The sequence below is a fragment of the Drosophila sechellia genome, chromosome 3L, assembly GCF_004382195.2.
Source record: "Drosophila sechellia strain sech25 chromosome 3L, ASM438219v1, whole genome shotgun sequence".
In the NCBI taxonomy this organism is placed as follows: Eukaryota; Metazoa; Arthropoda; class Insecta; order Diptera; family Drosophilidae; genus Drosophila; species Drosophila sechellia.
In genome coordinates, this window is record NC_045951.1 from 7503585 (window position 1) to 7785635 (window position 282051).

A 282051-nucleotide genomic window follows, 5' to 3' on the forward strand; every position below is an offset into this window, starting at 1 on the left:
AGTAAAGTGGCATTAGACGGTACCTTCGTCCTTCGTCCTTCGCCCCGCTGCGCCTGTCCCCTTCACACACACACCCCATTTGGCTTTGACTTTGGTCGCCGCCTCACTTCGAGCGTTACAAATTCAACTTTAAGCGTTTTGACGCTAAGTAGTTGATGGCAGCACCACTATTACACATGCTAACCCCTTTCGCCCATCGAAAAATGGCAGCAGAGCTCGTCGTCTGCTGATGGCGATGCCAGGGTTGCCAACCACGATTGAGTGCACTCCCACAATATTTCGCCAGCATATATCAAAAGTTATGGTTAAAGAGTTGCCCCCATATCGTATCGTGTGGCTCCCAGCCTCCAGTAGGAGCGCACTTCCTTCCGGCACTTTGATGGGCTGGCTGCCCGGGGGGACTGTTGGATCGACTGCGTCTGAGGATCCCGGCGGCTGGGTGCTGCTGCACACTGGATCCTGGCCAAACACACGCATCCTTGAAGCCAAAAATTGAAGTGTTTGTGCGGAGCACAAGTGCCCAAAATGTGCATGAAAACAGCTTACAGCAGCATGAAAATTTTCTGACAAGATGTCAGCATGGCGAAGGAAGATGGAGTCGGTTCGGTATGGTTTTTGGTCGCCAAAAACTGGCAAGGACCAAAAGGACGATGAGGCTGCAGTTACGCACATCGTTTGGCTTTAATAAAACATCATATTGTTGCGCATAACTTGCCTTGCATATTGCAAATACTGCGGCGAGCAAAAGTGCAACATCGGGAAGAGCAGATGTAACCACTAAAGGCTGCAGCTTATAATAAAATAAATGGGGAAAAGTCAAAAGCGAAACAAACTTTCAAATATCATAGTCCGAACTATTAAAGCCTATTTATGTAGCAATTAAAAACGGCAATCAAGTGGTTCACCACCAAATAGCGATGCATAAATTGCAAATGCATAGTGCAATTTTCCAATCTTAATAAAACCGTAAATTTATAGAATGAGATTAGGACACAATGCGCTTTGGATAACACAAATTAACGCATGTTTTAGTTAAATTTGATATTTAGATGCAATTGAAAAATATGCTCTTAGAATTACTGAGAATTTAACATATTTATAAATAATCACTGATTTGTGTGACTAGATTAGATTGACTTAAAATATTTTGATTATCATTTATTTATGAATTAAAGCATTTGATTTCCTCCACTTAAGTAAATAGAATGAGATAGCTATTAAATTGGGAAATGCAACATGAACTTAAGTGCCCAAAATGATTGTGTTCCACCGACTGTCTCTATTAGTCATATTTAGCTAAGTTTACATGTTTAAATTTCAATCATTGTTTAAGCAAAAGTTCGAAGAAACTTTAAGGTTAAGGTCCTGAATTCAGGATGTGCATATTCATAACCGGGAACTTTATTCATTAGCGAATAAGACGGCAGCGCCTGCGAAAATATCCAGGACACAAGTTGCGCGACTGGTAAACGAAATAAGTTTTCGTTTTCTGCTCGAGTTCTTGTTATGGAATTTAAGCAAGTTGTCATAAAAATGTCGCCTCCTAGTCCCCAAACTGGCACGCCCCCCAATTTCGAAATTCGAAAGGGGGCGGTGTGCGGGGAGCGGGGGGCGGAAGTCAGAAGGAGGTGTCAATCCGCAGTGCAAAGTTACTCGAAATCCAAATCCGCACTGTGGTTGCAGTTGCAGGCAACTTTTGCTCTTTCCTGTTTCGTGGAAAAGCCTTGGGGGTGCGGGCGGTCGATTGGGGGAAATGGGGGGGCGTGGCAGGCAGCAGATGTTGCAGAATTGCGTGCAAATTGTTGCTGTTGTTAGCCACAACTTTCCGGGCTTGCACGATTGACACCTTTTGGGAATTTGCGACAGCTTTAACGGAGCCTGCAGTTTAATTTGTTTGCTGTCCAGAAATGGAAGGCCTACTCTTCATCTTGCAACATCATAATCACCAACACCATCAACAACGTCAACATCATGGGTTCTCCAAGTTTGCCCTGCAATTTAATAGATGGCTTCGTGTGCCAACGGCAGTGGGTAAAATGGAAAATGGAAAAGGAAAATGCAAAAGTCGGGAAAGCGAAGGAAAACTAAACGTGCCCAATGCGCGATTCCAGTGAATTCGCATAAAAACTTTCGCCCTAAACTAGTGCAAGTTCTTTTAATTTTAATTAAACGGATGAGCAGCAATTAGCGAAATAAATCTGACAATTTTGCAAATGAGCCAACTTGGCGCCCCAAAAAATTGCATCCAAATGCGGAAACAGATTAAATTGAGTCTCAATTGGAAGCGGCGAAAAAATATGTTTTTCTCCGCAGGACATTGGAAAACTGCTTCGAAATAAAAAACAATTCGAATAACCAAACAACTCGGATTTTTGGAGGGAGACGATTTTCGAGGGTGTGCTCCCAACACAGAACTCACTTAAATTCTAGTTAACGGCGAGTTTTTCCCGCCACCAGCTGGTTTTTCCAGCCGCGCATAGTTTTGGCTTCGGTTTTCGGTTTTAGCCCGGCTTTTTCGGGTTTTCTGGATGTTGCGGCTTATCTCGACCTCCCCCCTCCCCATCCCCATCAACTGACTACCCTTTTCCATCGCATTTTATATTCATTTTGGCTTTTAATTGAGGGCGCTTACTTGCATTTTCGTTGTCACTTTGCGACTTCACTTCCTCATCACGCCCTTTTTGGGGGCTTAATGGCCTGCACTCCGCTTTGTTTTTTGCAGTTTTTGCATTTAATTGCAAAAGTTTTTTAATTAAATCACTGCCTAGAACATCTGTGTCAAGTTGAGGTTTCTGTGGGCTCGTATTAACTGGCATAAAATAGGGATAAATCGAGCGGCCTCAATACATTTAAGGGAAATATCCGTAGAAAGTACCGTTAGATAGATGTTCAGATTGTAATTGCAATTTAAAATTGTATAATTCAGTATGTACTTCCCAAATTATGCGTACATTTATTTTCAAGCCAATTATTTGTATTAGGTAAAAATTAAGAACTTACTTACCTTACCTTCTGTGTATGTACATATCTACATACATATATAATCATATTTATCTTTCAAGAATACAGGCTTCAAGTAATGCATTTCACTTTTGTATGCACATGTATTTATACATACATACATTTGTATCAAACACACACACAACACATAAAGAAAAAACAAAAAAATAACCGAAACCATAGCTTTGCTTTATTCATTCATTCGCTACTGCGTAGTATTTCACAATTGTTTTAAGCTGACCGAATTATGTATGTAAAGTATCATTCTACTTTGGCGTTGTGTAGAATCTAACAATTAAGATAACTGATTACAGTTAGTTTAATAAGTAAAGGTGGTAATAGTATACAAACAAAACGTACTTCCACGCACGCTAAACAAACAGAACTGGTGCAAAAGAAGAGACCGAAATATATTCGATTAAGAAAATCAATCCGAAAATAACGGCACTTGCGCGAAAGCACGCTCACACAATTCGGCGAGTAATTCGATCGCATCAAACACTTACGTTTGCAAGGCAAGTGATTACAGTTATTTCTTGTTCGAAAGCAGGCTTACAAGCTAGAAATACGGTACTTGCGCGAATTCTTACTCTTTTGGCTTCTTTTCTATTGTCGATATTACACGCAATTCGACGCGTAATTCGATCGCATCAAATTAATTCGGTTATTGAAACGCGTAAAAATAGTGCGGTTAAATTATAGTTTGTGTCAGATTGGGATTGTAACTAATTAAATATGAGTGTTCTGGTAAAATATACAAAGATCATCATCAAAGTAAAATCAACGTGCTGTAAAAATACTCCATCTGCTGATTCGCGAGTGTTAGTGTAAAAAACGTAACAACTATGAAATAAACCAAACCAACGTTTTTATTAATTGATTTACAAAGAACGTGGTAAGTGATTTAAGTTCTATGTACATTTTACACTTTTCATAACAAATAATTCATAAAAATCCCCCTTAATGTGTTGTTATTGGGGGAATTTGCAAATGGGCAATTCTACCCATATAGAAAAATTCTGAAAGAATAATATATTGCTATGTTAGTTGTTCTCATAATGGTTACCCTCTGTCAATTATCTATCACTGGCAACAAAAATCCCCCTCATATATGTAAGCTACATTCATATATGGGGTCGGATGACTATCTCCTTGGGGATAACTCCCGTTATCAGCGGCAATAGATGCCGCAGCCCATAAGATTCCAGCCCAGTCAGTTGACAGACACGCAAGTGGAATGACTTGGATCGGTTTGCTCATCGTTGGCCTCACAGCAATCACTGTCCAGGGGGAAGTACCGATCGTGACGAGGGCCGAGTGGAATGCCAAACCGCCGAACGGAACCATAGACAGCATGGAAACTCCCTTGCCTCGGGCTGTGATCGCCCATACAGCTGGAGTAGCTTGTGCGGATGATGTCACATGCTCCCAGCACATGCGAAATCTGCAGAACTTCCAGATGTCCAAGCAAAAGTTCTCGGACATAGGCTACCACTATCTGATCGGCGGTAATGGCAAGGTATACGAAGGCAGAAGTCCCAGCCAGAGAGGAGCCTTTGCCGGTCCCAATAACGATGGTTCCCTGGGCATCGCGTTTATTGGTAACTTCGAGAGACGGGCGCCCAACAAAGAGGCCTTGGATGCCGCCAAGGAGCTGCTGGAGCAAGCTGTCAAACAGGCTCAGCTGGTGGAGGGCTATAAGCTACTGGGCCATCGCCAAGTCAGTGCTACCATGAGTCCTGGAGAAGCACTCTACGCTCTGATACAGCAGTGGCCCAACTGGTCGGAAGATATGTGAAATATAGAGTGCATTGCATAAGGTTTCGACACGTAAAGACCACTCCTTACACATTTATTTGTAAATATAATTATGTATAATTTGTTTTTTTGCTTAAATACGAATACTAAAATTTTAATTTTGTTGATCTGTTTCCGATGTACTTCTTCGACTTCGCACATTTTTGTCAGCTGCCGCTTTTTTCTTTTTTTTGTTTGTTGCCAGACCCGTTTAATAAGCAGGCCGCTCCCCAGGAGCAGTGCACTGGGCCACAATAGAGATTTGAGACATCACATAGCATCATTCACCGAACCGGAACTTCCGCAAGAAACTAAGCTAACTATACAGAACCCTAGATGAAGCACGGAACGCAGATGGAACGAACGTGAACGTAGTCGTAGTCGTAATGGTATGCAGTAGATAATGCGCCAAACGAGAGAGGTAAACAAAAGTCGGCAACGTGGCAACAGATGATGTTACAGATTACAGTTTTAGAAAATATAAAACAAGGAACTATACAAAATTCGTAAAGTACTTAGGTAAATTGCACTAATATAAACTCCCATTTGAGCTGCCGCTCGCACTGTCTGTACTGCCGCTCATGCCGCCGTTTCCGCTCATACTACCATTGCCAATTCCTATGCCCATACCGCTTCCGTTGCCGCTCTGTTGGCCAAAGTCCAGCTGGAGCAGCCAGTCCCTCTTAGCCAGACCTTCGGGCGTCTCGCCACGCTGCGTACACAGCGGCTGGAAGCAGGTGGTCAGTCCAACGCTGGGCGTGAACTCCGCCCGTTCGCGTAACTCCTCCTCGGTGGCGAGCATGATGCAATCGTCGTCAATTTCGTCGCTGTCGACACTGTAGGCCAGCTGCTGCTGCTCTGCCCTTTGCTGCACGATGCTGTCGCTGGTGCGCCGAAATGAGTCGTCCGTCTTGCGCAGGAAATTGTACAGCGCCACACAGCCGAGCACCACTTCGCGGATGTGCTTGTCACTGATGCGCAGCGGCTGCGCCAGAATGGGGAACATGTTGCACAGTATCCGCATCGTTTGATCCGCATGGGCATTGACCTGCTCCAGGGCCTCGAGTACGGCCCGATCCTTGGGCAGGTTGCGTGTGGTCACCAGATACGAGGTGGCTGGCAGTACCGAATCGCCAGCGAAGTAATAGCCCTGTCGGTCCATCTCCGCCGACTGTTGTTCCTCCAGAGCGTGCATCTTGTGCCTAATCAGCTCGACGGCAGTGGTCTGGTTATAGATGTCATTGGGTCGGCTGCTCGCCGCCCTTTCCACCTTTGCGTACTGGAAATTGTTGTCGGCATCCACGATGCCCGTGAAGATGACGGTCGCGCGCTTGCGATCGTCGCCAACGGCGGATGCGCTGCTCGCCGCCCCGGAACTCGAACCGGTCCCAGAGCCTTGGAGTTGGATGCTGCGCATGAACAGATTGCCCACACAGTGGGGCAGGTTGTGCTTACGCTCCATCTCCTCGGCGGCGCTGCGCCACTGATCGTCAGTCTTTGGTAGTGTCACGTATTGGTCCTTGAGGTGCTCGTAGAAGCCCAGACAGATATTGGCAATCATTTCGTTTATCACAAATTTCGAGGCACGGAAGCAGTAGTTTCGACAAGAATGTACTTCACCTGTGCAGGGGCAGAAATGAATATATTAGTAGCACGTGATGGTACGTCCATATACTTACCCGTTGCCAAATACTTGAGCGTTATGGCCAGTCGCTCCTCGGCGCTGAAGGACTTCTTCTTGCGTTGCGGAGCATACTGGCTAATGATGGGCTCCAGCTTTTGCACTAGATACCGAAACTGGCTCTCTGTTATGGCTAGGAAGTAATTCAAGTGATAGCACTCATCCTTGCGCGACTGCAGTTCACTTAGTAAATTCTCCTTGCTGAGAAACTCGGTCTGGTTCTTGCGCAGCCACTCCTTGGTCCACTCGAGTCTTCTCCGCGTGTTGAGTATGCCGGCCAGGTCTAGAGCGCTAATCTTGGAGGTCTGCGGCCTGGATAGCACCGATGTTCTAGCGGCGCCACCAACTCCACCAGATGGCCCGGCTCCTCCCGTTGCCTGGGGTTCGATTATTGCTCCTCCACCTGCCGGGGCGTTGCCTTCGTTGTTATTATCCTGTGTGACCCCAATCGAGGGCTGCGCCACGCCCGCTCCTCCTGCAGAGGCCAACTGATGACCTGCGGTTGCCGAAGCTCCGCCAGATCCAGCTCCTGCTCCAGCAGTTGCACCCAAACCTCCAGAACCACTACGATTTCCACCATCGCGTTCGCGCAGCACGCCAATAACCTTTAACTTGATTTTGTCCATGGGGCAGCCTGCAAGAAAAAAGATGGCCAGATATTGTACTATAATCCCAGGTCGACCTAGAATCTATAGCTATGCCAGCTATATAGCCGCACCCCACTTTTCGGCCCCGATTTTCGCCCACTCGTCGTGTGTTTTGTGCAACAAATCGATTTTTACTCACCCTCCCAACCTCCCGTGTTCCTTGCGATGTGTGTATAACCAGTTTCGGATCTTCGGGTGAAAATACGTTTTTGCTACGGGCTGCGTTGTATAATTAGAAATATCCGATGGATTGCTGTATCTACTGCGTTTCTTTCATCAGCCTCTCATCAGCAATCGGTTCTGGATTTTCACCCACGGATTATATGTACGTCGAATTGTACCCAAGAAAAATCCGATGCCAATACGAAAATGCAGCCATCAGCAAGCAGTAGCAGCAGCAGCAGCAACAACAACAAAAACAGCCGAACGTCGACAAGTTTTTGGGGCCAGGAATTGCATAGGGCTCAGCCAAGGAGTTTTCCGGCCAGTTGACGATTTTCACGGTTCGGTTATCGGTTTTTCCTCGGCCCAGCTCATCTGCGTTGCGGCTATCACTTGACCGAAAACCACATTTTCCCCAATTCTTTCCTTTTTTCACCGTGATGTTGCCCGATTCAGTGTGACCGCGTCGACGACGATAAAAAATGACATACGAACAGGCCGTTAATTGAATACCGTAATATACCACCAATGTCGTTTCCAAAACATACCACTCTTATACCACTTTCTTACAAAAACAATTTTTTTTAATTATATATTTAAATACTTAAGGCAGAAAGTATTTAAATTTAAAAATTTAACCTCATACCTTTTAAACTAAAGGTGTAATATAACACAGTAACATAATACAGTGGTTAGTTAAAAAGGCAAAATATGGTGTGCCCATATTGAATTCATTTCTATCCATCTATTTTATTTGAAATATTTTTCTGTTAAGTTGTTTAATTTTTCTTTTTTATTTTTTTTAAAACTGGGGTTTTATATCAAATTTTTACCTAAGTAACCCAAAGTAAGCCAAATAGTACCGGAATCGATACTTTTAAAAAGTAAAGATATTGAAATAGATACAAAAAGTATCTTCGAAAAGCTGTATTTCCGGTATACTTACAGTTACACCCTTCAAAATTCTCCCATATCTGTTTTACGGATATAAATTCCCCATACCCATAAATTTGAAATCCAATCAAAAATTGTATTAAGCATTTTATTTGGTTATTCATACGCGTGTGGGTTTACAATACAATAATGTTTTTTTTAATATATCTTGTATGTTTTTAACACAAATATTAGTTTTATTCATATTCCATTACAGTGGTGATGCTAAAATGTTTAAATCCTTTCAATAAGTAGGTTCTTTGACGAATACTCGTACACGCAAGATGTGAATTACGAAAATTAGCGATAAACTTTATGGCTGTTTTTGTTGTATTTCTATGCAAATTAATTTCATATCTTGTCTCTATATGCTTTAAATTTGATCTATGCACTGGTTTTCAGATTGTATATTTATGTATATTTCACTGTTAAAATATGCAAGCGAATAAATTTGCTTGGTTCTTGTAAAAAAATGAGACTTTAAAAGCATTTCACTTGCCACGCTTCAACTATTTCATTGCGTCCCTTTTTTCACATGCGTTTGTATAATTGCTTAAATTAAACTACAATAATAAGCGATTCATTTAATAATAAGTATCCTTCGTACATGTACATATATAATAACTACATCAAATTAAAAGCAAAGGTGTATTCCATTACAACGCCTAGCACAAAGATTTTCTGTTTTTGCCGTAACTTTTATTAATTTTCAAACATTAAAGCCAATAAGAAAATGCGTTGAATGGCTAATGCTTGCCATATATTCATATTCGAATTCATGTTTGCGATTTTATAGTTTTTATAAATATATAAAATATATATATTTGCCTTTAAAAACTCGTGTATGCACTTCAATATCATTAAAAATGTGTGTGTGTGTGTCTGTGTGTAGATGGAAAATGTCAAATTTGCTAATTAATAAATCCCTCTCGCTGTTCGATTTGAAATCGGTGATGTTTTCAGAGCCGGTAAAGATGCGTTCCTCGTCCAGAGATTCCTGCATTTGGTGCTGCGTCTAGAAGAGCGCCTTATCTGCAAAAATACAACGAAAATAAACTATTTAATAACCATTTGATTTAAGTGGAGCGGCGAGTATTACTTTTCTCTGTCAAAGTTGAGCTCTGCTTCTAAATCGAAGACCAAGTAAAGACACAAAACAAAAGTAAAACAAAAGCCGCGCAGCCTTGCCGTGTGATGCTTACCTAGCCAAATATTCTAAGTCACCGTTCAAGCCCCATTTTCATATGGGATTACGTGTGACATCTCTTATATATCTCTTTTCTTCTCCCTCTCGTTTTCTCTTTCTCTCTCTCTCTCCTAATCCCGTCCAGCGTTTAGTGGCCCTGTTGTGGCTTCTGGGCGAGATCGCGTCCTTCGTCCTCGACCACCGTGGATTCATCGTGAGACCAAAAACTGGCTGACATTTGCGACGACGACATGCCACCCACACCAGGGAACGAATCCTCCATGAGAGTGCTGGACGCACAGCTGGTTACGCTCCCGGACATCTGGGAGTTACCAGCGCTGGTTTGGTAGGTGGCCGTTGTGCCAGCCGAACTGGTTGTTTGCTCCACGCACATATTTAGGGAATCCACCGACACGTCCTTTGACATGCCGGATTCATCCATTGGAAGTTCCTGAATGCCACCCACATTTGTTGTTGTGGTTATCACCCTGGTCACCGTGTGTTCGTGTCCATCGGCATCCGTGCTGGTGGTAGTCGTGGTCGTGGTGGTGGTCAGTCCATCACCCAGTGTCACTCCTCCGCCGCTAACGAACTTGGTCATGAGATCCAACTGCTCATCGCCGAAAGATTCTATGCTCTCTTGCCGCGAGTGTCGCTTGTCGATCTCCAGGGAATCAATGTCCGATCTCGTGGTGGCGTCCTTGGAGATGTCGAAGCTTTCGATGCTGCTGGTCATCATGTCATGACTCTTGCTGATCTCCATGCTATCGATGCTATCCTTTTCGGAATCCTGGCTGTCGATCTTTGACTTGGTATCCAACTCAGTGGTGCCCATGTCGGTGACTTTACCTTGAAGAAATCCTTCCTCCCGCTCCAGCTTCTGCTTCAGCAGGGCTTCAATGCTCTCAACTTGACTTGAGGGCACCACTTCGGTGCGGGTTACTGTGCGGGTTACCTTGGTCACCACAACATTACCCGTGGCTCCTTTATCGCTGCCATTGGATTTATTAGACTCATCAGAGCGCGAAAGTAGAGCAGCTTCCTCCCTGGCCTTGATCTCTATCAGGTGGGCTTCGATGCAGGCATTCTCGAGACCTTCAAAGTCCTTGAGACTTGAGACCGATACATCGTCACCGGGTGCAGTTCCACTGCCACTGTGACGAACCACATATCGGCGGGTGAAGCTTCCATTGCTCGAATCAGTGGAACCTTGGTGGGTGCGATTCCGGTTCTCTAGGGAAATGGCTTGCTCCAGAGACTCAAACTCCTGCAGACTACTCATTGAGACATCGTCGTGCTCGCCACGTGAATGATATCGCCGTGCCGCCACATCGTACTCGGGGGTGCTCGAAAAGGAATCCTTGAAGCTGCTGATACGGCTGCTGCCCACCTCGAACTCTCCGTCTTCCTCTTTAATGTCCTCCAACACGGCTCCGGCTAAATCATACGGATATCGCAGCTGGTTGTCGGTCAACTGCATCTCAACCCAGCGCTTGTTGGCAGCTGCTGTTTCACTAGAATCGCTCTCTTCCTGCTGCTCGCTACTACTGCTGGCTCCAGTGGGAGGACTTTCCTCGAACTCAAAGTTCAGGTCATCCTTGTAGAGCTGTGATCCGAGCTTGGGATCCGCAGGCGCTGACTTGATGATGATCTTCTCAACATCCTCGTCGTGCTTTTGCTCGTACTTAATTTGCTTAATCTTAATGCTCTGACCGCCCAGATCTACTTCGTTGGCCTCCTTGGCCACCTCCTCGATAATAACGAATTCATCCGAGATATCGGGTTGTTCGACCATTTCAAAGGAGTCTGGTGAATCAGGAGCCTTGCGATCATCGTATTCGGCTCCAACTTCGGCGCGCTTCAGTTCCTCGAGCTTCTGGCGGTATTGTTCCTGCACTCGTCGCTGAAAGTCCTGCTCCTTCTCCTCGGCCTTTGCCTTCTGATATACTGAGGCGTCGCTTGCCTTGTGCAATTCTTCCTCGGTGCGCACTTTGTAGAGCATCTTTTCTGGAAACTCGTCGGTCTCTTCCTCCAGGATGGGCGATTTGATATCCTCCGTGACCATTATGTCGGGAATGTTTGAATAGTCCTGCATATTTTGGGAAGGGCGGCGCTCCTCGATCATCGCTGCCTCTGCCTCTAACTCCTCTGTGATACTGTCCTCCACGATAACCTCGGCTACCAACTGGGATGGAGTAAATGGACGCTTTTCCAGTTCGCCACTATGATCCATTTCGGCTGCCGCCTGCTTCTTCTTTTTGCTCTTTCGTTCTTTGGGGGAACGGAACTGGCGGGCATATTCCGATTCGTAGGGATCAGTGTCCGATTCGCTTTCCGACTCCTTGCCTTCGCCCAGTAATGCAACTTCCTTGTCCAAGTTCTTTAAGGCATCTCCCGAAATGCTCTCATTTCGCTTGTGACCCCGGCGTTTTGATTCCCCTCCCGGAGGAGTACTGGCATTAGAGTCATGCGGTGAATGTTCCTTGCTCTCCATTTCCAGCATGAATGTGGCATCTTCCGGGTCATGGCCGTACTGGAAACCCTCGATACCGGTCAATGAAGAGGATCCAGCGGATCCAATAATATCATCAAAGTTCTCTACAACAGTATCAATGTTGGATGTGCTTGACATGCTCACGGAAAGAATACTGCCCTCGTCTAGGCTAGAGGCCAACTTGGACTCGTCAATGGACCGACGTGGATCTCCGTGATACAACAGAATGTCCTCGCCTTTTTCACTCTCCCGCGGACTATCCACCTTGCTGTCCTCCAAAGGATAGGCCAGGCCCCATGTGCGCTCTGCCTCCTTTTGCTTGGGATATTCCTCGATTTGCGCAATCTCTACGGGCAAGGGCTCCTCGTCCAGACTTTTTGGCTTGAAAATCATTTCCTGGGACCGCTTCATGAGGCTTTGCTGTTCGCTGGTTGGATAGGCAGTTCCCGGAAGTTCTACACTCTCATCACTGTCCTCGTCATCGGCTCGAAGATCGCGCAGACGCGACATCTCTTCGGCTTCAAAAGCATCGACTTCGGCAGAGGAGGCCACCAACGTCTCCGACAGCTCGGACACATCAATGCTGGCCAAATTGGCCGAAGTCTCCGACTGTGAGTCTAAGCTACTGCTTCCGAGGGTGCTGACTGCACTAATATATTCGGTTCCCTCCGTGCGGCCAGTGGTGGTGAATTCTCTTGCGGTTTGGTAATCACTTGAGGTACCAGTACCTGTGGTGGTCACAAGGTTATCCAAGTCTGAGGACAAGGGTCGACTTTGAGTCTTGTCGAAGCTTCTGTGGAAGCTCTCGCTTGAGCTGGAGGTGTCTACATCGGGAATAGACCAACGGTTAATGGAATCCGGCGATGTCTCGGTTTTAAGTCGATGAACCACAACATCGATTGGTTTCATGGATTGATCAGACGAAAGCTCTTCAAAAGTGCTAGTAGTCAATGATTTTTCGGTTGCAGCCTCATCAGCAACCACACTTGCGACGGCCAATTTCTCGGAATAATAATCTTCCATGGAGCTGAAATCCTCGGCGGTTTCAGTGGAAATGAAGCCCAATGAGGCTTGTTCCTCCTTTGCCACCTGCTCTTCCATGGAACTCAACTCTTCGGCTGTGCCGGTGGAAATGAAACCTAGTGATCCGTGGTCATCGCGTCTTTCCCCTCTGCCAAAGACATCTTGGGCATAATGGGCCATGGCAGCTTGTTTATTGAGGGTCTCCTTGATTGTGGTGTCGAACAGACCCTCTGGAGGCTGTGTACTATCCAAAGTGGAGGTCTGCATGCTTGCTTCTGGTATGCCTATGAATGATGAGATGTCCTCGCTCTCAACAGCAAAAGTGTATTCCTGCGGCACGGTACTCGATCCAAGTTCTGAAGGGATTAAGTCTTTCTCCTCCTTAAACGACTTGTGATCACTACTGGAGTGATCCTCTGATACCTGTTCTTCGGCAAGAATTTCATCTACGTGAAACTTATCGAGAGTACTCTTCATGCTGGCTTCTTGGGGTTGTTGAGGCGAATGAACTACTTTTGGTTTGCCCTCAGTTGGGATTTCTTTTTCTGATGTTTCCCACTCACTTTTTTCTAAGGGCAATTCAAACTTATCAGTGGAGGCTGCCTTCTCTGAGATTGTATTTACAATTTCCGGAATTTCCTTACTGGACTCATCAGGATCTTCGCTGCTCGAAGGAGCTATTTCAATGATGGCTCGACCGCTGGATCCGGTGGATGTGGTCAAGCTCTCCTCGGTCGTTACCTTGGAGAGCTTTTGCTCTGTAGTCTTGTCCTTGTCAGCATTTTCAAATTCAAGTATGTCATTCCGAGTTTCCGAGCCTTGTCTGGTTATCTTGCTGTCCATTGCAGTAGGATCTTCTGGCTTCATCGTGACAAACTCTTTGAAAACATCGTTGGCTTCGTCAGAGTCAACAGATACCTCCTTCATTAGGGAAATATCCTTAGCATCAATTCCAATTTCGCCCTGAGCTTCCTCCTCTTGCGGTGTAACACTTGCAGATCTCGTCGAGGTCTTGATGATAACATTACGACTTGATTCCCCAATATAAAAGCTAGTGGTCTTTTCGGCACCCTCAGACTTTTCAGTGTCGGCATCATCGACAGAAATCTCACTCGTTGGCTCGAAGCTTTCGGTGTGGTCCTCCGAAACAGTGGTGGTGGTGACTATGTCCCGAAGCTGGGATCGAATAGAGAGCTCTGTGGAGGGCTCGTCCGTCTTGGAAATGTCCTCTGTGAGCTCAAAACTCCTCAGACTAATGCTATCGGACTGTTCAGCTAGGGCAGCCAGGTTTTCAAAAGGTTCCGTGTGCTTTATAGGGGCACGCGGCTTTGGAACCGGTGCGGTGGCATCAAAACTAATATCAATCGGTATTTCGGGCTTGGGCACTGGGCCAGGAATGGTAGTGCTATCGGTGCCTTCGGAGACGGGGGAGCTTGCTTTGAGAACTCTTGGTTTTGGTGTGGGTGTATCGTGGCTGGTGGTAGTGAATGCATTGGTTACTACCGTCGGCTCAGTTTCGGTTTTGCTTTCCGATTCTTTCGACGGTGGTACGGGAGTGGTATCGGTTTCACTTGAGTTTGGTAAATCGCCGCCTGTTTCTACAAAACAATAGGTGTGAAAACGAAAGCAATTTTAAAAGTGTTGTGAAAGTCGAGAACAAAAGATGAGGAAGAGTAAATACGATTACGGGATAGAAACAGGAAATAGAGTAGGTGAGTTAAGGGCATATGCATTCAATGGTTAGCATAGGAAACACAAGTTCATAGAGATAGATAGGTAGTATAGGTTAGTATAGGAGAGCATGCACATTTCATATGATATGAGTACAAAATGAATTAAAAAATTTAAATGCAATTAGAGCTCAACTTGAACAATCAAAAAGTAATCATTGGCCGCGATTTTGGATCTGCCATTTCGCTAGGACAACATAAATCAAAAGGAATACAGCACATACATCTAGAGTGAGTCTTTTTGCTCTGTCAACGGCATTAAAATAGGCAAATGAAAAGGAAAATCATAGCTTATTACTAGGCGCTTCGCTTTTGCTTAGGGTACCTGCGATGAGATCTTGTATATCGTTATCGGGAGTTATTTGGTTTTGTGCCATATCGGTGTTGGTCGTGGGCGAAACGCTTTCGTCCCAGCTAAGTTTGGAAAAGTCGCCCTGCAGGGCGCTGATCTCGTCCTCGGGCACCGACATCTCAAACGCCTCATCGAACCTGGCGCTTACATCGTCCATGTCAGTGGATAGTTTCTCGATCTTTCGATCAATGCGCCTGGTTCGCGTTTCATTCTCGTCTTCAGCCTGATTTCGACTACTCGCTACTGGAAATGATACGGATACGGATTCGAGAACTGCAACCGGATCTATATGGTACATGTCACATGGGAGGCGGAATGGGAGCAAAAAGCAAACAATTCAGGAGATCGGTTATAGCCAACGGACTAATCAACACTATGCGTTCTAATTCGCCTCAAGCTACTATCCTAAGTTCTAGGCTAGCGTTGGGACTACCTCATATCTATATGGTATGTTACCTTTTGCCGCCGATGTACTTGGGACAGCAGACTGGGACGGCTGCTGTTGGAACTGAGTGGTAATTGTCGTTGTCATGGTGGTGGTCGTGTTCTGGGCATGCAAGGGTAAATGTATATGCTCGTCGGTGAAGCTCATGTTGTCGTCAAACGACTTGCCCGACATGGACTCAATGGTGGGCGATTTGATAACATCGACGCCGCCGATATCGTCGCATGTGATGGCATAATTCTCACTTTCTGAGTTGTAGTCCAGCTTAGCGATCTCGTGGCCATTGGCCTGATGGCCTTGACTCTCAATAATCTCGACACTTTCTTCAAGTACGCGATCCACCAGAATATTGGCTTCCTCGCGAATGCGTGCCACAAGATCTCCACCATCGCCATCACTATCATCATCACCACCACCAACTTTAACATCACCTGGAAGACAATTGCACAGTTCATTGGTAGGTAGAAATTGGACAGATTGAAATAGAAAGTGAGAGCGCGTTAGAAAGTAAGTTCAAGCTGTTGGAAATCATGTAGAGCATGAGAAGCGAGCAGAATGTGCAGGATTATGTGTGATAGCTGATGGCGGTGAGGTTGATTGGTGATGTGAGCGAGATCTGAGGCACTGAGTCATAAGTTTATATCAAACATAATTCCGTTGTCAATGAGCTTTAATTGCATTTAGGAAACAAATACGAACAACTGATCAATTTGGCATACTAATGAAGCACTATGTATTACAATAATTATGACAAGCAAAAGTTAAGTATCGTGAACTAAAACTTACCAATTTCATGTGAGATCTTTGCGGTATCCAGACTGGTTAGGTCTACTTTTCTTTCCTGAAGGGTTTCTGCAATAAATAAATCCAATGTTAGACGAGCTCCAGTTATGCGAGGAACAAACACAAAAGTGACCTAGAACTACGTTATATTAATCTACAAACGAAATGATAATGAATGATTTACAGACAATCGAAACAAGAACAAACGAAACGAATTTGAAATATCACTTTAGTTAGCATCAAGTACGATTGGGGAATTACAATAGATAGTGAGTGTTAGTACAACGACGCATTGGTGATGCTAAGAAATTTGTTAGTATGGCACGGGTACAGAGGTTAGTCGTATGGGAGCGATGCGAGTAGATTTAAGGCTTTTTGCTGCTTTCATTGTGGTAAGAACGTTAACGAAAATGTTTGGTAATTGTTGACTTTACTTACAAAATGCTTGAGAGTGTGTGTGTTGGGTTTTCGTATCTATGAACACTTATTAACTATTGTTGAGATATATTTTGGCAACAGCTTGGGACTGACTCGAGTCGGATTGGCTGAGGACACGGGACGCACGCTAGTTGCCTCCCCTGGCGGCTGACTCGTCAGACTCAACATACTCAACGTCGGTATGGGCATCTCGGATGACGCCTTTAGCATGTAGCTTCTCGGCCTCGCTGTTGAAACTGCGACCACTCATCTCGTGCACCACCGTATAGCTCTCGTTCAACATATCATTCAGCTCCTTACTGTTGCTGTTGGCCACTGGAACGGCCGGTGGTTCCAGAGCATCCTCCGCATCCGAGGGCAATTGAACGTCCTCAACATCGGTATGTTCCTGATTTATCATATCATTCTTTAGCAGACGGAAGTGATGCGGTTGTGGCTTTGTCTTGCCGCTAGTTCTATCACCTGTCGATAGCGGTGGTACGTCGGAGACATCGGAGATGTCGGAGACATCATCGGTGGATACATCCTCTGATTCTGAGGATTTGTCCGCATTTGATCCCTTTGCCTGTTGTTTCAGCTGCTCCACGCGCTTCACGCCCAAAGGTAAACCGCATTCACTTAGGTCCATGTCCTCGACATCTGTGACTCCATCCTCTTTGCCCTTCACGGCGTCGAGTAGTTTATTCTTGCCCTTGCTTAGAGTCCGGGTCTTCAACTTCTTGCGGCGATTTATTCCGGCCACGAAGATTTCCTCAACATCTGTTACGGACTCGGCATTGGTCTGTACCTCCAGGCGCTTGTTTTGCTGCTGTTTCAATAGTTCATTGGATACAATTACTTCGTTTTCAATTAGGCTCGGTCCTCCCATTGCAGCATCCTCAGCAACTGAATGTTGAAGGCTCCACTCATCGGCACACGAATAGTCCTCGGAATCGGTGTGAATCATATCCTTCAAGTGGTTGTAAATGCCAAACTCGTAGTTCGTGTCCATGGGCATAACATTGGTTATTGTGTCCCCGTACTTGTCCTCCTTCAGTTCTACTACTTCGCGATGGGGCAGTGGTAAGACCTCGTGGCAGATTGAACGAATTTCCGGTTCAGCACTGGTGGATAGCGAACTATCTTCACAGAACATGTCCTCGACATCAGTAAGGCAGGTCCCATCATCGCCAGACGCAAGGATTATGGCACGTGGTATGGGTTCTTCGTCCTCCTCCTCGTTGTCAAAGCTATCTTCGCCGACAGAGTCGTCAATACCCTCAACGTCAGTTAAAACCTCTTCGTTTTTTGAAGCCAGCTGAAGAAAATTTTTCTGTCCAGGCGTGGGTATACTGCACTTCGAATTTCGACGTGGCTGTCCGCTGGCACTAACGAAGGCCACATCAATAGGTGGAAAACTAGTCTCACTAGTCTCACTCTGGCTCAAAGCAGCTGCGCCCTCAGACTCAGACTCGGATTCTGAACAGGCAATGTTGCAAACCTCTTCGTGACCACTATCGGATACCTCCAAAACTTCATCCTCGGACATGCCACGCACTGCAATACCTGTGCAATCGGACATAGCTGAGGCCAAATCGCTTATATCACTAATCACAGAAACATCTTCATATTGATCGGAGTCGTCTTGGTTCTTTTCGCCATCTGCTATGTTTACGCGCCCCTGATCTCCCACAGCATGATCCAGGTCAACGCATACTGATTTCTCACAACCAAATCCAACTTCGGAATCGGTGTCGTAGTCCTCGCAATCAGTCAGATAGTCTGCCAGACCATTCAGGTTTTGTGCTTGCACGAAATCTCCGGCTTTTATTTCACAGCTCTCCTTGGCATCATTATCGACGGCTTCTTGGTTCTGGAGTCCCTGTTGGAGAAACTCCCTTAGCGACAGCTTTAGTTCTGGGTATGCTGTGCTCTTCTCATCATCTTCCGATTCTGTATCGTAGTCCTCCACATCAGTCACATCGTTGTCTCCCGTATTCGCTTTGGGATGAGCTTTGGGCTTCAGAGAGGAGTTACAAGAATTGCGGCGGGAGCTTGGTTTTAGTACCTCCACCTGGCTGTCGAAATCTTCGACATCGGTTACGCCCCCGCCGCCATTGCGCCCATAGTCCATGTCATTGCTATCTGTGTCGTGGGATGACGATGAGGAGGATAAGTCGGAATGGGTGGATCGCTTGTCGGCAGTTACGGATATAGTTGGGAGTTTCTTGGACATTATGTTAGGCTGTAGTTGGTGGGTCTTTGCTATTGTGTATTATGGCTTGAGTTTGACGGCTTTAATTTTTTATGTTTGCTATTTGTGGAGAATAAGTTTAAAATGGGTTAAGTGAAAGCATTTCATACATAGGCATATCAATAAGAAAAGTTGCATTTTGATAACTAAGCCCTAGATATGATGGGTATCGTAGCTAAGCTTATCTTAAGTATCATTGTGATCTCGACCTAACAAGTATCTTGAATATAAGTACCATAGTTACCTTTGGAAATGCTGCCCTTCTCCACCTCTACCTCCGCCTCCAGATGACTCTCTCCAAAAGCCACTGGCATCGACAGAGAAGGATCAAGGGCAGCTGCAATAGCACCGCTACTGTGGTGGTAGTGTTGCTGATGATGGTGATGCTGTTGCTGGCGACGGAGGGTCTCCTCAATAAGGGCCAGGGGACTGCGGGTGGGCTTGGGCGAGCCGGGACTGGCGGCCAGCAGACGATCAGGATCACCGGAGCCTAACATGGGTAAGGCAACGGAGTCCGAGAGACTGGAGTCGGTGGTGTCGATGAAACTGACATCGAACTCGTTAATGCACCTCTGCTGATCGCTGCTTGTCGCGGAGGTTGGACGCACAGACATGATCGTGTGGTGTTCTACATCAAACTCTGGCTGTCGGTAGACCACCTCGAGCGGCTTGTCGGGGCCGAAGGTTTTAGTGAACACCTCGCTGGTTAGCACCTTGCGACTGTTGCTGCCGCTACCGGAGGATGATGAGGTAGAACTTTTTGTACTATCGCTTGATTTAATGGAACGTATGGTTATCACCTCACAGTCGTCATCAACGAGCACGGTGCTAACAGCGCTGGTGGTTGCTGTTGGTTCCCGGTGCACCCGTACGGTCGATGTCGAAACAACCGCTCCACTTGCTCGCCGGATGTTGGTCAAGTCCTTGTCCGTTTTGCGGCTAACCGTGCTAACGGATCGCACACTTCGTCGCGTACTATTTGAAGAACCGCTGGCACTGGTGGTGCCGCTTCCCGAGTTCGAACTCGACTCGTTCATCGTGTCCTTCATCTTCTTTTGCAGCCTTGGCTCCATGGACCTCGCCACGGTCGATGTAGCTGTGGTGGTCATGGTGCCACTGGATTCACTTACTTTGCTTACCGTTCGCTTTACTGGTTTCTTATTATCTACCTGAGGTCTCTTGACGGTGTCATCACTCTTGCTTAGCTTTGCTGCAGTCCTTGCACTGGAAGACACGCTAATCGGAACTTTAGTGCGCTGTATAGTGGCTGTTGTCTTCTTCAGAAGCTTGTTGTCGGTTTCTATGGAAGTTTTGGAGACAAGTTTCTTGGCTGAATTAGCTGATTGTGTCTTCATGCTTTTGGTTTCTTGGCTCTTGGAGCCTATCACGTTTGCTAGCTTATTTTCCTTGGATGTTTGTCGTTTGTATAGGCGATCGTTGCTTTTCATTAGGGATTCCTTGCTATCGCTCTGTGAGCCTCTCTTAATCTGGGAACGGGGCTGTGCTGGTTTCTTTTCAGCAATCGAGTTTTTTTGTTTCGGTATTTGGGTTGTGGACTTTGTCAAGGCACTTGTTACAGTTTGTGTTCTTCGAGTACTTTTAGTTAGGGCCGGAGTAGGCGATTTGGGTGGTGCCGGCGACTTTGGAGATGCCAAGGTGACATTCTGGCCAATGTCGCCATCGCCACTCAAACCGTACCTCATGCTGTGGGCCAGGGTGGGTTGCATGTATCTGTGGGTGGCAGACGGTGTCGGGGTTTTCCGCTTCTCAACGTGCTCTTGGCTGGCAATTCGCTCAGTCTTTTTGAAACTCTTTTCCGTAAGCTCTTTGGTAGAACGAGTGGCAGTTGTTTTACTTTTGTTTACGGTTTTCTTATCTGTCTTTGTGGTCTTTGACTGTGGACTAAACGATCGAGGTGAGGTATTGTAGGGTATTCGTGTCACATCAGTTTTAACCCTGGGTCTTGGGGTGGTAGATCGACTACCTTCACCTTGCGGTTGGCTTTCGTAGAAAATGGAACTCGAAGCAGGACTTGATGATCTCTCGAAGTGTATTTCACTTATCACACGACTAGTAGCGGAAGCTGAACTGGTAGTTGTTGAAGTAGAGCTTGTGACTGAACGTCGTGACTCGGTCTTATTTGATAGTTTTGATTTGTCAGTGGTTATTGTTTTTCTAATTGGAGTTTGTTTGACAGTAGTCGTCTTTGCTGGAGAAACTGGCTTGGGCTTAGGCTTTTCCCTAACCGTGAGTGTTCTTTTGCTATTGGTTGACTTATTCATTGGTTTTGCAGAGGCCTCCTCTAATATTTTTCCCGTGTCTGACTTAATTATTTTTTTCGGTTGTGGTACCTTTTTAACAGCGTCTATTGATTTCTGTTCATCGTCTAAATTTACAAAGTAAGCAACGGGACGAACTTCTTGTGCATCAGTTTCTTTAAGCTGGGTGCCATAGAGTTTATCTTCCATGGAAATATTTGGAATGAACTTTGCATTTTTAAGTGTATCTTCAACTATTTCTTCAACGGAACGACCTTCACCTACAACCTGTTCCCTAATATTTCTAGTTTTCTGAACACTCTTGAGTGTTTCGTCAACAATTTTTTGTACTTCAGCATCACCAGCCCTGATAGTATCCTCCACAATCTGTTGAACAGACCGATTTTCTTCGATATCAGAAACCAAATCAACGTCTAATTGATGATCTAGATAGCTTAGCTGAGTCTCACATTTCAGTGAAATGGGGCTGATTGTTTTTGACTTTTCTCCAGATTGCTGAGAAATACCCTGATCGTCTATAAAAGGAGTTACCAATAAGGTCCTCTGAACTGGATCGGATATTGGATTAGATATCTGTGTATCAAGCGTTGCTCTAATAGAGCTTGCTGATTTAAAGTTGGATTGAGTTGAGGCTGAAATTTCCTCTGTCATAACAGGTGTAATATTCTTGGGACATATGCCAGACAAACCGGTTCCCTTCCGTCCATCGTCCGAATATTCTTTAGAACTGGGCTTATCAGTCTCAATGACTGACTTGGAACTGTCGTCTGGTTTAGCTAGGACCTTTTCGTCTTTCTTTTCAGGCGACTTTGGTTTTTCCTCAGAATGGAGAGGAGTTTTAACCCCACCACCTGTAACACCAGTTACCAAAGAAGTTGGATGGCTAATAGGCTTGTCTTGTGGCTGGGGAATATCTATTTCGTCATCGGTTTCATCGTCAGAATACTCTTTTAACATAGGCTTTACTGACTCTTTTGGTGCCTTGTCTCCTACTGAGGTTGGGATCTTATCCTCTTTCAATTGTGAAAGGGAATCAATCAGTTTAACTATCTTGGTATCCTCTGTTGTTATACTAGTGCTTGCTAACTTAATAGTTGTTTGAACTGTTGTTGATTTTTCTTCTGCCTTAAAGGCAATAACATCTCTGGCCTTTACGTCAGGGATAGTAGTGAAGGGTGTCACTGATGGAGTTGCTTCCCTAAGAGGCTTGTCTTGAGGCTTGGGAAAATCTATTTCGTCATCGGTTTCATCGTCCGAATATTCTTTAGGACTGGGCTTATCAGTCTCAACGACCGACTTGGAACTGTCGTCTGGTTTAGCTAGGACTTTTTCGTCTTTCTTTTCAGGCGACTTTGGTTTTTCCTCAGAATGGAGAGGAGAAATAACCCCGCCACCTGTAACACCAGTTACCAAAGAAGTTGGGTGGCTAATAGGCTTGTCTTGTGGCTTGGGAAAGTCTATTTCGTCATCGGTTTCATCGTCCGAATATTCTTTAGGACTGGGCTTATCAGTCTCAACGACCGACTTGGAACTGTCATCTGGTTTAGCTAGGACCTTTTCGTCTTTCTTTTCAGGCGACTTTGGTTTTTCCTCAGAATGGAGAGGAGTATTAACCCCACCACCTGTAACACCAGTTACCAAAGAAGTTGGGTGGCTAATAGGCTTGTCTTGTGGCTTGGGAATATCTATTTCGTTATCAGTTTCATCGTCCGAATACTCTTTTAACATAGGCTTTACTGACTCTTTTGGTGCCTTGTCTCCTACTGAGGTTGGGATCTTATCCTCTTTCAATTGTGAAAGGGAATCAATCAGTTTAACTATCTTGGTATCCTCTGTTGTTATACTAGTGCTTGCTAACTTAATAGTTGTTTGAACTGTTGTTGATTTTTCTTCTGCCTTAAAGGCAATAACATCTCTGGCCTTTACGTCAGGGATAGTAGTGAAGGGTGTCACTGATGGAGTTGCTTCCGTAAGAGGCTTGTCTTGTGGCTTGGGAATATCTATTTCGTCATCGGTTTCATCGTCCGAATATTCTTTAGGACTGGGCTTATCAGTCTCAACGACCGACTTGGAACTGTCGTCTGGTTTAGCTAGGACCTTTTCGTCTTTCTTTTCAGGCGACTTTGGTTTTTCCTCAGAATGGAGAGGAGAAATAACCCCACCACCTGTAACACCAGTTACCAAAGAAGTTGGGTGGCTAATAGGCTTGTCTTGTGGCTTGGGAATATCTATTTCGTCATCAGTTTCATCGTCCGAATATTCTTTAGGACTGGGCTTATCAGTCTCAACGAACGACTTGGAACTGTCGTCTGGTTTAGCTAGGACCCTTTCGTCTTTCTTCTCAGGCGACTTTGGTTTTTCCTCAGGATGGAGGGGAGATTTAACCCCACCACCTGTAACACCAGTTACCAAAGAAGTTGGATGGCTAATAGGCTTGTCTTGTGGCTTGGGAATATCTATTTCGTCATCGGTTTCATCGTCCGAATATTCTTTGGGACTGGGCTTATCAGTCTCAACGACCGACTTGGAACTGTCGTCTGGTTTAGCTAGGACCTTTTCGTCTTTCTTCTCAGGCGACTTTTGTTTTTCCTCAGTATGGAGAGGAGATTTAACCCCACCACCTGTAACACCAGTTACCAAAGAAGTTGGGTGGCTAATAGGCTTGTCTTGTGGCTTGGGAATATCTATTTCGTCATCAGTTTCATCGTCCGAATATTCTTTAGGACTGGGCTTATCAGTCTCAACGACCGACTTGGAACTGTCGTCTGGTTTAGCTAGGACCTTTTCGTCTTTCTTCTCAGGCGACTTTGGTTTTTCCTCAGAATGGAGAGGAGACATAACCCCACCACCTGTAACACCAGTTACCAAAGAAGTTGGGTGGCTAATAGGCTTGTCTTGTGGCTTGGGAATATCTATTTCGTCATCAGTTTCATCGTCCGAATATTCTTTAGGACTGGGCTTATCAGTCTCAACGACCGACTTGGAACTGTCGTCTGGTTTAGCTAGGACCTTTTCGTCTTTCTTTTCAGGCGACTTTGGTTTTTCCTCAGAATGGAGAGGAGAAATAACCCCACCACCTGTAACACCAGTTACCAAAGAAGTTGGGTGGCTAATAGGCTTGTCTTGTGGCTTGGGAATATCTATTTCGTCATCAGTTTCATCGTCCGAATATTCTTTAGGACTGGGCTTATCAGTCTCAACGAACGACTTGGAACTGTCGTCTGGTTTAGCTAGGACCCTTTCGTCTTTCTTCTCAGGCGACTTTGGTTTTTCCTCAGGATGGAGGGGAGATTTAACCCCACCACCTGTAACACCAGTTACCAAAGAAGTTGGATGGCTAATAGGCTTGTCTTGTGGCTTGGGAATATCTATTTCGTCATCGGTTTCATCGTCCGAATATTCTTTGGGACTGGGCTTATCAGTCTCAAGGACCGACTTGGAACTGTCGTCTGGTTTAGCTAGGACCTTTTCGTCTTTCTTCTCAGGCGACTTTGGTTTTTCCTCAGGATGGAGGGAAGATTTAACCCCACCACCTGTAACACCAGTTACCAAAGAAGTTGGGTGGCTAATAGGCTTGTCTTGTGGCTTGGGAAAGTCTATTTCGTCATCGGTTTCATCGTCCGAATATTCTTTAGGACTGGGCTTATCAGTCTCAACGACCGACGTGGAACTGTCGTCTGGTTTAGCTAGGACCTTTTCGTCTTTCTTCTCAGGCGACTTTGGTTTTTCCTCAGGATGGAGAGGAGATTTAACCCCACCACCTGTAACACCAGTTACCAAAGAAGTTGGGTGGCTAATAGGCTTGTCTTGTGGCTTGGGAAAGTCTATTTCGTCATCGGTTTCATCGTCCGAATATTCTTTAGGACTGGGCTTATCAGTCTCAACGACCGACTTGGAACTGTCATCTGGTTTAGCTAGGACCTTTTCGTCTTTCTTTTCAGGCGACTTTGGTTTTTCCTCAGAATGGAGAGGAGAAATAACCCCACCACCTGTAACACCAGTTACCAAAGAAGTTGGGTGGCTAATAGACTTGTCTTGTGGCTTGGGATTATCTATTTCGTCATCAGTTTCATCGTCCGAATATTCTTTAGGACTGGGCTTGTCAGTCTCAAGGACCGACTTGGAACTGTCGTCTGGTTTAGCTGGGACCTTTTCGTCTTTATTCTCAGGCGACTTTTGTTTTTCCTCAGGATGGAGAGGAGATTTAACCCCACCACCTGTAACACCAGTTACCAAGGAAGTTGGATGGCTAATAGGCTTGTCTTGTGGCTTGGGAATATCTATTTCGTCATCGGTTTCATCGTCCGAATATTCTTTGGGACTGGGCTTATCAGTCTCAACGACCGACTTGGAACTGTCATCTGGTTTAGCTAGGACCTTTTCGTCTTTCTTTTCAGGCGACTTTGGTTTTTCCTCAGAATGGAGAGGAGAAATAACCCCACCACCTGTAACACCAGTTACCAAAGAAGTTGGGTGGCTAATAGGCTTGTCTTGTGGCTTGGGAATATCTATTTCGTTATCAGTTTCATCGTCCGAATACTCTTTTAACATAGGCTTTACTGACTCTTTTGGTGCCTTGTCTCCTACTGAGGTTGGGATCTTATCGTCTTTCAATTGTGAAAGCGAATCAATCGGTTTAACTATCTTGGTATCCTCTGTTGTTATACTAGTGCTTGCTAACTTAATAGTTGTTTGAACTGTTGTTGATTTTTCTTCTGCCTTAAAGGCAATAACATCTCTGGCCTTTACGTCAGGGATAGTAGTGAAGGGTGTCACTGATGGAGTTGCTTCCCTAAGAGGCTTGTCTTGTGGCTTGGGAATATCTATTTCGTCATCGGTTTCATCGTCCGAATATTCTTTAGGACTGGGCTTATCAGTCTCAACGACCGACTTGGAACTGTCGTCTGGTTTAGCTAGGACCTTTTCGTCTTTCTTCTCAGGCGACTTTGGTTTTTCCTCAGGATGGAGGGGAGATTTAACCCCACCACCTGTAACACCAGTTACCAAGGAAGTTGGATGGCTAATAGGCTTGTCTTGTGGCTTGGGAATATCTATTTCGTCATCGGTTTCATCGGCCGAATATTCTTTGGGACTGGGCTTATCAGTCTCAAAGTGCGACTTGGAACTGTCATCTGGTTTAGCTAGGACCTTTTCGTCTTTCTTTTCAGGCGACTTTTGTTTTTCCTCAGAATGGAGAGGAGAAATAACCCCACCACCTGTAACACCAGTTACCAAAGTAGTTGGGTGGCGAATAGACTTGTCTTGTGGCTTGGGAATATCTATTTCGTCATCAATTTCATCGTCCGAATATTCTTTAGGACTGGGCTTATCAGTCTCAAGGACCGACTTGGAACTGTCGTCTGGTTTAGCTAGGACCCTTTCGTCTTTCTTCTCAGGCGACTTTGGTTTTTCCTTAGAATGGAGAGGAGTTTTAACCCCACCACCTGTAACACCAGTTACCAAAGAAGTTGGATGGCTAATAGGCTTGTCTTGTGGCTTGGGAATATCTATTTCGTCATCGGTTTCGTCAGAATACTCTTTAGGACTGGGCTTATCAGTCTCAAGGACCGACTTGGAACTGTCGTCTGGTTTAGCTAGGACCTTTTCGTCTTTTTTCTCAGGCGACTTTGGTTTTTCCTCAGGATGGAGGGGAGATTTAGCCCCACCACCTGTAACACCAGTTGCCAAAGAAATTGGATGGCTAATAGGCTTGTCTTGTGGCTTGGGAATATCTATTTCGTCATCAGTTTCATCGTCCGAATATTCTTTAGGACTGGGCTTATCAGTCTCAAGGACCGACTTGGAACTGTCGTCTGGTTTAGCTAGGACCTTTTCGTCTTTTTTCTCAGGCGACTTTGGTTTTTCCTCAGGATGGAGGGGAGATTTAACCCCACCACCTGTAACACCAGTTACCAAGGAAGTTGGATGGCTAATAGGCTTGTCTTGTGGCTTGGGAATATCTATTTCGTCATCGGTTTCATCGGCCGAATATTCTTTGGGACTGGGCTTATCAGTCTCAAAGTGCGACTTGGAACTGTCATCTGGTTTAGCTAGGACCTTTTCGTCTTTCTTTTCAGGCGACTTTTGTTTTTCCTCAGAATGGAGAGGAGACATAACCCCACCACCTGTAACACCAGTTACCAAAGATGTTGGGTGGCTAATAGGCTTGTCTTGTGGCTTGGGAATATCTATTTCGTCATCAGTTTCATCGTCCGAATACTCTTTTAACATAGGCTTTACTGACTCTTTTGGTGCCTTGTCTCCTACTGAGGTTGGGATCTTATCGTCTTTCAATTGTGAAAGCGAATCAGTCGGTTTAACTATCTTGGTATCCTCTGTTGTTATACTAGTGCTTGCTAACTTAATAGTTGTTTGAACTGTTGTTGATTTTTCTTCTGCCTTAAAGGCAATAACATCTCTGGCCTTTACGTCAGGGATAGTAGTGAAGGGTGTCACTGATGGAGTTGCTTCCCTAAGAGGCTTGTCTTGTGGCTTGGGAATATCTATTTCGTCATCGGTTTCATCGTCCGAATATTCTTTAGGACTGGGCTTATCAGTCTCAACGACCGACTTGGAACTGTCGTCTGGTTTAGCTAGGACCTTTTCGTCTTTCTTCTCAGGCGACTTTGGTTTTTCCTCAGGATGGAGAGGAGATTTAACCCCACCACCTGTAACACCAGTTACCAAAGAAGTTGGGTGGCTAATAGGCTTGTCTTGTGGCTTGGGAAAGTCTATTTCGTCATCGGTTTCATCGTCCGAATATTCTTTAGGACTGGGCTTGTCAGTCTCAACGACCGACTTGGAACTGTCATCTGGTTTAGCTAGGACCTTTTCGTCTTTCTTTTCAGGCGACTTTGGTTTTTCCTCAGAATGGAGAGGAGAAATAACCCCACCACCTGTAACACCAGTTACCAAAGAAGTTGGGTGGCTAATAGACTTGTCTTGTGGCTTGGGAATATCTATTTCGTCATCAGTTTCATCGTCCGAATATTCTTTAGGACTGGGCTTGTCAGTCTCAAGGACCGACTTGGAACTGTCATCTGGTTTAGCTAGGACCTTTTCGTCTTTCTTCTCAGGCGACTTTGGTTTTTCCTCAGGATGGAGAGGAGATTTAACCCCACCACCTGTAACACCAGTTACCAAAGAAGTTGGGTGGCTAATAGGCTTGTCTTGTGGCTTGGGAAAGTCTATTTCGTCATCGGTTTCATCGGCCGAATATTCTTTGGGACTGGGCTTATCAGTCTCAAAGTGCGACTTGGAACTGTCATCTGGTTTAGCTAGGACCTTTTCGTCTTTCTTTTCAGGCGACTTTTGTTTTTCCTCAGAATGGAGAGGAGACATAACCCCACCACCTGTAACACCAGTTACCAAAGATGTTGGGTGGCTAATAGGCTTGTCTTGTGGCTTGGGAATATCTATTTCGTCATCAGTTTCATCGTCCGAATACTCTTTTAACATAGGCTTTACTGACTCTTTTGGTGCCTTGTCTCCTACTGAGGTTGGGATCTTATCGTCTTTCAATTGTGAAAGCGAATCAGTCGGTTTAACTATCTTGGTATCCTCTGTTGTTATACTAGTGCTTGCTAACTTAATAGTTGTTTGAACTGTTGTTGATTTTTCTTCTGCCATAAAGGCAATAACATCTCTGGCCTTTACGTCAGGGATAGTAGTGAAGGGTGTCACTGATGGAGTTGCTTCCCTAAGAGGCTTGTCTTGTGGCTTGGGAATATCTATTTCGTCATCGGTTTCATCGTCCGAATATTCTTTAGGACTGGGCTTATCAGTCTCAACGACCGACTTGGAACTGTCGTCTGGTTTAGCTAGGACCTTTTCGTCTTTCTTCTCAGGCGACTTTGGTTTTTCCTCAGGATGGAGAGGAGATTTAACCCCACCACCTGTAACACCAGTTACCAAAGAAGTTGGGTGGCTAATAGGCTTGTCTTGTGGCTTGGGAAAGTCTATTTCGTCATCGGTTTCATCGTCCGAATATTCTTTAGGACTGGGCTTGTCAGTCTCAACGACCGACTTGGAACTGTCATCTGGTTTAGCTAGGACCTTTTCGTCTTTCTTTTCAGGCGACTTTGGTTTTTCCTCAGAATGGAGAGGAGAAATAACCCCACCACCTGTAACACCAGTTACCAAAGAAGTTGGGTGGCTAATAGACTTGTCTTGTGGCTTGGGAATATCTATTTCGTCATCAGTTTCATCGTCCGAATATTCTTTAGGACTGGGCTTGTCAGTCTCAAGGACCGACTTGGAACTGTCATCTGGTTTAGCTAGGACCTTTTCGTCTTTCTTCTCAGGCGACTTTGGTTTTTCCTCAGGATGGAGAGGAGATTTAACCCCACCACCTGTAACACCAGTTACCAAAGAAGTTGGGTGGCTAATAGGCTTGTCTTGTGGCTTGGGAAAGTCTATTTCGTCATCGGTTTCATCGGCCGAATATTCTTTGGGACTGGGCTTATCAGTCTCAAAGTGCGACTTGGAACTGTCATCTGGTTTAGCTAGGACCTTTTCGTCTTTCTTTTCAGGCGACTTTTGTTTTTCCTCAGAATGGAGAGGAGACATAACCCCACCACCTGTAACACCAGTTACCAAAGATGTTGGGTGGCTAATAGGCTTGTCTTGTGGCTTGGGAATATCTATTTCGTCATCAGTTTCATCGTCCGAATACTCTTTTAACATAGGCTTTACTGACTCTTTTGGTGCCTTGTCTCCTACTGAGGTTGGGATCTTATCGTCTTTCAATTGTGAAAGCGAATCAGTCGGTTTAACTATCTTGGTATCCTCTGTTGTTATACTAGTGCTTGCTAACTTAATAGTTGTTTGAACTGTTGTTGATTTTTCTTCTGCCTTAAAGGCAATAACATCTCTGGCCTTTACGTCAGGGATAGTAGTGAAGGGTGTCACTGATGGAATTGCTTCCCTAAGAGGCTTGTCTTGTGGCTTGGGAATATCTATTTCGTCATCGGTTTCATCGTCCGAATATTCTTTAGGACTGGGCTTATCAGTCTCAACGACCGACTTGGAACTGTCGTCTGGTTTAGCTAGGACCTTTTCGTCTTTCTTCTCAGGCGACTTTGGTTTTTCCTCAGGATGGAGAGGAGATTTAACCCCACCACCTGTAACACCAGTTACCAAAGAAGTTGGGTGGCTAATAGGCTTGTCTTGTGGCTTGGGAAAGTCTATTTCGTCATCGGTTTCATCGTCCGAATATTCTTTAGGACTGGGCTTGTCAGTCTCAACGACCGACTTGGAACTGTCATCTGGTTTAGCTAGGACCTTTTCGTCTTTCTTTTCAGGCGACTTTGGTTTTTCCTCAGAATGGAGAGGAGAAATAACCCCACCACCTGTAACACCAGTTACCAAAGAAGTTGGGTGGCTAATAGACTTGTCTTGTGGCTTGGGAATATCTATTTCGTCATCAGTTTCATCGTCCGAATATTCTTTAGGACTGGGCTTGTCAGTCTCAAGGACCGACTTGGAACTGTCATCTGGTTTAGCTAGGACCTTTTCTTCTTTCTTCTCAGGCGACTTTGGTTTTTCCTCAGAATGGAGAGGAGATTTAACCCCACCACCTGTAACACCAGTTACCAAAGAAGTGTGGTGGCTAATAGGCTTGTCTTGTGGCTTGGGAATATCTATTTCGTCATCAGTTTCATCGTCCGAATATTCTTTAGGACTGGGCTTATCAGTCTCAAGGACCGACTTGGAACTGTCGTCTGGTTTAGCTAGGACCTTTTCGTCTTTTTTCTCAGGCGACTTTGGTTTTTCCTCAGGATGGAGGGGAGATTTAGCCCCACCACCTGTAACACCAGTTACCAAAGAAGTTGGGTGGCTAATAGGCTTGTCTTGTGGCTTGGGAATATCTATTTCGTCATCAGTTTCATCGTCCGAATACTCTTTTAACATAGGCTTTACTGACTCTTTTGGTGCCTTGTCTCCTACTGAGGTTGGGATCTTATCGTCTTTCAATTGTGAAAGCGAATCAATCGGTTTAACTATCTTGGTATCCTCTGTTGTTATACTAGTGCTTGCTAACTTAATAGTTTTTTGAACTGTTGTTGATTTTTCTTCTGCCTTAAAGGCAATAACATCTCTGGCCTTTACGTCAGGGATAGTAGTGAAGGGTGTCACTGATGGAGTTGCTTCCCTAAGAGGCTTGTCTTGTGGCTTGGGAATATCTATTTCGTCATCGGTTTCATCGTCCGAATATTCTTTAGGACTGGGCTTATCAGTCTCAACGACCGACTTGGAACTGTCGTCTGGTTTAGCTAGGACCTTTTCGTCTTTCTTCTCAGGCGACTTTGGTTTTTCCTCAGGATGGAGAGGAGATTTAACCCCACCACCTGTAACACCAGTTACCAAAGAAGTGTGGTGGCTAATAGGCTTGTCTTGTGGCTTGGGAATATCTATTTCGTCATCAGTTTCATCGTCCGAATATTCTTTAGGACTGGGCTTGTCAGTCTCAACGACCGACTTGGAACTGTCATCTGGTTTAGCTAGGACCTTTTCGTCTTTCTTCTCAGGCGACTTTGGTTTTTCCTCAGAATGGAGAGGAGATTTAACCCCACCACCTGTAAGACCAGTTACCAAAGAAGTGTGGTGGCTAATAGGCTTGTCTTGTGGCTTGGGAATATCTATTTCGTCATCAGTTTCATCGTCCGAATATTCTTTAGGACTGGGCTTATCAGTCTCAAGGACCGACTTGGAACTGTCGTCTGGTTTAGCTAGGACCTTTTCGTCTTTCTTCTCAGGCGACTTTGATTTTTCCTCAGGATGGAGGGGAGATTTAACCCCACCACCTGTAACACCAGTTACCAAAGAAATTGGATGGCTAATAGGCTTGTCTTGTGGCTTGGGAATATCTATTTCGTCATCGGTTTCATCGTCCGAACATTCTTTAGGACTGGGCTTATCAGTCTCAAGGACCGACTTGGAACTGTCGTCTGGTTTAGCTAGGACCTTTTCGTCTTTTTTCTCAGGCGACTTTGGTTTTTCCTCAGGATGGAGGGGAGATTTAGCCCCACCACCTGTAACACCAGTTACCAAAGAAGTTGGGTGGCTAATAGGCTTGTCTTGTGGCTTGGGAATATCTATTTCGTCATCAGTTTCATCGTCCGAATACTCTTTTAACATAGGCTTTACTGACTCTTTTGGTGCCTTGTCTCCTACTGAGGTTGGGATCTTATCGTCTTTCAATTGTGAAAGCGAATCAATCGGTTTAACTATCTTGGTATCCTCTGTTGTTATACTAGTGCTTGCTAACTTAATAGTTTTTTGAACTGTTGTTGATTTTTCTTCTGCCTTAAAGGCAATAACATCTCTGGCCTTTACGTCAGGGATAGTAGTGAAGGGTGTCACTGATGGAGTAGCTTCCCTAATAGACTTGTCTTGTGGCTTGGGAAAGTCTATTTCGTCATCGGTTTCATCGGCCGAATATTCTTTGGGACTGGGCTTATCAGTCTCAAAGTGCGACTTGGAACTGTCATCTGGTTTAGCTAGGACCTTTTCGTCTTTCTTTTCAGGCGACTTTTGTTTTTCCTCAGAATGGAGAGGAGACATAACCCCACCACCTGTAACACCAGTTACCAAAGATGTTGGGTGGCTAATAGGCTTGTCTTGTGGCTTGGGAATATCTATTTCGTCATCAGTTTCATCGTCCGAATACTCTTTTAACATAGGCTTTACTGACTCTTTTGGTGCCTTGTCTCCTACTGAGGTTGGGATCTTATCGTCTTTCAATTGTGAAAGCGAATCAGTCGGTTTAACTATCTTGGTATCCTCTGTTGTTATACTAGTGCTTGCTAACTTAATAGTTGTTTGAACTGTTGTTGATTTTTCTTCTGCCTTAAAGGCAATAACATCTCTGGCCTTTACGTCAGGGATAGTAGTGAAGGGTGTCACTGATGGAATTGCTTCCCTAAGAGGCTTGTCTTGTGGCTTGGGAATATCTATTTCGTCATCGGTTTCATCGTCCGAATATTCTTTAGGACTGGGCTTATCAGTCTCAACGACCGACTTGGAACTGTCGTCTGGTTTAGCTAGGACCTTTTCGTCTTTCTTCTCAGGCGACTTTGGTTTTTCCTCAGGATGGAGAGGAGATTTAACCCCACCACCTGTAACACCAGTTACCAAAGAAGTTGGGTGGCTAATAGGCTTGTCTTGTGGCTTGGGAAAGTCTATTTCGTCATCGGTTTCATCGTCCGAATATTCTTTAGGACTGGGCTTGTCAGTCTCAACGACCGACTTGGAACTGTCATCTGGTTTAGCTAGGACCTTTTCGTCTTTCTTTTCAGGCGACTTTGGTTTTTCCTCAGAATGGAGAGGAGAAATAACCCCACCACCTGTAACACCAGTTACCAAAGAAGTTGGGTGGCTAATAGACTTGTCTTGTGGCTTGGGAATATCTATTTCGTCATCAGTTTCATCGTCCGAATATTCTTTAGGACTGGGCTTGTCAGTCTCAAGGACCGACTTGGAACTGTCATCTGGTTTAGCTAGGACCTTTTCTTCTTTCTTCTCAGGCGACTTTGGTTTTTCCTCAGAATGGAGAGGAGATTTAACCCCACCACCTGTAACACCAGTTACCAAAGAAGTGTGGTGGCTAATAGGCTTGTCTTGTGGCTTGGGAATATCTATTTCGTCATCAGTTTCATCGTCCGAATATTCTTTAGGACTGGGCTTATCAGTCTCAAGGACCGACTTGGAACTGTCGTCTGGTTTAGCTAGGACCTTTTCGTCTTTTTTCTCAGGCGACTTTGGTTTTTCCTCAGGATGGAGGGGAGATTTAGCCCCACCACCTGTAACACCAGTTACCAAAGAAGTTGGGTGGCTAATAGGCTTGTCTTGTGGCTTGGGAATATCTATTTCGTCATCAGTTTCATCGTCCGAATACTCTTTTAACATAGGCTTTACTGACTCTTTTGGTGCCTTGTCTCCTACTGAGGTTGGGATCTTATCGTCTTTCAATTGTGAAAGCGAATCAATCGGTTTAACTATCTTGGTATCCTCTGTTGTTATACTAGTGCTTGCTAACTTAATAGTTTTTTGAACTGTTGTTGATTTTTCTTCTGCCTTAAAGGCAATAACATCTCTGGCCTTTACGTCAGGGATAGTAGTGAAGGGTGTCACTGATGGAGTTGCTTCCCTAAGAGGCTTGTCTTGTGGCTTGGGAATATCTATTTCGTCATCGGTTTCATCGTCCGAATATTCTTTAGGACTGGGCTTATCAGTCTCAACGACCGACTTGGAACTGTCGTCTGGTTTAGCTAGGACCTTTTCGTCTTTCTTCTCAGGCGACTTTGGTTTTTCCTCAGGATGGAGAGGAGATTTAACCCCACCACCTGTAACACCAGTTACCAAAGAAGTGTGGTGGCTAATAGGCTTGTCTTGTGGCTTGGGAATATCTATTTCGTCATCAGTTTCATCGTCCGAATATTCTTTAGGACTGGGCTTGTCAGTCTCAACGACCGACTTGGAACTGTCATCTGGTTTAGCTAGGACCTTTTCGTCTTTCTTCTCAGGCGACTTTGGTTTTTCCTCAGAATGGAGAGGAGATTTAACCCCACCACCTGTAAGACCAGTTACCAAAGAAGTGTGGTGGCTAATAGGCTTGTCTTGTGGCTTGGGAATATCTATTTCGTCATCAGTTTCATCGTCCGAATATTCTTTAGGACTGGGCTTATCAGTCTCAAGGACCGACTTGGAACTGTCGTCTGGTTTAGCTAGGACCTTTTCGTCTTTCTTCTCAGGCGACTTTGATTTTTCCTCAGGATGGAGGGGAGATTTAACCCCACCACCTGTAACACCAGTTACCAAAGAAATTGGATGGCTAATAGGCTTGTCTTGTGGCTTGGGAATATCTATTTCGTCATCGGTTTCATCGTCCGAACATTCTTTAGGACTGGGCTTATCAGTCTCAACGACCGACTTGGAACTGTCGTCTGGTTTAGCTAGGACCTTTTCGTCTTTCTTCTCAGGCGACTTTGGTTTTTCCTCAGGATGGAGGGGAGATTTAACCCCACCACCTGTAACACCAGTTACCAAGGAAGTTGGATGGCTAATAGGCTTGTCTTGTGGCTTGGGAATATCTATTTCGTCATCGGTTTCATCGGCCGAATATTCTCTGGGACTTGGCTTATCAGTCTCAAAGTGCGACTTGGAACTGTCATCTGGTTTAGCTAGGACCTTTTCGTCTTTCTTTTCAGGCGACTTTTGTTTTTCCTCAGAATGGAGAGGAGAAATAACCCCACCACCTGTAACACCAGTTACCAAAGTAGTTGGGTGGCTAATAGACTTGTCTTGTGGCTTGGGAATATCTATTTCGTCATCAGTTTCATCGTCCGAATATTCTTTAGGACTGGGCTTATCAGTCTCAAGGACCGACTTGGAACTGTCGTCTGGTTTAGCTGGGACCTTTTCGTCTTTCTTCTCAGGCGACTTTTGTTTTTCCTCAGAATGGAGAGGAGATTTAACCCCACCACCTGTAACACCAGTTACCAAAGAAGTGTGGTGGCTAATAGGCTTGTCTTGTGGCTTGGGAATATCTATTTCGTCATCAGTTTCATCGTCCGAATATTCTTTAGGACTGGGCTTATCAGTCTCAAGGACCGACTTGGAACTGTCGTCTGGTTTAGCTAGGACCCTTTCGTCTTTCTTCTCAGGCGACTTTGGTTTTTCCTTAGAATGGAGAGGAGTTTTAACCCCACCACCTGTAACACCAGTTACCAAAGAAGTTGGATGGCTAATAGGCTTGTCTTGTGGCTTGGGAATATCTATTTCGTCATCGGTTTCGTCAGAATACTCTTTTGGACTGGGCTTATCAGTCTCAAGGACCGACTTGGAACTGTCGTCTGGTTTAGCTAGGACCTTTTCGTCTTTTTTCTCAGGCGACTTTGGTTTTTCCTCAGGATGGAGGGGAGATTTAGCCCCACCACCTGTAACACCAGTTGCCAAAGAAATTGGATGGCTAATAGGCTTGTCTTGTGGCTTGGGAATATCTATTTCGTCATCAGTTTCATCGTCCGAATATTCTTTAGGACTGGGCTTATCAGTCTCAAGGACCGACTTGGAACTGTCGTCTGGTTTAGCTAGGACCTTTTCGTCTTTTTTCTCAGGCGACTTTGGTTTTTCCTCAGGATGGAGGGGAGATTTAGCCCCACCACCTGTAACACCAGTTACCAAGGAAGTTGGATGGCTAATAGGCTTGTCTTGTGGCTTGGGAATATCTATTTCGTCATCGGTTTCATCGTCCGAATATTCTTTAGGACTGGGCTTATCAGTCTCAACGACCGACTTGGAACTGTCGTCTGGTTTAGCTAGGACCTTTTCGTCTTTCTTCTCAGGCGACTTTGGTTTTTCCTCAGGATGGAGGGGAGATTTAACCCCACCACCTGTAACACCAGTTACCAAAGAAGTTGGATGGCTAATAGGCTTGTCTTGTGGCTTGGGAATATCTATTTCGTTATCAGTTTCATCGGCCGAATACTCTTTTAACATAGGCTTTACTGACTCTTTTGGTGCCTTGTCTCCTACTGAGGTTGGGATCTTGTCGTCTTTCAATTGTGAAAGCGAATCAATCGGTTTAACTATCTTGGTATCCTCTGTTGTTATACTAGTGCTTGCTAACTTAATAGTTGTTTGAACTGTTGTTGATTTTTCTTCTGCCTTAAAGGCAATAACATCTCTGGCCTTTACGTCAGGGATAGTAGTGAAGGGTGTCACTGATGGAGTAGCTTCCCTAATAGACTTGTCTTGTGGCTTGGGAAAGTCTATTTCGTCATCGGTTTCATCGTCCGAATATTCTTTAGGACTGGGCTTATCAGTCTCAACGACCGACTGGGAACTGTCGTCTGGTTTAGCTAGGACCTTTTCGTCCTTCTTCTCAGGCGACTTTGGTTTTTCCTCAGAATGGAGAGGAGATTTAACCCCACCACCTGGAACACCAGTTACCAAAGAAGTTGGGTGGCTAATAGGCTTGTCTTGTGGCTTGGGAATATCTATTTCGTCATAGGTTTCATCGTCCGAATATTCTTTAGGACTGGGCTTATCAGTCTCAACGACCGACTGGGAACTGTCGTCTGGTTTAGCTAGGACCTTTTCGTCTTTCTTCTCAGGCGACTTTGGTTTTTCCTCAGAATGGAGAGGAGACATAACCCCACCACCTGTAACACCAGTTACCAAAGATGTTGGGTGGCTAATAGGCTTGTCTTGTGGCTGGGGAATATCTATTTCGTCATCGGTTTCATCGTCCGAATATTCTTTAGGACTGGGCTTATCAGTCTCAAGGACCGACTTGGAACTGTCGTCTGGTTTAGCTAGGACCTTTTCGTCTTTTTTCTCAGGCGACTTTGGTTTTTCCTCAGGATGGAGGGGAGATTTAACCCCACCACCTGTAACACCAGTTACCAAAGATGTTGGGTGGCTAATAGGCTTGTCTTGTGGCTGGGGAATATCTATTTCGTCATCGGTTTCATCGTCCGAATATTCTTTAGGACTGGGCTTATCAGTCTCAAGGACCGACTTGGAACTGTCGTCTGGTTTAGCTAGGACCTTTTCGTCTTTCTTCTCAGGCGACTTTGGTTTTTCCTCAGGATGGAGGGGAGATTTAACCCCACCACCTGTAACACCAGTTACCAAGGAAGTTGGATGGCTAATAGGCTTGTCTTGTGGCTTGGGAATATCTATTTCGTCATCGGTTTCATCGGCCGAATATTCTCTGGGACTGGGCTTATCAGTCTCAAAGTGCGACTTGGAACTGTCATCTGGTTTAGCTAGGACCTTTTCGTCTTTCTTTTCAGGCGACTTTTGTTTTTCCTCAGGATGGAGAGGAGATTTAACCCCACCACCTGTAACACCAGTTACCAAAGAAGTTGGGTGGCTAATAGGCTTGTCTTGTGGCTTGGGAATATCTATTTCGTTATCAGTTTCATCGTCCGAATACTCTTTTAACATAGGCTTTACTGACTCTTTTGGTGCCTTGTCTCCTACTGAGGTTGGGATCTTATCGTCTTTCAATTGTGAAAGCGAATCAGTCGGTTTAACTATCTTGGTATCCTCTGTTGTTATACTAGTGCTTGCTAACTTAATAGTTGTTTGAACTGTTGTTGATTTTTCTTCTGCCTTAAAGGCAATAACATCTCTGGCCTTTACGTCAGGGATAGTAGTGAAGGGTGTCACTGATGGAGTTGCTTCCCTAAGAGGCTTGTCTTGTGGCTTGGGAAAGTCTATTTCGTCATCGGTTTCATCGTCCGAATATTCTTTAGGACTGGGCTTATCAGTCTCAACGACCGACTGGGAACTGTCGTCTGGTTTAGCTAGGACCTTTTCGTCCTTCTTCTCAGGCGACTTTGGTTTTTCCTCAGAATGGAGAGGAGATTTAACCCCACCACCTGGAACACCAGTTACCAAAGAAGTTGGGTGGCTAATAGGCTTGTCTTGTGGCTTGGGAATATCTATTTCGTCATAGGTTTCATCGTCCGAATATTCTTTAGGACTGGGCTTATCAGTCTCAACGACCGACTGGGAACTGTCGTCTGGTTTAGCTAGGACCTTTTCGTCTTTCTTCTCAGGCGACTTTGGTTTTTCCTCAGAATGGAGAGGAGACATAACCCCACCACCTGTAACACCAGTTACCAAAGATGTTGGGTGGCTAATAGGCTTGTCTTGTGGCTGGGGAATATCTATTTCGTCATCGGTTTCATCGTCCGAATATTCTTTAGGACTGGGCTTATCAGTCTCAAGGACCGACTTGGAACTGTCGTCTGGTTTAGCTAGGACCTTTTCGTCTTTTTTCTCAGGCGACTTTGGTTTTTCCTCAGAATGGAGAGGAGACATAACCCCACCACCTGTAACACCAGTTACCAAAGATGTTGGGTGGCTAATAGGCTTGTCTTGTGGCTGGGGAATATCTATTTCGTCATCGGTTTCATCGTCCGAATATTCTTTAGGACTGGGCTTATCAGTCTCAAGGACCGACTTGGAACTGTCGTCTGGTTTAGCTAGGACCTTTTCGTCTTTTTTCTCAGGCGACTTTGGTTTTTCCTCAGGATGGAGGGGAGATTTAACCCCACCACCTGTAACACCAGTTACCAAAGATGTTGGGTGGCTAATAGGCTTGTCTTGTGGCTGGGGAATATCTATTTCGTCATCGGTTTCATCGTCCGAATATTCTTTAGGACTGGGCTTATCAGTCTCAAGGACCGACTTGGAACTGTCGTCTGGTTTAGCTAGGACCTTTTCGTCTTTCTTCTCAGGCGACTTTGGTTTTTCCTCAGGATGGAGGGGAGATTTAACCCCACCACCTGTAACACCAGTTACCAAGGAAGTTGGATGGCTAATAGGCTTGTCTTGTGGCTTGGGAATATCTATTTCGTCATCGGTTTCATCGGCCGAATATTCTCTGGGACTGGGCTTATCAGTCTCAAAGTGCGACTTGGAACTGTCATCTGGTTTAGCTAGGACCTTTTCGTCTTTCTTTTCAGGCGACTTTTGTTTTTCCTCAGGATGGAGAGGAGATTTAACCCCACCACCTGTAACACCAGTTACCAAGGAAGTTGGATGGCTAATAGGCTTGTCTTGTGGCTTGGGAATATCTATTTCGTCATCGGTTTCATCGGCCGAATATTCTCTGGGACTGGGCTTATCAGTCTCAAAGTGCGACTTGGAACTGTCATCTGGTTTAGCTAGGACCTTTTCGTCTTTCTTTTCAGGCGACTTTTGTTTTTCCTCAGGATGGAGAGGAGATTTAACCCCACCACCTGTAACACCAGTTACCAAAGAAGTTGGGTGGCTAATAGGCTTGTCTTGTGGCTTGGGAATATCTATTTCGTTATCAGTTTCATCGTCCGAATACTCTTTTAACATAGGCTTTACTGACTCTTTTGGTGCCTTGTCTCCTACTGAGGTTGGGATCTTATCGTCTTTCAATTGTGAAAGCGAATCAGTCGGTTTAACTATCTTGGTATCCTCTGTTGTTATACTAGTGCTTGCTAACTTAATAGTTGTTTGAACTGTTGTTGATTTTTCTTCTGCCTTAAAGGCAATAACATCTCTGGCCTTTACGTCAGGGATAGTAGTGAAGGGTGTCACTGATGGAGTTGCTTCCCTAAGAGGCTTGTCTTGTGGCTTGGGAATATCTATTTCGTCATCGGTTTCATCGTCCGAATATTCTTTAGGACTGGGCTTATCAGTCTCAACGACCGACTTGGAACTGTCGTCTGGTTTAGCTAGGACCTTTTCGTCTTTTTTCTCAGGCGACTTTGGTTTTTCCTCAGAATGGAGAGGAGATTTAACCCCACCACCTGGAACACCAGTTACCAAAGAAGTTGGGTGGCTAATAGGCTTGTCTTGTGGCTTGGGAATATCTATTTCGTCATAGGTTTCATCGTCCGAATATTCTTTAGGACTGGGCTTATCAGTCTCAACGACCGACTGGGAACTGTCGTCTGGTTTAGCTAGGACCTTTTCGTCTTTCTTCTCAGGCGACTTTGGTTTTTCCTCAGAATGGAGAGGAGACATAACCCCACCACCTGTAACACCAGTTACCAAAGATGTTGGGTGGCTAATAGGCTTGTCTTGTGGCTGGGGAATATCTATTTCGTCATCGGTTTCATCGTCCGAATATTCTTTAGGACTGGGCTTATCAGTCTCAAGGACCGACTTGGAACTGTCGTCTGGTTTAGCTAGGACCTTTTCGTCTTTCTTCTCAGGCGACTTTGGTTTTTCCTCAGGATGGAGGGGAGATTTAAACCCACCACCTGTAACACCAGTTACCAAAGAAGTTGGGTGGCTAATAGGCTTGTCTTGTGGCTGGGGAATATCTATTTCGTCATCGGTTTCATCGTCCGAATATTCTTTAGGACTGGGCTTATCAGTCTCAACGACCGACTTGGAACTGTCGTCTGGTTTAGCTAGGACCTTTTCGTCTTTCTTCTCAGGCGACTTTGGTTTTTCCTCAGGATGGAGGGGAGATTTAAACCCACCACCTGTAACACCAGTTACCAAAGAAGTTGGGTGGCTAATAGGCTTGTCTTGTGGCTGGGGAATATCTATTTCGTCATCGGTTTCATCGTCCGAACATTCTTTAGGACTGGGCTTATCAGTCTCAAGGACCGACTTGGAACTGTCGTCTGGTTTAGCTAGGACCTTTTCGTCTTTTTTCTCAGGCGACTTTGGTTTTTCCTCAGGATGGAGGGGAGATTTAACCCCACCACCTGTAACACCAGTTACCAAAGATGTTGGGTGGCTAAAAGGCTTGTCTTGTGGCTGGGGAATATCTATTTCGTCATCAGGTTCATCGTCCGAATACTCTTTTAACATAGGCTTTACTGACTCCTTTGGTGCCTTGTCTCCTACTGAGGTTGGGATCTTATCGTCTTTCAATTGTGAAAGCGAATCAATTGGTTTAACTATCTTGGTATTCTCTGTTGTTATACTAGTGCTTGCTGGCTTAATAGTTGTTTGAACTGTTGTTGAACTTTCTTCTGCCTTAAAGGCAATAACATCTCTGGCCTTTACGTCAGGGATTGTAGTGAAGGGTGTCACTGATGGAGTTGCTTCCCTAATAGGCTTGTCTTGTGGCTTGGGAAAATCTATTTCGTCATCGGTTTCATCGTCCAAATATTCTTTAGGACTGGGCTTATCAGTCTCAACGACCGACTTGGAACTGTCGTCTGGTTTATCTAGGACCTTTCCGTCTTTCTTCTCAGGCGACTTTGGTTTTTCCTCAGAATAGAGAGGAGATTTAGCTCCACCACCTGTAACACCAGTTACCAAAGAAGTTGGGTGGCTAATAGTCTTTTCTTGTGGCCTGGGAAAGTCTATTTCGTCATCGGTTTCATCGTCCGAATATTCTTTAGGACTGGGCTTATCAGTCTCAACGACCGACTTGGAACTGTCGTCTGGTTTATCTAGGACCTTTCCGTCTTTCTTCTCAGGCGACTTTGGTTTTTCCTCAGAATGGAGAGGAGATTTAGCTCCACCACCTGTAACACCAGTTACCAAAGAAGTTGGGTGGCTAATAGTCTTTTCTTGTGGCCTGGGAAAGTCTATTTCGTCATCGGTTTCATCGTCCGAATATTCTTTAGGACTGGGCTTATCAGTCTCAACGACCGACTGGGAACTGTCGTCTGGTTTAGCTAGGACCTTTTCGTCCTTCTTCTCAGGCGACTTTGGTTTTTCCTCAGAATGGAGAGGAGATTTAACCCCACCACCTGGAACACCAGTTACCAAAGAAGTTGGGTGGCTAATAGGCTTGTCTTGTGGCTTGGGAATATCTATTTCGTCATAGGTTTCATCGTCCGAATATTCTTTAGGACTGGGCTTATCAGTCTCAACGACCGACTGGGAACTGTCGTCTGGTTTAGCTAGGACCTTTTCGTCTTTCTTCTCAGGCGACTTTGGTTTTTCCTCAGAATGGAGAGGAGATTTAACCCCACCACCTGTAACACCAGTTACCAAAGATGTTGGGTGGCTAATAGGCTTGTCTTGTGGCTGGGGAATATCTATTTCGACATCGGTCTCATCGTCCGAATATTCTTTAGGACTGGGCTTATCAGTCTCAAGGACCGACTTGGAACTGTCGTCTGGTTTAGCTAGGACCTTTTCGTCTTTTTTCTCAGGCGACTTTGGTTTTTCCTCAGGATGGAGGGGAGATTTAACCCCACCACCTGTAACACCAGTTACCAAAGATGTTGGGTGGCTAATAGGCTTGTCTTGTGGCTGGGGAATATCTATTTCGTCATCGGTTTCATCGTCCGAATATTCTTTAGGACTGGGCTTATCAGTCTCAACGACCGACTTGGAACTGTCGTCTGGTTTAGCTAGGACCTTTTCGTCTTTCTTCTCAGGCGACTTTGATTTTTCCTCAGGATGGAGGGGAGATTTAACCCCACCACCTGTAACACCAGTTACCAAAGAAATTGGATGGCTAATAGGCTTGTCTTGTGGCTTGGGAATATCTATTTCGTCATCGGTTTCATCGTCCGAACATTCTTTAGGACTGGGCTTATCAGTCTCAAGGACCGACTTGGAACTGTCGTCTGGTTTAGCTAGGACCTTTTCGTCTTTTTTCTCAGGCGACTTTGGTTTTTCCTCAGGATGGAGGGGAGATTTAACCCCACCACCTGTAACACCAGTTACCAAAGATGTTGGGTGGCTAATAGGCTTGTCTTGTGGCTGGGGAATATCTATTTCGTCATCAGGTTCATCGTCCGAATACTCTTTTAACATAGGCTTTACTGACTCCTTTGGTGCCTTGTCTCCTACTGAGGTTGGGATCTTATCGTCTTTCAATTGTGAAAGCGAATCAATTGGTTTAACTATCTTGGTATTCTCTGTTGTTATACTAGTGCTTGCTGGCTTAATAGTTGTTTGAACTGTTGTTGAACTTTCTTCTGCCTTAAAGGCAATAACATCTCTGGCCTTTACGTCAGGGATTGTAGTGAAGGGTGTCACTGATGGAGTTGCTTCCCTAATAGGCTTGTCTTGTGGCTTGGGAAAATCTATTTCGTCATCGGTTTCATCGTCCAAATATTCTTTAGGACTGGGCTTATCAGTCTCAACGACCGACTTGGAACTGTCGTCTGGTTTAGCTAGGACCTTTTCGTCTTTCTTCTCAGGCGACTTTGGTTTTTCCTCAGGATGGAGGGGAGATTTAACCCCACCACCTGTAACACCAGTTACCAAAGAAGTTGGGTGGCTAATAGGCTTGTCTTGTGGCTTGGGAATATCTATTTCGTCATCAGTTTCATCGTCCGAATATTCTTTAGGACTGGGCTTATCAGTCTCAACGACCGACTTGGAACTGTCGTCTGGTTTAGCTAGGACCTTTTCGTCTTTCTTCTCAGGCGACTTTTGTTTTTCCTCAGTATGGAGAGGAGATTTAACCCCACCACCTGTAACACCAGTTACCAAAGAAGTTGGGATGCTAATAGGCTTTTCTTGTGGCTTGGGAAAGTCTATTTCGTCATCGTCCGAATATTCTTTAGGACTGGGCTTATCAGTCTCAACGAACGACTTGGAACTGTCGTCTGGTTTAGCTAGGACCTTTTCGTCTTTCTTCTCAGGCGTCTTTGGTTTTGCCTCAGAATGGAGAGGAGACATAACCCCACCACCTGTAACACCAGTTACCAAAGAAGTTGGGTGGCTAATAGGCTTGTCTTGTGGCTTGGGAATATCTATTTCGTTATCAGTTTCATCGTCCGAATACTCTTTTAACATAGGCTTTACTGACTCCTTTGGTGCCTTGTCTCCTACTGAGGTTGGGATCTTATCGTCTTTCAATTGTGAAAGCGAATCAATTGGTTTAACTATCTTGGTATCCTCTGTTGTTATACTAGTGCTTGCTAACTTAATAGTTGTTTGAACTGTTGTTGAACTTTCTTCTGCCTTGAAGGAAATAACATCTCTGGCCTTTACGTCAGGGATTGTAGTGAAGGGTGTCACTGATGGAGTTGCTTCCCTTAAAGGCTTGTCTTGAGGCTTGGGAAAATCTATTTCGTCATCGGTTTCATCGTCCAAATATTCTTTAGGACTGGGCTTATCAGTCTCAACGACCGACTTGGAACTGTCGTCTGATTTAGATAGGACCTTTTCGTCTTTTTTCTCAGGAGACTTTGGTTTTTCCTCAGGATGGAGGGGAGATTTAACCCCACCACCTGTAACACCAGTTACCGAAGAAATTGGATGGCTAATAGGCTTGTCTTGTGGCTTGGGAATATCTATTTCGTCATCGGTTTCATCGTCCGAACATTCTTTAGGACTGGGCTTATCAGTCTCAAGGACCGACTTGGAACTGTCGTCTGGTTTAGCTAGGACCTTTTCGTCTTTTTTCTCAGGCGACTTTGGTTTTTCCTCAGGATGGAGGGGAGATTTAACCCCACCACCTGTAACACCAGTTACCAAAGAAATTGGATGGCTAATAGGCTTGTCTTGTGGCTTGGGAATATCTATTTCGTCATCGGTTTCATCGTCCGAACATTCTTTAGGACTGGGCTTATCAGTCTCAAGGACCGACTTGGAACTGTCGTCTGGTTTAGCTAGGACCTTTTCGTCTTTCTTCTCAGGCGACTTTGGTTTTTCCTCAGAATGGAGAGGAGATTTGACCCCACCACCTGGAACACCAGTTACCAAAGAAGTTGGGTGTCTAATAGGCTTGTCTTGTGGCTTGGGAATATCTATTTCGTCATCAGTTTCATCGTCCGAATACTCTTTTAACATAGGCTTTACTGACTCTTTTGGTGCCTTGTCTCCTACTGAGGTTGGTATCTTGTCGTCTTTCAATTGTGAAAGCGAATCAATCGGTTTGACTATCTTGGTATCCTCTGTTGTTATACTAGTGCTTGCTAACTTAATAGTTGTTTGAACTGTTGTTGAACTTTCTTCTGCCTTGAAGGAAATAACATCTCTGGCCTTTACGTCAGGGATAGTAGTGAAGGGTGTCACTGATGGAGTTGCTTCCATAAGAGGCTTGTCTTGTGGCTTGGGAATATCTATTTCGTCATCGGTTTCATCGTCCGAATATTCTTTAGGACTGGGCTTATCAGTCTCAACGACCGACTTGGAACTGTCGTCTGGTTTATCTAGGACCTTTCCTTCTTTCTTCTCAGGCGACTTTGGTTTTTCCTCAGAATGGAGAGGAGATTTAGCTCCACCACATGTAACACCAGTTACCAAAGAAGTTGGGTGGCTAATAGGCTTGTCTTGTGGCTTGGGAATATCTATTTCGTTATCAGTTTCATCGTCCGAATACTCTTTTAACATAGGCTTTACTGACTCTTTTGGTGCCTTGTCTCCTACTGAGGTTGGGATCTTATCGTCTTTCAATTGTGAAAGCGAATCAGTCGGTTTAACTATCTTGGTATCCTCTGTTGTTATACTAGTGCTTGCTAACTTAATAGTTGTTTGAACTGTTGTTGAACTTTCTTCTGCCTTGAAGGAAATAACATCTCTGGCCTTTACGTCAGGGATAGTAGTGAAGGGTGTCACTGATGGAGTTGCTTCCCTAAGAGGCTTGTCTTGAGGCTTGGGAAAATCTATTTCGTCATCGGTTTCATCGTCCGAATATTCTTTAGGACTGGGCTTATCAGTCTCAACGACCGACTTGGAACTGTCGTCTGGTTTATCTAGGACATTTCCGTCTTTCTTCTCAGGCGACTTTGGTTTTTCCTCAGAATGGAGAGGAGATTTAACCCCACCACCTGGAACACCAGTTACCAAAGAAGTTGGGTGGCTAATAGGCTTGTCTTGTGGCTTGGGAATATCTATTTCGTCATCGGTTTCATCGTCCGAATATTCTTTAGGACTGGGCTTATCAGTCTCAACGACCGACTTGGAACTGTCGTCTGGTTTAGCTAGGACCTGTTCGTCTTTCTTCTCAGGCGACTTTGGTTTTTCCTCCGGATGGAGGGGAGATTTAACCCCACTAGCTGTTACAGAAGATATTGTTTCAGTTGAGTGAATGCAGTCTGTTTTTCCCCCTGATGGTTTTTTAAGTGTGGCTCCTGATTTGCTAAACATCTCACCTTGACTATCGTTTGCCGTTGGAAATTTGGTTATATCTCTTTTTTCAGTACTCTTGACGATCTCGGTTGTATCAATAAAAGATGACTGTTCAATTTTTGATAAGAGCTGAAGCTTGCATTTTTTGTTTAAATTGTCCAGTTCCTCGTCGCTTTCGCTTTCAATTGGTTCCTTACCTAAATAAGATTTCCCTTCAGGTGGAAATTTATCAGTCATTGTAACAAGTTCAGAGGTCAAGCTCTTTTGTGTTTGAAGTTCATCGAAATTGTCCTGAGAAAGAAACTTAATTTTGTCAGGATTTTGGTTATCTGCTTGCGCTGTCTTGTGCACGAGTTTATCTATTTTTGATTTAAATTCACTAGATTCGTGGACGATTTTCTTTGTATCAGCAATGTCAGTCTTCGAAATGGAATGTAATCGTTCGAGGGTGTGTGAAATTTTTGGAAATTCTACGAATTTTGTTTCCAAATTCGTTTCTATTGGAAATTCGTGTGTATCACAATCTTTTAAAAATCTAATTTGACCTTTTTCAATCGCAGCTACTTCTTCATTTAAACTACCCTTGGTAGTAATATCCTGAATACTTTCTGTAATAGCGAACTTCCCTGACTCGCACTCTAGGAACTTGGTAGTTGTCGACTTCACATTTTTAATAGATGGCATAGTTGTTGGGTCTTCTTGCCTTTCAAAGACCTTTGCCATATCTGAGATTGTGCGCTTTGAGCATTTCTTTTCGCAAATATCTTCTAGATTTTCAATACTACTGCTTGCCTTGTTCGATGCAAAAATGGGCGACTGTACCTTTTGTTCTGGTACACACTTAGAGCCTAAACCATCTAAAATCAGATCGGCGTCGGTTAAAATCTGCTGCTCTAAGGACGAAACATCAACCTTACGGTCTGGGGTTGTGCGCTTGCGTGGACTGAAAGGTTTGGCCTCTAAGCTAGCCGCAGGATATTTACGTTCAATGTCCTGCACAACTTCCTTAACCTTTGGTAACGCCTCAATGACATCCCTATCTTCTAAGTCTAAATGCCTTTCAATAGTCTCAGTAAAAACCCTTTCAGGTACCTGGTCTACTTGCCTATTTAAATCTATTACCTGTTCAGTTAAAGTCTTTTCCGTTTCACATAAGTCTTCAGCTACCACAAAGGACTTGCGCTTCTCACAAACTTTTTCACAAACCTCTTCATCAATCTCTTTAAGGCCAAGAGACATGGCCTCGATGGGTGAAATTTTTACAACCTCAGAGGGTGGTTCACATTTGAATATCTTTTCCAGGGCCAAATGTGCTGGCGTAAGTATTTGCTTTTCTAGTTCTACTACATTGGGTTCCTTGTCATCTTCATGGGGCTTGCGTTTTTGCACGGTAAACGGAATGGCCGACACCACTGTACTGCAGATCTTATCCTCCATACTCTGCACCACCTCTCGCACCACTGGCACATTGTCGCCTATATATTTGGGTGTCACAGTGGATGACTTTCCCACCGACTCCAATGATTCTGTGCTGCAACTGCTCTCCAAACGCATGATCTTGCGTCTGACATCACCACAGCCCATAATTTCTTCTAAATACTCCCTATCACTGGCGGTCTTCTCTGCCTCTGTTTTTGCATCTACAACTACTGCGGACTGCTCCTTCAGATCCTTGTGTTTTTGCTGATCTTGCCCAGGAATAGTCAAATCTACTTTGGTGCGATCTATTTGTGCTGTCATGGTCGTCGTTGTTGTCATCTTCGGTGTTTGACTACTTGTACTCATTTCTGTAAATGAGGTAGTGTCTTGTGAGTACAATTTCTGAATATCGGGGGGAGCTACCACACTATGGAGCAGCTTATCAGGTTCATCTGTTCTTGTAAAGGTTTCGGATTTTACATTATGAACACTGAAGTGCTCTGTTTGAGGCATTCCGGGGATGGCGAATTGGGGTTTGGTTAGGAGAGTAAAGTAGAGTAAAAACAAGCAATATAAACACAATTAACACCAATTTCGATTAAACCATATTTTCATTTTTATGATGGATTAGTCTATATACAGAGTGCAATCAAGTTGCCGACATATATTCACACCTTCATAGAGGCTGGTATATATGGGTAAATTCTTGCTACAAGCTTTACGCCAAAAACCCAGCAGCAGGCACAAACATGCACTTAATGCTTATGCTTTAGTACTTTGTTGAGAAGCGCAATTAAAATTTCTGTTTCGCAATTAACAGATGCCAAATTCCAGATGGAGCTTAGCTGAACCGACCCAACTTGAACTGGGATTGAGATAAGCTTAGCTTCATTCAGGCACATACGTTTAGATGCTGCATATGAGGTCGTGGATTATTGGGTCCATTTCTGCTTGTTTGGATGCTGCACAAGATTCAAGGCTTCGAGTAAAATTCAAGAGCTGATCTTAGCGAATTACGTTTGCATGTTTTTGATTTGCAAATATTTAAGCAATGTTTATGTTGATTATGAAATCAAAAAGCAAAATTATCTAGTATTGCAAGATTTGGATCAAGCCACGACATCATATGTCACATACTCGTATATTTAATGAGCTCTATAAACAATCAAATACATTTAAAAAGCGCGCTGGGTTGGTGGGTCTGGGTGCAAACAAATCAAATGTTGATTATACAGTGAGGCTATTACAATTGTGGCTGTTATAAAATTCGCAAATAATGACAAAAGAGTACGAATACGAGTTGTTTATGCTGCATAGGAGTACTACAGTGAGATCTGGTTATGAATCGACTTAACATTCAGGTAAAGTACACTATTATCGATATATATTTATGGTAAGTATATGCTTTTTCGTTAAGGTTTGATAAAGTTACGAAAAGCAACAGAACACATAATTATTTGCGAAAAACAAATTAAACATAAACATTGCAAACTGAAGGCCATGGTGGTTCACTGGAGTGTTCTTCGATAAATCCTCATATGGAGATCAATAGCCGGGTGGAGGACGTCCAGCTCCTTGCTGATCCCAATATGGGTGAGGTTTCAATTTGGTTTTTTTTTTACAATTTCGGAAATCCAAAAGTATGCCAAAAGTGTTTATCTTAATGAAAAAAATCTTAGTAATTGCTAAACGAATGTTAATATATGTAGTATTGCATATTTGGCTTAGCTATAGATATATTCTATAGGCCGATTGAGTACGAGTATAGTAAACAAGGTTATTACATAGGTTGAACACAAATCGAATTATTTAAACTGTAGCTTGCAGTAGTTCATTGAAAAACATAAACTCAATTGCTTAAATATTTGTAATTGCAAACGTAATTATTATACCATGATAGTTGAGAGGACAACAATGAGACAGACCTATCAGAAACCGATACCCATCATAGATGTATAGACATAGGACCTGAAGCTGTGGCAACTTTTCAAATTGATTGTAATTATACATGAGAACTTACCATTAAAATACAATAGACTTAATGTTACTTTAGAGTATTGTTAAGTTTATGTGAATAGTTTATTCCGTTTCGCATTGAATGAATCACAATCACAAATCAGCACACTATTTTTTTTAAATATTTTTCAAATAACTGCAATCCAATTCAATATGTTATGGGTGTAGTCCTCACTTTTACGTTACTCTGTTTAAATTCTGAATCGCGCGTACTTGGGAAATTCAAATTCGTGACTAAATCTGCCCGAAATGCGCGGCTATCGCTGTACTGGAAGAATGCCAGAGGCAAATTAAATTAAGTATACGCCACCGTGTGGGTTTTGCCAGCTTTTTGCCCCCGCGCCCTATGACATAAGGGCGCTAGTCTCAGTTTTTCACCACCCTGCGGTGGATTGGATAGACTATACTTATATAAGGAACCACACGGAAAATACTATTAACTGTGGATGCCTTTCGAGGGCTAATGGACTAATAGGCTTTCTTCGGTCAACAGGAAAATATCCGCGATTGGAGAGCGTTTGGGGAAAAAGTTAAAGTTGCTAACGAATATCGATCCGTGATTCGATCTATCTATTGAATGCCCCACTGACAATGACACCACCGAATGTTATGCATTCACTGCGCAGAACGGCGCCAGACAAACAATTAGCCATGTTTCTGCGACCTTTCGTCAGTGTTAACGTAATTGGATTATCGGGAAACTTAGCTACATTTGCTTTGGTACAAGTATCTGCGTGATTTCGTGGCCATATTCATTCATTGCGCTTCAGTTTGTTGTTTGTTATCTTAGGATTGGGATATCCCTTTTAATTTTCGATTTATGGCACTCTTACTGCCGCACTTATAGACTTTTTTAATTAAGATACACACAGTAGCAGTTTGCCAGTCGTTTTTTTTTTACAAATACAATTAACTAACTAACGGTTTTTAGATCGCAATCGTTTAATGGTTGAATGGTACTTTGCATACAAAAAGCCTTTTGACTTAAATCAAGATGGAATGTAGAGGAACAGAGAAGAGTAGTACCGAAATGGGATAAAACAGAAAAATATTTCAAGGAACACTACGGAATGTGGCAAAACTGTAAATGAAAAGATTCAAATGAAAAGAAGGGGTGTATAAAAATTATGGTAACAGACTTATATTCTTTTACCGAAAAAGGCAAAAATAAAAAATATATAAAGTAAGTTTACATAACAATTACAAATTGCATAGAAATTGAGCATAGAGGCAGCCACCCATTTCAGGACTTGCACTTACCAATTTTGGTAATGGCAGAAACGCGTTCGAGGGTCGACTCTGTAGTTGTGTGCAGGGTGGTCACAGTGTCGGTCAGGTAATCTATTTTCAAATTTTTGTATATATCGAAGCATTATTGTTACCAACACACCAACTTACCACGTTCCAAGCTGATCAGTTCTGGCTCTTCGTTCTGCTTGTCGGTTTTGTTGTCACTCGGTGTTGGTGGAGGAGTCTGGGAATGTGGGATTTCGCTCTCTGCGTCGAAAAATTAGGTAAGACTAGATAATAACTTAAAGAAAACTCTGGGAAACGTACCAATTTTCTTGAGCTCATCACTTATTTCAATCACTCCCACACTCATCTTCTTGGTGATTGTTTCGCCCACCGATTTGCAGAACTCGGCATCGGTCAGTGACTTTCGTGGCTCCATGGATACTGGTGCAGTGAGTCCCTGGTCCATCTGTGAGTCTCCTAACGGCATGGTGGCCTGTTTGCCGAAAGTGTCACTGTCATATTCGCTCGCCAGTTGCTGTGGCTCCTGTGTCACCACACTGGTGGTCAGCTTGGGCGTGTGGAACGGTGATGCTTCATCTCCAACCGGCGCTGCAGACTCAATACCATCGATCAGCTTATCCGTTGGCTTAACAATGTCTGAAGGCAGTTGTGTCTGCTGTTCCATAAGCAGGAAGTCCTCTGTAAGTTGTCGCTCATTCAGGGGCTTTTTCTGTTTTGGTTGCTCCACCATTTGCTCGGCGGACTTCATCACCTCTTCCACCAACGATTTGGCAGGCTCAGAGACCAGCTGGGTTTGTTGCTCCATGCTTAAGAAATCAGCGGTTTGTTGTCGCTCATTAAGAGGCTTCTTTTCAGTGGTCTTCAATGGCTCAGTCTCGATCAGAGGCTTTGTAGATTCGTCGAAAACGATTTTCCTGGGTTCCACTACAGGTATCTTACTCGCTGGGGGTGATGGCTTCACTGTGACTATTGATTCTGGTTCCGAAGCACTTGTGGATGTCAAACTAGATTCAAGGGGCTTCTCAGCAGCTTGTGGCATGCTCGGCAATTGGTTTTGTTGCTCCATGCTCAGGAAATCACGAGTGAGCTGGCGGGCATCGGCAGTGGTGATCTGCTCCTCGATTTTGTGGAATGTTTCGATAACTTCAGCAACCTTTTCCGCCACCTTGTCCTCCTTGGGTTGAACTTGTGAGAGAGGTTTGTCCTCGATTTTAACTAGTTCCTCCACTTTGCTCGATATTTCCGAGGTCTTTTCAGATTTGGTGACCTTCTCCTCGATCTTGTGGAATGTGTCAAGCAGTTCGGTTACCTTTTCGGCGACTGTTTCGGATTTGGCGATAATTTCAGAGTGATCGACGAGTTGATCTTTGAGCTGCTCACCTCCCAGTCCGGCGGTCATAATGGTGGCCGTAGAGGCCACAACATCATCCAATACTTTTGATTCCCGATCGACCTGCTTATCCACAGATTTCCTCGGCTCCACCTTGGGTATCTTGCTGGCTGCTGGCGATGGCTTGGGTTCGGCCGCCAGTTTCTCACACTGGAGGAAGTCTTGAGTAATCTTACGTGCATCTACTTCGCTAACCTTCTGAGCTTCGGTTGGTATTGTCTTGACTGGTATCTTTGAGATCGGTTTTTCAACCTTAGTCTCAATGACCGATTCAGTTTCGGATTCAACTGTAGCACGTGGAGCTGCGGTAGGCTTCATCGAGTCATCGCTAGGCTTCCGCGTGAACTTTGGGATCTGTGTTTTGGGCTCACCGCCATGGAAGTCATATTTGACCTTCTTGGCTTCAAATTCAGCAATTGTCTCCTCAATACTTGAGCTCTCGATAACCTGGACAGTCTTCACTTGCTCCGCAGGCACGGCCTTTGAATCCTCTAGGTTTTTAATGGTCTCGCTAACCTTCGATGATTCGACAGACGGCTGTGTGGGCAGAACGGGAGTAGCATCCACAGACTTGCTACTCTCAAAGGAGCTAATAATGTTTTCAACCTTCTTGCTGGCTATTTCGGTCACCTCGCTGATGACTTGTTGCACCTCCTTGACTGTTTCTTGCGGCACTGAAGCCAGAGGGCTGGTCTTCTCCTTGATCTCCTCAACGAACTTCTCATGAACTGTTGCGGTTGTGGAAGTTGCCGGGAGCTGGCTGCGCTTCTCAATCTCTAAGAAGTCTTCGGTAATGTCGCGGGCCTCTTGGCGTGTTATTGTCGTCACTCGGCTGAAGGTCACGCCATCCTTCTCCTTCTTTTCGGCAGCACTAATGTCCTGGACAATCTTGTCAGTCTGATCTGGTGACGATGGCTGGTCTTCCTCCTCTGAGCTACGTCCGGATGTCTTGAACTTGTGCGTAAGTTCCTTGTCGAACTCGCTCTTGCTTACCTCGGTTGAGTCCATCTTGCCCATCTTCATCTTAATGACTTGGTCGGGAACAGTTGTTGTCTTGATAATCACGTTATCGGCAGGCAGTTGCATCAGAATTTCGGACTCATGATGAGCCTTCTTGTCCTCGATTAGACTCTTACGCTTGATTTCGGTTATTTCGCGGGTGATCTCTTTTTTCTGAGTGGAGGCAGGAATTGATCGTTCGATGGACAGACGCTTAACAATCTTTTCCCGCCGTTCGGCTACTGTTCGCTTGGCAGCTTCTTCATCAGACTCCGATTCCTCGACTTCCTTCTCCTCGGCAGAGTATTTGACTTCTTCGCGTTCGTTAATTTGCTGGATTCGCTTGCCTGAGGGGAGAACTTAAAGGGTTATTCCAAACACGTTTGACACTATGGGTTAAAAGCATGCGAAGCAACCGATCATCATGCACATTTTTAACACATTTCAATTCATACTTACTTTCCCTGCGAACCAGTTCCTCCACGGACTCCGAGTTTTTCATAAGGTCCGCCTCGTCGAATTCACGCGAATGCGATAGTCGTCCACTCTTGCACTTTTTCATGATGTCGTCTCGTCCAATGTTTTTGAGTGCCGTTTCCAGCGAAAGAATATCGTAGTTAGGTTTGTCCTTATACAGGCGAATCATGCTCTGCGCCTGCCTGGCAATGCTATCTGTGTTTTGGTTGATGATCTCATCGATCTCCTCCCCATTGATGCCAATCTCCGGGGCCAGCTGAATCCAATCCTTACCCAACAGGTTGGATAGATCGACGATGCGGATGTCGCCAATGTAATGGTCATTTTGATGCTTGCTCAAGCTAAACATTGAGGTCCTGTAGGCGGAGGTGACGCGGTCCGAAAAGGCGGTCGTGGAATCCGGAATTACAGCCTCCGGAAGAACGATGTTCAGGATACAGATGGGCTGTTGCGGTGGCTCGCCCTTGGCCACCTTCGGTTCCTTCATGAACAAAGTGCGTCCAACAATGTCGGCATGTTGATCCTTGACTCGTACTGTGAACGGTAGGCGGTTCTCTCGGAAGGCCTTGAATTGCACCTGGAGCTGGTCGCCAGATTTGGTCACTGGAACCAGATTGCCAGCCATCTCGATGTACTGCGGCTTGCCCTCGAGGACCTCGACATCACGGCTCTTGGCCACTTCCGTGTAGAGCTCATGCTTTTCCAGAGTTTTGTCCTCACGATCGTCGGTCATGCAAAAGACCCGGAGTCTAGCTTCGAATGGTTCCACCTTCTTGGCGAATACCACAAACTTGGCAATAAACGGCACATGGATGACTTCCCTGTGTTTGAAGATTCAGAAATTTAGCAAGGAACTACTTAAGGTCCAGAGCAGCAAACACTAACTTGTACAGTTCAGTGGCCATTTTGGTGGCATCCGAAATGTTGCGGCAATCCATCAGCCAGAAACGAGCTGATACTGTGGTCGTAAAGGAGACGCAGTCATTGACAAATGTCAAGGGCGTGGAACCGGTGACATCTTCCCATTGAGCACGAGATGGTCCGCCTGGCGATGGATTAGTTAGATGGAGTACGGAAACGTTCAATTGCAGGTCTCACGCCTTGGAAAATGGTGTTTACGCATAGACTACATATATGTATGTAAAAACTCTTGAAAATCTCTACTGTTGTCTCATTAGCAGATAAATATTGAATTAATTCCAAAATAGTTGAACTAATTTCTCAAACGAAACCATAAACTCAACCCAAAAACGTTTTCAGAGAGAATTACGATTGTGTGTTAATTACAAAGCAATTAGATGGAATAGGAGTAGTATTGAAAAGTTTTATTGTATATAGTTTATGGTATAGTATTAAAATCGTATTTAGCGATAAGTATTAGATATAGTATTTAGTATTTAGTGGTTATCTATGGCATGGCATGAGTGTAATGATATAGGTGGAGTCTGTTGAATGTCAAAAAAGAGTGTAGTGTGTGTGGGGTGTGTGAGCTTATGAGGCACTTTGATTTCAAGCATATATTTGGTTAATTTGTAAGGGCTGTAGCATTTACAGAGGTACGAGTACTAGGGTACTTGTTGCGCTTACGTTGAAGCCGTTTCGAAACAACATGCTTAATACTTTGGAAAAAACTAATTTTTGGCTTCTTTTGAATGGAAAATAAGTGAGCGTGTCACGTGTTACTTGTTGTAAATGTGTTCAAATCAACAAAAGATCCAACGAAATGGAATCAAATCATTATACAAATTATAGTAACCGAAACGTAATTGAATAGGAATGTATAAAAGAATCGTCAACTTATTGATATTTATTTTATATGTTTATATTTTATATATTAACAAAACACCGTTTGTTGTATGATATTATTGAACTTGCCACAGCGATCGCTTGACTTTAGTTTCTTTCTCAATAGTTGACACTTATTCGGTTTCAGAAAAGTTCTCTTTGGTGCCACAAACAGTAGAAATTCGAAATTGATCATTCTTAATTATTTGATTTTTCATCTTAAAACAAGAAACAATGTACATAATAGTTCTGCTTTCTTTGAAACGAAATAATATCAACCAACACAAACTGTTAACGTTCAATAAACAACGGATAAACAATCTACAATCAGGTGCACGGCATTCCAACCGAAAAAATTAACCAAAATTGAAACGTAAAGCTTGAGAACCTTAACAAGTATGATATGTTAGAATGGAATAAGGATAAGATTCGAATCGGTAACTGAATAACTGAATAAATCAAATTAATCTGGCACGATCTGGTGGCCTTGCTTTAAGTACGGTTTCAATGGCCCAAAGAGCAACTTTAGTTGGCGTTTAGTTTAGCTTACAAAACCTACAAACTCTTTAATGAAATTGTGCAGTTTAGTTATATATTTGGCAACAAACCGCGTGCAGTCAGAAAATCGCTTGGGTAATTCATATTATTGTATGTTAGAGGGAGAGAGGTTAGACAGAGAGAAAGAGAAGGCGGCAAAGACGTTTGCATGACAAGCTTAAGGTTCGAAAAAGTAAATTGGAAAGTTTGCTTACTTCAAAAACTAAGCCGCTTTGAGCTGAAAGCGTTTTCTTGGCTGAGAGAACATTGCCGATCGAGTGGGGCCTTGAAAAGACCCCACCAAACAGAAAGTTAACCCTGAGCATCTGGTATAGTAAACCCAAAGACGCAGCGCAACCCGAATTTAAGCGAAAAACTCAAGGAAACTGAAGGAAATCAATGGGGGCAACTTAAAGCAAAGAACTCAAGGGAACGGAGTAAGAACTTAAGGACTTAAGGCATAGAAGTTGAAAAATAAATTGTTTGAAATATTTGCAATAGTTTCTTAACAAGAGAATTTATCATAAATAAAATATGCAGAATTTTCAAATTTTCTTTTGTCAAATTTGCTTCTTGGATTTGGTTGTATGCCTTATTTTGCAACACAATAATATTGCTATTCTTAAAATTTTATTTGGTTTTGTTTGGCATAGAACGAAACAACTAAATATGAACAAATAACAATTTTATTTTGTAAACTGTTTCAATTTGAAACTTCATACATGTTTGTGAATTTCTGAATTTTTGTATTATTTATTTTAGTATTTATGACGTTTGAGTCAGTTTTAGTTACCTTTTAGAGACCTTTTCCGAAACACACCTTCAATGGATTGAGAAAACAGAACGGAATGCGTGCACACGTATGCAATGACGCATTAGTACGAAATTATAGAACAATTAAATAGGTTTTCAATCAAGAATTGAATCGAAGTTTGTTTTGTTTGGGTTTGTTTTTGCTCAACACGAAATCGAAATTGAAATACGAATCGAAATCATCGAAAATCATCAGAACGAACTAAAGCGATAAAAAAAACGCAAATCGAACAAAGGGTAACGGAACGAACACCGTTTGGCACAATGAGAAGACACACTGAACATGACACTGATCTGGGTTGGGATCGAGCTGAAGTACGAGATATATGTTGTTGGTGTGGAGTATCTGTATCTGTTTCTGTAGCTGTATCTTTTTCTGTTTCTGTATGCATCTGTGTGGGTGTCGTTGATGTATGAGCGTATCAGAGGTGGCGAATGGTGGCGAATGCTCTACAACTGACTAGGTTTCAAAGGAGATACGATTACGATACGATACGATACGATGCGGGCTACTGCCGGAACAACCCGTTCGAACAACTTATGTTTACGCATCTACAACACAGACACAAGCACAATGTTTGAGTTTGAATCGGATGGGACCTACGAACGAATGTTTCTCAATTCAATGTTTCAATTCAATCTCATTCTCATAATGGTTACCATAATAAATTTAATTCGGGAGAGTTCCCAGAGTCGTTTTTCTTTGGATTTAGATGGCAATTTCCACTGTACAGGTTTTGGATATAGTATATATGGCATGTATGGTATATATAAAGTACTACGGCTTAGCACATGAGATACTTGTATTCTAAATGTTATAGACAACCAAAACGAATAACGGAAGCACGTACTAAACTCAACGAAAGCATAAGATATAGTTACACTCAAGAAATCATAAATAGGAATGAAGTAAATGAAGGCCTGAGACAGAGTTATATATAGAGATAGATAGAGAGAGAGAGAGATAGGATGTGGAAGATATCGGGGGCTTCAAGGAGGATCATTAATACTCAAAAAACATCAACTAACGTAATGGAAATGTAAGTGGATATACTTCGTAATAGTCGTAATGGTAATTGGTAATTGGTAATCGGTAATGGGTAATAATAACTGCTTGGATCACATCGTACAAACAACACAAAAGACCGGCACATAGCTGGCGGATCGGTAATGGATCGGCTTCAACTTACCTGTGATGGAGCATAGCAGACGCAGGGTGGGCGTATTGCCCGAATACTGGTTGATCATACCCTGGCTGTGAGCCTTGGGTGCGGGCATGCTGAGGGTGATGGCCTTGTGGAATTTACGGCGACGCGGCTCGACCGTAACAATTGGGGATACGGCCACGCCGCGACCCAAAAGCTTCGCCGTGAGATCGGGATCGACCGGTTGGGCCTAGAACGAGTGTAACGGATTCGATTGGCACTATAGACAAAAATCGATTTCGATCGGCCACGCTTATACACACAATACTCACTGGCATGAGATGAACGGAAAAGTAGTAAACTTAACGAAAATTGACAAAAGAAAATATTGTATACGAAATATGCGCTTCTTGTTTGTCGTAAGGCAACGAATAAACAAAATAATATGAAATGAGTCTTTTGGGCTAAATGGTGAACATTATCAATTCGATTCGACACATTGGGTTTTATGTTTTTTGGTTTTTGTACAATGCGTTTAAGATGTTTATGCATATTGTTTTCATGGTTGTTGTTGTATTGAGCAATTGCATGTTTTAGTTAAATTACAGCATAAGTTAACTACAAACGATAACAATGTTCGAGCCCATTTATGTCCCAATAAATTTAGTTACCAAAAAAACTCTGTCTACAACTCAAGGGGCTAGAAAGTAAACTAAGAACTTTATACAATGTACAGAACGAAAAGAAATAATACTATTGAAAATGTTGAGATTTACAGATATCAGTTAAATGCAAATAAAACGTGCGAAAATTTAAACTCATGAGTGGGGCCATTATAAAATCGTTTTTTGCTTACGGCATGGCTAAAATGTTACAACTTCGTTAGGCACTTCAAACCGGACCCAATTGTAACTCTCTAAGTATTTTCACCTCTTATCTTTTCTTTTTTTGAAAAAGCAATTGAATGAAAAAGTAATCAAATGAAACGTAATTAAAACATTTTCATTGGCATAAAGTTTTTGTCGAACTAAATTTATTGGGTAGTACTGCATTTCAGAGAACTTGTAAGTATAATCTTATGCATAAGTAGATAATAATCATAAATAATGTATGAGTAGCTAAGAGTAGTTAGCATATAAGTAAGTGTATCATAATATTCGATATATGTTTTTCATATGTCTTATCAAGTTGGACAATTTTTTGTTGCTCTTGCTGTTAATAAGCTAGCCGAAAATCTGCGATTTGACAGACTTGGCTTGATCCATGATCAAATTCAATCGCTTCATTTATAATTGTATTATTGTATGTCACTGTTTTGCAAAGCATTCGTGATTAGGATAGCATGAGGATACCGATTCCACAATGGCTCCATTAGCTTAGTGCCGTTAAGCTATTAAAGTGTGTCTCAATAGAATCAAACAAAGTGCACATATTTCATACGAGTAATAACATTTGGAAACGTTACCTCCAAAGATCGGTTACAGTGGTTTTAGTTTGGGAAATTGCTACCAATACTACCACTATAATCGAACTTTGGTCAGTTAGATCTACCATAATTCACTACACAGGATTTCGGGCGGGTTAACATAGATGGTTACAGTAACTGGATATAGGAGTACTGGTTATAAATGCTCATTTTCATTTTGGAAAACCTTCTTTGCATTATGTTTTGATATTCGTTCTTTTTGGGAAGTTGAAGATTAAATGCTCGAGTATATATGCTGACCGATAACGTAATTGGTTTGGACTTTTACTATTTTTCCGTTTAAGCGTAGAATATGATTGCCCTGGCTGATTTACCAGATGAGCGAGAAGCGCTTCTTCTTGGGCACATGATTGACGCTTATTTTACGCAATTTCTCAGGCGCGACGCCCTTGCGCGGTTTAAAGAGGTTTACCTGTAAGCCAACTTTGATCTTCTTGGTGAGGGCTCCCTGTGGGAAGACGGCCTGCACCTGTGGCACCACGGTGCTGGACACCATGCCGCCCTCCGGTCCAATGGCATGGACCTCCTGGCGTATGCGCGATACGACAGCGAAGTACTGGGGGAAGTCGTAGGTGACAAAGCGGCAGACATGGTTGCCAGCCTGCTCCTCCAGTTGGGCAATCTCTGTGGCGAACAGTTCGGGTTATACACCAGGTGGGACTCCAACAAACCCCATTATCACTCACCCTCTGGTTCAAAGCACTGCTGCAGGACATCGTGGATGATCTCCTCGGAGTTATCGATGGTGTGCTCCCGCCATGTTTCTCCATTGTCCGATCGCAGTATGATGATCTCGCGCTCCTTGCCACGCAGCGATGCAAAGTGTGGCACCTCCATGACCACAGGCCCAATAAACTTGGTGGAGCAAGGACCTAGTTCCAGGACACGACTGGCCAAAGCCTCGCCCTCCATCAACTGGGGCGGATGCATGGTGCGCTGCGGCTTCACATAACGACAGGTTACCCTGGTTGGCTGACAAGTGGACCTAGAGGGAATGATCATTCGGACGCCACTGTGCCGACAGCCACGCATTGCTCCTCCGCGGGCATCCACCAGGAAGGACACCAAGAAGCTTTTCCAGCTTAACTTGCGACTGCAAAGTAATCCGAAATTAGTAAGAGCATAAAGATTGATCATATCTTTAAAATGAAGAAGAACTTTAAAACTTACCCCACATGCGGCGGCTCATCGTGACCATTGGCAATGTAAACTCCATCAACGGTGGCCTTGGGTGAACTGCCATAGACCTGGGTCTTGTGGGGACTGATAACCTCCTCTCCAATGGTGGGCGGAACTCCAGAGGCATACTCGGCGCTCTGGGTCATCCGGTTGGAGTCCATGCGCTCATCACGGGTCACATCGATGGGCAGCGAGTCGTCGCCTAGGGATTTCATTTCATCAACGGTCAAATAGCGGTATGGTTGATCTGATAGCATATTGTCTTCGCCTAGAGTTTTGATTCGATTTCGATGCGTTTCGAGGGCATTCCGCAGCATTTGCATTTTGTTTAAGCACAAGACAGTCCAATTGGCCATATAGCGTTGTAGTTGTTGTTGATATTATTATTTGTTGTTTAAGTGTTGCAATTGTTGGTTATTGGTTGGTATTTGTTGAATTGCAGATGAGAGCGCAGTGCATTGAAAATAGAAGAATGCAAATGAGTTTGATTTTAGTCACAAAATTTCGTTAGTTTTACATGCTTTACTTGGTAATCGGTAGAATAAATATAATATAATATAAGGGTGATATAAAGCTAGCATGACCATTATATAGGAGCATTATACATGGATACGATAATAGTGATGGTATAGATACGACACAGTGGAATACATTTCTCATGCCGCGATTAAAAGCAAATTATATTTTTGTTTGTCTTTTTTACCCCAAAGTCTGACATCCAACCGAAAAGTTACTGGGATTCACGGAAGGTATATATGTTTTCAGAAAATTTTACTTTTGAAAAGTTATATGCTTTATACTATGATCTTTTTAAATATGTAGATTATAGAACAGTCGACAAAATATAAATCTATTGCCAATCAAAAAAAGGGACATTATAAGGGGTCTGTACTCCTTTTGCGCAATTACAACGTCAAGAAATAGTGTACATTTATACATTTCAGCTCCATATAAAGTGCCATGGGTATGCCAAAGTTTTATAGACAATTTATCAAGCCAATCACGATCCATCCAATTGCAGCCAATTAGTGCACTTGATAACGGCCAGCACTTAAGATATGAATACGAATACGAGTATACAAGTATACGGATACTGATACGGGATTTCCAAGTGGCCCTGGGCACTTACTGGAGACATAGTGCTTGTCGCCCTGGTAGTACGGCAGATAGATTGGCCCGAAGCCGTACTCGTAGCCAGCGTCCAGTTGCCAGTTAGTGTCACCTGACACACACACATGAAAGAGCGGGGATTCACTTAGGACTATCGTAAACTATGTAACTAATGGGTAGTGCTCAGTGTCTGGTGTGCTGGCTGACTAGCTGGGCAGTGATCTTGTGACCTTGTGGCTTATGGTTTACGGGTTAAGTGGATGCTAATGAGTATACGTACCGCCCTCTTCCTCGGAGTCGGACATGAAGGACTCGTGCATGGCCTCGGGAGCCACCACGCGATACTTCTCCTCGGCTTGGGCCGGAGCAGCAGCTGCTTCGTCCTCCTTGGTGATGGTTTTCAACGAGTCCAGGACACTTATGTAGCCCAGTTTGCGAGCAATGTGCAAAGGCGTCTGTCCATTGACCGTCTGGGCATTGGCATTGGCCTTGTGCTCCAGCAGGAGATTCACAATATGACAATGACCCTGCTGGGCGGTCTGATGGAGCGGAGTATAGCCAATCGAGGTGGCCGCATCCACATTGGCTCCATTCTGAAGCAAGAAACGTACCATGTTGGCCTGGCCAAAATGAGAGGCCACATGCAAAGGAGTGTAGCCTGCCTTGGTGGCCATGTCGATATTGGCGCCGTTCTTCTCCAGAATCTCGGCCACATTCACATTATCCTCCTGGGCACACAGATGCATGGGAGTTAGACCATTCTTGGCCGGATGATTGACGGCGGCCTTGTGCTCGATCAGCAGATTGGAGATCTCGGCATGACCCTCCTGGCTGCTCAAATGGAGTGGAGTAAATCCGGCCTTGCTCTCGGCATTGGCCAAAGCGCCATATTCCAATAGAGTAGTAGCTATGTCCATCTGGTTCTTCCTTGCGGCAATATGGAGCGGGGTATGTCCATTCTTGGCCGTGGCATGTGGACTTGCTCCCTTCTCCAGAAGCAACAAGGCAACCTGCTGGTTATTGTAGTGGCAAGCCACATGCAATGGGGTGACACCGTTCTTGCCCTGCGCATCCACATCCGCCTCCTTTTGGAGCAGCAACTGGGCGACCTTAATGTGTCCATATTTGGCCGTCAAGTGAAGTGGAGTGAATCCCTTCTTGGTGGCGGCATCCAAGGCGGCGCCGTTATCAATTAGTACAGCGGCCACCTAATAGAAAGTTACAAAAATTCACATAAATATTTCTCCCTCAGGACTACATGTTAAAAATCAGATTTCCAAAATTTTTCTCAAAAAATCATAATACCAAAATACATAAAAAAAGAGTTGCAACATTTATTCGAAAACAAAACGGCAAAAAGAAACAACAACACAAGAGTTATAAAACAACTCATAATACCGATTCAAGTACAAAACTCAAAAAGCCATGAGGAAAACTTAAAATCAAATGAAAAACTCCTGATGGCGTATCCAAAACAGTTGCATCAGATAAACGGTGTCGATGTGGTCGGTGATCTTTTTCGCAATCAGATCTTTTACCTCATCCTGGCCCTCCTTGGCTGCGATGTGAAGTGCCGTGTACATGTCCTTGGTGGTTGCGTCCACTTGGGCGCCATGTTGCAGCAGGAGCATCACGATGTCCACATTACCCAGTCGCGAAGCGATGTGCAGCGGTGTCTGTTGCTCTCGGGCACGTGCGTCCACCTGGGCGCCATTGCGCAGCAGGATGCGAATGATGTCGGTCTGGAATTGAATAGGTTGAACCACAAGGAAAGTTATATAACTACATATAGGTAGTATATTTTAGACCTTTAGCCGGCGTGAACTCCTCGTCGGTTCTGTTCTTGGTGAATCGGATTCTCCCCCATTATATACTCATGACTCACCTGGTTGGCTCTGGCGGCCAGATGGAGTGGCGTTTCTCCGCGCACAGTGGGCACATCGGGACTGGCATCGTGCTGCAGCAGATAGATGACAATGTTCATGCAGCCCATGAAGGCGGCCACATGGAGCGGAGTAAGTCCACTCTCTGTGGTGGCACTAATGCTGGCACCATGTCGCAAGAGCAACTCCACCACCTTCAAGCGGTTCTTCTTGCAAGCAATGTGCAGTGGAGTGAATCCATTCAAAGCCCTTGCATTGGCATCAGCATTTCGATCCAGTAGAAGCTTAGCCACCCTAACATGACCACAGTGAGCAGCCACATGAAGGGCAGTGAGATAGTCCACTGTCACCTCGTCGACGGGAGCACGATGGTACAAGAGGATGCGGGCGGCATCCACGTGCTCACCCTGGGCGGCCATATGGAGGGGTGCCAAGCCATTTTTGGTCTTGGCAGAGATGGGAGCTCCTCGTTCGAGTAGCATGTCCACTACTTGCTCATGACCCGAGCGAGCGGCGCAATGGAGCGGGGTAAGTCCGTCCCGGGTCTTTGCCTCGATGTTACCACCTTTCTCCAGGAGCAGGGAAACCATGTTGGTCTTGCCCCACTTTGCAGCCACATGCAGCGGACTGATGTTGTGCTTGGCCGAGTAGTTGACATCGGCGCCCTTCTGGATGAGTAGGTTGGCGATGTTTTGGTTACCATAATGGGAAGCAATGTGCAGCGGGGTGAAGCCCGACTTGGAAGTCACGTCCGGATTATGGTCATTCTGAAAAGCAGGAAGAGAATAAAAGTTATATAAAGTTTGTTGAAATTGAAATACTCAATTATTACATCGAGAAGCAGAGTCGCTGCCTTGACGTCGTCCTTTTTGGCGGCAATGTGCAGCGCAGGAAGCCTGACCTTTCCACGAGTATCACTCTCGAGGAGGACAGCAACGACTTTGTCATGACCCTGCTGCATGGCCACCGCCAGTGGGGTGAAACCATCCTCGGTGGCCAGACTCTGGTTGGCTCCGTTGGACAAAAGGAGACGCACCACCGCATCGTGGTTCTCCTGGGCGGCCATGTAGAGTGGAGTGAATCCATTCTGGGATTGCACATTCACGGAGGCATTGTGCTCCAGCAGTAGCTTCACCACCTCCTCCTGTCCAGCCAATGAGGCGATGTGGAGGGCGGTGTTTCCCTTTTTGGTGGCACTATCCACAATCGCGCCCCTACGAAGGAGTTCCGAGACGACGAGGATGTGGCCATCCTTGGAGGCCAGGTGCAGGGCATTCAAGCCATTCTAAAAAAGAAATCATGGAACCAGTAAGAAATAAGTTCTTAAATAATATTTCTTTACTGCTTACCGCATTGCTGGTGTTAATGTCAATGTTGTTCTTCAAATGCTCGAGCACACGCTCCAGATTTCCGGCGCGAGCGGCACGCAGGAAGGAAGTGTTTCCATCGCCCTAGAAAATAAAGGTTCATAAGTTCAAATACCTTTTTTCATATTCATAGCTTGTTGCATAGGTTTCTCAGTTGTCTCAAGTAATAATATAATAATATCACTATAATGCAAAAGGCCAAATTCACGGCAGTAAAATTTTCCGCTTATTTCGCACTGTTTTCAAATGAGACAAAGGTCAACCAGAAGTAATGGCCTGACAGCTTATCAACCGCAATGCAATATATCTTCGCCAAGTTCCCATTGCTCCGGAAAACTTAACATGTACTTTTCGGTTAGTTGCGTGCTATTTGCGTATTCATCACCTGCTGTGTGGGTGGTTACCAAGAAAAATGGGGGGTTGGAGTTTTTTTCGAACGTTGCTAGGTTGCGCAACTCCAAGTTTGGTGTCCGTTTAGGAGTAGAATAGTTACAAATTGCTATTATAATGCACCTGCTCGCTGCAAGTTCAATTTACAGGGGTCAAGGCGAGGGGTCACCATTTCCAGCTTTTCCGGCTTTTGGTGCAGGTGTTCGTGTAATTCGCTCTAATGGCCAACGCCCACCAACTGAAATGAGAAAACCACCCACCCACTCGCCGGAGCTCAGCTGTCGATGGTGGTTTTTGTTTATGTTTTTCTCTGCCCATTCCCTTCACGATTTTCGATATCGAAAATGACGTCATGTCGCGTTTTCAAACTGCAACTGGAAGTCGGCAAATCGCACGAATTTTCGCACTGGAAGTGAGCGAAAAATCGCTGGAGAGTGACCGCAGCTCAGACACCCGGTAGACCCGCTTCCTGAGCATTAACTCCCCTCCACATTCACCCAGCCCAATGCACCACCCACCCGCAAAATACCATTCAGCCATCCACCCAACGCCTCATGGCAAACAAGGAAGTGTGTGAAGGATATACACAAGCGGCCGAAAAAGGAAAACTCATTTCACATGCCCTGGGCATACATACGAATTCAAAAGGAACTTGTTTGCCCCGTCTACTTCCTGAAGTCTGTTTGCTCGGCTGCACAGGCAAATATTATCATAAAAATGGTTAATATTTTGCATTTTTTGGTCATTAAAAGCTATAGTTATTACAGGACATTTATGTGATATACCAATTCTATCATTAGAGAATTACTGGGATTTTGTATTAACAATAGTTTACAACGAAGTACATGATGTTTTGAAATATAAAAATAGGTACTATTTATAATATTTTTGAGATTATTTTAAGTTTAATAATAGTAAACAAAGAAACATTTATAATATTTTTTCTAAATAGTTTTATTCACGTTTTTTGGTTTCCTCTATGAAATGAGGTCATATTGATAAGCAAGTGGGACTTTTTTCTGCCTGTAGGGCGAGGTGATTCCCAGACATATTCCGAAAGTTCAAAGGTTCTTGGGCTCGGCCTCGCTCCTCCCCGCTTCCGTCATTGTATAACGAGGGGCAAATTGAGTGCTCGACCAAAGGAGTTTCGCCTTGAAGTGGGTTTGCTTTGAACTTGTGTGGCCAAGTTGGTACTTGGCAACAAGCTTCAGGCCTAATCGAAGACCAAGTGCCTGTGCTTAGCTGGAGCAACAAACAATCTCTTAATGCAGCCAGATGAAAAAGTGAGTCATGTATTATGGATTTTTCCCCCATCTTGGCCCGAGTGTCGTATGTCATCATTAGGTTTAACCTAAATCTCGATTACCTTACTCTGTTGCCAGCAATACACGCACGCACCACACCCAGTTCCGACTAAAAAAGGACAGTGGTGGTGCCACTCACTGAGAGCAGAACCATCTGGCTCAAATTGCGATTGGTTAGTACAGTAGTTATTTATTGATCATTAAGGCTAAAATCAGAATTGCCTGCAACGCCCTTTAATTAAATGGGCTATTTTGATGCAGTGAAAAATCAATAAACTTGATTGCCAGCTACGAAAAAGGGTTACTACCCTTAAGTTTGGCATAAAAAGCGGAGTTTTCCCTTGCAACTCCGATAAATAGTGCTTTTCAAGGACTTTTCCCCAAATCACTGCACTTTTTCAGCCAGACAACGAAAAATCGATAATCCGCAAAATGGACGCCAACATGGCTGCTCCCCAGAATCTCCACAGTGTCCCCGAAAAGTACACCACACGATGTGAAAAACCATGATGAAAATTTCATTTTACCTGTGCTCCTCCATTTTCGGTGACCATTTTTTCACAATAGCCAATGGGAAAATGCCCGTCTTGAATGGATTTCAGCGATTAATTGGTGTAGAGAAATTGTGTAAGGGGCGCGTATGTCGTCACTGCAGATTAGTCATATTTTTTTTCACGAGGCCTGGAACTTTTCTTCACCGTTAGCAGAGGCGGAAAACTCGCACTACTTGAAGATATTTGCTCGAGACCTTTTCCTCTTCGTTTTCGCTGAATTATTAATGCACTCCTATCGATTTTTCCTTAGACTTTATGTAAGCAATATGTACACGAGTGCATGAGTGTGCGAGAGGGTGTGTTCGTACAGGCGACCGATTCGGTTGTGTGCGTGTCAGTGTCAGTGTATGGGTGTAAATGTCTTTGTGTGTGTATTTGTGTCTGATTGGACTCCTGGCTGCTCTCACACAGTCCCTTCTAGAGTTCACGGTTCTCGAGGAGCAGTTTTCGATTTTGCTGCCGTTTTCTTCGATGTTCAACTCCAGACTGGATGCGACAAGTCCTGCCCGAGTGGTTGAAACTTCAACTGGCAGGACTTCGAAGGACCTGCGCACTCGGCCGTTCCAATTGGAAGGTTCACTCTTCGAATTCCAAGGGTAGTTTGCCCTCTGGAACCGGGACTTCGAATGGAACTCTCACCGGAAGCAACAAAAAGGGGCAGGACCCACAACCAAACGGTCTTCCCTCCGTGCGACACGTGCCCTTTGTTATTGTTGACGTTTTCATAGACGCTAGCACGTGTTTTAAAGGAAATCGAGACCTTTAGGGGTTCATTGTCGAGAAAAATTAATGGTTTTAAAATAATTCATAAACTAAATCTCCTTATATTTGGGTTCATTTTTTGCTTATCCATGTATTTAGATCTAAGTGCAATGTTTTCAGGAAATTTAAAGAAGAATTACAAAGACTTCACCATCCCCATTACATTTAAATGTACTCGAGTTTCTTGTAAGAAAACTCTCACATTTCACAACTTCCTTCTTCATACACCCTTACCCCATACTCGCGTCCACTCCAATAAGAATCCTACCCAGCACATACCCACTAGCATTACAAATATTTACGAACATCCTACGCAGGGTGTAACTATAACTATCCTAACAAAGCACACATTAATCTCCCCGTCATTGCGCAATAAAATCCGAGGCATTTAATTTCACCGACTGTTTCAGTTAGCACATTAGACTAATTACCTAAGTACACAAAAAAATTGGACATAGAACAAGTTGGTCCTACCCCTAGATTATCATCTTCCGACCCGGAACTCTGTTGACCGAGAGCAAAGAAAGGCTCGGCCGAGTGCACACAATCCACAGTTGGTTGACGGCTGATGGATGATGACTGGATGTTCGGAATGGATGGGTGGGTTTACTTCCAGCTGGGGATTAACTTTTGCGCAGACGCACCTCGCGACTGGATGTTGTTTACTTCCCGTTTCGAAATTCTTCTAATTCGAAAATCACACCCCAAAACCCACCCTCTTTTGTCACCACATTCAAAGGTCGAAAATGCCGATCGAAATGGGTATGCATTCCCGGTCACGTTGTGCTAAGTAAGGCAATGGCAGCAGTGTCATTAATTCGGGTTTTTAGATGGGAAACCCACCCCTTCCGAGGAGCAAGAAACTCCTGCTGCCATACAAATCCACCCCTACGAGCGGTTGCATAAAATTGCATTTCAAATTGCATCGTGACCGGGACAAATTGTGCAGTAAATAATGGAATGAGTGTGCGTGAATCACGTTGCAGGTAATTAAATGGGCTAAAATGGTGGCTAACCATCGGCAAGGTGCCAGTCACATTTTGAATTTAATTAAAGAGCTTCCCTCCATCGCTTGGATAAACAATGGCCTCTGTTTGTTTTGCTTTTGACCAGCCGAAGGGGCTTTTCCGTTCGCACTTTAAAAGCCCAAAATCCCTTCGAGTTGGTCAGAGTTGGCTCAAAGCAAATGGCCTTTTCGCATGCTCAATGCCCCTTTGGAAATGTTTATACTCTTGCTAAGTCTGCGCCCATTGTCATTTGTGTATGACTTAATTATTAATTCAAAGGGGTCTTCTGCTAGCATGCAATTGATAGGTTTTTAATTACATTTTCTTTTCTGAGTCTATTTTCGATTGCAATAAGCCCAAAAGAACAAGTTTCTTGTTCAGATTCAATTTATTGTTAATTTCAATGAAATTGGGATGTCTTTCAATTGAAATAGGCTTCTAACAAATTTTTATATTTTGGCCAAAAAGTCGTATTGTAAACACGACTATTTATAAACATCCGAGATAAATATGATTTTCACCTTCCAGCCAAAGACTTTAATAATGGTCATTCATCAAATGTTTATGGTATAATTTTAGTAAACACTCTGTACTCTGTAAACATGCAAATTTTAAACAGAACACGGTTTCTAACTTGAAATATACATCATCAAATTTGATCTACAGAGTATCCATCAGTCGAATCTGTTGCAAAGTTTCTTAAACCTCCCTGTATTTAAGTTAATATATGTGTTAGCATTGATGTCGCCAGAAATATGATATTTTACTGACCCTCCCCCCGAAGCACCTTAAAAATAAAAAAGGAGCAGGAATGTTTTGGGGCAATGCCTTAAGTAAATTACCACCTAGATGAGCTGATTGCCCATAATTCTGACGACCCAAAAAAACGCAACGCAAATTGAGCACTCCAAAGTCGTCAACATATCGCGGGAAATATTTTGGGGGAATGGGAGCAGAAAATGGAAACATTTCCACCGTGTTCGGTTCACTGCACCCGAGGGACGAAATACGGCGAAAATATTTAAACGGCACACGCACAGAATTATAAAAAAAAAGATATTTCCCGCACGATTCGCTGGCCAATTTAGCTGTATTTATAGGGCAACCCAAACACAGATGCTTTGTGGGCTTTGTTTTTCTCTCCGTTTTTTTTTCCCTATTTTTTTGGGGGAGCTTGTCCCCCTGCATTACATAAATTTAAATTAAAGGTTCCGCCGAAACTTACGCCCAAACTCTGCAGCGATGGGAAGCGTTTCTTCAGCGTCTCCATTTGCCCAGATTACCCCCAGGTATTCAACCTTGTCGGTGGCCAATAGATTGAAATATATACGCGTATATATCTAAATATTGTCTAGAGGGCCTCACGCGGCAGCCGCACCGAGCGATTTGAGTCGTTTTCTGAATTATTTTCGAATGCGCCTCGTCGAACCAGTAGAGAACCAGAGACCCCAGTACAGATAGGAATATAATAGAACCACGAGAACAGAGACCACACTCTGTGCCAAAGTAAAGAGTGCCGTAAAGAGAACGTTTAGCTAAAACATTTCGGCCAGTTTGGCTATTTATAAAGGCCAAAGATTTGATGGCCCGGAGACGCGCCAGGAGTTGTTAATGCCCCCGCAAGGACAACGGAAGCGCACTGCCGATGACTCACTTGGCATTGGACACAGTCGGTCCAAGGATTACTATTGCGTCACTGCTGGGATGGCATGGGATGTGTTACACTTTTGCTCCAAGATTATGGTCGCGATTATGGTCCGAAAAGTTGTGATTCATTGTCACTTGCAAGGATGATTCATATGGGTAAAGCTTAAAGATCATGTCATGGCCAAATTGACCGAGAGTTGACAAGAGGGTTATCGTGATTATACGTTATTGTATTCGGTAGTTAAGTAACTGGAGAAAGGATGATACATCCCATTGAAAAACTAGAAGTCCTTTGATATCAAATTGAATTGGAAACTTTAGTTACTTTAACCAGTTGATACGTGACCTTAAAATGTACTTCAGCATGTACTTCCTAGAAGATGAAAAAAGGATATGCCAGGCCTAATTATAACCTAATGGATACATACCCAACATTGGCTGACTTACAGCTTTAAACCTTAAAGTGGATAAACATGGATATCGTAGGAATGTGAAAACTTATTAAAGTCATTTAAACTTTATGGATTGCAACCCACTGCTTAGGCAATTGGGTGTGACCTCTAACTTTGTCCCCTGGAGTTCTGATCACGTGACCATCTATATTAAAAGGGGACCAACCCATTCCCCAGATCCCAATCCAATGATGTAACCCTGGGCAGGACAACTCACCGCACTCTGGTGTCCTGTGGGGCAGTGCTCGTGCTTGTTGGGATGATGGTGGGTCTGTTGCTTGTGGCTGGCGCCACCGTTTGCTCCTTCATGGTGAAAGATCAGCTCGTGCTGATGCTGGAAGTACTCGTAGTGACCGATATGATCCGGATGGTGTTCCGTCGGCGGTGAATGGATCCTCGACGGCGGGCTGTGGTGCTGTCCCTTGGAGGCGTGGCCGGAGGTGGTGCTATGATGTGCTGACTGCTTGTGCGAATGGCCACCTGCTCCTCCATGATGACCACCGCTGCTGGTATGATGAACATGTCCGTGGGCATGATGGTGATTGTGGGTGGGCGGCGAGGGCATGTTATGGCCGCTGTGGGGCAGATGCGACGAGTGCTGCACACCCACCTGATGTCCGTGGTGGTGGGGCACATGACCTTGGGACGCCTCCATCAGCGTGGGCTGGATGTGGGTCACAAACTGGGCCATTTTGCCGCAACCTTCAACTACTGCTCCCTTTTTGTTGTGGTTTCTTTGCGGTTTGGGCTTAGGTAACACTTGTTTAAAATTTCACTCCTCTATGAGGCGTTTTTTTTTTTTGGGGATGGCGGGGTGGCACTTTTATATGTATCCCAAAAGTGGGAGTGGGTAGCACAAGAAAAACACACACTACGGCTGGCTTGCGGACGAGTTGTGGGCGACGGAGGATTTGGGCTCGGACCGTGGACAACCTTCTCGCAGGAGCAATGTCAAATGACTGACTAGGAGCAGCTATCCCAGTTGGGCCTTAGACGCCACAGGACTCGCCACCCGCCATCGCACCACCCGAACCACTTCGGCTCCAGCTCGGCTGTGCGTTCGTCCTCGTCCTGGCGGAAGAGCTTTAACCGGACCCAGTTTTATGCGCCTGGCCTGGCTGATAAGAGATACCACTCGCTCCAACGGCTGATTACGACTTTGGATGGCTGCGGATGCTGATTTAATGATGTCTTCGTGCCGCGCCACGTAGTGCTCTGTTTTTTATATCTGCCTGTCAACTGTGTCACGGACTTCCAATTCGTTGCGCTGGAGATTTTTGGTCGCTGGGAGGCGAGGCTGCAATCTGTTATTTTTAAAGCAGCCAGAGGAACATGTTCCGTCTATTTGTGTCAAGCGGGAAAGTATGCTCCGATTTTTAAGCACCTAACAGGTGAATTTCATATTAAAATTTTTTTATGATTTTAAGAAATGTCTACAAGCATTGAACAGGGAAAAACGGAACTAAATCTTGAAGTGAATGAATTCTGTAATTGTCTACTATAACAAATATTTTTTTGGAATACGAAGAATTTGAACATATTACTAAGAATATTATATATAGTATAGTATATTACTATTTTAAATCAATTACATCTGAACGACTTGCAAGAACAAGCCTAATATACCCGATTGTGTTATTTTATACCTATTGCCCAGAAGCAATGCGTTACGTTGTGAACTGAAAGCTTTTACCTTACGTAGTTTGCTGAGCACTACGTTGAAGCTATGTTTTATTAAGCTTATTTCGTAGGGTATTTCGTGTGGTACATTGATTTCATAAAAAAGGTGGTGTGTCTCTTCATACACATATGCCTATGTACTTGGGAAAACCTCGATGAAATAGCCAGTTGGTATTTTAAAAATATTTTACAATACAATTTATTTAAGTTTTATACCTCTATATTGAAATAGCCATTTTAATTTATTTTAAATATATTAACAACTCAATAGAAGAAAAGTGTTTACCCAACATTGTGTCGTGTTAAAATATATCAATAAATAATCTATTTAAGTACGTACACACATTACTTTAATATTAAACCGAGGTAAAAACAAATTTGTGAACTCTACCAGAAGCTCTGTAAAAGTTCCATCAACAGCGCATACAAATGTCTGCGAAATCTTCCCTTATCTCAACCTCCTGCACATAGGTACATATGCTTGCAGTTCGTTCGTCACCACGATTCTGTAGCTTTTGCGACTGCCAGCGCGACAAAGTCCAATGTCCAAGCGTCGCTGCTATATCGCGATGAACAAATGTACATATGTATGTACACATATAACATCGCTATACCGGCGCATCGGCAACTCGTTTGGATCATTTCGCTGGCAGCCACCGACGAGTTAGCAAGGCGACCTAGTTAAAACTCTGGAAAATACGAAAATAGACCCACATTCATCAAATGGCGTTCCTCAACAAGGTGAGCATATCAGTTAGTTTACAATGCAGAGAAATTGAAAAACACATAGCTGGCAGATATCATACCCAAAGATCCAAAGTTCTATCTAGTGACGACAGCAACTGTTGATCGTCCGCGATTTGGGATCGTACATATACCTACAAACATATATTCAAGTGGGTTCCGTTACGAAAACAATTTCTTGCTGCGTATCTGTTAGCAATCATCTGTACTTTGCCCCCCTGTGAAAGTATTATTAGCGGCGTCTAATGGCGGCTTATTGTGCACTCTATTTAAATCGGAATGCGAACTTTATTGGCAGGCATATTCGTTATCTGTTTTATGAAAAAATAGAATGTGATGGTGGGTTATGAACCGCAAACATCCAAAGTCCCTTATAAATATAAAAAAAAATGTCTATGATCATGTTATTGTTGTATTAATGAAATACATACGTAGTTGACCCATTTTATTTGTTGCTTGGCGTTGAGATTACTTCACGGTCAACTTTGTTGTTGATCTGACTATTTCTACATGTTCATTATGTATTCCGATAAACACTTGTTTACCAGTTGATTTTAAATATAACCAGCAAATCTGTAGGCAACTGTTTGTATGAAAATATTGCTAAATATTAATCCAATATCCGAAAATCCAGCTTGCTGCGCCAGCCCTGCGCCAGTTGGTGTCCCAAAGTCGCGCCTACGCCGCCGTGTCACACGTCTCGCCCAATGGCACCTCCTTCGCACTCACAGAGGATCAGCTGCAGCTGCAGGAACTGGCCCGTAAGTTCACCCGCGAGGAGATCATCCCGGTGGCCGCCCAGTACGACAAGAGCGGCGAGTACCCGTGGCCCATCATCAAGAAGGCCTGGGAACTGGGCCTGATGAACAACCACATTCCCGCTGACATTGGTGGCCTGGATCTCGATGTGTTCACCACCTGCTTGTCGGCCGAGGAGCTGGCCTATGGCTGCACCGGCATCATGACCGCCTTGGAGGCTAGTGGTCTGGGCGTAAGTTAAAAGTCATGTCCATTCACGGCAAGATGATCCAAGCAACACGTTCTTTCATAGCAAACTCCTGTGATCCTGTCCGGTAACAAGGAACAGAAGAAAAAGTACCTAGGCCGTCTGCTGGAGGAGCCACTGGTCGCCGCCTATTGTGTTACGGAGCCCGGAGCAGGATCCGATGTGTCCGGCATCAAGACACGCGCCGAGAAGAAGGGCGATGAGTACGTAATCAACGGCCAGAAGATGTGGATCACCAACGGTGGTGTGGCCAACTGGTACTTTGTGCTGGCCCGCACCAATCCGGATCCCAAGTGCCCGCCCAGCAAGGCCTTCACCGGGTTCATTGTGGAACGCGACAGTCCCGGACTTACGCCCGGCCGCAAGGAGTTGAACATGGGACAGCGCGCCTCCGACACGCGTGGCATCACCTTCGAGGATGTGCGCGTGCCCAAGGAAAATGTGCTGATTGGCGAGGGAGCCGGTTTCAAAATTGCCATGGGCACCTTTGATAAGACGCGTCCTCCAGTGGCCGCCGGAGCTGTGGGCTTGGCCCAGCGTTGCTTGGATGAGGCTCTTAAATACGCGCTGGAACGCAAGACCTTTGGCGTGCCCATCGCCTACCACCAGGCTGTGCAGTTCATGCTGGCTGATATGGCCATCGGTGTGGAGACATCCCGTCTGGCGTGGCGTCTCTCCGCCTGGGAAATCGACCAGGGACGTCGCAACAGCTACTATGCCTCCATTGCCAAGTGCCATGCCGCCGATATGGCCAACAAGATTGCCTCCGATGCCGTCCAGATCTTTGGAGGCAATGGCTTCAATAGCGAGTATCCCGTGGAGAAGCTGATGCGTGATGCCAAGATCTACCAGATCTACGAAGGTACTTCTCAGATCCAGCGCCTCATCATTTCCCGAAACATGTACGAGGCTGCTAAGGGTCAAGCCTAAGTCAGTTTTAACTAGGATTCCTCATCTCCATTCACCTCATCAGTTGTCATGTTCATTGTAGACACATTCACAAATCCGATTAATAAAGTACAATAAGTAAATAATTACAAGAAAATATAGATCATTGAGTGCCATTTATCTGTTGAGGGAAATGTTGTATTGATGGCACTTGGTAATTTCTGAGGAATTACTTATTTCTCAAGTTTATAAAAGGAATGAAGAAATAAGCAAACAGTCAGTAATTCTTAATTCTTAATATTTAAAGTTTCTCTAATCTTCCCCTCACTTACCCCCAAAAGTTAAGAGTCTAGACCATCGCAAATTATTTCGCCAGCTATCATCCCTTGATAAGATAACATAAGACTTAGGTTCAACGAATCGCTGTTCTGCTATCAACTGAACGATAAGACTTACTGTACTTAGATTTGCTATATAATTGTCAAACAATAAAAAATGCTCTGGGACATACAACACAATGAAATGGTTTACAAATGATGAGACTACACTATTCCGCATCGCTTCCATCAGCGAGTAGCTTAAGTTGACCTTTGTACCGCCCTCCAATTTTCCGACTATTCGATGTGTTCAGCATTTTGGCCTTGTCTCCAAACTGCAGGTGCCAAATGGACTGAAGTGTTTCCAAGGCTCCTGGCATGGAGAACACCTGCTCATCAACTGTTAACTCTAAGCGCATGGGCAGCTGCTTTAGTTGTTCGAGTTTTTGCAGACGAATGTCATCCAGAAGATTTGTACAATTAACGGCCAAAAGGCCGCGTAGTTGAGGTAGTTCATCTAATATGTATCCAAGAGAAGTTCCACTTAAATTGCTATTATCACTGATATCCAACCACTGTAGTTGCTTGGCTTTGGCCAAGTGCTGGCTGATATTGTACATATGCGCATCGCTTAGGCCGCAGCCAGCGAGCTCCACTCGGACAAATCGTTCGCAGGTACCACCTTCGAAAAGCGTAACCAGGCGCTCACTCAAAGCAAATCCACTGGCATCGTCGAGGGGCCAGCGCATATAACTGAGATTCAATTGCTCCAGCCGGCAACTATTGAGCTGATCCGTTAGCCGACGCACACTCTGCTGGCTAAGTTGATTAAAGCTGATATCAAATCGCGTCAACTTATTGAATCCCAGGTCAAAATCCTGCAGTTCCGTCAGTTCACATTGAGCAATTCGAAGGCATGTCAGAGCTTGACCAGCGAGACTGGCACAATATTTGCTAAGAATCCTTACGCTCGCATTTCCCAATGGATTCTGATTTAAATTTAGCTCCTCCAAGAGCTCAAGTTTGTCCATGCCTTGACCGCATAGCAAAGCCTCCAATCCATGGGATCCAATCGCATTGCATTGCAATCGCAGTGCCTTGAGTTGAAGCAGTGTGGGCAGTGACTTTGCTAGCTGCTGACATCCCTCGTTGCCAATAAAGTTGCATGATAGATCCAAAATGGTGAGACGAGCTTGATGGAGAAGTGCCTTAAATATGGGTTCGGTTTTTTCAGCGCGCATCCACAAGCCTGAGAGCTCCAGCATATTATTGCTTTGCGAACGCTCCAATAGAAGCTTTACCTTGTTATCCACGGCTAAAATGAAATATCCATTAGTACTCGAGAATCAAAGGAAATAACTCTTAAATAATGTATTCTTACTCTTCTGCATTTGCAGGCACATCTCTTCATATCGCTGTGAAAGCGGTGATATTTTCCAATCCAGAATAGTTGCCATTAGCATGTTTTGCTCAAGGGCTACACTAACCGGGTCGGTTTCCTCATAGGCAAAGCCATCGGCTGTCTTGAGTCGCAGTAGAGGTGTTAAACCAGTCAGCCTATAAATTGTTATTGAAATCAACTGGGATAAATCTAACTAACTAACTAACTACTTACTTGTTATAACGCCTTCCGGCTTCCTCAGCAAGCCAACGAATGTTAATATCTTGCAGTTTCTTCCGTTCGATAGGTACCAGTAACAGCTCGTCCTGGATTTTCACTTTAAATGACACAGTTGTGGCTAGAACAGGAGTAGTTTGCACCTTAATTGGTGATGATTTTGCCGGAGAGATGAGCACTTGAATGGTGCTCGTAGTGGAATCAGGTTCAATGGTGCGCACGCTAAACAACGAAGTGGTGCCATCCTGCGAGGATTCACTGCCCAAAGGACTTTCGCTCCGGAACCGACTGAACCCGCTGTCCAATAGAGTGGCTTGATGTTTTTTTCTACTAAAATTTGCAGAACTGCTATGGTTGCTACTAATGCTGGAGGAGCGAGAGAGTGTTAGTTTACGCATTTGTTTCTGACGCTGCGAGTATTCGTTTTCCGGAGTGGCCTGCAGAAGATCATCTTCCCAGTTTGTCGGCAACGATAAGGCGGAGTCTTGAAAATTCTCTTTAGAGGTTTGCCTACTTAAATCTCCAGAGTTAATGCGCTTGCGTTTCCGCTCCGGTCCAACATCATCAATTAGCCAGTTATCCGCATCCACCTCATCTTCGCTTAGAAAAGCATTCCGTTTATTCTTGTTCAAAGTGCTGGTGCTGGGAGGATCATCGTTAAGACGGTTGGGTCTTTTTAGCTGCGCCATAACACTTCGGTATTCCTTGCTGGCACTTGGTTGGGTTGAGCTTTTGGGGTTCTTAGCTCCATATTCACTTCCTGAACGGTTGTGACTTAAAGACCTTCGATTGCTCTCGTGAAGAGCCTCTTCTTCGTCCTCTTCCTCTGACAGGCTGCCACGCTCTTCCCTGCTTATTCTTTTTGCATTGGCGTTTGTTAAAGGACGGGCATTCTTATCACTGCAGATGCCAACCTTGGAAAGCGTTCGTAGTAATCGCTCTCTTAGTTGGGCATATTGCGCTTGTTCGCCATCCACCAGCTGCGCTCCCTGGCGCCACTTGTCCAGTCCAGCAATGCAGGTCTCATTGTAGTCTGTTCGTACAGTGGCATCTGCTCCACGGTCCAGCAGGAGTTCAGCCACATCCAAAAACCCATTGGAGCAGGCGTCGAAAAGTGGAGTAATACCGTCGCAACTGGTTCCGCCCTTGTCGTTAATGGCAGACGCGGCTCCCTTGTCCAATAGCAACTCCACAATCTCTCGGTAACCATGGTTACATGCCTCGTGCAATGGAAGCCATCCAGCGTGATCTCGCACATTGACCGTGTGTCCTTGTTCGATTAGACGCCTCACCAGTTCCAGATTACCCGATATACACGCCTGATGCAGCTGTGTCTCGCCCTTGTTGTTCTTCTTAATGACAAGGGTTCTGTTACCGCGTGTGGTTCTCTGTGGGCGTGGTTTCTCTGTTTCATCCAGATCACTGGCATCCGAGTCCGTCAGGGTGGTCAGATCGAAATCGTCGTCCCAGTCGGGAGTATTTTGCTGCACGGCAGTCCCTCCGCCGTACGTATCTTCTTCATCGTCGCCCACGCTGTCTTCCTGATCCAAATCAATGCCCTTGGCTGTTGCATCCGCCTCCAGATTTTCAACAAGAACTTGCATGTTATGCTTCAGCATTAGCCGCCTCAGTCTGACCATAGCAATCTTTACCAGCTTGTCAGAGGAGCTCCCAGCCTTATCGGCGTGCCGCAGAGCCTTCTGGTAAACATCGTGAACAGTCCAAAAAGGATGTGACTGCTGCTCGCATATCTCAGCAATTGTGCAGAGTGTGGTGAACGCCTCTGAAGGAGAATCTTGGTTTAGCTCAAACTCTTTCCACAGGTACTCCAAGGCCTTGTCAAACTGTCCATTGTCTCGGTATGTCTGATAGAGACTCACATAGATGGGTACCAGGCTTTTGCCTTTGTCCTGATTGAGCTCAGCGTTTTCCAACATTTTTTGGTAATAAGTCAGAGCTTTCTCATAGTTCATCAGATGACAGCAACCGTCGCCCAGTTTCTCGTACAGGCTCTTCAATTTGGCATAGTCTAGAGAACTGGTAAGTACCAATTCATCTAGCGTCTGGCAGACTTTGACTACGATTCTTAGCTGTTTCTCAATATTCACACGATCATTCTCATCCGGCGTGTTTTTCTTGTAAGCCTTGGTGAGTATTTGCTTGGCGCTGGCAAAGTCTCCCGCCTTGACAAGAATCTCTGCCTTGGTGATGAGCGTCTCGCAGATCTTCTTAACCTTGTTTGGCAACCGCTTTGCCACCTCCAAAGCCATATTGCAAAATCGAAGCGCCGCCGTTGCATCGTTCTTTTTGCAAGTGTAGAGCAAGCTCATCGAAATATAGCACAAATGGGTCAGGTCCCACAACTCATGCGTTTTGCTGATCTTAATGGCTTTGTCAATGTACTCAATGGACTCTTGGAAAGCTTCCATGTGCTCCTTCACCACGCCGATGTTCAGGTAGCAGCGAGCCTGCATATCCAACTGCTCCAGCTTCGAAATCTGACCTGAAAGTCTGTCAAATTGTGTTATGCAAGCCTATATCTTCGTCATAATGATGACAACCTACTCTTTGATCAGCAGCAGGCTGCGAAGGAAGTTCTTCTCGGCCAGCTTCAGTTGCTCCATTGATCCGGAAGCGGAACTGTCCGCCAGGCTCTGGCCATGCAGAAGATGTACACGTCCCAAAGTGGCATAGGCTCGCTGCTCCTCCACCTGGTTCTTCAATCGTTTGGCAATCTCTGAAAATGCAGATTTGGCGGATTTACAAGGGGATCCTTTCTTTCAGATACCAACAACTCACTCAGATAATCGTTGATATGATCCTTTGCTGCATCGTAGTCGCACAGCAGCGTGTACATCTCGCCCACCATCCTCTTGGCTTTGGCCGTCTCCAGTTCCTTGCCCATGGAGGCGTATATCTGGGCCTCCTGGACATATTCCCTAACCGCATCGGTGTACTTGCCATGCTGGTTGTAGAAGTCGCCCAGCTGGTTGCAGCTGACTGCCACCTGATCTCGATTGCCATCGCTGCGCGCCTTTTCCTTGCGCTTAAGGTAGCGCTTCTCTTCCATTAAATAGCACAAACAAAAAGGGACAAGGAGAAGAATAAACAATACAATAAATTTTACATTCCAAACATTTTATTTTGCGATCGGCGGGAACTAGCGATGAGCAATCACAATTCGATACTACCGATGCTTGTAGAGATCGATACAGCCATCGATTATTTCACTGATTCGATGACCTGAAAACAGAATATGGTCACATTGTCGTTTTTGATCAATTTTAATAAATTTAAATGTTTAACCGTTATATGAAGTGCAAATGAATTACATGCTTAATAATTAATAATTTTAAATATAATACTTTTTTTCAAAAATTATATATTATCCATTTACTACCCAACATTAATTAAAAAAACCAAATTGTAAGTAAAAGTTGAATTTACGAAAGCTTTCTACTGCAAATAGGGATATGTACGTATCTTGGAAATCTTGACGCGAAAGCTTTTTAAGCGCGTAGTTGAGGGGGCAATTAAAAAACCTATATACACAGAAACGCTGGGACAAACACGAAATGTGCTTATGGTGCTATTATTGTTACCGCAACTGTACATATATACACAGATGATCGACTTCGGTATACATAGGCCGGTCGTTTGTTTTGTCTTCAGCTCAGTTTTTTGGGACAGAACTTAAGAACCAGAAAACTCGATCGCAAATTGGGGCATTCTATGTATATACACTTATGTGTGTGCCGATCCCTGCTTTTAGTTTATGTTGGACAATAAACACATTTGCGAGCAGTATTCATCGAGCTTTTTGTTTGTGAAGTCCACATTGAGTACGGTCAACTTTTCTTGAAATATAAGTGAAAAAATAAGAGAAACCCTTTTACAGCTAAATTTAAAAAAAAAATTGATATGCTAAATAATTGCTTCGCGCCAAAATAGTCGCTTCAAAAATAAGTATCCCAGCAACAAAAAAGGTAGAACAAAATTCAACATCTGAATATTTAAAGCTCCGGAGTAAAACTTTTCCTGATATTTTTAAAGATCTTGTATATACGGAATTGTTGATCCTTTAACAATTTCGGATAAGGAAACATTTTTTTTGCGTACACTCGAGCTATAATTTCTCTATCGAAAGTCAAGTTCATTGAGAAAAAAAATGTTTTATGAAATTACGCACAGAATAGAATATTCATAGCTAAACCTTCATCATTACTCCGATTAAGATTTGTATATAATGTTAAATAGCGAAAAAACCCTGATAAGCAAAAAACCACTCGTAAAGTTTGGTGATTGGCAAAAAAAAATTTTTTAGTTTTACAGCCATTTAGTTTTCGTTAAATTGACAATTTCATATTAATACAACATATTTCCGTGCAAAAATATTTCTTATTTTCAACTCGTGAGTAAAAATGTTAGGGTTCACCACGGTTATCCAACTTTACCAGCGAAATTTATAATTAATGCAAACAATTTATTACTTCCATTTACTCATAGATGCAATTGATATTAATTTGAAACCATATAAATATAATTGAATGATTCACCGAGTTGGGATTTGATTGGTAGATAAGAAAATTTAAAGGTTTCTGCGCTTGTAATTAACACTGTGAATGCTTAAGAATACAAAATGCGAATACTTTTAGGCGTTTTCAAAAAGACTCCTTAAAAAAACGCGACTAATTTAAAATATATATAACCAGACTTTTATGATTAAAAGGTAATATGCAAGTTGCTGAAGTGAAGGAACATTTTTGGGGAAAATTCAAAACACGTATTCTTTGGCTTTGTTGATGTGCTAACTCGGTTTTTGTGCTAACAAGATTCTGCCAAAACCGGGTTGTCGAAAATTAATCAAAGCTGTTTAATACCACGATTCAATCGCACTTGGCGACATTCGGCACGTTGTCAGCTTTGCCCGCCAACCAGTCTCTGAAATTGAATTAATTTTCGTAAATTTCGCATTCGCATGGTTTTTATTTTTATTTTTTTTATCTAAATCCTATTTATAAGGCTTATGGATTAATTATGCATGAGTATTCTGCCATTAAGTTTAGCATATTTGTGTTTACATTGATCAATAACGTATATTTACAAGTCTCGAAAGTGTCACACTAATGGAAATCCCATTAGTTCTTGTTCCAATTCAGGTATACATCAAAGGCACTTTTTGGCCTACTTGTAGTGTTTCTATTTTGACCAAAGTCGTAAGAAAGTACGGTTTTTGCTCCCGTTTTTACCTTGTTTTCCTGATATTTTGCATAATATGGACTAATGGTAGTTTGATTTTGATTTACAACTAATGTGGAAGGTTTTTGATTTTGTGTTGTTGTGGTTTTTTCGAACTTAGCCTTGAATTTCTGGAAAAACGGATGATCGAAGGGATCCTTAGTGGTGACACTCTTCTTCGTCGTTGAGGTAAATAAGTATGGCCTTGGTGTGGTGATTGTTTGACGAGTGGAAAATGCCGTTATCGGTGAATAACGAGTGATGGATCTTGTCGTGGGCGGTTGCCGACGAGTGCTTGTAGTTGAGCGTGTGGTGGGCTTATTTATAGATACATAATGATATGGAGACTTAGTTGTTGAGCGAGTTGTCGAAATTGTATGATTTCTTGGTAAATATATTGCCGAGTTTCGATTTGTAGTCTGTGTTATTACAGATTGGTGGGTTGTTGGAATATATCGAGTGGTTGTAAGTGGTCGAGTTGTTGTGAAAGGCCGAGTTGTGGATTTGCTTACTGTCGAATAAGGTGTTGTGGGTCTTCTTGTAGTTGTATTTTGTTTTTGAGTTGAAGAAATTGGACGTCTGGTGGTTGGAGATGGTTTTCGAGTGCTTAAGCGTGTAGGTTTGTACGTAGTCAAACCTACTGTTGGACGAGTAGTTGGGGGAGCAGTTGCACCAGTAGTTGTACGAGTAGTTAAACGAGTAGTTGGATGGGTAGTTGGCCGAGTGGTTGTACGAGTAGTTGGATGGGTAGTTGGACGAGTGGTTGGACGAGCGGTTGGGCGAGTAGTTGGATAAGTAGTGGGGCGAGTCGTATATATTGGGCGAGTTGTTGAACGAGTCGTAAATACAGGGAAAGTACTGGAACGGATTGTAGATGATCGAATGGGCGAACGAGTTGTCGGTGGAGTGTTAAGGTAGGTCCCTGGTTGAGATGTTGTACGAATCGGCCCATTAGTTGACCGGGTAGTTGCGCGAGTAGTTGGACGTGAAGCTGCCGCAATAGTTGGACGAGTACTAGGTTTATTGGTTATCACCGATCGAGTGGTTGAGGTTGTATAGCGATTACCACTTTCTGATATTGTGGGCTTAGCGGTCGTGGAAGTTTGCCATGACCATAACGGCAAGCTAGTTGTTTTGGCCGTAGTTGAGACAGGTTTTGTTGTGGACGCTGTCTGAGGTTTCCGTGTGGTTGTTGTTACAGATTGCTTTGTAAAGCTTGATGTTGTTGCTACTGCTGCAGAGGTGGCCGTAAATTTAATCAACTCATTGCGGAAGCTGTCGCTGCTGACATAGGGTCTGCTGACCAGCTGAGTGGACTTAGATGGGCTCGAGGGCTTGGGCTGGGGCTTGATGGGTGCTTGAGCAGGTACAATTGGTTTGCCAAGTAAACTGAGGAATGGATTTTGGGCATAAGATGTATTGTCATGGGGCTTGATTTCTTGTGAAGCATGTGAAGGTTTAACAGATGGCGTTACTGAACCAGGGGCTTTCAGGAAGGGATTGTGATCATAGTTGGGTTTTTGGGTAGAATATCCAGGTGCTCCTTGTGTGGAAGAGGGTTTGCTCTGAACTTGACCATTGAAAAATGGATTGGTGGCATATAGTTTATTTGTTTTTTGCTCCTTGGGAGCTGATACATAATTCGTAAGTTTATTGGTATTTAAGGTGGGCTGAGGTGTCTTGGCTGCTTGTAGGTTATGCAAAAAGGGATTACCAGCATATTCCTGACTAGTTGCTGTCTTGTGTTGTGGTTTCTGTGGCACTGACTGATGAGGCTTAACCTGGGGCCTCTCACCATAATGACTGGTCTTATCCGCCTCTGAAACCTCATTTCCATCAAAGCAGTCACTTAGTTGGGCCAAGTTTTGATTCCTGCAATGTCCATTGTAGACAGTCCAGGCATTGAATCCATCTCCCGAGAGTCGTGTGTGTTCTTCGTGGATAGTGCGTATGCACTGTACATCATCGGATATATCCGAGTCCAGCAAACGATCGCATTCAATGTGGCAGGCCTTACCACTTGTCTGGTCATGGGTACACCAGTAAATATCGCTGATTTGAAACAGGCCGTGATCCTCGCTGCCATCTGTATTCAGTTTGCCCACAGCTGCTGTATTAAAAGAGGATTCATGTTCGGCTATGCACACCCATGTGGGAATCTCCCTCATGGGAAACTTGTGTCTATGGTAGAGTTCCTTGGCTAGCTCACAGCGATTATAGATTTTTGCCTTCGGAGTTGGAGATGTCTTCTTAACCAGCTCGTTACCTTTCGATGGTTTCGCGACTTCTGCAGGCAGATCTTTACCATCAAAACAGCTAGCAATATCGGCTCTAGTTTTCTGCCTGCAGTGCCCATTGTAGACAGTCCAGGCGGTGAATCCATCTCCTGAGATTCTGGTGTGCTCCTCGTGAATGGTCCTCACGCACTTGACATCATCCGAGATGTCCGAGTCCAGCAGGCGGTTGCAGTCGATGTGACATCCCTTGCCGCCACCATCATTGTGTGCGCACCAATAGAGATCGCTGATCTGGAAGAGCCCGTGATCCGCACTGCCGTCCGCATTCAGACGACCCACAGCAGCCGTATTGAATGAGGATTCATGCTCGGCGATGCACACCCAGGTGGCCAAATCCTGCATGGGAAACTTGTGTGAGAAATACAACTCTTGGGCTAACTCGCAGCGATTGTAAACTTTACCCGTGCGTTGATAGTGTGTTTGAAAGTGTGTCTGATATTGTGGTTGATACTGTGTTTGCTGTTTGTGAATATAGAATGGGTTGGCAGGGGTTTGGTTTTTAAGGGGTACTCCAATGGCATTGGGATGTTGTCTGGGAGGATTAACTGGGCGTGGTCGCAGGAAGGGATTGCCCGAATAGGCAGCACCATTGGTTTGGTAACTCAAAACGGGCGAAGGCTGCGGCGGGCGATAGTATTGATTCACGACAGGAGCAACTGGCGTCTGATGCACTTGAACCTGGCCATATTGATAGGCATAGCTGACCTTGGATTTCACAGGACCTCCTGCAATGGCATTCGGATGATGCTGGGGCTGATGAGCTGGTGGCTTGGCAAAACAGGCTGCAACCTGTTCGTAGTGCTGGTTCAGGCAGTTCCGTTTGTACACAGTCCAGGCATTGAAACCATCTCCCGAGATCTGAGTGTGCTCCTGGTGTATCCGCCTAATGCACTGCACATCATCGGATATGCTGGAGTCCAGAAACTGATTGCAGGTGGCATGACATCCTTTTCCAGCCCTCTGGTCATGGGTGCACCAGAAAAGATCGCTGATCTGGAACAGACCATGATCCGCACTGCCATCCGCATTCAGTCGACCCACGGCAGCTGTGTTGAAGGAGGATTCGTGCTGGGCTATGCACACCCAGGTGGGAATCTGCCGCATGGGTAGCTTGTGTTGGTAATACAGTTCCTGGGCCAATTCGCAGCGACTGTAGATTTTTCCCTGTGGCTGGATTTGAGCCACCTGATGGTACTGCTGCACTGGATAGCTATGAACCTGAACCTGTTGCGGTTTATGGTAGGACGCAGCTACTGAAAGAGCGCTGCTGCCAGGACCTCCACATCCTGCCACATATGAATTTGCATCCTGCCTACAGTAAGCATCATAAGCCTGCCAAGCGGTAAATCCATCGCCACTGATCCTCTGATGCTCCGCATAGATTTTCCTCACACACAGGACATCGTCGGCAATGTCATCGTCCCGCAATCTTGAACAACTTAGAGCACAACCCTTTCCTTGGCCCGGTGGCGAGCACCAGTAGACATCGCTGATCTGGAAGAGACCATGGGAACCACCGCCCAATCCAACGCCACTGCCAAAGGCAGCCGTATTGAAATCACTCGAATGCTGGGCAATGCACACCAAGGTGGCCACTTGGGCGGCAGGAAGCCCAAAACGGTGCTGCAGCAAATTGGCCAACTCACAGCGATCGAAGATCTTGGCCGTGGCCAAAAGCGGGAGCAGCAGGCAAACCACTGGCCACCTCAACATCTTGATCTGTTCTGACACGCGAACCCGCGGCTATCACTCTTATATAGAACACACAAAGCACACACAAAAAAGTGGAGCAAGATCCTTAGGTCATTTGAAATTCAAATTCTTACAGCGATTTTTGACGCGTGTATATGGCTTTTTGTTTTTCGCGATTTAAATTCGATTTTTTAATTTTTTTTTTTTCGATTTCCAGCTGGCTGTGTGCGTTTGCGCGTTTCGTTGACGACTGAAATCTCCGGCGGTCGCATCTTCAGCCCAAAGTCAATTTGAATATGACGACGACGTCGACTGCCGAGCGAGACAAACTGGTTGTGGCTATTGCATAATTACTGCGGCGGTCACAGCAAAAAATTAAGGTTCTCGGCCACTCAAGAACCCAAAAGATTGGAAGCGCGAAAAGACTACAGAATTATTGAATCAACCATAAAAATTGGTTAGAAAGTTCTGCAGTCGCCCGGGCCATTAGCTCCTCATTAATGCGAAATACCCGTATTCATGGGACGGCCGAGTGGCGAGTCGCGAGCGATTTTCACGCGATTATAAACGCGTCGTAAGGCTCAATCAAGAGATCGACAGGCGCTATTTGCGGCTGTCAATCAATTTCCGAGATGGGGACCCCACCCCATAGATAGTGTCTCAATCGCATTGTAATGCAAACACCTTGGATCGTCTTCGTGAAATATATTTGTTTGCATCTCTCGATTGACCAAGTCGCTTTTTCGTCGTACGTTTTAAGTTTTGGCTCCGTTGCCTAAGTTTTTGCTGTTTCTATGATAGCCAATTTGATGCAATATAAACTGTGTTTTAATTGCCGCTTTTTTTGTGCAAATTGGTGGGCCCAAAAACAGTTGGCTGATTGATTAATACCCGGGTTCCCTCATTAACTGGTCTTGAACTTGAGTCATGGCTAGAGAGAAGGGAGGCGGTTTGATCAAGGCTTTGGCTATGCAAAGTGAATCTTGTGGTTAGCATTGATTTAGAAGTCCGAAGTTGTGGTGCCCAGATATTCATGAGAATTCCCTAATTAAAGCCACAAGTCAGAAAAATAAATCATGTTGAACAAATATCAATTAATGCTAAAGTGTAAACTGATTTCTAGGAATCAAGTAGATTTAAGAAATGCAGATCCATAGCACGACTTAAATCGTAATATCCCAAATTTTAAATAAAACAATATTTTTATTCATTCGTAGTAGTTTTTCTTGTTTTTTTTTTTAGTAAACGCTAAATCACAATACAATAGAATCACATTTAAAAAATAAATTATATACAAATTCGTAGACAAAAACTTCTTGTGTTACATCCACACACATAATAGTAGTATAACAAATACATTTTTACATAACTCTCAATAACAAATACCGATTTATGATTAATATCTTACTTCACGGGCGGCTCCACGACACGCCCCCTTTGATAGATATAGTATATCAGGCACGCAACCGCCACCCCAATGCCCCCACACAAGGTCGCCCAGTGGACGATGTTGAGGGTTTTCAGTGTGTTGATCAGTTTCTTTTTGAAAAAGGCCACCATTTCACCATTGAGTTGAATGCCCTGCGAATAAATCATATTTACCATATTATGAATTGTAATTGGAATTATATTTGGGATTAACTAACCTCTTCCACCCAAATGGCGGGCATCAAAACTGTGGGCAAATTTTCCGTGATGCCGATGCGATTTATGCTCTTGAGGAACATATTGAACTGAACCCTTTTGCCGCCTTGCAATGGCGTGCCAGTCAGCTAATGGAATAATTATAGCTGTACGATTTTTCTAGATCGACTATATATGTATATATACTACTTACCGACTGCACATCCACAAAAGTCTGATGCTTTTTGGCATCTGGTTTTAAGCCTCTTATCATTTTGCGGTACTCATTCGAGGCGCCCAGCATGTGCGGCAATGTCAAAATCACAGGGGCATCTATATGCAGATGGAACAATGAAAAATATATTACTTTAAGTAAACATTATAAAAACAGACTCCTTGATTTGCATAACCAGCTCCTTGAAGCATCTGTCTGCATTCCAATTTAATTATTCTGTTTACATTGTTGAAATAATTCCGAAAGAAACTGGATAATGTGACCTTAATAAGACGCAGCTACTTATTTTAAATTTAATTAAATTAATTGGAAGATACGCGGAAGCTTCTTAGCCTCTCATCACGTTTTCGCAGAACAACATTTATTTATTTACTTAACTACTTGTGATGTCTGTCTGAACCAATTTGTAAGAATTTCCTCATCCGACAGAATATTTCAAATGCTCATTACCGAAACTGTTAACTCACGTTTGTACAATTAAACAAAAAAGAAATACGACGAAAGGAAGGCATTGCCATAAGAATCTCAAGCATGAAACGTGCGCGATCAGCAAACACCCAAACAAATAAATATAATAAAAAATCAAAGTTAATGCTTCAATTTGTAGAGCGTTCACATCACTTGAGAACATCATAATGAAGAGCGGCTCATTATATCGCCTAGTTGAATGAAAGGCAACACTTTTGATTTCAAATGCGCAATGCCTGCGGCGATTTTAAGATCAGAATGCGAAGCAAAACGTTTTTGCTTCACGAATCTCGAGTGTTAATTAAGAAATTAAACAATCGAAGAAGATCAAAGCCAGCCCACACAGGTTCGAGATCATCGAAATCGGTATGTGAATCTATGCTTAAATCAAAGTCGCAACGAAAAGCGTTTGCAATTTGTCGGCTAGGAGATGATGGTGCGTGTTTATTGAGAAATCTGGAGATTTTTTATATCTTTTAAGCCATGAATTTTAATTTTATTACCTGTGTCTCTTGATGCCTTCAATTTGCACTTATCAAGCTGCTGATTTGCATATAAAACGCATTAAAACTCAAACTAGATCCCGCACCAACTCTGATGCCACGATAACTATTTGATTTATAAGTGGCTGCCTTATAATTACTCAGCTAATCGACCGCAAAACTTGGTTACAGAGGCGAGTGTTTTAAAAGGTGTCTTCTGGGGTAGTTCTACTCGACAATTAAACGCCATAAGACAAAAATGACGACATAAAGAGGCTCATTTGCATAACGAAATACGAAGAGCAGAAATTGTCAAAAATTTGTTCCAAATATTTCCGGTTTCCCTGGGTATTTTGTCGCGCAACTTCTACAAAGCGGAAAGTTCATTGCTTGAGTCTTTCGTTTATTTTTAGTGGTGATCAGTTGGTTGGCCGTCTAGCAATGCTCCAGTTAATTATAAAGTTTATATAGAGGTGATCAAGCAATCATAACAATCTGAGTTAAGTATCCACAAAGTATAAGATAACAAACAAACTATCAGATACCTAAACTAAAAACATAAATAAAATGCTAATTAAATTAAATCAGTATTATTTCAGCCAAAACAAAGTGATGATGAAACTGAACTTAGCTTGAAATCAAATTATTAATACTCTAACCAATTTTGGTTAGCAAAATCAAAGGGGAATTTATTTGTAAGAAGTAGGGTTTATTGATTCTTGGGTATTCATTCATGCCAAGGGAATCCCCTAATTTGATGAATTTAATTATCATGCTTTCATTGTTTGAATAAAATATAAGATTATTACTTTGTCGGAAAAGAGGAGGCATTAAGTTTGGCAAAGTTATAATACTCTCTATCGTATTTAAAAGTAGATCGGCTACACAGAAGTCTGTTGATCTTCAAAATTTATGAAAATATTTTGATATGCAAATTTGGCATTTATCGTGAAATAACATGAGGAACTGCAGATAAGCGGAAGATAACATAACTGAATTCTAAACATAAATATTTGTGCTAACGCGACATATTTAAGCGTTGATATATAACATATTAAACTTTATGATGGCGCTTTATCCATTTGAAATTTTTAGTAAAACAAACACGGAAATGATATTTGGTATCAAGCTGAAAATATTTGTTTAACATTTCGTTTTCATATGCTTTCCTGATTTGCTACATTGTTCTCATATAGTTGTGAATGAAATGAATCTCAATTTTTGGAATGTATAATAAAAATAACTCACCCAAACAGGTGGTCAAATCCAAGGCCCCTGCATACAGACATCCATTTTTTCTCTTGATCACATTCGCCAATTTGTCAACACAAAAGCACTCGTTATCATGTTCCGGACCAATGTCGTTGATAAAGTTCTCGCCGATAGAGTACCTATATCCAGGAATACCCTGGTACTGTATATCGGTTTGGTAGAACAACTGCACCGATCTGCAAATATCCGCGCTGAAGATGTACATGGAATCCCCTCGCTGGCGAAATGGCGGATAGGCGGAGGCATCAGTTCCATTGATTTGATTACAGACCGAAGTTTCGCCCTCTGAACTGGCATTCAGCCACACCTGCAGGTTGTGCGAATCATCCAGTTTTTGGATCTCCAATACCCTCATGGGATCTCCTTTTCCAGTATGCACCTCGTAGACTTCGTGCCCGGAACCATTTTTCTACGGAAAAGAAGATATATGAGGGTTAATAAGTGATCGTGATAGTTTTTGCTGTAATACTTACATGACCGAAGAATGAGAATGCCAAGCTGCCATCGCTCTTCTCCCTGATAGTTTTCGATCCACTTTCCTTGATCTGGTTACAAATTGCCTTGGCGATTCCTTGCGGATTAATGCAGAATCGCACTCCATCGAAAAGATATTCCCTTACAGAAGTGCTCACAAACATCGATCTTGGATCGTTGAAGACCGCCTTCAGATTGGCATTCAGGTGGACCAGCAGTAAAGCCAGGCCAGGATCATTCTCAGAGATTTGCAGCACAGACTGAAATAATTATGTATAGATATAGATAAAACACATATTTTTAATTGTGTATCTTGGATGCGATAATCACCAAAGCTAAAGGGCAAGGCAGTAAAAGTTTAGTATTATAAATGTATTTGCAAAGCATTAGCAGCAGGCGGCATTAGTAGCAAGCACAAGCTCAAATTGTTATTATTAATTATGTTTTTGAGTTGAATATGTGTGAATATTGACGTTTCCAATCATTCGGTTTCAGCTGCCGTTTCCATTGGCTTCTCCTCGCCAGCCGCCAAATCGACTCGACAATTTATCAAAATATTTACATAGACGAGAGAGACCCAAGGTGAGTGCCAATCAAAATTTTGCTATTCTACATCTGATGTGTATGATCTTGACTTTGGCATTTTGAAGTTTCAATATTGAGTGGGAGATGCGCCGAATTGCAATTAATGTAATTAAATAGTTGCGAAGCTGTCAGCAAAGCTGAGTAGCTGGTCAACTTACTTTGACACCATCGAAAATGCTGATCATGATGCCATGTACCCAGCTAAAGGGCGCTATAAGTTCAAAGGTCATTAGATTCGAAATATTGGTGTCCATTTCACAGCTTATTTAATCAGAATCTCACGTGCAAAACGCAACTAACTGGGTGGAAATGCATTTTATGATAGGATAAATTATTATAGTTTACCCTTCGACTTTTTAGATTCGGCAAAATATGTTATCTGTTATTAAATAGCTTTTTTCCATCATTAAAGTTCTAAGTTTGATAACCCCCTTGATACAGATTCCGATTAAGATCCCGACCTTGCTTAACCGAAAAGTGAAGTTGGCATAATTGGTGCAATAAAAAAATCATTAGCTTAATAGCTCATAAGCCCACGATATCCAATGACGCACTTCTGGGGTAGACCATTATTAATAAACAATAAACTGAAAACGGTAAGCAGAACAAAGACAATTAGCCAGCCGATGGTGTTGGTATCGTCCATCGGAGAACCGTGAAAAGCCATTACCAGGTCAAGTTAAAAGTACCCACCCAGGCATGCTACTGAGTAAATCTTTGCATATAGTATCTACGTATATGGACAAAGCCGAATTCGTTTGGGCTCTATTGAAAAGTAGACCATCACCAGCTGGGAGGGTATCAGACTCGATTAAATTATTAGTGGATAAAATTACTTTACGTTTCCCTCGAATACGTTCCATCAATCGTTTCAGGACTCGTACGCCTGGCGTTTGATTCAATCGAGAGTTAAGCCTATTGGCAAATCCCTGAAAGATATCTGTGATTTCCCTTTCGAATACTTGTAAAAATGCCTGCAAATTCATTATTAAGATTTTAATTTCTCAAACGGTATTTCGATTAAAAAATTTTCTTTTTTCTATGCCGGTTTCTATACCTACATTCATGTGCATATTGAGAGCCACAATTCGATCATCTTGGGTATATGGAGCCGAGGCAACAGCATCGAAATCGAAGTGCACATTTTGCACATAGGAAATTTTCGAGCCATCTCTCGAAAAGTGCTTCACTTTCTTCTGGCGGAATTGTCTATGAAGTTAATAAAACTTTAGTTAGTGCACTCGACTTATGCTTTTTGAACTCACTTGTATACATAGGGTCCTATTTCCTCGACTATTGGTATGGCACCTTGTTGAATCCTATCCGAATTGGTCACATTGAATATGTAGACTTTGAAGTTCAATGGCTGAGGTAGGTTCACAAATCGTTTGAATTGTTCCGAGCCATCTTGTATAACAACGCTCTGAAAAGATAGTAAATTAAAAAATAATATTACTAGAGGCTGTAAGCTAACCATTAAATACCAACTAATGTTCTTAATCCTACAATATGTATAATTAAAATCAGATTTTTAATATGATTGTATATTAACATTAATATTTATCAGACCATACTTTAATACTGCTCATCACGCGACTTAGTTGATTATTTATGACATTAAATAGCGCCGTAGGGGCCATAAAAATCATATCAAAATTGTTGGCATCGATATCAAACTGAAGTCGAGCTAAGTTCAAAACCTGTTTTCGATTGAAGAAAATATTTTTCTCGAAAATGCAATTTCTATTGTTATTTTGTTGTTTTGATAATCTCTTATAATTATCATCGAAACGAAGGAGATCATTGACCAAGGGAATATTCGCATTTTATCAAAACAATACAATTAATTAGGCGGCGCTTCTGTTTTTTGTCCGAAAAAAACATTTCCAATGCTGGAAAAAACCTTTGATGTTAACCTTCCATTTTAATTTTTACAATCCAGTAGCCAGAAAAGTATTTACAGTTCACAGAAAAAACAAAAATTGGCAAAAAAAAAAAAATAAAGATGCCGACCGAGAAACATAAATAAAAGTGGAAAACAAGCTCAAAGCATGACCAGCAATATAATTTTATGGTCTGCCCCTTTGCACTTGATACAATTGAAGAATTGTCAAAAAAGGCTGAACAAAAACGGGGCTATATATTTATATGGCTAAGGCAGATCTCAAGGTCAATGCACACAAGTCGGTTCAGCTCAGCATATCGAAGAGCATACAAAACGTTTGATTAACCTCAAGAGCCAAAGAGAGGCTCAGCCGACGGCTGACAATGGCCCAAAAGTCATTCAAAAAAAAAATACAAATAATTGTTGCGAAATAGAGCGGATTTGGCAAAGAGACAGGCCGACAGGCCGAAGCGAAACGTGTTTCAAATTCGAAATTCGCTTTGGATTGGATTTGGGACAAGAATGTGCTGGGTCAAAGGGGCGTATGCGTAACTTCTAGCAAATTGGCCAAGTGTTTGGCTGAAAAGTTAAGGTTCCCTTAATTTGTATTAAACTGAACGTTTGTTAGGTTAAGTTTTAATTTATTGTTTATTATTTGGCCCAAAATGTGGGTCAGAATGATGGAAAGAAATGGTAAACAGCGGGCATAAAGGCCCAAAGAGTGTGATTGTTTGGCATTGCTGGCGGTCCAAATTGCACAACAACATTTTTCTGTTGACCATCGAACCGACTTCAATTGCTTTGAATTTCAATTTCAATTCATGACTCGTTTGTTTTTTTTTTGTGTCTTTGGCGCCTGCATTTGAATTTTTAAATATAAATGCTTAATGTGCAAGGGACGGACCACCACCTTCAAGTTGAAGGCCCTACGTTTTTAGAGGGTATTTTGGCCATTCTAGATCGGATCTTAAACGCGTGCACACGGAAGTTCATTGCTAACGATGGCTCGTAAAAAGAGTTTTGCGGCCGAACAGCGTTATGGGTGGCAAACAAAAGTTCCAGGGGCAGAGCCATATAAAAAAAAGTGCAATTAACTTGGCTTCGCTACAACAATTAAAGCAAAGCAAACACAACAACATTGCGCACAGAAAGATAAAACTCTGTGTTTGCATTCTAATTACAATAAAAAACAAAAAACCCAGCTCAAAGTCAACCCAAGTACTTCTAGTTGCCTTGGCAATGAGCGCCGAAGATGTCACGCCTGATTCAACGAGCGTGTGCCTAGCGATGGGTAAATAACCTAGTACTTTATATAGTATAACTTAGTAACATTTTTAATATTCTTTAAATTTGTAACCCTATTGTTGAGTTAATACAATGCAAAGCTAATTGTTATGATACGTCACTTAGCATTATGTTCTTTATGGGTTCTCACACTTTTTGTACAACTTATAAAATATTTTTGTGGGTACTAAACAGAGTAACCCAAGACATTATGAGGCTTGAAGTAAAAAGTAATAATATTGTTTTTCAACTAACCCAATGGCAGCCATTAAAACTTGGTCATAAATAAAATGCGTCGAAGGACAAGAACCTGCATCGTAATTGAGATGTTTGTTTTTGGCGCTAATGGATTGAAAAGCCCAATAATAATCAAATGCATTTGACTAGCAAATTAATTCGCTTTGCTCGTGGCATTTCAATTGGATTTGGCATTCGGTTGGAGCGTGACCCAAGGGATCTGTTCTGTAATACCATTGCAACATCTATGTAATTATTTCGTTTCATATTCGGATATATTTGAGGGAAATGAGATTGCACTTGTTGGCCCAGCAATTAGACTTGTTACCGAGCGTGGCAAGCGTTGGTTTGGGCCATGTACAGCGATGTCATTACGGATAAGCTGAATTACAGTGGATTGGGTCATTTGCTATGTTCTAACCTTATGGATCGGACACCCTTTAATAATGAAAATCCACAGTTAATCAGATGAATGAAAAAATGGCATATAATCAAGAAATTACGAATAAATTCTAGTTGTTATTAAAGCTTTCAATGCTATAATCTTGAGAATTAAGAAAACCTGTTCTTACCACATATTGAGTAATTAAATCAGCTTAGTCCACTGATTGAATCTTATTCATCACTTAGAACTTTGAACTTTCCCTGACTCATCGATAGCCAAACCCACTGCAATTCTATGGAACTTATTCAATAAACGCTGTATAGCTTTCATTTGCCACTTACCGGTCAGCAAAAATCAACAATAGAATCATTTTTTCGCCTTTGTTTGGTCAGTGAGAGAAAATGTCTGTGTGAACTTTGAAAACTAAATATTTGGCATAGAAACTTTGTGGGGTTTTTTGATGAAAGGCTAGGCTTGTTAGCTCGATGTGAATAGAGATTTTATTTAAAATATTATTATATTCTTTGATTTGTCATTAGATACTTTTTAGGTACATTCAAATTGCCATTACTAACTGAGATTCCAACATTTGGTTATGCAATGAAACCGAATACTTAAAAACTTGTTCTTGTAGGCATATATTTTTTGTAAGTATCATGGTAGAGCCCATCAATCCACAAGCCACATAAACGCAAGGCCGGCTTTCGTGTTTATCCATTAAAATTCTTCAGGTTTTGTGTAATTCTTCAACACCTTTTTTGGGGGGGACTCACCTGCTCGACCTTTTTGTGCACCATGTTGGGGAAGAGAATCCAGCCGCAGTAGCCGCCCAAGACGGCCACGCAGACGCCCAGGGCACTGACAATCAGAGACCAGTGGATCATTTTCACTGATACGATCGGATGGTTTGGGGTCTACGACGATGATGGGGCGAGACCCATTTATCGGGTTCCCCTCTCTGAGCCCTCGATCGAAACGCCGGCAACAGGTATGGAATCTTTTTCGGGTTTCTTGTTTTTGGTTTGTAGTTTTTGGTTTTTTTTTTCTGATCCAGCGGAGCTTTGGCCTGACCTACGTCAAGTGAGAGCCGGAGTTGTTGGGGTGTCGATCTGGTGTTGTTGTGGTGCCGAAACAAAGCGCACTATTTATAAGATACCCGTTTTGGGTCTTTTTTTTTTTTTGGTGTTTGTTATATATAATTTTGAAATAAACAAGTTGCCGAATGCGATGCGACGCGGCTGCTTTACTATATCGTATTATGTCCCTTATAGTGAGGGAAACAACTATAAGCGTATGCGTATATGTGCGGGTTTTTAAGCACGAAAACGGGTTTGGCTGCTGTGTTGCAGTGAAAGCTTTTTTCCGCCATCAGCTGGTATAATTAAAATATTTTTGTTAATTATTATTTGCGCTTGTTTTTTGCCTAATTGGGTCGAGTCACAACTTCACACGCGCCAAAGGAATCGTCTTTTTTCTCGTCTTCCCCATCGAAGAATCGCCGGCCAAATGACAATCGCGGTTAATGGTGGCACATATTTATTTGATTCTTGGTTAACGTAACGTAAGCGAACTTGGCCGGAAAATGGTGGGCGGCTTTTGGTCGCGATTAAAATCAGCCGCGCATTCAAATTAATGGCCGCACGCAAACGGTGAAAAATGGGGGAAAAACTTCCGCCACAAAGCGAAATGAATCAGCGGAATAACACAACAATTTCCACCGCACTTTTGTTATGGAGTGTTGGTACTGAGGTGCGATTTTATTGATATTTTCTTGGCACTCCACTGTAGTAGCGCTCTTACGATGTTTTTCAAACCGGAGATCCAACCGCTCGAGACAACCGCTGACGACTGGCAGAGTTCAGGCCAAGCTGCGATGACAACGCTGTGACTTATGGCTTTCGGCTTGTAGTTTTTTGGCCAAAAAGCCCTAGGCCAACCTCAACCGATCGCAGAGAGTTCAAAATTAAAGAGCGCATGCGCAACGCTCCTCGAAACTTTTGTCGAGGGCTTTTCATTAAGTTTTTGGGACCGCTGACTAGCAACTGGTCTGCAGTTAGTTGCTCGAGTTATTTTTTCAGCTTTTGTAATATTTTTGGACATTTTTATTTCGTTAAATTATGGATGAGCCGCTCATTAGCGAATTAGTGCGACTTTTTCGCTGGACACTTTTTCGCTATGTTTGTTTTGGACAAATTGAAATTTGGTTTTTCTTAGGGGGTGGCTTGAATTTGACCCCAAAATTACTATAATTTATTGCTCCGTTTTATCCGCCATCAAGAAGCTTTAATGATGCACTCTGTTTAATTGAACCGAATCGCTTATGGATTTAGATTAAGTTTATCAATAAGTTCCTCTGGAATAACTGTGCAGGTCGATATGACAATTTGTAGTAAAATCCTTTTTGATATATTGAGAAGATATGATGGCATTCATAGTAATAAATGTTCTAGCCAAGTGCAGAGTTAGTAAGCTGATTTCATTACGATGGTTGAATTAGCTTAATAGTAATATTTAATATTATAGTTATGCCCTTATTTACATCTCTTTCAAGTTATTTCAACTCTTTTCTTTGGCTCTTTGGGTTTGCAGTCTCTTTTTCTCGACTCTTCCGAAATTGGCGTGGGTGCAAGACCCCTCCCTCTGGCATCCAATATTTTTTTGGACAAACGCATTAACTGGTTTTCGCAGTTGTTGTGCGTGCCGTGAAATTTATGTGTAAAAACTTGTAAGACTACAACAAAGTTAAAACCAAAGCGATTGGATTCGACTGCCGGTGAAGCTTTTGTTGAACTTGACACGATTGTTGCTCATTCAGTTTTTGGTGTGGTTTTTGTTGTTGCTGTTGTTCTTCGCATAAATTATTCGAATGTTGTGCAAAAATGTAAAGCTTTGAATATAAAATAAATGCCAAAATATAATTTTAGCGGGATTGTAGAGTGTTAGTAAACATATAGTGGCGCACAATGCTGTTTAAAAAGTGTGTCAAAAGTCCTTAAAGAGTTATTAATATTTTTTGTTATTACTTTTTCTATTATTAACTTAAATCCCCCAACAAGAATCAGTTAAAATAAAACGAAGCCCTTGCCAATTCCTTAACATTTAATGCGACTCTCACACTCGACACTCATTTCAATTCCCGTGCCACATTTCTTTTAATTATTTTGTAGTGCGATCCACATTTAGCCTACTTTTTCGAGAAGCCTCCGCATTTCCCATCCCCCGTGGAAAACCCCTATGTGAATTTGCTCTCCATTTGCGTGCAGCATGTGGATATAGTAATTTAAATATTTATTGCATTTTTTATGCAGGCAACACTTGATGCACACAAACAACCTCTCCGGCCCAAAACTCTTTGCCTTTGTCTGACCTCAAAATTAAATTCAAATCTCGGGCAAATGGCAAGACTTGGCAGAAGGCAGTTTTACGTCCTTTTTCTCCTTTTTTTTTAAGTATTTTGCTTGTTTATTTTCTCATTGGCAAATTGATTGCACTGGTGTTTGAGAAAATGTTGTGTGTGCAGTGATGGGAAATAAACCATTTATTTATTTCAAAAAATATTTACTATACAAATAGTCTACGAAATAGTACTTAAAGTATTAATCACACAATGTTGCAACTATAAATTAATATGGGAAAAATAAGGTACGATATTTGGCTAGGAATAAAAATGATATTCTCGAACTTTCCTTTCCAATATATTATTATATATTTGTGAACAATTTATACTTTTGCCATCACTAGCTATCCGTGCATACATATGTTCAATGGAGTGATATGAAAAACTTCACACGACAATGTAAGGCAAAAAGGAACAATCAGCAAACACGAACTGGATGTAAACACACCCATCTCCTCCTCCATTTCCGGCCGTTGGATTTTCCTTCGTATTGATGGCGTGCCTAGGCAATCGCAATTTATAGATAATTTGATACGAAACGTCAGACAGTCGCTCAGTCGGAAGAGTTGGATTGAAAGTGGCACAAGGACAAGTCGGGTTGGCGGGGTGTTTGACTACATGGCTATTGGGTGGCTTTCGAAATGCATTTCTAACGAATTTTCATTAGCCACCGAATTGCAAATGAATATTTGAATGCACCGATGGGTGGTTGGGTTACTGGGGTTGGGTTCCACATACGCCCCGTGCACACCGGAATGCACAAGAACAATGGGGGCAGCTTAACTGCTGCAGCAGAATGTACGAAAAAATGCAATTAAATGGATTAAGCGGGGAAAAAGGCTACAGTCAAAAGAGGCCAACGTGAAGAAGGTTCTGCCGGTTATCTAGGCCCTTTCCCCGCTTTCTCTTCGCTTTTCTCTCGTCAGTGTTTGTTTGGCCAACAACAAACCAAAGCCAGTCATAACATTCGAGGCACCTAACAAAAGAGAAAAACGGGCTGCGGAGCACACAAGGATTCAGCCACTCGACCGCTTATCGTCAACTGTCATCGTCTGCCAGTCTCTCAACCCCTGTGCACTGAGAGAAAATAATGTAAAATTATTCAGTGCAGCTGCCCTAAACGAACAGCATTATATATTAAGGACACCAAGTTGTATGACTGTATTTAAAAGAGATCATTTGTATAGGTGCTTTTAAGAATACTTAATACTTAAGCTTTAATCACATATTTTGTTCAGTGTACTACCTCTCTAAGGTACATGGACATCAAATGTGAGCGACCGATTGATGAGCATGTGATGTTCCGTTGTGGCCCTTGGGCTGTCTGTCTCTCCGGCCACATGTCCGTCCGACAATCCGTCCGCTTTCCGGCCTGAAAGTGTGTCAAATAAAGTGGTAAAAGATTTATGCCCTGCACCTCCTTTTCCAGCTGGGTCTCTCGTTCATTCTCTCGCTGTCTATTGCTCTCAATAAGTGGCACAAAGGACGAACGACAGGCGCTCACCGCAGGCTTAAGTGTCTCTAACTGCCAGACAGGACACTCAACTGGATATCTGCCCAAATATGCATACCCTTTGTGTGTGTGTGTGTGTTGTGCGCCTTGCTGCACTTTTTCACTGGCTTTTGCCCGCTGCAGGGCTGCTGTTCATATCCTTTTGGCCTTTTAGAGCTCGAATTTCCTGTTTTCCATTTAATCTCTCGATTTCTTTCCGTTGACTGTGCTCATAAATAAAGCAGGAGTTTGTATGAACTCAGGATAATACAGTTCCTTGCTCTACTGAGGGTCTAGTAAAAAGTTAATTGAGTTGGCAGTTTGTTGCCCAACATAGTTCTATGCAACATAGTTACCTTAAGCGGACCTTTATTAGCTAAGATCCAGTTTTTTCAGAAAACCGTTTAATTCAACACGTTATCGCCATCCTTAAGTGAGGATTTAACGAGCAAAAATTGAATTGATTTAACGGCAATTTTCAAACACGCAGCCTTCACAGCTCACAGTTGAGCCAACAAATGAATTATTGCGCACTAAGATTTCGCCACCCACAGATACAGATACACACACACACCCAAATGGGGCTGCAGGGCCGCAGGACATCCCCACCCACTTCTCGATGTCCTTCGCTCGGCAATCCAGGGACGCGCTTGAAAAGGCATGAAAAACGTGAAACCTAAAAAGCGGCAGAGACGTTGGAGGCCAAAATGAAATCATGCAGTTGGCGATGCCCAGAACCACCAACTAATGACAATAAGGCGCGAACTGGGAAAATCCCTCGTGCCGCCCAACCAACCACCCACCGAATATCACGCATACACCGCCTTGCCTCGGGTCGCTAACAAAAATATCACGCATACGCCGCGTTGCAACAGCGAAATCAAAACATAAACCCAAATCCAGTGACTGCATCGGGTTTTCCTCAGCGCGTGACCAAAACAGAGAGAGAGAGCGAGAGTGTGAGTGTGAGAGAGTGTTCTCGAGAGAGAGCGTTGTGAGAAAGGCTTTCTCTCACTCACGAAGGAGTTTCCCCATCATCATCATCATCATCATGACGATGAACATAAATGCGACGTCGTGTGCCAGTTGAAAATTGCATTTTCCTTCAGTTCTGTTTCAGTTTCGAGTCCGTGCAGTCGTGTTGACCGGAGTGAAAAGCGACGTGGAAAATTTGCAAAAAATAAAAAGTTACAAATAACACAAAACAGAGCGAATAGAAATAGAGAAAAGTAAATATAAGCAAACAAGTGCAGTTTTGTTGGGAGAGAAGTGTGTACGGAAAGGGGAGATTAATCCCTCGGACCTAGCATAGATACCTACATTTTTGGTGGTCCCAAAAACACGGTGTGCTGAAAACGCAGAGAAATCCCGAAGTATCAACAACCATGTCGACGTTACCCTTTTTGCTGAGCGTCGCCGACGAGCTGGACAACATACACTCACAGTCCTACATGGATGACTTTGGCCTGGGCTTCCATCCGCACCGCCAGTACTATCGCACACCCACCATCCAGTTGTCCCTGCCCGCCAGCACCGACTGGACGGGATCGGGTCGGGACTGGTCCCAGACAGCGGGCAACAGGCATACTCGCTACCGCAGCTATAAGTTCTACGATGACTCACAGAACAATCTGGAGGAGGAGGAGCCGCCCGTGGAGGATCCCCAACCCATTGAGCAGACGAAGTTGCCACAGCAGTTGGTCCAGCAGACCACCCAGACGATATCGGATCCCCAGCAGCCAACGAGTGCAACTGCCACTGCCGCCACAGCTCGTAAGGGACTAGGCATGGTCAACTCCCACTCGCATGATGTGGGCGTTGGTGGACTGGGCCTGAATCTCAAAGCTGGCGAGGATGAGGACGATGAGAACATCGATCGCACGGTCCGCATGTATAATTTGTCCAAGAAGTGCTGCAAGAACTACTATCGGCACGCCTTGGAGACCGGACCCGGCGCCAGTGGCAAGGTCAAGTGCAGCAATGCGCGCTCCGAGAGCCACAAGTCTAGCTCCAGTTCGGAGGAGAGCCTCCAGAAGATACCCTCGCCCATTGAGTTCCTCACCTGCTTTCTGGTGAAGAAGTCACGCACCCCCAAGGCCAATGTGCCAGTGGGTCAGCCGCTGAAGAAGACATAGAACACGGCCCGGCTGCTGCCAGCAGCGATGTCCACCAGGACCTCCACCATCAGCTCCACGGCCACCAGTGGAGCCGTGACCAATGCAACCACGGACACGGATACGACCACGTCGAAGCGCCGGAGCAACTGCTTCTGAATGTTGGCCGGAGTCGGTGTCGTTTGTGGCCAGGCCTGGAGTTGGCTCCAGCGGTGCGGGGAGCTTCCCAATTCGGAGCCCGCCTCGCTGCCCTCCACGCGTCTGGGCAGGATCGCCTACTAGGCTCATTCGACCGACTCCGATTCGCAGTCAGGGGTATATATATATTTGGCATATGATTTATTACTGGTATAACTTTTGGCTTGTTTGAAATTATGGGAAAATTTATCGAGAAGGATCTTGGAGGGCTAGCGATTTGCACTGGAAATCAACTTTGGTAAAAAACAGGGCACTTTTAAAACACAATTCGTATAGTAAAATTCTCATAAACTCTTTAAACTTATTGTTTGAAATGGCTTTTTTGAAATGCTTTGTTATAAACATTGTACTAAAAATTTTAAAACCCTGTTCATCAGTGATTTTCAGTCAAAAAATCCCGTAGCCACAATTTGCAAAAAATTACAGGCCAAAAGCAATTTGAAGCTTAAAGCGAACATAATATTACCAATAGAATATAAATAAAGATAAACTATTAAACCAACACCGAAACATTTTTGCAAACCAAACACACACAATTTTTAAGAGCCAGATTTATACCAAAATAAGAAGATTCCAGGAATTTGTTAAGCAAACATTTTTTATACAATTTTTTGATACCAAGCAAACGATATAACTTATATATGGATATTATATTAATACTGGGAATGTTTGATTAAATCAAGAAAAGGAAATTCTAGCTCAACCGAAACCTATAAGCACTACCTATTTCATTTTAACGAGATTAATAATACTTTTAGGGAGAATTTTATAAACCTATTGCCAGTTTACTAATTAATTTAACAATGAACATTTTCTTTTACATTTTGACTGACTTAAAGGTACTGGTTGAGCTCGAAACTCCTAGCAATTTTATAAATGCTGTTAGCTGTTTTAAGCCAAATAAATTGCGGGCTAATTTAATGGGTCTTCTGAAACACACACATACACACAAAAACAAGGATACACCAATAGCAATGTTTCATTTTCACGCAGACACAGTAAAGTTTAGTTTTCTCCCATTTTTCGCAGCTAACTGAAAACTGTTGGCAAAAAAAGCGAAAATTTCTGAAAAGCTGGGAGAACTTTTGCACAATGTCGGCAAGTGTTTGGGCTAAAAGGGTGGAATGGGGCCGGCAGTGGGCCCCATAAAGAGTGAAACATGTTTTCAATTTCCTTTTTTCGGGGGACTGTAAACAAGTCAATAGCAAACTACGGCTAAGGACAAACACACAGAAGACCTTGGTCCCAATTTCAAATTAGTAAAAAAAAAGCAAAACAGGAAAAAATGCAACGCAAACAAGATTTTGTAGCAGAATTGTAAACGAAATAAAAACACGTTGGCCGGGCTTGCGTCTAGTTGAAAGCCCGGAGCTGGCCCGGAGCTGGCCCGGAGCTGGCCCGGAGCTGGAGTACAGATATAGCAGAATAAATATATATTTATAGTTTTGTAGTCAGATATTCTCTTGCGTGTTCTAAATATATTCTAAATGTTGGAAAATAAAATATTTCAAATGTATTTACAACTAATCAAGAAGATCATTTTATATATATATATATATATATATATATGGTATATCTATACTATATGTGTAGTCACACTGTTTGCACTTTTCAGAGTTTAGAAACGAAAAACATATAATACAAGTACGGAAAATATATCTATGTATGTCTCAAAACTCATAGCTTTATCGCAACACAAAATTTGAAGTCAAAACTCAGCATCATATTTCTCAGATAATTGTAATACCTAAGAGCTCCAAGTCGGAACCACATAAAAGCCACAAACAAAATGTTAATAAAAATTACCTAGTTGTAGTTTGGAATAACGATTTTTGCCAGTAGCTCTTGCAGAACTTTTATCTAGATGGAAAAACATTTTAACATTGGCCAACTCGGCCACCACTCATCTAACCAATGTAACCGAAGTAATTTAGACGTTCCTCAGAACAAGATCATTTGCATGGCAATGGAAAACCTCTCGTAACTACATACTTTATCAACAAAGAAAACACTCAACGCATATCATTCCAATACAATAGATTTCAGCTAAATCATATTCAACTTGAGATTAAATAAATAAATATGCGAAAAAATAAAGTGAAGGAATAGTTTCATTATATAGAAATAATAAACTTATATATATGAGGTTTGAGGTATTTATTATTAGTAAGGTTATACTAAAACCACTTCTTTTAATTGCGCAGTGAATTTAATATAGTATGGGCTTTCTTCGCCCAATTTCACATAAAAATTAAATACAGTTTTCATTGCCAACAAAGCTTTGCTTTCATTTTGGCCCTGCCAGGCGGACATGCAAGGTCATAATGCGTCCTTCACACAACACTTGTCACTTGCATTAATTTTACTGTCTTGCCGCCTTTTTTATTTTGGCCAACTGACACTCAAAACTGTCCGAAGGCATTTACAAATTTTCAAGTGCAAGTAGGCGAGTTTTTGTATTGTAAACGCTTACCTTTGGTGACTCATAAGGTTGGCATAAAGTGTCCTTAGGCCGTGTGTGCATCTCGCCAAGGATGTGTCGTCATGAAATTCGTCGTGGAATTTCAAATTAACTGCAGTGAGCGCGGTGGGATGAGTCGTGTATACCCTGTAAAAGTTAAATTGTGTGTATATGTCAATCCAGCACTTTCCATTTCGGTGTTTGGCGTTATTTGGCCAGCACGTCCATTGGGTTCAATAGCACAAAACAAAAATAGAATAATAGACCGGGCCAAGCGTTATTTGTACGCCTTCTGGCTTCTACGTCCGCCTCCTTCTTTCACAGTGCAATCCTTTAAAGTCCTGCCTGCACCGCTATAAATAAGTTCCTCATTCGTATGCAAACAAGTGCAGCGCGACAGGACGAAAGGGCGAGGCTTCGCCTTCGACGGGCGTGACTTGCGGCATAATGGGCGAGTTTCGAAATGCAGTTGCAGTTCTGGATTTTGTTGAAGGTTGCCTCTGGGTGTGATAACTATCTCAAAGAATGTGCAGCTTTATAATATATTGTACAGTCATTAAATGCCTATAGTTTCAGTGCATTCTCATTGCAAATCCTTTGGCCAACATTTTATTTAATTTAAACTGTTATTTTCAGGTAACATTTATTGATTTCCACTTCGTTGGTTAAATGAAAAGCGATATCTATTTATCTCGCTTAAATATGAAAATTCATTTTCTATCTGACTGAACTTAATTGAATATTCAGTTGATTTCATTTGTAATCTATAAATATTTTCAATTTTGGCAATGTTATTAAAGGAGTTATTTTTAGACTACTATTTTCAAAATATATACATTTTGCTTTAGGGTATATGAGGTTCGGCTTTTCTGCCCCATTCCTTAGACTTTCTCAGGGATAACTTTTGCCAGTTTTCTCGCTCTGTTGTGGCAACTTTTGTTGCGGCTGCTTTTTGGGGACTTATTCTTCGGGCCTGGAACTTGCGACCTACAACCTACGACCTGCAGTGTTCACTTCGCTTGGCCAATTACGGTTTTAAGTCCTGCTGGCTTCTCGCCGTCGTCCTGTCTTTTTCTCCGACTTGAAATTTTGCTTTCGTTTTGCCCATGCTTTTGTGTTTCCCCCCTGCCACAGATTGCCCCGTCTTCCCCTTGGCAGGCGTCGCATTGCAGTGGCCTCTTGGCCAGGTCGAATGCACCTGCTCCTGCACCTGTTTGTTGCCCTTTTGCGGCTGAATGTTTAGTGTCTCGGGGGCCATTTATAGTTACGCTCGACTTCACCGCGCGGCTACTTCATTTGCCACGTGAGCGATGTACCTTATTGATTTCCGAGACTTAATTTGCTTGCCTTTTTGCCGACCATTTTTAACTACAGCTATTACTCATACGCCACGTTCGCCATGACCGTCTTAAGCATTCGTAGCATACTTGTAGGCTGAATAAGTAATAGGTAATCTTTAAAATATTTAATAATTAATCTTTCTTCTGGGTGTATATGCAGTCATTTGTTTCCTATCGAAGTCAATGCCTGGAACATTGCCAATATGTGAAATTACTAAGTTCATTCCCGCGATCTTGCTGAAAGCGATTTAAACATTTGCAACCATAATCAGGGAAATCGGGGGAATGACCCCTCCCTGTGGGAATTAAAAAATGGTGAAGGTCGCGGTGGGTGTGCTATGCTAATGATGTTTACGATTATAGAAAGTCATCTCTTAGGTAATGCCTCACAAACAATCGATGCCAAAGAAAGTTGTGCACAACCCACACCCTCAGGAATTTGATTCTGATTTTCATTCGATTTTGCCATAAAGTCAAGCTAATTAGTAAATTGCTTTGTTTTGGTCTAATATATTGTTGTTCCGCCAGCTGCGGCACTTCAATTGGTTTTCAATCGGGAAATTTTCTCTAGACTTACACTAATAATACAAAACATAGACTAAGCTCCTTTTTAAAAAATAAATCGTCCGATTTTGTTCGTACGGATTTTAAAGATGTTAAATACTTGTTTAGCATATTTGACTATATTTAAAACAAATAAGAAATGGGGGAATATAATTTATAAGAACAACGATGATAAATACTTATTATCTATGTCTGTGTTAAGAGAATTTATGCATATAATATAAGAATATATTTCTAACTAGACCAAAAGTATCTATTTGTGTGCCCACGACTGTCTTGCGATGTGCTGCATCACAAACCTATTGAACTAGTCCGATGGCAAATGACTTAATGTACAAATACATGTTTAAATGCCATCTAAATTGCGAAATTGCGAAGCTTGTTATAATTATTATAAAACACACACAAAATCTATTACCAGAACAGCCATAACAACACCGACGGCTGGAACAACAAATTACAGCGACATATGGGGTGGGCCAATCCCAATCCGATGATTGTGTTACGTTACGGGCACGGGTTTTATAAAGAGGGGCGGGCAGGTCAGGCCCATAAATGTTCCGTAGATGTCGCATCCATCGACTAATCTGCTCGGCAAAAATCGTCAAAAATTTTCACAAATTGCCCTTTTGTCATGACAAACTCAATCCCCCTTTTATGTTGCTGTATCTATAGATTGTGTATCTGTAATCCGCGTATCTCTGTTCATTTGTATCTTGTACAAAATTTAAAGCCGTATTTGGTCAAAAAGTGAAAAGAATCACATCCGTCAAAGAAATGTGTTGGTTTTTATTTGGGCTTGCTTTGATTTTGTTTTTTAATTTGCAACCGGAAGCGGAGAGTAATTAATTTCAAAATACGAATGCTGCGAAAATTTGTTGGCATGCTTCCACCGTTTTTAAGGCGTTGCCGATATGGGAGAATGATTTGTTAAATGAAAGAGAAATACATAAACAAATAAGAAAGGACTAAAGCAAAATGTATGTGTAGGTTGGATAAAAAACGAAAGATTTTCAGCTTATAAAGATTTTTAGTTCAAATATACTGAATAATTAAATGCAGGTAGTGAGATGTTTCAAGGTGGTTAGCAGTACCTTTGGATAACCACTGAAAATACATCCCCTCTACGGAAACAAGTCTGCAAATCAACCCACCCAGCATAAGATCTCGAAGCGCCTCAAGGAAATAACATGCAAAGACATTTTTCGACCCACAGCCCCAATACCTTATATACAAGCGTCAATGCAAAGATAAACAATCGAAAACATCGCCCAGTTTTAACGCCACTGTAACTGCAGTTGGTGCACTGCGAAAAAAACTTTGAATTATGCTTAGAGCATTTATTAAAAATTGTATAAGTTAAATTTCATAATCACGAAACGTTTCAGATGTAATAACTATATTTTAAATGCTGCAGTTTGCCGTATTTATTGAATTCCTAACAGGAAGCCCGATTCTTTGAACAGTGTGCCTACTACGTCACAACTGTCATTGGCTATTGACTAGAATTTGTGTTGAGCTGAGCTGATCCCACGGGGCGAAGCTTTTGGCTATATAAGCGTCGACTACTATCGTTTCCAAGTTTAATTTGCTCAGAGCAGAAAACGCGAGTGGACGTCTATCAGAAAACGCGATAAGTGGAAAGTAAATACGAACTAGCGTTGCTGTTGGCCCTGTCCTAAGGAATAAACTATCACAAAATGGCTCTGGTGCCAGCTACAAACAATACGGATTGGGATTACTGGGATTACCGTCGTCGTCTGTGGCGCGATTGGGATTTGAACGACTGGGACTTGCCGTACTGGAAGCGATCACTATCTCGCGTTGGATCCGCACCCGATCTAAGTCGGGTGATTGTCGGAAAGGATGGTTTCGAGGCCAATGTGGATGTGCACTTGTTCAAGCCCTACGAGATTAGCGTGAAGACCTCGGGAGACACTGTGGTCGTGGAGGCCAAGCACGAGAAGCGACGGGATGGTGACACCTTCGTGGGTCGCCACATCGTCAAGCGGTTCGTCCTGCCGCGAGGATACTATCCTAACGATGTGCGATCGGAACTGTCGTCCGATGGCATACTCACCGTCAAGTGTCCGCCGTATTTGACCAACGAGCGGAGTGTGTACGTCCGCCAAGTGGGTCCATCGTATCTAAGCATCAAGAACTAATCCCAGTCTATAGCATCGCAACTCCGTGTTTTGTTCTTAGTTACTTTCTGTTGGAGCTAAAATTAAGACAAAAGTAATGCACATATTTTTAAGACTAGAATTGGACTCTTTTTGTAATTAACAAAGCAACGTTTGTTTAGTTAAATAAAATAAAAGTTTAATTTATTAATAATGAATTCAGACGACCTTATTTGGCAGTGGTTTCATTCCTTTTCCCAACCGCCAGCGGATGTGTTCAGCTCGACTCGAAGCTTTAAAACAATGGCCAAGAAAATGTCAACCTAAATTGCTTCATGTCGTACAAAAAAGAAAAAGTCATCGTTTGACCAAACAAAAGTACCCGCTCGAATATAGTCTGTATCTTCCGAGTATTTTTACCCAGACTATCTTTCATATGGGTAAACACTACGCCCTCGAGCGATTTCCGTAATTTGCCAACTAAGGTTAACTTCAAATGTACATGGGCCAATAAACGACAACAGCTTTGAGCCAAAACCTACACGGAAAAGTTACACACGTGCACCACATGGAAGTAGCCAGAAAATAGAGCTGGAAAAATTAATCTAGTTTAAATTGACCATACAAAGTAACGAGAGTCACACGCCCACAATATTTGTAAAAAAGAGTGGGCGATCGTCACACTTGTATTCTAGAGGACAGAGCGTTAAAGAAGTGTATTTTTCGAAAAATTATCTTCTAAATATAGATATTGTTGAGCAAGGAGAAATTCGAAAGAAAATACTTGAATAGCAGCAGGTGCCCGGAAAAATTTGTTTAAAAAGAGAAGAGAAGGCATCTTTTTTGGCAAGGGTGATCTTTATACAACAAAGAATTGTTTGAGCACAAACAACTTTTCTCTGATCTCTTTCTTTTCCTTAACATAAAGCGACGGGCGAGAGATACCCTCTAATTACATTTGAAAATAAAAAAAAAGAAATTTTGGAACGGCATGAAATTTATACCTACATTCAATGAATTTTTATCTAAAAAACCGTCAAAACAAAAGATAGTGTTATCAACGCTCTGAGTAACCGTTTATTAGCAGAAATATTAGTAAAACACTAAGACTTGCAAAAAAGCATTTACTCATTTATTTAATTTCTAAATAAACACCAACACGAGAAAACAAAGTCACGTCAATCTGCGACCCAATAAAGTGGCCAATTATGTGTAACCTCTAAATGTTTTCAGTTCTTTTAGCGAAATCGATTTGTCACTCAAAATGCAATTCATCAATGAAAAATTCGGACAAAGGGAATTGAGTTTCCTATCCGAGTAGTGGGGATCGGGCGGCGTAAACGTAGATAGTTACTTATATATATATATATATACGTATATGTATAGAATAACATGTTTGCTCGGCTAACCAAATAAGTCGAAGAGTAACACACCTACGCTGGATTTCTATTGTATTTAATTTCGTTTAATTAAAATCCATTTACAATATGGCGAGCAGTTGCAGCGGCGCATTTGATTTCGATTGCGAGTTTAATTGATGTAATGTCAGCTTGTATAGTTGAATAACATAATTTAACTCTTAAGTTTAATTATCATTCGAAAATGCTGTATACCCTACCGAACGAGTATATTTGGCTTGGCTCGGCTATCGCTCTATGAAAACACCTGATAAATGATCAGTCGTCGGTTTTGCCTGTGACCGAAACGTTGTTCGCCGTTGTTAATATTAAAAATTTTACGGTATTCAAAAAATAATTATCTTAACATTGTTTACATCAAACATACATTAAATGTGTTGAACATGGTAACTGCACAGTTAATTGACTTTAAAAAAAAGTAAAATTAGATACAATTATTAACATCTGTTACTCATAATAATTCCGAGTATGATTGCGATTATTTTTTCATTAATTAAGCGTGTACTTTTAGGCAGACACTTAAATGCAAGTTGGTGACAAGCCCCCAATGGAGACACTTGATTAAACAAAACGTTTACGTTAGGCTAATGTTTTTAAGTGATCTAATAATTTACTTGTTTATATAACGATTCTAAATGGGCCAAGACAGAATGGCATCGTCAGTGATTGTTTTTTACGCGCTTATGTGTATCGGATTCTCCAAAGGTGAGTTGTGAATCTATTACAACATAAATTTATTTGTTTAAATTTATTGAAAAACCATTAATGGTGTGAAAAACAATAAACGTTAAATTGGCAGTTCATAATATACTTTATTTGAATTGCATTGATTCTTAATGAATTTATTTTACAGCTTCGTTAAATGATATTCCCGAAATCACCCCCGCAATAGATAACAATTTATCTTTTCAATATGACAATACCAGCTCGAGTCCTCCACGGATTAAAAATGGTAAGGCGTCCGTGTCGAACTTCGCCGAAGTGCCGAAAATATTTTTCTTGTGACCTATTATTCCTGCAAGGACAACTACAAACTCAACCGTGCCGAAGAAAATGCAATCTATTGCTCAAATGGGATCTGGCTTGGTAGGAAACCCATTTGCACAAAGATTCGTAAAGGAAAAACGCATCCGAAGAAGCAAAAGAAAGTAATGACTTTTTGGAAACTGATCTGTTGATCATAAGATACATTAATAAATCTTTCTTTATTGTAGAGATGTGGGATTAATAATGGCGGTTGTGCTCATCTATGCAACAGATCAACTCATAAATGCGAATGCTATGAGGGTTATACCCTGAATACCACCGATCTCATAAGCTGTAATGGTAGGTACATACATATTTTTAATAAATGTATCTTAAAGATACACTGACACACTCTGTATCTTCTGTTTCAGATATCGATGAGTGTAAGGAATCGAATGGCGGCTGCTCTCAAGATTGCTACAACTTTCCTGGTGATTTCATATGCACCTGTAATAGTGGTTTTATAATAGACGAGAGTGATGAAAAAACTTGCTTGGGTAAGTTCTAAAAACTTTACATTGAAATTTATGAACAAAATATTAATAAGCTCTAAAGTAAATTTACTTATCCCCTTCTAGACATTGATGAGTGCGCCGATGCCAAACTTTCTTGGGACTGTACGGCTGGCTGCGAGAACCGAAATGGAACATACAAATGCCTTCCGTCACTGGTGGGCACACCGAAGGCGAAGGTTTCTCCCCGGGTGAAATAGTGTGCAGGTCCGGATTTAAGCTGTCCGCCGATGGCAGTGAGTGTCAGGATATTAACGAATGCGATTTGGAGGATATAGATTCAGTTTCTGGGCGAGTGACTTACCCTTACTGTGAGCACAAGTGTGAGAATACAATAGGTTCATATATTTGCCATTGCCCCGAAGGATATCATCTACTCGAGGATCGTCATAGTTGTATTTTGGATGGCTCCGAATTACCGCCATCGAAAGACCCGCCAGTCAGAGAGTAAACACCAAGGACAACCCAAGCACCCAATATACCTTCAAACGATATATGCCCTCTGTTTAAGAGTCCAGCCAACGGAAAGGCTTCTTGCAATAAGTATCTCCAAAATGGCTTCAACTACACTGGTTGCAATATTACCTGCAACGCGGGTTATATTCTGCAGGGTTCACAATTCGCGAGTTGTGGACACACCGGTCTTTGGTCCAGTCCAGAAGCCAAGTGCGTGGGTAAGTACAAATCAATGAATACAATTGAAGTTAAAGCTATAGGATTTTTAAAGACTCATTATGTATTTGGTATTGCATCATATTTCTAGAATCCCTCGCATGGAGCTGTCCAGTTTTGACACCTCCACGCAATGGACGTTTCTATCCTGCCAGCTGCAATAATGGCCCATCCAAATCACACGCGATTTGCGAGCTGTTATGTGATCGTGGCTATTTGCCCGCCTCGGACTTACAGCTCGTTTGTACGACACCATGGGGCTGGCTCCAAAGAAGATGGCAGGCTGTGCCACAATATGCGTTTCAGCAATCAGTAAGTCTGAATAACCTAACTATAACACATACTCGTATGTTACCTATACGCATTTGATTTTTTAGGTGAAACAGGACGAGGGCTGCGTGAAGATCGTCCACCCTTAACCGGATTATTCCACTAAGCTGTTTATTAATTTTAACTTATAAAACGCCGCTCCCTTAAATCATAAAAATAAATTTAACCTATACTACTGCATTGAAGCATGCATTTTGTTTTATACTGACTATCAGTCTTAACGTATCTCGTTGTATCTTGACCAACCAAATCCTAACCGACCAGCAATAATACTTTTTACTCCTGCCGATCAATATGTATCTTTACATTGGTGTGTGTAAAAATCAATGAAGATGTAAAATGTTTGACATGTAGAACAGATTTATGATATTATCCGCTGTAGACAAAAGTTGTAAGCTACGGTACAGAAAAATTTCGGCTTTCAGCTTACAAAAAAATTTAAATGATGGTTCTTGCTTGTTATTCGGATGTTTTAGCATCTTCATCCTAGATCAGTCTCATTTCGTTTTTCTTTTGCAGTGGATTTCTACATAACAGTGGATCTACATAACATATTAGCCTTATTTACCACCTTGTCTTAAAAACTTACCTTATTATTTTGCCTACTTTTGGGACGACTTTTTATGATTGAGAAAAAACACATCTAAAAATAGAAATAAGTATATTGGAACATTTTATGTCGGAAGTGAAGACATGGTATAAATATGGTTAATTGCTTCAGCTTTTGTAAGCTCTTGTAATATTACATCAGCTTAAATTTCGGGGTTATCTGTTAACGTGCTCAGACCGAGTGAACTCTGAACTTGAAACAGTGATAAACCTACTCATAGATAAACCATTATAAGTGGATTCCACAATGTAAGTCACCTATATTTCAGGAAAACGTATTACCATTTAAAAGGCAAAATCCGACAAAAAATTCAGGTGAGTGTAACGATTGGACTAATTGATTCCAGTCAATCTGATGTGGACTGCAAGTATGAAAAAAACAAGAGTAGCGCGTGCCAGGCCCACTTGGAGCTATTCACTACTGAAATAATTGCCCTGAAATGCCGTTGAACTCGTTTGGTTAGAACCTGTCATTAGAAAAACACAGCCCAGATTATTCAGTATGATTTTTTGCAAAACAAAGCGAATCTAAAACTAGCTGAAATAATGTTTTGTTAATGTGGACCCCAGCAGAGGGGCAAGTCTTAGCTGATAATATTTCCGAAATACAGTGAAACATGCGAAAAGGAAGTGCGTTGGGTTCTTTAACAGTATGAAAACATTGTTTACAATATTATACTGAATCTATAGAAAACTGTGCCTAAGTTTCGGTTGCCAGGAACACAGCTCTATAACATTCAGAACAGGTTTTTCGAATCAGGCGTTCCTTTTTTCGTATTTTGAATTATGGATGCTCGACTGTATTTAAGACTCAATATTTAGATTTGATCGGCTAGACGACGGCTTCTGTAATGAAGCTGAATACTGAAATGGGATTTTAGTCCCATCGAGACTGGGCACTGATAACCCTGCAGCCGCAGAGCCAAAGCCGCGATTGGACCGCATGTGGATGCCGTTCCAAGATCATTCACTCGCCCGATTGCACGCGATATTATTTGTATTATTTACTGGTTTCAGTTCGGATTGATTTTCGTTTTGGCTCAGCTATGGGGCCTATCGAAAAGTCTATTTAAGCGCGCGATTCACAGAGAAATTAAATCAGTTTTAATTCGTGTGCTGAGCGGATCGTTCGCCATCGGTTTTGTTGTATTATCAGTGGAGAAACCCGAGAATCTTGTGAAAATGTACCAGCGGCAGGTCTCCTTTGATAAGGTTTGTTGCTTCGGCGAGAGTCCTCTGTGCACCCGGTATAGAAAGTGATCCGTAAAATAGCTAATAAATTATAAACAATAACAAGTTTATTATTCTGCGTTCTCAGCATGAACTTGTCCAACCTTTGAGGAAAAAAATGCAAATAAATATCATTTTATTATTTTGATTAAAATGAGAAAGCGGATCTGTAATCTATAAAACCTGTCATGGAATTGGGTTAGTTCGCAATAGTTCTAGACAAAGAAATACAGAGTGCTTTCTGGGAAACAAGTAGTTTATTATTGTGTTTGTTAGAGTAAAACCTGAATTAAGATGTCAGCATATATTGGATGTAGAAACAGGACAGTTTTATAAGATATATAAATACATATATGTACTTTAAGAATAAATAATTCAGCCCTGATAGAAGACCTTGTTATGGCACAAGATCTTGCAAAGCATACTGCTTGGTAAACCTTCCCACAGATACATCACACCAAGTTCTAGGCCGAGTCCTTGGCAATATGCGCTGATTGCCATTGCGGTCGGACCTAAACCTTCAACATGGGGGTTCAAGTCAAAACACAAACAACCTCAATGATGCAGATCTGAGGCAAGTACTACAATTACAGTTCGTTGGCTCATATAAGGCTTCGGTTAAATGATAATGCGATTTGGGCCCTGGTAGCCTCTGTAATAGGAGATTTGCTGATAGGCTTTGCCTAGCCATAAAAGCAGGGTGTTAATGGCGAGAAATATATTCAGTATTAATTGGTTTTGCTTGATTGCTCGTTAAGCCCAGGTCACTCGGAGTCAATCTGTCAAATTTCCAATGATGCAATGACTGTTTTCCCAAACAGCAAAAATTATAAACAGTAAATATTTTTAAAATATATCAATATATTACAGCCAACGCGCGTAGAGGATTCGGCTTACATAGTCGAGGGTGTAGATATTAAGGAAGCCAGGAACACCTGTCTTCTGTTTTCGCCCAAGGATTCCTCGTTGTCCAGCGGAGCTTTGGCCAACATTTTGGCCATCTTCAAGAAGCATGACATAAACCTGGTGCATATTGAGTCGCGATCCTCGCTGCGTGTTCCCGGATACGAGTTTTTCGTGGAGGCCGATGGAAAATCTGGAGCCTTGGGCAAAGCCATCGAGGATGTGAAGGAGCAGTGTAGCTACTTTAACATCATTTCGCGTGACTACAAGGATAATGCCACGGCTGTCCCCTGGTTCCCGCGGCGTATACGCGATCTGGATCGTTTCGCCAATCAGATTCTGAGCTACGGATCTGAGCTGGATGCCGATCATCCTGGTTTTACCGATCCGGAATACCGCAAGCGTCGCAAGTACTTCGCCGACATTGCCTACAACTACAAGCATGGCGAGCCCTTGCCCCATGTGGATTACACCAAGGAGGAGATCGAGACCTGGGGTATTATCTTCAGGAATCTTACGAAGCTCTATAAGACCCACGCCTGTCGTGAGTACAACCACGTATTCCCCTTGCTGGTGGACAACTGTGGATTCCGAGAGGACAACATTCCCCAACTGGAGGATGTATCCAACTTCTTGAGGGGTTAGTTCGATTACTGCCTATTAGATAGAATTCGTAACATTGAGAATTGCTGCACTTCAGATTGTACAGGTTTTACTCTGCGTCCAGTGGCTGGACTACTCAGCTCTCGGGATTTCCTGGCTGGCCTGGCCTTCCGCGTCTTCCACTCCACTCAGTATATCCGTCATCCCAGCAAGCCCATGTACACGCCGGAACCAGATGTCTGCCACGAGCTGATGGGCCACGTGCCGCTTTTTGCAGATCCAGCATTTGCCCAATTCAGTCAGGAGATCGGTTTAGCTTCCCTAGGAGCACCCGATGATTACATTGAGAAACTGTCCACCGTAAATGGCTCTTTGCTCTAAACTAATAGGACAACTTTGTGATGCGTGAATTCTTTCCAGATCTTCTGGTTCACTGTTGAGTACGGCTTGTGCCGCCAGGAGGGTGAGTTGAAGGCGTACGGAGCTGGTCTGCTGTCCTCCTACGGAGAACTAGAGTATTGCCTCACGGACAAGCCGCAGCTGAAGGACTTTGAGCCGGAGGTCACTGGCGTCACTAAGTATCCCATTACTCAGTTCCAGCCTCTGTACTATGTGGCCGATAGTTTTGAAACCGCCAAGGAGAAGACCATGTAAGTTATTAGGCCTAAACATATCTAAAGAAAGTGTTTAATAATTTTAATTACTTTTAGTAAATTTGCGAACTCGATTCCTCGACCCTTTGGTGTTCGCTACAATGCCTATACTCAGAGTGTTGAGGTTCTCGACTCGAAGCCCCAGATTTCGAATCTGATGGACAACATTAACTCCGAGTTCCAGATTCTCCAGAATGCCGTTGCCAAGCTGCGCGTCTGAGTATAATTTTTTTTACTTTTTTTCTCTTTACTTACTATTAAGATTGAATCAAATAATAAATACCATTCAATTAAGTTTTTGTAACTGTTTTTGTTTTGCTTTATTACAACTCTGTATCGATAATGTTCTGGTTTTTCTTGTTTGGTTAGCATGTTCAATTACATTTTGTTGTTAAGCTCTTTTGAAAAACATATAAACAGTTATGTACAAAATGGGTCTACATTATCCTCATCGTACGCGTATTTACAGACTTAAGCAAGTGCTAACGACTCGTCCTATAGGTATGTACAAATCTTAAACATTGAGATAACTAAAATTATTAAGGTAGTTGTAGTTGAGTTTAAGATAGTTTGTTTCCATTTACAAGTCCTAAGTTTAAAGCATTTGGCTCTTTATCAGCTGCAGATCGAAGCATATTCGAACGAACTTTTCCAACAGTAAAATGGTAATGCAGGGGAAATTGGAATAACGATTGAACTAATTGCATTTCAGCTGTCAGAAAAGATCGGGCCTAAAGAAAACTTATGGGAATATCTTCACAGCAAAATAAATGTCAGTTGCAATCTCAACCTGAGTTTTGAGTTATACATACAGAATAACACTAAATCGTACGATAAATATCATTTTTGACCTCAATGACGAAGCCCAGTCTTGAAAATAATATGGAATTGAATTAGCTTTGCTCAACTCGTTCGCTTGTTAGTCGCTTCTCAGTATATTAGAATACAAATAACTTAGGATTAGGCTTTAAGGTTCGATTTCGTATCAGAGATCCCTGTTTGCGCCTCGATGGCACTTACTGGATAAGGCTAACCTATGGAAACGATGGGTTCTTGCTACAAACTGCAACAATTTAAAACCTACTTACAATGAATTTTTTTTGAGAACTTTTCTATAGTACACCTATGTTATATACAACGCATGAAGGGAGCGGGGTGGGACAATACTCAGTCTGTTGAGATCTACAACTAGCTCTGGGCTTCCGATAGAGGAGGTTCGATAAAGAGGGCCAGAGGCCAAACTTGATAATACACGGATATGTTGGTATATGGGTTGCCTGGAGTTCTACAATTCTATCTTTTCCTATCGCTACAGAGAGTTATATACAGTGGGTATGCGCTATTGACTACTGCCTGGGGCTGTGTGAGGCGAGTTGAATAGATTCTGTGATTGCTCTTGGGACATTTGGTATGGCAATATTTCCAGATCGTTTGGCAACTGGTTTTGGTTCTGATTCTGACTGTTGAGAAAGGGATTCGAACTGAAGAAGCTGTTTGACTGCTGTTGATGCTGCTGCAGGATTTGTTGTTGTTGCTGCTGCTGTTGCTGCTGCACCAGATTGCTGCCGGAAGTGTGCATCATCTTGTTGTCCTCGCTCTGCGTTTCGGAGCCATCATCGCTGATGCCCATGTGAAAGTTGATCGAAGGACTCGATTCGGTGGCCATCTGCATGTAGGACAACAGCGAGTCCTCGTTGTTATTTTGCGGGGGATTCGAACTGCGATTGTTGTTGTTCTGGTTGCCATTATTCAGATTACTACCCCCATTGTAGCTTTGATTGTTGTTATTGCTGCTGGAGTTGAAGGGATTAATGGTGGATTGCGAGCCCAGTGAGTGCAGGGGGGACAGATTGAGGAAGGCGTCTATATCATCGATATCCTCACGCAGTAAAATATCATTTTGTTGCTGCAGCTGCAACTGTTGCTGCTGCTGTTGGTGCTGTTGTTGCTGCTGTTGCTGCTGCTGTTGCTGCTGCTGTTGTTGCTGCTGTTGTTGCTGCTGTTGTTGCTGCTGCTGCTGATGTTGCTGCTGGTTATGTTGCTGCAACTGTGAGTGGCTCTGATGTTGCTGCTGCAGATTGTGCTGGTGCTGCGTGTGCAGATTCTGCTGCTGCTGCATCATCATCTGCTGATCCTGCTGGTTAAGCATCTGCTCCGAGTTCAGGGCAAATCCATACTGATTGAATTGTGGCTGCACGGCATTGCTGCCGGTGAAATTCAGTCCCCGTTGGCCACCTGCTCCCAAATTACCCACCGCTGCTGCTGTCATGTTGCCAGGTGCGAATCCCATCGACATCATGGGCTGCAGATATGTGTAGCGGGATAGAAGGAGCTGCTCTGAGACGATCCTCAGCTCATTCTGTTGCTGGAGGATCAGTTTTTGCAGTTCGTCGTGCTTCCGCTGCAATTGATCCTGCAACTGACTCTGTGTTGGCGTCATAACCACCGTATCGGGCAGCATATCCGTTTGTGACTGCACCGGAAGTGGGGAAAGCACTGGCGCCACCGGAAACGGAGCGATCACTGGCTGCATGGGAATGGCGGTGAGATATTGCGGCGGCTCCAGAAATGTGGGTGCCACCAGTTGAGGATTAGCAAGCGGATAGGCGGGTTGGGGAAACTGACACGCATTTTCAGCCATTATTTGTGTGGGCGCAATCGGCAGGAGAGGCACCATTTTCGGAGTACCCACTGTATGTTGCAGCTGCTGTTGCAGTTGCTGGTGCTGCTGATGTGGCTGCTGCTGGTTCTGATGCTGCTGCTGTTGCTGCATGTGATGATGTGACTGACTGTGATGATTTTCTCGATGGTGTTCACGGTGATGCGATCGCTGCCGTTGGCTTTGCTAGGAAATTATAAGGACCAAATTCAAACAATTTCGCTAATGATCAATAATCTATATGGATACTCACCGAACTGACGTGCGTCATCATGGACTGCCGGCTGGTGACTGAATCCGTCGACATGGACGTTGAATCCGAGTCATTCCCCCGGTTGTTGTAGAAGTAGCACTTTCGCTTAGCCTTCGGCGATATTCCTGTGGAGCTGATATTGCCATAACTCGAGGCGGGACGCGATGTCTTCAGGGGATTTATTTGGCATGATCCCGACGGTTGGACAGCCGACGCTGACCACATGGGCGACGAGTCCACGGCGGGAGAAGTGGCTGCTGTTTCATTGCCCAAACTGGCCAGACTATTTCCGAGCAATGTGCTATCCAGATTTTGGCTGCTCAGCTCGAAATCCCTCAGTGTTGTGGTGGCAGATGCGGATTTGCTGCTAGTTCCCGTGGAGGCTATTACCTTACTGCTCCCATTGTTGGTGGTGTTGTTGCTATTTACGGATTTTTGGCACTCCTTTCGACTATCCTTCAGAACCTCGGCATAGCTGACAACCTTATGGGTGCAGACCACGTAGTCCGGTTTGGAATTGAACTGGTGGTAGCTCACATAGTAGTCCGTTTGCAACCATATCCACTGTTGGCCTTTCGTGAGGAATCGGTAGTAGCAAGACTTGCCCTCACCCGTTTGCCTTACTGGAATAATTAACGGCTTTATATTTACGCATAGCTTATGTTTGCTTTACGAAACTTACGCTCTTCATGGCACGCCACAATACTGTCCAGATCATCAAAGTGGTAATAATCATAGCCGGATGTCCCCAGAACCTCGAAGGGCATATAGCCAATGATCGGCGGTGCCCGGTGATCCAGAAACAAAAACTTCCACTCCATGCTGTGTTTCGAGGTGAACTCATTACTTGTGGGATCAATAATGCTCATTTCCCTGATCAGTTGGGGATTCTGTACGCGTCCGGTGCCCACGAAAACCATCTTTTTGTCCACCTCTGCATTGGGATTCTGCTGGAAGATGCGCGGCAGCACCGCAGGCTGTCCATTTGAGCCATTCGGAACCTCTGAACTGGAACCCGTCGAAGTATTGGTATCGTTACCTAAGGGATAAGCATCAGTGGAGGTGACCGAAACTCACTGCACGGCTACCTACGAAAGTAACCCACGAATTTGACCAACTCGTAGGCATTGGCATCCACTTTCTCCATCCCGCCGCGTCTCAAATGGGTGTAGAATGTGATCTGGTTACTGGAACTTATGTCCGTCTGTCTGGGCTCGATTACCGGTGTGGGATTCATAAAGATGTTCAGCAGCGCCTCATGGTCCATTTCGTAGGCCAGGTCATATATGGTCATGTTGTACAAATCTTGCTGAAAAACGAAATAGGTGTGTAAGAACTGAGTTTCAAATAAAACAAATATTTACTTTTGTCCTTTACTTTGGATATCTCAAAAATATAATATTAAATCCCACTACTTTCATTTTGTATATTATATATACTTCACAGTTGCATAAGATTCACTCCCAAAAAGTCATAATAGATTAGAAAAAACTTCGTATTAACAATTTATTGACAGATTAACTTTTAATTTTTAAGCTATCCACATTGCTTTGAATTTTGCTTCTCAGTTTATTTAGTGCTTGTTATGAGCATTTATCCGCTGTAAATAATATTAGTAATCTTCTCTGATATTTTCCTAACTTGGCCACTATTGTATTTCTGGCAAATATGATCAATTGCTCTGAGTTTCGATAAGTAAAAGTCCCTCTCCTCTGTCATTATCGAAATATATTCACAGTAATTCCGCAACTCCTCAATAGAACCTTCATTTACGGGTTCTGTTGTTGCCTTATCTGTTTGAGCAGGGGCTTCTTCGGTGGCTTTAGTTTGGGAATTTGACTCATGCACTTGATTTTCCGGCTCTGTTCTTGCCTTATCTGTTTGAGCAGAGGATTCTTCGGTGGGTTTAGTCTGGGGTTTTGACTTATTCACTGACTTGCGTTTCTTGGCTTCCATGGGAGGCGAGCCAAGTCCCATCATTGCTCCATTCCGAGCGATCAGAGGATCATATTCTCTACTCTCATAGTTGGCATCGAAGAACTTGCGAAACCACTGGAGGAACTCGAAGTTATCCTGGAATCGACCCTTGACCAGCCGGTCGATGGGTATGATCTTTTCCACATCAACTTTGTTGAAACATCCCTGTAAAAGCTTGAAATTTTGGATGTACTCATACTCTACGTTTGTGCGAAACTTGACTCGCTGCATCGGGATCGACTGGGCAAAGAGTATGTCCATTAACTGGCAGTATGCCGCTCCGGTGCACAACTCTTCGACCTTGAAAAACTGCGATTTTAGCGTATTGTTCACCCAGGATAGCATTTCCCCCCGCGAAGGATTGCTCGACGAATTGTTAGTGTAGAGAACATTCACGACTGATGTTTTTGATTTCTTAGACATTTTGTACGAAAAATTTAATGTTATCTGTTGAATAATGTTTCGGACTACTGACGATTATTCTGATTTGCCGAACCGGTATAAGTTTCTCTAAGCATACTAAAATGATTTTTTTCTCACTATGTTCTTAGATTTATAACCTACTGATTTGAAAGTTTTCATTGTGTTTTGTTTTGGCTTGTATTTTTTCTAACTTACCGGCAGATAGCCCAGCTGGGAGGTAATACTTTCCGAGGCGTAGAAGATGGAGCCCATGCTGCTGAAGACCATCATGAAACCATCGAGAGACTCCAGCATGAGGTGAGTGTATTCGTCGTTACTGAGGAACGCAGGCTTCCAGTCCTGTTGTATTTCGAAAACCTTGGAGCGGTCGGTGGCCTCTGATATCAAACATTTGAGAGTTGAAAGAGATAGCAGTGGTAATGCAGTAAGCCTACCATTATGATTCTTCAGGAAGGCTATCGTGGACTTCAGGACCGTGGACTTATCCATCTTTCTGCTGGAGGTGGATATCAAGGCGCTCAGATCGTTGACCAGCGAGTTAAACTGATCCCGTCGCTTCTTCTCGCTGAGATTACGCGATTTCCTGCAAAGGAAGCTACGAGTTAAAAATAATCAATAGGATGCATTTACGGTTAACAACGTCACACTTTCAATGGTCGTAAGGATATCACAATGAAGAGGGTTTGCCACCCCCCAGGTGAGTGCGTTCGCGACCCACGTGTGCCGAGTCCATTGAGGCATTGTCTGGCGTTGATTAGCCACATATGCCCATATGCTATCGCCATCCCGGATTTTTCTAAGGATATGGAGCACAAGGGTTGTGTGCCCTTTGTCGCTTTCAATTCACTGCGCTACAGTTAACTTTTCCATCCTGCCATTGACATTTGCATGTCACTAACTGTTTGATGAGCTGAGTTTCGGGATTATTGCTATTGTCAGTTTTTGAGTATAGCAGGGTCATGGTAGTTTATGAAAAGTTGGGTAGGTCTTTTCAAAATAATTTTTAATTTAATTGAACGTAAAAGTTAAACAATACGAAAATGTAACAGCTAAGTAAAATGGTATAGCATTGTATATCATGTTTAAGTTTATCCAAAAGAAACAAAAAATTTATTTTTTAAATGCTCGTAAAGTTACTCTGGCCCCCTAATCCAAATAATGTTTGAAGGAGTAATATAAAGCAAATGCGTTGCTTAATTCTATCCATTGGATTGCCGCATCATAGGGCGTCATCTAACTATTATTCTCTGCGTCATGAAAAATATGAACTACGTTGTTAGGAAAGAATTATGGTTATTTTTCAAGGTGTAATAAACCAGGCTGAATACAGACGGCAATAAGTTTGCAATTATAAATAACACTCTCTTATTATGAACCATGATTTTTTGCCACCCTGGAAATTCGATAACTAATTTCTTTCATTTAATGTTGTGCGATAAGTTCCCAGAATTTTCCAGATACTTTCTACTATTGAGCTACGTCATCAGGTGAAATTAATTATTGCACGAGCTAATCGAATTCACACTCAGATTACAATTCATTGAGGTTGGCCGCAGGAAAAACGGATCAAGGAATTGAGTTACCACAAGTTGGCTTCCATTGATGGAATCCGAGGGTGTGAGCCATCAAAATTTGCAGGTGGGGAGGTAGGGATTTTTTTGACGACAGCAGTGGAATCTTAATACAGTTATTCATCGGATGAAATAATAAATAAGGGGGGACATTTCACTTTCACCTAGTGGAAAATTTGCCAGTACGCCATATACACGTCTATTCTTTTACTTCTTGTCAACTGTCACTTGCAGATGGCCCACGGATTTGTGCTATCATCTAACGAATACATGAGTGTGAGTACTAAATGTCTAGTGAATTTACCTTTTTGTATCATCCTTGTCGTCGCTCTCGTCGTCCATTTTTGGGTCTGTAGGATAGTCCACTTCAAGGCGCACAATTTTTAAACAAGTGCCGGAAAAAATGGGAAAGGGGGCAAACGAGAAGAACCGAAGAAAGTTCGAAACTTCCACTTCTTTTGAAGATTTGCTCACAAATGCCACAAATTAGTTACACGCTCACATAATTTTGTTCATATGTGCTCTTGTCTTTGGTCTAAAGTTCAGGTAATGTTCACGCAGCAATTGATTTCCATATGCTCAATATGCCACATTTTGAATAACTGCAAAGGGTTGGTGTGTTAGCGTAATTGATTATTTTCCGTGATTTTTTTTTTTAAGTTTTTCTTCTTTATTTCTTCCGACGCGTTTTTTATTCCGAAAGCTATTGCCAAACGCCGCGCTGTGCCAGCAACAAGTGCAGTTGTGGTTCTGTTTCGGTTTCGGTTTCGCCAAGTGCCAGCATCCTTTTCCGAATCGGGTATCGCCAGGTTATGTAATTGAATAAGCTGCGCCTGCGCAGGCTCCCCAATTGGAGGCCCCGTGGCCAATTTGCCAGTTGGCCGTGCCAATCAATGTTGCACATTTGCAACCCCTGAAATGTATGCTACGCTATTTTGTCATGTTACAAAATGCGTTCACTGAATGCCATAACAACCACTGCCCGGTGGTTGGAGGAAGTAGGTTGCACGGAATGGGTGGGTTTGCTTAACCGAGGAGTGTGAGTGGGGCAGCTGCCAGCCAATTGCCTGGCTGCAGCGGGAATTTGAGTGCGGATGCTGGGTCTGTTTTCCAGCTAAAAATAAGCTGACACACACGCTTGCGATTGCATAAGACCCCGTATTCGCCTGACTGTCTATTGATTTCCTTTTTAATTCCACGCTTTTCAATCATTTCCTGCACCTTAAGCCATCCTCCTTAACACACGCAAAATTATTCAATGTTAATTGACGGTCCAGCATTTAAGGGGCTTCGGCGAAAAGCAATTTCTTGCCAAACAACAACTTGAAAAGTTTTCAGCAAATGTCAAAGGTTCTGCAAGCCTGTTAAATGCATTCGACCAGTTGGAAGGGGTTAAGACTGGATTCCCTGAAAGCCGGTGACGTTCTAGCTGGAACTCATTTAAAGCTGGCTCATTGACGAAAAATCTGTGTTTAATTAAAATGTGCAAAGCAGCTTAAAATTACCCAGCTTTACATCTGCCGTGCCCGTTGTAATTAATCCGTTTACCTCCGTTTGACCAAGGGACACAAAGTGCAGCTCATAATTTCCCACATGTATACATGTGGGCTGGCGAGCATTTTAAATACACATCAAAGGCCGAAAAGCGTCCCGTTCCTTTTGGCCAAGTGTTGCTGGTTAACCGTAAGTAGCTGTTGGCCCAGACCCAGACTTCAAATGCTGCCAGATAATTGCCAATGACTCGCTTAATGGTTCGTGTTGCAATTAGTGCGGTTGGTTTGGTTTGTCGCAAAGTGCAAAAAAGCAGCCGAGAAAAGGGTTAAGATGGAGACATATAGAGAGGGTGTCAGGTATTATTATTCAGTTAGCTTTGGCCCGAGGAATGTGGTCCAATTACAACTCAATTATAAACTCGGGAATTATTGGGTCAAAGAAAAGAGATACGTTGCCACAATACAGCTTAAATAATCTTTAAAAAGCCCAAACTGCCTCTTGTTGCTATAAAATGTTTATAAGCCTCAAGTCGAAAGACAATCAATCACTTTCTAAAATAAAGACTCCATTAATATCAATCCAATATGATTGAATTATTGATCTAAACTTGCTGAGTAAGTAACTCTTCTAAAAAAAACATTAGTGACTTCTAAATAGATCTGAAGTATGTTACTTATGAAAATGTAAGTACAACACCTTTCGACTGATTCTACTATCGTTCACCTCAGCTTTTCCAATCTCTGTTGGCCTTCACCCCAGCGAATTGAACTGCACTAAACAGCTTTAAAGCCAACATCAAATTCTACACAGTATGTGATATAGAGTAGAAGCATCATCTATTGCAAATAGAAGCTGATGTATGATGTATCAAACATTTGGCATTGACCACATTGTTGTGGAAGTGTGTTCTATTGAATATCTAAATGCACATTTGCAATGCGGAAGCCAGTTGGTCGGAGTGGAGGAAAAAGCACAGAAAGCCGGTTGGAGTGTCAGGTTTACTCAACCCAGGCGAAGATCGTTGACTGACCTACTCACGACGTCGAGAGATATAGTGGCCATATCTCTGCCCCTCTCTCTAATCGGCAGTCGCCCCGTCTCGCTCACTTGCACTCTCTAGCCATTGCTGTCTCGCTTTGGCGCACTGGAAACGGGGAACTAACGTCATTTGATTGCATTTGTAAAGCTTCGCTCAGTTACAGAAATTATCGCATACTACCGATGTGTGGGTTACCTATATATGTGCACCCCATATTCCTCCCTCTCTCACTCTCTCTCTCTGTCTCTGGATTTCTTTGTCAGTGAACTTGAGCTTTTGCTTGGCATTGCTAATTGCATTGCGATTACAACATAGTGCCCGTGTGTGAGTGATAATACCCAATACTCATACGACATGTTGTACAGCTTTGCTTCCTCGCCTTCTATTTCTCTTCCCGCAAAACTTGTAATACTTTTCGTTGCGCTCTAGCGTTTGTTGTCTTAAACTTGACTTAATTAAATTGTTCACTATTATTTTATTTTTACCTCTAGTCATTCATTGATTTATTTCGACGGCGTTCGTTCCCCCTTATTTTACCGAGACGGGACTTAATTACAATCTACCAATTCCGAGTTCATCGTTAATAGTGTTCAAGGGGTATACTTCTATGTGGTTTTCCAGCATGGAGTCGTTGTTCTATAAACAGAACCCTAAACGGATCTTGGATTTTCCTTTCCCTAAACGTTTAACAATCTAATAATAAAGTGACGGATCTTAATCATTAGCAGTCTGCTTAATATCATCATCAGTTCATCAGATAATTCGATCTTTATAATGATTTAATATGTTTAGATTGAAATTGAATAATATTGTCACATTTTAAGGGAATCGCAAAGGGGAAATTTTTAATGACTTCTATTTAGTACCGATTAAATTCAGAGTAATTAGAAACTAGTTCGATTTCACTTAAGTGGACAAAAACTCACTATACCAATACAAAATTCAATAAAATCATTAGTTTAAACGTATTCAGTCCAAAGTTTTCCTTTCTTAATGTGATTCCTTTTGCTATAATTGAATTGTCTCTAGTTTTTGGTAATTACAAATTTAAGTGTATTAAAAAAAAAAAAAATAGACCTGGAGTAGTTGTCAATCAGTTGCTTATCTCACCGTATCAACAACTAGCCATATTTGCTCTAAGTGAAAATGAAGTATACGCTCTTGAAGCCCAAGCGAAAAGGTCCAGAAATTGCAGCTGACTGCAGATTTAATTAAGAAGCGTTTCGTAATTTTGCCCCATTTATTTAAGTAAATGCAAAAACAAGAATCGAAGTTGTATCACTTGTTATGTTTAAAACCTTTTTGCATGTGCCTATAGTTTTTTAGTTGTCAATTGAAATAACTTTTACTGAGAGCGTGTGCGACTACCGCATGATCGTACACCGCTGCACAAATGCACACGCGCACTCACACCATCGCAGCAGCACACACGCACACAGACACACTGGCGCACACAGATACTCGTGGCAGTCAAACGCTGACGATGACGTTTCAAAAACTCAAAAAGACGCCACATCCGAGACCTGAGACTTGTCAGCCAACAATAAAAAGTGCAACAAAAATTAAAATAAAACAAATGGAAACAGTTGGGTTGCAAAGCGACTAACAAATTACCTAGCTAGTTTCAGCCACTGGAAATTCTTGTAATTCTAATCTAACAAACAATATTATTTATCTTGAATTCAACGGAATGAAAAAAGTGTACTGTTTAAAATATCCAATCAATCTGATAATAGCTAACAAAACAATATATAATCAACTTTCATAGGAAACAAACGGAACAACTCCATTAAAAATTCAAATACACCATTAAAATACCTCTCCAAAATATTAAGACATTTTAAAAAAATTAAAATTTATATTATATGTATGTGTTGAAAAAATCCCTCTCACAGGTAGTTTGTTTTCAAATTTTTTGGTTGAATGCACTTTTGTTTTAGGCGAGAAGTATCTCCACTCGTTTCACTCGTATCTCATCCTTGGGTTTCCCTTATCTTTTTGGCGCGGCATTTTTCTTCTGGTATTTTTGTCACTGCGGATGTTCTACCTAATGCACTTTTGTTTTTTGCTTCACTTTTGCTTTGCACACTTCACAATTTTGACGCAGCTGATTTGTAATTTAAGCTTTTGAATCTGGCGCAAAACTTTGGTTAAAGTAGTTAAATATACTTCGAAATTAAATATTAGCTACATTAGTTTGGATGCACTTGTTTAATTAAATAAAACTTTATCACTTTAATATTTAACTAAGATTAATTTTTAGCTTGTGAAAACTCTTATTTGTATTGTATTGCAACATCGCTGATATTTATTTTTAACTACACTTTTTTATTTGGCTTTTTAAAAACGCCCATTATTATTTCAACTATTTATTTTTATCCATATATTCCCTTTGGCGGCTTATTCACATTTGTTTTTCCTCTGCTTTTCACTTTGTTTCTTCAAGAATTATTCCACAGTTGTTCCTGTTTTTATGGCCCGAGTGTTTTAAAAGTTACATAATAACTTTTCCCCTTTCTGCTTTGCGCTTTTTTTATACTTCTCACCGGCTTGCACTTAGTGACATATATACGCCAATATATAGAAAACGATATCCAATAACAAAAACACTGCAATTTCTTTTATTGTAAAAGTATGGTAAAGACAATCAATTTTTTGGCAATATCAGCAGAAACAAGGGAGAAAGCTACAATTTTATGAAGCGCAAAGACGGAGACAAACAAAAATATTAATCCAAATCCGAAACAGAACCGAAAAGGCGAAAAGTGTGTAATTTGCGATCGAGTTACAGGCAGAGACAATATCGACGGCAGACGGCTTGACTTTGCTTCGGATCGGCCAAATACTTGCGATATAAAACAATAACTGCGCGCTCAAAAAAAACAAAACCCCGGGAGAAAATGCGAATGAACCGAAAACCCGAATCGGAAAATTGAAGAGAGAGATACGCTCGTTGACGCTGCGCTTGCTGGACTCAAACTGAACAAATGCACGAGAACTGCAAGTTCTAAGCTGGCGAAAATAAAAACTACAAACGCAAAAAGCCCGCGGATAAACGAAAAACCGCGAAATGCATCGAAATACAAAGATACGAAACCGAATCGGTGCGGGAGAGGAGTCGGTCTACAAGTCTGTTGTAATGCCTTTTGCCGGCCGGGGCGTATACGCGATATGTGCAAGCATTCCGAGCTCTACCTGACTGACTGATTGAGCCCCGCCACTCGGCTATTATTTAATATGCTCTCCCCACTCAGAACCCGCCATATCACTCAATTGCACCGATCGTAAACCTTAGTTGTTGTGTCGAGTCGAGTCTTTATCTATCGCTCTATCAAACTATCAGCACACTCAGGGCCACTCTGCTTAGAGGGTCTCTCTCGGATCTGATAGTATAGCTTTTCTATATAGTTTTTTCTATAGTTTTCTTTCAACCTTTCTGTTTGTTGTCCGATATTCCGCGTGTTTCTGGCATTCCGTCTGGAGATTACAGATATAAGGATCTCTCGGGGGTCTCGCAGGGGTGATTCAACGGGTTTTGTTTGTCCGCGACTTAAGTTCAAGGTCTGTGGCAGGGGTGAGTTTTTGACTATAGGTCGGCATAGACTGAAACTAGGTAGCTGGTGCAACATACCCTAACTATCTCTTGAGCCAATACAAGCAAGAAGATTAATCTATGAAGCTTCATGTTAATAAATTTACATTAACAGATCATATGTGCATTTCATGCAACGTGAGGCGAAAAGGGTGTGAAAAAAAAATATATTTGAAATGATAAGAGAAGTTAAACATCATTTAAAGTTAATACTAAACAAAATGTTTTAAGATAAGATAGAATTTTTAATAATTAAATTGTCTGGAAAGATGATATAAGAACTTTCAGTTTTTGTTAATCCACACTAATTATTCTCGAAGCAACTACGGCATTAGCTTTTTAACACCCTTCTTGGGGATCAGATTAATTTCCACAGCAGCCGTTATGCCGACAGGCTTATGGCCCACCCGAACCGAACTATCCTAGCTGATCCCATCTCTCTCCGAAGACTGAAGAGGGTACACCCCAGCGATCTCCTTACCCGGAGGATAACATAACATATTACATTTTCTTTTGTACTTTATAATTAAGATACCACTTGGTCTCATTTATCTTTATCACACATTAGGTTAAGTTCAGAGGAATTACTGAACGATTCCTTTTGAAATCTTAATAAATAGAATTAGTTACTCCAAAAAAAAAAAAGCTTTTTAATGCTAACTCAATTTTCTATAAATATTTCATGTATAAAGTAGGTTTAGTATGAATTCTATAGTGAATCACGATTCTTAACTTTGATTCCATTCTCGTATTTTATCTTCAAAATCAATACAATTGGAATTCAGCTCCGAATCTAGCACTACGACCTCACTTTCTGCAAAGGTAGCACAGAAAACTAATAATTCTGATTCTTATTCTATGGTTGCCTAATCGCGAACCGCTTGCACCAGAAATTCGATATTTATTAGATGCTTACGTAACATTTCAGCACTCGATTTGCAATTTACAAGATTTTCTCGATTTGATTTGAAAGTTTTATAGGTTTATGCAACGCACAGGATGTATATATGTAGCTATTCACCAATGCAGAGGTGTAGTCAGAACTACTTTGTTGTCAAACTGAAACTCAATAGCTTTTCCATCAACCACTTTTATAAGTTTAAAGAAAACCCGTAGTTATGTTTCACATTTATTTTATATTTTAATTGTTTTCCTCTTTATTTTACATCATTATTAAATTAAGAAGTACCATTAAAAAAAATTTTAGCACAAAAAACACAGAGAAAATATGTTGTTGATTTGATCTTAAGAATTTTAGAAATATAATTATTTTTTTTATATAGAATTATATAATAATTTCTCCATATAAAGTAGACACAAAAATGATGTCAAATTTTGGGATTGGGTTGTATTTAGTGTCTAAACTTAAATACACGATGATTTAATTTAGACGTACGTGTATATTTTGTATAAAATTACATAAATATTTAGTTGACAAAAAATGTTGATTTAATTATTTTGTGTTGAGCTGAAAATTAAATTCGTGTTCTATAGCTAGCGTAGAAAATGTACATATAATTTATGGATTATCCGTTAAAAGATATTTACAAAGACAAAGATGTGCCGACTGATAAAGCAAATTTTTGTTTTTAAAATTGATTTGCTTTATAGGGAGAGTTTGAACGATTAAAAAGAACAAACAAAATGAGTATGCGGCTTAGAAGTAGAAGAAATCAAAGACAAAGATGTTTTAGCTAATGTTTCAAAGATATATCAAAGCTATCTCTTCAATAGGAATGCGGGCTGAAGATACAGATACGAATACAGAAATAAGCATTTAGCGTATAGCACTTTATATATAGGTTCATATAGGTGAGCATATCATTTAGTTAGCCTAAGCATAATCAAGAGAGAGTAGGGGTGTTATAGAGAGGGACATAGTTCAGAGTGTGTACGTAGTGAAAGGGTATTAGTCAACAGAAGGGTAATTTCAAATTCTTAACACATTAGTTCTCCTATTCACGTTCTTCATAACTAGTTACTAGTTCAGTTTTCGACTAATTACTGTTGTATATATAGTTTTTAGTTTCGTTTAGGTATATCAAAAAAATATTGCAGATTGTCTTAGAGTTCCAGCCGCTTTATACAAAGTAAATGAAGAGAAGTTTGACTTTTTGTAAGAGTTTGTTTTCTTGGCTCTTTCCTATCCGATTTTCTTTGTTTTTATATTCATTCTAGGTGTACGTTTATTGGCCTTTGACTTGGTATTTTATAAGTAATTTTAAAATTGTTTAATGGTCAAAAATTTGTGTATGCTGTTTGTAGAAACCATGAGTTTTGCTTGTTAGAGATTTTACATTTCATTTCTTGTTTATTTCCTTTCCTTTGCTACTTTTGCTATGGCAAACGTATTTTCAAGACTTGTATTTGTGGAATGTTGTAGTCGATCTAGGGATATTAAGTTAGCATTTATGGGTATTTGGGCAAGGGCTTGAGCCAAAAGCATGTTTTGATTGTTTCACTGGTGTTTTGGGGTTTCATTTCTCTTCTTTTTGGATTTAAACAAATATCTCTGGTTTGCTCTCTAGTTGTTTACACACATTTACAATACACATTACACAGACAAAGTTATGGTTAGAGCTAAGGATTATGTTGCTGATCTAGTGATAATTTTGGTTCTGCTAAGGTTGCTTCGCTTTCGGTTTTGGCCCCTAGGATTAACATGTAACGTTCGATTACAAACGAAATGGCTTAGACACAGAATTTACAAAATAGTGTTTTCCTCGCAGATATCTGACTTTTAATTTCTCTCTATTTTCATGTATTTTATAATTTTACGATGATCATCTAGGCGGTTTACAGGAGCAGTTCCTCGTCCGTGTGCGGCTCGTTTCCGGTTTCCGCAAAGAGGCAACACTCATCGGAACCGGAAGAAGCGGCCTCCTGTTCCTCGCAGTCAAGATCGAGATGATGTGCCTGCTGAGGCGACTGTGGCGCCTGCTGGTGGTGGTTCATTGGGTGGTGCGCCGGCTGTTGTGGGTGGCTCAGATCGTGCAGCCAGTCCAGTGTCTTGTCGATGGCACGCAACCGCTTCTCCAGCGAAGTAGTGGCCAAAATGTCCACCTAATAGGGTTGATATATGGGTTAGAAAAGTCGCAAGGAATATAGAAAGCATTTAACCCACCTTTAGTTGCTGGGAGAGGGGCAGCAGGGCTATGATCCACCACGCCCACGCCGGTCCATCGCTGATCAGCTCCCAATTTGGCTCCAGCGGCGGCATCTTGCCAAAGCTCTGCAGAATCTCGTGCTTCTGCTCTGTGCTCAGACTTTCGAACCATCCACTGGCCTTGGCCAGGACGACGCCCTGCATTCCAGCCAGGATCTTCACCTGCTCATCGGCAATGGGTTCGTCGCATATGTACTCCACCTTGGCCGTTTCATAGCCATCCTTTTCGTTGCGCGCCAGGATCTTAAAACGCTTGCAACCGATGGTACTCAGAATGGAACAGCCATCGCCCAGCTGAACGCAGTCCCGGATGTCCAGGATGGTGCCCACATCGTAGTAGCGTGACTTCCCGCCATTCGGCTGCACAATGCCAAATGTTTTGTCGCCGGACTCGACGGCTCTCCGAACCATCAGGCGATATCTGGGCTCGCACACGAACAGGGGACACGGAACTGCCGGAAAGGCTGCCGTGCATATGAACACTGGCACCGAGGGCTCCTGGTCGATCTCCTGACGGAATCGCGCCTCGTAGTGGTCTGGAATGAATCGTTTCATTGCGGCTTCTAGGAACTTTGTCACTGGCCGCTTGGCCAGCGCAAATGGAACTGGCGAGGATGAGCCCGGATGCAGGTGGATCTGATTCTGATTCGGATTCGGATGCTGACTGGCACTGGTACTGGCACTGGCATTGACATTGAACTCCACAAGTGGTGACATGCACAATGGACACGGGGAGTTGTAATCCATGCAACGATCCAAGCATACCAGGCAGTACGTGTGTCCGCACGGGGTCACCACCGGCTTCCAAAGAGTCCGGCTGCACACCACGCAGTCAAAGTCGCTAGCGTCGATCAGCTGCCCGGCCACCGAGCTCACCGCCAGCGATGGCGCCGATTTGTCCAGCTCTGCAAGGAAAATCAATCATTAGTTATAGGGAAACATTTACGATATTTGAAAAATAATTAACATATTAACATGAATATATTAACCATTATATCTCGATTAACTCACTTTTCAGTCGCTGCAGTTCCTGCTGCGTGCGATCCAATACTCCAGCGAATAGTCGACTGCACCGCTGACTCTCGCCAGCCGCATGTGCCCGATCCACATCCTCCTCCTCAAGGTCCTTGCCACCCATCGATTCCATGGCCACCGACCATTTCCGCTTGCAGTGCTTCCGGTTGGCATGGCGGCGGGGCTGCAGATCGAACTGCTTCTGCTCGAAGACGTGCCGCTGATGGCGATGGTGATCCATAAAGTCCAGAGCACTGGGGAACAGGAAGTCTCCATCCAAATGCAGGGATCCCGGCTCCCCGCCATCCACTTCCACTTCCACCTCCTCCTCCATATCATCACCAGCCATTATGTAGTTGTTGTAGTGGCCGAACTCATCCTCCACATCGTCCAAGTGGACATGGTGATGGTGATGATGATGATGGTGGTGGTGCTGCTGTTTCCTGCGCCTCCTCACCTGCTCCCAAAGTAGAGGATATGGTGCCCGGGAGGTGGCAAAGTTGCGGTGCTGCTGCTGGAAAACTGGTGGCGTTGCGCTACTCATCGAGGTTCGATTCTTCGGCATTTGGGCCAGGAGACGTTGGAGAATCTGTGTATGAAGAATTGCGATATGGGTCAGTTTAATCTTCAATTTTAAAATTTAAACATAAGAATTCTACTTCTGCTTTCTGCGGTAACCTAATTAATTTAAATATAGCTAATATGTATAGCTTTAATTATGCTTATTACTTTTCTGACATTTCAAAGCAAATGAATTTTTAATTGTGTCTAGACTTTTATAAAAATGAGCAGTCTAAAGCTCTTACTAATGCATTTCTTCAAATTAGAACATAAAATTGTTATTACAATCATATGTATACATTATTTTCCATTAATGTCATAGAAGCATTACATCTGCGATTTTACCTTGGCGAGATCATGTTGAAATATTTCCGAGTTGCTGAGATTGGTTTTCTTGTCAAGGCAAATGGCCAAAAAGCCGTTGTACAAAGCCTCCTCCAGTCGACCAAGACCGCTCAGAGCCAAAGCCCTCAAGTAGTGGGCCTAAAAAATGCAATAGAATTAATAAAAAATTCATTCTGAAAATTAAATTTCAAACTCACCTTTGGTGAAGTGCATCGAGTTCTCAGTGCATTCTCGATGTCCGCTAGAGAACTTTGATAATGGCTCAGTTTTAGAAGAACTTCGGCACGCAGGCAGAGACTCTTGAAATTTGCTGGCGCTGAAAAATATCAAAAGAAATGTAAACATATTAACTAATTTTTACTGCGACAAATAGGTGTTGTAAATCATGTAGATCCCCCAATGAATGTCGCTTTCGAACTCAAATGAAATGTCAAAACTTGGCAACATGAAACATTTCGGCGTGCAGCCAAGGCAATTACGTCTGCCGATATTTAATATATATAGATAAATGTAACGATATGGACGTGTAAACAAAATCTATATGGTGTGGGATTGGGCAAATGTTCAACACGCGCGAATATTCGTCAATTATATTTTACCCCCTCTGCGATTTGTATTTCAAAATGCTTGTCCGTTTCATTTGGACATTAATTTTGACAGCTGCTAACAGAGGCGCCACTTAACATTTAACCTTATTCTGTTGATTCTTGGTAATATTAACCAAACAAAAATTACATTTTTGAAAGTTTCCTTTGTAACACCAAAATGTGTTATGAAAGATGAAGATGGGCGGTTATCCTTGACTTATTTCTTTGCAGTTTGATGCAAATGCATACTTAAAAAAATCCTTATTATTTATTTTGAACAAAATCCGGCCCAAAAACGACAACTTCGACCATCGGCAAATGCAATGTGAAAGTGAAATCAAGGTAAGCAGCAACAGCAGAGCGCGAAGCACCTAGAATAGAAAGTCATTGCTGTGCCTAGGTCATGCATTTCCCACCCCACCCCTCGCGACACAGACCACCCCCTCAGCAACACAATTTTATCACCCTCACTACGTCACGTAGGCCACTTGTAGACAATGTTGCCAAGGCACCAGCAACATTGCAGCACGACAAGAGAACCGAAGAGAATTTCTCTTTCTCTTCTTCTGTTAAGTATTTCTCTTGCAAGTGTACTCTTGCACTGTTAGATCCGAAGAGTTTTTAATATTTATGTTAAAAAGACGCGCGCAGCTGCTGTTAAGCAGAAAACGCGATTATGTAGCCTAACATTACGCAACATAAAAAGGCGCAACATCAAAACGACAGTAGCTGCAACAACAACGATGCCTATATAATATCCACGAGGCCCTATAAGCGATTTTGTTGTAATTCCAATTGTTACACGAAATGCTTAAAAAATGATTACATGCCCTGTGCGATGTGCGAAAAGCGTGGTCCCTTCACTCCGTCAATTTTCCCAACCAAGATATTAATTTACATTTTGCCATATTTGTCGCAACATGCGATTGCCTTTAATTCGTGCAATTTTGTTATGTAAAACACAATTTTGGATAATATGAAACGATGCGATGAATCAAGGCACTGGGCTTCTATTTTTTTATATATTAAGAATTTTAACATAAATTAAATAATACTTCCGATTACCACAAAACCTTGTTGATTATGTAAATGGCTTGTCAATATTATTGTTTACTTCGTTGTTCACATTTTTATGTTGTTTTTCGTTGGGTGTCGAATGAATTCCAAAAATAAACACCCGTGATATGGTGTTTGCTTGCCAGATAACGCGTATGGGATTGGATTTGCGGTTAACTGTTATGTGAATGAAGGTGGCAAAACATAACGGCACTTCACTGGGCCCCTGTCAAATAACGGTAGAATGTAATTAAGCTGATTATTCCTTAAACGTTTTCTGAGCCTTCTTTCTACGTGAGATAAGACAGCTTTTGGTGTTTAGTATTTTATCAGCGTTTTTTTTTTAAATAAATTTATGGTTTTCAGCAACTAAAAGAGTTGCCTGTTACAATAAATTTATTAATTACTGCAGTAGAGATGTAGAGATTTATTTATTTATGGCTTTAATCTCTAATATTCTGTTAATTGAGCAAAAAAAAAACAGCTGTCCCCTCCTATGGCATCTTTTCCGATAATTCCCATCTGTTTCCCATATGTTTTTCCCACTTTGAAAGTGGTTCCCCTGTTTATTATGCAATAATATCATTCGATCTCCAGGGCCATCTGCCCCACCTCGTCACCCCTTTGGCCGACGAGTCCAGAGCCATAACTATATGTATTATGCATACTAATTATATTCATTTCTACATTATATCACACTGAAGGCGGCCACGTTCTCGGTGACCGGCTACTTCCCGTTCGATCTGCGACTATGTGTGTGCGTATCCATCAGATACTTCTACTTACAACCGCAGCGAGTGGGCAAAAAAAAAAAAAACGTATAGAAAATACTGAAATTCAATTAAAATGCAAAGCCAAACGCTGACGGGTGGTTGACGTTGTTGTGTCGGCAGTTCGTCGTTGTTGTTGTAGTTGTTGTTGTTGCTGCCACCGCTACCAATTTGCACTTATTAGAGAATTTTACGCTCTACGAACGACACCGACCCCTTCCCCCCATTCAGTGCCCACCCTCCCGAAGATAGAGCAACATCTTCCACGCGGGGCCAAGTTTCCATTACGCTGCAGACAATTTAAGCCCAACTGTTGATAAATTGCATTTGGCTTCAGATATGACAATGCTCATATGTGTGCAATTTATATATTTTTTTGCCTACACTGCAAAGAAGTAGAGCTAAGTTGGAACCATACAAAACACATAGTTAAAGACGTTCAATCATATGTATTTTTACGTATGCCTTAGAATGCATTTATCTCTTAATACTGATGATATGCTCCTATAAGGAGCACATATTAAAACCATCACAGTTTTTTCTCTCAGCGTATATATTTCTTATTATACTTTTTCGTGCCAGCGTGTGTCGTTTTGGCGTTTGTATGCACTCAAAATCAGATTTCGTCACGTACATTAAAAATCGTTTGCAAAATTCCCACCACATCAGAAAAAAAAGCAGAGCAATGAATATTGAGGAGAGAAGCGAATTTTCATTGGCGGTTGACAGACGGCATTGCCATGGATTGCATAATGCGATCAAAAATCTAAGAATTTTGATTTCCGCAAAAAGACAACGTGATATAAAGACAAAGGCATTTCAGACCGCCGATCATTTGATTTATCTATTTTTAAATGCCAAAGCAACAAAGTAGCGACAAAGAATGCATGTCCCCGCTAATTTTTCAATTCAGATGTGCTTAAAGGCAGTTAAACAATTTGCTAAAAATAAACACATTGCGTATACGCCGCATGGTCCGAGCTCTGATTGCCAAACACAAGCACCACACACACACACTCGGGATTATTATGTAAAAGGAAACTGGAGAAATGGAGAGGGGGGCAAATAGACTGAAGGGGTGGCAAAAAACTGACCTAAATACTAAATGAATGCCCATAAAGCTGCGCCAAGCGAGACGGGAAACGAGCGGCCATAAACGAGCGGCGAAAAGATGGCGAACTTTATGCGACACCCCCCAGTTCCAAGCTCCAAGTTCCCATCCAGTTCTCATCCAAACGAATCCGAACCGAAACCCGTAGGGAAATTGACCGTTTTTTGATGTCTATGATGGGGGATAACTGGAGCGCAGCAGGGCAGGCCAAACCAAAAAAAAAAAAGAAAAGAAAAAGAAAACCCCCCATTGCTAACACTCTATTCGCGCGCATAAAATATGACCATTATGCAGATGAAGCTAATTGTGCGGAGTTAAGTTTATGACCATCGTAAAGTTCCTGCGCTCGATGTAAAGGAAAAATAAATATGCGAATTTAGGCAAATGTCAGCAGTTAAATGGGGAAAAGAGCTGAGTAAACTTCAAGCCCAAATGAAAGGAAATAGCCATAGTTAGGAGCAAATATTTCCTTCCTTCGATATGAATTTAATTTACAGACATTTCTTTTAACAATTCGTCTTATTTCACATCATTGAAATCTTTGTTAGTTTGCGTTGAAATTGAATTCTATTTAGCTTGTGAAAATTATTGCTTTTAATACTATTTAGAAAATTCAAGTTATTCAACACCTAGCCCAATTTTCTTCAGATTGCCTAGACCAATTAATTTCTATAGAAAATCGCCTTGTGATTTCCTTGTTAAACTTAAATTTGTCGAGAATTGTGCATTTCTAGGCAGATTTATTGCAACTAGAATCGTCTACCATTTCCCTGCTTAATTTGCCTTTATAATTGTCTTCATGAATGAACGCTCACTTGGCCACTTTTGATGCTGTTGACGGAAATGTGAAATGCTCGAAAAGAATATGTGGCAAAATAATAATTATTCACTTTCAGGAAGTGCAGTCAGTCGCATTGTTTTCACTATTTGCATTTGCATTTGCCTTCGGCTATTCGGCGTTAAATCTGCGTCTGAAATGCTCTCTAAAGAATTCTATAAAATTTCATTTTTATTTTTATGATAAATTTTTACGAGGCCATATGACAGACAATTGTTGTGTAAATTATTCGAATGTGCACATGTATATACGCCTCCATTTGTGTTATTTAACTGAAAAACATAAGTTTTTCACTCCATTTTTGAGTTCGCTAAGATGAGATACACATGGCGTATGCGCAATTTTCAATTATATTCAACAAGAGGAAATGGAATAAAATTTATTGACTACAGTTAGTTCTTTAATTTAATACTTTCATGTGATATTTTTAAATTAAGTGTTTATTACTTAACGTGGGTGTTGTCAACTCAGTCTGTTAAATGTCAAATCCCCGGAAATCCCAGTTGGTTTTCTGTTCTTGTTTATTTTTCGGTGAAACTCAACCGACTGTGAAGATTTTTGTGGCTGCTGTTGCGCGGGTTACATCTGCGAAATATCGCAATGCGTTGTCGCATAAATTTTCGGCACTGGAAAACAAGAGACGCAAAAAGAAAAATCCAAAGCTCGAAAAAAAGATGAATACGCAAAGATAAAATGTCAAAGTTCAGACTTCGCCAAGGCCAAAATTCGCCAGTGATGATGATGAAGCTTACAATTTTATGGCGAGCTAAAAATTGGAAATTATAAGTCATGTTTCTTGGCCAAGCAGGAGCTTTCCATTTAATGCTTTATGTTCGCCACTAAAACCCACCTATACAACACGTTAAAAATAATTCAAGGTAAAACACCGGTAGATGTTCAGCGAAGTGAACTTCATTTTCAAGCCTTATATAACTACTCCGTCGTATACTTTTCTGCTCAACCAAGCGCAACCTTCAGGCAAATTGGATCAAAACAAAAAAAAAAACAAGGCTGTACACCCAAAAAATGTCGAACAAATCGCAAGCACGCAAATTAAATCAAACATAAATTTCATTCGAGCAAGACAAAACAAAAAACACATTCCTTCGATATTGTGTGAAGCGCAGAAATGTTTACGAGTATATTGTTGTTTTGCAGCTCGCTCTTGTAATGCCAAGGCATTCATGAGTTTTATGAAGCGCACAAATAATATTTGAAAATGCTTAACCGAAACGACAACAACGATTTGAAAACGCTTCACTGAGCAGCAACTCGTTGAGTGGGCTGAAGGTCAACTGGTGACCAAGATGTGCTCGTTATGGGCCAAAAACAAGTGCGGAAGTCGCACATTATGTGCGGCGTAAGATATAGAAGTTGTCCCATATACAAAAGTATTTTATTATTTATTTTATTACGGTCTTTTTGTTATTGTCTTGGTTGGTTGTTTGCTAAGTCAGCCAGCTTAGGCGTTGAGGCTTGGAGATAAATATAAATAAGATACAAAACGGCAGGCCGACAACTTCAAAGCCATAATTATAGATTCTTTGGCAGATAAGTTTGAGTAATTGTTAATTCCACTTTGCCCTAATTGATAAGGATGTTCCCAAAGAAGGAAAATATTTAAGCTGTATTTATTTGAGTGTTTAAAAAGTGTAAAGATGAAAAGAATACATGAAACTTATTTATAAAATGGTTAAATAGGTCGGAGACACATTTTGTGGAGCGTTGAAAGCTAGTGCTTATCAATTATTATAACTTTGCTCCCAGTCTGCTAATCACATCACCCTTTTTCTCACCACCTACCACGCACTTACACGGTCCAACTCCCAGCATTTTTCTGCCATATGCTGGCTCGAAAAGTGTCTGCTCTGTTGGGCCATATGTCGCCCCTCTACCAGATGTCATTTGATAAATGTTCGTACACGTCCACGTCCATGTCCCCACATCCACATCCACATCCCCATCCACTTCCACATCCACACCCACATCCGTTGCCACACGCGCTTCTGACGCGCAGTTAATTGATTTCCCAGACAGAAGGGCAGGTCGTAATAGGGAAAAACTGAACTCAACTCTCGGCTGACCTGACCACCTGACGCCAAAGCAAAGCAAAACTACGGCTAAACCCAAAACAGAGAGGCTGAAACCGAAAACCAAAAACCATCAAAATGCATTACATTTTGAGGTGGCTGAGTGCGCGGGGATGGCGACAACGTATGGCAATAATCCACTTAAAAGTCATTTAGGGGGGCTCATTAGACTGAGCGAAATTACTTTTCGAAAAAGTTGAAAATATACATTAGGTTTATATATAATTAATATAACTAAATGCAATATTTTCATTTATATATATTATATATATCCATTCAAAATTAAACGATTAATTTCTTGAGTAATATTCTCTTTGGTCCAATCATTGTTTTCAAATGATTTTTCTTAGTCAATTGTTAAAATCTTTTTTTATTCTGCAGATCTATTTTCGTTCATTCTCCCCAATCGCATGTCTATTTCGGTCTGGTTTTCACTTATGTAATCGCCAGAGACGCCAATCAGCCCCTAAACGCAGTTCGATAAGCGAACGAAGCTGCAAAAAAAAATATGGCCAACGTAACCGGCTTTTTATGCAAAGCTGCCAAAAATATGAGTAAACTCATGTAAGTTTAGTGTGCCGTGGCGGGACGGGGTATTGGCCATGGCTAAAACATTGCGTGAGCCGAGACTTGTGCAATCGGCGGCAAAGTGAGAGTAAGAGAAAGATGTGCGGGCCAAAAGAGTCGAAAAGCCAACAAGCAACAGTTTTTTCGCCTTGGCCAAAAGAGGTCACTCAGTGCTGGCCGAAGAGAAAGTAAAAGAGTGAGTGTAGAGCTTGGCTTTGACAACTGCTCTTTTCGTTTTCCGGGACATTTGCTTTTGGCCAGCTCTCCGGCGCTCTTTTCGCCACATTGGTTACCATCTGCAAAGTCGAAAAAGTATGTCAAAGTCAAATGCGCGACGCCGACGTCGACGTTACTTTTATTATGTTTGTTTAAGTGGAGCTCTTTTTTTTTGGTATTTCTGTATTTTTTGTTTTTTTTTTTGGGTTATGTAAGGCCCAGCGGCCAACTGTTGTTGGTTACGTTGAGCTGCAGGCCCAAGATTTGCCTCGGCTTCCCCCGTTTTCTTATGTTTGTCGTGGTCGCATTGGTCTTTTGTCTTTTTCACGCTTAGCCTGCTGCCCCGCTGCCCCGCCCCCACTAACCATGCCGCCCCCAACTGCCACAAACCCATTGTTGCTCATTTGTTTGTTGCCAATTTCAGCGGTTTTCGGCTTGTTGTTGCCGTGTGGAAATTAAATCGTGATTTGTAAATGCTCTCAAATTTTCGTCTCGCTTTTAATGTTTTTTTTTCGTCTGATGGTTTTTTTTTTTTTTTGCTTACCACAACAGAGGATTTCGCAAGTTTGTAATAACTTTTTTTCTTCTCTCCTATCGGCGATTAAATAATCAACGCTGTGTGGCAACTGTTACAATAGGAGGTTTTTGAAAGTTGTTTGTGGTGAACTAGGCGATTCTGGCCAATCAGTAACTATCAGTATATTAACGAAATATATTTGGGTTCTACTAGATTTTAAGACCAAAGTATTTCAATTTCAGAATAAGACCATTCTATAGTATTTTGTATGTGTTTAAACAAGCTAAATATCTATTTTCTTTTCTTTAACCATACCATTTACTAGAAATAGAAATTTACTGCGCACTATATTTAACAACAAAAAAAAATTACTAAATTCCACAGAAAATTATCTGTGACTTGGTAAACAAACGTAATTAACTCTTACCTTAGAGTTTTGTTAAAATTTCTGCGATAAATTAAATTTAGGGCAAGCGCAACCAATTAAGTTTAATAATAACTGTTGCATCGCAGCACTTTCTTGGATCATTTATTTTTAAGTTGCCACTAGCACCTGGCTAGAATGAATTTTTAACACAAAGAATGGGATAATGCTAAAAGTTGGCTGGCTTTTTTCATCGCTTTTTTGGGGCAAAAACTTTTATTCACCAAGAGCGAAGAAAAAACAGGAGGGTGCAAAAACATTTTAGTTTCCGTCGGGGTTGTTAATAAAAAAAAGTTCCAAGTGCTCCTGACAGTCTGACCCAAATAACCAAATTGAATGTTATCCGTGTTGCCAAAGTAGAAAAGTTTGCGATTTATCATTTAGTGTTAATAGCGTTCGCTGCTTAAAGGCTAATTGAAATCCCCTTTTGCGGGCTAATCAAATCCAAAACAATTATGTCATCGCAGTGAACTTTGCTTTTATAATTCCATTCTGTCTTCGTTCCATCAATTAGGCAACACTCCCCTTAACTCGACGGCAATGTTGGCCAGTAATTGTTGCGTAATTGCACTGCGAGAAAATCTGTTTAATTGGTTTTTTTTTATTTATCTGGAAGGGACTATAAAAACCAAACCATAAAAATAATAATGAAACTGGATTTTAAAACGTTTTATAAACTACGTGATATCTTAGGAACAAAGGTATAATTTGTTGTCTCTCATTTGTTTGTTGTATCTATCATTTTAAATTTAAAAGGCATTGTTTAACTATTTAACAAAATTATGGTGTCATTTAATTTTCCTGTTAACACCTACCTAATTTTAATACTATTTCCTCCGAATTCTATATTTAATACCAAAAATATATTGTAAGTGTATTTTAAATATAGATAAAAAATAAATAAATAAACTAATTCAATCTTTTTGTGTTTAAAAATTTAAGAAAACCTCTGTGTACTTTCAGTTGCCTCTTGTCGCAGTCACGCCCCGTGGAAATTGTTTTGTGGATTTTATTCGCTCTGCGGAAAATGTCAGGCTAATGTAATTTTCAATAGATTGATTAGGATAAAAAGGTTAAGGGTGTGAGGGCTGGTGTGGTTGTTGTGATTGTTGTGTTGTTGTTGCTTGGAGGCAGCCATTTACCTGTGGAACGAAATGAAGTGGAATGATGTCGATCTCTGGGCGCCCGTGTCTATTACTCAATAGTCTAACAAATTATTGCTAGCAGTTTTGCAGTTTGCTGATTGCTGATTGTGGGCAGCTATTGTTGTTGCTGCAATTGTTGCTATTGCTGCTGCTGCTGCTGCTGCTGTTGTTGTTGTGGTTGTTGTTGTTGTTGGGCAATGCGATAAAGTGCAACACGAGCGACAACAGCAGCAACAACTTTGCCTACGTTCTATGACATAACTGTAATTCAAACGAGTCAGAGAGCAGCCAACACGGCTGGCGAAAGAGACGGCAATGGGGCATTAGAAAGAGAGGGGCCAACAGACAGCTTGTATAAGTGAGCGGGCGACTTACTTTTGATTTTGCTATGGCTATATAGCGATAGCTATAGCTTTTGCAACTGCAGCCAGTAGTCAATTGAGTAATCTGCCAGTTGATTTGTTGCTGCTGCCCGCTCGCAAATGTTGAAAGTGAATTTTGTGAATCGTATAATTCACAGTTTACAATAGAATATTACTTAATAGACAATCTGGCCGAAGCGTTTCGCTTTGTTTTTTATGACTCACGCTTGCACTTTTTGTCGCAATTGCAGTTGGCCTCATTATGCAATTACGGCAGCAAGAAAAAAACAAACGACAGGAGCAGCACATTTTTTTTTTTTGCATAATATTTGTTTTTGGTTTTATCTTGCAGGCGGAGTGAGAGGGCGCATATCTCAATTAGGAAAATGTCTCAATGCTATTTTTCCTTGCTGCCCGAGCTTGTGAGCTGATTATTACATCATTCAGCTTGTTTTGACAGAATTTGTGGGTGCAACGCTGGGAAAATGCGAGAAGGGGAAAAGCCAGCGCTTGCACTTAAGTTTTCCTTACATTGTTGCGCCTTTTATGGTGTGGCATTATTATGAAACAGTGAATAATTGATAAAGTTATTCAATGCAGTAAGTGACATGCGGTTATACAAGAGAATACACATTTTTCGTATTTCCAAACAGAACGCTGACCAAGTGTCAAATGTCATTGGAATGGATGTGCATGTCAGCATTTCGAAATAAACTAAATAGCAGGAAATATGTTCACGTTATTAGCATTATGACATTCACTCATCGTAAGTCGTGATATTAAAATAATTAGCTGTCGAAATGAAGTGACCTTTTACTATATGGACATACAATTAAACTGCTTTTAAAATTAATATATATTTATTTACTAAGTAATTTAAGATAGATTTAATTAGTTAACTGGCATACTTTATTAAAGATTTTCCCGAGATTGTTAACCACACAATCACCGATACACATATTTCACTGGGTTAACCTCGCCTACACCTACAAACTGGTTCTGACATCAAAAAGAACCCACGTAGAACCCACAAGGCAAACAGCAAACACCACCCACTCCGCCCCCATGGGTGAACTGAATTCCAGAAGTAAATACCGAAAACTTAACTTGAAATGGGAAAAGTTTGCATTTACTCGACCCGAACATTTTCAGGCCCAAAGCAAATGAATATTTGAGGCGAAGGCACAAACAATTCCTTTCGGGTTAGAATTCTCATTTGAAAGTCTTGTAAATTCTTTTTTTTTTCATTTGTCTTGATTCTAGTTTTTTTTACCCAGTGCTGGCTAGTGAAATGTGCGATGGCATTTAAGAAATGTGCGCCAGACTTGTCGAAGGGTTGAGGGTAGGGGGTATATGAAGCAATGGGCATGCCAAAAAGTATCTATCAGATACGTGAACACGGGGAATGCCGGCTATGCAACGCATGGCGTCTGCGAAAACGAAATATATTGGGGCGGGGGCGAAGAAAGCAGACGGTAGAATGAAATAAATCAAATCGCACATACTCAATGATATCGCAAAAGGAAAGCACAAATCTGCGATAGAAATTAACACAATCTTTGTGCACGACTACATTCTAAGGCTAATGTGTATCTGTATTTGTGACGGCCATTGGCAACTGGCTTTCTCAAGGCCAGTTGAATTTTGTGGTCGTTAAACTCTCCCCCACTTCCATGCCCACCCTCCTCCCCACAATGCCCAGCATTTTGGCTCTTTGTTCACTTTCACGGAAAGAACTCAACGACCTCAAAATGCGCAATAAATTTTTGGCTGCCTGCACTTTTGAATACACAAAAAGAAATATGGCTAAGTGAAAGTCAATAAATAAATCTCAAAAAAAAGTTTGTACTATTTTAAAGTTTCAGCTGGCTTATGTGTGTAAAAGTAATAAATTAAGTGGCATGACCTTGGCAGAACTAAGTGGTTCGTATACTATGTTCTGATTTCTTTATGTGCACACAAAAAATCATAAGCACTGTTTCCAGCTCTTGTTTGGCTAATTAAAAAATTTTGGCTACCACGGGCAAAAAGGCAAAAATCAAAAGCACAGTCAAAAATGAAATGGCTAGAAACGAATGTTAATGAGTGCAGTCACTCTGAATAATTGCAAAACGCGAGGGGAGGACTGCAGAGACTTTGGATTTTTATTTTAAAAATAGGGGAATGACGACAATGAAGACGGGCAAATGTTTCTATGGCACGAGTACTCAACCTCAGGGAAAACAAAGCTAACAAGATCAAGGTGCTGTTCAAACAATAACCACAAATCGAGTGTATATAAATACCTGCATATAGTATTAATGGGCTGGCTTTATCAGGTGTATTCGGTGAGCTGGCAACGTGGTGCGATAAGCGTCACGTCTTAATCACATGAATGGATATATTATTCACACAATTTCATTTGGGTTCTAGTCTGATTGTCTCGCGAGCGCACAAAGGCAGTGTGTTTTGGAGTTCAGGGTCACGCCCTTGATGGAGAAAGTGCAATTCTTATCAACAATGATATTTCTATCTTGCTGATAGCTACCTCAGTTCAAATAAAAAGTCTGTCAAATCATTGTTGTTATCAGAAATCACACAGATAAAAATGCCTTTACTTTTTGTAGTGTATCCAATGGGTCTGATTTCTATTAGTACACGTTTATACTCAACATAGTCATGTTCAGCACGTTTTACATATAATTATCAGTTCTTTCCAGCAATCACAAATGTGACTCACAAACTGAGCTCCCAGATTAGAGCGCATTCCAAAGAATTTCTGGGCAAAGAACTTCTTTGGAAGGCAATGCCTTTAGTGAACTCTTTGTGCTAATTAGCAAGAAATTAAGACTTAATAAACCGCATAAATTGAAATAATTTCGCCCAGAACTCGTTGGTCCAAATTCGAGTTCTACGAACCAATAAAGAAATGATTTGAGGCCAAAAGGAAATCCAGCGGGCCATAAAAGTTAATGGAAATCGGTGGCAACAAGGCTGAAAATGCCACGTGTCGGAGAAAAATAACGAAATTAATTGCATGCTTCGTGCTAAAATTCTTTCATTCCAACAACGAACTCCGACTCAAAAAAGGAGCATTAAATGCAGTCAAGTGGTCAGTACGAAAACACGCTATATAATTATACGAACCGGCATATAATGTAAGCCATATACATTTAATGCACAAACATATACGTGTATTAATGTACTAAATTAGGACCAGTCAGAGGAATGAAGTCTTGCATGACTTAAAAGCATGCAATGCAATAATTCTAATGGAACCCCAACCATTTTCCTGTTTTTCCCCGCTAACCAAATATGTATTCAGGCCAAGTCCTTGCGGCTCATTTAACAACTCTTTCCACTCAGAGCCAGCTGCTCCGTAATACTTTTTTGTTAATTATCAAAAAAATGAAATATCCTGGCAGGGTGAACGACTACATTACCAGTCTCGGGTCGTAAAAAGCCATACGTATACGTAAATTAAATTGTGCATGTCTGCCGCAGGACTCAAGCTCATTTCAAAAGGACATTAAATTCCAGCAAGAGGATGGGTGTGTGTCTGTGTGCTTGCTACTAGAGTGCTGACAGTGTGACCTGACATCTTCATTGTCAAGTGAGACACTTGGCTTTGTCCCACACGGCGTATGTGCGTTGTGTTGTCGCCTTTTGAGCATGGATTCGACTTCAACTAATCCCTGCTAAAACGCTTTATTTGCCAACCTAATTGGTATCGATTTGCATTTTCGTTCGAAATTCCTCTTTATAGCCGTGACTTGGCAGTTAGCTTATCAAAACAGTTTACTTAAAGAATTTTATTTACCCGTCTAACGCTGACATTGCCCCAAAAAAATAATGTCCGAATTTTTCCCCCACTTTAATCAGCAAGAGTCAATAACTGATTACGGCGTCCGAAAGAGAAGCACCAACGAAAAAGACACAACATCTAAAGGAATAGAACAAATACATTGGTTTCTTATAAATAGACCGAATATTGTTCGTTGTTTACGTGTCAGCTGGAACGTTGCTGCTATTTCAATCCGACACATAGAGCCCCCATAAGGCCCTCTCTCGATTATAATGCCTGGGGTAAACAGAGTCGTACGATGGATGCGTCAGCACACAATTTGGCTAATCACACAAGCACGCTGACAAAGTACCAACACCCTGATAATGACAATTATGAAAGTAACACCGCTCTTTAGGTGACTCGCCCACCTTGTGTCCACCGCCGCCCACGTGCCCAGAAAAAGCCAAGTTAATACCCGTAGAAATGATGCATTATTTTGGATCCCAGTGAAAGCGAATGGGGAGTGGAAGCACCCGAGAGAGAATTTCTCGATGGGCAGAGATGGAAAACAGAATAAACTCGAGTCCCCGTCTAATTTTGTTTTCCAGGGGTAAACAGAGAAATATATAAAAGTGGAAAATAACCGAGCGAAACACAAACATTGATTGGTAAACACTAAATAGCTGCAATTATGGTGACCAAGTTGAATAAATTGAAGCTTTGATAAAACAAATATAATGATCACGAATCGATTAATTCTCTATTTTTGTGGCAGAGGCAGATACGGCATAGATATCCATTCAATTCAAATACATAGTTCGTAAATCCTCGAAGTCATTCAAAGAATTGTCGAAAATAATTAATTGCCAGCCAACAAAAATATCGACCTCAGATCTGGTTAATTTTAGTTATTTTTTCAATTTTTCTCCCCACTTCCACCTAATTCTGTCCATCATTGCCATTGTTTTGCGCCCAAGAAAAACTCTTGACGAGTCAAGTGTTTCTCGTCTGCTGCCTTCTGCCTTTTGTTCATTTTGGTTCAACTTTAAGCATTTTGTTTGATGGATTTCTAAGTGCGTAAATCGTTTTGATTTTTTTTTTTCGCTTTTAAAAAATAGAAAAAATATTTTCGTTGAACAGACAGCGGAGAGCAACAACAAAATTGTCTCTGGGAAAATTGAGGTGATTAATTAGCTGTTCTTAGTTTCAAAATTTCTCTTGTGTGTTCCCTCCAAGTGAAGGGGAAAATCCTCTTGAGCTCAAGTGACTGACTCAGCGCCTTAATAATTCATTGAACAAAAAATATTCTCTGAATATTATTGCGAGTGCGGAAAGAGTTGAGCTGGCAGCGCGTGCCACAATTCGCGTATCCATCAGATACCGTTTGTGTTGCAAGGTTTATTTACTTTGAATTTGCTCAATAAATATTTGATAATTGGGTCCTTGACCTGGCTTATTCCAGTGCCATTTGTCGCGCTGAGCACACACAATTAGAGTAACAAGTTGACATTTGCCGGAGCAAAGTTTCTCGGAAGTAATGGTTGAAAATACGCATACTCCGCATGGGCCCGCTGGATTAAGTGTGGGCGGTTCTCCTGTGCGATACTTGTTGCGCCCCCAATGGGTTCATTCCATTCGCCTGACGTCAGCACATGAAGTCTATTGAGCCTTGCCATTTTCGGCCCTGCCCTTTATTGATTTTTCAATGCCCCCTCAATGCAGTCGAAACGAAAAGGATTGCTGCTCCACAGAGAGAAATTTCAAGATAATAAGGTGAATTTGAGTGAATTCAACCATAATATGTTTTTTGATTCCCCAATATATGTATGTTTTTTAACATAACTCACCTTTTTCCAAGCTGGCATTGCAAAACTTGAGGGCATCGTCGAGCAGATTGAGGTGCATGCAGCTGCTGGCCTTCTCGCTGATCTTCTTGGCCTGCAGATCGGGACCCCACCACTTCTCGACCAGTCTGCGCACCAGAACATCCGGCATGAACTTCATGGCAGTGGAGCCACTGCCCCCTCCGTGCGCCGAGGGATACGCACTCAAGCCTAGGGCAGCTGCTGCCGAAGTGGACGCCATGGTGGTGGTGGCCGTGGCCGTTGTGGAAGCCACTGTGGTGGTGGTCACTGTCATGGGTGGTGCGGCCAATCGCTGGACGCTGGACGACAGCTGGACGCCATAGCCCACGGGGAAGCTGATCAGGCTGAGGTTCGCATTGTGGTTGGAGGGCGCTGTGAAGAGGCTTGAACCCGCACCACTTGCAGTGGTTGTGGTTAGAGCGCAGACTGGCGGCCCTGGCGAGGATGCCTGGATGCGAGGGAATCGCACCTGGCAGATGTTGCACTGCGTGATCGTCTCACAGCATTGCCGGCAAAAGGTGTGACCACAATTGGTGGTCACCGGACAGCGCAGGATATCGCCGCAAAGCGGACACATCAGCGGATCGAAATCCTCCAAGTCTTGCAGCGGACTCGGTACTCGTAGTTCTCGCGTGGGTGAGTGCATGTCCAGGGGACTGTCACCAGCTTCATCCATAGATTCACCCACTCCTCGCAGGAATTCCCCCTGCTCGGTCTGGTTTTGTTTGCCCTGATGGTGGTATCTTGACCAGGGCATCATGTCCAGTCTCTCCGATATTCTGGGGCTCTTCACATGCACTGCGGACATTGGTGTGGGCGTTGGCGTGGGTGTGGGCGTGGCAATGCCGCCCATTTGCCGGATGTGCGTGGTCAGTGCACTGGCCAGTGTATTGAGTTTATCGAGCGGAACATGGCCATCAAACTGCCTGCTGGCTATCAATTCGTAGACATCGAAGGCTTCTGGTAGACTGCCCACCTTGGCAAAGGACTCGGCGAGCAGATAGTGCAGCGAGTTCTGGCTGTCGTTGTGGGGCAGGTAACACTGTAGCGGACTGCTGGGTGGCATGTGGCGACCCTGATCCTGCTGCTCCTGCTGGCGGAGCACCTTCATCGCCCGCAGCGAGGGCTTCAGGCAATAGCCCTGCGACAGAGGCATCACTATATAGATGGCTATATCCGATCGTATTCACCGCGATTTGTGGTTTATTATTTATTTATTTTCGTAGCTGCCTGCAGTCACGTATGCAACAGTTGGGTTAATCTATCTTGCAGATACAATATCTATTTTCCGCATCACGGCACAACACTTCACCTTCGTTCACTTCTTGATTTATTGACTTTATTGAATTTATTTTATATATTTCACCACTTCATTTGCCATCAATTAATCTTTTGCGTGCTCTGCTTTTGGCTGTTTTAGTTTAACTGAAGAAGAAGTTTTGACAACAGCAGCAGCAGCAAGGCATCTGAAAAACACACAGAGAACAAAGAGAATATGAGTTGGATTTTGATTTCGATTCCGGGAGAAATATATGTGCATATATATGTATGTGAAAGAGATAAAGAGAGAATGTGAAGTAAGCGGAACAAGAAGAAGATAGGGGTTTTACGTAACGCTCGAAAAAAAAGAATAAATAGCAGCCAAAGAAATGAAATGACTGATTCTCAGAGGCAGCTTTTGATTCTGTTTTATAATTCCCAGCCCACACACACAATCAAATCATAGAGAGAACCCTCTCTCTCGCGCTCTTTGATTACTGGGTGGCCCAGGAAGAAGAGGAAGAAGAACTACTGTATCTATTACTTAACCACTGGAGAACGCCACAGATATCACGCACTCGAAATGCATTTCCCACATCACTGGGCCCAAAAAGCGATGACGTGACGTTCGGCACCTTAGCACAGAGCTAATTATTAAGGCACAGTACTTATATAAAGTGTCGAGTTCAATGAACTTTCGCAAATTGCGCCCTGGAAGCCGTAGAAAGCCAAACTAAATCCATTAAATCGCTGCAAGTAAATTACTATATATAATCGCAACCAGGCGGCGGCACATGCTATTACATTATATTATGAAAATTAACACTGAATCACATAGTGCGAACTGACGCGGACGCTGGCTAAAGTAACGAAATCAAAATCATTGGCACACAGATACTTTTTATACCAATACTTGCGCACGTGTACCTGCTCTTAGGCGTTCTCTCTTACGTTCTCTTTTCGAGAACCATTTCGGCGTGTATTTGTGAGATACGAATACGAAATTCCCGAGAGAGTAGCTCATTAAAGAGAATCTGTTTTTGTTTTTGTCTGGTTTTTGGCTTGTTTCGGTTTTATTTTATTTTTGATTGTGCGCACGTTTTGCTTTTGACGTCGTTCGTATTGTATCTTTAAGATAAACAATGCCGGCATAACACACGGATACAGATACAGCGCACTCTCACACACCTGCAAAGTTCGGTTTGCCTTCGCATTCTGGTTTTGTTATGTAAACAATTTTTTGGTTTGTCGTCCGCCCGGCATCAAGATCGCTATTCCTTCTCTTGCTATTTTTTCTTTTTTTTTTTGGCTTATAATTTGTTTACATTTGCAAAGGCAATCAAAAGTGTGCCAAAATAAAATGAAACTACAAAGCTGCGTGCAAATAAAATTTTTAGTTTTTCTTCATTGGCAGCGATATAAAAACGGACACAGAAACACGCGCAAAATCATTTTTATATCAGGCGATTTCTGCTTTTGCATAAATCTCGTTGTTAAGTAATGCTGAAATATCTTATAAGTTGGTAGTTAGCCAAGAAAATGAATTTATCAAGGGTGTGTTTATATGCCTGCAGATATACGATCTACATGAGACTTTCTGATCGAGTCGGCGACCCAAAAAATATAATGAAAATGAAACACGCATGTTATATTCGGAATAGAATTTCGGCTGCGGGTTACATAAGATCTGGGTATGTTTTTGTTTTTGGTTAGATTAGGCAGATAATACATTTTCAAACGAACGAGTTACAGGCAATAGAAGATAAGAGATAGAAAACTTGAAATAAAGTGGGATTATGAGGTAAAATAAAACGTCAACTTGAAACCCAGTAATATAGAAATTAATTGGATAATATCTACTTTATGTTTTAGTCAGTGCCGTTAAGTCCTAAGTTCCCTGTATATTGCACTTGAAATTCACGAATAAACTCTCCAGAAATTTCCCTTTCGAAAGCAATTTGCTGATATCGATATTATAGCACCCACTTTCAGATCATTTTTAACAGAACAGCGCAATCTCCGCCTCGGAAACGAAACCATATAAGCAGTATATATATATAGAGATAGGGAGCTCCAGCTTTTATATCAGCTGGCATTGTGAAACATTGTAAACGTATTGGACAAGGGAAAAGTTGGTAAACAAGCCATCAGGCACTCGATTCTAATTGTTCCTGTTGCTTTGCGTAAGTAAAAATTATGTATACGCCTCATATAACTGCACGTGCATCCCGCTGCAATCGTGGTTGCAGTTCCGTGTACGTAAAGTCCTATTGCATAATCCGCGTCCGATAAATGTTCCTAAGTGAATAACAAATATGTGGAGCCCGGCTACCTGAACACGCCCTCAGGGCAATAGCTTGTAGATTGCTTTATTTCTCACAATATTATGCAATGCCAATCGTAGATACAAACAACCGTTGTCCGTCGTCACTCAGACAAAATGGCAGCGTTGACATATAATATGTGTATATAGCTACATTTACAACGGCCTTTGTCAGTATTCTAAGTCAACCGAATTCAGATATTGTTTGCCTTAAGTCCGATAAGTGATTGTAGGCGCACACTGATTGAAGTCGATAAAGGAACTTACAGCACCAAATGTGATAAACTCATTGAGCGATTGTTGAAATAATTGCTATTTGCTTTTGCTTGTAAAGAACTGATTGAAAACGACAGTTGTTCTGTATCAACTATGAAATTGCTATCTTATGAAAATGAGTCAACAAATGATTCATCTTACCTAAATACGATATGAGCAACAGTTCAGGTGTGGAAATGCCTACAAAGTTCTTCAAGTCTTTCACCAATTTCCTAAAATCCCAACAACTTCTGATAGAGTTCTTTAATCGCCAAGCAATCACATAAGCCAATAAATTGCATAACCAAGTGCGCTATAAATTGATTATGCTCCGATGGTAATTTTTGTCGTAATTATGAAATCATGCTCGTAGTTATGAAATCGCATGCATTTTCATTGCCTTTATGTTGGCGTTTATTTGGTTTTGTACATTTTGATTTCTTCTTTGATATTTGTTTTATTGGTTTCTCATTTGTTTTGCCGTTTTTTGCTTGGCTCACACGCTTTATGACATTGTATTTGGATGGACGACAATGACGACGCCGATAAACGCTCATATAAATAGCTCAAAATAACTACAAAAGAAACTGGGCTGAAGAATTTATTAAGGCAAGCCAATTAGCAACCAAAATTTCTACATAGTTTGTGATTTTTCAGTTTTCGGTTTTGATTTCACACCGATTACACAAGAACCCCCTCCCTCATTCGGTCCCTTTGGGCCTTACATAAGTTCGGTGTGGTGTTTGACTTGGTTTATATAACAACGATCCAGCTGTTTGAAGTCTGGCTTCCTCGATACTCGACTCTGAGTCATGACGAACCTTTTCGCCCGATGACGTATGCAAATAGGTTTTTCCTCTTTTCGAGCTAACCATATTTTTTCAGCATTTCCCCAGCCCCTTTGGCGTTTTTCGTTTTGGGCCAAGTGGGCGAACTGTGTTGTTGCGGCTAGTTCATTGGCAGCAAACGTCGCATAATACTCGTAGTACGTTGCGTGTCGTAACGCTAAACGTCAACCGAGTGAGAGGGGCATATACGGTCGAGAGGGAGAGGGAAGGAGCCCAGTTTCTCGCTTTGGAAGCTGACGAATATTGGGTGGTGACCCCGACGAATTGGCGAATCTTTAGTAGATTATCGGGGATTGGAAACTGTTAACCAGAGAATTACGAAAGCGATGACAACGCGACAGATTCAAGTAAAATTAACTGAAGTTTTTTTATTAACAGTTATGTTAAAAAAAATATATAATTTAATGAGGTCCAATTATTTATTTTCTGCATTTCACTTCTTTAAAATGTCCCAAATCGGCCTTTCCACCATTTCTTTTCTGCTTATCTGAGCTAATTTATCGCGAAATCGTTAAGATATATTTTTCCGCGGAAGTTTTATCACACATTAAATATAAATGATTATCAAGTGCAGGGCGAATTCAATTGGCTACAGAACGTCAACAAAACAGCGCGGAAAAAACGCTTAGTAATGCCTTTAAAAATATGGCAACACGTAAGAGCCGCCCCCTCAGTTTTCCCTCCGCTAGCCACATGCAGTGCACTTTTTGTTTTCACAATCGTTGCAGATAGCAGATGAAAAACTGTTTTTCCACGACAAAGAGCGCAAAACTAAGAGAGAGACTTGAATGTGCCAATCTTTGAAAACGCAACTTTGTCGAGCGTTCATTCACATTGAACACACACACACACAAAGAGGCATAGCATGTGGTTAAATGTCGTAACACACACAAAGAGAACCCCAAAGAGAGCCAAAGAGAGCGCAGAAATGGAATTACCTGTCGCTGTTGAACCGCGCCTCCTTGTTTTTCCCCAAAAAAGGGTAGGTTTTTCGCGGGGGGTGCGGCGTGTACTGTTGCTCAAGAATCACACACACACTAACACACGAAATTCTCCCTCTTCTTCTTGCAATTTATTTCAAATTTTGTTGTTGTATTTAGTTGTATATATATTTGTTTGCCAAGAATTTATAGCCACACGCGAGCAAAAAAATCAAATTGGGGAATCTATTCACTCGTGTTATGTGTTGTTTGATATTTATTTTGTTGTTTTGTAAGAACTTGGAACGGCGCTTGTCCGTCGGCTTTACGTAACCCCGCCGCACACACGGGTTAACTTTTTTTTTCTTTCTCGGAAAGGGTGTGCGGCAATTTGGGGGGGCTGCACTTGGACCCCCTTTTTATATTTTGTGACTAATTTATTTATTTCATTTATTCACACCGAGAAACACGCGAGCGAGCGCCTTTATTTTATTTTATTTATTTCTTTGATTACGTTGGCGTTTGTTTTGTAATACGCTTACGTTACGCGACGAGACAGAAAGAGAGAGAGCGAACGCACTGGGCGAAAGAGATAGCGACAACAGCAGCAACGGCGGCAACGTGTTCGAGTGGCTCGGCGATGATTTGCTTATGGGGTGCGCTCCACTTTGTTGCTTTTTATTTGCCTTTGTTATTATTCATACTTTTTTTGTATAATTTTTATTATTTTGCTTTTTGTATTTGTATTACGGCCTGGTTTTTTTAAACTCTCCCTGCTGTCTGAACTTGCCACGGCCGCTGTTCAACAGCGAATGACTGCTGTGAAAAGCCAGTCGTTTGCTTGGAGCGAAAAATTGGCGCTCTCTTTGGGGCCGACTCTCTTACGCCTCTGTGAATGTCGGTTGCGTCATCGATGTCTGTGCCTTGAGCTCTCTTTGTTTAGCACATCTCTCTGGCATTTTATTATTTTTTTTTTTAATTTTTGCCGGCAAACCGTCAACTGTCACAACAGGCGACGCCAAGAAAAATGATGGGGCAGCGGGGGCTGCGGTGGGTGGTTTGGAAAACTATATGGTTGGGGGATAGTGGGTGGTCTTGGGGGTGCTAGTTTGCCAGTGGGCGTCATTTATCGTATGATGCGCATTTCCGGCGCCACTCAACAGACTACAGCCATATAAACACCAAGCAAACATCAATAATTTTAACAGATACGATCTTCTGTTACTCAAACAAAACTACATATATAAAATGTTTTAAAATTGCACATATGTTGTTTATAACACATTATAACACATTATGTAAAATATAAAAATAATGTTTATAAAACCTTACTTAAAAAACTTAAAAATTAATAACCAAATTTCCATAACAAAATATACAAGAGATTAAACTATTAAAATATAATTTGATTAATTTTCAGACATGTCATTACAAGATGTATATATTTTATATTCATTAAACAGGTTTTGAAGCTATAGATTTCCTATCCCGATAGAGCTCAGAGTTGCTAAAGTTCGACTGTAATCGAATATCTGCGTTTCATAAGTGTTGTGTGGCTATTACATATCGTTTTGTCATTTAACGCAAATTACGTATACGACGCGTTGACCTCATTTGGTTTGATCAACAAATGCAGTTGTCGACAAACTTGGCTTATACCAACCGCGTCTCTCTTACCCTCCCCTCCACTTCCCGTCTTTCTCTTTTGGCTCCGCTTGGCTTGTATTTCAAGCTCAAGTTCAACGTTGTCTGTTAGCGGTTGCCTGCATACTACCAGTTTTCATGCTGCTGCTGCTGCTGCGTTTCCATTAACATTTTGAGTGGCCGTTGTTGTTAACTCATTTTTCGCTTTCGTAAGTCTTGGCCAGTATAAATATGCGTTTTTGAGCATTGCTCGCATTTATTGCAACATTTCCCCATAGGGAAGTAATCGAATTGCTTCGCCGCAGGTCTGGGTCTGGTTTAAAACTGCATTCAAAAAAAATAAGATTGAAAGTTTTCAGATTAAAACATATTAAAATTAACAAAATGTATGCTAATATATATTTTAAATTTCTGAATTGAGATTCTAAATGATCTTTCAGTTTTTAGCAAATAACGTTATCTTAGTATTACCATGTAGTTTAAGACCATGTATAATTATATAATTAAATTTTGACTGTGTACCGGTTATACAGCTGCCATTTCTTAAATAGTTGGCGTTGCTTTTGTTGTTCATCAACGGAAATTAGCTGCGAGTTTCATGTTTGAAATGTTTATTTTGTAAGCAATATATGAGGAAATTAGTTTCAGTTTTTTTTTTTTTGTTTGCTTTATTATGTTTTTTGCATAATAGTGTATATCACCGATTTGGGCTTTGGTTCAGCTGAATTTGAAATAGGTGTGTGAAGCTGACAAACAAACCATTTCTTTTTTTCGTTGTTTTAGTGAATGTTAATTGAAGTCGGGCGAGTTTCGTTTGTTGTCAAGTGGAAGTGAGAATTGGTCTTCTGATTGGAATCCATGGAAGTTTTTCGACAGACAAAATGTTGAATGGTATATATTGTTTTACGGTAGAATGCGCATTTTATCCGAACTTGAAGTTCGTCATTTTTATTGGTTCTTGTGTTTCCGGCATTTATTCAGCGACATGTCAACTGCACCCAACAGTTTAACAGCTTATCTCATATCCAGTTACCATTTTCAGATCCTCTCTCCACTCACCAATTATGCAATCAACTTGACCTCCAGTTCCTCAAAACTCTGTATTCCAGCTGCTTTGAAGGCCAACCACTCTGTTTTGCCATTGCTGCCCCAAAGTTGGCTATTCGTTCAGAGGAAAAAACTCGCCTAATGGTATACCACAAAATCCACAGAAAAATGAAACAGTTTTTATGATTTTTTTTTTGCATTTATCGTTTCAAAATTTGTATCTAAACCTTTATTGTTTGTTCTTTCTTGCAGTTTTCGTAAAACATAATTATTCGCCTTGCCTTAATCTCACTTCATATCTTTTGAAGTTCCTACTAATTAAATTCAGTTTCTATTACGAAATCAAAGCCCATAACAGAAACGTAAGTTTTCTTATTCGGTTAACAAAATCTACAAAAACTTATACAGAATGTTGTGGAACTTAATATGAATTAAGTTGAGTGTAAAATAATTAACAAATGACTTGACTTTAGGTAGTAAATTATAGCTAATATCTGCAGCATCTCGATCACTTCTGTTGGAGTTTCTTTAGGTTTTCTCTTTTGTTTTTTTTTTTTTAGATTTATTTTGGTTTTGTATATATAAATAGGTACATTTTAGTGTCCTTGCTTAGGCTTTCATCTTTACGTTTTAGCTTAAATTTGGTTTTCATTCGTATTCATTTTGTGTTTTGCATGCTGCCAACAACAATTAGGCTGAGTTTCTTGTGGATTTCTTTTAGCATTGCTCTAATGCCATAACTGATCTTTTACTAAGTGTTTTGAGTACCAAATGAAGTTTTCTTGCCTTTTCTCAGGCTTAAGTTATGCTTTGATCTAGCTTTCGTTTACGCCTCAACTTAAGCTATGGTAGCCTTGTTTTATTTATGAATTTACCTTCAGCTTTTCACGCTTTTCACATATAAAATTATTTGCATTTCGTTTCATTTTGCAAAATTCTCAAAATATAAGTAAAACGCTTTAAGGTCTTTTTTAGTTTTTGGTTTTATTTAATTAATTTAGCTTGATTTTTTGCAACAACTAACAATTTTTGTTTTTTTGTTTCATCTTTTTTTTATCTTACTACATTTAAATATTTTTATTTGTGGATTTTTTCGGGGGCGTTTTATTGATTTTAAAATTCAACAACATTTTCGTCTTTAATAATATGTAAGAATATATTTTTATGTATATATATGTATATAAGTTATGTATATGTGTATAATATTATGTATATATTAGCATTTAATATATTTCGCATTGCCATTCGATTCGCGCCGCCACTTCTGTTTCCGCTAGCTCCCATTTTTTTAAACTCTTACTCACTAAAAACACTCAGCTCTTGCCCGTTACTTACTTACTTAAGTTATCGCTTTGCTAATTTCTCGTTTTTGTTTTTTTCTGCTTTGCACTGCAACAATTTGTGTCTTTAGTTACTATTTTTAACCCTGCCTAACGATCGCCTTCCCTTGCCCGTTTGCTATGTAGTTGAGTGTACTATATGCATACAACTAATATCTGTATAAGATAGATATAAAAATCATCAACTACGAATTTATCTACAAAAGTTATTCGCTTGTTTGTTTGTTTTTCCTTGCAGCATGCGTAATTCATTTAACTAATTCTTGTTGTATATAATAAATATATATTAATGCTTATTGTATATTTAACATAATTTCGTTAGTTTTTCCATTTTTATAATTAAACGTTTCATACTTTTCAGTTTTATCGTCTTTTGTTGTTGCTACAAAGTCTACATTTTGTTACGGAACATTCTTATTCGAAAATCTGGGTTTTCTTTTTACTCAAACTCAAGAGAAAATATTTAAATGAAAACGTCTACACAAACTTGTTGCCTAAACTTTCAACAAATACTATTTGCCCTTGAAAAGATTGCTTTCTTTTGGCCTGGCTAAATCCGCGCCCGAAAGTAGACTATAGAATTCGCATCCTCCCCTTTTTGAATGCGTGAGTGTGTGTGTGTGTGGTGTGTATGTTTGTGTGTCAGCCAAACTAATTTTCAAATAACTTAGTGCAGTTAAGAGTTTTTATTCTGTTTTGTTTTTTATTCAACAATTCTCTACATAAACCAAAAATTTGTCTACAAAAATTCATCTACAAACTACGGAAAACAATAGTTATTAAAAATATACAAAGCTACGCTTAACCAAAGTTGTGTGAGGGGAGGTCTACTGCTCGTTCAATTGATGGCCAGGCAAATGAAATAAGCAAAATATCGCCTTAATATGTTTTCACCTCTACGCGCAATTTATATTACTTAGGTATAAATATAACATGATTTTTGTTTTACTTCTGGTTTGTTGTACAAATATGTAGCAATTGCTTGAATCTGCTTAGTCGTATAGTCCGCTATTTGAGTTATCCATAAGTGTTAAGTTTATCGTATATATTGTGTGAATTCATTCAACAACCGAAGCTCAAAAAATTTCATTTTGCAAAATGACACCCAACTTTCTTCATATGTTTTTTTTCCCCATTAGGTTAATTGTGGGATTCTTTATTAAATTTTAACGTTATTTTGTGGTTGTTTTCTCTAGGTGGTCTCATAGCAGTGCAAAAGGCTTCAGGGTTAGATTTTAGATTTTTTTGAGATTCGTTTTAATAAACATAAAAAAACAGGGGTTGGCTAAATATCTATATTGCTATATTACTGATTACTATATAATCTTTGTAGTTATTGCGTCTATCGTTAGGGTTAGTTTCGATTTCGGTTACGGCTTTAGGTTTATTTCTTTAACTCTGTCTTGAGATCCATGTATGGTTTTCATTATATATTTACTACAATGAGCTATGTGGCGAGGGGATGGGGCATCTGTGGGGGGTGTTGTGGGTGGATAGATAGAAAATAAACGAGTTTCAATAGTTAAAAGCAACGCTTAGACTTTTATTATTACACACAAATCGTTTTTTGCTTTCTCACTTTTTCGTTACGCTCATTCTCCTTTATCGATCTTTACTTTTGTGGTTCTTCTTTCAGTTTTTTGTTGGTTTTGCACATTTTTCCATAGAATAAATAAAACTTATTGAAATTTGTTTAGAAGGAGTGCTTAATGGACTTATTTATCTCTCTACGATTTTGTTTATAGCTTCCATATTGTTTGCTGAATATAAAATATAAATTTTGCTCTCGGTCGGTAAGTTTTTTTCCGGTTTCATATATTTTCTTAAATTTCTATATAATTGTATGCAGGTAAATTTAACTCAAATGTATAACAAATAATAATAATTAATAAACTTAACTAACGAAAATAGTTGTTTTTAAAGTAACATAATTGTATGGTATTATGTAAAAATGTTTTGTTTTTAAATTGTTTGTTTAAGATCTTGCAAATCACACCAAAAGAAATAGTTTTTCTTGTAATAAAAGTTAAACGAATAAAATGTTTACAACTAAAAGGAAAAATGTGAAAAGTTGTAGAGTGATAGCATGGTATGAAGGGGTTTTTCGTGGATGGTCTGTGTGTATGTAGTTCTTAGTAGGAAGTAAGAAAACTAGTTCTCTCGCTTTAACCAGCTGACTATGTCTGGGTTAGTTTTGGGTTGGTTATTTTAGTATCAAGAAATCAACAACGAAAACTATTTCACTTCTAGTTTTTCATTTCTGTCTGTCCACCGTCTGTCTCTGTCCGTATGTTTTTAATTTTTTTTGGGGTTTTCTGATATTTTTTCATTAGGTTTTTATAAAAATCATAGCTCACTTAAACTAAACAGCTGCCAAGTGCCCGGCAACTGAGGAGGGAAGTTCTTTGCTCATCTCTAAATGGTTTTCTCTTAGCGTTCCTTTAATTTTCTCTTTTTTTTTGTGGGTTTTCATTTTGCAATTTTTTATACATGTTTTCTTTTGCATTTTATGGTAATTCCTCTCTCGAGTTAATTTGAAAAAAGGCAACGAAATTATTTACAATATGATTTGTTGTGTGCATGTGGATTTCCGTTCACTATTAGCTTAAGAAAAACTTAATCGAACAACTAATTACAAAGAATAATAAAAACTAAAGTAAAAGGGGGAAAAAAATAGCAAAAGAAGTCAAAGAAGAGAAGTTTTTTTGCGTAAAACTAGGCTAGACAACTATTAAACAATTTAAAAGATAACAATTCTACGTCTGTGTTTTTTAGGATTCCCATTGCGCTCGGAAGTATGCTACTTTAAAGGCAAAAAGCTTCGGCTGCAGAGCTTTTCAACGCTCTGCTATCGTGAGACTTTCTTTTTTGGCTACTCTAAAAAATGTTTTTAGTTTCCATTCGGTCGGTTTCTCCTCCTCGGTGTTTAGTTAATTTGCTTTTAGTTTTTAGCATAAAATAAATATTAAAGCGGAGCACGACGCCGTGAGGGGTTTCTTGTGTATGTGTGGGTGTGTGTTTGCTTACTAATTATATTTTTGCATATACATATTTAGATACAATATGTACTTTATAGTGTAGGTTTCATGTCTGCTGTACTAAACATTATTAGTAGTTTTATCATAGTTATGATTATTGTTATTTTATCAATAGTTATTATTATTTAATTGTTGTGGTGTCCTCAGGCCAAGTTACAAAATTGTATTTATCATTACACATCTTGGAATTTCGATAGACGTGCACGCAAGTCCATGTTCTCCTGTTTCAACTGCTCCACCTCCTGATGTAATGTTGCATTCTGCGCAAAATAAATTTGGATTAGTTTGATATAGGGATTTATTTGGGGGTCTTTGGGCAGAGGACTCACTTCCTTCTCCAAGTAGCGTGCCCGCATCGCAATCTGGTTCTCCTTCTGGCGCCGGGCATCGCGGGAGCGCTTGGCGGCAATGTTGTTCTTCCGGCGACGTGCCCAGTACTTGTCGTCCTTGAGCTCATCTGGAACGAATTGCTTGCGTGACTTTTTGATCATCGGCTGCGGCTTGAGCTCCTCGTCGGAGAAGGCTCTGGTTCGCGGATCAAAGTCACGGCCCGAGGAGGCGAACGAAAATGCTGGAATATCAAATACTAAATGTTAACAATGGCTCACAGACTGTTTCGTGCTAAATTGACATCGTAAAATCAAGAACCGCTATACGAAAATCCAACAAATTGATGGTAACTCATTGAGAATTGAATGAAATTCGAATTGAATTGAAATTTAAGGATTTGCACAAATTGGAATGGGAATCATTGAGTGAAAGCCTTGCGGGCCTTCGGTTGGTGTCTCTTTAACATTTAGCATTTGATAAGACATTTGTGGGTAACTTAAATTAATTTATATAATTCAGTTATAATTTAAGTTAGAAGCAATGTCCATTCCATTTGTGTTGAAATAATTTAATTTACAAAAGTCAATAAAGTTTAGATCGTATACTTGTGTTCATAAAAACTGCATTATTGATTTGATAAAGCACCTGATAGTGATTTGATAACGAATTGTTATCATCTACTTCGATACTTTAAAATGATTGTGATTAAAGTAGCTTTAAGTTGTATCAATGTATTACAAACGTATATTTGTATTTATAATTACAAGTACTTCAGCTTTAAAAAAGTAACATATTAAATTTACCGATTATTTCGAATTCGATTTCGGAAATCGATTGTTTTCGACAGCTCAAAACTTTGACTGACGATCTCAATAGACATTACATGTGATAATGGTTTGTTTTACGATCTCAATTGACTTTTTATCGATGTATCTATAGCGCGATAGCTAGCTATACTCACTTGACTCGGCCGGCGATGGCGGATTTAGCGTGTCCGGACTGATGCAGTCGGATGGCGAGGGCGACCGCTCTCGCTTTGTGGTTATGTGGCCAAGACCAAGAGACAGACCCGCTGCGTGGCCCAGGGAATCGGACCGGTGGCCCAGACCACTGGAGTGGCCCAGATGCGTGCCGGGCAGGCCATCAGGTATGTTGTTCTCCGACAGGAACTCGTCTAGGTCGGCATACTAAAAGGTTGAATGCGAAATAGGCAATGAGCAACTGGACACCAATGTGAGGAGCAGATATTTCCTTGAGGTTAGTCACACGATCTGAGCTCTGATGATGAGAATACAATTCTCGCACTAAGTAAGCAATCGATAACATTCAAGTTAACTGTTTCACCGTGTGTTTTGTCATGACTGTACTTGTGGTTTGTGTGTTTTTTAGGCTGTTTCCACTAAGTGCATTAGTTTTTGACTCAAAAAGTGAATTCAATAGTATAATTCACATAACTATTAAAATACTTTCTAATGAGCTAGTGAAATCAGCCTTGTCGTGTAAAATTTTGAGCTTTGTGTGTAATTTTGACCTTTGGAACATAGTATAAAAAGACGCAGCCACTACGCAGCGATGATAGATATGATACTAACTTGTGTTACCTTGAGGTCGGCATCATAGGGCAGGGTCTTGTCCCACAGATTTGGGCCGAGAAACGCTGTTTGCGCCTCAACATTCCAGATGTCGCCCTCCTCCTTGTACTTGTCATCTGGGCAGATGATTTCTTTGCTATTCGATGTGGATTTGCCTGCAACAGAATGGTGGACAATTAGTCAGGGCCATAGCTGATTAGATAGTGTGTTATAAATATGGCAAGTTAAGGGCTTGATATCTTATCCCCATACTTGGAAGTGGGTCAAGTACTATATATTTCTCTATTATATAAACCATTCGAATTCTTTGGGAATAGCATGGGAACTACACGTATAGCTGAAACCATTTCCGCGAATTTCCGCATGCAGCTTTTGGCCATAAAAACGGGTTACAGCCAAACAAAACGAAGCAAAGACACAAAACCAACAAACAAACAAATCACTCACACACACAGATACAAAGCAAACAACGGCAAGAGGAAGCAGCGGACAGACAGCATACGAAAAGCGAAAGTGAAATTTTTACTACACAGCTTTCAAACTGATTTTTATCGCTTCCAGCTGAGAGAAAAAAAAATGTTAAATAAACTTAAAACACTCAAAGATGGTTAAAAGCTCTTAGCCCAATTGTAGCAAAGTTGAGTGAGTGATTTTTTTCGAAGCTGCGCATGCGCAGCTGAGCATGATCTTTCTCCGCTCCGCGCTTCTTTGCTGTGATTTCTTTCACGAAACCCGTTTGCTGGCCACAGACAGTAAAAGAAACCAGTTGCCGTCTTTGGTTTCTTCGGCTCGCAATAGTTTCCGCTTTCTTATTCACTCTCACTTTCATTTGCCAATGCTTTTTTCTTGATTTTTTTCCTTATTTTTTCTGGATTTTACAGTTGTTGCTACTGCCGCTTTTGCATTACGGACTATTGCGAAATTTTATGCCATTTTGCGGCTTGGCTTGCCTCTTTCTTTCCTCGACTTCTTCGGCGCCAAACACACACATTTCTGGTCTGTGCCATGAAGTAATATCTTTTCTTTTTCGGTGTGCTCACCAAAGCGTAAGTGAAATGCTCAAGTGTCTGTGAAGTAATATCGGCTGCTTTGGTGAAAATGGGGACTTGCAAATCAAGCCAAATGCATTGGCCCACGGGGCGTATGGGTAACGTATTTATGAGCATCTTTTCCTCTTTAATTGGATACTGTTGTTTTGTGCTATCCAATTTTTCGGAAAAGATTTATGCACGAAACCAATGATTTGTAAATGCATTTTAGATAATTATATTATGTCTTACAATTGTTTTCTACAAATCGAAAACAATTAAAATAATGTAAAGCGGTAATTGATGAACACAAAACGCGTTGGGTAAATGCGAAATTGTTAACATAAGGTAAAAACAAATCATTAAAGTAAATATAATTGGTGATATAAATTATTTATGAGCTGTGTTTATAGAGCTTTAAAAACTAACATTTCATCTACGAATTTTGGTAGGAAGCTAAAAAAATATATATATTTATAAGTAAAGCTTAATGATTTGATATTAACATAATGTAAATTTCACCTGCTTTCTTAAGCAATTAAGACTTTACTATATATGTGAAAACTTATAATACTTTTTTTTAAATTTTGACAACGTAGGCAAAACTTTTTACTTTTAAATTGAAACCCAAGAGAAAAACAGATCAATCGTTAATCTTGCCCCAATAAACAATACAAATTCTCAATCAAATATTATACACAATAAGCGCACAAAACTCATTCAAAAAACAGTAGGAACAAACTTTCGCATGGCAATTAAACAAACACAAATAAAAAAAAACAAAACCAAAATGTCTAAGATACAAAAGTATTATAAAGATTAAACAAACTATAAACAACAAAAGACAAAAACCAAATTACCGTTTGATTTGCAAATGAAACCCAAAAATGGAGATTTCCTGCCTGTAAAACAGAAGAAACGGAAAAGAAAGATAGTAGAAAAGAAATACAATATTGATTCTTTCACAAAAGAAAAAACAATTAAAAGCAGCAAAAACAAATACATGAAAGACACAAAACTAATGGCACAAATAACAAAAAAGCGCGTGCAAATGTGATGTAGCATATTTCGTTATAATTTTAATTTGCGATGAACAACAAGAAGGATGTAAATTCGATTCCTTGCAAAAGGCACTTTTACTTTTATTTCATTGTCTTCGAACCGAATTTATATCTTTTTTCGGTTCACTTTCACTGTCATCAACATTGTTGATTTGTGTGCTGAACAGCAGGAATCTTGTCTTTCGGTTTATTTTTAGAAGCGAACCCAAAAACAGGAATTCAACTTAATCTTCTCGTGTTTCTGTTTCAGTTTCGGTTTCAGTTTCTCTTGCCATTTTTTAAGTGGGTCAGCGATTTTTTTTCTGTGTCATCTCTCTGGGAGCCCTCGCACCTTTTATTTTATTTCATTTTACCATTTTCGGTTGGCTCGACCAACGAAATTTCTCATTTTTGGTAATTAAAATAATTTGCATAATTTTCGTGCCATTTTAGTGTGTATTTCACTTTCATTAGAAAGGGAGAGAGATGGAGAGAGAGTTCTCCGTTTTTGGGACTACGACAACAAATTTATTGTTTCTCTGGTGAAACGCGATCACACACTTCCAGTTCACTTTTTTGGTCAAAGTTTATTATGGACCTAATAACAATATTATGCTTATTACTGGGCATATTATTTTTCTGTAAATTGTTGCCTCTGTGGTCTTTATTGTGTTAATGGTTGGCCACAATTTTTAGTGGACCATGGTCGGTTGGTGGGTTTTTCAGATATGTATAAATTTTTGTTTCTTTTTTCGGGAACTAAACTTTCACTTTTTGTTGCGTTTTTTTTCGGGCTTTAGTATGAAACAGCGTTAATTTCGGTTGCTCGGCGGTTTTAGTGACTGTGATTTTGATCAAGTGCAAGTCGACAAGGAAGTGGTGTTCAAGTGGAAGGAAGTATGCAGCTTGATGACACTTAACAGCATTAATTTAATGAAAAAGATTTGGTGGCATTAAGTGATACTAAAATACTGAGATTATAGTTTCAACAAGAAAGTTAAAATGATTTTTCTTAAGTTACGCTAGCTTTTGATTTTATAGTATATATTATTCATCCTTTAACGGTTTGTTTTATAGTGAACATTTCCAACTTTTTTAAGCTTATCAAAGTATCCATTAATCCAATTAAAATTTCGATTCCCAGACACATCCGTCTCAACTGCCCGAAAACTCAATTTCCCCCTCGCCGCCCCTCGACAATCGAAATGAAAGTGAGAGTGCTGGAAAAACGAGTCTCGAGCTCCCAATAAACTATCCCCAAAAAAAGCAGGCAAAGAAACCAGTTTAAAATACGCAAACGCAAATCGATTCAACTTCTGGGGGAAGAATTAAATCGGAGACGATGCTGTGACGATATTGCGGAATATTTATGAAAATTAATTAATTCCACGCGAAAGTTTTAGATCGACTCTAGATCGACTCATAAAAATAACAATAAAATCGATGCTATTTGCAAATTATTAAGTGTTATAAATACGCGTTGCCAAATTATGCAACTTTGTGAATTTTTCTTCTTTTTGAGCCGCCGACAGACACGTACATGCAACAACAACAACAACTGTCCGCCCCTTTCACCTGTCTTTCGCCATCTCTCTCTCACTCTCTAGCCATCTCTCTTCCGCTCTCTGTACTTTTAGTCATACGCTGCGCATGCGCAACGATGGCGCAACTGTGACGGCTTTTTTGTTGGTGTTTTTCATGGTGTTGTTGGTGTTCGAGTTGTTGCTCTTGTTGCTGTTGCGCCTGAGTGCCTCGTCGTATTACATCGATTTATAAACTATATGTACATCGCACTCTTCTTTTATGGTTTGTTGCCAGTGTTGTTGGGGAAGTTTCGCTGTTGTTGTTGTTGTTGTTGGTGAAGTGCAGAAAGTGTAACACTTTCGATTGTTGCGCTGTCTCTGTGTGTTTGCTCTGCTGCTTTTTAGTTGCTTTTGCTGCCTTTTTGTTGCTTTTGCTGCTGCGGCTTTGTATGCTTTGCATTCATTCCGTATTTGCGCTCATTTGCATTGCTTTTTTTTATTTATTTATTCCCTTTTTTAATGCCTTTTTACAGCTTTCTGTGTATTTGTTTTATACTGCTCTACCGCTCTTTTTTGTGTGAAATTAATTATTTGTGGGAAAATGTGATAGGCTTTGGATTTCCGGGTTGCTAGCACGAACCATTTGTTGCTAAGCGAATTGGACATAAACTATGCTCTGCTTACTCTTATATAATAGCATTAATTAATATGTTGTATGATAAAACCAAAATGAATATCTCTGTTTGTTCTTTGTTCTCTTACAAAATCAATTTAACATATTTGAGCTACAGTTTTATGTTGTTAGCGTTACTCGTAAATATCAAACAAATTCTAGAAAAATAGAATTATACTTCTTTAACAGTCTCCCAAAAGTATCTGATCTAACCACCGTTCAGAGAACGGCGAAAGGCTTTCTACTTTTTGAATATCTTTCCAATTGTGCAAATTAATTTTCCCATATTTTTGAAAGAAACAGTTTAAAAGCGATTTCCCTAACGGCAGGCCGCTTTCTTTGCGATTACGAAACGTAAAGAAAATTATGAAAGACAAACGAGTGGCGGAATATTTTGCAATAGTTTAATTGCCCGAGACTCGGGCGGCGAAAGTGAAAATCCGCAGACAGCGACACAATTTGCCACATACACAGTTTTTCCACTCAACCCATTAGCCCAATTTTAGTTCGAAAGAAAGCCGCGGCAGCAGCAGCCGAAGCAGTTAATTAGCAGAAATAAGGAAGCGAAACCGATAATCATATGTATCGTGTTGGCTCTATCAAATTATAGACACATGCCATAAAGCGGCTGCAACACGAACGACCACAGACAAACCCAAATAATATTGCCTCAAATATGCAGAGCACGCTGCCTACCAACAAAAAAAAACGCAAGCAAAGGAGGCGTGGCTGGGCTGAAACGTAATCAAAACACAGTAAATTCAATCAAAGTGCTTCTGGTCTTTGTGCACTTTTCGTATTATTCGTGCTTTTTGCCTAACACGACGACGTGTGAACAGATTGCTCATACGCCGCATGGTACACGAGGCAAAAGCCACCGTTAAAGCCTCTCTTTCGGCCACTTTCACTGATTCAAGTTTCTCACCTGGCAGCGTCGCAGTAATTCGCACGTTTTACCATTACCGCTTCGCGATTGCGCAACACCCAACACACACACACACACTGTGCGAGTGTCGGCCAAACACAAACACAGCCATAGCCGCAATAAATTGGCAACAATCTTGCGTTTGGCCAAGACGAGTAGCCCGAGCGCTTTGATTGAAATAACTGTAATACGTTGCATTTTGGCAGGCCGCCTATCTGGGTGAGTGTGTGACGACGCCTCGTCGCTTGGCTCGGGGTTTCTAGGCCCCCCCATTAGCCATTAGCCCCCCCGCTCCGATTTTCGCCTTTTGGCATGTTTCAGGGGCGTAGTGAAGCCACGACGCTTCCCGCGCAGATAAACCAAACGAAAGGAAGTCATGAATGGCCAGATTGGAGGCGCCCCGAACGGGGCAAGTCAATTGAAATTGGAGGTGTTCGTGGTGGCTATGCTCGTGGCTTTGATAGAACCGTAGAAACTCGAGCAGGTAGAAAGATATTATTAAAGTGACAGAAAATGAAGTATTAAAAAACCATGTTGCATGTACTCCAAACTGTTTTGCAAAAAAAAACTTTCAATTAAATAGATTATTATTAGAAAATGGTTGTATAAAAGAGTTGGTGTGCAATAAGTAAACAATTTCGATGAAGATATATTGTAGATTTTTTTCCTTTTGCGAATTTATACTATTTTTCCCACGCCTAAATCACCCTCCCAACTATTTGAATAACTTTTGAATATTAACACAAAAAACCCCCGCCATTTATCTACACATTGTTTTTTGGCAACTTTCGAAATTGTATGTTTTGATTAAGATAAAATCATATCCCACTCTGCAGAGCTGAACTGGAACCCTTCAACATATTTCTTCTCGTTTTTTTGATTTTTTCTTGTGGCTTTCAGCTTGTCTGTCTCTCTGTTTTATTTCAAGAAGAGCCAACAGCGAGCAGAGGCCACGAAAAAAAAAATTATCAAAAAACTACCAAGAGGCAAAGAAAGAAATGAATTTAAAAACTGCCGAAAAAGTGAAAGTTAATTTTTGGTGATGTTGCTAAGCCGGCAGAGCAGCTGGCTTGTTGTTGTTGCTGTTGCTAGTGGCGTCGGCGTTGTTGCTTCAATGTAAAATGTAAAAACGCATTTTTCTCGGCAGCCGCTAAAGAGCCGCTTATGAATTTGATATTGTTTGTGCCACCCTGGACACCTATAAATTATGCGGCGCAATGTCAAACAGCAAGAGAAACAGAAAAAGTAAAATTACCCTTTTGTTGCCGCTTTATTTTTTGGCAGATCAACTTTGGGTGATAACAACAAAAGGCCAGCGACGAGACGAGAGTCAAGAAAAAGAGCCAAAAAGGCCGCGCCAGTCGGCTTTTAAATACATCATAATAAAAACAAAAAAGTATCGCATGGAATATACAATATACACAAATATATATATATATATATATGGAAAGCACCCAAAAGTCAGAAACGAAAGTTGTCTGGAAATGTCGCGTTCAACAAGTTGTTGCCGTATTTTGGCCCTTGCCGAGAGCATGGCCTAAAGTCGAAAGCAAAAGTGATTGTGAAATGCCAGCGACTCGGACTCGAAGAGCCCCAACCGAAAGGTTTGAAAGTTGAGCTACTACACTCGAGCCAACCTACCCCACGCGGAAATGTCAGCTGAACCCATACAGCAGCCCCCAAAAAATAAAACTAGAGAAAAAAAACGGAGAAGAAAACCCCGCCTGTCAGTCGTCATAAGCCATAGGACGTACAGCCCCCCAATCCCCCAGTTCCCATCCCCCTCTGCCGATCGATTTAAGCTGACTTTCACACTACATCAGGGTCGTTTTCTGTGGGGGGGTGGCTGCCGTTGGGGTGCGAAAAACTAGCCAGGCATACAATCAATTTGGGGAAATGCAACGGCAGAAACAGGGAAATAAACTTAACCCACGAAGGTCAAGAGCAATCAGCATTTCGAAGGGTATTAGTTATTCCATCAAGAGAACATGCTCTGGCGAAAGAAACATTTCAATTACATTTCAAATCGATCAAATATAATCAATTGTCTTTAGTCAGTCGTATTATATGTGCAGCTCTATAATAATAATCATCAAGAATATTATATATTATATCATTTCTGGTTTTAAAAAGAACCACTTTTCCAACCCAAATAATAATTGTTTTATAAATGAATAGTTTTATATATAAATATTATAGCTATCTGTTAAATACTATGTATGTATTTTCTAAACCGTTATTTCCAATAACATCGTTGTATTTCTTGTTTCTAGTTAATAAATGCTGATCCATACCGTTCAAGTAGTTGGCGTGTTGCTTCCACAATTGTTGCACCTGGAATTGTGTCCATCGATTGTTGTCATCGCCACCAACTGCATTGTTATTATTATTGTTGCTATTGCTGTTTGTGTTATTATTGTTGTTGTTGTTGGTGTTGTTGTTGTTGTTGCTGTTGTTGATTACACCCACCAGGCTGTTGACCAAACTATTCTCGTGCGCCTGCTGTTGTTGCGCCACCGCAGAGGCGGTGTTTACTGTGGGCGTGGCATTGTTGCTGGCCGCCAGATTGGCATTTGGTGTGGCTGGATTGTTGTTGTTATTATTATTATTATTGCTGTTGTTGTTGTTGTTGAGGGAGGCATGGTTATTGATAATGATATTGAGATTGTTGTGATTGAGTATGTTATTGTTATTATTATTGCTGTTGCTGCCGGGACTGCCGCCCGTGACGTTGTTGCTGCTGGCATGTTGCTGCTGTTGCTGCTGCTGTTGCAGGTTGTTGGCAGCCACAGCGACCACAGCAGCTGCTGCATTCACATTCACATGCGCCAGATGTTGCAGATGATGTTGCAGCAGTTGCGTGGGCGGCGGCAGCGTTCCACTTGCCACATTGTTTCCATTGCTCAGATTGTTGAGAAGCTGCTGTTGCTGTTGCTGCTGCTGGTGTTGCATGTTGCCGCGCAGCAAATTGTTGTTGCACGCCACATTGAGATTCGAGTTGCTGGTGTTGCTGTTGTTGGCATTGTTGCCGCCACTGTTGCCGGCCAACAAGTGCGGCAGATTGTGCACCACTTGCAGTGGCAAGCTGCTCAGCGGTGGCAAGGCCGCCGTCTGCGACATGTTGCCGAGCAACTGTTGCTGCTGGTGTTGCTGCTGCTGCTGTTGCTGCTGCTGCTGTTGCACATTCTGCAGCAGTTGCAGCTGCTGTTGCTGATGCTGCATGCCATGTTGCTGCTGCTGCTGCTGTAGCGCCAGTGCTGGCGGTGGCATTTGATAGTCCATTCTCATTGCTGAGATCACAATTGGTTTCACTCCCGGCTCAATTCAATGTTATTTACTGCATGTATCACTTAGCTGGCCATGTGTGGCACAAACATGTTGCTGCAGCTACTGCACTGGCGGTTGGCTTAATTAACAACAAATTGGAATTTAGAACCGAATAAGAGCTTTTATCGCACGTTGCTGCCGCTGCCGCTGCTACTGTTGCTGCTGCTGTTGCGAAAAAACAGAGAGCGAGCTTCACTTTGCTACTCAGAATTTGAGGCGAGTGCTTTGGCTCTGTTTTTGTTGCCTTTTTTTTGCACTCGCAATTTTGCTATTGTTTGTTTTGTTTGCCTTTTTCTATTATTATTCGTTGTCAACTTTTCCGTGTACTGAGTGTTGTTTTATTTAATTTTTTTTTCTTTTTTGTATTTTTTTATCGCTGTGTGGGGCTGGGCCCGTTTGTTAAGGGGTTCAGTTCTCGCTGCCCACCGCTTTTGAATGAGAAAAGTTTGACCTTGAAGCGGCAGTAGAAAAAAGCAAAATAAACACCGAGCTAAATGTTTTCGCTATGCGTTTTTGCTATTTTTCAGACTGATCGTCGATCTTTTTTTCTGTGAGCCGACGCGAATTTTTATTGCAGAATTAATTTTTGTTTGTTCAGCGAATGTTTGGGTTGTTCCTCAGCAATTCTTATTGCTATTTGTATTGGTTATTGACAGTTCTAATTATACAGACAGTTCTTTAATTATATTAAATTTATTTTGTAAATTTTATGATCTTAAAAAATGAGTATGGTAATGATTAGGGATTTGTTTAATTAGATTTCGTACATTTTTGAGATAAATACATCTGAGATAAATAAATATTAAGCAAGATATAATATCTTAAGCAAGTTTCATACTTTTAAATCAAACTTCAAACAAGATCATAATAATTTACAAAATACAGTACTGACTGTCAGTTTTTATTTTACTAATTTGTTGCTTGCAAGCTTATAAGCACCTTTGGTTTATTCCAAATATTAAATTTTATATATTCGATATATCTATGTGTTATACATAAACTTGTATATTCCTTTCAGGAATTTCACTTTACGATCTTTTGATCACAAATTTCTTATATTCGGGAGATCAACAAATTTCGAGCACTGCACAATACATTTTAATCCAAGATGGGGGGCTGCTCCTAGAGGATCGATCCTCGCCAAACGAAGAGCTTGGGTGGTTGGAATTCGGAATTGGATGAAGGAAACGAAAGTTCACAAGTTCGCACGAATTCGAAAGCGCCGTGCTAAAGACGAAGACACGCGTCGTATACGTATTATTTTATCGCTTTTTCTTTTTTTTTTGCTTTTCGGCGGCTTTTCGTATTGTTGGTGAGTGGGGATTTCTGAGTTTTCGGAATTGGATGGTTGGCTATATATTTATGTGATTTGGTTTTTATGTTGTTTTAGGTTTTTGGTAGAGAGCCGTCAACCGAACCGGTGCCGCCGGACTGCGAACGTCGAGTGAACGCGCGCGTCGCCAGCGCGATGAAACGCAGCTTCGCAGCTGAGCAGAGGAGCTCAGCAGCAGAGAAATGCAGAGAAGCAGAGAAGTGGGATAAAAGCCAGAGCAACCGAGTGAAAAGCTGGGGAAGCAGCAGCGAAGTACAAAAAATAAAAAACAAAATAAAAGCCAAACTTGAAACCGAAAGCCTGAAAGCCCACTCGTCCCGTCTTGCTCTTCCCCACTCTCTCTCACTCTCTTTCTCCGCATTCGCTTGATTTTTTTTGCTCATTCCGCCTGTTTACTTTCTTTCGCGCCGCCTGGCAAAGTTCGCCGACGTCGACGTCGCTGCCGCCACGCTTGGCGGGAGCTGCGCTGCCAACGCCGACGTCATGCGGAAGCAGATTTTCCGCTGCCGACGAAAGCAGCAGCTTTGTTTTGAGTCAATCGCAAAAAAAGCTTTTCGCTCTTCTAATTGAGTGATATTTTCTAAGCTCGAGTTGGATATTTTTGAAAAGAATTTCAAAAAAAATGTTTGGATACAAAATGTTTTTTAAAAGGTTTAAGGTTTTTCTTTTGATCTTCTTTTTAATATTCCCTTTAGATAATGATCGTTAGTAAATGAAACAAGACAAAAGCTTACCATTAACAGTTTTAGCAAACCACAAAATTACTTGTACTGACAAAAATATCAATAACAGTCGAAAATATTGAGTTTCGATGCTTACCTGTAAATAAAAGAGAGTGAAAATTTAATTAGAACAAGGTTTTTTTTTTAACAATAAGTCAAAATAAAGCAAAACTGCATTTTTCTAATAGTGAGTAGATATTTGGTATTGTCAAGGGTGGCGGAAATTTCTCATGCATGGGGTAAGGGGTGACCACCCACAGAGCCAACTGACATTTATCCATTTTAGCTTTCCCCACACTTCCCACACATTAAAACGAAATTCATACAAATTATTATACATGCCGCCTTAAAAGGTCATTTCCAGTATATTCAATAGCGAAAATTTTCACCAACCCCCAGCAAAATACAACAAACAATCGAGAGGCAGAGATGATAGAGCACCCACACATCTCATTTGCCATATGCATTTCCATATCGTCAGTCATAAAAATCTCATCAGCCTAATTCCGAAATCTAATCAAACCAAATGTATTTCCTCAACGTTGACCAACTGAGGTCAGTTAAAAAAAAAAAAAAGGGAAACGGAAAACCCGTTGAAAATTGGTGGCAGCTAAGCCGCGATTTTTGAAAGGATTTGTGCCAAATGCATTGACAAAGTAGATCAAAAAAGGTGAAAGGATGTGCCAAAAAAACACATAAAACACACAAAACTGTTTGAATTGAAACCCTTTTAGGCCAGCCAACTAAATGCCAGGCATGTGGATCGGTTTCATGATTATTAAATGGAAAATTTAACGGCATATAAAGTAATTTTCCAGTTCTAATTACCATGCATAATGAGAATTCCTATGGGCCAGCTACTAAGAGAGTCATCAACTGATAAGATATAGGTGTTTTTGTAAACAGCCAGTTAACAATACTGCGCTATATACCAACTAAATTTAGTTAATTCACTGGCAATGCAATTTGGCGTAGGTCGAAAAATAAATAAAATAAATTGTTATCTGTAACACGAAGGAAATTGGTGAAAATAATGAAATAGCCCTTGTGGTAGGCAGCAAGCCAATATACTTGGAGATTCCTCGATACAAAGATACATTTGCAAATGTATCTATATTTCGAATTCCATTTCCTATTCAATTCGAACCGTCGGCGACGTCAGTGAGTATAGTATATACGGGCTATATTTTTATATGTATATAAACTATACTATATAGTCCAGCTGAGCTCACGTGTGCGCGGCAAGCTTTCTTGACTTTTGCGCTTTACAAGCTCGCAATGCGCAAAGTTCTCGGCCGCTGACGTCGGATGATATCAGTCCCAGTGGCCGGGATGCAGATAGACGTTCTACAGACATATCGCACTGGGTTACCAGACATACATACATGTATGTAAGAGTATATATCCAGACTTCCTAACGGAACACTCATTTTCTAATGCAGCCTGGGCGAATATGGAATGGAAATCCTCCGAACTAGTCATACACTTTATCAGTTGTTTTCGGTTTCTTCCCTTTAAGTGTACTTTTTGTGTTCTCAAAACCAATTAGTTATTCAGACAACTATTTACAACTAATGTTTAAGACAACCAAGAAAAGTCGAGTATCTAAGCGATAGAAAGATATATATTTGTTCATATATATACGAATGCAAAGTACGGCTGTTAAGTAGTACTTTTCTATTTTTCTGTAGTTAACAAACCATTTAAGGTCATTACTATACATCCAATATATATTTTCCTCAAGTTTTTCACCTCACCTGAGCTGGCTGGCTGAAATCGCGCTTTCAAGCTGTTCAAATGGTTGTGATGCTCGTTGGCGATCACAGCCGCTGCGACGGCATTTGCCACATGTTGCACGGAGGACACATTGTTGTTGCTGTTATTGTTGCTATTGCCACTGTTGTTGCCGTTATTGTTGTTGCTATTCTGGCTGGGATTTCCACCGTTTCCATTACCAGTTGCCGCCACAACAGCATTACCATTGCCACTGGCATTTCCATTCGATCCCTGGTTGCCACTTGCAACTGCAGCGGCTGCCGCAACAGCGGCAGCATTGCAACTGGCAGCAGCAGCTGCTGCAGCTGCAGCGGCATTGCTCTGCGGATCCATGAAGGAGTTGCGCTGGTAGTGGGGATTCTCCTGGTATATCCTCTGGTACGTCAGCGTGGGCAGCGTCCACGAGTTGTTCGTCTTGTAGTGGAAGTTGCCGGTGCCGAAAATGGAGTGGGGGTTGGTGTTGCCACCGGTATTCCCGGCTGCAGCAGCAACGGCGGCCGAGGAGAGTGTATGGGCCAGCTGGGCGGCATGATGCTGTTGCTGCTGCTGTGCGTGCTGCTGTTGCTGCTGCTGGTGGTGTTGCGGCGGCTGCTGCTGCTGCTGTTGTTGCTGCTGCTGGTGTGTATGATGCGGATGCAGCGGGTGGCCGTGATGTTGCTGCTGATGCTGATGCTGGGAGTGCTGCTGTTGCTGCTGCTGCTGCTGCAGGACATGCTGATGGTGCGCTTGATGGTGTTGCTGTAGGTGCTGTTGGTGTTGCTGCTGTTGATGCTGCTGCTGCTGCTGTTGCTGATGGTGCAGGGCGGCGGTTTGTTGCTGCTGCTGCAAGGCCCATGCATTCACGCCATTGTTGCTGGTGGCACCTGCCCCGCCGCCTCCTGTGGCGCTACTCTTGCCCGAATCATTGCTGCTAACACTGCTGCGATGGTTGTCCATGGTTCCCGAGGATCCTGTCATGCTGCCATCATTTCCGCTGTCGCTGTTGCCGCTGCTGCTGTTGTTGCCACTGCTGTTGTTGTTGTTGTTGCTGCTGCTGTTGCCACCGCTATTGCTCGCCGCTGCAGCAGCAACTTGCGAGTTGAGCTGCTGGAAGTACTGCGACAGTGTGGCATTCGCGTGCTCCTGGGCAAAGAAACTAGTACACGAGTTCGTATCCGACGACATGATCACTGGTTCAACAACTGGGTTCGGTATTCACTGGGTTATCCTTCACTGGTTACGGTTAATCACTGTTTTCTGATGATCCTAGGTGATCACCTCCTTGTGCTGAACGTGGTTGAATTTGTTGGTCAGCAGTATAAACTTTGGGCCACGGCCGAAAGTTGTGCGCATTGTCTTTATACTTGGGTTTACTTTAGTTTTTTTGTTTTTAGCATAAACGCTTGTCTGTGTTATCTGAAAATATTGTGCTTTTGTTTTTGAAAAACCCAGATTAGTGTTGAGCACTTTGGTATGTTGGTGCTTTTTATTTGCCAGTCAATTGATAGCCAATTCGTTGTTGCTAATGAACAGGTGATAGTGGGTTAAAAATGTTGGGAGTGATTCAGTTTTTCAGTTCTAGTAGTGAGTATTGAGTATGGGGAAGCGATTTTGATAGCAACTGATAATGAATGCGCTTGTTTTCGTGTGGTCAGGGAATGCACTTTGTTTTCGTCTATTTTTGTATGACTTTTATTTAGTTTTCCATTAGTTTTTATTGATGATCATGATGATAAGGAATAAGAAAAGGCATTGTATAGTTGTATAGTTTGCGCTTTCTTTTAGTTCAATCAATTTTGTATAATAAGATTTTCGTGACGCTATAGAAATCTTAAAGTGGAATCAATAGGTACAAAGGCTTTCCGTGTTCTTTATGGAATTTTTGCAATAAAAACATTCACAGTCATTTATTTTAAAACGAGACAAACTAATAATTACTTGCCAATTAAACTGTATATCAAATCAATCGAGTCAAAGGCTTCAAATGTTATTTAAAACATTATTTCAACGTAAATTTTGGAATATTTTCTATATATAAATCAATTATTATTTGCCAAATCAATTGAATTATCCTTTTCTTTGATGAATAACTCTTATTCCTCTCGGCCTTTTGTTGAATACCTTTTCTTATTCTCAGAATTTGTTGCTGCTTGGATATGAGATCGTTTTTTGCTTTGAGTTTAGCTGGTTCGTATTTTTCTTTCTGGAGTTTGTTGTTTTGTAGAAAAATTAAAAATAAATTAAACTGTATGAAATTAGATCCGTAACTTTAGCGCTGTTGTTTAAAGATTCTCGAGAGATCTCCGGATCTCTCGCTTTTTGTTTCTCTCTCTTTCACTCTGCCTCGTTCGATCTCTCTCTCTCTTTCTGCGTATTTATTTCCTTTTTAATAATAGTAATTATTCGAATGACACACACACACACTTTAGATTGATTTCACAATGGATTGCACTTGAAATTTGATAAAACAAAAATTGACTTCCTCGATTTATAGTTCTTCTAGAACTATTTATATTTCTGTTGCTTGAAAAATCAATTTCAATTAATTTATTTTGTTGAGCGTAGAAATATTTTTGATTTTCCCGCTCGAGTGGCGAAAACACGGAACGAGCTGCGACGATTTTCACATGAGAACGCGATGCGACAGAATGCCGGCCGAGTAATTTCCTCGGTCTCAATGTCCGTCTCTGGTTTTCCTCTGCCGCCGCCGCTGCAGTCGCCGCTGCAGTCGACGTCGCAGTCGCCGCTACCGCTCTCTCAGCCAGCTAAAAATTGCAATTTTCTGCAAGTAAGTCAGCTTACGTAAAGGGCGGAGGTCCGAAAACAGTTCCCCCTCTCCTACTTTGATAATTGTTTTACTGGCTTTTTTTATCAAATGTTGGTAGCGCAAAATATTTGTATATGTACAACAAATATTTTTACATACAGCATTGGGAAAATTATTAGCATTGCTACTATATTAATTGATTCAAATTCCACAGGTATTTTTAGTGACGTTCTTGGTAGATATTCAACAGTGTCGAGTACTTCGGCTCAGATTTAGTATCAGATCTATTATTAATTATATTTCATTTAGGACTTAACTTAGGTTGTTTTCCTAAATCTATTAACATCAAGATCTTATCAATAATTTTATTTTAAACAACATAGTTTTATGTTAGTTATTTCAAAATATCTTATAATATTCTAGTTACAAAATTTATTTTTTAAAAACATTTTTTTTTTTTTGCTCTTATGTGATTGCTATTATCCTGGACATAGCTATATTTATTTGTATATACTCGGGGGACTGGGACAGCGACGCCCGCTGAGGCAGCGCTGCTGCGGCCAAGTCACGCGGATTTCAATATGACCCAAAGCCCGCTGTCTAGCACAGTTCTAAGCACGTGTTGCGGACACACCGGGCACACACACATCCGCAAATCAATTGAGAGAGAGCGAAAGAGAGAAAGAGAGTGCACGTTGAACGACAAGCGCACTCAAAGATACAAATACACGTACCGATAGGGTGACAAATAGAGATACGAATGCAACTGAAAAGTTTCCAGTCGATTCGCAATAGAGCGCTATGTCTGTCCCCCGTGTAACGGGTGTACCTATGGCCACTAGACCATACACATCAGCTGGAGTGCGTGGCCGATTGGCCACTTGCCGTGCCAATATTCGGTTAATTCGGCACTGGTGCGTCTGCAACACGTGACGTATGCGTAATGTGCTTCAAGGGATTGCCTCTGTGCCACCAACTATTTACCGCTGCGTCATTCCCAGTAAGTAGATCTAGTGGGGCAGGGTGGTGGGGTTCTGGAGCTGGGTGCTTCACACTCTGGGCGAAAACCCAATGAAACGACGTAGTAGCTGCAACGGAGCGTATACTTAATCTGCATTCTATCGACGGCGCTAAACTATTGGCGTAGGTCGCCGTTTCTCTTGGAAATTTCAAAAAGTATTCAAACTATTCGAGGGCTTAATCAAGCTTAAATAATTATAATAATTGTTCTCTGTTGGCATAGGTCCGGCAAATTTTCTTAGAAGTTTTGTATAATACCTTCTACTAACCCAGTGATCATCGAAGATTTTATAACTATGAATCAGAGCTGTAAACAATTTGGAATAAATTATAAAATCACATTTATGATACAATTACAGAGATACTGAAACACAAATACTTGTGTTAATTAAGAAATTTTTATTATTTAAATATTAAATTTAGGACGGCAATTAATACCAAGCCCATACTCTTATAAAGACTTATTAAATTTGTAAGGTTCCATCTTGTGTAAAACCAATTCTAAAGAATTCCACGAATACCCTGTCAATTTTTCCACCCCCTTTTTTTAGCCTTGTGCTATTCTTTGGTTAAACAAAACTCTTTTTTTTTTGTATTTGAGAAACCCAGTCAACCCTGAAAACCCATCAATTGGCATAACCATGGACCATGTGCTGGAGCGAACTTCAGTCACCTGTTTTACCCAGGCGGGTCAATTCAGGGAATATCGAGTATACGCCCCGTGCAGCCAGTGACTATTTTTGGAACCGCGAAAGCAACAAGTCATCTGAAGCTTCGGGAAATGGAAAAAACGAAGTTGCCGTCGGGATCCAATAACAGAAGGATGTGCGGCAGAGCCTCGCTATTGGCCAGGCCTATATGCCAGTGAAGCCGAGAATAGGGAACCAATCCGGGAAAATCTGCCAACGTCAACATGGGCAGAGAACGGCGTCGACCGCGACGACAGCAGAGGCAGCGACAGCGGCGTTGTCAGGTTTTCTGTTTGTTTTGTTGTCAGTTGTTGTATTTCGTATTATCACGTTTCGCTACCACGTGCACCGGCGGTCTCCCCTTGCCAGTGTGTGTATCTGTGTGATTGGGCTACTGCCTCACTCACACTTGGTGCAATCAAAAACACCCTCACACACACACACACCAGTGCAGCGCACTCACATAGATACGCCGTGGCGCTACGACGGATGAATGAGCCCTCGGAGAGCGCCAGAAATTGCTAAGCAAAAGCCAACTGAGTCGAAGACGCAGCTCTTGCTGGTTTATAAATAGCAATTTAAAGCATCGCACACACACACACATACACACATCGAATCAATGAGTCACACACACTAGCACGGCACTATTTTGCATCCGAAGAACAAATAATACAAGTAGAGGGGCAAAAAACAGACTGCAAATAAAGCAAATTGTGCAGAATAAATATCGGAAGCGGAGCAGCAATCAGAAAGTAAACAAAATAATTTTTGCTCTTTTTTCAGAATAAAAATAAAAAAAAATTTTTTTTTTTTATTGATATAAAACTTAAGAACCCCTCAAGTTTTTAAGCATTATTTTGAACAAATGTCGCCGCAAATTGAGCCACTAACACACAGAGCAGGCAGCAAATCAAACCTTCTTTAAACACACGGTGATTTGGCGTGTTTGCATGGAAACCGTCTGGGTTCTGGTTCCATATAGAGGTATTATAATGGATCCGCTGGCGAGCGGGGTTTACGAGTCTGGCATGGCGACGTTGGAGTCATTATACACGTGTTTGGTGCAGCAGGTCGTAAATTAACATTTTGCTAAATAATTATTTAGAAATGCTGAAATGTGTAAACGTTTTTACGATAGCACGACTGGGTTATTTAGAGCCTGCAACCAATTGACCCAGATTGTGCAGCTACATTTAATATATATATATATTGTTAGTTAGACGAACTAACTTAGACATAAATCAATATTAATAAACGACTGAAATTCCCTAAAATATAATATACACGGTTTCCTGAACTTTGGCTCAGCAACAATTAAAAACAAATAGTACTTCATATGTATAATTAAAAACTATGTGAGTAATTAAAAGGCCACTTAAAATTAATTAAAAAGAAACAATGCCCTTAAGTATAGATGAATCTGTTAAATAAAAAATTTGATTGTTTTATCATTTTTTATGTATATATTTTGTGACTCCCGGGAGATATGAACTCATTCAAGGCCTCAAACATGCCATACTCCATAATCCAATCTCCGTAGTTTTTTCAAAACTTTCATTCATTGGCCAAAAATGTTAATACCAAACATGCGCGCCATATCTACGAAAGCACCGTCAATTTTGTACGGTTTTATAGAACAAGTTAACGGGAAATAAAAATTTTATTGCGGGCGGCTTATCAGTGAGAAACTTGGCCAACAGGTTGGTTTGCCTGGCCGCTGACCAGACAATAAACATAAATTTCATATCAACAAGCAGACACTTTTCAGCAACGGAATCAGGTGCGAAGTTAAAGTTCAGCAGTCGGAAATTCATTTAATCGGGAAGGTTGGGGATTGCCACCCCCCTCCCACCCTTTTTGGCCTTATCACCCAGCACTTTGGACTGGAAATTCGAGTAGCCCAAGAAGTGAAGTGAAGAAATAGCACACGCAGCTGACGTCGTCGCCTGGCGAAACATGTGACCTCGCTGCCGAAAAGGGGGCGGTTAAGGCAGCAAAACAACAAGCAATGAGGACGTCAGCAAGCACGGAAATTTGATTTCGATTTCGATTGTTGTCGTAGGCTAAGGTGGTAAAAATTCTAATTAATCGTATGCGCGATATCCAAAGGAATCTTAGCAGGAAGACTATGCGCACGTGTTTCAGCCAACGGTCTTTTGCTCGTTGATGAGTTCCGATGTTCCAATCCGCTGAGGGGGCGGATGGGTGGATGGGCGGAAATGGTTAGGCGGTGGGTGGTGGGCGGCAGGGGAAGCTGCCAGACAAGCTGCCTTCAGCAAAACACAAACGGTATGCGCTCTCTGGCGCAAAGAAGAGAGCGAAAGCTTCGCCCAGCTTTCCGTTTCAGTTGCACTAAAGCAGCCGCCAGGCGGCGCTTAAGCTTTTACAATGGGACAGATAGGTACATTTATGAGTTAAAAATAATGTCGCTGAAAGCTCTATTATAGCGTTAGATCTATAAACATTGAACTAATATTTCTTTATTTTAAATAATAAAAATACGTTTAGAACATAATATTTAATTTCAGTTGGTTAAGGAACTAAAATATCTCTCAAATCGTATATAATATGAAACGCAAAAAAACATAACCGTATTTGCATAAATAACCAAAATTACAGTATTTTTAATACAAGGGCAAAATGAATTCTACCATGTATGCGGTAATTAATAATTTATTGTCTGATGAACTCGTTAATAAGACCAATTAGTATAAAAACTAACAGAATAGTTGGCATTAAGAACATCCACCCAAAAAAAAGTCACCACAAAGCTAAAAGAATTGGAGTGAAAACATTTTTTCGGTAGCGTGAATTCAAATTGCTTTTTTGTGCCTAAAAAATGTTGCGCTCGCCTTCATTTATTTATAGTTTTTTTTTTTCATTCAGAAAATGTCAATGGTTGACAATTGTTCGTTGCCGGCGATAGATGGCGCTGTATGACCAAAACATGAAATTGAATTTGGAACAATATTTGGAACTGTGGCCTGTGGAAAAAATTAAAGCAGCTGCTTCAATTCTCAAAATGTAATAATTTTACTAAAAACAAGACTTTTGCTACATATACACCCACACATTTATATTTATTCACGTATTTAGTTTCCATTTCATTTAGTTTTTGTGCTCAAAAGAATTTCTAGACACTTTGTCTTGTGACAGTTCTAAATGTGTAAAACATTGCTTAAACCCAAAATAAAATCAAAGGCATTCTCCACGCGCGTTTCCAAAACTCAACGTAGTCTGGCCAATACCTAAAAATACAATTTTCATATTTAAATATACATTTCAATACTTTGCCCAATGAATTTTCGTTTTTTGTGGAAAAACTAACTCCAATGACAGTTTCCTGCGTTTCGCTCTCACTAAGCTCGTAATGGAAATTTACCCTTTGTTGTCAGAAATGATGCAACCGGCTTTTCAAATTGTCGTTCACATGAAAACTACTTCGAACTAGTAAAAATGTTGTTTGCATGTACGTATCATTTGCCGCTTAACCCCTCTCTGCCCCACGATTTTAGCCCATGAGCGGCGTTAATTGAGCTCTTTATTGTTGTTCCTGTTTCAGCAATTTTTTATTTTTTTTTTTGTAATTGCCGACGAGTGTTAATTAACTAAGCTGTCGGTTTGCATATAAAGTTGAAAGTGGAAACGAAATGCTTCGGCTTTTATTGGAGCGACATTGAAAAAGATGTTGATTAGGAAATTGTTTAAAGGTCCTTGTTTTTTAGAAACGATTAAAATTTTAATAGTATTTTGCTAATATTTAATAGTAGAATTACATTTAAGTGTACTTACAATCTTGTTGCCAATAGAAGCAACTAAAGTAATTTATAAAGCTCACTCACCTATAAAGAAAACAAAAATGGAAAACATTTTAGTTATAATTACAATATTATAATATATTATATTAATATTAAAAACAGTATAATTTTAAATTAAAAGCATTAAGCTTACAACTATGTACTTATAAAGAAATCTGACTCGATTTAATTAAGAATAACCATGTTCATTTCTATGTTGAAATGAAAACACGAAGAAAAGTGAGAAGAAAATCGGAGAATGTTTAAGGCAAATAGCAATCAATGGAAACATTAAATGCACTTGTCGCATATGCCAAGACAATTTCTTCATATGCATTTGAAAATTAAACATTTCGAAACTGCACAAACGAACATATCTTACACTGCATTTTTGACACTTTTCCAAGTAATTTACAAAACCAGCCTACAAAACAGCGGCAATTGAGAAACCATTTAAGAGAAAGGAAAATATATGCGAATAACATTTTTTATTGATTTAGCTGCTGGGAAATTTAGTTGAGCACTTTTGTTGGCTCATTAAGTGGGCAAACATATTTTCGCATTTCGCATGCTAGCATTTTGTGGCCATTTGGCAGATGATTATACGAATGCACATACCTCATACGCCCTGTTCTCCATATGCAACATTTCACAGTAATAAATCTGCACCACTTGCTCTGCCAGCCCGCGGTAAATGCAATTTCATCTTTGATCAAAGGCCAAATTGAATTTTCTATTCCATTTTCCCACAAGCCAAGGCAGGAATTTCGGAAAATTCTGAAACATATTCGTCCACATCCATCAGACAGTTTCGACGCCTTAAAGTTTTTATTTTTCAGTTTTGTTTTCGTTAACTTGGGGCAGGTGTATTGTATTTACTATGAGTGGGTGGCTTGCCATTTGGCCATCGGCATCTTGTTGTTTTTCATGAAATACTTATATTTGCTTGCTGGGCCATAAATCCACGAGGAATCGTTTAATGAATTAGCTAACTAAAAATTAATTGGCCAGCAAATTAGTTAAAACGTCAATTTGGCTCAGTTCATTCGTAGCTTATGTGATTTACAGGTCAATGAGTAAAAATTCCTGATTGGTATTTTAGCATTTTCCCACCGCAATTTCCTACGCAAAGTGAGAATCGGCTGAACTCCTCGATTCCAACACTTTCCGCCAAACACTGGTATTTTTTTTTCCAATCTTTTTATTCGTAAAGCCAACAATTGCTTTGATTTTCCTCCCATTTTCCGGCCAACGAAACCGCAACTTAATTGAAATGAAAACCAAATTTTAATGAAGCCAACGATGAAGCGACAACGGGCAGACTGATGGAAATGTGGGAGGATGCCGAAGGACCCAACTTGAGGGTGGTATTTCCATTTCACAGTTTTCCTTTTGTTTTTTCTTTTTTTATTATCATTCCGCAACCCCCTTTTATTCTGGGCCCTACATTGTCGCTGTTCTCGTTGCTACTTTAAGTGTTTTTTGTTTGCAGTTTTCCGTCTGTCAGTATTTCCTTTTTTTTTGTTTTTATTTTTGTCTTTCAATGAATTGAGTGGGGCACACACTACTTACACACTGCAACACCCCCGACCGCCCATTTCCGCCCCTTGTGACCAGCCATGAATCGACTTTCATCAAATGCAAACCGTTTCACAGTCTCTTATGCAAATTTTCTTTCATTTTTTTGCAGCTCTTTCAATTTGCGATTTAGTCTTCCCTTTTTTTTATGCAGTGGCCACTTGCCGAATGCGTTTGCATCTCACAGTTTGATATACTTTAGCCGAGGGCAGCAGAACTTTGGCCAGAAGTCTGCCTCTTTCACAGAACTTGGCACTTAGTCGATGTCCGGGCATTTGTCAATCTGTCCGGATGTGTGCTCAAGGCATTAGATACATTTTCTGTAATTCAGTTTGTCACGAATTTAGCCAGGATTCTTACCAAGTTTAGTATTTTTATTTAATTTAATTTTCTAATTTAAGTGCAAATTCTAATTATTCCCATTTAGTGTTCGTACTTTTTCCTCTCCTCAAATGCCGAACATCAAGGTTTAACATCATGGCAATTTACATTATTATATTGCTTGCCCAGAGGAAAAGTAAAAGTTTTTTCTTATTTGCACAGCTTATTAACGAAATATGTCGATTGCTATTTGATTTTAGCCCTCCCCAAAAGCCCCATCCACTTAACCCCTTTGTGGCACCACCCCCAGCCCATCATGTTTTCATCCTCTCTTTGTTTGCTCAACAAATTAAGTCCATTTTTTTTGGCAGCTGCCTCAGCTCGTTTTGTTGCTGCTGTTGTTGGCTTAAATTAATGCATGTCTCTCAGTTCGCCTCTTCTCGGCGTGTTAATTGAATAAAAAGCATGTGCTCCAATGGCCAGGGGGGCGGGGCATTTGGCTTAGAGCTGCGGCATAGAGTACCAGGTACTACGCCCAAGAAAACAGCAGTGAAATAGTTGAGCACGCCCAGAAGCTCTAAAGTGAGCTGGTTCGCGCCTCCACATACACATGAGTTCGCCAGCTGTGACCCAAGTCTTCTACACCTTGCCACTGCTCACCTGGCCAACACTGAGAAAAACACTCCAGCTTTTGAATTAAAGCTACAGCGAGCAGTCTAGACATTAAATTTAAAAACTTCCATAATTTTGTAGCTTCCCATTCAATTCTCTGTGCATTTTGGTGGACACCCCCTCGTCTAACCACCTGACCCACCAGGTATCCATAGCTCAAGCCCAGCTTTCTGCCGTGTGCATCTAATAAACGCAAATTGACAACGAGCACCGAGGGAGATGTGCGGCCAGAGCGGCTGAATGATGATAAACTGGGCATGGACGTCGTGGTGGGCAGGGCCAGAACGGAGCAGCGAACATAGTGGAACACTCGTGACACTTTAATCTGGCGGATAGGGTAAATAGACAAAGTAGTCATCAAGTCGGGCTGAAATACCCCGGCGCACAATGAGATAAGCAAACGGGCCTGACTGTTCAAATATTACATATATCGAGGTGTCAAATCCGACAGCAACTATTATAAGAACAATGTAAGTCAGGCTCGATGATGATGATGATGTAAAGTCAAATACTGGGTGTCATGCCGATGATCTAAAGCCCTGTTTCTTCAAGATATTAGCGATGCGTTATGGAAATGCATCATCAAGTTGGATTTATGACTGGCAAACTATATACGGAATGTTTATATATGAAGGAAAGGCATTAAAAATGATGAATTCGATTCGTTGACTAATAAAATTAATAGCCGATGATGAACAACAATTTTCTTTCTCTGCTTAATCCAAGCGCACCATATCCTCTATGTCAAAATCCCTATTCATCACTTTAATTATATATGACCCACATAAAATATGCTTTATACGCCCGATCATAAAGTACCTATTTAATAGAACGACTAAACTTAAAAATCGAAAACTGATAGCTGATAAGCTGAAGCCCGCCGAGACGCCACAAGTATCGATGGGCACTCGAATCGGGTTTTATTTACGATCCCTACAACGCAGCCATATCCCATGGATAAGGTAGGTAGCTCGTGGTGGTAGTAATCCAATAAATTACCGAGAAACTTGGTTGTGCAAAGTGATTATCTTCTCCAAATTGATTGGCCATAATTTGTGTCGAGGTACGTACATATCTGTGGCCAGGGAAAATGTTGCATTAAAATCGTTCTAATAATTTTCTTTGTCATTGCTGCCAGTTTCTGTATGGTGCAACACCTCGTTCGCAGATCAACCTGTATTGTTCATCTCATCTCCGGCCGTTTATTGTTCATTTTCATTTTGCCGACCCAATTTATTGGCCCCATGCCAGGAGGCGGCATTCTCCTGGTATTGTATAATGTCCATATCTCTATATCTATATCCATAACCATAGTCACATGCACACACACATACACTCTGTGTTTATATATGCTGTAATCAGCTTGTGCCTGAATTCTGCTGATGAGTGTAATCAAGGCAATCAAACAACAAATTTTCACACTTTATTGCAGTTGGGAGAATTTTTTCTAAAAATTTATCTATCTTCATCTACACAATATTTATTATGGAATTTATATTATTATATTTTAAGTTATATATTTCTGCTGTTTTTTACTTGTATTACTTTTATGTATCTTGTGGAATTTATTTGGGCTTTGGTTGACATATATTTTTGATGGCGGATTAAGTTGGAATATACAAATTAGTCAGGGACATCTTTTCTGACCGAACTGCGTCACTCTGTGATTTATGAAACGAGCTAGCAAAGTTCTAATTCAATGATTTCAATAACTTTAGAGAAGGTAAGTTATACAATAATTTACAGCATTTTTACTACTCACTCTGAAGCTCCCGAAAAAGAATTTATATTTTTTAGGTAAAAACTGATTTATGCGGATCTTAAATTTCGCAAGAAATGTTACTTTGCGCCAGCTACCGCAAGCATTTATAATTTCCTTCCATAAACTTCTGTTTCTTTTTGGGGAAAAACACGATACAAATTGGGTTCATTTCTGGTAGCCAGCAAAATGTTTCAAACTTCCGCTGCTCATTCAATCTTATCAAACGTCCTTGGCTGGCGCAGTCAAAAAAAGTTTTATGACCAGCTCCCCAAAAACTTTGGGGGTTCGTCAGCAGGGCAAATACTTAAATGTGACGCTTACCACCAACAAAAATACAAACAATTCGTATTTAACTCGTTTAAATGAGGAATTCCTACATTTAACGGTGGAAAAATACCCATGTCTATAGAGAAAAGTTAAAATAGAAAAGTCTAAAGAAAAGCGAACGGAAAATTATGAGAAATGAATGACGTCTACATGCTCGTGAAGGTTAAGACAAATGGCACATGTTGTCGCCCATTTTCAGGGGGGTTGACAAAAAGTCTTAAGAGTCATTCCCTCAGTCCACTTTTCGTGCCATGAAAAATTGCGCCAAGATAAATAATTCCAAAAAGGAAAACAAATCCGTTAACAAAGGCCAAGGAAAAGAAATCAAATAGAAATGGATATCAAAGCGAATGACTCATCTGCGTTTTGCCTTTTCTGTTTTTTTTTTGTTTTTTTGGGAGTGTAGCAGATGTTTTGGTACAAATTCGTTGAAATTTTGATGGGCTAAAATTTCATTCTGATAATTGCGCTGAGCATTTGACTCTTTAGGCATAGCAAAACTTCCTCAAGGTGTTCCCCCACAACCCCTACCGCCATCGCCCTTATCCCTTGATTTCAGTCTTTTGGTCTAGGTAAAATGTAGCTTTAGTTTTGTGTGCACTTCTGGCCAAGAGCCAAGGCGTCTGCCATCTTGATAAAGTGTTGGCCAAAAAACGTACGCCACATTAGTGGCAGACTATGTGCGGGAAGGGTTGGCGCGGGTTGAAGGTGCAATCCCCCTGGCAACACACGTCTATATATGTAGGTATATACATACGTGTGTATGGCCATTTATGAGTTACTAGAAGAAATAGAAATGTCATTTGACAAAAGCGAATGCACGAGATATTGCAGAAAGCACAGATCGAAGGGGTATATACATACAAACATACATACATAAAATGCAAAATGTCAAACGAATGCAAGCCAAACTAATTGCAGAGCGGGCCAACAACGATAGCTAATGCGATAGAACACTAATATAATGACCAGCATACCTTCCTTTTATTTTGGGGAAATGATTTTAAATAAAAGCATAATGATCAATAGGTAAATGTTTATAGAAACTATTCAAATTTAATCGTATAATTTAGCCAACGATGATCAAAAATGTTTCAGAGCTAAAATCAAAGCAATTATTTTAAATTTATATCCTATAAAAAATCATTTATTATTTTTTGCTAGCTAAACGACACAGGAAATATGTAACTAGCTAAAGGGAAAACTTCCCTTCACTTTGTGCTAAATATGGGCTGCGTTTTAAATATTTAATAGAAATACCTTCAACTAATGTCTCGACGTGTACTCCCTGTGCAATCTTTACGCTAATGGCCAACAAATTGTTGCTTTGACCTGACTCAGCTTGACCATATTTACCACCCCACCCCCCTATCACACAACCCACATGGTGACCTTATATACCATGTAATGTAAGCGCCGCCACAATCGCAACTTTAGTCACGCACATCAAGCTGTTTCACTCAGACACACTCACAGCAAATTAAAGCTCAATTTGCCTTCGTTATACACTAATCAATTTTTTACAAGCCCCACGCTCCCGAGCAACAACAACAAATTTATTGAAAACTCGATGGAAGGATCAAAAGTAGAGCAATCCAGCAATCAATGAGATTGGATACACATTTTAAAGGAGCTTCGGCAAAGGATTCGTGTTTGCCTCTGCAAACTGACTCGGTTTTTAAGACGCTTTAAGTGTGATGGTGTTTTGCCCATTATAAGCTGAAAAACGATAAATAATATCCATAAAAAGGTATGGATATTAGATATTTACCATTTGCTATTTTTCTGAACGATAGCAAATTACCCATTTAGCTTGTTTAATTTCTAAGTATCCCTAGTTTTTTGCTTTAAGGCTAATAATCTTTTGTTTATAAAAACGTACTCTACGCAAAAATGGCTAAATAAACTTCAAGCTAAAGTTCTTATTATTTATTATGGCTGTTCACCAGCCCCCAGTTTATTAAGCAATATTTTCCCTCAAAGTCTGTGATTTTTGCTTGATATGGGTTTTTCGTGATAAAAATTGCAACTCCTGCGATTTGACTTATCGTAAACATTAATTGATAATGTACATATATCTACAGACTGTCAATATCCAAGGGACTATAAATTGTTTGTGCAACAAAAGCCGCTGACAAAAGAAGTCTCTATGACAAATGAGCCGAGAAAGCAAATAAAATTTCAATTCAAGCAAGTGAGATTATTAAGATCGATGTGTGTGCTTTTAGAAGGAAAGATAAGCGCGAAACACGGGCGAAATAATATCTCCCCTAAAAATTTCGAACAATTGAATCTATCATAATTTTCAGGAAGTTGCACTCATATCAAGTTATGGGTAATCTAAGAATGCTCAAGGCACGACCTGGCCATTTGCTATATCTATAAATATTTATACAAATATAAAAGAGTTTTTATGAAATTCCTAGAAGGCTCATAGCCGTATCAACACGCCCGGCCATAAAGAAACCAATAAAAATGCAATTCTTTGGCGAAAGTGATAAGAGTTATGGAATGCTAACTTCTTTGATCCGTGAGTTAGCACCCCGAATGAGCCAAAACGAATGTGATTGAAAAAAATGCCCTGATATCAATCAATTTGCCGTATTAATAACTTTTTTTTTGAGACATTGTTTTGCTCGAATTAAGGCCAAAAGCTTATCACAGTTGCCAAGGACAGAATGGCTAAAAATATGTTAAGTAGCAAAATGGTATAAAAAAAATTGAAAATGTAATTATAGTTATCTGAAAACAATTGATAATTGCGTCAGCAGCCGCCTCATAAATGAAAGGCTAATTGAAAGAACAAGCCAACCAGAAAACACACATTCTATGTAGCTAAGCGAATTTTCCAAAAATATGTTTGTGCAATTAAAAATAAAAGGAACGAATGGCAAAAGATATGCTGAGAATGAAAACAATTTTAAAAGGTAAATTAAGCTAATGGATGTTTTTCGGTGCTGGGGAGGGGGGTGGGGCAATGAGGTTGTCTGCCAAGACGCTCCAAATTGCAATTACTTGTTGCAACAATTTTCATTTATTTCGTTAGCTAATTTTAGTTTCCCTGCCTTTCCTCTTGGATTTTCCTATTTTCAAAAGCAAATCATTTTAGGCACTGAGAAATATAAAAATGTTTACTATTTCCCTCAGTTCAAAATGTTTATTTGAATTCATTTTTCACGCTTTCTTTCTTTTGCCCATTCTATCTTTCGCTATTTCCCTACATTTTTTTTCTCTGTTTTAGTGCTCATCGTTCGGCACATGATCAGCGGTCTAAACTACGTCAGCAAACGAACAGAAAAAAACTGATTATGCTAAAGGAAAATCTGAGGTATATGTGTGATTTTTGTTGACCCGCTAGAGATCTGATTAGGAAAATGTGAAAAGCGTCTTTGATAGTGTGTAAATATATATTTAAATAATCTCCGCGAGGGTAATTTTTCAAATGTCAAGATCTGGGTGACAACGGTGCGTATGATTAGGCTTGAATGGCAAAAACCTATTTAACTAACCTTGAAAGGAGGAATGAATCTGTAGCTACCAAGATGGTAGTAGAATTGTGTTTCCATGAAATATTGGTTTAATTAATCGCTTCATAGGACTTTAAATTACCACTATAACTTCTTTTTCCTTGACTTCATATTACGAATTCGCCCCGTGTGTCCGTCATAAGTGCAATTTCATCACAGCTCGGAAATCTTTCCTCGTGTCGCCCTTTATTAAACGCTAAATGGCCAACTTTGTTTGCCTAATATTTCATTTTATTTTTGTTAGTTGTTAAACTGAAACTCGTGATTGAGTTTAACTAATCGAAGAGCCAGACTTAACAATTCGAGCACGCTTTCGGCCAGGGGCAAGAAAAAACAAGGCAAAAGCCATCTTGTTTTCTTAGTGTTAGTTAAAACAGCAAGACGCTAACTCGGCATAAGATGCTTTAGTTTGGCGTACGATTTCTTGGATAATGAAAGGGGGGAGGGCTCAAAAGAAATGGGTGATAAAAGCAAGGAGAGAGTGGGAGAGCGAAAGCCTAGCATTACCGGCTCATAAAAGACAATAACAATTACAGGCCAAAATGAAAACAAAAACGTAAGTGAATCTCGGAGAGTTATACTCAGCGATATAATGCGCATGTCTCTCCCCTTTTGGAGACTTATCCCAACCGTTAGCTCTCTCGCCCGCTCTCTCTGTGTGAGCAAGTCTCTCGCCACTTTCCACCCACTGAGTATGTGTGTGGGCGTCGTATTTCGAACATGTCCTTCGAATTTCCGGGTTTTGCTACTTTGACATTTGCAACATGCTACGTCTGGCTAACAGCAAGAAGCAGAACAAGCCAGGGAATATCGTAGGGGCTTAGAAAACGAGGGGCTAAAGGGGGGCTTAAACGGGGGATTTCGGTCGCTATATAGTGGTAAAACATTCTTCGTATACAAGTATTTTTTAGGACCCAGCTGCTTCGGCTTCTGCTGCTGCTTCCTGTTTACAACCAACACATGTTCAATTCATGGGTGGACTGTGGAGGGGCGGGTGGAAAACAGGACAGGACGAAAGGACAGCATTCCACAGTAGAAATCTGTGCAATGGTGGAGTATTTGGGGGGGGGGGGCATCAAAACGCTATATAGGTCTGTGTGTCTTTTGTGTGCCGCCAAGGAGGGTTATTTCCCCTTTGTATTTTGTCGATTTTTAGGCATTCCGCGAACTTTTATTTCTATTTCCCATTCCGTTTCTTCCATTCGCTCATTCTTCTATATGCCTGTATCCTTTTTGACGTCATCGAGGCAAACAAATGAAGTCAACATTATTTCATTTATGGATTTTGTTATTAATGTTGCACGAACTGTGAATGTTTTAGTGCCTCTTGTCGATGTGTTGCTATTGCTGTTGTTATTTTTAGTGCTCAATTTGGCTGCCTTTCGGCTTTCGTGACTGTTTTCCAACTTCCTGCCAGTTTGTTTTGTGTGCCACTCTTGTTGTTGTTGTCCATCATTTTGCCAACAGAAATTCCGGCGGCAACGCCTACAAGCAACTTTAAGAGCTCATAAAAAAAAGGTTTACTCAAGGTTCGTCCTAATAAATACATTTTTTAGGTGTGATATTGTTTTTGTGAATTACAAATACCTCATAAAGAAGTTATAAACAATTATATATTGAAAATATCAAAAACCATAATTATTAGTATAAGATTGCTTCAAAAATTGTTTCAATTGTTTTATGTACATCGAACCCTTTTTCTCAGTGCAACTGAACTCAACAAAACTGAAGCCGAAGTCGGCGGGCGGCAAATGCCAAAAAGTGTTACCCGCTTTCAGGCGCCGCCAAGAGGATACGTATACGTTTAGTTATCCGTGTGTTAGTTTCGGATTTAAGTTACTGTACCACGAATTTGTGTGAGTGTGCGCTCGCTTTGTGGTATTTAACCTTAATTTGATTCCTTTTTTCTGCCATTTTCCTTCTCCTCAATGTTTTTTTTTGGTTTTTTTTTTGTTGAATTGCTGCTTTTGCCAGGTACAAAAAGTTGCCGACGTCCTTGCTGCGGATGATAGAGAAAGGTTGGCATGGCCAAATGCCAGCGAATAATTTCCTACTTTACTCTTTTTAAATGGCAAGTCAGCGAAAATTGATTAAACATTTCCACTCACACTTTAAACTCAAGATATGAATAGTGCTGCAGATATGCGATTTTGATATGCATCGCGATCTTTTAAAATAGACATGGCAAACATATTGTTTGACCGCAATTCTGTGGGAACAACGAAAAAATTACCACCAGCTGCTTGGCATGACAAATTCGCACGCCAGCATTTTGCCCTGCTCAGTTTAGTTTTGGCTCGACTGCATTTCTTGCCAGTGTGCACATGTATATATTTATGAAAATATTTTTCACACTTTGTAGCCACTTTTGTTTGATAATTCTAGCATGAGCTTTTCACACATCTCACTTAATTAAAATTGCAAAAATGCATGGATGTTTTTTGTTACCTTAAGATTCCCAACCATTCAGTGCGGCATTTTCAATTAAAAGTTTTAATTGCATCAAGCCCAGTCAATGAATCAATGGGTTAGAGAAACTTTTGCTACCGGGCAAAGACGGGCTTATATGCAAAAGTCTATTCATTGTTCCACGCATTTTAATCTTCATCTTCACTGGTGGTGAACGACATGCAAAATGCATCCAAAATGCACGTCTAATCAATCTGATTACGTAAACATTGATTCACATTAGCGATCAATTGACGACACACCATATGCCTTATGTCATTGAAAAAAAAACGACAGATTAATGATTAGCTGCTAATTTGCAATCAATAATGATAGGGGGCACAAGGAGATAGTCAATCCCTGCCACTTGTTTATTCGGTCAAACAACATTTCGAGCTGTCATTTATTTATGCCAATTGCCGGCGCTTCGTTTTATGCAACACTGACATGCAAATCGAATAAAATATAATTGCCCATCAGCTCGAAAAAGACAGCGTGGTTATAGAACGAACAGCAACGAGACGAGTGGCACATGGCTCTGGTGGATATACCATTTTAAATTCCACTTGAAATAATGCATTCATTTGCTTTCATAATTCAATTCGACGGCACTAAAGGTGATGACGAGCTATTATGTTGCACTTTATAGTTTATTTAACCGGATGAAATGAATACGAAATGGGTGGTTAAATGTTTATCAAGCTAAGTGATTTTGCTTGGCAATTTTTGTTGATATGGAGAAGAATGAAAATGAGTTAGAAAGCATATCTTATAACTTCAAATCTTAAGAGTAGACCATCCTTTGAAAATTCGCATAAATCTCTTGAAATGTCTAAAAACCATACATTATTTAATTAACTAGACAATGCCATCTGTCTGATTAATAAACGAGCTTCATAAGTTTTCCTAAGTATATGACTTGGATACAACTGGAATCGGGCGAACAAATCCCCTTGAAACCGACAACTCATCCAACTTTGAATTGGATCCACCAGCTCCATCAGCTAGATACAAATCAAATGCCTTTGCTTATCAGAGGAACTAAACCAACTTTTGAGCTTTGTACTTGACGGCGGCACACGCAGCTATTTGCTGTTATTGTCATACACTCGAAGAATTTATGTGAGCCCGCGGAGTGATTTGTGCCAGACGAAAGACTCCATTTCTTTGCAACTAAGTCAAGCAATCTTATCTCCTTCCCTTGGGCAGTGTGTTCATGTAAGATTTTGTAGTTTAGTGCAGCTTATCGCTCACTTGATTTTACCCTGCGACCCTCTCAATTGGACTTGTTACACTGTTCAAAATGCTTACATCGTTTAGATAAATTCATTCCAGTTAGCAGAGCATGATGCCAAAGATAGATTTCGTAAAGGAATATCTAACTTGGAAATACTATTCCAATGCTATGCAAAATCCACTTTTAATGTGAAAAATCTGTAATTTGATTTTGAAATCGATTAAAAATTGTTTCTGTGCAGCCAACGCTCTTCACACTTGCCCCTGGCTATCTGCAGCTTATCAGCCCGTTTCTCCCTCTTTTCCGATGTTTATTTTGCCGTATTTAACTAGTGTGTTTTATAAAGTGTATTTTTCCTTTTTTTAATGCGGTAATCAAATGCTTGTGAACACACGACATCGCTTCGATGATAAGAGCTAAGGAAAAATGTAAAAAAGAAGCTTAACTAAAAAAAAAATATAGAGCACAACCTTAAAATGTGTGGAACAATAAATTCAGAAAAAAGTTTCATACAAAACTTTTGGCCAGACTGAAAAGGTTTTCACACAAGTGAGTGCTCGGGTTTCCGTTTATTGATTTATGGAAACAACTTGAGTGCCATATGAAAGGGGATACTTGGGCCTGCTTTTCATTATGCTGACCGATTATGACACTTTTTAATGGAATTTTCCCGTTCTGCTTTTATGCTATTGATTTCTGGTTACGTTGCCGCCGGTCAAGTGGGCGTTTCTCTGTGGGCGGGGCTGATGTAGGACCAGCAAAAAAAATGCAACAGCACACAAAAATGGCAAAAATCAGCGAATTAAAATGCTTTCTGAATCGAATTCTTTCCCCACAGATGGGTTTTTCATTCCATTTTTTTTTTTCGAAGCCATATGCTGGTCAAGACCGATTCCTTTCTTATGCAAATGACTTCGAACAGATTTAAAAGGGTTAAAATGTGGGTGAGGAAATCCCAGACAGCAACGCTGAGTCTATGCTGCTGAAAAATTGCTGTGTAATTGTTTGGAAAAAGAAATTGCAATCGAAATGCAATGTAGAGTGAATAACAATTGCAGTAAAGTGAGATAAACGACGGCCTTGAGATGGTAAATAAATGGCAACCGCAGGATTAAAAGGATTATTGTGGGTTTATTTAAAATAAATTTATAAAATATTATGATATTTTAAAATACTAAAGTACTACATATTGATCAAATCAAAATAAATCAATAATTTGAATAAATGCTATTTTCAAGATATTTAAAGTATTTTATACCTAGCCTATATATTACTATAAAATATGCCGTAAAATAAACCCTTGATTAAATGACTTACACGTAATTGCCCCAAAAATTATATCAGTAATCTATAATCTTGTAAATATTCCATTAGAAGACTAAAATGTCATAAACTTAACCCGAAAAAATTCCTACAGACAGTAAAAACTAATTATGTTCGAAAATTCGATTGCTGGCCCAGATTGCCCAATGGGTTAAGGTTTTGATAACACTGTCTCGGTGTCCGGCATTTGTGGCGTGGTTTAATCGAGGCGAATCGGGGCGGGGTCGGGCCACGTTCAATGTACTTCAATGACCCGACAACCACGAGTGCTACATACGACACTCGGTTGACCATTTTCTGTACCCCATACACTTTAACCTTGCGACAACCCTCAGCTCGATTTCTTGGTACCCCCTGCCCCCTTGATACACCCTACACTTGTAGATTAATAGCCTTATCAATTTTGATTTGATGCGCACTTCGACATGAAGCAATATAGATAGATAAATACTTGCATTGCTACCCTAATGCAGAGCCACACAAATGTGCCAAGCATCCACAGAATTAAGCCCACTCCCCAAAGCCATCAAATTGATTTATGTTTGGGAAGACATGAGAAATGTTTCGGTTTTACTTTAAACATTATTTTGCTATTAATTTGGATTTGGGTTAGACGAAACGTGTCCAAATCTGCTGCCTGCCACCCCCAAAAGCTCCTCTATTCCCCCCATTATTTTGCATATTTCCGGACGTGCGATGACCCAATCACAGAATAATTCGTATTTTATGACTTGGCTTTTTTTAGGCATCCATGTGAGTTTTTTTATTTTTGGGAGTTTTCAAGTGGTAACAGATTGCCAGCACTTGCGAGTAATGTTTTCGATTTTAGTACACAATATTTTGGAAAATTTTTAATTATTTTTTGCGTTTAATTGTACTCTCTACTTACCATTAATGCCGCTGATCAGTGGGTAGTTACCATCACGGCCGCCAATTAAGTTTTTTAAACCAGTTTCGATCAGTGTTGGGGACGATCGCTCCCTGTCGCTCATTTTTTCATAAAAATTTCCGAAATTTTGTGATTATACACGAACAAAAAATGTCTCCTTGCGGTTTTTTTGCTGGCCTGCAGATTGCTGTTCCTTTTTCTATGTGTTTTTCCTTTTTTTTGCGTATTGTTTTATATTCTTGCAACAATAATAGTTATAATGATGTTTATCTCACAACAATAACAATTAATCAATTATTTAATTTATAACGAACGAAATTTGTATCTCACTTTGATGGTTATTTTTGATTTGGTTGCTTAGTTTAGTTAGTTATGTTGTTTTGTTTTTTTTTTTTTTGGATCACAATCGAAATTAATTTAATTAAACCTTTGAAAATATTGCACGTTTTCCGTTACGATTTATTGCTTTGTCTATGTATATATACGATCTTTCTCTATAGACTTTTACATAGATATTTTGTATACGTATAGAGATGTATATAGATATATTTGTATATTATTACTTTTCTGTTGGATTTTTGTTATGCTGGCTATAAATAAAGGCACCGCGAATTCATTCAACAAGATTTTTATGTTTTAACAACAACTTTTGCGAGTACAACAAGAAATGTTGGGGGTGTTTATTCGTTAAAAACTAATTCATGTGGCTGTTTTTAAATGTACGTTTCGCTGACTTTGCGGTTACTTTTTTGTTAGGTTTTATTTTCGTGTAATTGAATTTGTTGTTTCATTGGCTAATTATGCTATTTTTATAGCGCTTTTCCTGCTGCAAATGCCGAGTGCGTTTGGTTTTCTCTGTAGTTGCTGTATTTTATTTTGCTGTGGCTTTTCTATTTTGTTTTTCCTCTGTTTTTTTTTTCGTTTTTTTTTTTGTTGACAGTTTTCAGTTTCAAAAACGTTTAACGCTGAAATTTGTTGTTAGGCTTTTTCGTCTTTTTTTATTTTTATTTTTGTGGCGGCACTAAAAATAAAATCAATTGCTTTTTGGTTAGAGTTCTGCTTGGCTTTCTATATATATTCTGTATTACATATATATATTGTAGGTATGTGATATCTTATTGTACAGTTATAAAGCACTAATATGGCATTTGCAATAGTTGGTCGCCCGGCGTGCGACAGAGATGGCAGATTTGGTAAAGAAGAAGACGCTGCAGCAGCTTTAATTTTTTTAGTGAGTGTTTTTCCTTTTTGGAGAATTTTAGGTATAGTTATGGGTGAGTGGGTGGCGGCGAGAGAGAGACGGCGAAATAGTAGGCGAAAAACGACGAGCGCCCGACAAGGAAAATCGATGAAAAATGTTGACAACAGAAACGCGAACAACAACACCAAAACACACACAAACGCACCGAATTTTAACAATTTTTATTACAATTTATAAATTGGTTTTTTATATGGGTGAATTATATTTATTTGATTTTTAAGGGTGTGTAGTATCCTTGTTTTTTTGATAAGAGGATTGAATTTTCTTTTATTTGTACCGTTTATGCGGTGCGTTCTTCTGGTATCCGCGTATCCGTGCGTTTGTATCTCAACGAACGACGCTCGACGTGTGAGTGTTTTAACGTGTGCTGCTGTTTTACTGTAAAAATACTATTCGGCTGCGCTCGGCTCACTTCGTGTCGTCTTGTGGGTGTAGTTGTGGCCGCTCTGCCGGCGTCGCTGTCGACGCAGAGCGCATGTGACAAGCGCCTACGAAAAACCGAATTTCGAAGTTCGAAAGGTCGCCGAAAAAAGTGAAATAGAAAGAGGCGCAAGAGGATGCGGAAGTGGGGCCAACTCTACACAAAGCGGAGATGCATTTCCCGTATAAGAGAGAGCGGGATGGCGAGCCAGTGGAGAAAGAGAGAGCGGCGTGAGAGAGTGCGCGCAAGTCAGCTGATTGTTGTTTCTGTTTGTTTTACAATGCTTTTTGCACTATGAACATTACACTCACATTTCCCACAAAATATATATGTACGTACTTTTGCATATATATTGAAATCCAAGCAAACAAACTTACAAACACGCGCTAATTTTCAGGTTTTAAAATACACATTCGGATTTTTTAACTGTACACTTTATTCCAACTGCTTGGCACTGACACGTGCTTTCTGCTTAATGTCTTAAGGTTTTTAACTAATTTTAAAGCTTTCATTATAGTTTTTCTGTAGTTTTGGTTAATATTTGTTGGGCAATTTTTATTTGTTAAAAATTTAGATTTAATGTGATTTTTTTTATTATGTTCTGTTATGTTTTTAGTGTGGCTTTTGTGGCGCTGAATGTTCAACTAACTTCTGACTGGCACACTCGTTCGTTTCATTGCAAAGTGTAGAAACACGCCGAGAGAGCGGCTAAGGGAGAACTCACAGATACAGATACGAAATATGCTCAAATCACAGACACAGATACACTCGGGCGATTTCTCTCTCTTTTCTACCCGCGTGTTTTGGGTTTTCTTATTTTTGGCAAACATTTTCGTTCAGCGCGCGCAACTTAAAAAATAAAAGCCATGGATACTAATGGTAAAATAAAACTAAATTTAATAGAGAACAAGTTTAAGCTTAATCTTTGCAGTTCTCTTTCTTAGCGTGCCACCAAAAGCTTGCCCTTTACACTGTCAAAAAAAAGTCATACAAATTAAAATTTAAAAAAAACTTGTCTTTAAAAATTTTAAATTAAATATATTATGTTAATCTTTTTTATAAAAAAAACATAAACTTGGAAAACTGGAATGTTTAATATTATTTATAATAATATTGATTAATTAGTTTAATTCAATTTAATTACACATGCTATAGCTTGTCATAAAAAGAATTTGAATCTAATATAAAATAAAAGAATATTTTTTCCAGTGTTCCTTCCTTCTAATTGCCTTCTAATCATTCGGCCGCTCACTTATACGCGCGCAAAACTTTTGGCATTTTCCACTGTGTCTCAAAGTTCATTTTTTTTGATATTGCGACTCTCTTGTGCGGCTCTCTCTCAAAAAGTATCTCGCGGATGGCCGGAGTATCTGAGAGATCGCTGGCGAGCCGGGTGAATTTTTATTTATTTTGTTTCATTTTAATTTACTCATGCAAAAGTGTTGATTTTCTGTTCAGCTCTGCCTGGCTATTACGTCAATGGAACAAAAACGCTGACGTTTGTAGTTGTACGAATACGAGTATCTCTATCTGTATCTGTATCTTCGGCCGCGGCTGTAGATGTATCTGTATCTTTGGCACTGCGGCAACTACAGTGTTCATTTCAATGTTTTTAGGTTCTGTTCTTCTCTTTCTCTCCCTCTCTGATTTATCTGCCATTCGTGAGTGTATTTTTCACTATTTCGGTTGTATTTTTTTTACGTTTTATTTGTGTTGTTTTTTATTTTTTTCTTTTTCTGTTAATATTTCTAACATGTATTTTGCGGCGACGTCGACGGCAGCAGCGCTCACGTGAGTTGATTTCATAGCTATGAAAACCTTTTTAATGTGTGGAAATTTTTGTTTGTTTGTTGTAGTTGTTATTTTTCCCCCTATTTCTTCGCTGTAATTTGTATAAATAAACACAAAATCGTAGAAATGTGAATAGCGAACAGAGAGTCCCGCGAAAATCAAGAACATTTTCGCATTTAAAGATTTATGGTGGAGCGGGGCAATTAGAACGCCCTGAAATTGGTCTTCAAAATAGGGAGCGCATGACGGTCAGCATTCCCCCAGGTGGCAAATTGTTCCATAAAGAGCTCTATGCTCTTCGATTTAAACGGAGCAAATATATTCTGCGCTGATAAGAGCTCACACTCAATTACTTGACGTAAACAAAATAATTAAAATACGAAAAGTGCTCATCGATCCCATTTAAATAGTTTTTATTGGAATACTTGGCAATTAATTTAGCTTTGAGTAAGCCTTTAATCAATATTTAATAAGGAGTATTATTTATTAAAAGGAGAAAGATACGAAAAGGAAATTCATGCATGAAACTTCAATATGACATCCCATTAACCTAATTGCGTAATTATTAATATGCGAACGAGGTACTTCCAAATACTTAAATGGCCTTTATTTTCATTATAACGAGTTTATTCATATTGAGCACGTTTTACAAATTATGCGCAGAAACTTAATTGATATTACTTAAATACTCAAACCCTTTTTTCCTTAAATTTATATCAAATATATTTCAAAATTGATAAAACCTTAAATTGAAACTGTGTGATATTTATTTGACGGAAAGAAAACTATCTAGAAATGCATACTCGAAATGACTTCTTGTTTGACCCTGATCACGACATTGTCTGACCTTTGCTCTGGCCCATCAGGCAGTGACCTTTCTGTGTGCTAATGAACCAAGTTAGTCCCGCTGGCAACCTTCGACCAGATCAAGATTTGATCGTCTGCAAAGCCCCATCGAATCGGAATAGTCTAACCAAATTTGAAGGCATCCTAAGCCAAGGGGATTCGTACTATTTTGGCCATTTTGGCGGTGATTCAGGGCCCAGAAATGCCGCAGACCAGAACAGAGGGATATATACTGCGAGTACGAGTGGAGGAAGCCAGAAACTGAATTTCTTCGAAAGATAGAACGAAAACAGCGAAACTGTCGCCTGTCATCATGTGACATGAAGAAGAACTAGGAAACGGTGGGCAGGAGAAAATCCGAAAGCTATAGAGAAATAACTCAGCACACATCGGTATATAAATGGATGGTTGGATAGATAGATAGATTCGTAGGCGGAAACGTCATTCCCATTCAGAGTCGTCCCAGAAACGTGTTCTGGCCTCATAAATTATACCGAGGCTGAGTTGACCCCCTCTTAGCCATGCGGTCCATCCACCCCCTTTTCATACCAAGTGCAACAAAAGAAAAGGCTAGGCGAAATTGTATCCCAAAGTGTGGGTGAACGCATTTTGGGATCGAAAAATATAAATGACTCTCTCCTTGGTTCGAATAGTTCCAACAATGTTGCCCATCACGAGATGTCAACCTGTCAAGGAACCAACGACGGACACCTCTATATATATCGCTGCATATATATTAGTACATCCTAGCACATACGTATCTATATCCATGTATGTGGGAAAACTTATTTGCTTTGGCATTTTCTGAAATGTCGCAGGCAGCGAAAAATGGATTTCGGATTTCGGGGTTTCGAGTGGCACACCACCATACCTTATCGGTACACACTGCACATATCAACGTGCAAATACGGCAACCAAAGAATTTCTTATACCAAACACACACATGCTTTCCTTATCAAACTAACCATCGCTGATCGGCCTTGGACAGACTCTACATGAAGTCAAAGAGGTAATGCCCTCTAAAATGCACCGAAGGCGAGCATAATCAAATTCGAGATTCTTCTAATTGTGAACATTAGCATGGACCTGTGAGAGATCACTGCGGAAGATCGTCTTCTGAATGTGACGGGAGAGCATTCTAAAAGATCTATTTGCTTCACCAACACTCGGATGGAGATTACCCATTATCAGCTAGCTGCATATAAGTAGGTATATCTGTTTGTACATATATACCCAGAGATCTGAACTACATTTTGCTCTATTTGAAATCTCGCACATTTATACGAAATGAAAACGAACGAAACGAAAAACTGACGACGACGCAAACGACGACAAGTTGTACAAATTAACGTACAAATGAATGACGGAATTAGTACGTGTGCTCTTTGTTGATCTAGCGAGAAGATTAGGGGAAGCTATAGGGGATATTTGGATCGAGGTTCCTCGCCGGGTTGCCGGGGGACTTTCTTCTACTTGGGAGCCCTACGTATGCTCGAACATTTCTCTAGTCAACCGAAAATGTCTCCTAAGCAGAGCGGATTCCAAAGATGATTTGAAGATAGCACATGGCACACGGATTCTGGATTCACTCCGCGGCTGTGTGGCAATTCATTAGCATCACGCAAATGAATTAATAACACCAAACTACGAGAATATTTTTCAAGTTGTTCCTTTGTTAGCACTGGATTCGGATTGGTATTTACGTACATGCAATGGCTGTCGATCTGTTTGCACACTTTGATCTATCTGGTTGAATGGATAGCTAGATGCATGGATACACAGTCTGATGAATAGAATTAATTATGATGCAATGGAGTTTAGCCCGCTAATTGTTATCCGGGGGTTAAGGGGAAATCAAGTACAGCAGGTGGCGTACAAGTTTGTATCGAGTAAATTGTATAACTATTTGATAAAGAGATATTCTATGTATAGAAAAAAAGATTTAATGAAGATGAGATATTTATGACTTATAATTTCTAAAAGTCTCAATTTATCTTTGATATCTATCTATCTATCTATCTTTAACAATTTACACTTATCTGTACAAGAAGTCCACTAATATGGCACGAGACTTCAAATTTCTTTGTTCACCCATTTCCTCATATCCTAGCCCATTTTCTCGCTCTTTGAAGCACTTTACGAACGACAAAGGAGCAGCCGAATGGGAAAAAAGGAAAATTGTATTTTCCTGAAGACAAGTCAAACATTTTTCCAACTAACTCCGGGGGCAAACAACTAGGGCAACAACAATATTGATAATTTCAACTGCAGTGGAATAACGTGAAATGCAAACAAAACGATAGAAAAAAATCAACAAACTCACACAAAAGCTTCAATGCCAAAAAAGAGGGGAACCAGAAGAAGAAGAAGAAGATACCACGTGACGGCAGCAACAAAAGCAAAGCAAACGAAGCATGCACGACTTGGGCGCACCACCCCCTTGAACCACCACCCACTCAGCCACCCACGCCGCCCTCCACCCAGCGAGTCACTGTTAAACACTCACCCACGCATGATCATTTATAAGCTGTCAGTCCTGTGCGTATGTGTGTGGGAGTGTATCTATGTGTGTGTGGGGTGGCGTTGAAGTGGGCCTGGGGTAAAATGGGGCAGGAAATGCCCTAAGTGGCAGCTCACGCACTTGGACGCCATGGAAAAATCTGCATGCTAAGGAGGCCCAGATTTGTATTTTTAGTCAATATAATTCATAAATTCAAAAGTATCTACAAATTTAATATTTAGCTCAAACTCAAAATGGAAGAACATAAGCATTTCAGTTTGAATTATATATTGGCTGCAATATATCTTAAAAAAACAAATACTTTATAAACAAATTGTTTGTATTTTCTACCGACCTAATTACACTTTTTCAATTTTATTTATGTTTAAACTAGAAAAAAAATGCCACAACATAAATAAATCTAAAGGGTACTCAAATTCCGCTAAAGGAAGAAAAGGCCCATGCCGTCTGCAAAATAAAAAGACGAATATAATGCTACCTGAGAAACCATTTTGATTGAGCAATACTTTTTTATTAAACACTATTTCATTTCACCGCCCTCCCTCCCTCGCCGTCCCTTGACCACTTAAATGGGCAATCGTTTTCCGTTTTTATTGGCCAACTGTTAATTGAATTAGTTTTTTTCCTGCCCCTCCAATTTGTTATCAACTAACGAACAGATAGGAAAAGGAATATTTCTCTATTTTCGTTTATATTTCTGCTTCTTTCGGTGTCGATGGGAATGTAAATTCAATTAAAATTTTGCGTGTGACGTTGGCGGACAAAAGACTCGTGTGTGCGGGGGGTGGTGGTGAGGGGGTGGGGCTGAGAAACTACAGCCACATAAATTATTTATACACTCATATAGGCTCACCTTGAACCGAACATTTTTCGTAAAAGTTTAATTTATTTTTGCCAGAGCCAAAGAACAAATAAATACGAAATCAGAAAGAGATGGGAAATTAGAAAGCAAGCTAGATGAGTACACAGAAATAAATTGGCTTCAAGATTTGAAGATGATTCGAAGGAATTATTGATTATTTTACTTGCTTTTATTGCTTTAAAGTTGCTTTTCAGCCTTTTCAGTTGTTCTCAACAAAAGTTTTTTTTAATTGATAAATTATTTTAGTTAATTTCGTTCACTGTACCTATGCTTTCTTGATTGTTTTCGGTTCTTTGTAATTTCAAAGATATTTTACATTTGCGTTATTTCGAGAAATCTCAACAATTTTTCAATTTACTGTCAGGCAACGATGACGTCGACGTCAGCAGAAGCAGAGGCAGTGTCAACTGTCAATTAACGGAGCATTAGAGGGGGTGGATTTTGTAGGGGGTGATGCCCGCCGAGGGGTTGGAGGTGAGTGGGGTAAGACATGGGCTTAGGCCTTTTGATTGATCTGTGCGGCAAATTCTTGGTTGGGGGGCGTAAATGAGCAGCCGAAATTGTCTGAACAGCACCACCACACTCTTCACTCCCCCGACAAGTGTCACTTACAATGAGTTTTACTCGGAAAAAACACGAAATTAGAGGAGAAAGTATCCAATCCTTGGAACTGTCAACGCCACAACTTCACACGCTGTTCACCTTTTTCAACACTCACAACAAATACCCACTCTTCTGCAGGGACTACCAATCTCTCTTGCCCTTTCACTGTCACTGCTCCTACCAATACATCAAACCGAATATCGCCGGGGAACAGTACAAAAAATGGGTGCACTGAAAAAAATCTCTCTAGATTTTTTAAAATCAATTCAATCCAATATTTGCATCAAAAAAATTATGCATCAAAACAAAATATATTCAAATATAAGTAATCAAGTCCTCAAAAAAAATAAATAAAATTGGTTTGTAAACGTAAAATAAATATAAATGTTTACATTATATCCATGAATTTATTTTAGTTCACCACTCCGTTTGATTTAGTAAATAAATACTTATACATTTTTAACGTTCTTCTTTATTTATTTTTTTTTTTTGGTTTAACCGAATCGAAGTGGCTGAATTTCGGTTTCATCGGCTTCGTCCTCAAGTGGCGCATTTTTCATCATCTGTTGACACTTTTGCTGCTCCAACGGTAGGCGACCGCAAAAACAAACACAAACAGAAAAGAAAAGAAAAACAAAACCGAGCTCACACAGTGCGATAAGTGTGGGAGCGAGACGGAGGCGGAGAGCGAAAGAGAAGACACTTAAGCTGCAATTTAATACAAACTCGCTCAAAAATCCGCTGAGTACTCCACAAATCAAGAAGGAACAACAATGCATTCTGCGCCACCACGTGGTTACTTAAGTCGGCTTTTCAATTAAACTTTTTGCCGGTCGCTATATTTCCTTCTCACTCTGTATTTATTGAATACCCATCCCATTCACTTGACACAGTGGGCTGAAATGCAGCAAATATGGGGGTACCGCAATTGATTGTTGTGGCTGCTAATTAAGCCTGCGTGTGCCATTCTTTAACTATCCAAATGAATATATTCTGTTTTGATAGCATATTTCAATTAATATATGTATGTGCATGTATTCAGCGTAAAAGAATATTCTGGGTGTCAATCAATTACACCCGCATACAATTTTTTTAATGGTAGATGAATTTGTTTAATAAACAAAGATGAATTATTGTTCTCATTACGATAACCGGGTTATACACACACACATGTAGTTGGTGACTAAATTTCTGTATATTAAATATTTTTCTGATGATCTTTAAACATCAACTCATCTCTAATTTTCGTAATTATTGCCTACCTTTTGGCGTTTAATTATGATATTTTTCGAGACTTTTGGATTGGATTGATACACCTTGTTTCACTTTATATTATTGATTTTACATTACACTTAACCCAATGTATTTTGTTTTACAACTTGTTACTAGGCCAAACCAGTTATTTGAGTAGCTTTTTCAAATGCTTGAGCTTGGCCTTGCGAATATTTTGTCCCAAAAATCGAATTAAATTATCTCTCAGTCGTTCCCATTTTCTCTGCCTGCCACAATTGTTATAAAGTTTTTGTTGAGCCAATTTTTGTGCAATTTTATATTTAGTATGAAATTTTATGGCCAATATAATTTCAGTTGTGTTCTGTTTATTTTGTTGCACTCACACACGCACATCGCAGCAGACTGACATGAACACACGCACAGTTGTCATAAATAAAAAGCTCTCTGGCTTATTGGACATTTTCATTAAATGCTGCTCTTTAGCTGCTGTTGCTTCTTCTTCTTCATTTTAGTTTTGCGGTGTCTGCGGTTGTTTTTATTGTTGTTATTGCTTTTATTGCTTTTATTGTCGTTGTTGCAAATTGATTGCCTGCAATTTGTATGCGAAAGAGCGCAAAATGTACCGTTGCTGTAGGTCTTTATGGCGCCTTTTAATTGAGCCACACACACAGGAGGCAGATCTGTGTGTTAGTGTGTGCGTAAGCCCAGCTCTCTCTTTCCGACTCTCACGTTCTCTTTATCTTTCGCAAAATACTCTATGTAAATTGGCGCTTTTATTGGCGTTGCAATGAACGATCGTGATTTCTTTTTGTTGGCATCTTTCAACACGTGTAGATTGATATCGTTCTCTCTACAGTGTAATTTACACAGTGACAAAATGGTATCTAATCTAGCATAGTATTATTGTCAAAAATACAAAATATTTTTTCGCTTTTAAAAAATATTATTTTCAATAGTGAACCTAATTAAGCAACTACTTTACTAAATTACTTTCTGTTCTACAATTTTTATAAGATTTAACATTTATAATTTTAGTTATTTCTCTTGACGAATATAATTAAAAAAGCTGTTAAAGTAAATCTAAATTGAAATACAGTGATAATTTCTTCCAGTGCATTACTAATTACACACCCATACACGCATGCTGACACACCAGACTGACACACACGCATACTGTGGCAGATTACACCGCAAACCGCAGTACATGTCTATGACATAATATTAATTTTTGCAGTCGCCGTCGACGCGGCGACTCCCCCATTTCAGTTCCAGTCTCCGTCCACAGAGCCCCCCATCCAATGCTCAACCGCCCACCTCCCCCTCCGCATACAGTTCGCATTCGCAATTTGAATGGCTCCAGCGAGTGCAAGCGAGATGGCCTGCTTATTACCGCACTTGATGGCGCTGCAGTTTTGTTTAGATTTCGCCGGTTTTCGTTATTGCAAATTGACGTAATGGGCAGTGGAAACGAGCTAGCAGAAGAATTAGGAGAAGCCAGGAAGCCGAGTTGGAATAACCAGGAGAATAATAGAGGGAACAACGAGAAGGCCACAACTTTTTGCTGACTTTCCGAATATTTAATATGCACTTTTGAGCTTAAAGATAAATAATGTACAGAATCAGCGGTAGCTAAGGATTATTACCCAATGAAATCGGTCCTTGCTGACCAGTTAAAATTTACGTTTTAATAAAATATTTGTTGTAGGATTTTAAAATCTCTTATCCTCAGTAAAAGTAAAGAAAATTAAGCAAAATTAAGAAATAGCCCCCTTTGAGAGATTAACTTTAAGAATATTTTGCTTGGATTTTTTGTTAGATATTCCAATTAATTAATTTCTAAAAATAATGTATAAACATGTTTCGGTGGTTCCCATATCTTCCCATATCTTCCCATACAATAATCTCCCCGGGGGAGATATAATAAAACACCCCTATAAATAGAAGGTGACCATATAGAATATCGAGAACTGACTTGATAAGCCCCATTTGACGAATAAATGTCTCGTGAATTTAATCTTGGGGCGATTCCAATGAATGGGGACTGTACCGCACCACCGCTTTCCGATCGATTCAAAACAAACGCCTTGGCATCGCATTATGCTCCATGCGTACGGTACATGTATACTATGTGTTTTTATCATCACGCCACCGAATGTCCAAGTCCACTCTCGATTTCACTTGGAAGACTGACTGACCGACCCCAAATCAAAAAACAAAAACAAAATAACGCCTGACTCAGATAGATCAGAAATTTTCAAAAACTGCCAAACGCGTTGTATTTTTTTCGTTTCTTTTCGTATAAAGGGGCGCGTGCCAAGGCTTCCATTCAGGTTAGTCGCGTGTTTGGTGACCCGATTTTAAGAACAGATTATTGAGTCGTTTTAAACCAGATAATGCCTGCTGGATCAGCCGCCCAAGCTGCGACATAAGTCGATTGTTTTGGTTTTTTGGGTGGCATTTTTCGAATGGCTTTTTGCATCAGTAAAATTTCCACGCCCAGAAGCGTGCGTTGCGATCTTATCAGCCGGAGCAGAGTGAATGGAACTTGGGAGCTTCTAAGACAGCCACTAAATCCCCGACCTGACCATGTGATCCGATCGCTGGAAAAAAAAACAACAACCGAACCGCAGATCGTGAGAGTTGTTTCTGTGGGGAAACACGATCGTGGGTCTCGCACTCTCGCGAGCTTTTAATGAGAGCTTTGCCGATCGGATCGAGAAGTTGCTAGAAAATAATGATTATCAGGCTACAACAGGTGCACTGAAAAAAGGGCGTGCAACGAGAGGCTTATCAGAAGCTGTGGCGATAAATAATACTATCAAATTTGTCGTTGCATATCAGAACTATTAAACTTTAAACTTTTCTTTAATATTATTTTTAAGTTTTCTAATTTTATTTAGCTTATGAACCAAAATCTAAGAACTATAGACTGCCCTTATCTGAAGAAATCAAATTCATTTATAACTTTTAAATCTAAAGTTTTTCACAACTAAAAGGTTCGAGAACAAATGGAATCTTTATTACACATATGGTCGTCTTTTGGAGTCCTCTCCTCTAAACGTGAGCAATGGATGACAACTGTGTGACTTTGTCGTAAATGTTTATAATTAAAACTAGCCCCTGCCTACATCCACACCATAATCATCGTAATCACCATCCGCACAGCCACAACTCACTTTTTATGCGGCCCAACTATCTCATGAGGGTAAATATTTATAGTCGCCTGGTAACCTCGTCTTTCCTTTCCTCCTGATAACGAAGACGGCGACAACGATGACAGGGCAATTGATTGTGATTGTGGAAAGGCGACAACTGTCGACGACAACGTCGTCGTTTCTATTTCACCAAGTCTGGACAGCAGTCCATCATGGCAACACAAAACTGGGTACTGCTTAGGGGAAAATGAGCTCAATCCAAGAATCCACGCTATTTTATCGAGCACCCCAACATTTGATTAGTCTGATATCAAAGGCCTCAAGTGCCGTCGCAAGATCCAACGTGGTCAATTTTTGGGGCCCATCGGAGTGCTATGCATATCGATCGCAGGTGATCGGGTGGGTAAATACGGGTTTATCTCGGGGAAGTCGTTCGGTGGAGTGGCTAAGTGGTTGGGAGGGGTGGGAACGTGAATGGGTTTGGTGGTTTCCTGGGCGGGGTCCACAATATATCAATTAGGCGGCATCTGGATTGTACTAATTAATGACGGCATGCTGTGTAAATTCCAAATTATTGATTGCTATTGAGTACAGCAGCACCATGTAGTCAAGCTTAAGTATTTTAAGACTATTTACAAAAAGGGAAGTTTACACAAAATATTTTTTAAGCTTCTCTATCTTCAGATCCCTTAATTTAGTGTTGGAAAGTACAAAAATCCTTCGAAAGCCTTTAGCCACTCCACTGCTGATTTAGGTACCTCTTAGTCTCGATCCACTGTACCTCGTGACGTTTCTATTGAAGGCCGAACACAGTATACAAGCACTCTAATTTTGCGTGTGCGTACATAAGCTACTATTTGCATAAGGCTCCGCCGCCAGGTAAATAAAAAATCACCATAGAAATGGAAATAGCAAAAAAATAGAAAATCAAAGAAACCAATTTGTAGCAATCAGAAGACAAAATCAAATAATTTGTCACATGGCGGGCTTAACCACGACAAAACAGAAAAAAAACAAATAAAACCGTGCAAAAGCTCACTATCACACGCCCCCACTTTGCTCTCTTGAGCTCTTTCTCTTTTTCGCGCACAAAGTGTGAGTGAGAGGCAGAGCAAACAAAACCGATTCGCACTCTCACCAATGCACGTGTTACCTTTGTTGGTATTTTCGATGAATCGGTGAGAGGGGCAAGGGGGCAATGCACAGGTGCCTACGCTACCACTTACCTCGCAGGGATAAGTCCATGATATTCTCCTTGGGCTCGCTCATTGCACACTTTGTGTCCTCCTATCGATTGCAATTGATTGAAAACCGATTACCGATACACACGGTCGCAGCAACAACGCGTAACTGAAACTATTTTCCAAAAGATTAAATCATTTCGATGGTGGCGCGGGGAAGGCATTGGGACATAAATTGGAAATCAAAATAAGAGCAACTTTAAGTACTCACTCTCACTCTGCTCTCTCGCTCTCTCTTTTTGGTGCAGCCGGCGGAGTGGAATCACGTGGTCTTTATCTTTACTGGAGCCATTTAGTGGGCCAGAGCGGGAGGGGGCTAGTTGCGGAGAAGCAGCGAGAGAGCCAACCGGCATACGTACATCTCGCTCGCTCGCATGGTCCCCTTATATAAGCCTTATGTAACGGAAAGTCGCAGGGGCATGCGCACATGGCAACAGTGGATCGTGGGGCCATAAAAATAGAAATCTATACTAAGTACCCGGTACGAACGACTCTGACTAATCGCAGTATTTCTATTTTAGTGGCAAGGGGTCAGGTTGCAGAAGGATTCCATCAACGCGCATTGGGCAATAGATTGCAATAACTTTTATGATAAATTTTTATATTATATATCTATAAATAAATAAAAAATTATAAATCATTTAAAATTTAAAAATAATTAAATATTAAATTGATACTAGTGAAATGATATGAACTTAAGTTATGGGTCATGCTTTTCGAAATCAGTAACTTCAAGAGTTCTTTGTCAGAGGGTTTTATGTACAAATGTTCATCAAAGGGAATTTAAGCACTTCTGTTATGATAAAAGCTTGAAAATCCTTCCCCTAAGCTAGATAAACAGGGGCAAACATCAGCGCAGCGCAATCAAATTGATTGGCAACCTGTCTCCCCAATTTAGACACCACGTAAGGTATGGGAATTAGGCCGGGGATTACTCAGCGGAGGCACGAATGCTAATGCCTCCTTAGACGGGGGAATCGTAAAACAATTTCCATTTCTCAAGCGATATTATTAGTTTCATTGAACAAAATTTGCACTGGAAAAAAAAACCTATGCTTATTCTTGATCAAATATTATAACTACTCAATTTTAAGACATTTGGAATAATATTTATAATGAATACTGAGAATCAAACTATTTAACTAAATTTAAAACAGAAAACTTTGCTATCTTTTTAACATACTTTTTTATATTTTCTTGTAAGATGCGATCTACATATTTGAAATTTTTTGGCCGCCAAATCATTAACATTTCTGTATCTACATTTTGGAAACGTGTTAACGAATTTAAAGTACTTGTAGATATTTAAACTCTTCTGCATTTAACTTAGCTATTGACTAAATGTTATAAATCAGAAAAATGTTTTGATAAAATCACTTGTATATTATCAAGACGTTTCCTTAATTTAATTGGAAAAATTTTGGTTTTATGATATGATCTTTTGACATAAAAACGTTTGTGTTACGAAATGTGTAGCATACTTTTAAGCATATTTTTACTGTTGTAGCACTGTTATTAACAGAATAAAACATTCTTAGCAGACTCTGTTTTATTCAGTTGCCTTGGTAACTCTTCATTCATTTATTTCAGAGAGAGCAAGCTTACTGTTAATAACATTAACATTAACATTAACATTAACATTGGAGATCGAAATAATAACCCAAGCAGGGTGACCCAAGCACATACTGTCTGCGAATTTGGCGGTAACATACAGTTGGTCTTCCAGTTAGGTTTCCACCTCGGCCGGGAAAAGTCGCGCGAATTACAAGAAGCAGCAAACTGTTGAAAAGTTGAAAAATTAGCTATTTATTAGCAGAACAATATTTTTGAATATACAATAACAACAGTACGCAGAAGAAATTCAAACAATTAAACGAATCAATATTGCCCAATTTTTCTGGATTTTAGTACAGTAAAGCTCAACAAATCGGACGACAAAAGAAATCTAGCTGCGGCTTTATGCATTTTGTTTGTGTTATGCGCGCGCGAATAAATCGCAGAAATTGAATTCCATTGAATTTCTATTAAATTGAATTGGAAAAAATCGTTCGAGTGTCAAAAACTAATTGATTTGTGTGTGAGTGTGTGAAAGTGAACTTATGGGTGCGTGAAAAAATGCAATAATCCAAAGGGAAATACCGCTAAAGAGGAAAACATCAACAATGCCAATTTAAAAGAGACCAACGAAAAAAAAAAAATAGCAAAGAAAGAGGCAGCATAAGGGAAAATTCAAATATATAAATAAAGAAATCCCGTTTTAGCCAATAGAAATGCACAAAACCACAACAAACATGCAGCAGACAACGGATCTTGACTTTGATTTCCAGATGCCGTGTCGCTATTTCAAAAGTTCTTTTGCGCGTTCGCTTTCGCTCAACAACAACAACAACAATGCCTTGACATTGCCCAAGAAGCCGCCAACAAACGAGGCCAAACTACAACAACAACAACAACAGCAGCAGCAACTGGAGAATCAGGAATCGCTAGAGAGAGACAGCGAACAGGATTCCCCCTGCGCCACCCCGCCCCCCGCTCTGCCAGCACGACGTCACACCGCCAACATGATACACTTTGGCGCCGCTAATCAGCTGCTCACCGCCCAGCCGCCCCATCCTCTGCAGCATCCACAACCACCGGCACAATCCGCCAGGAATCTCAATCTCGTCTGGCCAATGCAACCGACACATCAGCCAGCACAGCAGCGGGTTAGTACAGTAATCTCTGCGCCACGGAGAATTCTCGGAATTTTAATTCCCTAGTAATGCGAAATATTTAAAGTTATGAGGAAATGCAGTTAATACTCTGTATTTTAACAACAATTCTTTCTGAATTCAAGTTCATTTTTCTATGACTTGCAATTCCCTGAAGTTCTGTTACGCGAGTGCCCACTGTATCACTTTATGCTTTCTTTGCTTGGAACGCGTCTCCGCCTCCCCTCTCACTCTGCCCCACATTCCCCGGCTCCCTTGCACCTTGCTATGTTGCCTTGGCATTAAAGAAAAAAGTTTAGTTTCCTTTTTGGAGCAACTGGATATTTATGTCACCTTGTTGTTTGTCACGTAGCCTTGACAGCCTCCCCTTAACAACCCCACTACCCCCTCTTCCGCCCACAAAAATCGTCGCCTCCTTTGGCGTCTTGCAGTTTTTGTTGTTATTATTGTTGTTGCTGACCATGGTATGACAAAGTTTTTGTTTCGCTGATTTTTTTAAGGTCAACTTGATTTATGTGCGAAAAGTGTCGTGTGTGGGTCGAAATTGGAGAGTAAACTTCACTTGGCATTGATAAGGGTGATAAGGGGGGATAGTTGAGGGGCTGAAGTGTAACATTTATTAAGTGTCTCAATGAATTCGGCAGCGAACATCAAGTGGAATTGAAAGTTGCATCAGGGTAACTTGGCTAAAAGAAATTGGTAGGTAATATTACTATTTCATTTTTGTGCATTATTAGATTAGGAATACAGGGTAATAACTTTTTTAATAACTTTCTTTCCCCTCACTTCCCCATCTTTCCTTTAACAGCTTAAAACATTTCCCATGTTATTGCAACGAATTCTTTATATTTACTCTGCCATAAAATCAGATGTTTCCACCTCCAATTTTCACTTCCTTTGATTTGAAGGCCTCTGCCGTCATCACACGCCCCACAAGCCCCCTTCCGCCCTCCACACCCCACACCCTTTGACCTTATCGAACAATCACAATATTTCCTCAATTCGTTCTCTGGCAAATATGCCAAAATCACCCACCGATTCCGCTGAAAACTCAAGCGTAAACATCGAAAGCAAAACTTTTGTTTAAAGAAAATGCTAGCAAGGTCTTGGCCTAAACAGTAATTAGCCAAAGAATTACCGTGTGTTGTTTCAGCCCCCTCCATAATTTTTGTTATTTCGGGCCTAAAGAGTTCGAAAAAGCGACTGACTGCGTGCAAAGGTCAAGATACAATTTAATGTTCGGTTTTTGGCTTGGCGATTTCCCAGGCCAAAACGGGTGGACTTATATATCCGATTTTCGGTTTGAAAATCGACAGCCATAGCAAGAAACTTTCAACAAGTTGATGGCCTTTTGTCTTGGGCATGCAAAACTACTGGCAATCGGATATGGCCAAAGCCCCCCTCCCCCCAATCACCCTCCCATCACAAGCCTCATTACGAAATGTCGCCAAGATTTTGCGGCTTTAATAGCTGCCGATAAAGCGTAATGAGAAAAAGTGGCAACAAAAGCTTGTTATTTTTATTTTATATATATTTTTTCCTTTTTCTTTATGATTGTCACTTGATATTGTTGCCGGTTTCGTTTGTTCGCTGCTGCGGCCTCTTGGCCACACTTGAATGGCTCCGTTGTCGCATTATTTGAATTTTTCTAACGCAGCTGCTGCTGTTGCTGCTTTCCCTACTTGCAACTTGCAACTTGTGGTGTAGGAGTTGCATGCTCCACAGTTTCATCCTCCTGCGGAGGAGAGTTCATTGCATCGGGTTTTCACTTTCGATTGCCTGGCGGTGAAATAAAAAAAAAATAAAAACACTCAAGTATCAACAACAAACCGCATTCGTTGACAGCTGACTTACCAACTACAATGGCCATCGCTGGCAGGCGTGAATAGAAGTCAAATTACGTTGACCTTACGGGGTATATTACCCAATCCATCTGGCATTAACCCATCGAAGTCGAGTTAAGTTACGGTAACTAACCATTGAAGAGAGCTCTCTTTTTTTTTAGTCATTAACCATCCTTGTACTTGGCAAATAATTGTTAATGACACTTTTGAACTACACTGGCATATTCGAATATTATTTTCAATTATGAGCATAAAACTTGAAAGAAAATGTTTGGGTTACATTTTAGTTGATAACTCTTACGAAATTGTGTGTGGATTTTTGCGCTTGAATAATTATAATTTGCATGACAACTGCTTTAATTATTATTCCTAATTACACTAAGTATGGCATTACCTAACCTTGATTTTGGGCTACTCCCTCGCTATTCATACATCATCATCTCTTGTCATTCGGTGCGTTTAGCTCAAAGATTGTAATATCGTTGAAATGTCTTTATTATGTCAGTTATAAGACCATGACCAGCGTAGTAGTATTACATCGTAGCTTTTTTTTTTTTGACTTTTCTAATTGTCGTTTAGGGTAATTGAAGGTAATTTCAGAGCATAATAAGGGATCGCATATCAAGCTACTGAATAAAGATTGAGACGAAGCGTAAGAAGTGCCTATGCATAAATGCTCAATGTGGCAAAAGTATTCGATAAGGTAAAAAGTCAAAAAGCTGATCTTGCTGGATGAATTGGAATAGGGTCATAAAAACCCAAGCTCAGCAGACTTAATTTTATCGAGCTCATCGAATACCAAAAACCTCTGCAAAATTAATATAATGTTTAGTAACCCAAGTTTCGTTGTCTCTCTAAGAATTCCCTTATTTAAAATCCACAACCGAGTCACATTTGTTATAGAGTTCATTGGCTTACCATAAACTCCATAAACTAATGCAAATTTCTTCTCACATGTTCCCATTTGAAACGATGTCCATATGAATCTGCAGCTTTATTTATTTTCCTTGGGTAAAAACCAAAGAAGAAACACCAAATTTCTTATAGCACTTCGTTGGAAATCCCAGGCCTCATCACCGCATCATCGCCTGTAGCCCCTTCTTCACGTGGGATATGTACAATATGTACGATATGTGGGGGATATGGAAAGAGTGCTCCCGGCCATTCGGCCACAATTTCATTCCATCTGCTCGTCAATCGTCAACGCCACTGAGGTGGTGCCACAAAAGGGGGTGGTGGGTGTGTGGTGGTGTTGCAAGTGCTGAGGGGGCGTTGCAGAAGTGCAGACGCCACTTTGCCCCAGGTTGCATTACGCAAAGAGTGAAAAAAGTAGATATATTGAAGCATGACGATAAAGTTAATTGGGTTATGAAGGCTTCTCGGTACCCTCCAACAAAAATGTTGTTAAAAATAAAAAATAAAAAAATAATAAACTTTAAAAGCAAAAATTTGAAACATTTAGATCCATATAAAGCCAAGAATCTTGAACGGGATAAATTAAGTGCACTTAACTCAGCAGCGATGGCTTAAAAAACTTCTAGCAGGTAACTTTTGGGCCAAGACTGATGGGCCGTCATTTAAAAAAAAAGAGCTCTGTGTCCGGGCAAAGGAATAAAATGAATGTGTCTGTTGATCTGGTGCATTTGGCGCTGGCCACAGAACGCATCGGGGAGTTGATTGCCCCGCCAGTCCACATAGCCCCCGATTTTCCCGGGATAGCTCCCACATAAATCGTCAGCGAAGGAAGACAGAGAGAGAAAAGAGAGAGAGAATTTCCTCGACAAGTGTGATATTTATTTATAGCCTGGCCAACGCGTGCGAATGTTGCATGGACTAAAAAAGACCGAAAAAGCAAAAAACACCGAGAGAAGAAGATGAATGCAGAAATGGGTTAACTTGGCTTGAATGTTTTATTCATTTATAGCCGGCTAAGTGCAATGAATGAAATGCATAGAGGCGAGGAAGAAGCTGAAGAAATCATAACAATTTCTTTTCTTTTGATGTTTTTTTTTTTTTTTTTTTAAGATTGAATAACTGTAACAATCGCAACTGTCAAGACAATTTGGGAAATATTTTAAAAGGAGCTTCGTGTCTGCATTGGCATTCCAATTTGGCCGCTACTCCATGGCTCTATGGCTAAAATCTCAACTTGGCCAAGTATTTCCATTTGGCAAGTCTCTTGATTGACGGACTGGATGGCTGAATGGCTGAATGGCCGAATGACTGATTGACTGACTGACAAAGTGAGCTAGCTGGCTGGCTGGTCCAAGCCATTTTGCATTTTGGCCTGATCGTGAAATCGTCTTTCATCGCCGCAGTCTCATTAGGCATTTTCCCAAGCCGGAAACTATTTGGCCATAATATTTGGTCATCTCACCAACTTTTCCCCCACTCTTTTCAGCGCTTTTGGATTGACACATTGAAATAGTTTGCGTTTACCAAGGACTGGTTTAACTAAAGTTTGCTTTTCTATTTCATTTTTTTTTTGGTCAATTTTTATTTGCTTTTGGGCAATCACTTAAACGCCTCGAAAGGGCAAAAGAAAAAAATTGCTTCACATAAGGGGAAACAGATTCAAGTGCTTCCACTAAGTAATTGCTGAAAAATCAGGAAACGTCGAAGAGGAGGGAATGCTATCTAAAGCACTTCAAAGAAATGGAAATTTCAGCAGCAACATCTATGTTGCACGAAATTTAATTCGTTCTTTATTAACTCAATTAATCAAATGCGAACATAAATTTTGCAGAAATAAATTTCAGATTTATTTGGCATAAATAGCATAATTTTTTTCCGGATTTTTCCAGCACTCAAAGTAAACAAAGTAATTAAATGAACTTGCTTTATTTTTTTTGGAAAAATATACATTGAATGTTTATCTTTTAACGAAAGTAAATGGTGGAAAAACCGAAAGTTATGAGTAAACTAGATATTTTTACTAGTGGTTTTTGGTTCAAAGTTAAAATGAGTACATTTTATGATTCATTACTAATTTTTGGTACAAAATCATAGATTTTCATTTAACCTGCAGGCAACACAAGAAAACTAGCTTTGTTTATTAACACAAAGTTTACTAGCGTGAAGCCGCCAGACCATGACCATCTATATCATATAATAAAAGTATGATAGACAAGTTCTCTTTGCTTTTTCGCAGTTTTAGTTTGGTGGCTCGTAGTGAGTTCATCAAGTGTAAAACAATAACAACGAAAAAGGCCGCAAAAAAAAAATAACGAAAAACAAAAAAAAAGAAGAAAAAACCGCTCAACAGAGCAGCAAATTTCAAAAGGCGGAATTGCGCCGATAACAAAACTACAACAACAATAGGAGCAACAAGGTAAACCGAAATTAAAGTAAAACATCCACGAAAAAAAAGTTGGACCCGCAGTGAACGCGTTTCGCTGCGTTTGTCCGCGTTCCCCTTCAGCAACCACCCTCGGCGATCGCCGAAAACTACAGTGAAACTTCAGTAACTGAGAAATCTCGAAAACAAAATATCTTGTACTTAATTTGTTTAGAACTTTGGAAAGTAGAATTCGTTGGGATATCAACTGGGAGACTTTTCATTCTATAAAATTTCATAATATTCTAGTTTGATTATTTAGTACCTAATAATAATACTTTCATACCAAACAACCCCATATGTAATGCATACTTGATCTAAATCATGGGAATCGTTTTGAAAATAATTAACAACTAATTAAGATGAATAATGTTATAACCAGCTTCCTTAACAAAGTTCAAAAATATTTTTTTTCAATTAAATTATTTTTCGACAAGCTTGTTTCCTTTTTTTATGTAAAACACTCTGACTTCCGTGGAAGCTTCACTGTTGCTCATGACGTACTGCGTTGCGCATGCGTACCTGTTGAGTGCTGTCCCCCCTTCTACCCCTTTTTTACTCTGTCAACTTTTCGAAGAGAAAAACAGGGGAGTTTTAAAGCTGGCGGAAATAATAAATTCTATCCTCGACAACAGCAACAATTGCTGCTTCTTCTGGTTGCCTTGGTCTTTGTCTTCATTCGTTGAATTCTCCCATTACATGTAGACATGTAGCGTACACATGTCAAGTTGAAGACGCAATCAAAGCAGGAACTGCACACATTTTCCCCCAGTGCATTTTCCATTTCTGTTTCGGAGAAACTCTTTTCCTTTTTGCGCATATAACTTTTCGTTATAAAAACGATTGTATTATCAAGATTTGGATTTTTTGTGTGGATGCGTCTGAAGCGTAACAACTAAATTAACAACGTTTAGATTAAAACGTATTTTAAACAAGATGAGAAAGAGAGAGAGGGAGAGATGAAAAGGGGTCAACAAAGAAAGATGTTGTGGGAAAATGTGAAATTTCATTGATAAGGGTTCTGGGAGGTTTTAAACCTAAGACAGCGTGTGAAATGTAAGCTTTTGAAGGAAAGGCGAATATTCAGTGAAGCAAAAATATTTAAATTACTCATAGGACTTGCTTGCTGTGTGCTTAAATTAATTTATATTTACGCTACAGAAACCCTTTTGTTTGCCCGATGCTCATAACTAATTTCCGGGCTTAAGTTGCTTAGTTTCAAATTCACTTAAAGCCAGGGCCCCCCAAAAAAAAGGATAGCTACAACAAATAAGGTCAACAGCGCAGCTTATAAAGGTCATGGGGCAATAATAGGGGGTGCTTCTCGGTTGGGTGGGCGGTGGTCCATGGAAACGATGCCCCATGTGACAGAGGAAAAAGATCTCGGCTCGAGGTTGCGAATTCTTTGGCTGCATTACAACAACAGAATGCAACAGAGGGAGAAAGAATGGCGCAAATGCAGAAAGAGAACGAGCAATGAACATTGAAATAATGATAGCCCCGGGGTGTCGAGAAGGGGAAAATGCGGTGGAAAAGCGGAGGAAAAGCGAAGGCATATCTGTGGATGCTGTGGCTCAAATCAAAAAGCAGCCAAAACAATGCAGCCAGCAAGACAATGGAATGGGGATAGGGGATCAACCACAGAGGGTGGGGCAGAAAGAGGGGGGAGGGCAAAAGGGGAGGCAACTGCACCCCACAATGAAGCCAGACCATTAATGAAAATGGCCAACAGAGCTGCCACCAAAATGCATGGAAAACTGGCAAGAGCGGCGCACAAATGCTAGAAATGGAGATGGAAACTTAGTGCACTTGAAAAAAATCGTTGTGCTTAATAATGGAATTTTGAAATAAATTTCAATCAATTCGAATTTAACAATAGAGTTAAAAATAAAAATTTTATATTTCTTTGTAAAAATATTTCCTTAAAGTTTGCAAATCGTTAAAGTAACAATAAACCTTGTTTTTTTTGCCGTGTTGAGTGGTTTTGTGGGGTCTGTCCGCATTGTTTTCATTTGCTACGTTTTCGCATGCTTAATTATGGCCATTGACATGCAACGTGTTGCACTAGTCCGAGCAGTGGCAGCAACAGCAGCATCACCAACAACAACAACACCATTAACAAAAAGTATCTACGAGATACACAAACTAATAAGCAAAACAGAGCTCGACGGGATGCTGGCTTTTTTGCTCGGCTCTAGGCCCTATCAAATTAATCATTCCGTATCACATTTCGCCAGCTATGTGCATTTATAGCTCTATTTCCCCACTTTGGTTCGGAATTTATCTTTTTTGGCTGCGACATAAATTACACGCATTCGCTGCTGGCGGAAGGGAAAAGTCCTCTTTAAATTTAGTTTATTTAGCACGCCCTTTTTTTTTGCTGTCTTTTTGCCTTTCTGGCGGCTCATAAATCTCTTGGTTTACAGTTTGCCATGCACAATATTTTAATTGCCGCCACTGTTACAGTTTCTGTATCTGTATCTCTCCGACTGAAAAGTATCTCATGAATTGAGTTGCAAGCGCGCCAAGTATCTCGCAGATAGTGTTTATGGCCATACTTTCTCTATGACCATTTAAAGTTCTAGTTCAGGTTGAATGGAATTCGAGTGGAATTTATGGCACTTGTGGCGTTTAAACAAGCGACAAGTAAATAAATAAAGGAACTATTAGACTGCAGCGTTTATATGCTTTTAATATTTTTATTGGCAATTAAACGATGTTTATGGTTCTTGCTATTATTATTTTAAGCATAAGCCACATATTTAATATGCATAATATATTTTTCTATCTTAAAAGTACATCCCACACTAGTTTTTCCCAATGGTTCTGCATCTCACTTCCTGTCTACCCGTTTAGATTTAAATTTTCATAAGTGTTCTTTCCCATCCCGTGTCATTTTTGCTGGCCAAAATTAAAACGCTAATGAGCCGCCTCACTCTGGACGCGCACATTAACATAAATTGAAAAATATTATAATTAACAAACGTATTCCCGGCTCCCAGCTGAATATATGTTGAGTGGTAATTAAACGCAATTAGCCAATTAGCATGGGTCATCAGCGGCGCCCAAGTCTGGCAAAATGGTCAAAAAGTACCACCAACAAAAATGCCAACAACACACGACTTCCGTTAGAATTTAAAAAACATATTCGAAAAGCCTTTTTGTTGTTGCCGTCGAGAGCGTGCAAATTGCTGTCCCAATTTTTCAAGCATAAAAACAGCCGAGCGAAAGAGACAGGCACATAGTGTTAGAGCGAGACAGCACGGTGAAGTTGCTTAAATAGAAAAACAAAAAAAAAAAACAATTTAAAAATATATTTTGCAAGTCGGCTAAGGCAAACGAATGGACAGACACATAAAAAAGAATTATTATGTAATTTTCGCATTACTCTTTTCTTGCCGGCTCTTTTGTGCATATTACTTGGATTTCCTCAGCTATTTTGTTTATATCTTTTTTTTTTTTTTTTTTTTTTTTTTTTTTTTTTTTCTTTTTTTTTTTTTTTGTTGGACAATCAGCGTTTGGATGTGGATTAGGGAGTGCTGGGCATTTATGTGAATAAGGTGTGTTTGCAGTGGCAAGGCATTTGATCTATAATTGCGCAGATATCCCATGAGTATTAGATCCTAAGGTGATCTTGGGTTGATTGGATTTTCCAGCGAGTTTTAATTACATTTACGTAGATATGATCTTGCTTTCCTCTTTGGAGACAGTTTTTATTAAATTACACATATATGCAAATTATCTTTAAAAGTTGAAGACATAAAATGTATTTCAAACATGCTTGATTTTAAAATAATGAGATAATAGAATCCACATGCCACATATAGTTTTGAATGGCTTTTCTCACCTCATGTTGAACTTTGCTATACTTTCGTATTCAGTTCGTTGAACCTTTTACCAAAAAAGCCGCACACCAGAAAAGTGAATTCTGCCAAAAAAAAACACTGAAAACCAAAAAGAGTTTGCCGAAAGACATAAAAAATAAATATATATACGTAATGAATTGCCTGAGATGCTCACATGGAATAGCGTGCCTGATAAATAATGTAAAAATGCTGAAGTTAGCTGCGGTCGTCCGACGACGTGAACTGAAACTTTAAGCGCAAGTCGAAAATTATGCAAAAAAAAAAAGAAAAAACACAAAAAAGGAAAATAACAACAACAAAATAAAAGGCAGTAAGCTTGAAGCGTGTTGGGGCTCTAAAGTGTCTCACTTGCCGGTCCACAGCCAAACGCCTTATCCGAAACACCCAACCACCCACAAATCCGAGTGGCCTTGAAGAGAGAAATCCTTGACATTAGCTCGGCAAACGTTGGAAAAGAGAATGAATGAGTGCGGCCTGTGCCTGCGCCATAGAGTTTGCCCACCGAAGTGCTCCCAATTAAATTGCATTTGCAAGGAGCTCGAGATGCGGAGGATCCAAACAATTGATGTAACCCGCCACTAACACAAACACACTGAATTATGAGGCAGCCACAAGAGGCGCATAAATAAAACCGCTCTTCAGCCAGGAAAAAAAAATGAATCGAAGACAAGAACGAAAAAACAAAAAATCGTGCTGAAACCTCTGTTCAGCTCATCATTTATGCACAGGGTGTTCAGACCTTAGTCCCCTTTATTATTCCAGGCCCCACTGCTCCCCCAAAAAAAAACCTCTTCATACCAAAGCAGCGGTAAAATTTGCTGCACGAGTGTCGAACCTATTTGTAGTTATCAGAAAATTAAAAAGAACGTGCCAGCCGAAGTGGCTAATAAATGGGGCTCCATTGTGGTGGGTGGGGGGTTTTGGGGCTGGGGGTCTTGAGCCTATGTTACATGAGGAGCGGTCGTGCGAATGCGTTTAACTGTGAATTCTGGGCGCTGAGTGAATTCAATTGATGCGAGCACAAAGCTTCACAAAATGGAGCTAAATGACAGCATACTCGTAGAAGCCCATAAAAATAACAGCTAATGGAGCAAGAAAATGTGACGCTAAAAGGTGCCGTAAATACCATTAAGTATCTAAATCAAATCAAAATAATCCTTTCATTAAAGTTACGCAGAGTTTGTAGACCTAAAAATAGGAAATTCCCCTTAAATCAGATTGAATATTTAAAACTGATTAAAAAAGTAAAGAAAACGTAATGTTCTATAATTTTTCCAATTATAATATGGTAGATACTCATAGTTTCCATATAACTTTAAAAGTTAATTGTACTCTAAACAATAATAAAAAGTGAAATTATTTAACTTAAAGTTCTTTAAAGTTTTTCTATAGCCATGGCCATGGCTAATTTTAATAACTCCTCAGCAAAGGGCCAACTTAAATGAGGAAGAGAATGCAATTACCTAACCCACTCCTACCAACTGATAAAAACAGGTAGAGATGATGGTCAGAAGCGTTCTGTTCGGTTCGGGCCTGGCCCAAACCATCCGTCAATAGCCAAGCACAATTTTCCAGTTCCGCTCTTTGCGCACTTTGCCTGTCGCTTTGCATTTCCGTTCTGCCCCTCCACCTTTACCCCCTCCCGTTCGGCGCACCTCCTTTTGCCTGGTCACCGAAGGCCAATGGCTTTATGGAATAATGTTTAAAAAGTATACGTTTGTGTATATGTATGTATATGCATGTACCGTGAAAAACAAGTCTTCGGCCCACACAGCAAACTCCCTGTGAAAAAGAGTCGCATCGAAGTCCGACTGGAAAAACGTTCTCGCACTCAATCAACTTGGAAAATTTAATTTCGTGTACCCAATTCGAATGGCGGAGAGCCATCAACATCAAATGTCAGAAATCAGTTCGAATCTGGCCAAATCTCAGGCGTGAAGAAAAGGCTTCTCGGGGCCACGACGACGGAATCGAGAATCGAGAATCGGGAATTCTCTATTAATTCAATTGAGTTCTCTGAGGCTATTTTTTTTTTGCTTCATTAGAACGGAAAGTTGCTCACGGATAGCGAGTTTAATCGAATTGCGAAGGGGCGTAATCAATCCATTTGCGTGATTTGCAAGAAACATTCTCCAAGCTGGCAAAAATAAGAAAGAAACTCTCGAAAAACATTTCTCAAGTGTTTGGCCCAAGGGAGCGAATCGAATATGCTAACAAAAAATATGCCTCAACCTCTTGAATTCTGTAAAAAGTGGCTGCAACTATCAGCCGCCGGCCAATTGAACCCATTTTTGAATGATAGAAAGAAACCTCAAAAATTAAAAAAAAAAAAATATCTGCCTAAAATTGAATTGAAAATTGATTGACAATGAGAAATATGAAGACTGTAGCTATTAAATAGGCAAATAAAACAAAAACATTTGTAAAGTAAACAGCAAATATTAGATAACTGACAAAAATATATACATATGATATACAATTAAATATTAAACGGATATCAACTCAACTTAAAGTTTGTTCATTTAATATTTACACGACCAGGTAGAAAGACAAACAGTCAGCGGTTGTATTACACAACCGGGTAAATATAGACAGATTGCCGGAAAAGTTACGGGCCAAGCTTACGGAGTTTAACGAAAAAGGTCGGCGGACAAACTTGCGGATTCGGATTGACAGACGGAGAAACAAGAAGTGTACATTGACAGATTGACAGGGGAAAAACTTATATATATATATTTGTTTGTTTGTCAATTGGGAAAACTTTTGGTGTCTCATTTAATGCTTAAATATCAATCAAATTTATTTCACTTCAGTATTTTATTAATCAAGTTCTGTTACTCGTGTGCGCAAATTTCATAACTTTGTTATAAGAGCATTTTTAATGATGTTTTTCATTAAATAATTATTTCATTAAATTTATTTAGTATGTTCGCACATCAATTGCACATCTATCAAATAGTTAACAACAAAAATTAAGATAAAATCATTTAATTTGTATATCAAATTGTAAATCACTTAATCCACTTCATCTCCTTCATGAAACCCTTTTTAATTTTTGCGACTCCTCCATGAATTTATCATAATTTTTCCACAATAAATCTTGTTAAGCAGATCAATTTAACATCGCCAATAATATATATCAAATTAATTAAATTGGTTTTTGCTCATATTATTTTTGTATTGACTATGGAAATCGACATTGACTGGCTCGAAAGAAAAACCCAACATTGGGAGGTCAGACAATTGAAATAGATTATGCGTAAAAGGGTGGACGACAAAGGGGGCGTGTCGGCAAACGCCCACAAACAAAAGAAAGGCAGGAAGGTGAATAATTGAAAAAGGTGGGGATTCTGTGCCCAGGGAAAGACAATGAGGAAACAACAAAGGGCTGCGTTTGAGCCCCATTAGAGGGCCATTTAAAACACATTTAACCAACCCGTTCAAGCCAAATCAGCTTACACAACAAGTAAACAAAAGCCAAGTCCGTCCATCCGCCGACTGTCGCTGATTGTTGGCTTTGGTTTTGGTTTTGGTTCACTGTCAATGCAATTGGCGGGGAATAGTTGGAATACTTTTACACATTTGAAACCGGGAAGAGACTACAGCAGCGCACTGGAAAAAAAATACACAGTTTGTAATAGTTCTCTGTAGAATTTTAGCAATTAATTTGCGATTGTACCAATCTTTCTTAATTTTTTACAATTTTTAATTTGAGTAAGTAAAAGTAAGGTAATTTTTTGTGTTGCTCACACTTATTTTTTTTACTGTACAAATAGGCTGCGATAGACACTGACACATTGCAGGTAATCAGACAAGCTTGGGCCTAATGAAGGTCAAACCCGTTGACAGATAGATATCCACGTCTCCGTCTCCATCTTCAATCATTGGCAACAAAATAGTTCCAGCTGAGGGCACACGTCACGCAACATTCAAATATTCAGATGCAAGTGCGAGTACGAGGAAGTTGCTGTTTTGAAATTAACCCAATTTCCGTGCAAATGACAAAATGAAAATGAAAACGGAAAACAAACTAACAAAAAAAATTAAATGACTGCGACAAAAAATGAGCAGAAATTCCTTGGCAAAAGCCATCGTAATAATAAACGGCAATCAGCGAATCTTTAAGATTGCCGACGCAAAGAGCTTAAAAAAAATAAAAAAACAATTGACGTTTGTCATTGTTTTGTGTGTTTTTGGTTTTGTCATGTGAGAAAGTCGTGCCAAATGCAGATCTTAAACCATAACCATAATGACAAGTATCCATATAGCCGCCTGATGGAGCGAAATTCAAAGTTGAATTCCATTCGGAGCAGCTGCTTACAAATCGCTGAGCAAATCCAGGCAATTACCACCCACTCATTACGACTTCATCTCATTGTAATGGCATAATATTTTTAAGCTCATTTTTCTATGCATTTTAATTTTCCTCGTTTTTCTTTGCACTTTCTGTCTGTCTGTTTGCCTTGAAAATGATACAAAGGGGAAGTTGAATTTAAAGCGGAAAGTGTGCCAGGCATGGCTAAAAGCGAAATAATGCAAAATCTCAAGCCCTTAATCGAGTTAGTCAGAGTTTTGGTTTTGGGGATGAATACCATTATTTGAAGTTTTTGCAATTTTTGCCTATATTTGTCTTAGGCTAAGCTTTAAACATTAAAAAATTGCATAACTTGCAACAGGCTTTATACTTAATAGTTGAATTTTGTATATTAAAGTGAAAAATTATATTTTCCAATACTAGTATTACAAAAGCACTTTGTTCTACCCATCTTCCTGTTTGCCTTCCTGCCTCTTGATACAAAAAAAAAGAACCCCATCATTTTCCACTTCCTGTTGCAACACTTTAATTAGTGGCAGCTTCATTGTGAGCAAATGGGTTTAGTTATTTAGTCAGAAATGTTTTTGTGATCGCATTGCAGACTAAATAAAGCGAGTCGGATCTGTTGGAGATTGTGGGGATCTCGTCAGCGAAGCGTGAACTGCTATTTGACCCTTTTTCCCCATCGGCCACACCCACACACTCACACACATGCATTCCGCCCCCTTTAACATGCTGGTACATCGGTTCGGTTCTAGCGCAAAACAATTTAAATAACAACGACAACGGAGTTGGTAATGGAGACGAGCCAAGTTTCATGGCATATGTATGGCCTGGGAATTGGCCATCATCAACGCTCCGTCTCGTTCGGGCCAACAATCGCCGTCTCTTTCGTGCGTGGAAACCCTTTTTAGCACACTTGTTGCCATGGCCCCCGTTCGCCCCCCAAAATCTCCTTCAATTGCAGATTACTGGAGCATGCAATTGTTGGCTGCTTTTGCTGTTGCTGCCTATTTGAAATGCAGATTTCTTCTGCTTGTTGCGGCGCTTTTATTTCACTACAAATAAATAGCACATTGACGGGCTTGGGGGCAAAGGATGGGAAGATCTACTTCTATGAAACGCACTGTCATATTAGCCAGCTCCACATCCTTTGCATTCACATGTAAATATGTAGGTATATGTAGATGGGAATGTGCAAGATTCTTTAACTGAAGAACGGCAATTGCATTTGCAATTGACATTTTGTTGCCAACGAAGAAAACAGGAAAGTTCTAGATGCCAAGAAGACTTGGCTTTGGAATGGGGTTACACAACCCAGACTCACCCGCACTATTAACTTATCCCCTTCTGCAGAGATAATACATATATTTTCTACCTGCTTGTTTTCCTGTGAATTGTAACGCGCATTTTAATTAGTTTGTTTGGGTTCTGAACTCCACCTCATGCAAATTAGTTCGAGGCGAGAATGTGGGAGTTCAGTTCACAAGAATCCAATTATGCTTGCAAAAGTCTGGAGCCCAAGTTGAAAACTGATTACTTGAGAAGTGGATTTCTTATATGCAATATACCCTTACGTAATTGCTTTTCCGTTCAGATTGCCATGGAAATGAGCATGTTTCGCCTGCCCAAAGATATTCTTAATTAAAACCAAATGAAAATTCATTAAAAATAATTGATAAGTGATTCCGGAATTGGAATGCAGGAAGAAACCTGGGAATATTCTCATATGCATATTAGATAGAAATCCCAGAATGATACATTAATAAGAATATGAGAACATCATTCTTTCACATGGGAAAAGTATCTTAGGTTAGTAGGTTAAATTTGGCTCTAGGAAATAGTGGAAATAGTTGTTTCTTTAACATTTAAATTCCGTAAAAGTGTTAGTTGATTCATTGGGTGAAAAATAAATAGTATACAAATTATATGGTCGAGCAGCTATAATTACGGATACAATATTTTAAGCAAATAGCATGAATATTGCCAATGCACACGCTTTAAGCTGTTCATTAACAATTATTTATTTCCTATTTTGGCCTTTGGGGCAACAAAACCATTTCATCTCCCCGCATCTTGTTTTTGACCGTTATTCCTATAATCAATAAATCAAAGCCAAAAACGAAACAGCAAGAAAAAAAAGCGGCAAATGCATTAATTAACAAGCGTAAAATTGCACCAAATTGAGTTTTGAGCTGACCACATTTTTGGTTTTTCCCTGCAGCCATGGAACGGGGGGCGTTTGCGGCCTGGGCGTGGGCGTGGCAGTCTGGAAAACCGCAAATGATAATTTGCATTGTGCCAATAACAACAAAGCAAACATTTGCAATCAAATTTGATGAAAACTCTATTTTTTTCCTGTCTATGTCTTTTCGGTAATTTGTCTTTTGGGCAGTGGGCGTGAGCGTGGGCGTGAAAAGTGGGCTAAAAGAGATTACATCATTAGTTGGTCCAAATACTGGAGGTCAGACATCAAATGATTTATGTAGCAACATGAAGAGTAATTGTCTTTTTCGCGTTTTCTTTATATCTATCATTTATTAATGGACTACCTGTGAAACGAACTTATAAAAAATTTTGTAATGTCATTTCAATGGTATTTAGTTTGAAATTTTCTTTGCTTAAATTTAGAAATATGTAAAAAAAATGTAAATGTCTAGATCTACAGCTTTGTAATTTATGATAACTACATTTCGTGGTCTACTGTTCTCCTGCTTTTTAAATTTGTTTATTCATTTTGTATATTAACTTCTATAAGTTTCCCCATTTATAATTTCGAGTTGTGGGTCAAAGTCTTTTAAAAAATGATGTTATAAAAGAAAAAGTAAACCGTGAACATAAAAAATGGGCAAAATAAAAGCAAACTTATATGAAAACATGGTTGGCCAGAGTCAAACGGGTTATGCGCTTGACCAGCTAACTCGCTATATCCACAGCCTTAATAAATGTGGAAAATGTTAAGTATACCAGAAATTTAAAGCCATGCAGTGTGTGGAGTAATGTACAAAATAAATACAAAGGAGGCGAGTATTGTGTAAATAATTTTCTCTAATTAATTGTACAACTTTGGATGGTCTGGCTAGTGTTAAAGCTGCTCACCTGAGCCTTTCCGCTTTTGGTGGTTTTTATATGCGCGGGATTTCGCATTAAAAGCGAACCAGCCAGCCAGCCACTGGGTGGTTGTCCAACACTTTGACAACATTTTTCAAATTGCAATTTTCGTTTTTGCCCGTCTAATTTAACGCGCATTTTTCTGGCATTTTTCTTTAACTTATCCATATATGTATTTATTTGTGACAACATTTTCAGGATGCCAACATCTTGGCCGCACCCAGCCACCACATCCAGAGCCACATTTATGACTTGCCACAGCAAATGCAGCCACATCAGCACCACCATCACCACCACCAGCAGCAACAACAACCACAACAACAACAGCAGCAGCAGCAACAACATCAACTAAATGTCGAGGCTGTCATATTGCAGAATCAGGTGGATACATTGCATTGGCAATTGAAACAGGTGAGTGAATGAGCCGGCGAAAGGCACAGCAAGAAATCCGCAACGAAACAAAAGACTCAAGACACAAACGTGACTTGTGATTTCTGTTCTCGACTAAAGGAAACTGTGTTAAGTGCCAAGTCAACCCAACAACCCCACACCAAACCCCATCTCGATCTCGATCTGCTTTGGCTGAAAACTTCTGTTGCCCTGCTTGGATCTACATGTTTTCCTGTCTCTGGCATTTTTTATTCAAATAGTTCTCACGCTTAATTTACTCAAATCGGAATGGAAATGGAAATGTGCGAGATGTGGGGAACGATTCAGTCATCGCTTGTTAGGTTTGGTTCTTTTACACTGTAATCTTTGTTAACAATTCTTTAATTCGCCATATTTAGATTCTATTGAGTCCATTTATTGCACGAAATTGGGATTTTCTTAAAAGAATATTTTTTTGTACTACCTGATACTCCAATTATATAACTTTTTATAACAAAACAGTTTGTATATATATTCTTGATATTTTTGTACTATTTTACACGTGTAGCAATCGAGGCATTTCCTTTCTTCATAGTTCCTCCCCGGTGAGGGCCAAATGCCTGCAATTAGGCGGCAGAATTCATCTTGGTCGCTTAATTATAGGCTCCACACTGCGAGTCGGACGGACTTTTCTATATATTGCTTTGTTCTGGTCTTTGGTCATCGTGGGTCTTTCATTGTCTTTCGACCATTTCCTTTGGTCAACAGCTGCATTAATTTAATACTTCCTCACAAAAGGTTGCTAATGGAGCTGACGGGTTTCTGCCTTCTGAAAACCTTACTGTTGAAGTGAGAAGCGCCAGATTGAGTCTAACAATTCTGATTGGTATCTATATGGTGTGTAATAATATGTTGGCCATCAATGAAGTGACTTGGGCATTCTGAAAATTCTCAAACAGGAATCCTAGAGGTGCTCACACACAATTAATTGATTAAATCAGCTGTAAAGAATTTACAAATTATAGGCATGTTATTAAGCTTGGGTAATAAAAAGTGCAAAAAGGTAGAAGAATTCGTGGGAATCTCACAGTGAATGAATTTGACTAAAATCTTTCTATCTCTCTTACTTATGCCAGAATATAAAACATAAATCTAACATTCCAATTACATCTGAGATACATTTTCTGTACAGTACCATGACTAGTTTTTCCCAACTATCTTAGATTTTTCCCAATCGAAAACTAGACCAGTGCACTAAGCCGGCTTTGCTCCCAATTGACCGAAACAAACTTTGAACTCGAAACCGACGGAATGACCTTCAACGTTCACATTGGATACGCTGAGATCTGGAGTCCAACCTGGTCAGTTTCTCCCCTCCGAACACTTTCAATTCGAGGCTATTCTATGCAACGCATAATCACCCAACGGATGCCGCTGAAAGAGCGAAAATATTTACGCTTTCATTTCGATTTAAAGCGCTTTTAAATGAGCCCCAATGAAGTTGACTTGGAAAGCCGGCGGTCTGCGCCTTGGAAAATTGCAAAAAGAAAACAAAGCAGTGACCAGAAAAAAAAAATGAAAATAATAGGAAAAGATAAATATTTTCTGTAGCTTAGTTCGTTTCTTGTTTGGCGAACGGAAAACTGGGTTAGAAGGCAGGAAAACCGCGATGGAAAAGCTTTTTGGCCATTATAAATGAAAAGAAAAACCAAGCAGGCGTGGGTGGAACCCTGGCGAGATTGATTGATTGAGTAGATGATGCAGTCGATGGGAGGGAACCGCATTTAATTTATGCACCGGTGAGATCCCAGACCAAACCGACCGGTGTAGCCAGGAAATGCGTTGAATGGGAAGCTGCTGGCAGGCCAAGCGAGTCCGAATCGGAATCAAAATTCGTAGCCGAATCCTCTCAGCTCCAATTGCTCGACGATGGCTAAAGCACTTTGGGCATTAATGAAATTAAACAAAGCATAACAAAATCGAAATCAAATACAGCAGCAGCAGCAGCAGTGCACGCCGGCAACAATTTCCACATCATTTTCAAATAAATCTCAGACACACGAAAACAATTCGTAATTCGAATGAAAACCTCTGGCGAACACGCAGTAGGAAAACCTCCGAAAATGGAAAAACGTCCAATGAAAAATTAGCAACAATTTCCAAGCGTTGCAATAGCAATAGCAACGACTGCATCGCCAACTTACATAACAGCCAGACACCAACTATTTTCGCATCGTGTGAAGCCCCCCAAAAACCAGCAGATATACACATATATACATATAAACTGCATGCCCACCCGTTTTGGCCAAATTTCAAATGGCCTGGGAGGTGGGCGTGTGCCTGCCAGGTGATGGCAATCAGCAATCTTAACGCCTTTTTGAGGTCTCTGCCAATTTGGCAAGCGCCATAGACTCGAATGGCATTTGATAATTAGACAATTTGGCCCACAGAAGTTAACCAAAAGCGACATTCCCCCCAATCAAGTTGGCCAATGATGCTGATATGGCCCAAAGACCCACAGCACAATGAAGTAGAGAAATGCGCGCAGAGTAAGGGGCCCGATAACAAATCAAGTGAAAGTTTTTATAGGCTGATGATGATGCTGATGCTGCTGCTCCACAAATGTTTGCTGCCAAGCAAAATCATTTACAATTAACATAAATAATAAATTAAAGTCATCGGTTCAAATGCATTATCAATGTGTCAAAGCAATGACCTGGCACATTGGCGCAAAGCTGTAAGACTTGGAGGGGAAAAACAGGCTGAGTTGGCCGGAGAAAGGTCGATTGAATGAGATTTACATGAAGATTTATGCAAAACCGAGCTGAAACCTCACTTAAAATATGGGCCATAAGTTTCTGAGGTTACATTCCTAAAAAAAGATGGAATATCTAATCTATCTTCATTATGCGTACTAAAGCTACTAGAAATATTGCACTTTCAACCAATACCACTTATCACCCTAAGTACTCTAAATCACCTTATAATCCTAAATTCCAGACCGAAACCAATTGCGAGATGTACCGAGCGGTTATGGAGGAGGTGGCTCGCTTCTTTGAGCGATACCAGTTGCAGCAACAGCTCCAGCAGACCCAACGCAATGGAGAGCAGATTACCCGCTCCAAGAGTCTACATCATGTCCATGGAGTGGGCAACAGCTCCCTGCAAAGCGATGCCCGGGATGATGACGCCTCCAGTGGCGGATCCGCTTCATATCTACGCGCCCGGAGCAGCACCAATTTGATGTTGAATAAATCAATGCATGCCATGGATGAGGAGCACAATTACGAGACGATTGCACCAGCTGGAAGCTATAATGCCTTCAAGGATTTCACATGGTAAGGGGAGATCAATAGCAGTGCTAATAATTTTCAAACAATTAATAACGAAATGTTTTCTCTCCGCCAAAGGCGTCGATCCCCGAAGAAGTCTGGAGGCAGTGGCGGTTGCAAGTCGCGTCTATCGGCTCCGGAGGCAGCCGAGGAAAAGCTGAATCAGGAGGCCTTTCGTTTGGCCAGAACCATAAGGAATCTCTTGCACACCTCGGAACAGCAACCAGATCTCACGCAGCCGCGCCACTCGCTCGCTTCCATTTCATCGCTGCCCTCGGGAAATCACCGTCTATGCAAGGGAAAAACCAGTTCGGTGATGACACTACTGACGCCACCATTGCACAATTCCACCAGTATCATGAGTGCCGCCACACTGGAGACTCCGTCACCGGGCGGGAAATCAAATGCGGAACTCATCTTTCTGCGGGCCAACAACATGCGCGACTCGAGGCTATCGTTGCGCAGCTCCACCGACAGTTCGGTGCATTCCACCATCTCCTCGACGGCATCCTCCTCCTCGAAAGTGGAAACGGATGAGGAGACGCAGACACAGACCACCGCCAGCAACACAGCCATCAGCAATAGCAATAACAAACCCACCAGCAATAAACAGAGCGGTTCCAGTACCGAGGATGAGAGTGGCTTCAGTTCGATTAGCTCCTTTCACGATGTCGGCTTGCCCCTGAGTTCCACCTTGATGAATGGAAACCAGCGACGCCTGTCCATGTCCTCGGACAGCAGGAACTCCACACTAAAGTCCGGATTAAATATGGTGGGGCTGCCCATGCAAAACCAGACTCAAGTTCAAGTACAGGTTCAAGCTCAGATATCCACCGCTCCATCGCCCTCGAAAACCTACCGCAATGCGAATCGCTACCAGCGCTTCTCCACTTTGTCCAACGAGGATGCAGCCGCTGTTTTATGGGTCTAGACGGGGGGATGATTCACTTTCAAAAAAACTTATTAACGTATTTCTAAAAAAATTGAGAATCTTTTCTAATATGGTTACGTAAACCGTGCTTTTTTTATTTTTTGTACACCCCGTAGCTGTTTCGATTTGTTTTCTCTAGTGCCGCCTCCGCTTAGTGTTTAATTGACCATTGGAATAGAGTGCATACATTTTCATTTTGTATGTTATTATTTTTTTTAAGTACCAAGCGCGCATTTCTATGTTAACAATATGTAAATTGATTTGTCTTAAGTTTTGCAGTATTTATAAATGAATAAAAATAATTTATATTAAAAAAAACACCAGCATAGTATACACACCTCCAGGTGTCATTATCATTTCATTTCCTTCTTTTCTAGAGGTTTTGTTTAGGTCTAAAAAAATGTGCTAAAGTATTTTTGGTTAATAGTAAGCAATTCCCACTCGAATCGCGACAAAATTTGTGGAGAACACAGCCGTCAGCATTAAATTAAGGTTACCTCTTCGTATCGAAAAAAAAAACAAACCAACCAACAACATGGCCAGTGCACAAGTCCAAAGTCTTGATATAATTAAGCAGCAGGATCAGCAACATCAGCTGGACAATATCAATAAGCATCATCATCATCACCACGAAGGTGTTCCACTGGAGTGCAACAGCCCAAAACCTATCGATGAAGAGATATACCAAGTCGAGTACAAGCATCCTTTGGAGCATGTGTGGACCCTGTGGTATTTGGAATACAATCGCTCCAAGCACTGGAAGGACATGCTGAACGAGATTACCGAGATTGATAGTGTGGAGACCTTCTGGAGCTTGTACCATACCATCAAGAGCCCAGCCGAGCTGAAGAATGGATGCGATTACGCCGTGTTCAAGAAGGGCATAAAGTACGAATGAATCATTGTTCGTTGTGAGATGCTAACTTAAATCCTCTACTCCCAAAGACCCATGTGGGAGGATGAAGCCAACATCAAGGGTGGTCGCTGGCTGGTCACCGTGAATAAGAGTGCCAAGGCGGAATTGGATCAAATTTGGCTGGACATTCTTCTGCTTATGGTAGGCCAAAATTTTGAATACTCCGACGAGATCTGCGGAGCTGTCATCAATATACGTAGCATGAGCAACAAAATCTGTAAGTTTATCAAAAGTTCTCCACATTGATAAAAGATGTATCTCTTACAGCGGTTTGGACTGCCAACGGGAGCAACGAAATGGCCATTCTGGAAATCGGCCAGAAGCTGAAGATACTCCTTCATTTGCAATCGCGTAATTTGCAGTACCAACTTCATTCCGATGCAATGTGCCAATTCAATTCGGGCGTCAAATCGGTTTATACACTCTGAAGGTGATTGTTTAGGTCCTCTACGTTAGTATGTTTTTATTTTTGTACACCAGATTCGTAAGTGTGGAAGATAAGATTGGCTTAGTGTATATGAATATTTACTTGGAATTGCCCCTACAAAATTGTTCTGGAGACTAAATTAAAAATATAATTTTCTATCCGCAACAATGGTATCTTTTGGGGTGAGGTTGAGGTATCTGTGAAAGTTTGTGTAATTCGTTGCCTACTTTGCAGCTTCAAAGATGAGAATTAAAAATGCTTTGATTTAAAAATGTTTTCCTTTAATCATTGTACATATATTAACTTAAACATCTTCAAGCTTTGAATGCCTTACGACTTAGGGTCGTAATTGCCTACTCAAGCAAAATCGTTGAGTTATAATCAATATGGTAAGGTAGGGTTTTTAAAAAATTTACTCAGTAAACATTCACAGCTTGTTGCGGTGTGGCGATCATCCGACCGAAACCCATTCGAATCGATCGTTCGGTGCGTGCGTGAATTCGATCCCTAGTCACTGCAATGAGTAGTTGGTTACATTTAGCGACGCGACACAATTATTCGGGCACGGGTACACATATGGAGAACTATTTACAAGTTAATCATGATCAATCGACAGCTCGGGCAAACGCTTCAACATTTCCGAGCCTTCCTATCGACATGTGCAACTTAACAATACATTTTAAAATCTAAACAATATTGGACGCTTGATAATTTGTTTCTGGTTGTGTTGTGAGATTTCGAATTCGAAGCTTGTATATGCACTCGGACATGGGCGACCAATGCCCAAGGAATAGCACTGCAAGCGAGTCTCTCTCCAAAGAGACTTCCAAAATGGAATACACAAATTGACTGTGGAATCATCATCATCAGCTCTAAATGCGGCCAACAACGGCCTTGTTTTTCCGCGTGGGTTGCACCGAAAGTGGCGGCACCACTAGCATCTCGGATTGTGTTGACGGGGAACTGCTTCGCATGCTTGCACAGTCCTCATCATCAACCTCCTACAAAAATATAATTATACATCAGTTTTTGTTCACTTCGATGCTGTAGTTGTACACACATTTATATTCGTGCAGCTGGCCAAACGCATCTGGGCCAATTGAGAGGCAGGTGTTAGAGAGTTGGTGCTGCCAAACGGCGAAGTCATCATCGTGGATACGGCCCGTTTTAGTTTGTTGGGCGTCTTGTTGAATGAGAAAGCACGACCCACCTAAAAGAAGGAAAATTAGTTTTAGACAAGTTTTAAGGTAAAAACATTTTAAGGACCCACCTTCAGTCGCGTTTTGGCCGCCAGCTTAAAGGCTTTGCTGAGCGTGCTGACATTCACATCGCTTATGTCCACCTCCAGTTCCTGGGAGGTACGACAAATCAAAAGTTTGTCCTGCACAACAATAATAAAAACATAAATTCCAGAATTTTAAACTATGCATGCTAACACTTACCGCATCAGTACGGCAGGTGTGGGTTGCAATCTGGTTGCACAATTTCTTTACGTAGACCGACTTATCCGTCTCCTCATCACTGATCGTAAACGTATAGAGCTTCTCCTTATCGCCCCGCAAGAGCAAACCAAAAGCTCTTGGACTATCCGAGATGTCAATCACTAGCCGGATCGTATTCAGGGATATCAGTTTGAGATGCTTATGCGTCTTGGCCGTGCTTGGCGACTTTGCAGTGTTGAATCCTTTAGAACGCCGCTTGCACAGCTCAATGGAATCGGAGAACAGGTACAGGACCAGGCTATCACCACGACCGCTCAGCGAATCGGAGAGCTCGTTCACCTCACACTTTAGGATAAAGCTGCGGTTGGAACTCACTAAATGCGCCGGACACCCTTCGATATCGTTGAATATATCGAAGATGGCCATGCGCGATTCTGTCCGCCTTTTGTCCTCGTTGATGTGCAATGTCACCTGCTTGATGGCTTTCAGAGCCTCCTCCAAACGTCCGTGATCCGCATTGCCACTAGTCGTGTGTTTCAGGATATCATTTAGCAGCAGACTGATACTGGGCAATCGCTGAACCGGACGGATCATTAGATCCTGTAGACCTTGGCGTCCGCACTCCGGTTTCGTTTGATTAATCTTCAGAAAGGCGTGGAAACGCGGATATTCCCGATCGCAGTACTGGAGTTGCTCCTTCATCTGCTCGAAGAAGTTGACGTATGGTGGATACGCCTTTATCAGCTCGTCGCGATGTTGAATAATTATGTCTCCAATAAGACAATCCTCCCGCCAGTTAGCATGCAACTTTCGCAGATGCTCCAGCATGCTTTGGTGTACCTCGTGGATAGGCAGGAAGTTGCCAAAGATCGTCTTGATCTCCGACTTATTGAGCAGCGGATCATTGGTTTCGGCCAACTCTTCCAACTTGTTTTTAAAAAGCTGAAAACGAGTAGAACAAATAAATAAAACTGACATAGGTAGCAAGTTACTCAACCTACATTCAGTATGGTGTCCAATATGCCCACGTAGTTGGACTCTGTGGTATAAAAGTCCATAAAGTGATTAAAGCGCATCGATTTCTTGGCTGGAGTGGCATCACTCGCCTCCGGCTCGGCATGCAGCAGCTTATCCGACTCCAGTTTATCCGGACTGGTGGTGCAATCGAACAAACTATTTGATACGGACAGTAGACCGGCATCCGAAACGGAGGAGCGTCGTTTTCCGGAACCCAACGGAGTACCCTCCAGCTGGATGCGTTGCGAAAAACGCTTGCGTTTCCTTTTGTTAAAGCTAATGGGTAAGGAATCCCGACGATCTGTGTTCGGTGTATTCGTGATGCTATCCAAATACTACAGTAAGATCAAAATTAATTCAATGTTAGTTTCAGCTGGTAAACAATTTAATAGTGATCCACTTACGTCGCCAAATAGATAGTCCATCTCATTGGCATAGCCATTCTGTATGGTATACCAGAACCAGTCTGATTTCAGGATATGCGTGTGATTATTCTTCAGCTCCGGCTTTGTCAAAGTCGTGTGCTCGTCAACCACCTGAACGGAAGAGAACATGGCAAATTAATATAGGTGATGCACCGTTCAGTGTGTGTAAAAGAGATGCGGAATGTGCTAGATCGCAAAAAATGTTTTGTTTGCTGGCTAATTTAGATTATACGAAACGGAGTCAATCAAGCGTCTATATAGATGGTATATAGATAGATATAGCTCGGCACAGCAGCAGCAAGCACAATAAATTTTGAACACATTCATCAAATGCAAAAAGGCCAAACAAAACATTTTTATTTAGTGCACATTTTTGGCAGCACTTTGAAACGGCAAAGATCTTGGCGAACGAGACGAGGCAAAAGTGTGAAGCTACGGAACATTAATGCAAATTGATTTGCCCCGAGAACGAGTAACATTTGTGTAAATATTTGTTAGTCCATCAAGAAAATAATAATAATTCACCCAAATGCGAAGGAATTGCTCGTGCTAGACCGTTAAAGGTTTGCTGGATTTTATTCTCCTCTCCATTTATTGTTTCAATTTGTTTATCTACGCTGTTTTCTAGTTGGCATTTTTAACATTTATTCAATCTGAACGAAAGTCTATAACCAGTGTGTGTGGGGTGTGTGTTTTGTGTGTGGCAAGTAAATGCTATTCAAATACTTATTGTGCTGCTTTGTTTGGTTGTGTTTTTACTTCTTTGTATTTTGTGCGCTGGCCAGAAAAAAAAATTGAGTAGACCATAGGAAACCAAAGTTATTTACAGAAGAAATTCCAGACACCGCACCAAATTATATGTTATATGAGTTGTGACTTAAGCTACGGCATAACCATTAAATAACAATTAACAAAACATTTGGGATGGAAGGAAGCTGGATAATGGATGGCGGGAGGTTTGAGGGAAATCGCTTCGCACAGCAACTGAAAAAATGTTAAAAATGCTCGAACATATTTAATTCAACACAATAGAAACATGGAAGAAAGTGGATCAGATGATTAAAATACATCACAAAATCATACAATTGGTATTTGAGAATATCGCAGATGAAAATCACTACACAAAAGCTAAAAAAAATTTATATAAAATGTTTGTTTATAAATGCTTAATGTTTGATTGTATAAGGAAGCCTCCCGCTTGTTAAATTTTCTCCCACTTTAAATATTTTGCCGTTCCAAAGCGTGTCCTTTAATTTGAAAATATCATTCGAGAAAACACTTGTGAATTTTAAAAGTACCATTGCCATGGGTTCTTCTATGGGCGCGGGGCTGTGACGCCTCGTTGTCGACTCTTCGGGAGACTTAATTACTTGCACCGAGCTATGTACAGCGATCGAAGTCGAAAGTATGGGAGAAGACGATGATGATGATGATGATGGCATTGCAGGCATGACGGCAGCAGCACAGAAAGCGAATGTGTGGGTGGAGGTATCGTTGACATCCAAAGTGGCGGTGCAATTCGTATTCGGATTAGGATTCGGGGTGGGTGTGGATGGGTTAGTAAGGGTCAATGCGGAAACAACACCGGAGACGGGGCCGAAGAGTCGCTTGGCTGTTTTGGGCGTGGCCGTAGATCTGAGCTTGGGTGCTTTTGGCGTCTTGAAGCCACTGTCCAATAGGGTGGTACATTCCGGAGTGCCCTCGACACCTCTGTCATGCCTACGACTGCTGCTTCTTGTGATCCTGCCGCAAAAGCTGCGCAGCTTCTCCTTGACTGGCTTTCTGATGGAGTCATTTAGGGTTAAATTTATTGAGGAGGCTAGTGAGCAAATTGAATTATCGGCTGTCTCGCTTCCAATGAAACTGGATGCGTCCGCCACTGAACTCCTGCGCGGTCGTAAAGTTTTCATCAATGGTTCGGCAACAAAACTAACAGATCGCCGAAGAGTCCTCGAAATTGATCCTGTGCGTATGAGTTTGGGTTTTTTCGTGCTCGCCGGCAGGGCAAAGGAATCCACTGACATCAGGGACACATTGTCGAAGCTTTCCCTCTTGCGCTTTAGATCATTCTCCGAAGGCGGCAGATCATCTGTCTCTAAGTCACACTCGTCAATAGCTTTTAAAATGGGTGAAATGTTCTGGGTGGTGCTCTCGAAGTCCAAAGCAATGCCATCCATTTCGGGTGAGCTAAGAGGCGTGGCAGCCTTTAAGCTAGTTCTTATTTTACTAGTCTTTGGCGTGCTGGCTTGGACATCTTCCTCAACTTCCTGTTCTTTTAGAACCTCCTCGACCTTGGGTTTCTGCTCCTCCTCCAGGTCTTCTTCATCTGATTCAGGCAATTGGTCCTCTCCGTGGTTTATAATATCGGCCGCCTCCACAAATAGGCGTTCGTCAAAGTGTATGTCATCTTCGTCTTCAATGCCTTGATTCTCTTTTTGCTCCTGGTCAATATCCAATCTTATTCCATTGTCCGTTTCGGCGTGTGAGTAATCCATCTTTTTGATTTCCGCCTGCTCAGCGTTTCGCTGCTCTTCTTCCCCCGCCTGCGATGCACTACTAGTGCCTGGGATTTGGGATTCGGGTGGGTTAATTAGGGTGGTTGGGTTAGTATCTGTGCTAGTGCTAGTGCTTGTAAATACTGCGCCCGTATTGGGCATCACCTGGAAGACACACGGATTAGGATTTTGTGGGTGAGAAAATTAGCTGTTCGAAACAGCAAAAAAGCATGTACAATAAATAAATCCAGCATGCAAATTACAAATTACAAACTACCCAAAAAGCTTGCATTTAGGCATTAAGTATTGAAAGGGAAGACTCACGACATGCGAGCACTCCGGATCATCGAGCTCGGCACAAACGCCTCCGTTCTCTAAAAGTACATCCACCATATGCTGATGCTCCTCCACAGGGAATCCAAAGAAGCAAATCTTTTGACCCTCGAATGCCTTCAGGCGATGCGTCTTGGTGAAGTTCTCTTGCGTGGCATCGAACTCCAGCGAATTACGATCCGCCCAAGCGGCAAACACCCAAGCAGGACGAACCACGGTCAACCGAAAGGTTTTGGCGTACCTAAAAAAGAAAAGGACGCCAAGTTTTAAAACCTTTTGTCTATGGTTTCATTAAATTAAGAACTCACTGGTACTTTTCGCCGCCACTGTGGTTGCAAATCAAATGCGTGGTCTTCGTGTTCAGGTCCTTCTTGATGCAGCCACCCATCGAGTGAATGAGATTAACCAGCTTCGTCTGCAAAAAAAAAAATAATAATAATAATAATTCTCATATAAGTTACGAGAGAAGACTCCCAAATGGAGGCAGCCACCACTCACCAGCTCATCCTTCTTGCGTATGCCCGTAAAACAAGTGACCACACCGCGCATCGCGTAATTGTAAATGGGCCGCGAGTTCTGGCCCAGTGTCTGTTTCATCTCGGCCGCGTACTTCAAAGCCGGCGGTCCCAGAATGCTGCAAGTGATATAAAGGGAGAGGCAATTAAATATTTATGTGGCACACTTTTGAGTTATGCAAGGCAATCTGGTTTTTATGTCCCAATTGACCTTGGTAGTTGCATTGGCAGTTGCCATAATTCCATTCGAATCGGTTGCGTATCGGTATCTTCCTCGCCCGATTGCATTCCGGACACAAAAATGTAAAAGAATGTGATTGTTCGGCGCTTTTCGCCTTACTGAACTTTGACTGAAGAGCCATCCGATCATACTAAGGGTTCTTTTGTTTACCAAACCGGACATCGGCAGCTGTTGGATAGCCAGCCAGCCAGTCAGCCAGCCAGCCCATCCTCAACCCATTCCGCATCCCAACTGGCACAAAGCCGGAAGTTCTTATAAACAAATCAATCGAGCGGAAGCTGACATGTCGAGCATTGTTTAAAGGCACCTAGTGGGCGTAGGGGGATGTATTTATGATACATTAAATGTGTACACTTATTCATTTATGTGGCTCATGAAGGCGTAATTATAATTATGACTGGGGGGAAGAATCAAAACAAATTTGCGGTTCGTGCATTGAGTAATGCTTTTAATTTTGGGCAGAATTTATGAATGATTCTTCGAATTTGAATCTCTGGGGAGAGATATGCTTGGATAATACTCAAACCTGCTAAAGATTTGAATTTAAAAAAAAAAGACATTTTAAAACATTTGAATGGGGCATTCTATCATTAGCAACAAATTAATTTTATGTCGATTTCAGTATTTTTCGTTTTTTTTGCGAATTCCAAAGATTTATATGATTGCTTAAAGCAAAAGTAGTTGCATATAAAATGTTGGTTCATTTAAGGTATTTCATTTATAGGTATTATCCTATATTTTCTTTTAATTGGTACACTTTATTTGTCATACTTCTTTAGAAATGTAGCCTTAACTTTGATATCATGAACATCACAATAAGTTTCACACTTACAGTTTCCATCTTCCTTTTGCAGTTTTCTCCCCTGACTCCATTTTCACTTGATCTTTCACTTTCTTAGACTTTTCTCAGGTTAACTTCCTGTTTTTAGATCCACTTTCACTTCGTCTATTTTCTCGAGCCTGCTATCATATCAGTTTTCACTTGCATTTACACATTTCACCCACATTTCTGGCTGTTAGGTTCAGTTAACCTTACCAACAAAGGCAGATTTTCATTTCCATATGCTCAAATATTTGTCGCGGGCAAACGGAACGATTTTGCCTGATTCAGAGCACCAGAACGAGAGTATGAATAAGTTGAGACATCTAGCCGGAGGAGCCGCGAGCGACAAGAGTTTATGATTCTATCCGGGCAACTAAACAAACACAACTGCCAGCCTCGTTGCTTGGGAAAATTATTGAATAAACGATGGGACCGCGGCGAGCGAATGGAGAATGGAAATAGAAAATGCCTGACATGCCAGGCGGTCCACCCTCTTGGCTCCTGTGCCGCTTTTCCCCCGGTTTTCCCCCACTTTGCAGCTTGTTCTCTCCTCATCACTTAATGTGGCACATAAGTGGCAAATGCTATACAGGCGTGATATTTTCCTATATTTCTCCTATAAGAATGGCAAACATCACTCTCAATGCGAGAATGTGCGATCTACACAGAAAGATATTTTAATCGATATGGAATAAGCCTCTTTTAGTGTCAGCATATAAAACAAGAATTTATAATTATCTCTAACAACATCTTTAGCGCATTTTAGCCACTATTTTATATTATATTCATATTCTTATTATCTACAAAATGTACCTTATTTTTCTGTGTGTAGTAAAGAAAATAGAGGCGACAGTAAACAAAGAAATCAAGCGAGACAGGTGAAATGCAAAGAGAGTTGAGTCAACCAAATATTTAAGCAGCAGGCATCAAAGAAATGAAATTCCAAAGAACAATTCAATTTTTCGCATTGGGATCCAACAAGGAAAACCCAGGAAAATTCAGATGCTTAGTCAAAGCATAAAAATGCGCCGCGCGTGCTCGACACAACAATATTCATATGAGATGAGTGCGATGGATGATCGGATTGAAGTGAATCGGGGGATCTGGGGGAACTGGGGGTTTTGGCCTCGGCAATGGATGACCTGCCATCTCCGGGTAGTGGCGATTCTTTTGTAAAGTGCGCCGATCTTTGACTGAACACGGGGCACTCGAACTTTGCGAGGGTCAAAACTATAGAACAGTCAATGACATGTCGTTCGCGAGCTCTTTTTCTCGTGCTGTCTCAATTAAATTGCCATATCAAAACTTATAAATTATATACTCGCTCGCAGATATACAATAAATATTTAAATATATGTAAACACTGCAGAGCGCAGATCACATAAATGCCTCAATAAAAGCCATCAATTTGGATCTTTTTTCGCGATTTGTTATATTTTTTTATGGCAGAGAATTTCCGTTTTTTCCCAAACGCTGCTTTCAACACTTTCGACTTGATTTGACATCGCTCGATCTGAAAATACACGAATTCCTATAGATTCTTGGCGCCAAGAGATTGTCGCAATGCCTCCACCTCCTCAAAATTTATTCAGATGAAACTTGGCCAATGGCACCAGAGATTTTGCTTCCCAGGAGAAGTCCCAAAAAATAAAAAAAAAAATATTAAAACGATTCATTTTCAATTTCTTTAGAAGAAATACGATTTGAAATTGTCATGCCAGCGTTTTATTTGTTTTCATTTTTGAAATTGATTTCATTCGCAGTCCGCTACGTCCCCAAAATAGGCAATGAATTGCTCCGAGACTTCCCCCATTATGCGAATGTATCGTTCCTATGAATCAGAATATATATACCCACTCATATTGGCCATGCTGTGGGAACACCGATTAACAAGATCTTTGTGGCATCATTTTGGGCGAGGTTAAGTGGCCGTTAAAGTGCCCTGGTCATTCATTTCACTTATCTGCGATTCCTGAGAAAAGCTCATTAAAATTCCTCTGTTTCCCTATGAATTTTGTGCATTTTTAATCAGAACTGCATTAGTGCAACGAGAGTAGAGCTAATTACAATTTAATTGTAACTTGAAAAAATAAAATATATATTTGATGATCCATGACCGTAAACAGGATAATCCTATATTAATTTTAATGAATATTTTGGGATAAACTTAGATAAGATCTTAGATAACTAAGATGATGTATAATATAAACTTTAATGATCAACTTAAATACAGTTGCATTTAATAGTCACGATTTATTCATATCAGTTGACAAAAACAAACTGACAAAGTGCATATTTATTTAAAAAATAAACAACCAGCGCTGCAAATCTACGTAGTTCTACGTAGTTTTCCGGATTATAAACAAATTCCATATTTAATACCAGTTTATGTTTTTCTATAGGCTAAGACCAATTAAATTTATAGATGGAATACTACAATAAAAAAAATGTGAAACATGAAATATAATTAGCCCAGAGGAAAAACAACTTATGCGCACCTTAGCTTTGTTTTATTTTCCGCTCATTTGGGGAGCAGAAGAAAAAAATAAAATTAGTGATGAAAACCAAATACAAATTGCAATAACAAAAAGAACCGAAACATGAATGAAAATCTATGAGATAAATAATAATAATTCTTAATGGGAGGAACACAAAGCCACTTTTTGGCTCTTTTTTCCTCGTTTCGCATTTTCTTTGCCGTTTCCTTACAAGCAGAGCGTGTGTTGGGAAAACATGAAACGGAAAACAGACGCCCACCGACCCCTCGAATTCATAACAACGTTAACGCACTAGGTGACCTCCAAAAAAGAGCTCGTAAATAAACGCTAACCAAAGTATGGCAAACTTATGGTTAATCACTAATGAGACAGGGCAGAGGTGGGTCCCCAAAAACAAAAAAAATATTAAATCAATGGGTATGATTTCGAATCAAAAAGCGTGTATGTTATTTGAGGCTATTACTACGCAGCAGGCAAATTAATCAAGCGTGCAAAAAATCAAGAAACCAACCAAACCAAACCGGACCAAATAAAATACATATATCTATATGGAGCAAAAGAACAAACATTTGCGCAAGTTTCAAATTTGACAACAATTTGTAGAAAGCGAAAAGTGATTGCAAGCTTACGCCGGCAATTCGAATAAATATATACCCTTTCTGGTCATAAAATGTATATTATATATTGAAGGAGAATTCCCTAAAACTTTTTAGAAATATTGTACAAAAATCCTAAAGGGACTCCAACTAAATTTTAGTTTACAATCAGTTGATCAACTAATAAACATAATTTTATATTATACAAACAAAATAGCACAGGTGTGCACATTTGCAATTGAAAATGCATTAAAGGCCATTGCCGAAAGATACTATTTCAAATGAGTTTATGGGCATCGAGCAATCGTAACTTTCTTTCCATGAAATCCATATGAAAGTGTAAACAAATCGAAATGTTTTGTGGCGAACTACACTGTTTACGCAATTTGAATACCCCGAGGAAGGGTATGGAATCGGAAGGAAGCGGGCAGAGGAGCCGTATGGTATATCTGGCGCATGGCTGACGCTGTCAATCTTGGAACTGGTGTCCAACGAGTGGATCCACATTGGGGCTCGTGGAGCGGAGGTAGGCGGTATAACCATGCGTGTGTCTCGATTTCAAACTCAATTTGCTGCGGCTCAGCATGGCGATGTGATAATGGCTCTTGACGGGGCAGGCATCTCCTCTTCGTAGCCAGAAAGTAAAGTGGGTTGAGCCGCAAAGGAGAAGGATGTGGGGGCGGACAGCTGGCCACATGTGACAGATTTGGTCTAAATTAAGCAGCCTTATTGTTCCTCAGCTTCTGGCCGAGTTATTATTAGTCCCAGTGACTAGTTCTAGTCGTACTCACCATTCCTTTTGCTTGTGTATCGCCTCGAAGCTGGCACCCTCGAAGTCGTCCAGCACGTAGAACGTTCGCCAGTCCGACGACTCACCGAGGATGTCCAGACCCGTGTCCGACGTAACGATGGGCAGGCCAAAGGATTCGGCTGCCTGCAGCGTGTCCGCGTCCTGGCCAACGCCTCCCACCAGGCAGATGCGCGTGGGCAGCGTTGTTATGGACATCTCTAGATGGGGCGAAATGAATGGGGATAAGTCATTAGAAAATCAGAAACATGCATTCTTTGCCCCCTGAAAAATCAGAAATGGCCAATGGCATGGGGTTAAGTGCATGTCAGACGTAAATCAAACCAATAAATGACGGTCAAAAAGGGGTTTTTCCATTAAATCTCTCTATACTAACACAATATAAAAACCATTGCGAAAATTTAACATACATTATTCTTTGGCCAAAATACCGTATTTTTCCGTCTGCAATTTATTTACTTAAAATATTTGTGATTTATGAATGTTTCCCAACAAAATCAATTTTAACAAACTGTTAATAAAATAAATATTTTATTGGCAGCATAATTAATTACAGTTCGATATCCGTGTGACCCTTCAACAACCCATACACTACTTTCAACTCGCTTCTGTTTACAGGCGACTGGAGAAAAGATTTTGTTTGATTAATGGCTATTTTGTGGATTTGTTTGTTTATGCAATTGAGTGTGCTGCGAAAGGGGGGAGGAGGGGGTTAAGATCGAGGGAAAACTGTGCGAAATAAAACAAAGAAATGCGAGGAAACACAGCAGAGCGACTAACCAAAATAGAACCCCTTGAGGATGTATAGTACACATTGTACAGATGAAGAATGGAGGACGGCGGATGGCGGATGGGGGCCTGGTCAGCAGAAGCCGCAGCATTAAGCTGCCAAATTGCGAGCTGTTGACAACAATTTTAATTGTGCCGATTTCTTAGCCGCCGAAATGAAGCGACCTTCGTTATTGCCATAGTTTTTGACAGGCAACGAAAGTAGAGTATGCGAAATGAGTGAGAATGGACTAGAGAATGGGGAATGTTTTCAAGTGCAAATCATTTACCCCCAATCGACATGGACACAACACATGGAGCAAGTGGAGACCACTGACGGCGGCCGGCTTTGTTGCATTAATTTTATCCAGAATTGTTCAGCTGTAACCGATGCCAATTGCATCTATATACATTTGTATCTGTATCTGGCGAGACATTCGCCACTTGTGCAATTGAACAAAGTCCAGGAAAATGCTGAGGAGGAACTACAGTTCGTGTCGTATTCTCATCTCTGACGTCTCGGAATTTTCAAATAGATATTCCAGATATGCATTCCCAAAAACAAGCGATAAACAATGCAATTTACCTAATGGAAATCGTGGGGATTTATGGACTAACAAAATGTTTATAAGGTAGGAATATCACTGGAATGTAATATCCAATAAAACCATGGATACGGAATGTGCTCCATGGGAATGTAGAATTTGTAGAAGATTGATATGGTTATTAAAACGCGTGAATGTCCACATCATTAAATGTGAGCAAAATTGTTTGATTTATTCACTTTGAGAGTCTTTTAGCGATAAAAAGTCATATATGCTAATTCTGCGAATAATTTTTATGTGATTTTTATTAATGATGCATTCTAAGCTATTAAACGCAAAATTTTGTAAAGTTTAATGCGCCTTATTATTTCCACGAATTGCTTGACTGACATTCAAATCAATATCACTCTAACACGACATCAAAAGCTTTCCTCGGAAAGTGATATATTTATTTATGAAATACATAGTTATTTTTACTGTTCCTGCACCTTTCCCAGGTGTTTGTCGATGTCTGGCTGGATGGATGGATGATTCACGAAAGACTTTACCCTACTTAAGTTTCCCTCCGGTGAATATGTTACTTTGGCTTTTGCGCATATTCAACCCTTGGAAACGAGTACCTGTAGGGGTTTAACTGGGAATCTTGAAATACCTGTAAAATCCTCGTACACCTGACACAAGGCGGCCTGTCGGAGCTTCGCCTGCTTCAGCTCCTCGTTGGCGGCATATGTGAAATAGGAGGCGGATTGTCGCTGAACCGTGACCACTTTGTTGCTCTTTCTGCCCAAATGGTTGGCAAAGTTGAACTGCACCAGCGGTAAGTGTAACATTTTGCTCGAGGATCCTCGAGGATCGGGCTCTAAAACATAACTAAATGCAAGACGAGCTCAGGCTGAGGGAAACCCTGAAATCCCATTTTGCATGGCCACAGGTGGTAGCTTCTTCGGCACAAAGAAGAAGAAGAAGAAGAAGGTATGTAAGTGAGGTCAGGAGAAAAGGTAAACGCAAAATGGTAAGCAAAATTTCCGAGTGTGAGAAAGTGCTGGTGGTCACAGGTGGCGGCCACCATTTTTCGCCATTCGGGAATTTCCTTCCTTTTTGCCCGAACAAAATCCGCTGTTGTTATTTATTTTCTGCTTTTCCTCGCTGGCTGCCTGCCAGGGAAACGATGAAAAACTAATTGAGTGGCATCTGAGAAATGAAAAGCGATCGGAAGAAGAGGGCTGTGTGTGTGGGTTTTTGGGTATTTAGCCACGCAGCGAAAAATGTCCTATGCGAAATCATGGTTAACTCGAAATGACAATAGACGATTTTTATTGAAATTCTAGTGTCTATTGCTTTTGACCTAGACCTAAAAGCATTTTTAAGTGACAATGAAATCGAATAAAAAAATATTTTATGCAAAAAATCGCGTTTTAAACCAAAGACGTTTGGTAATTTTGCAATAATCAATAATAATACTTTAAATATCTAAAAACATAATTTTACTGAAACTTGATAATATGCAAGTTTAAATTATGCAAAAAATCAACTAATTTCTCGCTGTGTAGCGGATTTTGTCAAACAGCAGAGCAGAGTCATCAAAGAAAAATCTTGTAATAAAATTACGTATGTATCCCGCGGAAGCCTTGACGTAGGTGAAGAGCAGATTCCGAAGGTCTGCGTGCCATGTAAAATACCATTAGCATTGAGGGTCGGAAAACACGGACTACAGGCTATATAGTCACAGTTGTATGGGCATGTGCGACCTGTCAACATGTGTAAATGGAATACGAGGTAGGCGGCCAGCGGGGTAGGTAAATCACCCGGAAAGCAAGGATCAAGGATCAAGGATCCTGTGCAACAAGAGAAGGAGCGAAGAAGAGCCTGTCGAGCAGGATAAGATCTTCTTCTTACCTGGCGGCAAGTATTCGAGCAGAGCAGACAGAATAAGTACACAAAGAAATCATGTGGAGTTGATTCCAAAAGTATATATGTACATCCAAAGGCTAAATAACATCAAAGGCGAATTGATTTTATAACCTAACCAAATTATAAACTTTTAATTGATATATGCTTTATTTGCACCTCAAATTCGGACACAATATACATTAAATGATAATTTTATTTGTTTATGCCGCGCGCTGGAAAAATTCCTGCCGTACAACATATTTACACGTATTTTTTAAGGCAATAACCTTTGAAATTGTGTGGTATTTGCAGTTACACGTTCTCGTTGCGGATATCGTAGGCAAACAAACAAATTTGTTTTTAGTTAAATATAAATGTTAAAAATGTAATAACAACATCATAGCAGAGAATTCTCTATCCTTTACTTTAAAGATACTTTTTTTTAAGATTCCATAATTTCTTGACTACTTTATTTTATAGCTACAACTCCTTGGCTAAAAAAGGCTGAATTCGCATCACTGATAACAGGAACTGATCGCTTAAATTGTTGTTGCTTGTCCTTTCTTTTTACTCTCACAACAGTTAGGCCGCCTCAGTTGTTGTTGTTGTTGTTGCTGTCGGTACAGTGTCGCCGAAGAGAGGGAGAGTGAGGGGAAACGATGATGAAGAGAGGGAGGCATTTCGCATTTATGCGATAAATATTTTCTACACCGAAATAAATTCAGAAAATAAGATTAAAATATCTGCGACACGATGCCGTTGCTTTTTTAGTCACACAAATACACACAAAGATGTACTTATAGTCGTTTTTATTTTATTTTATTTTTTGCATTTGCTGGCAGCGACATTTTTTATGAGGATCTTTTGGCCCCGAATGTGGTTTTACCCCGCCCCGCCCCCTTTGGAACGATACTTCTGTTTGTTTTTTTTTCTTTTTGGGCGACATTGAAAAATGAAAAATTCGCAGGCCATTTGGAGCTGCCACGCCCCGCGGCAGCCGCCCCAGCCCTCTTTCGGTACTCACCGCACTTCGATTGCTCTTCAATGGTCTCCATTTCCATGGATCTTCTGCAGTTAATTTTTTAAGGCGAACAACTCGTGGAACATACACAAAAACACACACCAACAGAACTCGAAACACAATAAAACGAACGCACAAGGAGACAAATAATTCGTTTGTACTCGATTCGTTTACTTTCATTAACTGGACGCTGTATTCATGCATTTAGCGCGCATCATTTCCATGTTTGTTTGTTTTTCTACTTTTTGTTACAATTTATTTGTGATTTAATTAAAAAGCGGCGGCTCACGCACACACACAAACACACAAGCACAGACGCGCATAGGCAGCGTCTCCCGGTTCTTCGTCCTTTTGTTAGCGATACCGCGTACCTGCTTAAGCAATTTAACCAACAAAATGATCAACAATGTAAGCGAATTGCGCTCAACGGCTGCGCGTCGGAATCACAAATCAAAATTCAACGGACAAACGCGTCTGTTTCGAATTTTTTTCGCTGTAGTGTGCCGCGTAGTGTTACCGTCGGCGGGGCGCCAAGAAATACGCGCAAATGTGGTGAACGAAATACCAGAATCAATCGGCGCGAACTTATGGTCACACTTGCAAGGAGTCTTAAAAAGATATTCAAGGTATTCCTTGTTATGCTAAATAACTAAATTACGCTACTATAGCTATAAAATAGTTGTAAACTGCAATATATGAACAACCAATTAGAACTGGTTTCTTTGTTTAACTTGTTTTTGGCCTGTTGATAAATTATGTTTGGTAATATCCTACTATTTGAACAGGTTGCAGTTGTAGCCTTAAATCATATATTTCATGCAAGCTATTTATGCTTGCTCTTATATTTTATAAATGCATGCCTAAAACTACTTCCTTTTCCTGACATGTAAAACCAAAGTCTTGTGCTACTTCGTTTAAATATACGCGCTTAATAACAGCGAGTTGACCGATAAATACTGCTGGCCCAGTATCGATACCAGCGGCCAGCGTTGCCACTACGTCCGCACTTGTTGCTGTATCTTTACGCTCACGCACACTCGCACACAGCCATTACGTCAATATGGCAAACAATCTGTCAAACGCGCAATTACAACAAAAACAGCTCGTTCGCATTGACAGTTTGTCAATAGGCCCATCAAGGATTCGCTGAAGTGCTGAAGATAGCGCAGGACTGCAGCTGGCGAGGATTGGCAGAGGGTAATCCAGAGATCCGCACAAAATGCTGCCACAAACGCCGCCGCACGGATTGAAGGTGATGTCGGGAGCGGAGGAGAACCGACACTATCTGCGCGCCTTCATCCAGACGTACAGGGATCTGCCCGTGCTGTGGGACACATCGCTGCGGGACTACACCAATCGGGAGAAGCGGGCGGAGGCCTATATGCGCCTGGTGCCCATATACCATTATCTCAAGCGGGACGCCACCGTGGAGGATGTGAAAAAGAAGATCAACACACTGCGCACGAACTACCGCAAGGAGCTGAAGGTGGTGGAGAGTGCCCTGCGCTCGGGCAGCCTCCACAGTCCCCGCTGCTGGACCTTTCAGGAGCTGGACTTTCTGCGCAACTCGGAGAAGTTTCTAGCCGTCAATCCCGCCTTCAAGAACGAGCCCAACTTCGCCTTCGGCGAAAGCAGCAATTGTCCGAGTGCGTTTCTGGAGAGCCAGGGAGCAGGCCTCCATTATCCAGCACCACGCGCTGGTGGTCAGACGCCCAACATTTCCGAGATGTTTCACAAATCATTTGGACCTCCGCCACCGCCACCGCTAGCAACCAACCATGTGGATTATGGGAGCAGCAAGCGAGCCAGGCAAACGCCGCCATGTACGGGGGCAGGAACCGGATCTAGTGGCGGTCCTGGGGCAACTGGCACCACACACAACACTGATGAGCTACTCAACATAGCCTGCGAGTATTTGGCGGGCACATATCCGGAGGAGGAGTCCATCGCCCGCACCTGGACGCACAAACTGAAGCGACTGCCGCGCGAGCAGCGTCTTCTGGCCGAGCGCTTCATCAACGAGATTCTCTTCGAGGCCGAGTCCAACAATCTGCATCGCGGATCTGTGCAAATCAACAACAGCTTCGAGCCCTATGTTCGCTACGAAGAAACGCCAAATGGTCACGAGGAGCAGGACAAATCACAGAGCCCCAGCGTGCACACCTCCAGCGAATCCAAGCCCAATGTGTCGGGAGCGAGCGGAAGCGGGGGAGGAGGTGGACCACCTGGCAGCACCACCACCAGTGCGGGCATCAGGGAGTTCTAAGTTTAGTTTAGTTACTAAGTGTTAAGTTTTTATTGGCCGAGGGGTAAATGGCAAATGCGATTAATTTGGCTCAACAATGAAAATCAACAATAAATAAACCTGTAAATAATATTGAGATGACTTTGAAATGGATCAGTCCAGGCGATGGTAGTCGACCAGATTGCGGGTGAACCAGACGTAAGGCGATGCGCCAGCCAGGAAGAGACAGGCGCCGATCACAGGACGATGCAGGATCCAGGCCACTGCCGCAATGGTCAGAGCCAGCGAAAATGCGATGAGCAGGTTGCCCGTAACCGGGAACTGAGGATCGGGTGCCAAGGCCATCAAGAGCGGCACTCGTACAACTGGAGGACATATTACCATTTAGTACAGGAGATCTACTGTTTAGAAAATAGAGGACTCACACAGAAGACGAAGGATTTTGGTGTTGCAAGTGACGCCGAAGAAGATCAGCAGCCAGCCGACAAAGCGCCACCACCAGGTGTGCAAGACCTGGGCACGAGCCTCCAACCGGAAAACTTCCTGGACACTGAGCCCGCCGGGATAGACGAGCAGCACTGGAACGCCACGCGAGGTTATGTATGGCACCAGTTTGTTACCCGATAGTTTGCCCACCACGCTGAACACCTCGCCCTCCATTCCCGCGAAGCTGAAGAGCAGGCGCAGGTCACCCACCTCTGGATTGAAAACATCATTGGTGTGATAATATATGCCCAGATGCAGCTTGACGCCACTATCCTCTGGCCGAATGTCCGAAGTGAGCTCCTGGTAGTTGTTAAACTTCTCCTTCACCTCCGCACCCAGTTCATAGCGTCCAATGTAGACGGCATCCGCCACCTGAACGTGGCTTTCGATGGGAAAGTGACTGGGATTCGTGTGCCCGTGGCGGATGTAGAAGTTTCGCGAGTCCACGATCTTATCCCGCCATTCCCGCGTGTAATAGTAGGTACGGGAGTCCGACTGCGTCGTTCCCACGCTCTCGCCATAGTTGTGCTCGCTGCGGAGGTTTTGAAATTAGAGCTAGTTGGAACGTTGGAAACCAAAACCACTTACACCGTCTCCTCGACCCACTGGTACATTTGGACGCGCCGGCGGAGCTTCACCGCCAGCAGCTGAATGTTGTAGTCGGGTTCGGTGAGCGGTTCGCCCACGAGAATGGATCCGGATAGGTGAACGATTCTGCCCTCGAGGCCCACATCCTGCTCCTCCTCCGTGAAGCGCACCGAGTAGATGTCGGCGTGTGCCTCGTCCAGCGCCATCATGTTGTGCACGGCGCGTCCCTCGTTCCAGTAGAGCACTGTGCTCCCCGCCACGAAGAGGATCACACCGAACAGAGCGATGGGCCAGTGGCTACGAAGTGTTTCGTTCAGGGATGCCATCGATTCGGGCGATCCTGGATGGATTTACCATCTGTGGAACGCTGTCTATAAATAATTTCCGACAACAGCTGATTGGACGCAGTGTGACCGGTTGGTGGCAGTCGTGAAAAGTTTCATTGTATTTCAGAATCATGTCTTGGATTTCAGATTTTTTAAGCTCTCTGGTATATTTACCATTTTCCACTTCGTATGTGTCATTTATTTTCGACTTCAGCGATTTTTAGTATGTGAGTAAATACTAGATATTTTGTTGTATTTGGGGGAATCCCCGTACTTTAGAACGGCCATGCTTAAAAAATAATTTAATTCGTTGTGCGAACGCAGTGGCAGTCATTCAGTCAATACACATCGTGCAAAGACAACTTCATAATCGTGTATACAAAAATGGAGGGTGTAATTGCAATGAATCATTTGGTGGAATCCGACAAGGAGAAGAGGCAATTTAAACTGAAAATTATGGAGCTCGAGCACGAAATGAGGATGGAAAAGGATCCAGCTCGAAATTGAAAAAACTGGATGAGGAGAACCAAAAACGGAACTTGGAAATTGCTAAGGCCAACGTGTCGCTAATGACGTCGAATATGAAGTATAGAGTGGCTTATAATATTATTAACAACCTTGATTGATTTGCTTATAAATCAAAATTGTTTCCAATAGTGGATCCTGGTTTGGCAAAGCTGCTTGTAATTTTGATCAAAATGCATAATTTGTTAATTAATAAAGAGCATGAATAAAACAAATCGCTGTACACATTACTTGGTTTTCTCGACTATGGCATAGCGAAAGTGGACGTGGAAATTCGTGGCGCCTGTAGATAGAAATTGGCAAGCGAACAAATGGAAAAACATCAAGACCTGATCAAGAATTATATACTTTATAAAGTCCATCTACCTGTTACATGCATAATTAGAAACAACGAAACTGGTATATCCTTTAAGTCTGTGATGTAGAGAGCGTTATAACATGAATTTATTTTTTATGCAAGCTTTGAGGTTTTCCAAATGCGCACTTTGTCATTGCATTTATTACCTTCTTTGTCAATTTTAAGAACAGACAAATTGGCAATCAATTTATCAGTACATTCAAGTAATCAGTGCAGTAAACGGGATGAATCATTTTATGAATCCGCACTTTAACAAGATAAGATGTATGTATGTATATAAGCTTTTTTATGGGGCTCCCCTATTTTGAAGTCCAGTGCGCCCAACTAGTGAAAATACGTTAAAGTAGGTATTTAAGATCCGGTATTTCGGGCTTTGAAATTTTCAATTTTTAGCGGCCGCTTTTAAATGAACAGTTTGAAAACCAAAATACCAAATTAAAAATAAAATTTGTTTCATGAATCGTTTTTTAAAAAAACCGAGTTAAGTATTTAATAACACTTACCAAAATAACGCTGTAATATTTGTTCTATAATAACTTGAATGCTTTTGCTATTTTATGAGTCTTTATTTACAGTAAATAATTTTCGACATTTTTTTAAATTTATTTTTTGTTATTATGATTTGCTTTTACAAGTCAAGCCAAAGCTAATACGTATGAATAATATATTAACTTTCGTTTTTCATGTCACGCCATTGCTAAACAGAAAATATCACTGAATATGCGCCATAAGAATTATCTTTCACAATAGCAGCGATGTAATTTTGTATGTGATGGAAAAGCATGAATTTTGGTCAGATTTGTTTTATTACTAAACATAGGCTTACGAAACAAATGAATAACAATCAAAGTAAAGGTTTAAAATTTTTAGCTAACGTTTAAAATTATTTAACAAAATAACTAAATATAAATTGCTCATCATGATCGCACTTTACAGTAAAATAAAAATAAAAATATAGATACATGAAATTAAGATTCTACTACATATTTGGACAAAGAATCACGCTGATTCACGCGCTTGACAAGGCGCACTTTCTTATATCTGATTTAGATATATCTATATTTAAAAGTAAATGTGGTGTTGTCGTGTCTATGCAAAATACATAACTTGCTGCCAGGAGAGCGCATAAAATTTACAAATTTCAATCTTATTACACTCTATTTTAAATATATATAGTAGTATATATATATGTATATTTGTATATACTTTGAAATATTTAGCTGGCTATCACTGACAAATAAATTTGCAGGTTTTCCTTTTTGGTTTAACTGAAGCTATAAGAATCAATTGGAGCAGCCTCACGGCTCAAATTTAAAAATTGTTTAACTAAATTATTTTATAGAACCCATTTTGTCATCGTGGTAGTTTTTAAGGTAGGTTAGTTAGATAAATACTAAAGTTTAAGGTAATCCTTTCGCTAGCCTGCAGTTGTGTAGTCGCACATCGAATTATAAGATAATACACGTTTGCATTCATATAACTGCTATTAATATTCATTTGCACTTAGACCAAAGCATCGGTTTTAACGCTGACTAACGTGCCACACGATCAAGTAACTCTTATCGCCTCGATTCTCGATCGTTTGGTTTGGTTCCAGTTGAATACTGTTTTCCATGTCGTTATCATCTGTAAAGAGTCCATTCATTTGCATTAGTTATTAAAGTTTCAGCTGCTGTGCACAAAAATATCCTATGTGAAAGATGAATTAGTGCTGCAATGCCAGAGTAAAGGCTATATTACTAGACTTCAATCATTTACAAAGTTTATACAGACCACAGTCTTTAATTTCAAGTTTTAGTAAGCATTTTGGTGAACTTCGCACAGGTTGTTTATAGTTTGTACACAAGTCTTTTGGAAATAAGAGTACATTTCAATATTAATATAAATCAAATTAATTAAATTATATTGTTAAGAAAATATAAAATACTTTAAAATGATTCATATACCCGATTTAAGAGTATTTTATAGGATTTCTACAAGTAGCCAACCCTGAACACAAAAATATGGGGACTATAGATAATGTTTTGGACAAGGGACACGGTACACCAATAGATTAATTTGTGGTGCATGGTTTTTGTGCGAAAAATATTTTCATGTGCTAGACCTTAGATATATGTATAATGCTTCAGAACCGAAAGACCATTTAAAAAATCAGTCTTTTAGCCGTGAAACGCACTGCAAGGGCAGTAAAACTGGTGCCGATTGGAACAGTACGGAAAAACATAAATTAAATTAAAATGGGGACTTGCGTAAACCTGCTTTGTGGGCTAGTTCAGTTCAGGTCACGGCTGAGAGAAATGCTGCAATCCACTTGTTGGACCCACCATCCTGCTACAGATTGAACGTTCTAGGTGTGGGGCAGAAATCGCACAATTAAATCGCATTGAAGGCAAAACAAATCAAAAGAAAACAAATTAGGTAAGGACACAAAAAATTAAATAATCAAAAACTAAGCATTTAACAAAATAAAGAAAACTAAAAGAAGCAATGCAATCAAAATCAAAAAGAAATAAAAGCTTACGTATCGACTTTCCAAACTATCAAGTGCGCTGCATTATCACTAGCATCAAACTTATCATGTCCTGCAGATGGGATGGAATATGGAATGGTTATACACGGCTCAGAGCTTCGCTGCCCAATCCGTTTCATCCGGCGGACTCGTTGGTGGCCACTTACTTATGCGAAAATCGATATAGCCCTCGCCGCCGCACATGACCAGCATATCGGGTCTCTTGTTGGTGAAGGTCAGTCCACCATTGAGATTGGGCTGCTGCAGCATGGGCACCGATACGAAGAATTTGACCGCATCCCGGTGGCCGTGGAAGGAAAGTTGAGCGTTGGCCATGCAACAGAGCGGCATCTGACCATGGGGATCGGCTGTCAAAGGAAACAATATACAAGTAATTAGCTCCGTAGGGTCTAAGACAAAACGTTTTACATGACTTACATGATGACTTGGGCTGAACTTCGGCTAGCGGCACTGAGATGATCACGCCGTTACTGGTGCCGATCCACAGCCGATTGCAGGACACCATTAGGGCGGTGATGCGGACGAAGCTAAAGCCCAGCTTGCCGGTGCCGAGCATCTTGGACACGTACGGCTCAATGTCCACGTCTTGCTTGTGCTCGAACGTGTGCGTGTTGTACAGCCGCAGCGTGGAGTCGAGTCTTAAATGAATTGAAAGCCATTTAGTTAGAAGCACTCAAACATGAAAGGTGAAGTTACACACCTGATCGATACCCAGACACCAGCTCCCGTGGCCGCCATCTGACGCACCTGGCTCTCCTTTCGCGGATGCGCGTCCAGCGAATGCACAATGTTGAGCGATACGGGGTCCACGATGAAGATCTTGTTGCGGTGAGCGGCCCAAATGCGCTCGCCAGCCACACAGAGGCAACGTATCGAATGGTTGCGATCACCAAGCGTTACCAGGTGATAGCTATTCAGATCCCATTGGCCGTCTGTCTGGCGGCGGAACACAGCCAGTTGGGCATTGGCCAGCGCCACAACGACCCTCGCCTCTACGTGTACAATCGCTAGCACAGCATCCGGCAGGAGAACTCGGTGCAGGCACTCGTGCCACCTTCCCACGCTGCTGTGGACGTACAGCCAGCCATCCTGGGCGCCCAGCCACATTGTGGGACCTACAGAGCTCATTGCCGGTTCATCACGATCCTTGGTCTCCAGTATGGGGTTCAGCGATTTGGTGGCAAACAATAGATTGCTGCTGCTGTTATTGTTGTTGTTAGTCTGGTTGCCATCTGTGGACAATCGCTGGGGAGCTCCTGGCAGTGGCTGGCGTATTTTAATGGCCTCCACATTGCCAAGTGGCTCTTCGGCACTCACAGCCGGCAGCTGCTCGTTGGATTTCTCTGTGGCTTCCTTCGCCTCCTCCTCCTCCTGCTGTTGTTTCGCATTGCTGTTTTGCTCATCGTCCGACTTTGGTTTCACTCGCACAAACTCCACTTTGCCCAATAGCTCAGGACCCTCGCCCGGTCGCTGCAGCATCTCGCCCGCCTTGACCACTTCCGATTGCTCCAGCAAGGCGTAGTCGCTCTCCATCGCTCCTTGCACGGAGGCAATGCAAAGCAAATGCGACGCGCAAATGGGAAAGGCATCGAGCACAGTGGCCGATTGATTGGCATCTACCACACTGACTGTGCTGGCAGCATGTGTGCTTGTGCATATCCAAACGAACGAACTGAGTTGCGTCTCGGGCTCCAGCGTCTCCAGGCTGACCCTCGCCATCTGCCTGTCCAAAGCCTCCATGCTCTGATCCGCCGTGGGACTGGTTATCTCAGCTATCTTGAGCGAAGATTTTGGAGCATATGGTGAGTTGGCAGGTATCAGTGATTGCCCATTCTTTGTGAAGCCGCCGTGTAGGTTAACGCCTGCCGCACAAAACACCTTCATGTGGGGCGATGCCTCCGCCAGGGGATTACAATATACGGGTACCGGTACACCTCCTGAATGCCGGTTGGGATTCGCCTCCTGGCTGGCCTTGTTAATCGGCAGACTCCAACCGTAGGCATGCAGCCGCCCATCCTCCTTTTGGACATGGGCTCGTAGTTGGCGGTACTGTTCCCGCCTCCTTGCACTTATCCTCTCGGAACTGCCCTCCTCGGCATAGTCTTTCGGCATAATGAGTGCGTTGGCAAGACCAGCGCTGGCCGGATGCACGGGCGGCTGGCCGCTGGTTAGGGCCAGGCGATTGTCGCCACCTCCACTTCCTCGGCTAGGGGATCCATGGCTGTGGGCAGGGCTTCCTCCGCCGGTGTGACGAAACATCGGCCCCCCTCCGAGACCGTCCGCAACGCGTTCCGTTGGGCGGTTGGAGGGGCTGTCAGGGGGTGAAAGGTTAACAAGTTAATATAGGGCATTCTGGGAGTTTTGCTAATACACTTACGTAAAAAGATTACTAAAGTACTTCCAAATGCTCTGCTTGGACTTTCTGTCTAAACTATCTACGGTACGAGAGGCGCGGAGTATTTCTGTAAGACGCACTGCCTCCTGCAGCTCCATTAAACGCTCCTTGTACTGATTACGCTCCATTAGCACCATGGCCATTTCCACACGGGTGAATCTCTTGCGCTGTGCCAGCGGCACATCATTCTCCTCTTGCTCAGTGTCTAAAATGAGACATAAATGACGTAGTTATTACACGGAAACATTCCCTACATTTGGTAGAACATACTTTGCTGCTTGACCTGCTCTTTGGCCTTCTTCAGCTCATCCTCCAGCTCACTGATGCGCTGCCTCAACTTGGTCCTCGATTGCTGCATGGCATTGAGCTCCTCGCGCACGATTTCGACTTCCCCAGTGAGCTCATCCACTTTGACAATTAAATCATCCTTGACAATATTGAGCGCATTTCTGTAGGATGTGGAAAATGGTTATAATTGGTTTCTACGAAATTGATTCCCTATTGGGGACATCATTAGTGACACTCACTTGGTGGCCAGCAGCTCATTGTTTTCCATGATAAGATTTTCAACCTCCTTGCCCATGCCTGAAAAATGTTTGAGAGCTTAATCAATAATTGGCAATTTGTATAGGTTTTTATTGACAAAACAAGTGTAAAAGCGTTTGGGAAGTTCAAGTGAAACTCAAGTGTAAGTAATGAAATTACAAATATATGTTACAAGTGAAATAAATGAAAGCAAACAAGTGAGAATCAATGGTCAGATGATGGCAACCTCCACATATTGCATTCCTTAACATAGGAAGAAAAATCCAGAACCATATCAAGAAATAAACTAAAAACTACCAAACTAATGGAGAAGCTAAAACCAAATGATATGGCAAAATCCAAACGAAGGAGGATGTTTCAAGTCCATCCAAGCACCAAAAATAAAGTAAAGATACATTTTTTCAAATGTTCAGCGATTTTGGGGAATATCTACTTACGAGAGTAAGGGAGGGTAATGAATTAATTCTACTGGGAACTACATTATGGATAGATATGTCGATGTTTGCAGCGCACTTTAGACTTACCAAAATAGTTGTCGTTAGCTTCAAAGGATCAGTACAATGCAAATATAGTTGTTGTGTGAAGTGTGTTTAGTAATTGCGAGAGGAATTTGATATTTGTGTTGTGGGAGGAAACGAAATGGTTTGGATTTGGGCAAGTAGAATTCGGCATAAAAGAAAGAGAAATTTAATTAGAGTTGATGTTATAAAATTTTATTTGCTTTTTCTAAATTTGAATAAATGTTTCTAATTTGCTAATGCTCTTTAGCAGGCTGACACACTTTCGAGCATATAATTTCCAACAGATATCACAAGGGAATACACACACAATACGCAGCTAGTGAAGATCCTAAAATCTTTTGTCTTTTCTTTTTTTAACAGATTTTTCAGTCGAATCTCGCATGATATTTGATGTATTTACAGGTTATATAGATGAATCCATATATGTACGAATTATATGGCGCTTGTGGCTGAGTTTCTTGTACTTGTCTTTGCTCTTGCTGCTGTGGTTGATGGTCTTGAGTGCTTGAGTGGTACCTACCTGAGGACGCATACTCTCCAGGATGGACCCAGCTGCCTAAAGGGTTCGGCCACAAGGAGTATAGTTCCACGAACGTATAGCAATGTCGTGTTGGGCGGTGTTTATTGCACGGGCAGGCAAATCAAAAAGGAAGAAACGGGATATTGGCAATTAGTACAGCTGGATTAACTTGGGTTGGAGTTGAAAACTTCACGCTTTTAGTATCCTCATACCCATCCCCGTTTGATTAACAACATTTATGGTGCAATAGAGTAGTCCCAATAACATTTGCCGAACGTCTCACCTGTGACAATCTCATTCTCTTCACTCTCCTCGTTGTCCTGGAAGGACAGCTCTTGGTAGAGATTGTTGTCCGACCGCTGCTCCTTTTTGGTAGTCGAGCGACCAACTGGGGTATGGGAGTTTGGATTGGGTTGTTCGGAGTTTCGGTGTTTTGTATTTAGTTGAGTTAACACAAAAATCAAAAGAAGAGAGGAAAAATTAGTACGGTCAGCGGATGAGTAGTAAGCAGACGGTAGTTATTCTTAAAACACCAACTATACCTACCATTTGTGGGCACATTTGGCACAACGGGACTGCTGTCGGGACTCTGGGGCGAGGTGGCCTGGTTCTGCTGCTGCAATGCATCGGTGACAGCTCCACGCTCCACCGTCCCACTGAGATTGTCCAGCTCGTTCTGCAGCGAGGGCGGACCAGAGTCATCCGACTGGCTGCCCACACTGCAAATAGTCTCCGTGTCCAGCATCACCGAATTCTCCAGCGAGGCGAAGCCATAGGAAACGGGTCCCGAGCTGCGAGCCACGGGATTCAGTCTCGCTCGGCTCACATCCATGCGTTCGGAGGCGGTGCTCATTTGGGAGTGCGTTGAGCCCATCAGCATCTTGGTGCGCTCCATGTAGTCCACATGGTTCTTGAACAACTCTGTGTACCGCTCGTGCAGTTTGTTATATTCCTAAGTTGGTTAGATACACAAGCAAAACATTTAATGTCTGTACTATGGTTTTAAATTATTGGGGTTCACCTTCTTGAGATCCGTTTCCCGCTCTTCCAAACGACTGGCGTGCTCCAGACTGTTCTTGTGCTTCAGTTCCAGCATTCGCACAATGCTCTCCACCGATTCCAGGCGCGTGGCTAGCTCCTTGTTCTCCTGCTCGGCCAGATCCTCGGCTTCCAATAGCTGGTGGCATATAATTTTATTGAATTTAAGCCAATGACTTGATTAGGCTCCAACCAATTCGCTCACCTTCTGTTCGGACTGCTTGCGGGCGCTCTTTTCCCGCTCATATTGTGTCACCAGCTGCTCGTTGTCCTCACGCAGCAGCTCCACCTCCACGTCCTGCTCCTGATTGATGCGATAGGAGGCATCCAGGCACTCCAGCACGTTCACGAGCAGCGGCATCAGGTTCTTCACCACATCCTCGTCATAGCGATTGATCATCCGCTCGAATTCCTGATAAATACTGCCCGCCAGTTGTTGGACCTGGAAGAGTAATTGCATCATTTGATTTGTGCTTCGTTTTTGGCGCATCAAAGGGACAACAAAGTGCAATTGATTAGTAGAGGTGGGACAAAAACCGTAGAAACCTATATATAATTTTTCTAGGCTTTTTCACTTTCATAGAGGGTTTTATTTACTGAAGAAGCAACATAATCACACAAACAGAGTATCAAGTAGAGATAGTAAGAAACATCCAATTAATGACTTCATTAAATCGTTTAACATAATTGCGGTTTGTGGCCGCAGTTTATGTGAATGAAAAACGCATGCATTTGGTTATAAAACAAAGTAAAGAAACTCGATTATTTCCGGCAAATTATAGAACCGAGAAAGGTTAAGGTTGACACCTTCTCAGCTTTTAATTGTTAGTTAAAAACAAATGCAAAGCGTGCAAAATGGTACTCAACTAAATGGTTTAAACAATTATGTATATATCGTGCATTTACGTATCGAGATGTGTGTAACAAAAAAAAAGATTATAGGAGAGAAAATAAATAGACCACAAACGAAAAATTTTGATAACTCACGATGCTGACAACCTGTTCATTCTGAAAGAGAAAGAAAAGAACAAAAAAATGGTGTAAAGGACACATAAAAAACAAAATTTTCAACAAATTGATTAAATGAAAAATGTGCAAATAAAACCCGTCTTATGAATAAGTGCATGATGAATGAGTGAGTGTGGTGCAAAATTATTTACGATAAATGTGTTAAATAAGATAATAAAATAAAAAAATACCAGAAAAACAACCATGCGATTGGACGGTAAAAATGATTTTAATTGGAGTTAAATTTAGTTTTTAGGTTTTACACGGCATTTCTTGGCATTTACATTGAAAGAGACGGTAATTCTCTAATAAAAACCCGTCAAACGCCCAAGGTTGGGCATACCGAAAAGGCCAACTAGCTTAAGTATTCAAACATTTTTGGTAAGACTTGTTTCACAAATGGTTTCTGCGCTCGTTGGGCTAAAAAACAAGTTTTTATCGGCGTGTCAGCAATGCTTCCCGCTTGAAAGTGACTATTTGAACTCATTACTCAATTAACAGGTAGCTTATCAGCCGCCCATGTGCGCCAAGAACCATGAATTGGGGAACCTGATGAGCTCATTTCGGGGTGAGGATAGCGAAATAACACTTATATTAGTGCGAAATTGCGAGGGGGCCCCCCTGATTTGATTTGCATAGACCGATTAAAGCTAGCGAAGCTGATAAAGTGCAAAATCAATCGGGGAATTGGGGTGAAAATTAAAAATAAACAAGACTGCAGATGGGGCAGTTGGGGTATACAATATACTATATATATATGGAGTTTAGGGCTATAAAAATCGATAAGCTTTTATTGTGGTCTTATATTATTTTATTTAACTGATTTTGAAAAAATAAATATATTTTATGGTTAAATGCCGTTACTTAAAAACACCAAAACTATAATTATTGTGTTTTATGTTCTAGAATTTCTTATCAGATAAGAAATGTTTAACAAAATTAATAACATGGTATTTCTTTCTCTGCAGAATATTGCGTGAGGCGGTCATAAAATTTGAGGGCCAACTGACTGACTTTATTGATTTCTGGTCCCCGGCTTCTTACTCTTCTTTTGCTCTCTAACTCTCTTTTTCTACCCATTTTTGGCTGCTATTTTTCGCCGACTTTAATGTCAATGACCACAGACGTCAGCTGATGCATAATAAACAATTGTTGGCTGCGTTTTTACATAATTAAGGGTATATAAACGAGAATGAAATACGAAGAGAGCAAGAATGATGTTCAAAGAAGGCATATTCCTGCGATTGTATTTCCGCTTGGAACACTTTTATAGCCTCATTATCTCGTGTTTGTGTTACTTGTACGATACGAGTGGGTCTGAATGTGGATGGTAAGGAGCAGAGACCCAGAACAGATTAAACCTACTCATTGTGCGTTATCAATTTTAAGGGAGAATCAGAAACGCCCGTATGATTCAGTGAATAGTATAAATTAGTCAATGGTATCACAGTGAATATTCCTGGCTATAAAACTATCAATGGACTGCTATTGAAACTTTGTCAAGAAAAAAACCTTAAGTTTAAAAATGGCCTTAAACGGTGAGCTTATACTATTCCCACTCCGAGTGATCTGGTTACTTATCAGTAGAACAAGATGAAAGAGGCTTTTGTGTACCTTCTCCGACATGACCATGTTGTTGTCCTCGGTGCCGTAGACGGTTTCAGCACCGGACTGTGGTCCTCCATTGTTGAGCAGTGCATCATCGTTGTCCATCATGATGAATGGCGTTTGGGTGGATCGGAGGATCCCTCTCTTTATAAAGGAGGTGTGCTCTCTTCTCTTTAGAGTGGGGGAGGGGCGGTAGGGTGCTGCACTTGACTGCTGTTGATGGGTCGTACGTCACGCGTTAACCGTTATGCAGGCAATGGCTTTTCAACCCCACCAGAACAACAACAAGGTAGATGGGGGAGAAAAGAGGGAGAGAGAAAGAGAGACTCCCACTCACACGCACACACCACACACAGACACTTGACTTTTCGATGATTTGTGAGATTATATTTATATTTTTAACAAATATCTATTATATTTGAATAAACTGCACTTTAGCTGGCTTCTGCGTGTCACTTTTTATTTGCGTTTTCGTTTTGCGCCCCTCTTTCTTCTCTTTCCCATCCATTCACAATATTTGATTGACTAGATTTCATCGTTTTTCGCGTTTGCTTTTCGCTGTATTTTCAGCAATCTTACTCGCGAATTTCACTGCCCACGCCTTCGCGGCCATCCGTTGCTTACGATTGAGCACTAAATTTAAGCGAATCAGTGGTTTTTCACACCATTTTTGCAATAAATATTGAAACACTTTGCAGCGCAGCTACGATGTGTGCGTGTGGGTGTGACTGTGTTACCCGGAAAATACCAATCACCTAGCAGTGACGAAGTGGTATTTTTAACTATGTGTTTTACGGTCGCACTTAAGTAATGTTTGGCAAATTATTACATCGTATCTTACTAAAATGAATCATATTTATTTCTAAAATTTTACGAATTTGCAAAGCTTAAATTTAGCAAGGTTTTAAGGCACTTGATTGAAAAACCGTCAACAAATATTTGATAAAATACTAAGCCATTCACAATGGGACTTCCAGCTGTTGAGCCTATCGTTATCGAAAAGTTTGGCTTGTTGGTTTGGTATTTTTTCGATAGCTTCAACGTCACGCCGTCCAGTTGCTGGTGTTGTTTTTAATAATTTCGCGTGGATTTCCATTTGTATAAATAAAAAATGGTTTTTGTTAAGAACTGGGATGATTTCGAGATTGCCGTCGAGAACATGTACTTGGCCAATCCACAGAACTGTCGACTTACCATGAAATACGTGCACTCCAAGGGCCACATTTTGCTAAAAATGACGGACAACGTTAAGGTTTGCACCCAATTCCATTATCAGTGCAAAACACATTTTTAAATTTGTACTTCATTAAACCACAGTGTGTGCAGTACAAAGCGGAGAACATGCCGGATCTGAGAAAAATCGAGAAGTTCACCAACAACTTGGTGGGACACATGGCGTCCAAGGAATAGAACGCAGAAAAACAGAAACTTTTTGGCCACGGCGACACTTCTGCCCAGGAACAACAACAAAGATCATGCATGAGCATGTGAATCGGCCACAAGTGTTGTTGTTGCTTCGCGCGGAGCAGGTGTGTGCGTGTGTGCCATCAACACCCGCATTGAATTTAGTTTTTAAGCGCCAAAAAAGCCGCCGAGTTCTTGACATTCGAATGTGGCGATCAGAGTAGCTGCTGCATTTAGCCTGCTTTTAAACGACATTTCATAAATGTCTGCTCTGTACACGTTGCGAATGAACTGCGGATGGAATCATCATCATCATTATACTCTTCTGGTGGTGCAAATCCCCATCTGCAGTTAGCGGCGGCGGTGCAAAATGTTTTTCATAAAGTTAACCATACGGTTTTGTATTTATTGTAAGAGTCAATTGATCGTTCAACACATTTCCATGAAACGATCAGCATGAAATAAATCAAGGGAGAACTGAAATATGCAACGAGACTAAGCAATCTTTTAATGTTTTTATTATTAATTTGGTTATTTGGTTTATAAAACCCATTTTATATACATTTAGAAGGTAATAGGTTATAGGTAATGCAAAAAAACTATTCATATTTTTCACATAAAACAATATTTATAGTATTACTCACGTTACCTGAAATGGATGTAATTTCTTTCGGAGCACATCAAAAGAATTTAATAATATTTCCAGCACAAGAAGAGGGAGTAGTTGGCATTTGGAGACGTTTTCAGAAGAACTCTTAATTGCCTAACCATTAAAGCGATTAAACAGCCCGAGCAAACAGTTAACAAGCCACCTGAAAGCAGGAGGAGGCACAGAGGAACCACCGATGGGAACTGGAAATGGACAGCGGAATGGGATGCTGGCTCACTTAATAATCCGAGAGCAAATATTGGTTATTTGCCTGCGAGAGGCACTCGAGTTTATTTGCCGCAGGAGATTGACAGCAGCCCGCCGCAAAAGATTGATGGAACGACTGGAACCGCTGGCCACTGGATTGGACAATTGGACACTCGGACATTGGGACACTGGACGATCGGTAGCCCACAAGTGTTTGCTGAGAATGCAGAATGCACTCCGTTTGAGGTGGGATCTATTCACATACCTGTCGAACGGGAGGCAACTCAGTAGCCACTTTGGATTAAGTCGAAGCGTTTGCTTGACCCACAGAGATCCGCTCGAGCGGACCTTTTGATCAGCCATCCACCAACCCTACAGTTGCAGCTCAAGCGGACTCCATCTCACTTGGCCATTCTGGCCATTCGATTGAAGAAACCGTCAGTTTCCGGCAGCAATATGCATAGCTCCACGACAAGCTCATTTGGCTTCTGTTTGGAGGAGACGCAGATGATGACATTGGCTGGCGGAGATCGCTGGCGATCCTCTGCCCAACCCATCGGATGTTTGTGTTTGCCCCGCTTTGGGCTTTACTCGATTTTTTGTTTGCCCAGCGCATTGCATTGCAATCACAATCACTTTATGCGTTGGAAATGCGTTGGAGAAAGGAAAGGGTATAAATTTGAGATGGTTTCATCATAATATATGATTTAAAAATATGAATATCCTTTTTTAAAATTACTAATAGAATTATTTTAACGGTGTGCAAGTATTGCTTCATAAATGGGTTCTAATATAATAGTGGCTATACATACATACCTCCATTTCCAATCCTTCCAAGGGGCTTGCAAGTGCAATAAAAACCCCATAAATTTTATAGGCAGCCCCACAAGTTGCAGTTATCAAATCAAAAGACAGAAACCACAACGAGCAATCTGTAACGCTTTCATATATACCCAGTACATACATATATGTGCATTGGAAAAACATATATTTTATATAGATGGGCGATTGTTGGGGTGCCTGCTACTGGTGTTGGAAAATGGGGGTCGACAATTAGTTGTCGTAAACTGGAAGCATAGCAGCAACGGGAACGGTGGCAATAATTTCGATCTTTACAAGACGATAAAGCCCATGGTTTAATTAGGCCCCAGCGATTCTTGGCCGCCCGCCCTTCTCAAACTGTTGCGATAAACTTGACAAATAACATAAATACCTTTTTATTGCGGGTGGTTGGGATGTGGGGTCCACTCGGCGGGGGTTGCGGGTCTGATTGGGGGAGTCGATGTCTCCGAGCGGTAAGGCCTTCTCAAATAGACCTACTAGTATTACGCGGACCAGGGCGGTACGTGCTTTTTACGACACCCACTGTGGCGTCAATTATAAAGATATTTAAGTACAGTTAGCATGCAATTAGACGGCCCACAGTTGACTCTATCGCCATGGTCAGACCGCCATGGCAATCCCTCTGATTTAATATATAATATATATATGGTTTTCTATAGTATCGGAACGGCACGGCCATATAACGAAGTCCGCTTGATTGCCATAACTAGTTGGTCATATGACAATTAGTTGTAAATTAAGACCAGCGATTTGTTGCACAATCTAAAACCAGCGCATGTTGAGGATTTTCTCTAAGACTACAAGTAAAGCTATATAGATATGGATGCTCTTTCGAAGCGAGGAGTTTGATCTTAAGTTATATATCATAATGATAACTACTCCCCTACCAAAAGTTTTTCTACATTAGAAAAATTTGTATAGCCAGCTTCTTGGAACCTAAACATTAACTTAAACTATTTTTTTATATAAATGTTCTCTCGGTTATTAAATATTAATAATATCTATATCTGTCTTTATCTTTATCTATAGGATATCTATATTATTATTGTTTTTTCCATTGGAATGGGTTAAATCGATTTAGCCCGCGAATTCCCTTTTATATTAGTCACACATTTCAGCCGCTTCGTCTTATAACTCGGTCAATAGCTTGGGTCAATAAAAAACTCATTAAAGGCAGGTATCATTGTCTCACAGCCCCCATGCCCCACCATCTCCCCCTTTACCCCTTCCCCAAGGGAGGGGGGGGGTCGGAGTTTGTTCACAACAAAGCGAAATTGAAACGCAAACCGACTAAAAGCTACTTGCCACCCCTTTTCCGCCCCCTTGGGCCGCTCTATTGACTCAAAACGGTAGCCGCTCAACAGTGGCTAATGGTCATAATTAAACGTGGCTTATTTGCATAAATCAAGTGGTGAGTTATGTTCACCTGTGCAGCGCACTGAGGTGAGTGCCTATGGAGGCTTTGAAGGTGTTGCAGGTGAAGGGAAATCACTTTGAACGACTCCAAAAGAAGCCGCTTCGACTCCATTTTGTTTGGCATACCCTTCCCAAAAGGTATGTTAGCTTTGATAAAAAATAAACACAAAAAACGAATTGCAAAAAATACACTCCACTTTCTACTTTATCAATAATTGAATCACTTTTCCTTGCTCATTAAGGAAGTTGGGCCATAAATTGCAAGTAATTTTTCAGTTTAGCTTGACGCACTCATAGAACTTTTGATTCATAATTATTACACGCAAACAATTCATAATTACACCCATGATTTCATTATCACTACAACAAAGTTTTCCAGTTAAATGTATCTGTAGGTGGCATAAAAGTATGCGTTGTCCAAACCGGAAGAACTGAACCTACGTCAATTCGGAATATATCATAATCATCAAAAGGCCACAATCAAGTTGAAGAGGTGACAGCATGTCTATAAGAAACTAAGTGCTCAAATTATATCACTTTCATTATAATTGAATCACAAGGAGTTAGCCAGAAATTTCGCAGTGCCCCGGAATCGATGACAAAATATGAGTTTCGTTCAGATACGGAAGCAATTGGCCACTCAAGTTTTTGGGACCCGGAGATTTGTCATGGGCCTCTCCATAACAACCACATACTAACAATATCACCACACGATTCCAACTTATCGGGGTGCACAAATCAAACATATAGCAAAGGTGCGAGAGGGCGATTTCAAAACAGTTGATAATGGCAATTGTTATTACTAATATACGATGGGCTTGGTAATGGCTTATTTATAGGGTTGGGTGCGCGAACTGGGTCTGCCTTTGGCCTGGTAAATCAACGTCTATGATTAGAGCTTAATACATCTTGATAAGGTCGCCATAAATGGAGGCAGCTCGGTTTGAACTCAGTCAGAAATCAAATTATTGATAAATCAAAAGTACCACTGCCTCGTCTTCGGGCCCATTCGCACTTGGCAACTCTCGATTAAGCCACCAATTTGGTTGATTACACCAGCTAATCGAGAGATTTGCCGGTTCAAGTGGCTATTTCCGTGACTCCAGGCGGGTCAGGTTATCCGCGCTAACCCACGTTTAAATGTTTCCTCCCTAAATCAATTAAATTTATTAGCTAGCTGATCGAAAGATAATGGGTATTGCAAAGTATGACCACTTTAAGTTAATCTTGACTTTCGAATTCCAACAAAAAGTTTGCGAGGGCAGTTACCTTAACTTGCTTTAACAGTCAGTTACAGTTTTACAATCCACCGGAAACCTAAATTCAATTTAACCGTTAGTTAGTTACCGGAAATGATCATTTTCATACCCGTTTCTGAAGGATTTTCGCGCTTTAAATCGCGTTTTCAAGACTCCTCCGCAAAGTTCAAGACTCCGGCGTCTCTTTAACCGCATCTGTGTTTACCCATTAGCGTTTTTCGGGCTGGCAGCTTAAAATGTTTACTCGGCTCGCCGACGAAGACGCTGATGGTTTTCGGGGAGGGGCGAATCTGAGGGAGGGGCATACCAAGGTATACAATCGTCTGCTTTTTTTTGGCATATTTGTTTACTTTCGAATTATTTCGTTTTTGGCAAAATGTTAAATACGCAATGCGTAAGTAAGGTAGTCGATGCGTTGAGAGGGGGGTGTGGCACAGACATCTTGAAAGCTAGGTGGCGCCATCATAAATTCACAGAAATTCCCTTTTAATGGAGATTAATACGTTGGTCGTTTGTCCCGCGGCGCCTCTTATTCATTTAAGTCCGGATCTCCGGCGATTTATTGACTTTGCTAAATGTTTTTGAAAAACTTTTCATATTTGCCCAGTTTGCATTGCATTGCTTTTGACCATTTGTCTATGGCCAAGCGGCTAATTAGGAACGTGGGAATGTGTAAGGGCAATCGAATATTTTCGATGACTACGCGACATTTTGGAATGAGTGGAGTGATTGGGGATGCTTTACATCGAATGAGAAATAAAAATGACATATTTTTTTATTCTTCACTTTTTGGTCTAAAAAAATTCACAAGTAATTGCCATTCTTCAGTACATAATATTTACAACAGCTAATCATCTCAATAGCTTCGAAATTTTCGCCCCAGACGGTCTCAAGTTTGGCAATCTATTGCTCCAATTACACCTCTCCAGATTAATTGAACCCTTCTGACGCATTTGAATTAAATTCACAATTGGCAGGCGGATTCGGTTTAAATGATTTACAACACCCCTGCTGGAAGCCTTTGGCCCATTGAGCTGTCATATGGGCAGGAATGGCCTGTTTTTATTACCACAAATCAACCAGACCGAATAAATCGATTAGGAAAGGGTGAAGAAGTGAGTGAGTGGGTTTCAGTGTGAAAGAAAGAAACTTTGATATTTTGTCAAACGTTTATGGGGCAAATCAATCAATTTCAATGCAATTTCAATTAGGCCAATTTAAGCGCTAAGGAGGCAGAGGCGTCCAATCCAATCAAATGGGCCAATGGTCGCTATCAGTTCGATTGTGTGTGTGTTCAATAAACAATTTTAATATTTTTAATTATGAAAACAAGTTGATTATATAAATTAAATCGCTGCGCCGTCAGCGATTAGATTACGACACTTCTTCCAAACTTCAAATTCTTAACTTTTCGAGTGATGTGACGACCATTTAAGCGGCTTTAAACAAATTTTTATAATTTTACCATCTTCATAAATATCAGGGGTAGCAAAAGTGCGGAGGGCGCGACGTCTGATAAGGTATTTTGAATTAATTGAAAATTGATTATTAGCGATATATGAGCAGCGGCCAGATAAGAAAGTCCGAAATTGAAGGCAGCTGAGATAAGCGATTCGAAACGAATTGATTCCTTTCATTTCGAACACTCTTTCATAATTGAAAATTAATCCATCATAATAGACGTCAGCGCAGAAATTAAAACTGAAGTACGAAGAAGGGTCTTTTAAACCCTCAAGAAAATCACCGGAGAAAGAGAACAAATAAAATATGAATTGATAAGCGGAGATAGTAAATTATGTGGCCGCAAACAAGACCAAAAAAAAGGTAAGGCAAATAGGCCGAAAATGAAAAAAATATATATATCCGTATATTTTATAAATACAAATGAATTGATATTGTATGCAGGATGGCAGAGGAGCCATCATTATCTGGCAATTGAATGCACTTATGCAAACAATTACAAACTGGCAGGCAAACAGCAGTGCCGTGTATCTGTATCTCAGCCCGAGTATCTGATCAAATAAGGAGCACAAATCAAAATGCGATTTTCGTGCGTCCTTCTTATCGGAAAGTGCACGTTTACCTTTCGCTTCCAATCGTCTGGCGCTTCATCGCACTCACTATATGGTCCCATATTTATATACATATGTGTACATACGTTCATACATATATACATATCAGGAAGTACTCCCTGCAGAGGTTAAAAAACTGCGATGTCGCAACGGCAGCTAAATGTATCTCAACTGTGTGCAAACAGAAGCACCCATTCCACTCCAATCCACTCCACTCTAAACACCTCGACTTGGTTGGGTTTTGGTTTCGGTTTTGGCTCTGGTTTTCGGTCTGCAACGGCTTGGAAATTTGTTTGCGCTGTGGCTAATGAGGCAGTCCAATGCAGATACAGAAGCTATAAACATATACACAAGATATAGATACAGATACAGATAAAAATATCGCGTTCATGTTGCTTTAAGATTGCGTGATTACTGAGATAAACTTAAACTGCCATCGTTTAGCAAGGGTTTTTGCACATGTATAGGAACTTTTTAATTTCTAAATAGAAATATGTTTTTAGAAGTACTTAAAAAGACTACTCACGAGAACTTATATCTTAAGAATTTCTAAATAATTAACAAAAGAACATACTTAGAAACCGGAAAGTAAGTTCATTCAAAAATACCTCCCTACCTTTTGTACCTCTTTAAATCTTATTTTCATCAGCACTATCAGCAACATTTATGATGACCAAAAATCATTGATTGTTATCAAACGGCCCTAAAACCTTAAAGCGCTAATCTTTGCCGAGCGGAAACTAAATTGTATTCTAACGTGGCCTAATGAAAATAATAATTTGCAATCGTTCAGTAAACAATTTCCTCTCTTAGCCCCACACCAAGGATTATCAGGTGGCGGTATTATCTCATTAATGATTCCCATAATTCTGACGGTTTATATATATCAATTAAAAATAATAATGAAATACGAGGAAGGGAAAAACTGAAATGAGTTTATCAGTTTTTAATAAGTTTGCTTCGTTGGCGAGCCAATAACAAAAGCAAATCAATTCGCGCACTTAATGAAAAAACACAACTCAATTATAAACTTTATCAGTGGTATTTGGGGCGGAGTTTTTGGGTTGGGCTCCTTCCTGGACTCGCAGTCATTTAAAAGTCATTTTCTCAATGCGAAAATGCCATTAAAAATTGTGTGTAAATAAATCAAATTTACTTTTTACATCGCCATATTATAAAATATTTATTTCACTTGATTTACAATGACGTGTTTGTTTCGTTCAGCATGATAAAACGAATGAAAATATTGAAAAATCAGCAGTTGAGTTCTACGAGTCTGTAAATTAGTTGGGAAACATTCAATTTGCAATCGAAAAGTAAACATTTTAATTGACCTCCTTAGAAAATGTGGCCATCATTTAGTAATCATTGGGGTCAGGCAACGATGACCCGTCTGGGTTTGTTTAAAACATTGCACGAAAAGAAGAAAATCCATACAAAACCAAGCCAAGTTGTGGGTGGGTGGAAAAAATGCAAATAATAAATATCAAAGTGCAGTAATAATTTGCATTCACACATTTACATTTGTATAGTGAACTCGCTGTGCCCACAACTCTGTCAACATAATGAGCCAGCCAATTGGAATGGCAGCCACCTTGTAGATACAACTGGACGAAGTATCCGTATCTGTGTATCTTTGTAGCTGCTGAAATGTAAAAATTATTTATTGATAACGCAATTTAATGCCAATTATTTGCACATCAATATTTGCTCAATTATCAACTGCAATTCACTTGGGTGCGGTTGTGATGTTGTGATTAATGAGCAGATCCACTGATGATGATAATGATGAAGGGTGCCTTGGTTTGTTTTTCACTTTTTTGCGGTTATTGTTTAAAAAATGTTTTGAAAAGTCTTTGCCCTTTTTGATGTATCTGTATAGGGGGATAGAAAACAAGTGCCAAAGTCAACTCAATCAACCCTCCGCCTTCATCCCTTTTTGCCAACCTTGCAACTTATGTTTACTTAGCTAACTAAGGCGCTGGAAATCTGTTGAAATTTTCTGGCATTATTGTTCACTTATCGGCTGAATTAACACGACGAAAAGGGAGAAATGGCAGGTTCAGGACATGTGCTACCCATCTCTTTCATACTCGGTTCATCCCTCTCTTTCAGTTCTATATGCTGACCGCATCAGCTAAATTGCAGGAGCATATGTGACGATTTATTTTTATTGGTGATTTCTATTAGTGATATTTGCTGGCAAATTTAACGCCTGATTAGCCTAATATGTCAGAAAATTTATCATTGATCCAAAACAGAATTTATGGGGTTGCTACTGCAAATTTATGGAAGTATTTTTGGAACTAAGAAAGGGTTTATCAATTTGAATTTCCATTGAAAAAAATATTTATTTTGATTGGCTGTTCCCCGTATTTTGTGTTTCGTGATTAAAAAAATTAATTTCAATATTTATTTGGCTTACAAAAATAGTAATGTGCATATTAATGTCGATAACACTATTAAATTTGATATCTTATGATTAGTGGCCTTGTCTTCTGCGTCTATAAACCATTTTCCGCAGGGACATGTCTTGTTTTCCATCAACGATGACCAAATCGTCCGACTGCACATATGACAACGTACATTATTCTCAATATCTGCACCTTTTCTTTTGAGCTTTTGGCATCCCATTTCCGGTGACCAGAAACAGCAATACCCGAGTATTGGCCCTTTAAGTTGGCAACTTGTAGCTAATATGAAAGTATTATGGCTAAGCTACTCACTTTCTATTAAAAAACCCATTCCGGCTGGCAGGCAAGTCTGTAGAAATGGCGGTAATTTGGACGAATTTACATGGGGATCCAACTTCAGGGCATCAACTTCGAATTCACAACTCCATCCGGTTGTCGTAACATCGCAATCCCGGTTTATCTTCGAACAATTCGCACATAGCATTTTTTCATAGAAACTGTGGACGGTGGTAGTATAAGCGGCTATAATCCAAAAAAGTTCTCCAAACATATCGGATACCAAATGTGTGTGTTTCCTCAAGGACTGCTGGGATCGTAAAAATTTTTTATATAACTAAAAAGTGAAAATTTGAAAAATTAAGTTTTTGGAATCAAACGAATTTATAATATTTCCAATTAGCACTGTAGCTTACTTAAATCAAGTTTACCCATAACGCTTCCTTTTACAACATTTTAGCTCTAATTGCATATTTACGCAACCATTTCCCCTAAAATCAAAATGAAATCAGATAAACAAAATGAGGACTAAAAACCGAAAACCAATCCAAAACCCCACACTTTCCACATAAAATCCCCCCACCTTCGAACCAACCAAAGCCCCCAATCCCATCTCTTCACCCTTCGACTCGCTCTTTGTTTGTGTTGTTATATAAAATAAACTATTCCGGAATAACACAAATCATACTTGGGGGCCAGAACAAACGAGGCTGGACCATTGCCAGGTCATGTTCCAGGTTTCCGCCCCCCTCGGCCACCACCCATAAATGTTAGTTAACTGCACGTGGATGAGTAGATAAATATGGTATAATGAAAATAAAATAAGAACCAGATAGATAGAAACTTGGAGGAGGGTTCGCGGGGCGATTGAAACAACAGCAATCAGTCGTCATTGCAGACATCGCACTAATTTTGAGTTAGTTGTTGGGAAAACATTTTCGGCTTGAGTTTGGGTTTTCCGGAAAATTGGGAGTGAGTTCGGGCTTCATTTTTGTACGTGGGCAAGGAAAATACACTTTGGCACGTTTCTTGTTAGCGAACAGTTTGCCCCATTCCCTGGACTCACTTAACTCTTTTCCTGTCTGGACATTGCATTATACATATATGTATGTATGTATGTACCACATATTATGGGTTCTATTTATTTGGATTCTAAGGTCTGCGCCTTTTCAACTTCTTTGTCTTTCTGCCAGGAAAGTTGTAGTTTTGGGCAGGAATTGAGGATTAAAATTGGAAATTAGAAAAATATGTTTATCTTTAATATTAGATTAAAGTAGTTAAGAGAAATCCGCCTATTTAATCTGCCCAATATCAAGTTATCAAGGTGAAAATCGATTGTATCTCAAATCGTAAGATAGCCTATGTTAATGTATTCCATAGACTTCCATACAATTTGATGTCCTTTGCTGTCGCATTCAATCCATTTATAGCCACACGCCATCTTCTTAACTCTGAGCCACTTGGCCGCCATTCATGTCCACTTAGTAATCCATCAGGGGAACATTAAAATCGTCTCATCTGGCTGAGCGTGGGTCGTAAAGAAAATGCATTATAGGGGCATTACGGCGGTAGCGCCGAACTGCCAACCGAGTTATAAAAGCGCCATGAAGCACGAGACGTTTATTGTTATCGAGATTATTGATTTCTGGCCGGGCTTAAAGCTGCCTTTTGGCCGTTTTGAAGTGTGTGCGTGGATCGCTGCTCGTCGAGTGCCTTAATTGCTGGCCTAATCATCTGCCAGACTTCCTATAACCTATTGCCCTCCCTCCATACCACCACTCCCTTTGGCAGCCATTAAGGACCTTTTGAGCCTCCGAGCACTCCCACTTTCCACTCTCCACTCCCCACTCAAGTTGATTATGAAGATTCTTTCGTCTTTTGCCTGCTGAACTTGCTAGT

The 282051-nt window shown here is 41.1% G+C and overlaps 26 protein-coding genes and 1 long non-coding RNA gene across 68 annotated transcripts; 12 read left to right on the forward strand and 15 right to left on the reverse strand.

The window, feature by feature from the left end:
- The first annotated feature begins 4204 nt into the window (after positions 1–4204).
- Positions 4205–4916, forward strand: LOC6611181 (peptidoglycan-recognition protein SD). The gene has a single exon (XM_002035701.2). It carries the CDS (start codon positions 4238–4240, stop codon positions 4796–4798), a length of 561 nt encoding a protein of 186 aa, XP_002035737.2. The 5' UTR covers positions 4205–4237; the 3' UTR covers positions 4799–4916.
- LOC6611182 lies at positions 4817–7756 on the reverse strand. The gene is made up of 3 exons (XM_002035702.2): positions 7265–7756; positions 6477–7112; positions 4817–6417 (listed from the first exon to the last, which is right to left on the reverse strand). Exons 2-3 carry the CDS (start codon positions 7102–7104, stop codon positions 5327–5329), a joined length of 1719 nt encoding a protein of 572 aa, XP_002035738.1. The 5' UTR covers positions 7105–7112; positions 7265–7756; the 3' UTR covers positions 4817–5326.
- Positions 7757–8313: 557 nt separating this feature from the next.
- Positions 8314–68293, reverse strand: LOC6611183. The gene is made up of 33 exons (XM_032717965.1): positions 67771–68293; positions 65532–65633; positions 65015–65467; positions 64185–64949; positions 63838–64041; positions 62580–63507; positions 61181–61457; positions 60697–61103; positions 60423–60634; positions 58570–58774; positions 55130–55289; positions 54227–55065; positions 51679–54114; positions 51520–51618; positions 51382–51462; positions 45604–48605; positions 44717–45507; positions 43642–44401; positions 41731–43350; positions 35536–41439; positions 33064–35433; positions 30067–32967; positions 28840–29970; positions 27613–28743; positions 25933–27516; positions 23104–25836; positions 22366–22914; positions 19149–22074; positions 16237–16302; positions 15462–15881; positions 14979–15290; positions 9423–14521; positions 8314–9252 (listed from the first exon to the last, which is right to left on the reverse strand). The coding sequence occupies exons 1-32, from the start codon at positions 67795–67797 to the stop codon at positions 9555–9557; spliced, it is 40362 nt and encodes a 13453-aa protein (XP_032573856.1). The 5' UTR covers positions 67798–68293; the 3' UTR covers positions 8314–9252; positions 9423–9554.
- Positions 15855–50964, reverse strand: LOC116801076. 3 transcript variants are annotated; one of them, XR_004361763.1, is made up of 4 exons: positions 50126–50964; positions 16672–18964; positions 16237–16302; positions 15855–15881 (listed from the first exon to the last, which is right to left on the reverse strand). XR_004361763.1 is itself a non-coding variant. In XM_032718611.1 (3 exons), exon 2 carries the CDS (start codon positions 18884–18886, stop codon positions 16799–16801), a length of 2088 nt encoding a protein of 695 aa, XP_032574502.1. In that variant the 5' UTR covers positions 18887–18964; positions 19149–19229; the 3' UTR covers positions 16237–16302; positions 16765–16798. The 3 variants fall into 3 exon arrangements, 1 of the variants encoding a protein (XP_032574502.1); XR_004361762.1 differs by lacking the exon at positions 50126–50964 and adding an exon at positions 19149–19229; XM_032718611.1 differs by lacking the exons at positions 15855–15881; positions 50126–50964 and adding an exon at positions 19149–19229 and having other exon boundaries at positions 16765–18964.
- Positions 68294–71664: 3371 nt separating the features above from the next.
- On the reverse strand, positions 71665–72594 carry LOC6604773 (histidine-rich glycoprotein). Its single transcript, XM_002029582.2, has 2 exons — positions 71883–72594; positions 71665–71670 (listed from the first exon to the last, which is right to left on the reverse strand). The coding sequence occupies exons 1-2, from the start codon at positions 72354–72356 to the stop codon at positions 71665–71667; spliced, it is 480 nt and encodes a 159-aa protein (XP_002029618.2). The 5' UTR covers positions 72357–72594.
- Positions 72595–73976: 1382 nt separating this feature from the next.
- On the forward strand, positions 73977–76144 carry LOC6604766 (probable medium-chain specific acyl-CoA dehydrogenase, mitochondrial). Its single transcript, XM_002029583.2, has 3 exons — positions 73977–74086; positions 74724–75080; positions 75141–76144. Exons 1-3 carry the CDS (start codon positions 74069–74071, stop codon positions 76023–76025), a joined length of 1260 nt encoding a protein of 419 aa, XP_002029619.1. The 5' UTR covers positions 73977–74068; the 3' UTR covers positions 76026–76144.
- Positions 76145–76347: 203 nt separating this feature from the next.
- On the reverse strand, positions 76348–81098 carry LOC6604767 (tonsoku-like protein). Its single transcript, XM_032717905.1, has 5 exons — positions 80718–81098; positions 80484–80655; positions 77916–80429; positions 77682–77857; positions 76348–77615 (listed from the first exon to the last, which is right to left on the reverse strand). The coding sequence occupies exons 1-5, from the start codon at positions 80986–80988 to the stop codon at positions 76531–76533; spliced, it is 4218 nt and encodes a 1405-aa protein (XP_032573796.1). The 5' UTR covers positions 80989–81098; the 3' UTR covers positions 76348–76530.
- Positions 81099–82884: 1786 nt separating this feature from the next.
- LOC6604768 lies at positions 82885–87348 on the reverse strand. Of its 2 annotated transcripts, XM_032717533.1 has the most exons (2): positions 85855–87345; positions 85664–85789 (listed from the first exon to the last, which is right to left on the reverse strand). In XM_032717533.1, the coding sequence occupies exons 1-2, from the start codon at positions 87164–87166 to the stop codon at positions 85755–85757; spliced, it is 1347 nt and encodes a 448-aa protein (XP_032573424.1). In that variant the 5' UTR covers positions 87167–87345; the 3' UTR covers positions 85664–85754. The 2 variants fall into 2 exon arrangements, with proteins under 2 accessions (XP_032573423.1, XP_032573424.1); XM_032717532.1 differs by having other exon boundaries at positions 82885–87348.
- A 1066-nt stretch (positions 87349–88414) lies between these two features.
- On the reverse strand, positions 88415–105815 carry LOC6604769 (sensory neuron membrane protein 2). Of its 5 annotated transcripts, none has more exons than XM_032717537.1 (10): positions 105750–105815; positions 93550–93707; positions 93346–93493; positions 93126–93258; positions 92443–92495; positions 91699–91959; positions 91202–91634; positions 88983–89101; positions 88792–88917; positions 88415–88726 (listed from the first exon to the last, which is right to left on the reverse strand). In XM_032717537.1, exons 1-10 carry the CDS (start codon positions 105798–105800, stop codon positions 88550–88552), a joined length of 1659 nt encoding a protein of 552 aa, XP_032573428.1. In that variant the 5' UTR covers positions 105801–105815; the 3' UTR covers positions 88415–88549. The 5 variants fall into 5 exon arrangements, with proteins under 5 accessions (XP_032573428.1, XP_032573426.1, XP_032573425.1 ...); XM_032717535.1 differs by lacking the exon at positions 105750–105815 and adding an exon at positions 100719–100748; XM_032717534.1 differs by lacking the exon at positions 105750–105815 and adding an exon at positions 96849–97874.
- Positions 101861–105373, forward strand: LOC6604771. The gene has a single exon (XM_032717539.1). It carries the CDS (start codon positions 102350–102352, stop codon positions 103097–103099), a length of 750 nt encoding a protein of 249 aa, XP_032573430.1. The 5' UTR covers positions 101861–102349; the 3' UTR covers positions 103100–105373.
- A 3402-nt stretch (positions 105816–109217) lies between the features above and the next one.
- LOC6604772 (heat shock protein 27) lies at positions 109218–109911 on the forward strand. The gene has a single exon (XM_002029589.2). It carries the CDS (start codon positions 109342–109344, stop codon positions 109804–109806), a length of 465 nt encoding a protein of 154 aa, XP_002029625.1. The 5' UTR covers positions 109218–109341; the 3' UTR covers positions 109807–109911.
- A 104-nt stretch (positions 109912–110015) lies between these two features.
- Positions 110016–113907, forward strand: LOC6604775 (signal peptide, CUB and EGF-like domain-containing protein 2). Its single transcript, XM_002029590.2, is given in 10 exon segments — positions 110016–111504; positions 111694–111887; positions 112036–112145; positions 112148–112330; positions 112397–112508; positions 112580–112705; positions 112787–112882; positions 112885–113394; positions 113484–113704; positions 113770–113907. Coding segments are annotated over 9 exon segments (1470 nt in total). The 5' UTR covers positions 110016–111504; positions 111694–111817; the 3' UTR covers positions 113812–113907.
- Positions 113908–115430: 1523 nt separating this feature from the next.
- Positions 115431–118024, forward strand: LOC6604776 (protein henna). The gene is made up of 5 exons (XM_002029591.2): positions 115431–115543; positions 116432–117104; positions 117165–117427; positions 117488–117717; positions 117778–118024. Exons 1-5 carry the CDS (start codon positions 115514–115516, stop codon positions 117938–117940), a joined length of 1359 nt encoding a protein of 452 aa, XP_002029627.1. The 5' UTR covers positions 115431–115513; the 3' UTR covers positions 117941–118024.
- LOC6604777 (circadian locomoter output cycles protein kaput) lies at positions 118011–130338 on the reverse strand. Of its 5 annotated transcripts, none has more exons than XM_032718223.1 (8): positions 129983–130338; positions 124908–125205; positions 123467–123627; positions 123228–123409; positions 121725–121941; positions 121315–121671; positions 120633–121255; positions 119060–120565 (listed from the first exon to the last, which is right to left on the reverse strand). In XM_032718223.1, exons 2-8 carry the CDS (start codon positions 124943–124945, stop codon positions 119060–119062), a joined length of 3084 nt encoding a protein of 1027 aa, XP_032574114.1. In that variant the 5' UTR covers positions 124946–125205; positions 129983–130338. The 5 variants fall into 5 exon arrangements, with proteins under 5 accessions (XP_032574115.1, XP_032574117.1, XP_032574114.1 ...); XM_032718225.1 differs by lacking the exon at positions 129983–130338 and adding an exon at positions 129030–129421 and having other exon boundaries at positions 123467–123615; XM_002029592.2 differs by lacking the exon at positions 129983–130338 and adding an exon at positions 129030–129421.
- On the reverse strand, positions 122125–123144 carry LOC116801022 (microtubule-associated protein RP/EB family member 1). Its single transcript, XM_032718227.1, has one exon. The coding sequence runs from the start codon at positions 123030–123032 to the stop codon at positions 122226–122228; it is 807 nt and encodes a 268-aa protein (XP_032574118.1). The 5' UTR covers positions 123033–123144; the 3' UTR covers positions 122125–122225.
- Positions 130339–132069: 1731 nt separating the features above from the next.
- LOC6604780 lies at positions 132070–157542 on the reverse strand. Its single transcript, XM_002029595.2, has 7 exons — positions 156753–157542; positions 151111–152594; positions 136012–136130; positions 135815–135952; positions 134906–135497; positions 133853–134799; positions 132070–133791 (listed from the first exon to the last, which is right to left on the reverse strand). Exons 2-7 carry the CDS (start codon positions 152282–152284, stop codon positions 133525–133527), a joined length of 3237 nt encoding a protein of 1078 aa, XP_002029631.2. The 5' UTR covers positions 152285–152594; positions 156753–157542; the 3' UTR covers positions 132070–133524.
- A 3906-nt stretch (positions 157543–161448) lies between these two features.
- On the reverse strand, positions 161449–214385 carry LOC6604781 (hepatic leukemia factor). Of its 14 annotated transcripts, XM_032718532.1 has the most exons (7): positions 202468–202739; positions 200409–201429; positions 167614–167655; positions 165726–165880; positions 165095–165320; positions 164133–164374; positions 161449–164063 (listed from the first exon to the last, which is right to left on the reverse strand). In XM_032718532.1, exons 2-7 carry the CDS (start codon positions 200509–200511, stop codon positions 163977–163979), a joined length of 855 nt encoding a protein of 284 aa, XP_032574423.1. In that variant the 5' UTR covers positions 200512–201429; positions 202468–202739; the 3' UTR covers positions 161449–163976. The 14 variants fall into 14 exon arrangements, with proteins under 14 accessions (XP_032574423.1, XP_032574427.1, XP_032574424.1 ...); XM_032718536.1 differs by lacking the exons at positions 200409–201429; positions 202468–202739 and adding an exon at positions 214328–214385; XM_032718533.1 differs by lacking the exon at positions 202468–202739 and having other exon boundaries at positions 165735–165880; positions 200409–202035.
- Positions 181238–182811, forward strand: LOC116801067. Its single transcript, XR_004361756.1, has 2 exons — positions 181238–181818; positions 182440–182811. It is a non-coding gene; the product is annotated as an uncharacterized LOC116801067 (long non-coding RNA).
- Positions 214386–216612: 2227 nt separating the features above from the next.
- Positions 216613–238695, forward strand: LOC6604783 (AAC-rich mRNA clone AAC11 protein). The gene is made up of 4 exons (XM_002029598.2): positions 216613–217047; positions 233725–233937; positions 236896–237233; positions 237306–238695. Exons 1-4 carry the CDS (start codon positions 216613–216615, stop codon positions 238156–238158), a joined length of 1839 nt encoding a protein of 612 aa, XP_002029634.1. The 3' UTR covers positions 238159–238695.
- LOC6604784 (eukaryotic translation initiation factor 4E1) lies at positions 238694–239661 on the forward strand. Its single transcript, XM_002029599.2, has 3 exons — positions 238694–239046; positions 239104–239291; positions 239342–239661. Exons 1-3 carry the CDS (start codon positions 238694–238696, stop codon positions 239500–239502), a joined length of 702 nt encoding a protein of 233 aa, XP_002029635.1. The 3' UTR covers positions 239503–239661.
- Positions 239662–239760: 99 nt separating this feature from the next.
- On the reverse strand, positions 239761–255411 carry LOC6604785 (protein ECT2). Of its 6 annotated transcripts, none has more exons than XM_032718520.1 (12): positions 252660–252852; positions 250678–250894; positions 245712–245847; positions 245522–245628; positions 245205–245454; positions 243684–245045; positions 242365–242496; positions 241945–242295; positions 240944–241885; positions 240772–240882; positions 240562–240711; positions 239761–240502 (listed from the first exon to the last, which is right to left on the reverse strand). In XM_032718520.1, the coding sequence occupies exons 1-12, from the start codon at positions 252835–252837 to the stop codon at positions 240374–240376; spliced, it is 4065 nt and encodes a 1354-aa protein (XP_032574411.1). In that variant the 5' UTR covers positions 252838–252852; the 3' UTR covers positions 239761–240373. The 6 variants fall into 6 exon arrangements, with proteins under 6 accessions (XP_032574411.1, XP_002029636.1, XP_032574414.1 ...); XM_002029600.2 differs by lacking the exon at positions 252660–252852 and adding an exon at positions 254922–255411 and having other exon boundaries at positions 240374–240502; XM_032718523.1 differs by lacking the exons at positions 243684–245045; positions 252660–252852 and adding an exon at positions 254922–254958 and having other exon boundaries at positions 240374–240502.
- A 510-nt stretch (positions 255412–255921) lies between these two features.
- LOC6604786 lies at positions 255922–257295 on the forward strand. Its single transcript, XM_002029601.2, has one exon. It carries the CDS (start codon positions 256138–256140, stop codon positions 257182–257184), a length of 1047 nt encoding a protein of 348 aa, XP_002029637.1. The 5' UTR covers positions 255922–256137; the 3' UTR covers positions 257185–257295.
- Positions 257191–258780, reverse strand: LOC6604787 (transmembrane protein 43 homolog). The gene is made up of 3 exons (XM_002029602.2): positions 258238–258780; positions 257589–258181; positions 257191–257528 (listed from the first exon to the last, which is right to left on the reverse strand). Exons 1-3 carry the CDS (start codon positions 258561–258563, stop codon positions 257317–257319), a joined length of 1131 nt encoding a protein of 376 aa, XP_002029638.1. The 5' UTR covers positions 258564–258780; the 3' UTR covers positions 257191–257316.
- An 86-nt stretch (positions 258781–258866) lies between these two features.
- Positions 258867–259318, forward strand: LOC6604788. The gene is given in 2 exon segments (XM_032720126.1): positions 258867–259059; positions 259062–259318. Coding segments are annotated over 2 exon segments (240 nt in total). The 5' UTR covers positions 258867–258947; the 3' UTR covers positions 259190–259318.
- A 707-nt stretch (positions 259319–260025) lies between these two features.
- LOC6604790 (JNK-interacting protein 3) lies at positions 260026–270336 on the reverse strand. Of its 13 annotated transcripts, none has more exons than XR_004361930.1 (17): positions 269619–270336; positions 267984–268004; positions 267202–267438; positions 266980–267135; positions 266505–266910; positions 266242–266346; positions 265959–265994; positions 265442–265459; positions 264899–264956; positions 264642–264820; positions 264354–264576; positions 262677–264287; positions 262394–262614; positions 262123–262323; positions 261968–262028; positions 261702–261793; positions 260986–261072 (listed from the first exon to the last, which is right to left on the reverse strand). XR_004361930.1 is itself a non-coding variant. In XM_032720122.1 (16 exons), exons 1-16 carry the CDS (start codon positions 269718–269720, stop codon positions 261069–261071), a joined length of 3639 nt encoding a protein of 1212 aa, XP_032576013.1. In that variant the 5' UTR covers positions 269721–270336; the 3' UTR covers positions 260984–261068. The 13 variants fall into 13 exon arrangements, 9 of the variants coding, with proteins under 9 accessions (XP_032576009.1, XP_002029641.2, XP_032576011.1 ...); XR_004361931.1 differs by having other exon boundaries at positions 260988–261072; positions 261706–261793; XM_032720122.1 differs by lacking the exon at positions 261702–261793 and having other exon boundaries at positions 260984–261072.
- Positions 270337–270645: 309 nt separating this feature from the next.
- On the forward strand, positions 270646–271511 carry LOC6604791 (signal recognition particle 9 kDa protein). Its single transcript, XM_002029606.2, has 2 exons — positions 270646–270864; positions 270930–271511. The coding sequence occupies exons 1-2, from the start codon at positions 270724–270726 to the stop codon at positions 271020–271022; spliced, it is 234 nt and encodes a 77-aa protein (XP_002029642.1). The 5' UTR covers positions 270646–270723; the 3' UTR covers positions 271023–271511.
- Positions 271512–279852: 8341 nt separating this feature from the next.
- On the reverse strand, positions 279853–280459 carry LOC116801113. The gene is made up of 2 exons (XM_032718807.1): positions 280189–280459; positions 279853–280134 (listed from the first exon to the last, which is right to left on the reverse strand). Exons 1-2 carry the CDS (start codon positions 280424–280426, stop codon positions 279884–279886), a joined length of 489 nt encoding a protein of 162 aa, XP_032574698.1. The 5' UTR covers positions 280427–280459; the 3' UTR covers positions 279853–279883.
- Positions 280460–282051: the final 1592 nt, after the last annotated feature.

What these genes read in the sequence shown, in the direction of transcription:
- LOC6611181 (XM_002035701.2), top strand. Translation starts at nt 4,238, where the DNA reads ATGACTTGGATCGGTTTGCTCATCGTTGGCCTCACAGCAATCACTGTC.
- LOC6611182 (XM_002035702.2), bottom strand. Translation starts at nt 7,104, where the DNA reads ATGGACAAAATCAAGTTAAAGGTTATTGGCGTGCTGCGCGAACGCGAT. An exon ending in GCTCAAGTATTTGGCAACGG is followed by an intron (nt 6,418 to 6,476) that starts GTAAGTATATGG and finishes GCCCCTGCACAG; the next exon opens with GTGAAGTACATTCTTGTCGA.
- LOC116801076 (XM_032718611.1), bottom strand. Translation starts at nt 18,886, where the DNA reads ATGTCCAAGAAACTCCCAACTATATCCGTAACTGCCGACAAGCGATCC.
- LOC6611183 (XM_032717965.1), bottom strand. Translation starts at nt 67,797, where the DNA reads ATGGTCACCGAAAATGGAGGAGCACAG. An exon ending in GCAGTGCTTTGAACCAGAGG is followed by an intron (nt 60,635 to 60,696) that starts GTGAGTGATAAT and finishes TGTTCGCCACAG; the next exon opens with AGATTGCCCAACTGGAGGAG. An exon ending in CCTTCACTACTATCCCTGAC is followed by an intron (nt 27,517 to 27,612) that starts GTAAAGGCCAGA and finishes ATAACAACAGAG; the next exon opens with GATACCAAGATAGTTAAACC.
- LOC6604773 (XM_002029582.2), bottom strand. Translation starts at nt 72,356, where the DNA reads ATGGCCCAGTTTGTGACCCACATCCAGCCCACGCTGATGGAGGCGTCC.
- LOC6604766 (XM_002029583.2), top strand. An exon ending in TGGAGGCTAGTGGTCTGGGC is followed by an intron (nt 75,081 to 75,140) that starts GTAAGTTAAAAG and finishes GTTCTTTCATAG; the next exon opens with CAAACTCCTGTGATCCTGTC.
- LOC6604767 (XM_032717905.1), bottom strand. Translation starts at nt 80,988, where the DNA reads ATGGAAGAGAAGCGCTACCTTAAGCGCAAGGAAAAGGCGCGCAGCGAT. An exon ending in TCATATCAACGATTATCTGA is followed by an intron (nt 80,656 to 80,717) that starts GTGAGTTGTTGG and finishes CTGCATTTTCAG; the next exon opens with AGATTGCCAAACGATTGAAG. An exon ending in GCCGGAAGGCGTTATAACAA is followed by an intron (nt 77,858 to 77,915) that starts GTAAGTAGTTAG and finishes AACAATTTATAG; the next exon opens with GCTGACTGGTTTAACACCTC.
- LOC6604768 (XM_032717532.1), bottom strand. Translation starts at nt 87,166, where the DNA reads ATGTTGAGGTGGCCAGTGGTTTGCCTGCTGCTCCCGCTTTTGGCCACG.
- LOC6604769 (XM_032717534.1), bottom strand. Translation starts at nt 96,959, where the DNA reads ATGATCCACTGGTCTCTGATTGTCAGTGCCCTGGGCGTCTGCGTGGCC. An exon ending in TGCACAAAAAGGTCGAGCAG is followed by an intron (nt 93,708 to 96,848) that starts GTGAGTCCCCCC and finishes CTATCTTTTCAG; the next exon opens with AGCGTTGTTATACAAGATGG. An exon ending in CTTTTGTGGATGTGCAGTCG is followed by an intron (nt 88,918 to 88,982) that starts GTAAGTAGTATA and finishes TTATTCCATTAG; the next exon opens with CTGACTGGCACGCCATTGCA.
- LOC6604771 (XM_032717539.1), top strand. Translation starts at nt 102,350, where the DNA reads ATGTCGACGTTACCCTTTTTGCTGAGCGTCGCCGACGAGCTGGACAAC.
- LOC6604772 (XM_002029589.2), top strand. Translation starts at nt 109,342, where the DNA reads ATGGCTCTGGTGCCAGCTACAAACAATACGGATTGGGATTACTGGGAT.
- LOC6604776 (XM_002029591.2), top strand. Translation starts at nt 115,514, where the DNA reads ATGTACCAGCGGCAGGTCTCCTTTGATAAG. An exon ending in TGTATCCAACTTCTTGAGGG is followed by an intron (nt 117,105 to 117,164) that starts GTTAGTTCGATT and finishes GCTGCACTTCAG; the next exon opens with ATTGTACAGGTTTTACTCTG. An exon ending in ACATTGAGAAACTGTCCACC is followed by an intron (nt 117,428 to 117,487) that starts GTAAATGGCTCT and finishes AATTCTTTCCAG; the next exon opens with ATCTTCTGGTTCACTGTTGA.
- LOC116801022 (XM_032718227.1), bottom strand. Translation starts at nt 123,032, where the DNA reads ATGTCTAAGAAATCAAAAACATCAGTCGTGAATGTTCTCTACACTAAC.
- LOC6604777 (XM_032718224.1), bottom strand. Translation starts at nt 124,945, where the DNA reads ATGGACGACGAGAGCGACGACAAGGATGATACAAAAAG. An exon ending in TGTGGCGTGCCATGAAGAGC is followed by an intron (nt 121,256 to 121,314) that starts GTAAGTTTCGTA and finishes TAATTATTCCAG; the next exon opens with TAAGGCAAACGGGTGAGGGC. An exon ending in TGATGACGCACGTCAGTTCG is followed by an intron (nt 120,566 to 120,632) that starts GTGAGTATCCAT and finishes ATAATTTCCTAG; the next exon opens with CAAAGCCAACGGCAGCGATC.
- LOC6604780 (XM_002029595.2), bottom strand. Translation starts at nt 152,284, where the DNA reads ATGCCTCTGTCGCAGGGCTATTGCCTGAAGCCCTCGCTGCGGGCGATG. An exon ending in CAATGCCAGCTTGGAAAAAG is followed by an intron (nt 136,131 to 151,110) that starts GTGAGTTATGTT and finishes GATATTTTTCAG; the next exon opens with CGCCAGCAAATTTCAAGAGT. An exon ending in CTCGATGCACTTCACCAAAG is followed by an intron (nt 135,953 to 136,011) that starts GTGAGTTTGAAA and finishes TGCATTTTTTAG; the next exon opens with GCCCACTACTTGAGGGCTTT.
- LOC6604781 (XM_032718525.1), bottom strand. Translation starts at nt 179,236, where the DNA reads ATGTCGTCGGATACGAACTCGTGTACTAGTTTCTTTGCCCAGGAGCAC. An exon ending in ATTTCAGCCAGCCAGCTCAG is followed by an intron (nt 167,656 to 178,053) that starts GTGAGGTGAAAA and finishes TCTGTTTTACAG; the next exon opens with GCAGGAAATCTCCATTTTTG. An exon ending in CCGACCTCAAGGTAACACAA is followed by an intron (nt 165,321 to 165,725) that starts GTTAGTATCATA and finishes TCAACCTTTTAG; the next exon opens with TATGCCGACCTAGACGAGTT.
- LOC6604783 (XM_002029598.2), top strand. Translation starts at nt 216,613, where the DNA reads ATGCACAAAACCACAACAAACATGCAGCAGACAACGGATCTTGACTTT. An exon ending in TGCATTGGCAATTGAAACAG is followed by an intron (nt 233,938 to 236,895) that starts GTGAGTGAATGA and finishes CCTAAATTCCAG; the next exon opens with ACCGAAACCAATTGCGAGAT. An exon ending in GCCTTCAAGGATTTCACATG is followed by an intron (nt 237,234 to 237,305) that starts GTAAGGGGAGAT and finishes TCTCCGCCAAAG; the next exon opens with GCGTCGATCCCCGAAGAAGT.
- LOC6604784 (XM_002029599.2), top strand. Translation starts at nt 238,694, where the DNA reads ATGGCCAGTGCACAAGTCCAAAGTCTTGATATAATTAAGCAGCAGGAT. An exon ending in GTGTTCAAGAAGGGCATAAA is followed by an intron (nt 239,047 to 239,103) that starts GTACGAATGAAT and finishes CTACTCCCAAAG; the next exon opens with ACCCATGTGGGAGGATGAAG. An exon ending in TAGCATGAGCAACAAAATCT is followed by an intron (nt 239,292 to 239,341) that starts GTAAGTTTATCA and finishes TATCTCTTACAG; the next exon opens with CGGTTTGGACTGCCAACGGG.
- LOC6604785 (XM_032718520.1), bottom strand. Translation starts at nt 252,837, where the DNA reads ATGTTACACTTACCGCTGGTGCAGTTCAACTTTGCCAACCATTTGGGC. An exon ending in TAGAAGAACCCATGGCAATG is followed by an intron (nt 242,497 to 243,683) that starts GTACTTTTAAAA and finishes TCTTCCGTTCAG; the next exon opens with GTGGTTGACGAGCACACGAC. An exon ending in TGGACTATCTATTTGGCGAC is followed by an intron (nt 242,296 to 242,364) that starts GTAAGTGGATCA and finishes ATCTTACTGTAG; the next exon opens with TATTTGGATAGCATCACGAA.
- LOC6604786 (XM_002029601.2), top strand. Translation starts at nt 256,138, where the DNA reads ATGCTGCCACAAACGCCGCCGCACGGATTGAAGGTGATGTCGGGAGCG.
- LOC6604787 (XM_002029602.2), bottom strand. Translation starts at nt 258,563, where the DNA reads ATGGCATCCCTGAACGAAACACTTCGTAGCCACTGGCCCATCGCTCTG. An exon ending in CAGTGGGTCGAGGAGACGGT is followed by an intron (nt 258,182 to 258,237) that starts GTAAGTGGTTTT and finishes AAACCTCCGCAG; the next exon opens with CGAGCACAACTATGGCGAGA. An exon ending in CAAAATCCTTCGTCTTCTGT is followed by an intron (nt 257,529 to 257,588) that starts GTGAGTCCTCTA and finishes TATGTCCTCCAG; the next exon opens with TTGTACGAGTGCCGCTCTTG.
- LOC6604790 (XM_002029605.2), bottom strand. Translation starts at nt 269,720, where the DNA reads ATGATGGACAACGATGATGCACTGCTCAACAATGGAGGACCACAGTCC. An exon ending in AATGAGCTGCTGGCCACCAA is followed by an intron (nt 264,821 to 264,898) that starts GTGAGTGTCACT and finishes CACATCCTACAG; the next exon opens with AAATGCGCTCAATATTGTCA. An exon ending in TACTTTAGTAATCTTTTTAC is followed by an intron (nt 264,288 to 264,353) that starts GTAAGTGTATTA and finishes ACCCCCTGACAG; the next exon opens with CCCCTCCAACCGCCCAACGG.
- LOC6604791 (XM_002029606.2), top strand. Translation starts at nt 270,724, where the DNA reads ATGGTTTTTGTTAAGAACTGGGATGATTTCGAGATTGCCGTCGAGAAC. An exon ending in AAATGACGGACAACGTTAAG is followed by an intron (nt 270,865 to 270,929) that starts GTTTGCACCCAA and finishes ATTAAACCACAG; the next exon opens with TGTGTGCAGTACAAAGCGGA.
- LOC116801113 (XM_032718807.1), bottom strand. Translation starts at nt 280,426, where the DNA reads ATGTTTGGAGAACTTTTTTGGATTATAGCCGCTTATACTACCACCGTC. An exon ending in AATGGGTTTTTTAATAGAAA is followed by an intron (nt 280,135 to 280,188) that starts GTGAGTAGCTTA and finishes GCCAACTTAAAG; the next exon opens with GGCCAATACTCGGGTATTGC.